Below are 288,358 nucleotides of genomic sequence, written 5' to 3'. Positions count from 1 at the left end.
TCCCTTAACAAAGAAATGCATTCAATCAAAAGACATGCAACTTCAATTGGACAAGAATTCTAACCATTTCTTACCAATCCATTTCAAAGGCGCTTCCTTTAACTGCACATCGATATCAACATGTGTATCATCCTGACACATATCAATGATGGAAACTTCCTTCCCATTCTTGCCATACTCTTGCTCCAATTTCTTTAACTTTTGTGGAAGCATTGTTGGATTCAGAGTCCAACACCTTTCAGCAGTATGTCCATGCTTATGGCAATAAGTGCAACACATGTTCATCTTCTTGACAACATGATTTGCATTGTTCATTGGAACTTTGGCTTCTTGCCTCCTTTCCTTCAAAAGTTTCCTGTATGTTGCCATTATTTTCCAACATCTAGAAACATTATGGTTAACCAAACCACAAAAAGAACATGCAATTCTTTTCCAATGCTTGTGTGGAAATTTTCCATGCTTTACATGATCAAAGGAAATATGATTGAAATCAGATTTATACCTTTCCCTTTCACCTTCATTACCTTCATGAGGAGATGAATCAAATGAAGAAGAAGCTCCTTTTGGAACACCATCAATCCCTTCAATGGTTTTAGAGCTTTTACCACTTTCTTGTTCAAGTGCATGCTTATGCACACCTTCTTTTTGCAAGCTATGTTTCCAACTATTGCATTCCCCAAGAATACAATCTTTACAACCTTGAGATAGAGAACCTGAAATGAAACTCCTTCTAGGAACTGTTTCAATTGCCTTCATGGCTGCTTTGGAACTTTCTCCATAAGATTTTCCATAGCCAAGACCCAAATTCTTAGGCCTTACCTCAACCATTATTGGCTCAACTATACCCTGTGCATGTTTGCCCAATCCTTTTCCTTCATATCCCATTTTGGACATCAACTTGGACCCTATGCCTCTGGTATGTTTCTCAAAAGAACCAACATAAACATTCTTATCAGAATTTGAAGACAAACTAGAATTGTTTACCTCTTCTTCAAGCTGATACTTGGCTAAGGCTTCTTTGGCAACAAAGAGTTGTGTCTCCAACTCATGCATCCTTTCCAGCTTCATGTTTGCAATATGAAGTTGGCCTTCCATTTCCTACAATTGGTTAGAAAGCAACTGATTCTCTTCCCTCATGGAATTCAACTGCTCTTGAAGTCTAGAGCTCTTTCTTTCATCCTCATACATTTCTCTCACCATATTCATCATGATGAAAAATTCTTGCTTCAAGCCTTCATCAAAGAATCTTGTGAAGGAGGACGATTTTGAGAACTCACTTATGGAAATTGTCATTGTAAAAATGAACAAAAGAGCTTCAGCAACTCAAACAACAAGTACTTTGCACAATAATAAGGCAGTCAATCTCCGACACTGCTTAAGAAACCTTTCAAGCTACACAATCAAGCTAGTGATGTCAGTCAAGCAACCTGGCTCTGATACCATCTGATCTGAAAATGGAATGTACTTGTTTAAGGGTGCAAGGTATCCATTCTCAATAATTTCAACTGTGAGCTAGACACTCCAAATGACCTCTAAAAATGTATAAACTTCTTATTTCTTATACAGAGATAGACTGTAGGGGCATTCACCGGACATGTCACCTCTAAAAAGAGGATGAGTTCCAGAGGCTACCTGGCCCTCTACAAGCTCTGCCTAAAGAAATAACAAAGTAAACACTTAGAAGTCTTTGACATACACATACTTGAAGTTTAAGGTCTTGCGGAATGAGACAAGTAACTTTCTGTAGCTGAACAGGTGATTATGTGTGTATGAAAGTTATATTTTTTTGTTGTTTAATACTTTATATCAGTTTTGTTTAGCATATCATCTTCAGCAAATAAAGACATCAAAATGATAAAGCAGTTCACCCCCCCTCTGGGCTACATCTGCTGGACCAAGCCTCTCCAACTAGGCTTGTCCTCTTGTATTAAAATTGCTACAAAGGCTAATACAAGAATATGGGTGTCTCAAAGGACAGATCTGACTGCAAATACAGAATTAGAATATAGGAATTAGCCAAACATGCTCTTTCCCAAACACTAAACAGTGAATTTTGTACCTTATACAGTACTTTCCCCAATTGGCCCTGGTGGCCCTTTAAACTTGCATGGATAATTTCGAGGTGAAGATGACCTCAATTGGTTCTGAAACCTCTGCCATTAGACTCAGAAGGTCGAAAATAGCAGACATAGGCTTTTGAATCACCAAAAACGAATGAACAGAGCCCCCAAACAGCTCAATCCCTGAAATGGCCCTAGTGGCCCTGAAAGCTTCCCTGAAGCTAAACAGTGAGAAGAATGCCTCAGAAGGAAAAACGAGCTGTAGAAATGGATTCAGAATTCTGGAAAACTTTAGGAATGGCCTTCGTTCCACTTCCAATGGCTGCACAATTCCCAATGCAGCTCCCAAACTGATTTGGCCCTGGTGGCTCCTGGAACTTCCACGAAGCAAAAACACCAACAAATGACCTCAGATGACTGTGAAACCTGTGCCAATGGCTTCAGAAGGTCGAAGAGACCCAATCAAAAAAAAAATTCGTCCAAAACCGACTTTCCTAGCCAAAGTTATGGCCATTTAATGTTTCTCCAGTTTGTCCCTAGAAAAACTCCAACTAACTGCAGTGGAGGTCCAGATAAGTCCGCCAATTATGGCGGGTCTGCAAAATTTGGCGGTCCGCCCAGAATCCCGTCAACTTAACTGTAGTTATATTAAATTTGCATGTGACCAGCTGGCGGATTTACCTCGGATTTCGTGCCCGGCGGTTAGTGTGCTGGCAGTTAAATGTTTGGCCCACGGTTTTGGGGCTGTGGTCACATGGTGTGCGGGGGCTGGCCCCCTTTGTTTCCTGCCCAGCACAATTTTAAAGCTTTTAAACAACTACCTCTGCTTCTTAATCAACAACTGACCATGTGGTGCAACGGTAAACCAGAGGGTTTGTAGAGAGGAGGTCTCAGGTTTGAACCATGGAACTTGCAAAACATTTTTTTAACATGCGCTCCAACCATGCCTCTGCTGACGTCACCCAGGCCACGTGGCGCCCTCCGGGCCTGCCACGTGGAAATTTCTGATTAGCTGCCAAAAAAGGAATATTCCGTGGAATATTCTTTTTTTAATTTTTTTTTAAAAATTCAAATTTCTAATGTTATTGACAAATTCTTCTTTTTGCCATAACTTCCTCATACGACGACCGTTTTTCAAACCGTTTGCGGCGCCGGAATCGGGAGGACGACCACTTTCCGGTCATTTAGGTTCCAATCAGTTTTGAGCACTTTTATTTTTTACCATTTTACGACACTTGGTACTGAGCTCCTGATCACTGAAAGCCAAACTCTGACAGGATCTGACGAAGCCACGGGGCTTCCTTACTAGCTTCTACGGCACCACGATACTCTGCTTCTATTGAAGAATGAGAAATGGCACTTTTTTTCTTGCAAGCCCATGTAATAGGTCCTGAACCAAGAGTGAACACATAACCTGCAGTAGACTTTCGATCATCAGGGTCACAAGCCCAATCAGAATCAGTGAAACCAACCAATAGAGGAGATGCTTCTACACTGTAATGAATCCCAAACTGAATCGTACCTTGAACATAACAAAGTATTCTTTTAGATGCTTTCCAATGACTTTCATGTGGGTTTTGCATAAACCGAGCAATAAGGCCAACAACAAAGGAAAAGTCAGGATGAGTATGGGTCAAATACAAAAGTTTTCCTACAAGTTGATGGTATAAGGTAGCATCAAATTCAGGGGAAGTACAAGTGACTAAAATTTTGGCTCCGGACTAAAAGGGAGAAGGGGCTGGCTTACAGTCTTCCATGTGAAAATGGCGTAGAAGATCACATGCATACTTGGACTGGGAAAGGGAAATACCTTCCTTGGATTGCAAGACTTGAAGACCAAGAAAATAATGCAAATGTCCTAAGTCTGTCATTTCAAACTTCTTTTTAAGGCCAGACTTCACATGGTTTCTAAGGTTGGGATCACTACCAGTAAGGATAAGATCATCAACATAAATAACAAGAATGATAAGGTACTTTCCCACTTTCTTAGTGTAGATAGTATTGTCAGAATGACACCTAGAATAGCCAGTTTCTAAAAGAAAGCTATCCATTTTGGCATACCAAGCCCGAGGAGCTTGCTTGAGACCATAAAGGGATTTCTTAAGCCGACATACAAGGCTGGAGTTCGTTTGTATAAAGCAAGTAGGTTGTTCCATATAGATTTCTTCATGTAAGTCCCCATGCAAGAAGGCAAATTTAACATCCATCTGATGGAATTCCCATTTGAAAGAGGTAGCAAGGGAAAGAACAAGGCGAATAGAGTTCATTTTGGCAACAGGGGAGAAGGTATCAGTATAGTCAATGCCTTCAACCTGTGAAAAACCCTTAGCAACAAGAAGAGCTTTATGTTTATCAACTTTTCCATCTAATCCATACTTGGTTCTGTAAACCCATTTGCATCTAACAAGTTTTCATCCCTTTGGTAGAGGAACAAGATCCCATGTATCATTTTCCAATAATGAACGATATTCTTCATTCATAGCTGTGTCCCAATCTAGATGGCTTGAAGCTTCTACAAAGGTGTCAGGATCATAATTCACTAAAGCTTGAGCTAGTAAAGAAGAGGCTTTATCGAATTGAGAACGTGTTCATCGCTAATATGTAGGATCACCGGCAAGAGCACCTGCTGCATCCCGAGTAGCACGGACCCATTTTGGAAGCTAAGGAGCTAAAGGAGGATCCTGAGAAGGTGGAGGAGGATTGTCATCCTCTCTTTCATCATCTGAAGAAGAAATATTTTCAAAAGTAGAAGAGATAAAGAGAGGTGACACATCCGCCAAACTAGGCTCATAGGCCGATATATTTTCAGCAAACTTTACATCTCTTCTAATGATAACATTTTTGGACTTAAGTGGAATAAGTCTATATCCTTTGACATCTTCAGAATATCCAACAAAATATATTTTTCACTCTTAGGTTCTAAAGCTTTATGTTTCTCATTTGGAATATGGGCCCATGCTTCACTTCCAAAAAGACGAAAGTGACTTACATCTGGTTTAATTGAGCTCCATGCTTCTTCTGGAGTGATATTCTTAAAAACCTTAGTAGGAGTGTGATTTTTTATGTAATTTGCACAATTAATTGCTTCTGCCCAAAAATTAAGACTAAGTCCTTTAGATTGAAGCACACAATTAGCCATTTCCTTTAAGGTGTGATTCTTCCTTTCAGCTACACCATTTTGTTGTGGAGTATATGGAACAGTTTGTTGCATTTGGATTCCATTCTCAGTGAAAAAGTTGATGAATTTGTTGTTAACATATTCTCCACCATTATCAGATCTTAGCTTAAGAATTTGATGTCCAGATTGTTTTTCAACAAAGGCCTTAAAGGCCAAGAACATGTTAAATACTTCACTCTTGAGTTTTAAGAAGTATACCCAAGTGCATCTAGAGAAATCATCAATGAATGTTAAGAAATACTTGTAGCCAGAGAATGAAACAACTGGAAGTGGACCACATAAATCACTATGCACAAGCTGTAAAGGGGTTGAGGTGTGCCAAGAGGCACGTTTTTCAAAACTATCCCGATGATGTTTTCTGAGTACACATCTGGAACAAACACCATCTCTGCAAGATACATTGGAAGACCTGTCACCATATTTTCTTTACATAGATTCTGAAGGGAGTGATAGTTTAAGTGACTAAATCGCTCATGCCAAAGTTTGCTCACTTCATCGTTATGAGCAACAAATACCGAGGGAAGATTTGATGACCCAAAGTTGTTAAACTTATACAACCTTGTAGAATCATCAGCAATGCTAGTGGCTAAAATCTGTCTAGGATCTCTTAGGTCCTTAATTACAACATCGTGAGGTGAAAATTCAATGATTTTACCTTCACCTAAATGAGTTATCTGATATACAGATAGAAGGTTGCAAGATAAGGTTGGAACACATAATACATCATTAAATTGACCATTGTCTATATGAACAGTTCCAGTCCCTACAACACTAAGAGATCTATCATCACCAACATATATATTTTTGGTGTTACAACCATTTAAAGAAGAAAACATGGCTTTGTTTTTGGCCATGTGATAAGAAGCTCCAGAATCAATGAGCCACTCATGAGGATGAGAAGAAGAAGATACATTTAGTGCATAGCCAAACCGAGATGCTTGACAACCACATGCAAAAAATGATATTCCTGAACATGAAGTTGAAGTTGAAGAGTGCTCCAAATGGATGTTATGCTTCTTCATTGCTGCTTCCATCTTCTTAAAGCATTTGGATTCTAAGTGGTCATCTCGATTACAAAAGTGGCAATGTCTATCAATCTTCTTCCCTTTGTTTTTCTTGCCTTATCATTTTGTTGAAATGATTTTTCATTTTGAGACTGGAATTGCTTCGGACCCTTGTTTGGTTTAGGACCATGATTTTTAGGATACAGCTTCTTAGGATTCTTTGAATTTGGTTGCTGATGAGCAGCTGAGGCTTTCTTAGAAGAGTTTCCAAGATTAAGAAGACCAAGATGTAAGAGTTTTTCTTGTTCTCTTATTAAATAATCACAAAAGGCATCAAAGGAAGTGGACTTGTAGTCTTGTCCTTGAGAAATGAAGGCTTCTCTTGTAGAATGGAAGGTGGAAACAAACACAGAGTAGGCTGGTCCCAACTTAGTAAGAATGGAATAGATAAGGTTACTATCTTCTTTCTTAACCTTAACACCTTCCAAGAGAAGTCTAAGGGTCTTGAACTTGGACAAAAAATCTTCAATGGAAGAAAAATTATTGGGGTCCAATGTAAGCAACTCATTTTCGAGTTGATGGGCTCTAAGTTCATTTTTAATTCCAAAAACTTTAGTGATCTGTTTCATTGTTTCATTAGGAGTATCAAATTCTGCGATATGGAGTCTAAGGTCTGGAGAAATAGACATCCCTATCAACCCACGTGCTTGATCTTGCCTATTTTCCCATTTGGCTGCCTTATCTTCATCTTTCAGTTTGGTTTCTTGGCCTGAGGCTATTCTGTAAAGACCTTTACTTCTAAGTAAATCCACAATGTAGGACCACCATTGGAAGTAGTTGGTGCTGTCAAGAATAATTTGGCATGGACTTTTCATTTTAACAAAAACTGAAGCTATAGATGCTAAAACTAAGTGTTCCAATGGAAATATCTCGAAAAATTAGGCTGATTAAAAAAAAACAACTCTGAAAACGGCTTCTGGATGAAGAAGTTATGGCTTTTTGAAGAAAAGTTGTTGAAGATGCCGACAAAGTGCGGGAATATGCGGAAATGAATGATAATGTTATATTTAAAAAAAAAATTGCCCCCTTTCCAAACTTAATCTAATTAGCTCAACAAAGAGAAAGACTTGAACTCAAGACCTCTACTCTCATAAAGTAGCTTTGGACCAAGTGAGCTAGATTAAAAGGTTAGTAATTTTTGGAAAAGAGGAAGGGTTTTTTTTTTTTTTGGGGTCACTGAGGCTTTGGGGTGCATGCTTACTTGAGAAAAATCTTTTTTGCCTACAAAACAAAAAACACAAAACCCAACATGGACATACAAAAAAAACAAACCTTACGGCTTGAAGTTAACTTTAGCCGAAAACTAAATATTTTCCTCAATGTTTCTGATTTTCCAAGATCACACTAAGGCGCGGCGGAAAAGAGCATACGCATGAGAAAAAACCTTCCTTTCTGTTTCTGATTTTCCCAGATCGCACAGAGTCGCGGGGCAAAGAGCATACGCAGAAATGAAAGGTATAGATCTGGTAATTAAAAAAACAAAGAACTAAATAAATCGAAATAAATAGAGAGAAAATAACTAAAAACTGCAAATAAACATTGTATACCTCCAGATCTTAAAAATGACGTAGCTAGGGCTACCGAAAACCTTTTCGCGTGAAACGAAAGGGGTTCTTCACTGGAACAGATGCTCCTAACACAATAGAGCAGTCCTCTCGGCCCGAAAGCAGTCAAAAACAATAGATCTAGGAAACGACAGTTAGATGCAGTTCTACCGGCTTCAGATTTGGATCACCAATGGATGCGGCCCTCAAATAGCTCTAGTACCATGTAGGAATTTACAGGGTAAGTTCCTCAGACAAAAAACCAAAGGAAACCACTCACAAACAGATCACAAATCAATACACCAATATTGTTGACGTGGTTAAAACCCTCAAAGAGGGAAACAGTCCACGGCCTAAGCCAACGCAGCCACTTCAGGAAATTTATTAATAAAATAATGAAAATTTACATAAGCTTCTCTCATGAACGGTTACCCTACAAATGACCCTCCATGCTCTTTAAATAGAGATCATGGACCAATCGGGTGTTAAGCCACGGATCAAGTGTCGGTAATACCAAGGAGAGAATTAACCATCGGATCACTACATATCGTGACCGTCGGATTGTAAGTTACAAAAGTGCATAGTAAAGAAACACACTTTACCTAACTCTACACTAGACCAAGTTATGCTTAACTATTTCCTATGTGTCGGAATATCCTAACAGTTGCAAACATTTATACTTGAATAGCTCTCTTGGTTTTCTCATTTCAATGTCTTTTTCATATCTATAAAAAAAAATACAAAACAAAACTTTTAAAATAAAAGGGATATTATTTGGACTTTGTTTAAAGCACCATTATCTAAACCCTTGTTCTAAAATTTTGGATGCAAGCTTCTATAATGTTTTCCACCCCATGTATATAGAGATGCTTGGTTTTTTTATGATAAAAGCCAACTTGTTTAGCGAATAAATTTTAGAGGCCTTGTAGTGATCTTTAACTCTTGAGATTGAATCACAAACAAAATATTCTAAGAGTTTTTAAGTGTAGAAAGATAATACAAGAGATAGTTAAATGAAACATGTAAAAAATAATATTTTAATTAATGATTTCCAAAAGAAAGAGTCATGTTTATAGGTTTCTTCAAAGGGAGGTGGGGTTTTTATGAACAAACCCCAATTACAACGCTTACAAATATTTCATAACCTTTTAATTATGTAAGTAGATTATTAATAGAAAAACTCTAAGTACTTGTAGTTCCTTCATTAATGAATATCAACCACCTAAAGGGCCAAGTTATTTGATAAAGATGTATTTTACATTGACTTCCCACTAAGGCCTTATTTAGAGAAAATGGTCTCAAATAAAAAGCAATGTTCATAGGCTTCTTCGAAGGGGATAGGTCTATCGTGAACAAACTCCAATTACAACAACCCTTACAAAACATTACATAGCCTTCTAGTTATATAAATGGATTATCAATAGCAAAACCCTAACTACTTTTAATCCCTTCATTAGTGAGTATCAACCATGTAAAGGGCCAAGTTATTTGATAAAGGTGAATATTTTACATTAACTTCCCACGAAAGCCTTATTTAAAGGAGATGGCCTCATGCATTAATTGACTAACTCCTAAGCTCCCTTAAAGCAAGGAGGTTATGGTAGGACCCTGTCATTCCCTCCCCCTTCAAGAATAACATTGTTCTCAAGGCTAGGGGTGTGAAAAATACTTCAAAACCAATATTTCCTCCAAAGTTACATCTTTTGGAGGCATATATTTCCATTGGATTAGTGCTTTCAAACAATGCACTAACATAGACAATGTTTTTAGTGGCTAGTACTAATTTCAGTTGTACCCAAATGGACCCGCCTTCATCAAGTTCTAGCAATCTAGTTTGTACCTTACAATTCTATTATGACTACCTTCCTTAAATAGGACATATTAAATATTGGATGTATCTTGAAGTGGGATAGAAGAGACAATTTGAAGACAACTTTTCTAATGCACTATAAGATTTAATAGGGTCCATAGAACTTCAATGTGAGCTTCAAATGTCTTTTGTCTTTCAAAGTTGTTTACTTATAGAGTTGAAGGTGAATAATGTTCTAAAAAATTGATCTCCTTATGAAAAATAATGTTCTAAGGAATGTTAGTCAACTTTTTGCTTCATTTTATTTTGAGCTACAACCAAATTGGCCTTAAGTGTGCAAAGAATGGCTTCTCTAGTGTGAAGTGTTTAATGAACTTCATGAACCTTGGATGTTCTATGAAAATATGAAGAAAATTATATCAAATAGGTTTGCAAGCACTTGTTGACTACTTTTATTTAATCACTAGTTTGTGAATGATAAGTGATGTTCATTTTCAATTGTGTGCCCTAAAGTTTAAACAATGTCTGCCAAAAAAAAGATATGAGTGTGAGATCTTGACCCAACATAATTGAAGTGGGCATGCCATGTAACTTTGAAATCCAATCCATAAAAACTTGGGAAATTATGGAGGATGTAAATGGGTGCAATAGGGCACAAAACATATTTGGAAAAAGTAATCAACTACCACCGTGATGACTAATTTGTTTCCCTCATTCAAGATGTCCACTATAAAATCTATGGAAATGTCAATCTTGAATAATGGTTGATATTGGTAGTGATTGTAATTCCACATTGGTATCTATCATACTATCCATGTTTCTTTGGCAAATGCCCCATGAAGCTACAAAATCCTCTACATATTTTTTTAATGCATTCCTAAAGAGAGTTTAACTTGTTCATATATTTTTTGAGATCTAAAGTGATCCATGATAGGAGATGAATGTGACTCCTCGAAGATCTGTTATTTCAAAGCATAATTTTGCACCCAAAAATGTGCTCCTTACACTTCAAGGTATCTTGGTACCATGTATACCCCTTATGAGGATTTGAATATTCCTAAAGCCTTTGGATGAGATGAACCATAACATCATTTTTCAACCATTCTTGAAAATATTCATTGAGCCAATCAAGTGTGGTTAAGGACAATGCAAAGAGATATCCTCCCTCATCATAGTTGTAATATGAATCATCAAATATCATGTTCTCTTTGTCTTTCTTATATGTGATATCATAATCATACCCAAGCATCTTACTTATATGCTTGTGTTCCTCTAAGGATGATAACCTCTTTTCCACAAAATAAAGCATGGAAATAAATTTTGGGTTCATGGCAAGGAACTTCCAAGGTCATTTATTCCTTATGAGGACGGGTGATCTCTACTAATTCTAGTTCAAGAGAATATTCTACTAGAATGTCTTTCGATTGGTCTTGGAAAGACACATCCATTTGGAAACATGTTTGTTCTTTACATGTATACCCTTCAAAATACCATTCATCACAATTATAGCAAAGTTTGAGGAATTGGCAATCTACAACTTATTTTTGGGACAACTTATGGATCCTCCAAGGCTGAGAAGGGGAGTGAATGGTAGTAGGTTCCAAAGTGGGGTGAGGGTGGGACATAAAGGGACACCTTTGTGTCTCTACATTTATCACCATCTTAGCTTCACAAGATTTTTCAAAAAAGGAAAATTTAAAGGATGACAACTTATCTTAAAGTTTAGAAACCTTGGAAAATATTACTACTCCCAAATATGAAAACTATAAAATTAGGTAAAATAATTTTATTTTATAAAATCTGGGCGAATCGTTTTTAGGAAAATGGTAATTAGAGAATATTTTTTGGGGAAAAAGCATGGAAAATTAGCCCATATACTAATATTAGCCCTTGAAAATTTCCTCATTCAAGAGGTCTCCAACCAAGTCATTGGGTGTCACACCATGGCTTGTGCTTTAATCTCCTCCTTGAGACCAATAATGAAATATTCTTTAAAAAAGGAATCTATTAAACCCTCTATGTAGATTTCTAGTTGCTTTAAGATTGTGATAAAACCTGTTATGTACTTGTTTCACATAGCTTGGTTAGCTATCCCAAATAGTGGGTGTCTCTTTCAAAACAAGCATTTTCACAAATTGACTATGCCCTGTATGATTTCTTATTCCATTTCCATCGTTGCTATCATACTATTCCAACTATAACACCACAATTAAGTTTCATTAGGTTGTCAATAAATACCTTCGAGGATAAGTTGGTCTATAGAATCAAAACCATCAAAAAAATTCAAGTTGACTTTTAGGAATTTTATGCCACATTTGATGTTGGTTATCGTGAAATGATGGCCCTAATGTCTACCTTTATGGAGGACTCAACCCCTTCCTATTGTATGGGCAGATATAACATCCATCAATACCTTATTCCAATATGAGCATGGAGAGAAATCATGGTTTCTCCTTTGGTTCTTAAAGCAACTAGATCCAGAATATTGTCCCATAGAAGTTGAATTCACAAACACAATTGGTTACATTTTAAATATGGAGAATGGGGTGAGTCAATATGGTATATATGTTCACTTGTAATGATGTTATAGAAATAGTTTTCCATCCTATAAAATACTCAAGAAATCCATCATTAATGTTACTAGAGAGTAGGAACATCAAATTATTAAAGCAAAAGAATCATTATTCATAAAATGGACTAAGCATGTGTAAATCAAATTTTGGACATACCAAATGTGTTCAATTCTTTTCCTCATAGACCCATTCACCTATACTTAAAAGTATACACCATAGGCGGATGTGATTAGAACACTTTCTAGTCATCTTATGGCATTGCCTTTTTTCATCTTCTCATTCTTAAACAATTTTTTTTTACTAATTATTGGGAGATGGTATGGTCGGTATAATAAATAGCTCTTCAACATTTTCATGTATGGAACTAATGGAACAATCCATACCAATTATAATATCTACAATCATAATATTATTCTCACCTAGCTTTCCACTTGAAATATGATAAAAAAAAAAGGCATTCCCATCTTCTATAATGGATTTGTCAAAATGTACTACTAAAGTATCCTTTGCACTTTCTTCATAATTTTAGACTCTAGAGTTGTTGACCACTATCAATCATTGGTTATCAAAAAAAATGCCATTTGTTTGGAAAATTAGCATCTATGATCAATATCATAACACTTACAATGTTATCCACACACATTTTACAATTTGAATTTTGGTAGTTTGCATTACATGGCTTCCAAATCTCTAAAATTAAAATGGTTTACATGAAATTTTAGGTTGCATGCCTCCCATGTGCCTAAATAATTACAAGCTATACAAAAGAAAGGTGAATGTGTGAATAATTACGTTGGCGTCATACAAGATAAATAATTTAACATAGTTGTAGTCCACATACACCTCTTGTTGGCACCAAATCTACCTTGACACCAATTTCATGAATCTTATCCCTCAACATATGTGCATTTACATTCATTTCACAACATTTCCTAAAGCATTCACCATGCACACTCAATATAAAAATATAATTCATGAGCATCCTTTATATTTCTTTCCATTAAACACATTGAATAAGTATTATTCATAAAACAATACCACTCTCCACCATTTAACACATGCAGTAAATTAATTTCACTAAATCTTCAGTAAAATTTATCTACCCTATTCACACATATAGGCACTTAATTCTACCAATTCCAAATTTTAAAAATTCCTCAATGATCATGCACATAGACACTTCATACACAGAAGATATGAAAACTTCATTTCATTAACAAAACATGTACATACAAAAATACTCAAGACCATTTGTTTCTCTCTGAGTCTAATTGCACATTCATTTTTCCATTAGTTCTCATTGCCCACAGGGTTACAATAAGTAGAATTAATAAATGAAATAGTTTTTCTAAATCCTAAAAACACTCCATAAATCACTCGATAAATCATATTTTCCTAAATCCTAAAATCGCTACATAAATCACTCCATAAATCATATCTTTCTAAATTCTAATGTCACACAATCTTTCCCTAGAATCTCTCATGTCAAGATAAAATCTTATCTATTTTGTCTTATATATATCCATAGTTATTTTAGAAATAAAGAAACTAAAGTTATTTACAATAAGGAATAATCTTTCCCTGGAATCTCTCATGTCAAGCTAAAACCTTATCTATTTTGTCTTATATATATCCATAGTTATTTTAGAAATAAAGAAACTAAAATTATTTACAATAAGGAAATAAAATTCATTTTCCATGTCAAAACCCAGTTTGGAGATTTGTCTCCAAAAATATTTATGACTTGGAACCTTTAATGCTCCTGTATCAGACTCCCAAGGTAGAAAAAATTCGATGGTCTCCTGACCATGATTTTTTGTTGTGGACATCCTCCTGGATCCCATACATAGTTTTATTGTTGGTTATCCACTTTTTCATGTTGTACGGTTACTGCTAAAACATCTTGAGTTCCATCATAATTCTTCTTTTTCCTTCCTTGTTGCAAACCAGTTGTTTTCACCATGTTGCTGCTCATTATTTCAAATGAAAATTTTCCAGCCACGAAAACAAACAAAATATACAGCCATTCAAGTAAAATTTTAGCCTCATTCCACGTGTGTAAAGTTTCTCTATGAACTCTCTGTCTCACTTCAATCTGTTGATCGAGCTCTATCTCCATGCTTTCAACAAAATCTTCCTCATCTGACTTTTCTACATCCTCATTCACCACAACTTTTGAAAGTTGTTCACCCTCATATTTTTTTCCACTTGAATCAGTTTGAAAACTGATAATCACTTATGTCACACCTGCATGCACACAATCAATGTGAGGATTGAAAGTGGTATTTTCCTTTGGCTCATCATTCCCTATGAGCATCCCATTCATGTATTGCTCCTCTTCTCTGTTGAGATTTTTTTTTAATTATGTTCTCCTCTATCTTCTTATTTCTTCATGACAACTTCAAAGGGTTGTTCATCATCAATAACATCTACAACAATAAACAAATCATCGGTAAAAACATAAGTATTTCCAGCCCCATTTTATGTCTCAAACATCAAATCTTCACCAACATTGATATCCTCTCCATGGATTTCTCCTTGCTCAGGTTCACCTTTGTGAACTGCCTCCCCACGCTTAGTAGCTTTGAGTTCTTCCTTCAACCCATGTCTCAAATTTTGTCTCTGCTTCTTCACCCACAATATTTCAACAAGCCACTTAACCCTTTTCCTCATGTTCCACCCATAGCTTTGCTTCTCCTTGTTCTGTTGTAACGGAGTTCTTGTTCACAGGCAAAGCACAATTCCCAGAGACAGTTATAGCGCAATTCCTAGAGACAATGATTGTGTACTCCTTATGGATAGTCAATGTGCACTTCTTAGAGTTCACTTCCTCAAGTCAGCATTGCCACACTTCTAGAAGCAGCCAACTCATCCTTAACTCCTAGTTTTATGACATGCACTGAGTGCACTCACAAAACCTAACTCTAATTGCATGTGTGTTCTCCCTATATAAAGAGTCCAACCCATAGCTCTTTTCACATTCATCATTTTCTTTGGAACTCTACGCATTATTTAAGCACAAGGATCATTCATGGTTGCAAGTGCGTCATTTTCTGGGTAAGTTTCTCAACTATCATTTTTGCTTGCTTTTGCTTTTTCATCTCTCACTTTTTCTTGATTTTTCTTTCGCAAGTGTCGCTTTTGCTAATTTTAGCGCTTGCATGTGTCATTTTTAGTGTATTGTATCTTCACATTATGAGACCATTCTCATTCCATTAATGATTATGGTTGAATATATGAAAGCATACATGTTAGTCTTCTCATTATTAGGTTCTCTTTCCTTGCTCTTGATTAACACTTAGCCAATTTTTGAGTTGATATTTGTCTCCATCCCTTTACCAATGCATTGTGATTTTCCAAGCAACAAATTCTCACACCCTGCTCACTACTAATGTGGCATGCACTCATCAAAGCAATTGTTTCTCTTTAAAAGTGCATTGCAAACTCCTAGTCAGCAGTCTTGGTCCCCTTACTCACTATGCTTGTAACCTGCACCCAATCTGGCTTTCAATTGCACATTTTTCACTCCTAGTCAGTTACAGCATGTAGCCAACTACTCACTTTTGATGCGACCTGCGCTCAAAGTGAATCCTCTCTTCTTGCAAGAGTGCATTGTGCACCTCCAAGACTTAAGATCCTAACCTTTGTCCCTTGTTGATCCGACATGCCCTCAAACTGAGTCTTTCTTCCTTGACTTAGTGAAAAGAGCACTTCCAGTGGCCAATGACATCACCTTACCTCAAGTTCTATGCTTGTGCTCAGAACTAACACAATATTCCCTCATAGTGACCACCTTTTGCATTGATAAACTAGATAACACAAGTAGTGTTGTGGAACTATTTTTTTTTTTTTCCATGAGTGAATTGCCACTTCCAGGTACTACATATCCAGAGAATATTAGTTTGTCATCTTTCACTGACATAATCCCTCCAATCATGGGAAAAGGACCAACAAAGGAGGCTACCGAAAGCAGTGTTGGAGGTGTCATGGACAACTCTAGAGAAAAAGTACCCATTTTGTCAGATACAAAGTGATTCATTGATAATTCCACCACCATAACATGGTAAATCATATGCAAATATTTTATTAAGAAAGAGTTCTTAGAAGGCTTGGAGGATGAAGAAGTATACATCAACATCAAAAGTTCAAGATTCCATAGGGTTCCTAGTAGGTATCTAGTTCTACCTTGTGCAAAAGTGATAGGGTGGATATTGCAGCACCTAGACTCCAAGAATATGATTCTCAGCAGTGCAAGTGGGAAAGATCTCACAATGTATCAACCCCATGATCTTCACTCTTATTACAAGTTGTTGATTCCAAAGGAGTATTTAAATTCAAAGTTATATGTAGCTTGGTCTCATTTAGTTACAAAGGATGTTCTTAAGACATGGTGGCGAGAACTAGTAAAACTTTGCTAGAAGCTTGAGGGAATTTATAGAACAAAGTCATTAAGGAAGGTGTATCAATACCTCATGGCTATGAATTGCAGATTGTATGGGTGTGAAAAAACATATTTCTTTTGAATAAGGGTGGTTTTATATGCTCTACCGAGTTGTTTCGGAAGGAAATATCTTTAATTGGTCAGACATACCATCCCAACAACTACAAATAAATGTGTCAAAGGTGAAAAGGGCTTCACAAGGAAAGCAACCTAAGTTCTATATGTATACTTACTTGCTTGGTGGGATCTATACCTGAAATGAATTCTCAAGTATAGAGTGGAAATGGACCAAACAACAACCCTATGTCAACATATTGCAAACTATTGTCAGAAGTCAGTTATAGGAAAGTATATGACAAGATAGTCAAGCACTTCACTATCGTGATTTATCATATGATATTTCAAGTTGAGGCACCTTGCATGACTGACAAGGCCAAAAAAGTTGTTATCGAAATTGCAGATCAGTTTGCTTCTTCTCAAGGCACATACATTTGAGGCTTTGGAACTTATAAGCCTCCACATCTTATGCTAAAGTATGTGATTGACAAATTAGTCATGCAAGAGATTGGTTACAATTTATGCTTAGGATTGTCGTAGCAGTTGTAGAAGAAGAAGAAGTCACCTTGGTATGTCTTTCCTCTACAAGTAGGGTCATATGAACTAAATAATATGAGGGCGGCATAAGCAGAGATTGTAAAACTTAACCACATCAAGTTTAGCGAGATGAGGTTCCATCGATATGACCCTAGATGGGTTTGCAAACAACATTGTACAAAGTTACATTACACCTGGCCATATGCTTCTGACTCTTCGGAAGATGAAGAAAAGATAAAAAAAAAATATGGTATTGATCCAGGTGGCTCTGGAGAGGCTCAAAAATTGAAGTCTTTGGATCTCATCAAAACTAGGACTAGATCAAAGGGCTCACCATCTTAATTCCCATGGTGCAGATGGTGCCTCAATCCGATTTTGTATGTGTAAGTTATTTTCAATCAAAGTCTCAAGTCAAAGAAGCAGAACTTTTGTCACCACATAAATTTGTATCATAGCTAACTTTGGTAGAACTGCCAAAATTAGAAGAACCCACTAAATTTGGAGACCATAAACTGAGCGAAAATTTAGCACTAAACAGCGGACGAAAATGGTCAAATTGTCGAATGGTTAATTTTTCTTGTGACCCCTAACAAAATTTGGCGGTATATTTTTTTTGAAATCCAAAAATAATAGAAATATATATATTCGTTTGGCATGCCACCAACCCGGCAACTATTGTTCAAATATTTAAAATTTAAACAAGTTGGGGCCCGCATGTCTAACCTGGGACCCCATCCAACAGCCCAACCATACCACATATAATACGGGGCTGGTGGGATTTGAACCCGTGTCAATCGAGCCCAAATTTTAAAAATACACCACAAACAGTTAACGATGCCAACGGTTACCACATTTGTCAGGGGTCGATGGGATTTCAACCCACGCCAAGGGCGGGCCCAATTTAAAATTCCAAGGCACATGTTACAAATAGCACAGGTAGGCATTGAACCTGGGACCTTTGTCAGTCCAGTGCCTTAACATAGATACCCCACCAACCACCCAACATGGGGAACCTTGTTTGAAATGTCGGCTCACTTATATATAAATCTGTCATTTTCACTCAACGGAACCCCGACAGAGTTGAGAAGCAACAAAATGGAACTGAGTGCAGAATGAAACCTTTTGCGCACTATGGAACCATGAACCAGAGGTGGAACCACGACCCTATGGAACCCTGATGTAAGAATATTTGAGGAATCCTTTAGATTCCCAGAGGCCCAGATTTGACAGTATCATAATGGGGTTAACTTTATACTCAAATTTCATGATTTTCCACAAGGATCATGATGGCACACTCTATTTTGGAATTTGAGCAATTGATTTTAAGGTCATCGTCAGATTAGGAGGTATAATGATTCATTTGGCCCACTTTACTTGTTTTTATTTTGACAAAAGGATGGATGTATGTTGCCAGTTTTGGTGATCTTTGTAAGCTGCAGTAGGACAATGAGATATGAATCTTTGTAGGAAATTCATCATTTTAGTTGTTGCACGAAAACTGAGATAGTGCAGTGATGAAAGAGGGCCATGTTGACATTTTTCCATAAAGTAGTCATGTTTACAACCATTATTCTCATAATTTCGAGACGATTATGATGATGATGAGTATGATTTGAATTTGATTAGTGGATTCAAGAGTACCTCTTGTCACTTATGTGAGAGTGTCCATTTATGCCACTTTTGTGAGAATTCATTTCTTTGTCTTGTTGAAGGAGAAGTCTTTGTGGGTTTTAGTTCTTTGTCGGAGAACATATATTTGTAGGAGAGACATTACCACCCAATATGAGAGATCTATCCTTTTGTTGACGAAGATCTTCCATGTATGTGTTATCTTTTTTTGAGACTGATGACACAGACTCCCCACTCTTGACCTAGCGCCCAGAGATGTAGTCCACACTGGACAAACTTTGTTATCACGTCTTGTGTATGATTTCTTCATGGTTATTTTCTTTTTGTTTTGGTTGATGGATTTGTTATATGAAAAATTCACTTTTGTGAACAAAAATGAACTCCCTGGATCTAGTGGCCTGATCCAGAAACAGAGGGAAAAAAGATCAATGTTTTCCTTAGAGAGAATAGAATATGGAAAGAATCCTACCTAGAATCTGCAATAAGTCTTCCTCTTCTCCTTGCTTGTAAGCTCCAACTCTTGCTCCAAACTCTATAAATGGAACCTGCAAAATGACTAAAACAAGCAAAGAGAACTACAATATCCACATAGAATAAACTAATGTCTCTAATCAATGAGTCAAAAGGCCTTGAAATGCATGAACATAAACATGATACAAGTATAGGAAAACATAGTGCATTTTGTATTAATAAATGAAGGAGAGAGATACAACCATTTATAGATGTTTGACTTTGTAGATGTCTCCCCAATTTTCTTGTCCTTCCTTGCCACAAAGAAAACCTCCAAACTAAACCCTAATGCATAAATGGATGATGATTCCTTAAGCTCAAAATAGAATCATTAGGGCACTTGTATTCTCCAAAATCCAACTCAGACTCTATGGGAGGCTGTAGATTTATAGGGTAAAAGTGGTAGTTTAGGATTTACCAATCTAGGCTTGAGATCAACATATGAAGGACGATAAGCTCCAATGATAAGAGATAATACCTCTAGTGTAGAATTTTAAGATCTCTATCCATGGTAAATAGTTAAAACCACCTTAGAAGTTTCTGGAAGGAGAAGATTAAAAAAACAAATATTTTTCTTGAAACTCTAGAATCATCGCACCTGCAAAGTAGAGCAACCTACGTTGGTAAATGAAATTGCTCAATTATGCAAATTGAAACCATTGCAGGTGGAAAATTATGTAGAGTGTGTTGGTGATAAAAACATGGTTTTTTACCTAACTGGCCCAGAAACTCATACCTTTTGGAGAAATGATGCATATAGATTTGCAAAGGGATAATGACAAATTGTTCAAGGATGTTGATTGATCCAGTATTCAGGTCTTTTGAGTAGATATGACAAAATGACTTGTAATAGAGTCCCCCCTAAAGTACAAAGTTAGAAGTAGTGGCTGAAGACTGAAGCGATTTACCTTGTGAAAAGTCCAGATCAAGAACAAATTGGTCGAGATCACCATGTGTTACAATACATATTATCATTATGATATCATATTTGAGGAAGGCATACCCATGCTTAGGATATAAGCCAATATTACATGTAAAATGATCAAGAAGTCTCATCCACTGATGACAGAGTGTGGACCCATGCTTGGATGAATGATCATAGCCATCAAATTATGTAATCTTATATGAATCCTGAAATCGCAACCCGGATGGATGGAACTAGATCCGAGTTCTTCTACTCGTTCACTTGATAGTACAAATTTAACCATGTGAATAGATGAGTTGGAGTTGAACATTGTAAACACCATTTGATTACCGGCCAATGATTTAAACCATTAACATGCGTGAGAGAAACCATTGATAATGATAACGGATCTCAAGGTATTATAGTACAATCTATGTGGTGTGAAAGAATGAGTTGAATTCGAACACCACACAGAATCTCTCGGTCGAAGGCCAATGATGAAAACCTATCGTCGAAAGCAAGGAAACTTGCCATTGAGGTATTTAAGCTCCAAGGTACCAAAAATAGTTTCTAGGTCAACTTCCTAGATAATGAGTTGATGTCGATAGGAAGCAACTCGTCGTAGCAGGACCTTGATGTATCCCTCATCAACGACACAAAATAGGTATCAATATTTGAGACATAATGATATTGATGTAGAGCTTGTTTAGGAGAGACAGACATGAATGAAGGCTTAAAAATATTGTAGCAAATGTCAATTCAAGGACTTGTCTTGAACATATCGGCGACACTTTATGGAATTGGTGGCATTGAATCAAAACCGACTATGAAGACTTTTGATATGGTTTGATTAACTAAAGAGGTAAGCATAATTCCCATCCCAACAGTCACAAAGTTGAAGTGAAAGGTTGTCATGTTCAAGAGCGAATCATTGTCATTAATAGGTTAAGTACCCTATTTTCCCAATTTTCCCAATCATTCTGGTCAAAACATCTTTATTTTAATTGACAAGCTTGAGGAGGATAACATATGATTGATCTATAAGTTCAACCTTCGGATGAATCCTTCTGAGTATTTTTAATGAACCGTGAGAAGGAGTGGTTCGGTCCCATCATCTTCGACGAGTCCAAAATTGTTTGATAGTTCTACGATTCCATTAAAGGTATAACTTGACTTATTTTTCATTTTTAGAGTATTTGAAAAAGAGGCGAAAAAAGAAAACTACATAGGTTCCTTTTCATAAATTTAGTATCTTGAGTTCAAAAAGGAAAAAATGATACTCAAGAGAACCTTTAAGTCATGTTTGACTAAAGTATTCATTTTTCATAAATAGTCTATCCTTGTCTGAAAAAGCATCAAACTTATATTGGGTAGACATCTTTTCATTTACTTTAACAAGTTTGAAAATACAAGTGCTCGGCAATCTTTTCATGTTTTGGGAGTCTGAAAAGAGCTAAAAGAGGACTCCTTTTGGAGGAACGAGTGGTATCAATTGATTACAGTCATGATGGAACTTCTCAAAACACGCAAAGGTCAAGAGACTGGCTAATAAGACCACTCATCGCAATGGTTCCCCAGGAAAGGGTAAAAAAATCCAAGGCTCATATGGCAGCAACAAGCTGATAAAAATGGAAATCATAAGGGATAGGGTGGGAATGGTTGCATTTTTACACAAGATTGAAACATGGAAAAACTATGCTTGAAATTGGACAGTCGTGAAACAAGGAAAAACTATACTTTAGGGTAGTTTCATTTTTACACAAACTTGAACCAAAGGAAAACTATGCTTGAAATTGGTTTTCACGCCCCCAACATAATGAGTTAATTATAAGTACATCCCCCCCATGCTTCATTTCATTAATATAAGTATACTACTAGTTACTAATAGGGAGATGGAATGAAGGTTCATTTACAAGATCAAGTTAAAGACTCAACTCAACATTTACGAGATCTAATCAAAGACTCAGATTGGAGGGGAATTTGTTTCATTATTTCAACGAGATTGACACAAGGAAAAAACTATGCTCAAGGGACTTTGTTTCATTTTTTAATGAGCTTGACACAAGACAATGAACTCTGCTCTAGGACCTTGTTTCATTTTTTAACGAGCTTGACACAAGATAAAGAACTATGCCCCGGCTGTTAGGTAGCTCAGTAACCTTGTGAGGGAAGGTTAACTGCTAGTGAGGGATATCCAGCATAGGACGGGAAGGGTTGAGCTACTGACATTTGCATCCCACCTTGATATGGATTGTTTTGATAATTAGGATAGCCCATACCAGGTTGTCCAGTTCTAGGAAAGCCCTGATATTGTTGAAAAGGTTGACCTTGGAAATATTGTCCTGGATAAGATTGTTGTATAGTTATTGTCTGACCAACAAGAGCTTGGGGTATTCCTTGTAATGGTTGTCCTAATGGAATTTGTGGTATTCTTGGAATAGGTTGACTAATTAGCACATGTGGCATGCTATAAATGGGTTGACTTAGTTGTGCTTGTTGAATAGTCTGACCAAGTGAATCATTACTTTGAGGGGGTTCCATGACAACAGGATAAATGCCCCCTTGTTCAACACGATCTGAAGAAACAAGAAGAACCTGAGAAATATAAACTTCTGTTATGAAACCAGCTCAAGAAAAAGATTAAAAATATAGATCAACACCTTAGAATTCAGCCTCTTCGAGGGGGCAACCTCCTTTACATTACATAAATGAACAATTCTTGGATGATTCAAATGAAAAAACCTCCTTTCTATATATAGGAGTCTAAGGAGTCACAATATAACCTAGCTGACCTAACAATAATAATATAAAGCCACAAAAATAACAATAGAGGGATTCTATGGGGCACAGTAATAACAATATGGGGACAATAAGGGCACACCAATATTAATAAGGGATACAACTACAATAGTAATGGGGTAATCACTAGTATTATAGGGACACAACAACTTCACTCTCTACAGGAAAAGTATGATCAACTGAAGGTGGAATTGATTCAACCATTCTCTCAATCAATGATTGGTTGGGAATGGACTCATGGGATTCGCGTTCAGAGAGAGTGGGATTGACCAGATTCATATCAATCACTTCATCAACAAGCTGAGGATTGGGAGAAAGCTCTTGGTAACCATCCGGAAGTCGTGGATGAGAAGTTGTAAGATTTTCCAACACTTTTGAGGCTTCATCCATATAATGACAAAGGTGAATAGGATGATTCCATTCACTTAACATACAAAGAAACTTAACTTTACCCTTTTTCACGTGGACCTTACTATCACTAGTTGATGGTTTATCACCAGCATGATCTCCAGAGGCCGATGACAAGGGTTGATGTGAGCCTATGGACCACACTTCTAATACCTATGGAGTACCAGGGAAATCTCCAAGAAGGTGATCACCCTTACAAAGCATACAAGGGAATTTAAATTTACGAGGCTTTTTGGAAGGTTTCTCAACATTAGTTGCATTAATAACAATGTTCTCTTGGTTTCCACCCTGCTTATTTTTCTTTTTCATCTTCATCATTTTCTTCTTCTTCTTCGCTTCCTGATTACTTGAGTCAAGACTTTCACCAGACGAGGAGGAAGAAATGGATGAAGAAAAAACAAGCAAAGAAGGAAAAGGGTCAACTTTAGGATCAACTTGAGGTTGATGTTGTTCAAGTGGAGGACTACTTGATTAAGAAATAATTTGGACATTTCGAACCAAGGAGGTCAAAAACAATCAAACTGGTAAACCAATGGTAATTCCAGGAAGGGATAATGTTGCCATATAAGAAGCACCAATGTTTCCAAAAGGAGGAAAAGGACTAGGATTCCCGTCAAAGGGGATTCCTTAACTAGTAGACTCGAGAAATGTTTCCATTAGTATCAACCTAAGATCTACTAAGGATTTGTTCCACGGTGAGGATGTTGTTTCACAGTTAATTAATCGATTTTATAAATTAAAGACACAAATAAAACAAAACTGGGGTCATTAGGAAAAAGGGTTTACCAAGCCACTATGAATTGCAATAGACCATTTACATTACGTGCAAGAAATCTCCTTAAATGTTGTGTTTGGTGTATCACAAATAACAAGACGATTGACTTTGTTACCTATGGAAGGATAACAACCTATAAGGGACTTCCAAAATATACCCATAGGTACGTGTAAGCGTAGCATGTAATAGTGTTGTCTAATTTGTATTGTACAATATAGGAAGTATTCTGATATACCCAAGGGTACGTGGTGAATGATCTGATATACTTACATATGTGGAATATCGACTACCCCCAGAATGTAACCCAAAAAAATAACGATAGCTCCTACATTTAAAGATGTCGGAAAACGTCCCAAGCCTAGACCTCTATGTGTGTCGTTAATGTTTCAAATGATCCTTAGGATAATTGGATCAATTTTAATGTTGATTGATCCAAGTGGATATTGGTGGCAACTCACCTATTCCACCTAGACCCCCCAGTCAGTTTCATATATTTTTTTGTTCATTTCAACATTTAATTTTTTTAGCAGTTTTTCAGGTCCTGAACTTCTGAAACAGTTTTAACCCCCTAAACGGTGATTGTTTGGGGTCCATTGCAGGCCCATAGCCTTAGGCAAAGGCTTGCAATGAAACTTGTAATACTCGGCGAGACCTTTCCAACAAGGTATCATACGTGCCAAATGGAGATAATATGACCAAGTTACAACCCCAGGAAGTTGGCTACCCAATTAACCCCAACTGGGCCCACAAATGCTTGGTTTTACATCTCTTAGGGCTATGGTTTTGGTTGTTTAGGATTTTCTCATGTTTTTCAATAATAAATAGGCCCTTGACCCTAATTTTAACACAGTTTAGAGGTATGTAGCCGCTACATCTCTTCTCAGAGATACGCTACCATCACTCAAGCTATCTTATTTCCATTATGTTTGTAAGCATAGTTCAGTATTTTTCTATTAATGAAATGAAGTGTTTTTTGGTTGCATATCTGTGTTTATGAATATATATGTAAGTTTTTGCATTCCTGTTTAAGTTTGGATTAGTGGTATTAGAGCGGTCTGCTCTTTCTATGTTTTTCTTTGCATGTCCCCAACGAGGTCAGGGTATAAGGAGTTAGGGCTTCATATTGTTGAACCATTGCAAGATCAGCCTCGCAAAACTTGATGACCTCCCATGACGAAAGAAAATAAAGAAGAGGGGGTACGAGATTATTTCAAAAATGTTTCTCGAGGAATCTCTCGAGCAATAGAGGAATGCGATGATGGATAAATTTGCCCAGATCCTTCAACGGCTACCCACAGGGAATGCATCTTCATCTAGCGGCCACTCTGGAGGCACCACTCCTTTTAAGGTACAAGTTAACTTCAATATTCCCATATTCAAAGGCCTGATAGATGCACACACCGTAGATAAATGGTTAAATCTGTTGGAAGGATATTTTTTAGTTCATGAATTTTTCAATTGGGAAAAGATTACTTTTGCACTTCTCAAAGCCACCCCACACGTCAAGGACTAGTGGGAAACCTACTATGAACAAAAGAACGAAAGTGAACCCTCGTTATTTTCAACTGCATCGAATTGGAATTCTTTCTGAGATGCCATCAAGGAACTATATTACCCTATCGAGAGCTATGAATTCAAATACATAAAGTGGACCACGCTACGGCTGGTAAGGGACCAAGATGTGCCAGAGTTCAAAAATATTTTCCATACCCTTCGCACAAAGCTAGGTATCAAGGATACTAAGTGGAATTTGGTGCGCAAGTACCGCAACTGTCTACACAAGTACATCCAGGATGAGATGGAGTTCCTGGACATTTCCTCGCTTGGCACGGCATATTGGTACACGGTGAAGATTAAGTAGAAGTTCAAACATAAGAAGCGGGACTTTGGATCTGCAAATCCAAAGTAAGGAAAAGGCACCCCCAAACCACAGAACAAAGGACCAAGCCAAGGCAGGGCTACCTAGCACAGCCTGTAGAATCCACAAGCAAAGAACAACACCACGAAGACAAAGAAGGACACAGGGAAATGGTGTGAGTTCCATAAGAGCTCCACTCACAATACAAGTGAGTGTCGGGCCAAGCAGTCACTGGTGGTCGCGTTGAAGGCTTCTAAATCAGATGTAGGTTCTAACTCTGAATCAGAACTCGATAAGGGAACTAACAAAGGGAAGAAGACCATTTATATGGAGCTCAGTGCCACTGTGGCCACCACTAAGATCCAGAAGATTGAGCCTGAAGATCCAGAGGAGGGGGAATGCCTCTTCAACTCACAAATGTGGGTGAAGGGTTCTCCGTTGTAGTTTAGTGTCAACAACGGGAGCCAAAAGAAACTTATTTCAACAAAGGTTGTGAAGCGGCTGGGCCTAAAGACTACAACACATCCGCAGCCATACACCATCGGGTGGCTTCACCAAGGACGAGATATTCACGTCATCTAATAGTGTCACCTTCCCTACAGCATCAAGCCCTTCACGAATGAGGTATTGTGTGACGTTTCTCCTCTTGAAGTTTTTGATGTAATGTTAGGACAACCATACTTGTGGAAGTGACATGATGTATATGAGTCTAGAACTCCCTCTGTGATTATTACTTTGGCTAATAAGTTGTACAGAATACCACAGGCAGCCCCGCCTACCACCATATCTTTGATCGATGTAAAGCAATGCAGTAAGATCATTTCCTAGACCATGAAATTTGTTTTCCTTATGATTTACCCCTAGGGAAAGAATAAGGTTGTGGCCATGGCTTCCAAGCAAGGCTTCTCTACACAAAAACAACATATGGACAAGGTCGTGGAGGAGTACAGGGATATCTTCGCCTCACCCACGGGGATACCTCTGCACTAATAGGTCAAGCACTCCATCGATCTGACCCCGGGCATGTAACTGCCCAATGGAATGATCTATCGATGCTTTGTTCTATATAATAATGAGATCAAGAGGTAGAATCGAGAACTATTGCAGAAAGGGCACATTAGGCTAAGCTCATCACCTTGTGGGAGCTCGATTGTATTGGTACAAAAGAAGGATGGGACATGGAGGCTACGTATTAACTATTGAACAAGATCACTATCCAGAATAGGTACCCAATCCCATGGATTGATGACCTTCTAGACCAGCTCAAAGGGGCCAAATATTTTAGCAAGATTGGCTTGAAGTTAGGTTATCACCAGGTTGTTATCGAAACCTCCGATGTGTGGAAGACTTCCTTCAAATCCAAGGAGAGCGTTTTCGACTGGTTGGTCATGCCATTCAGATTGATGAACGCCCCTGCAACCTTCATGAGATTGATGGATGACATCTTGTGACCCTTCACCAATGCATTCGTGGTGGTGTATTTAGATGAAATCTTGATCTTCAGCCAAAGTTGGGAAGAGAACCTCCACCATATTCGACAGGTCCTTCAAACGTTGCGACAACACAAGTTGTTTGCTAACTTAGAGAAATGCACCTTTGGCCCGACCTAGGTTCAATATCTGGGATACATCATTGACGATCAGGGTGTACATATGGACCCATCCAATATACAAGTCATTCGGGATTGGCTAGCCCCAACCACTCTAATAGAGCTTTGCAACCTTTTGGGTCTTACCAATTTCTACCATACATTCATGTTGGGGTTCTCTCATATCACTTGGCCTTTAAGTCAAGTCACCAAGGGCAGAGCGAAAGAAAAGTTTTTTTGGTCGGAAACCCAACAAAAAGTGTTCTCTGAGTTGAAGAATCACCTTTGTTCTGCACCAGTGCTCACATTACCAGACATGAAAAAACCATTTGAGATTGAGACAAATGCCTCTGACTATGCTATTGTTGTGGTTCTTACTCAGCATGAGCATCTAGTGGCTTACCACAGTGAGACACTTTCAACGCAGTCTGAAAGTACCCCACTTACAAAAAATAAATGTATTCCATTGTGTGGGCCTTCCGTCAATGGAAGAATTACATTCTAGGGAAGGAAACGTTCATCCACACATACCACTAACCTCTACAGTTCATACAGACACAAGGGAAGTTGCAAAACGATCGCCATCAGAAATGTTCCACCTATCTGCAACCGTTCCATTTGAACATTAAGTATAAGAAGGGAAAAACCACTAACGTCGTTGATTACCTCATTCGACCACCAATCATGGCGCTGATCACTATGCTCGACTCATCTAGGCACGAGACATCGGGGTGGCCTCATCTTTACAAGAGCGATCTAGAATTCAGCAGCATATACCAGACACTCCTGGAAGGGAAGTAAGTTCCAAATTTTCAACTTCAGGATGCACTGTTATGCCACCTCGGACACATTTGTTTTCCTTTAAGTGAGTGTGCCAAGATGATTTGGGAGGTGAACTACAGTCGGGTCGCTAGACATTTCACAGTAGAGAAAATAGTAGCGGTATTGGAGAAGTATTTTTATTAGCCAAAACTTCGTCAGGATGTTGGGAAGTACATTAGATCTTTCACCGCCTGCGCCATTTCCAAACCAACCATCAAGAATCAAGGCCTGTACACTCCTCTACCTACTCCTAGCCGGCCTTGGGAATATATCTCCATGGATTACATGTCAAACCTTCCTTCTACTAAGCACAGTAATGATTTAATTTTCATGGTTGTCGACAGATTCTCTAAGATGGCCATCATGGTGACCTGCAAGAAGAGTATCACAACAGAGGCCACTGCTAAGCTCTTCTTTGAGCGAGTGTGGGTACACTTTTGGATTCCATAGTCCATTGTCTCAGATCGGGACAATAGATTCTTGAGTGAATTTTGTTCAAGTCTCTAGTCGATGTTGGATAGAAAACTTACTAAGTCCATGGCTTTCCATCCCCAAACTGATGCCCAAATAGAGGTTTTCAACAAGATGATCGTACACATTCTCCGCATGTACAACTCGAAGAATCCACACACATGGGATGAAAGTCTCCCTATGTCCAACACAAATACAACAGAGATCTCCACAGCTCAACAGGCCACAGTCCCTTTCAGGTAGGGCTGGGATTTCATCCATTATGCCCCATTAATGTGGCCATACCATTTGTAGCCACTCAGGTAGATTCGGCTCACTTTTAGTCTAAAGCTGAAAGGGCTAACAGCTTCATTGAGTGCATTCAACACATCCACCAACAGGTCCATGATATATTGGACAGAGCCAATGCTAAGTACAAGCAACGCCATGATTAGCATCGAGTGTCGCACAAGTTCCAAGTGGGCGAAAAAGTTTGGCTACATTTGCAGAAGGAGTGCCTTGTGTTGGGACGAGAAAAATGTATGTTTTCTCCGCATAAATAGCCTAATTTAGCATTTGTATTCATATGTTTATCTTCGTTTTATGGATCAAAATAGAGGAAACAACAGCAGAATTTGGATAAAATTTATTAGTAACAAATTAGATAAATTTAGGCATAGAAAACTAACTTTCACTATCTTTGTATGCAGGGACGCGGATTGGACGATAGTTGTTCAATTGACAGGACAGCAGCAACCAGTAAAGGAAAAGAGACAGTGTCCTGAGCATGGAAGAAAGTGGAAGACCAGGAGGACCAATGCTATTTTATGATGAAATCAGATCGAGTATTGTGAAATCCTCAGGATCCCCTGATCCTGAGGATTCACTTTTATCTATTTACTTTTCTAAATGTTATATAAAGCCATAAGGCAAGCTGAACAGCTAGTTTAGGAATTCGCAGATTGTAACTATTCTTTTTGGACATATAATAATTTCATATTAGTGATGTTGTAACTTTGTTATTGATTTTAATGAATAAGACTGTGTTTAATTCATAATTGTATTCTGAGTATCTAACAGTGGGGACTTCTGGAGACTTTGGGCCCAGTCAATAGAATATCTACTGCTCCAACTGTGTTATAATTATTTATGTTTATTCTTCATTGTTCATTATTATTAGTTTGCAAAGTTAGTATCATTCTGATTACTGTGAGGATTGATGATTCTGATTTGCGTTGTTGTTCAGTCAAGATTCTAGATTTAGCTATGTGATTATATATGCGTGATGCTCTTTATTGAAATGGTTATGTTATATGCATGATGCTCTTTCTCGAATTGGTTATGTTCATTCCAGATTGTTGTTCATTCTAAGGTAACGCTATCATAGATTTCAAAGCTAGAGTGATTGCTTTCCATGAGATGTTATATGGTTATTTGTTGTTCAATTATCATAGCTTTCCTTCATGTTAAATGAGTAAGTTTCAATACAAGTTAGATTGTCAAGTGTGATTCTTTCCATTTGCATTCTGATTCATTTGCTTGCAGAATAGATTAAGTAGCTTCAAAAGTGTGGTATGAATTCCTTTTCGAAGTGTTTGGATTGAATTTAGATAAGTATACATTAGCAATTGCAACAATTCTAGCATAAATTGACCTCTGAATTCACTGCATATATAGTGATGACACTCTTGAAATAAAAAGACTTGCCCTGGGTTGATAATGAATGTAGGTATTGAGATTGCTTGTAATAAGACATCTTAGTGCACCAACACCTTGTTGGACCCCACCGCAAGCTTCACCCACTCTGATATGGGTCATACACCATCACCAAGGCCATTGGTGACAATTCCTTCAAGCTCAGCATCCCATTGTTCCTTGGTTTGCACCCAATGTTCAATGTAGATCGCCTTCGGCCATACTTTCCACCATTGTTTGACACATCTGACATTGTAGAAAAACTCACACCAACGGAGCTCAACTCGAACTGCATGGAACAGAACACAACTGATCAAATCATGGACACAAATCAAGAAAACTTGCCAACATAGGATACAGTTACATTGAGTTGTCAAAGTAGGCCAACTCCTTCACTAGGGACCAGGTTCAACAGAAATTTCCTCACCTCATGGAGGCTTTGCACGCAATGGGGACCATCGTTTCCTAAGGGGGGAGGAATGATACAAGTGGATATTGGTGGCCACATGCCTATTCCACCTAGACACCCCAGTCATTTTCATCTATTTGCTTGTCCATTTCAACAATTACTATTTTTAGCAGTTTTTTGGGTCCTGAACTTCTGGAGCAGTTTTGACCCCCTAAATAGCATTATTTTTGGGTCCACGACAAGACCATGCCTACTGTCCCATGGGCATGGGCCTGATGTGAAACCTATAGTACTCAGAGAGACCTTTCCAACAAGGTATCGTACGTGCCAAACGGAGATAATATGACCAAGTTACAACCCCAGGAAGTTCGCTGCCCAACTAACCCCAACAAGGCCCACAAACTCTCGGTGTTACATTGCCCGTAGTTAGGATTTTGGTTGTCTAGGTTTTTTTCATGTTTTCCAATAATAAATAGGCCCTTGAGCCTCATTGTAACACAGTTCAGGGGCATGTAGCCACCACATCTCTTCTCATAGATAAGCTACCATCGCCCGAGTTATCTTATTTCCATTATGTTTGTAAGAATAGTTCAATATTTTTCTATTAATGAAATGAAGTGTTTTTTTGTTGTATCTATGTGTTTATGATTATATCTGTAAGTTGTTGCATTCATGTTTAAGTTTAGATAATTGATCTTCAATTAAGTTTCAATTTCAAGGGTCAAGGTACAAATTCACTTGAACTTCCTATGATGCAACTAGCATTATGAAAATAATTTTTTCTTTGAATAAAGATCTATATACGAGAAGGAAAAAAACAAACAATGATGCAACAAACAAAGAGCTTCTTAACTAGATCTTTCAATTTCACTATTCCAATTCAATTCAAAGCCCTAAATGATGTCAAACCATGCAATGTAATCTATGCACAATTCCCCTGAAAATTATGCAAATGTAATCTATGCACAATTTCCTTTCCTTTTGTGAAAATGAGAATTCTAACTATGCAAATGTAATCTATGCAAGAGAATTATTCAAAACAAACACAATATGATTCTAAATCAGTGAAAGAATAATATAACAAGACTACTTATGAAATAAATACCTCCCTTCACTAAAGCAAAGAAAGAACCAATCAAGTGCGAGTAAAGGAAATTCCCAATGAAATCAAATGTAATCTAAGATTTCATTAACAAAGGACTCAAACTGAAATTGGATGAAAATTTCAAAGATCAAAAGAGATGACACTCAAAGGTGATTAACACTCATACACAAAGGAAAAAAAATTCAAAAATGAAAACAAAAAAACTCAAAAATGTGAATAAATTGAAAATTTTCTTTTCTTTTCCTTTTCAATTTGAAATGCATTGAAAATGAAAATGAAAATGAAGCTATATCATTGACCAAAAGAACTCACACAAACTGCAATTGTAACATGAAAATTATTTCCATCAAATCAACAATCAAGCTCAAGTGTTTATAGCCTTAATGACAAGAAGAAAGAAAAAATTAAACAAACTCTCCTCAAAGGAAAACAAATCCAAATGTAAACACAATGATGGCTTTACATAGACATAGGCAAGTTCGAAGACTCAAGAAAAACTTCTGGATCAAATCAAAACTCAAAGAAAGGCATAGAAATGAAAATATTTGCATCCTATAGGACCATCACATGTGCAGAATGGGCACCAATGTGAACCATCACACTTACAAAGAGGAAAGGCTACGTTGGGACGCTCTATCTCATAACAGAGAGTGCATTAGGGCTAATTTTCTCAAAAGACGATGCAAAAAACATACCAAACTCATTATTGTGTTTTCTTAACGCCAATTACTATCTGAACAGGTTAATTAGGTCTCTTTGAAAGGTTAAAAATATCTAAGCCAAGGAAACCACTAAAGGGAAATCATTGTCCATAGTGAAGTCGCCAAATTGTTATGAGGAAATTCACTTCCGTGGACAAAAATGAACTCCCTAGATCTATTGGTCTGATCTAGAAACAACAGAGGGAAAAAATATTTATGTTTTCCTTAGAGAGATTAGAATACGGAAAAGATACCTACTTGGAATCTGGAGTAATTCTTCCTCTTCTTGATCTGATAATCACCCATATGAGTGACCTCAGTGAAGATTTATTAAACAAAAGGTATTACAGACCCATGTGCTGGTGTGTGTGTTCTATGTTATTGAAACAACGGATCGATCAGATTGCCAATACACAGAAAATAAATGGAAAGACAATAGAGAAATGCAATAAGCAACACAAAGACACAAACAGTTTTTAATAAGGATTTCACCCTATTCTCCAGGGCTACGTCTCCAGTCCAGCTTCAGTGGTGGCCTTTTTTTATTGTGTCTTTCAGCAGAGAAATTACAATGCAAGGACTCAATATGAGTTCTCCTGAAGCAGATTTTTCTTGGCAAGGTGGTTCTTAGATTCCCCAAGCCACTCAGAGTACACAGACTCTTGTTCTTCCTACCAGCTCTGTGACCCTTGGTCTACAGTGGAAAGAGCCAACTATGATGCTCAATCCAGATAGATTCCTCTATGGGAAGGCTTGATTCTTCAAGCTCTCTAGTGCTTGATGCTGCCTGTGGTCAGCTCGGCCCTCTGTCTCCTCTCCTTGGCTTTACTGCTCTCTGTGCTCAGTCCTCCTCTCAGGGTTCACTGTTTACTGTCTCTCTTGTTCGCTTGGAATTTTTGTTCTGAATCTCTCTTGATCTCCATTCAACTTTCTCTGTTCATGGCTTTAGCCAGTCGACCTCCATGCATGTTCGATTCCTCTCCCGCCTACGTCGATTCGCCTCCCACCTGTGTGTCTGGAGTTCCCTGTTCGGCGTCAGCATGAATGCTCAAGAAGTAGCCATGCGTCTCCATCGGAACAACGCCAGCCTGTTTGTCGATTCGTTTCTTTCTCCACCATGGTGGTCAACGGATTCCAAATACCCTTAAATCGCAGCTTAATCCCCTGTCAATTCCGCTTCTGTCTATCGGGCACAATCTCAGTCGTCCAATCTAGGCTCCTCTAGATCCAACATTATTCACACATCGAGCGTGGTTGACTTGCTCGACCGATAACGTGCGATCACGGCGGTTTTTCTCTCACCTCCATTGCCACGCGTCGATCGTTGAGTGTGATCGCTCTGCTTTCTCCAAAACCGCTTACCGTTCAAGGGTGCCCCGATCAATACCGCCGGTTTCCAGGGCGCGGGTCCCGCCTTTGTACTTTAGCGCCTTTACCTTTTTCCGCCCATGGTCCTCTGGTTCCCCCACGCGACCGAGTGCTTAAGGCTCCTCCTTTTTGGCCCTGTTTGCCCAGCGATGCATGCTAACGCGCATCGAAAATCAGCTCCTTTTCCCAATCCGAGGCTCCCAGGGGCTATTTTGACCTCCTGCACAGTCTCCATGGGCCTCGGTCAGCGCGCTTTGACCGAGGTCCTCGTCATTCCACACCGGCTGCCATGGCCACTGGTTCAGGGTGTTTTTGACCACTGTTTTGGATTCTTCAAGGATTTGTTTCATCCCGATATAGTCATGGTTCTATGACATTCGTTTATGGATCCAATTCTGATCACGGCCTCCCAACTGAAAATCTTTTGGACCACCAAAAGTTGGTTTTTTTTCAAGCATCGACTAAGTGAGGAAACTATTGTCTCACTTGTCCAATCTCAATCCACTTCGCACTGCTCAGCTTGGAACCTTTAAGCCCAATTCTGAGGTATTCCACCTGTCCACTGCGCGTCGTCCTTACCTTCTTGTCTTTCCAGCACTGTATCTTCTTGCAATTCATTAAGATATTCAGGTAGCAGGTCATCAACAGAAGGCAATTGACTATGCTCTTTAGGGTCCTCAATCATTAAAGGTTCAAACAACCTTAAGCCATCTGGCTTCATGACTGAGTAGATGTGCATGTAAGCTGGCAGATCAAGGCGAAAAGCATTCTCACCAATCTTCTCAAGTATCCTAAAGGGTCCATACCTAATAGGTTTTAGCTTCTTGTCTTCACCTTGCATCCTGTCCTTGCTAATATACAACCAGACTTGGTCTCCAACTTGAAAAATATGCTCCATCCGATGCTTATCATGCCTAGCCTTGTACTTAGCCTGGCTCTTTTCTAGTTGTTCCTATACTGCCTGGTGGATCTCTTGGATCTGTTCAATGAACCTAGTTGCTTTGTCCACATCACTGTGTCCATCAACCATGGTATCTTTACCAAAGACAAAATCCAAGGGAGACCTTGGTATGAAACCAAAGCAGGTCTCAAAAGGAGATCTCTGGGTAGAAGAGTGTTTGGCTCTATTGTAAGCATGCTGCACATAACACAAGTGTTCATCCCAAAGCTTAGGGTGTTTGCTGCAATATCCTCTCAGTAACTGGATCACTGTCCTATTAACTACTTCTGTCTGGCCATCTGTTTGTGGATGAAAAGTTGTGCTTTTCTTTAATTTGGTGTCCATTAGTTCCCACAGAATAGACCAAAACTTTCCCACAAATCGGGTGTCTCAATCAGATATAATAGAAGTGGGTAATCCAAAATGAACCCATATATGTTCAAAAAATAATTTTGCAGTTTGTTCAGCTGTAATCTGTTTACTACAGGGTATCAAAATACACATTTTGCTGAACCTATCCACAACAACATATAGATAATCATGACCTTTCCTAGATTTAGGCAATCCTCCAACAAAATCCATGGAAATGCTTTCCCAAGGGTGAGAAGGAACTAGCAATGGAGTGTACAAGCCTATTTTTCTGTTACTGGGCTTGCTTTTAGCACACATAGCACACCCCTTTAAATATCTAGAAACTGTCTCACTCATTCTTGGCCAATAGCAGAACCTTTGCAGTTGTGTAACTGTTTTACTTACCCCAAAGTGACCTGATATCAGAGAAGTGTGTGCTTCCCTAATTATCTTTGCTCTCTTAGTTTGTGGAATGCAGAATTTCCCACAATGATATAAGAGTCAGTCCTTCACATGATAGTGCAATTCTTCTACTCTTTTGCCTTAACTCAAAGTTGCATATACATCTTTAAAGTCCATATCCTGAGCATATTGTTCTATGTAGCTTTCATGTAGCACAGAATTATGCTTAAGTATGGTATATGCATTTATAATGGGTCTAGATAACATGTCTGCAACCTTGTTATGTATGCCCTTTTTATATCTGATGACTAAATGAAACTATTGTAGAAAACCCATCCATCTGTAATGTCTTGATTGTTGCAACTTAGTTTGGGAGTGTAGATATTGAAGTGGCTGATGATCAGTATGTATTACTGTTTCTTTTCCCATTAAGTAATGTTTCCACTTTTTCACACTCTGAACTAATGCATACAATTCTTTATCATATGTAGGATGGTTGACTACTGCAGGATTAAAAGTCTCAGAATGATAACATATGGGTTTACCGTGCTGTGTCAACATTGTTCCCATGGCATAGTCACTGGCATCAGTTTGGATCTCAAATGGTCTTTGTAGATCTGGCAGTGCTAGTACAGGTGTTGTACTAATTTTTTCTTTCAAGGTGTCGAAGGCTTTCTGTTGTTTGCCTCCCCACTGAAACACCTTGTTCAATCCTGTCAAAGCATGTAAGGGAGCTGCAATTGAAGTGAAATTTGAAATGTACTTCCTCCAATACTGTCCTGCTCCTAAGAAGCTTCTCACTTCTGTAGCAGACTTGGGTTTAGGCCAGTTTACAGTGACTGCCACTTTAGAGGGATTTATTTTCAATTCACCTCCCCCTACTATATGACCCAAATAATTTAGAGAGGTTTTGCCAAATTCACATTTGGAGAGTTTAACATAAAGTTTTTCTCTTTTCAAAACATCTAATGTCTGCTTAACATGCTTTAAATGTTCTTCCCGCGTTTTACTAAAAATCAGAATGTCATCCAGATACACAATAACAAAATCATCAAGATAAGGTCTGAGTACATCATTCATTAATCTCATGAAAGTAGCAGGGGCATTGGTCAAGCCAAAAGGCATAACCAGCCATTCATACAATCCCTGCTTTGTTTTGAAAGCAATCTTCCATGCATCTTGCTCTGCAAATCTGATCTAATGGTATCCACTGTGCAAATCCAGCTTGGTGAAATAAACAGCTTCCTTCAGTTGATCTAAAAGATCATCTATGCGAGGAAGGGGATAACAATTTTTTATCGTTATTTTATTCAGTGCTCGGTAGTCAATGCACATTCTCCACGAGCCATATTTCTTTCTCACCAAAACAATTGGTGACCCACATGCTGATGTGCTAGGCCTAATGAACCCTTTCTCGAGCAACTCCTACACCTGCTTCTTGATTTCAGCATTCCCTAAAGCAGATAACCTGTACATCCCAATGTTATGGAAAGGAACATCTTGCTACAAAATAATATCATGTACTATTCCCTTCTTGGGTGGCAGACCTTGAGGTTCTTGAAACAAGACATCATACTCTGAAACAATCTTTTCTATATCAGCTTCCTGATCAGAATTACAGCCCTCAAATACATTGGTTTTATCAGTTTTTTTTCCTTTACAACCATTAGTAAGAACTGTTTGCATGAATTTATCATTCTTTTCATCTGTCCTGAGTTTATGAGAGTATAATTATTCTTGAGCTTTTGAGCTCTTACAAAATATTTGATTCCATCTTTGACAAGTAGATACTTGTTCTCGGCTCTATAGGAAATAGCCTTTCTATCATACAAGTAAGGACTTCCTAAAACAATTCCACATATATCCAAAGGAATTATATCTAACTCAACCTCATCTACAAATGCTGACCCAAAATAAAACTTGAGTTTGCACTGTCTAGTCACTTGTAGTTGTGCTTTATCATTCAACCATCCTAATGGGTATGGTTTCTTATGAGGTGTAGTTGCTAATCCCAATTTCTTTACAATTGCTTCAGAAATTAGATTTACATGTGAGCCACTATCAAACAAAGTATCAATCTTTTGATTTTTGGAAACAACTTGAATATGGAAAAGCTCATGCCTTTTTCTCTCATGTTCTTCATCAATAACAGATTGAACAAAATTACTAGTAGATGCTTCAGAATTCTTACCTTTTATACCTGTGGCTGCGATGATTGTTTCATCTCCCGATTCTGACCCCAAATCTTTCTGAATAGTTGCAACAGTCTTCTTCTTCTTGCCCTCAGACTTCTTAGGTCTCAGCTCTGGATGCAGAATCCAACAGTGCTCATCATCATGCCCCTCCTTTTTACGGTGAGTGCATGAGGCTTTGTCTTTTTGTGCAATGTTAGCCTTCCTTGCTTTCCACTTCTGCTTTCTTTTCTCCTTGCTCTTGATTACAGTGGGTTGGGATGGTCCCCCAACTTCTGGATTTCCATTCTTTCCTCTAGCTTCCAAATGAGTAGCTTGTACAAATACCTCATCTATACTAGTGGGATTAAACATGAGGATGGTATGCCTCATGTAGCCGTGTAGACCACCAATGTACTTCAAAAGAGTTTCTGGTGAGTCTAATGAAATACCCAACATCAATGCTCTCTTTCTAAACTCTTGAGTATACCCTTGTAACTTTGCCCTTTCAACTGCCGAAGAGTTTGCCAGCGCATCATGGCTTGTTGCATGTAGGCCAATGGATAGAACTGCTTTTTGATTGCAGTAACAAATTCACTCCAGACGGAGATGGTCTTACCATGCTTCCTCATATCAGCTTGGGTTCTGCCTTCCCACCATACCAAGGCAGTGCCCCCTAGGCGAAGGCTTACCAACTGAATCTTGCTCTTGTCTGAGTCTATATTTTGTACTCTGCAATACACATCAATTTTTCTTATCCAATTGTCCAACTTTTCAGCATTTAACTCTCCATCATATATAGGCAAATCAAATTTAACATCTAACTTAATCAAAGATGCTTTCTTATTATGCACAGGGCTACTAGGAGGTGTAGGGAAGCTTTCTTCTTTCCCCTTTCCTTTGGATTGGTCATGGGAATGAGATTCATCTTCTTCTTTATCTTACTTAGAGCCTGATGAATCTTCACCCTTATGCTTTCTAAAGTCCCTATACATTTCTTCTACCATGGACTTTATAGCTAGGAAACTTTCTATGAATTGAGAGTCTGGCCCTATAGAACCTTCTTCTGACATTGTCTTCCGAGAATAGACTCTCCCAATTTCAGGAATAGTTTCCACCAACTCTCCTTCTCCTAATTTGAGCTTTGATCTAGTGAGCATTCACAACTAAACCAACAAAAGCTTGTCTAACCTTACAGCCTAGCGCTCTGATACCACTTGATCTAATAATCACCCTATGAGTGACCTCAGTGAAGATTTATTAAACAAAAGGTATTACAGACCCATGTGCTGGTGTGTGTGTTCTATGTTATTGAAACAACGGATCGATCAGATTGCCAATACACAAAAAATAAATGGAAAGACAGCAGAGAAATACAGTAAGCAACACAAAGACACAAACAGTTTTTAATAAGGAGTTCACCCTATTCTCCAGGGCTACATCTCTGGTCCAGCTTCAGTGGTGGCCTTGTTTTATTGTGTCTTTCAGCAGAGAAATTACAATGCAGGGACTCAATATGAGTTCTCCTGAAGCAGATTTTGCTTGGCAGGGTGGTTCTTGGATTCCCCAAGCCACTCGGAGTACACAAACTCTTTTTCTTCCTACCAGCTTTGTGACCCTTGGTCTACAGTGGAAAGAGAAAACTATGATGCTCAATCTGGACAGATTCCTCTATGGGAAGGCTTGATTCTTCAAGCTCTCTGGTGCACGATGTTGCCTATAGTCATCTCGGCCCTCTGTCTCCTCTACTTGGCTTTACTGCTCTCTGTGCTCAGTCCTCCTCTCAGGGTTCATTGTTTACTGTCTCTCTTGGTCGCTTAGACTCTTTGTTCTGAATCTCTCTTGTTCTCCGTTCAACTGTTTCTGTTCATGGCTTTAGCCAATCGACCTCCATGCATGTTTGGTTCCTCTCTCGCCTACGTCGATTCGCCTTCCGTCTGTGTGTCTGGAGTTCCCTGTTTGGCGTCAGCATGAATGCTCGAGAAGTAGCCACGCGTCTCCATCGGAACAGCGCCAGCTTGTTCATCGATTGGTTTCTTTCTCCACCGTGGCAGTCAATGGATTCCAAATCCCCTTAAATCACAGCTTAATCCCCTGTCAATTATGCTTCCGTCTATCGGGCGCAATCTCAGCCATCTGATCTGGGCTCCTCCAGATAAAACGTCATTCGCACGTCGAGCACGGTTGACTTGCTCAACCGATAACGCACGATCACAGCGGTTTTTCTCTCACTTCCGCTGCCACGTGTCAATCGCTGAGTGTGATCGCTCTGCTTTCTCCAAAACCACTTACCGTTCAAGGGCGCCCCGATCAATACCACCGGTTTCTAGGGTGCGGGTCCTACCTTTGTACTTTAGCACCGCGGTCCTCTGGTTCCCCCACGCGACCGAGTGCTTAAGGCTCCTCCTTTTTGTCCCTGTTTGTCCAGCGATGTGCGTTAGTGCTAAGTGCTAACGCGCATCGAAAATCAACTCCTTTTCCTGATCCGGGGCTCCCAGGGGCTATTTTGACCTCCTGCGTAGTCTCCATGGGCCTCGGTTAGCGCGCTTTGATTGAGGTCCTCGTCGTTCCACGCCAGCTGCCATGGTCACTGGTTCAGGGTGTTTTCGATTGCTGTTTTGGATTCTTCAAGGATTTGTTTCATCTCAATATAGTCATGGTTCTATGACAATCGTTTATGGATCCGATTCGGAACACTTCTCCTTTCTTGTAAGCTCCAACTATAGCGCCAAAGGCTATAAATGGAACCTGGAAAATGACTAAAACAAGGAAAGAGAACTACAATATCCACATAGCATAAACTAATATCTCTAATCAATGAGTCAAAAGGCAATGAAATACATGAACATAAAAATGATACAAGTATAGGAAAATAGAGTGATTTTTGTATTAATAAATGAAAGAGCGATTTACAACCATTTATAGATGTTTGAATTTGTAGGTGTCTCCCTAATTGTCTTTTCATTCCTTGCCACAAAGCAAGCCTTTGAACTCAAACCAAATGTATAAAAGGATGATGATTCCTTAAGCTCAAAGTAGCAGCATTAGGGCACTTGTAATCTCCAAAAGCCAACCCAGACTCTATGGGACGCAGTAGATTTATAGGGTAAAAGTGGTAGTTTAGGATTTACCAATCTAAGCTTGAGATACACATATGAAGGAGGATAAGCTCTAATGATAAAAGGTAAGACCTATAGTGTAGGAGTTTGAGATCTCTATCCATGGTAAATGGTTAAAACCAACTTAGAAGCTTTTGGAAGGAGAAGATTTGAAAATATTTTTTATTTTTCCTGAAATTCAAGAACCATCACACTTGCAAAGTAAAGCAACCTGCGTTGATCAGTGCAGGTGCTCAGTTATGAAACTTGGAACCATTGCAAGGGAACAGTTATGTAGAGTGTACTAGGCCTAAAAACATTATTTTTTAGCTTACTGGCCCAGAAATTTAGACTTTTTAAAGAAATGATGCTTAGGGATTTGCAAATGGATTATGAAAAAGTGTTCAAGGATGTTGATTGATCTGGTTTTCTGGCTTTTTGAGTGTGAAAAAATGCCCTGTAACAGATTGATGAAGTATTGCTTAGAGAATGTGTTGCTCATGTTTCACGTGCAAATATAAGTGTCACTAAAAGTTCATGTAATGAATATTTTTTGTTTAAGTAAAAGCTCACAAAAATATCTGGATCAAGTGGTATTAGAATGGTCTAACCATTTTGCCAAGGATTGTTAATGTCATCATTGGAAAATGGTTGAAGCAAGAAAGACGTCAAGAGTTGGAAGAGATTAACCATTGCATTCAAGTAGAGAATGGAGAGCTTGGAAGGTGTTATCACAAAATCAGACCCCTGATAGGCTACTGATCAGGAAGAATTTGAGTAACTATTTCAAACCAACTTTTCGCTGAGGCTTAGCCTCCTCAACCTGAGAGGGCTCTCTCACTAGGTTAAGATTTTGATAAAGATTAGATGGCTAACTCTATGAAACAAGTGAAAAATATGAATGGTTGAACATGATTAGTAGACATCCATTGGGCTTATGGAGTCAAGAAATGCTTCAGTATGACAATAATATTAACTTTACATGGAAGTCAGGGCATCTGGAGTTCAACATATCAGTAACACATTAGAAATATGTAGGAAGACACAGTCTACAAATACATGAAGGAAGTTAGAGCATAGCCAATGAGTTCTAAGTAATCATGCATTCATACTACTGCAAGCAATGAAATGAAGACAACCATAGGACAATTTAAACATTGAACTCTTTCTGAATCCTGAGGAGCAAAGCCAAATCATTGTATTACATTAAAACACAGTCTTACACAAAAGCACAGTATGAGTGTTCTTTGAAAAATTTCCAACCCTTGATGCATTACATCTCTTGTCATATATAGAGTTCATTACAAGCTTGGATTCCTTCCTCCATCATGAGGGGAATTCGAATTTCACTTGACCTGACACCTATTGATACTTAAACAAACTATTAATTAGAACTAGTTGTTAACTAGTAGTGCTAGTGACCTAATACAACTAGGAGTGTAACCCCTTATTATGATTACAACAACCTTATCTAAACATTGAAAGCATTCTTTGAAAGCTGCAACCTCATGAAGTCGAATTTGATGAAGCCTCCCATGTTGTCACCTTACTGCTGATGACAAACCCTAGAAATTAGGGAACATGTTTCCCTGTTTTTAGGTTTAGGATCCTTGAAAATTGGCACGTGCGACAGAGCCTTTATCTTCTCATCCATGACATATTTTACGAAACTGAAGGAGGTGTTTTTATTCCATGATGTATAGAACAAAAACCTCTCTTGGGTTTTTAAAACACTGCTCCAGCAATCCAGAATCTGTCCTTGAAAAACACGTGTAAAACAGGAAAAGTCTGTTTGTGAAAAACTGCACCTACAGCAGTTTCGTAGCGCAAGTTTAACCATAAATTTCTCCCACCTTATAACGAATTTGAAGAAACTAAAAGAGTTTTTTTTTGGTCCACTATGTTAGGAATAAAAACCTCTTTCCGTTTTCCAAAATATGCTTTCAGTTGCTCAAACAACCTCCTGGAAGTTGACTACCTAAAACAGTTTTTTCTGCTGAAAAAAAGGCTGCTTCAGTGATTTTGTAGCGCAAAACTGGTTTTTTACACTGTTTGTGCTACGAAAACGTGGATTCGTAGCTAGTTTCAATTTTTTTTTTTTAAATGGCTAAACATATGACTTTCAAAACATGATATGGGACCCATAAAGTGTAAAACAAGGTTGTTGAACTTTATTTGATGATGGAAATGAGACTCTAACCCTATGACTTAGACTCTAAAAACCATAAAAGTGACTTAACGACCATCTAACATTATGAATTAGGAACAAATGTAAACTTTCCAAGTTTTAGAAAAATTTAGGGTGATAATAGTAGGCTTCTACAAGATGTATAGGAAGAGAGGCAGAAATTGAGGCTCATGTTGGAGAAGGATATGGAGGAACAAATGGGGGAATGTTCAACTCCAAAAGGAGTGTTGGCCAAAGAAGATGATCAAGCATCACCGACAGGATCAAAGGTAAATGAAACTCCTTCTTCTCATGATTTTATTTTTATTGGAAGCATTGAGATACCTATTTCAAGGACCGACACGAGACTTCTCACCAATATGGTGTATAAAGGAGGAGGAGTTGGTATTAATGGCCAAGGAAGTATGCAGCCATTGGAGGTTGTAAAAAGGCCTCAATTTGTAGGACTAGGGTATGTTGAAGGAGAATGTTCAAAGGAATCAAAAACAAGGGTTTTCTCAAACAATGAATCCAAGCCATTTCTAGAAACAATCAGGAAAGAGGATGGTGCATCACTTTCTGGGAACTATGCCTTCAACAAGAGATCCAGGACAAGGACAAGGTCCAAACCTTCTTCTCAAAATTGCAGGAAGGAAAAGTCTAAAAGGTAAGATCCATGCTTGTATTCTAGCGTTCCTTTCAATCATAAGCAAACTAGAAATGCTATGCAAAACTTATGGCATAGAAAACCATGTACCTTTTGTGGTTTGAATAACGATGCTTCCAAGTGTTGGAAAAGAATGGTAACAAGGAAGAGGCCAAGACATGAAGACCCTTCTCCACATAAAGGTAGAGAGAAGGTCAGGAAAGTCTGGGAAAGAAATATTTTTTGCAGCCATTGCAACAACGATGGACATCATAGGGCCACATGTCAAAAACTCCATCGACAATAATGACCAAAGAAGGACCGAAAGCTTGTGAAAGAACTTTTGAAGGAACTAGCCAGTGAAGCAGTTCAACAAGAGAATCAACTACAAGAATAAGACCCATTAACTTTTTTGTGTGAGATATGGTGGCATAAAAACATTTTTAAGTAGTTGAGCATGGCCACATTTGTAAATCACATGTTGCGAAAATGTTTGTAAAAGTGGCGAAGTGTTTGCCATCACTTATGAATGCAACATGGTGATATTTTTGTCTGTCAGTTGGATGGAAAAGGGTTTAGTCTCTGATGTAAAATTGACCATGAGTGTGTTATAAAATATTGGCAAGTGTGAAGTTTGTTTTGGTCTTGTAATTGAACACGTAATAGCAGCTACAAGATTTCATATGGTGCAAGTGTCGGTTTCAACACTTCGGGCTCTAAAGTACAAAGGTGAAGGAGAAGAAAGTGTGGCTTTTCAGAGACATTTGTTATGAAAATCAAGATTGCATACATGTTTATGATTTTAGAGGACCAAAAGATCCTCACTGGGGAGGAATGCTCGAGGTGGCTCTAGAAAGGCTCAAAAATCAAAGTCTTTGGATCTCACTGAAACCAGGACCAGACCGAAGATCTCGTCGTCCCGATTGAAATGGTGCAAATGACACCTCAATCTGACTTCGTATGTGCAAGTTATTGTCAATCAAATATTCAAGTCAAAGAAGAAGGACGTATGTCACCATATAAATTTGGAGCATAGCTAACTTTGGTATAACTACCCAATCTGGCAGAACCCAATAAATTTGGTGGCCACAAACCAGGTGACAATTTAGCATTAAATGGCAAACGAAAATGGAAAAATTGTCAAATGGTTAATTTTTCCAGTGATCCTTAATAGCATCTCATGGGATGGTTGTTTTTTTAAATCCAAAAACAATAAAAATATATATATTCAATTGGCATACCACAAACCCTACCAACCGTTGTTCAAATATATATATAATTTAAAACAGATTAGGGCCAGTGGGTCTGAACTGATACCCCTCCCAATGACCCAACCATACCACATATAATACTATGCCAATGGGATATGAACCAACGTCCATCAGGCTAACCCACCAACCAGCGGCCCCAAATTTTAAAAATACACCGCAAACAATTAACAGCTCAAATGGTTACTGTTAGATACCTATACCAATAGGTTTCATATTTCATGATTGGCAAGGGAAAGTCCAAATATGCTCTGCTTTGATTATGCAAAGATCCCATATTTCCTAGAAACACAAGGCATGTAAAGAGTTTCTCCTTGTTTCAATTTTGATGGCCTTGTTTCTATTTTTGATGGATGATCCAACAGTCTAATCTGGATCATGCCTTGCTTTCAATTTCCAGTTGTAGACTAGAGAAAGAAGTCTGTCCAAACTGTTTAATCTTGGCAGACAAATAGTATAGGTAGAGAAAATAAGGCTCCCAACTGCTTAATCTGGGACCTTGGAAGCAATAAGGTTAGAAGTAGATAGAAAAATAAAAGAAAAAGCCAAAGAAAAGAAAAGGCAAGTAAGGGTCTGCAAGTCCAAGTGCACCCTCCAAGAAGAAATAAAAAATGCTAGGCAAATAGCTGGGTAAGTAGTGGTGGTTGCAGAAAAGGCTATCTTTACCATTGCAGATATGTTGACTATGATTACCAAGGCAAAGTCTATCAAGTGACAAGGTGTGCACATTCATCAAGTTACAGCAAGGACCATAGCTAACCTCCCTCCTCCCCCCTTTCTTTTCATTGCTAACATCCCTCTATGAGCTGAAATTCAGGGAGGAAGATCATGGTTTCATAATGATTCTTGTTCATCCAAAGCCACATTTCTTGTCTAAAAATCTTTTTCATTTTGATCTACTCCCTAAACTAAGTAAGTTTCAAGTAAACTTAGTATTTTCACCCTCCATTCACTTCCCCCATCCATATTAACTCTAACTCTAAAATATGTAAATCCCCTATATTGCCTCTCCCCTACTAGTATTAACACCATGGTGTATAAACCCCAAATTTTGTATAAATATCCCTCCCCCTTGGCATTATAGCCATATAGTCCCGTGTCAGGGATCAAATGACACCTGGTCATCTTGATAAACCTAATCCCAAAACCCCTCTCCCCTTCACAAATCCATTTTCTCACCTTAAAACCCCATTTGCACATGAAAACCCCCCTAAAAGCCTTGTGTCTACCCTTACCCGCTCCAAAAGGGCCAAAAATCGTGAAAAACCCACTTTTTCCCTTTACCCAAAGTCCAGAGGGCGGGCGCATTTCCACAAAAATTCACAAAAAACCCACAAATCCAAGGTTTTCCGCCCATGCACAGATCCCGGGGTAAATAATAAAATAATCCCCGCCCCCTCCCCGTACCTGTCTAGCACTTTGTCCTCCCGATGACCGTCCGATCAAACGACTCTAGATCCGACGGCTCTGGTCACATCGGACCCTTTCCGACGTCCGATCCTTATCTGTCCTATCCCCCAATCACATCAAACTTCCGACAGCCGTTAGATCATGCCCCTCCAGATCCGACGGCCATCGCTGCATCGGAGCCTATCCGCTGTCCGGACGATATCTCCCGACGGCCGTATTTTGGCTACGTCACGCGGCAGCCACGCGTCACCTCCACGGCCCATCGGAGGTACCACTGACACTTACCGCCACCGTACCGTAGGCGGTGCGATATGAAACCACCGGCGGTTTCCGGTTTCTCCCTTTCCGCCTGCATTGCGTCATCGCCCTGTCACCCCACGTCACCGCCAGTCATGCCGTCGCGTCATCCCTCCGCTCATCCATTGGCCGACCTATCCTGCCACCTCGCCATCCCCGTGGACCAACCAGAGCCCACCACCTGGCCGGATGATGTCCTGCTGACGTCATCCGACCCTGACCCCACCTATGACGTCATGCTGACGTCAGCACAAAAACGCGCCAAAGTCACCAAAATCTATATTTAGGCCAAAAAGTCGCGTTTTTTGTTATTTTTGGCAAAAGCTTTGTTTTCTGTTCTGCATGCAATTTTACGTTCGAAACTGCACCAGCCCGTTGAAAAGACTTCCCGACCGCCAGAACGTCCATCCTTCACGCATTAGCAAGTTTTCACCGGCTGAATTCGACAGGTATTCTTCATTTCCACTTTGCAAATCCATTTCTTCCGTGAATTCCACGTATAACCTATGAGCAGACCTTAAATTGCCAATTTCACCACTAAAACTCCGCTGAACCAGCAGTAATACCGAACCAGAGCTACCATTACACATTTTGGAAACCACATTGGGCAAATTGAACGTAAATTACCCACTGGTTCGAGCAATCCTGAACCAGTTACCTGCAAAAGGCCAATTTACTTCATAAACAAACTCTGCTTAGTTCTGCAAGTCATCTATTGGTTCTAAGGCAGTATTTTAGTTGCTGCATCCTTCCCTGTTTTCATTCTTTCTCCTCAGAAATTCCCATCTTCCTTAGAAAAGCTCCTTTTGTGTTACTCTGCATAGTAACACCAGTCCTAGAAAGAACAGAATCCTAAAGAAAACATGGATCCCCCTGTGGCTCCCATAGCCCTCAATGTAGCTCCTCTGAATGCCCCTCACAGAGCATTGGGCTGGAAAGCGTTAGCTGACTTAGACTATAACATATCAGAAGAAATGCTAAGCAGGAGCAGGTTTCATCTCCAAATACTAAATGAAATTAAAATCAAACATCAGAATGGGACAGACATCTTGGGAATTTGGGATTCCTCTCTCCCAATCTTCAAGCTACCTCAGGTCAACCAATTCCCAGAACTCATCCACCTATGTGCTGAGTATTATGATGCATCCCAGAGGGTGGTGCTTGATTCTTCAGGTGCAATTCTGTTTCTCATTACCCCTGAAGCCATCAGGGAAATGCTGCAGTTCAAAACAGATAAGAAGTTGGTCCCTCTATCACTAGCTGATTTGATAATAGAGGGAGCCAGAATAACAGAGGCCCAGATTACAAAGCTTAACCAGTTATTCATCAAAGCTGACACTGTACAAACTCCTCCCATCAACTCTGTCTACCTCAACCAATTGGGCCTGGACCTTGTTGACATGATCAGTCCCATCCTGGGATATGATTCAGTGGAATATGTGGATGAAACGGTTATGCACACAATGCTCATGTTTGCTCCAGGTAGAAAACCAGTCTGCTATGACTATGCCACATACATCTCAGACAAGATGCATGATCAGTTGATGAACCTATCAAGAGATAGGGTATTTAAATACACTTCCTACATATATCATTTGTTTCTATACTTCCAGCATGAGAAGTTCTCCTTCCCAATGAAGAGAGAAGATGCACAGGGAAATCTGAGATCTGTGGTGTACTGGACATCTGTTTTCCACCTCACTTGCTATTCTCCATACACCTACTGTGAGTTCATTGATCACTTCATTCATCCAGCCATGACTCTACTTTTGGGCTCACCTCCTCCCAGATTGACAGATGAGATGCAAAGACTCCTGCATTTATCAAAAGCATACAGTATTGGGGATTGGTACTTCTACCAACACCACACCGTCATCAGAATATATGGGTGTGAGTTGCCCCCATTTAGACTACCCAGATTTGTGCCTATGAGGCTATTTGCCTTAGAATACTTCAGGCAGTTTGGCTTTGTGGATATGTTCCACTTTTCAGTCAAAGGTAAGAAGGCACAGCTAAAGGTCAAAAGTCAACTTAGCCATTTCCTCTATAACGAAAGGGAGGAAGGGTGGAAGGAAGCAGATAGAATACTTGGGGGCCTTGGTCTCAAATACAGCTTCCTATGGAAACCTTACGACCCTAACAACTTCATTACCATGAGGAGGCTTAAATACAAATTGTCTGCTTATGATCATTGCAGCCTTCCTCACATAGAAAAACATGCCAATCAAAGCAAATGGAGGAGAGGGACTTTAGAAGAAGCTGTTACTCAAGAAGAGCTTAATCAAAGAGCTCTAAGAAACATAAAGAAAATGGCTGACCTTGAGTTTTATTCACAGGTCAGCTCACTGCCGAGCATACAAATTGGAGCAGCAGCATCCTCTTCAACCGCACAACAGCAAGCTACAAGAGTTGCTGGAAATATATCAGGGAAGGGAAAAGAACAGGTGATGGAGATTGAGCCAGAGCAGCGAGAGAAAGAACAGGCAGAGCAGCAGCAGCAACACCAAAAGCAGCAACAGCAGCAAGGAGGAGGGCAACCTGAAACACAGCAGCCCTTGCAGCAAGAAAAAGTGATAGATACCCCACCTACCATTGAGCAGCAGGCCCAAAATGTAGAACACTCAAGGCCTGAAAACATTACTGATGCCTCGGTCCTTCAAACTCCACAGAAGGAGGACCTAAGTAGAAAAAGGGACAGAGAAACACCCATGACTTCATCCATCAACCAAGGGGAGAAGAGACAGAGATTAAATGACTTCTCAGAGGATGATGCGGCAATTAGACAAGCAATGGGTATGGGCCCACCCAGCAGAGAAGCCTCAGTTAGTTCCTTCCACCAAGAACAGGACAGAACCATGGGAGGGGAGGTCACTTCCTCTAGCCAGCAGAGGGAAGGAGAGGTAGGCATCAAACAGCAGTTTATAGACATCAAAAGAAGGAGTGAGCCCATGAAGGTCAAATTATATAACCATTTGTTGAAAATGGCTCCCTCCAACCAACAAAGATTAATGTCTGCCTTTGATGTGGACGAAGGCAAGTTGACTATGAGTCACTTCATACCCACAGCGCTCCAGCCACAATCTACTGCAGATTATCTCAGGACTAATCTAGAGGTCCTGGCCAAGGACATCCACCCAATGGATAAAATTGAGCTGCACAAGCAAACTGGCGAAATGGTGTATGCCTCCTTGGCAGACAAAACGTTGGAGAATTACAAATTAACAAGCAGCCTCAATGCTACAGCGTCTCAACTAGAAATGGAGAGGGCTTCATCTCAGGCCAAAGACAACAGGATAAGATCCCTAGAGGACATCATCGTGGAAATTGGGCATAACCCCAATGACATCAAAGGGATACAGGAGATCTTGAAACTAAGGGATGCTGACATGGCCGCATTAAGGAAGAAAGTCAAGCTCCCAGCTACCATTCACCCCCAAACAGATGAGGTAGCCCAACAAAGGATGGAAAAGGATGCCACAGATCTGCTAATATCTATATATAAGCAGCTCCTGCAGACACAAGAGAAATTAGGAGAGTCTGAGGCTACTCAAGCGGCCTTACAAGCAGCACTAAAGCAAAGACAAGAGGGTCAGACTTCTCAGCCTCCTCCTCAAGTCATCAATCTTGAGGATGCTGCTCCTACCACTGTGCCTCCACCTCAACAACCTGAACAAACAGCTACATCCACTTCAGCAGCACCTACAAGTACCGAACAGGCACACACTCTAGACATGCAGAAATTAAAGAATGAAATACAAATCTTGGAAGCTCAGATGACAGAGCTGCATGAAACCAGAGATAAGCTGGCCAAGGTCAATGAAAGGCATGATAAGACAAAAAGAGAGGTGGGAGAAAAGGCCAAGGAAATCAAAGCCCTTAAAGATATGATCAAGGAGCTTGAGAATGAGCTCAAGCTAGATAAAATCATATCTGAGATCAGAGCAATGGTATGGTCCAATATTGGCCAATCCATCACCAACCAATGGCCATATATTGAGACAATCCATGAGCAACTAGAGCTCATCCCAAAGGCACAGAAGGAAATCCGAACATCAAGAGCCTTATTAGGAAATATGCCTGAAGTTGCTACAAGAATGATCAATGTGCTTAACCACAAAACAAGTTCTCAGTTAGCCACCATTGGAATCACAAATAGAACTGAGACTATTCAACTGATCAAGAGGGTTCTTACTCTTAGAAATCTGGTGCAGACATTGGACAGAAGAACCCAGGATATGCAGACAGAGGTGAACAGGTTCATGGAGAAATTTCAGGTATTGCAGAGTAGAGGACTCCCTAGCTTACTGAACAGCGGAGGGAAATTATTCACCCATGAACAGTATGCTAAAAGAGTAAATGTTTTTGCGTCAGCACAGATCAATGAGAAGGCCAGCACTTCAGAAGACACAGGGCCTGTTACAGGGCAGGTTTTCTATGGTAAAATAGAAAATCTATTTTTTATAATGAATGAAATTAATCACTTGTTTGACGTGGCCCCAAATTTTTTCAAATATACAGAAGCAGAAGAGACAATGGAGGCCATCCTCAGGCATCAGCTCCCTACACAGGAATGGTGGACAGATGCAATACAGAGAATTTTATAAACAGTGAGGCATTCACCAATTTCTGTTTTTTACAAATTATTATGAAAAGCACAGTTCAACAAAGTCAGCATGCAGCATAGATCAAAGCTGAGCCAACTCAGCGGATGTAGCGGCCAACAAAGCAGAGATAGAAGACCACAGCTGGCAAACCCGAGAATGCACTGCGCAGCCAAAAGTAAATGCGTATTTCCAGAATTAAAACAGAGTGATGCAACCGACTCAGTGACTCTCAAAAGTCAAAACAATCCTCTGACAGACATAAAGAGCATTTACGCTGCATTCAAAGTTGTAATAACTTCTTGTCTACTTTCTGAACGTAGTAATGAAGATATTTTCTCTCTCAGATGACTCAATGCCTGAGATATTTTGTATACACATTCCTATAAAGTCCCCTTCGCATGAGATTGCAAGGGTTGTTGTTGATTTCTCCTGAAGAAATTCTTATGCTGTAATCTGTTCTAAAAGTATAATAAAGAAAGCGATGGAATTTCTCGGATGTCTGAAGTGTTGAATGCGTTCTGATGCCTATTGATGACTGTTGGATTCCTGTGTATTTCACCATACAATAAGTCTCTGTATCTCTCTCTGTCAATTAGTTGTTGTATTATAATCCATATATGTCGTCTGATTTCCAATACTAAGCAACAAAGAAAAAGAATAACTTTCAGGATTTACTCACTAAGTACCCTGAGTTCAGTCTGTGTTGTTTATAAATGTTTTCTTCAGCTGTAATCTATATAAAGTGTAATTCTTAATTGTTGCACTTTCAGAATACACCTTTCACAGTGGCCTTTGTCACAGGAATTCAAGCTTTGCTCCTGTGCGGTGTGTCCACTTTCACCTCACCAACTTAATATAAAATTCTCAATTGCTTTCTGTTGGTTGACATACATCACCATTTTAGCTAAATTTGTTTGTTTGAAATACAATATTGGCCCTGCAGTTCCAGCGCCATCAATCCTTCATTTTTAAACATTTCATGAGTCCAGACTCCATTGCCCAATGATATTTCATTGTCCAGACACTACATCATAAAGACCTAAAAGAAATCCTTCAACCAAAAAACATAAACAAAACCTGAGCATCATAGCTAGCCTAAAACACCATTATAACAGAGACAAATCACAAAGAGAGAGCCCTCTCTGGTTACAGTTAGGCTAGGAACTGTAACCCAAAGATTGGTTAGTGGTTACCCCGGCCGTATTCCCTTGGGAGTCATAGGGAACAACCTGGGTGTTAACAGTTACCACATTTGTCAAGGGTCGACGGGATTTGAACTTGTGTTGATCGTCAGTCGACCTGCCCAACGAGCAGTCCCAATTTAAAACGCCAAACCACATGTTATAAATAGCACTGGTGGGTATTGAACCCAAGACCCCCATTGGTCCAATGCCTTAATGAAGATACACTTGCCAACCGCCCAATGCGCAGAACCTTGTTTGTAACGTCGGCTCACTTATATATAGATCTTCCATTTTCACTCAACAAAACCCCGATGGAGCCAGGAACCAACGCAGCAAAACTAAGTGCAAAACAGAACCACGCACGCATTTTGAAAGTATGAAGCAAAGGCAAAACCACGACCCTGTGGAACCCTGACATAGAGGCCCATATTTGACAGTACCATAATGGGGTCATCTTTATACTCAAATTTCATGATTTTTCGTAAGGATAATGATGGCACAGTCTATTTTGGCATTTGAGTAGCCGGTTTTCAAGCCATCGTCAAATTGGGAGGTATAATGATGCATTTTTTCCACTTTGCTTGTTTTTATTTTGGTGAAAGGATGGATATATGTTGCAAGTTATGGTGATCTCTGTAAGCTGCAGTAGGACAATGAGATCTAAATCTTTGCAGGAAATTCATCATTTTAGTATTTTCACGAAAATCAAGAGAGTGCAGTGATGAAAGAGGTCCATGTTGACACTTTTCCATAAAGTAGTCATGTTTACAACCATTGGTCTCAGAATTTCGAGATGATTATGATGATGGAGTATGATTTTGATCACTGGATTCAAGAGAACCTATGTAACAACAAAATTTTAGTGTGTTGTACTTTAAAATGAAAAGTACACATTGTGTTGTAAATAATATTTTTTATTAATAAGATGAATTTACAAGGATGATGGATTTGGATATTTTTTAGAAAGACTAATTTAACCCGGTGGAGAAGAGGCGGCTGCGAGGGTATCGAGCTCTGTAACTTGATCTAGGGTTTTGGCGTTGGGCACCATGGAGGGACGCATAGGGGGGAGTGTTGCTCCCTCCTACAGTCAAGTAGTTACGGAAAGAAGCAAGGGTGCGGGCAAGCAGAGTTTCAAGAAACCTCTGGAGAAGGCAACAAAGGCAAGAAACACGGAAACTTTGGGAAGAAGCAAACCTCTTGAACAGGAAGGGGAACATCAGGAAGCTCTTAAGGAGAAGGAAAAAGGGGGTAACATTCAAAAACCTACTTCCATAATGACAACTGGGGTATGCAAACCCAAGTCGAACATCATACCTCGAGTCATCTTAAGCGACCCAGCGCTACAAGCGCATAGGGATCATATGATGGAATATGTAGTCATATGCAAATTCATGGGGATATGGCCGACGGAGAGGGCACTGCACGTATGGATAAGGAGCCACTGGAAGCCAAAAGGGGAAATACACCTTCATCTAGGATCTAAGGGCTTCTTCACAGTAGTATTCACAAGCCTATAGGATAACAACAGAGTGTTCGAAGGAGGACCATATTTCTATGCGGCGGCAGGCCTCTACATTCGGCCATGGATGATGAACTTTGTCCCAGAATGCGAGACATTCACATCGGTACCAGTATGGATCAAACTATACTCCCTTCATCTGGACTATTGGCTACTAGAATCTTTGAAAACAATAGGCAACAAACTGGGGCATTTTCTAAAGATCTCAGATGTGACTCTAAAAGGAAAATATACCTCCTTCGCCCAGATATGTGTGGAAATGGATTTATCTGGAGCACTTTCGGACGCGATAATTTTAGAAGTATATGATGAAGAATGGGTGTAGGTGGTGGACTATGAGCACATCCCATTTAGGTGTCGCAAATGCCATGAGCATGGGCATCTATATAGAGACTGCCCAACAAACAACATGGAGAGAAATGTGAATACCACTATGGATAAAAATCCTGAGGGTTTTACCAAGGTTGGGGGAAAAGGGAAAGGCGGAAGGCAGCCGCAAAAGAAAACCAATGAGGAAAGACAACCGAGCCACAATAGCTTTAAGATCCTAGAAGAAGAAGAAGGAAACAAAGAAACAAACCAGGAAATGGAGAACATTATCACTAAGAAGGAAAGAGATGACAGCATGGAAGATATCATAGATAACAGCCAGCAAAAGGAGGATCTGCCAAGCAGTATGGAGATAAATAGGGACCATGAGATGACTCCAAGTGAGGCGAGAATGGAGGACCATGAACTGCAGGAGATTCTAGATAGGGAAAACCTAGATCTAGAGAAATTTCTGGAACAAGGGACGACTAAAGGAGTGAAATCCCTGCCAAAAGAGGAATATGATAGGGTTCAGCAGCTCTTCCTATGGAGATCACAATCGAAGGGATCTGGAGTCAAAAGAAATCATGAAATCCAGGAGCATAGAGGGGTCAAGATGATGGAGGAAACACAAGCACAATCTCCAAAGAACCCAGGCAGGAAAAGAGGAAGAAAAAGACAGAATGAGTTGCTGAACGAATGTGGGAAACTATTGATTAACTCAGGTAAGATGAAAGATCTCACCAGTTATTCCTTTACAAACCTTTCTTAATGAAGCTCACAACTTGGAATATTAGAGGCATAGGAAATAGAAGGAAACAAAGAAATCTCAGTAATAGAATAAAAGAAGAGAAACTAGATATGATTTTTATCCAGGAAACAAAATGTTCAATGGATAAGATTAGAGAAATTCATAATAAATGGCTAATCAAGTATGAGTATCTAGAGGTTAAAGCAAAAAACTCAGCGGGGGGGATTCTCACGCTGTGGGATCCTTAGAAATTTGGAATCCTGGATGCTGAGGCATCTAGGAACTATCTTTCTTTGGTATGTCAACCTTTAGATGATAAGGAGATATGCATGATCACAAATGTCTATGGACCTCAAAATCAAGAAGACAAACTCAAGCTTCTCACCTCCGTTGAGGAACTCAGAGCAAGACACCCTAATATGCCCTGGATCCTTGCAGGAGATTTCAATATGACAAGATCTCTTACAGAGAAAAAAGATGGTATCAGACAGCTAGGCAGAGACTCCATGGCCTTCCAGAACTTCATAATGAACATGGGGTTAGTGGACACTGAAACAATAAATGGGACCTTCACCTAGAACAACAAGAGGGGAGGGGCTTCACAAGTTGCCTCTAAACTGGATAGGTTTATTGTTTCAGAGGACCTCTTTCTCTCAGGCCCTACCATGACAGAGTCTATTCTTCCCTTTGGAGGTTCAGACCATTGGCCTGTACAGCTGGAAGCCACTTTTATGGGTACACCAAGAAACAAACCTTTCAGGTTTGAAAATGCATGTCTCTCTCACCCTGAATTCACCAGTAATATTGACAAATGGTGGAGAGAGGATCTGAACATTCAAGGCACTAGAATGTTCCTGCTCTAGCAGAAACTTAAACATATCAAATCTAGGCTTAAATATTGGAACAAAAAGTAATTTGGCAATATCTTCAAAGCCAAAAGAGAAGCTGAGCAGAAACTCCAGGAGATCAATCAAATCAACATCACAGAGGGCATTACCGAGGAGCGGAAAAAGCTAGCTGATTCTTTGAAGGAGGAATGGGAAGATAGGTGCCTGCAAGAGGAGATTTTCTGGAGACAGAAATCAAGGATACAGTGGATTAGAGAGGGTGAAATAAACATGAAGTTCTTTCATAAATCCACCATGGATCACAAGGCACACAACAGAATCACAAAGCTCAAAGATTCTCAAGGGAGAGAACTCGTCTCTAACAAAGACATGGAATCTGTCCTGGTACAACATTGCCTCAGTATAGCAGAGGAGCCTCTGGAGGATAGTTCCAGGTTCATCAACCATTTCACTCAGTCTATCCCTCAGCTGGTTACCAGAGAGGACAACCACAATCTTAACAGTTAGTGTCGAAAGAAGAGGTCAATGGAGTGATCAATGAAATGCAAAATGGAAAAGCTCCAAGCCCGGATGGATTCAATGTAGACTTCTTCAAAGCTTGTTGGAAAACAGTCAAATAGGATATCCTTGAGGTGGTGGAAGACTCAAGAAGATCCAAAAAGGTTCTAAAGGCTTTTAATGCTTCCTTCATAACTTTGATCCCAAAACAGGAAAAAGCCATGACTCCTGATGGTTTCAGACCTATAGCTTTATGCAATGTGATGTATAAAATTATTTCCAAGGTGATCACCAAGAAACTCAAGCCCCACTTACCAGCTCTCATCTCAGAGGAGCAAACGGGTTAAGTGGAGGGAAGACAAATCCTCAATAACATCATCCAATCACATGAGGTTGTACAGTCTCTCAAAAGAAACAAGCAAGCCGGTATGATCATTCATCTGGACCTAGCGAAAGCTTACAACAAGCTAAGTTGGTCTTATATAAGGGCAGTTCTAAGAGCCTATGGCTTCGACCAAAACTGGATAAGATGGGTTATGGCACTAGTTACCATGACCAGTTTTTCCATCCTGCTTAATGGCGCTCCTTCAAGACTCTTCACACCCTCTAGAGGTCTCAAACAAGGGGATCTGCTCTCACCCTTCCTCTTTGTTCTCATGATGGAAGGGCTAGGCAGAGTGATTAAAATGGAAAATGTTGAAGGAAGAATCCAGGGTATCAAACTCACCTTGGATGGAGTGGCAAACACTCATCAACAATTTGTGGATGACACATTGTTGTAGGGCATACCCACAGTTATGGAAGCCAAAATGATCAAACATATTTTGAATGACTTTGCTATCTCAGCTGGCACAGAGGTAAGCCTCAACAAATCAAAAGTTTTTTCTTTAACATTGACATTACTATTCAAAGAAACATCACCAGAATTCTTGGGTTTCAAAGCGACCAGCTACTTTCCAAGTATCTATGCATACCTCTCACAGATAAACCTCTGAGCAAGGAAGTGTGGGAGCCAATAATAAATAAACTTCAGGACAAGATCAGAAAATGGACATGCAGGTCTTTAAATTTGGCAGGGCGCCTTGTGCTCACACAGGCTGTCCTGTAGGCAATTCCCATGTTCATGCTCTCAACTCTTCCTGCTCCTAAAGGAATTAAGCAACAGATCAGGAGCATACAAAGGGATTTTCTATGGGGCAAAGGAGAAGAGAAAAATAAATGGGCTTTAGTAGCCTGGGACAAGATCTGCAAACCCAAGAGCCATGGTGACTTGGGGCTTCATGATCCTGAAACCCTCAACAGAGTTTCGGGAGCTAAACTCTAGTGTAGGTGGATCAAGGAATCGACAACTCCCTGGGCTAAGCTTTGGAAACAAAAATATGCCAAGAATTGGTGAGAGAAGGATCACATTAGAATGTCAGGGCATATTAAGGGCTCCCATATTTGGAAACTTGCCTAGGAAAATAAAATCATTGTTCAGAAACATAGCTTTTGGGAGATACGAGTTGGGAACCTAGCATGATTTTGGGAGGATAAATGGCAACAGGAACCCAACTTGTACAAGGAGTAATTAGCAGCTCTCAAAAATGACACAAACAACAAAGGCCTACTTATGGTAAAAGACTTCTGGGACCAGGTAAGGAACAATGGAAAATGGAGGATTTGGAAGGATATAGGCCACAGTGGGGAGAGCCCCCTGAAGGCCCAAGCAGACTCTCATGCTCAGGATCTAGAGCATAGGAGGATTATGGTATCCTCCTTGCCTGATCAACTAAGATGGGGAAAGAACACCGAAGGAAACTTTAACCTCAAAGAAGCTAAATAGGTAGTAACAGGATTTAACTACCTAAACCCTGATCAAGTTTGGAAGAATATTTGGCAAAGCCCTCACTGGATGAAAATAAAGTTATTTATTTGGCTAATTCATCAAAGGAAAATATTAACTTGGGAGAACCTCCTGAAAAAGGCTTCACTGGACCTTCCAAATGTTACCTTTGTGGCTCACAAGAGGAGATGATGGATCACCTTCTACCATGCGGGAATGGGTGGCTACAATCTTTAGGCACACTGATAGGGATAGGCTCAGCATCTCCAACACTTTGAATAATTGGAGGAAACATTTCTCAAGGAATGAAATCATTAATAGAGCCTGGACTCTGGTTCCAGGATTTTTCATATGGTATGTTTGGAAAGAACGAAATAATCGAATCTTCAAGAACAAAGCAAGCAAGCCCCAGCATATAATTGACCAAATTTTAAGGCAACTCAAAGACACAGTCAACAGCTTGTTAATGAAACTCTCTAAGGACCCTCCCCTGCCCCAAGATGCATGTATTCTATTGCATTTGGGTCTCCAGTCTATAGGCCCATAGGGCATAATCAAAGGTGTGCACCAAACAAATGCAGATATAAATATTTGGAAGCCTCCTCCACATGGCTTCTTAAAGGTCAACATAGACGGAGCATCTAAGGGCAATCCAGGGTTAGCTGGTTTTGGGGGTGTTATAAGAGATGAACAGGGTCAAATAAAGGAGATCTTTCATGGCCACTTGGGGAAGGCCACTAATAATATGGCAGAACTCATGGCCTTAGAGCAATGCTTGGAAATCTTGGTGGATTCAAATTCACACAATGTCATCATTGAAGCAAATTCGGAATTGATTATTAGAGCGGCCAAGAAAATATGAAATGGTACATCATCGGTTAAAGTGTTGAAACACTGGAGACTATCGCAGGTCTTTCAAAGTATCTACAGTCACCTGCAAACCCTAAGAACTGTAAGCTTTGTCCATGTGAAAATAAAAGTTAACATGTTAGCTGATCGTTTGGCGAATGAAGGAGTGATCAATAAGGAAAGGTACACTCGGCACGTTTGGGAGTTGTTACAACTGGGAAAACTATTAGAGGATTGTCTCTGTCAGGCTGTCAAAGATAGGGATCGATGGATTGATAGGATGGATCGAGGAGGCTCAGGAGACAGGAGGGAGGATAGGGAAGCCTAAACTGTTTGTTGATTGTGTGGCAGCAGTCCGCAGATTATATTGGCGTGAGGACCGATTCTGGAAATGTTGCAGGTTTGATCGGCCATCGATCACTATAAGGATCGATGGCGATCCTTTGATTAACGAAATATTGTTATAAATGAGTGTCTGTGTGTTAAAAGGAGTATGGCAGAGAAACTGGGGTTTAAGCGTAAATCCATTGTTAAGCAGAAGATCAGTGGCGTTGGCAGAAAGGAACAAGAACCGTCCAATGGGATAGATCGACAGTCATCGCATGGCGGAAGAGCGCGAAAGTTAACTCACGAGGGAAGTGGTTTCTCAAACCATAAGTGGTATTTCGGGCGGGGTCCAAGTGGTAACCGGTTTTTCAAGGAAGGCCTCCAATTCCACTCATCAAGCGACACGTAGCAGTGAGGAGGAGAGAGGAAACCACTTTTTCGGGTGGTTAATCCTCGTGCTACTTGTCCGCCCGAAATCATCGTGGACCGTTGGATCCACGAAGTGTAATCAATGGTGGAGGTTAAGTCGTGCAAGTTGTCTAATCAGGAATCGGTGGAAGAAGAAGGAGTTGGATTGCGATTCACCGATTTGAGATTAGGTGATTCGCCGATAGCCGTTGGATCGTTGATAAAGATAGATGGCTGGGATCAGGCCGGTCGGAGATTGTTGTTCAAAGAGTGCAGTGGGAAGGCGATGGACTGGAAGTGCAGACCCGTTGATTTTTATGGTTGCGGGTGTAAAATGTTTGAAGTCCGACCTTAAGTGTTGCGGGTCGGGTTTCTGTGTATTTCCTGTGTAATCCATATATTCCGATAGAGTGAATGGTTCCGAGTTTTAAAGGTTTAAAGCCAATAACGCTTCCGATAGGTTTTGTGGGCCATAACCCACAGGCCTCTGGATCGAGTTTTGGTAAACGAAAGGGATTTTGGTTTACCCTATAACATATGTAATGTACTAGTTCGGTTAATAGAAGGCTCCATTCTTACTTGACCAAAAAAAGAATGTACAAGGATGATTGAATGTTACGAGGGTCTTCTTATATACCTAGGCAAGTGCCCCTTCATGAATAGGCATGTCTTTAGACATTCCTTTTCATTTAACTAATGACTATTAAAATAATCATTACTTTTATTATTTATTATTCACTTTTATTTTTATGTAAATTATATTTGTAACATTTCCCCTCTCTTCAAAAAGGTTTGTCCTCAAATCTTAATTGTAACAATTTCATTCACCTTGCCTACTCATTATGGCATGTGTAAGTGGTACTTGTTGAGCTTAATCCATTTTCCTCTCGCTTTGAAGTTTGTTTTTTTTTCAATATATATATATATATATATATATATATATATATATATATATATATATATATATATATATATACATATATGAATGAATGTTATATAACTATAACTTTATAATTAATTATATCTGATTATATAATTTTAGATTAATATGAATTATATATCAATATAACTTATAACTATAGTAATTATATACCAAGATAATCCATTGTTCCAATGCGCGGGGAATGAAAGGTTGACCAATGGCAATGGTCAACGAAGGGTGTGGTGACCTGAAGTGGATATGACACATCATCGGACATGGTTTTTGGGGATGTAGCAAGAGACAGATGTAGTCGGCGGTGGAAGCGATAGGGTAACAAGACTTGGTGTGGTCGGGGAAACACAGTCAAATAGTACAAGTCGGGCGAAAAGCTAATATGTAGATGACAATGTGGACAATGGAGTGGTCTATAATTAAACAATGGAGTGGTCTATAATTAAACAATGGAGTGGTGGTGTGGACAATGGATGAGCTGGAAGTCGCAGCAATGAAATCTGGAAGTTGGAAAAGTTGTTTCTCAATTCCACGTTTTCCCTGCAAGAATTTTCGTTTTTCACACCAATGTCGAGGAACAGGAACAATGTTGCGATAAAATTTTAAAAACACAAGAAACTTTGGATCTGTACCTGTTGCATCCCACACCTCGACAACGTCTGGCCTGGAACAAAGTTGTTTAAGTTTCGCAATCTTCATTCTTTGTTGAAGCTTCTTTTTATTTGAAATCCCTTTTTCTTTATTCTGCTGCTCTTGTTCATCCTCCTCATCTGAATCAGAGTCTGCCTTTTTCTTTGCTGCCAAACTCAAAGTTGCATCCTTCCTTTCTTCATCATACTTCTTTTCATACGGCATTGCATCTTTGAATGTAAATTTTTCAGACACATTTCTGAAGTTCTCAAGCACATCATTGTTACGGGAATAAGTACCCTAGGGCTTTGGGTTAGAACCCCAACAGAGCAAGAGTAATCTACAGCAAGAAACACGCATACAACTCAGGCAACATGCTTAAATAAACAAACTTTGTAAGGATGAACATACCCGGATGTCCTTCATTTGGGTAGTTCCAGTAGGGTTCAGACCCTCTGCAACTCCTGATGGTCTTCGAATCTAAAAATCAACCAATCCGAACATACATAGCAGCATATAGATAAACCATTTTAATGAAATCAACTTTATATCATATAAGTAAGATGATTAATTATACATCCAAATGACATTCATACACGAATTACAACAACATCTGATGCATAAACAAGGTCAATCTCAGGAACAAGACAACGTTTCTTTTTATTGTAGAAAACTATAATAAATGTGGAGAGAATTCACCTAAGCCTTTTTCTTCCAGCTCCAAGCGGAACCATCCTCCAAGTCCGTCCAGTCCCAGTCTTCAACAGCCTCCTTCCATAACCAATACCATGATATCTCAAGCAAGTGGGATAATATCAACACTCAAGGAAACAAGCATTTCCTGAAACTTGGGGAAGTGCTTGAAGCACAGGGATACTTCAGATTCAATCAGAGGATAATCTTAGTATAATAACTCTATCTCTTCTCCTCCTTAAGGCCTTCCCATAGAGGTCTATCTATACTTCTCCCAATTAGTTTTTTAGTTGGGAAATAGTTGGGAAACAGTTGGGCCACAGGCACTAGGAGGTAATCAACAGGTAAAACCCGTGAACTCCGCCCATACTTAAGGAAATTTATTTTTTTTAAGTGTTTTAACACATATAGCGGGTTGGGTATTGACTAGCCCACGTGCACATGCTTTTATCATAGGGAAAAGTAGCGTACAGGGAGTAAAACACCATTTTTAAAATATTTGGACCAAGTCCGAAAGGAGGGGTTTCCCTAGGCCATAAACCAAGCATCACAAATACCAAGGGTGATATTTGGAGCTATAACAATCATCTTCCAAGTTTTCCTTTTATATTACATATTCGATCTCGACTTGCTCTAGCAGCTTCTCATTTTTCTCTTCACCCTCACTATCGTTCTCGGATTTGATGCCATTAGCAACCTTGGTTTTCTTTTTTTTCTTTTCTTCTTCAACGCCTTTCAATCGCTTTGGCCTTCCTACTACTCACAGATCCATTTTCAAAACCGTGGCTCACCTCATTCACGCCATTTGAAATGCCATGCTAAGGGTCATTCAAAGATCCATCCCCCTTGGCTAGAGCGCCAGCCATTTTGTTTACCCTCAAGAGACGAAGAAGGAAAAAAAATAAAATATATATATATATGACCCTTCAAGGATAATTGAAGCAGAAAAAACATTTTTTCCTAGTAAATGATGGGATTGTGTGTTCAAAACGAGAACCTCTCAAACCAACAATAGATTGTTGGTTTAAATAAGAAGTTGAATTTGAAGTTATGATGTCTTCCTTTACATGTGAAAGATAAATACTACTACCAAAAATAATGAAACCTTCAACATATCGGCCAACATTTTTATTTGTAACCATTTTTTTTGGGTTTTATACCCCATATTGAGACTTTATTAAACCTTTTGATATAGATGTATCAGGTTTTCTCTCTTGAGTGGAAGAGTTACTGTTAGAAAATATTTCTAGCTCGCTAACACATTTAATGATACTGAAGGATTCACCTCTTGTAGTAGGTGTCTCATTCTATATTTTGTATCCATATCCTTTGCAACATGAGTCAAACTGAGTTATTATCACATCTCACAAATTTGCTTGAATCAATAGATATCGACGATGCCAAGGCATTTATAACATTTCCATTTTCAGCATTATCAGGGTTTCCCAAATTGCTTCCATGACTAGTAAGCGCAGGGGAAACTAAAATTTTTCTCTAGTCAACCTTTATGTCACCATGAAGAGATCCTAATTCAACACGTTCAATATCATTTTCTCAGTTAGAACTTTCTTTAATGTTAGTTCCTTTCATGTCAATGTCAACTTCCATTGTCGGTGTTGAATCTGGTGTTTTGAAGGCCTTTAATGATTTTGTAAGACCTTTTTATTTTTTGTAATGATTCTTGAATTTCACTTAACACCTTATTTGTAGATTTATAAAATTCGCTTAATTCTGTTGAAAATGCAACAAGAAAATCTTGATTTAATTGTCCTTGAATTAAATTACGAATAAATTGTAATTCCATGTCACAAGACAATTTGTACAAATTAACTAAGTTAATTTGGCTTAGTTGGCTAAGTTAATTCAGGTTGAGGGTCTAACTAGAGTCATGTAGAGTGTCTTCTACTTTATAGGAGCCCTGGTTGAGTTTATTTGAAGTTGTAATTAATTAATTCAGTTTAATTGATTTAAAGTTAGTTAAACTAGTTCCAATTGATGGAGAAACTAGTAGGAGATCAGACAGTGGGGTGTTGCTTCATGTGCTCAACCATTTAACTAATGATTCACTCATAAATAACTCATGCATGTCAAATCTGAGAGTTACCCAGTTGAGATTGGAGTTCAAGGGCAGTGTATTATCAATTGTATAATCGTCCAAATTGTACAGGTGGTGCATGCACTTAGAGGAAGGCCTATGAGGATTGCGCAATTCCAATTGTGGAATTTCCCTAAATAATAGGGGGCTAATTCCCAAGGGAACATCACAAAGAAATAGGGACTTGGGCAAGCAGAAAATTGGTTAAGTATTGGCCAAGTTGATGAGCCTCATCATTGGGTAATTATATGGGCCTTAATTCACCTCCTAGCTTAGTCAAACCAACTTTTCTCATATCTTATTACATGTTTTTTATTATATTTTGTTTATGAGGCGAGTTAGAGTTGGATATTATGCTTTGTGGACTAATATGCATTGAATGTGGGATTAAAGGAGAAAATCAAGGAATTTTGGCAAATACTAAGGTCAAAACTTGAATGGAACAAGGGAGAGGGATTGTAAGAGGTAAATCCTCCTCATTTACTACTCCTCCATTCGAATATTCCTCCATTCATCAGATCATCTCAGAGTGCAAATAGCCAAATTATGAGGACTAGAAGGCAGTCGAGCAAGTGAGAGACAAAGCACCAGTTTATCTCGAGTTTGGGAGCCGAACCTCCGTAATTTTAAGGAAGTTGTTAGAGACTTCAGATGTATAAGTAGAGAGGCCTAGGACCTTAGTAGGATTTGGATTTTGATTGTAAAACTCTAAGCTATTTTCGTGTTGCAATACTTATGAAAGTTCTATTGATGTAATTTGTTATTTTGGTAATAAGAATGAGTTTTGTTTTGAGCCAGCACTGAGTTAACTCAGAGGGCTGAAGCTCTTGGGTTAGGGCCCAACCCTAGCAGCCAAGGCTCCTCTTTATTGTACATGTATGTTTAGTGTAGAATCATAGCTTCATTGTTAATTTGCTTTTTAGATGCATTTCCATTACAAGTAGTGTAGATTAGATTGGTTGTTTAATAGTTTGCTTCCATTTGTGCCTTATTTCAAGTAGCAGATTAGCAGGGATAAAAAGGATCACCACAAGGTTGTCAGCAGGAGTCTCGGCCTCACTTCCTCCCTTTGGGATCATGACTTGAGGAAGGGACCCTTAAGCAGCCCCAAAAACACAGATTTCTAGTTCTTTTATGAGCTTTGGAGTTTGTTGTCTTTAATTTAGTATTTGGTTAGTTTTGCAAGGTAGATTTCCATTGTCATCTTTTTCATCTCCATTAGTGCAGTAGATCTCATTCATGCTTTCATTCCTTTCAGCAACTTTCTTCGTGCATAGTATAGGGAGTTGATTCATTAATTTTGCTTTTCTAGTTTATGAAAATGTATCTTGTTGCATAGCTTTTTGGAAGACACACGTATTTTATGCAGAGCAAGTGCTTCAGTAGGAGACTAAGACTTCATAGCCACTAGCCACCTTCCACTTCATCCACCTTAGCCATCCCTTGTTTTCACCATCACCTTCACTATTTTTCATCATTTTTCATAGAAATTCTTCCAAGCACATTGAGCAAATCCAGCGATCTACGATCTTGGATATTGACTCCCGAGTGATCCTAGACCTTCTCCCACTCCATTCCACCCATCACACAACTTTCCTAAGCCCCCCATCACCTCCAACATCTCACATCTTGCTCTCGGTTGTATCATGTAGGTTTCCTGTAATTCCAACAGGATCGTCCTGTAGGTTTCTAGTACATCCTGTAGGTTTCCCTAAAACGGCTTGTTGTAGTCACCAAAAGCCTCCCAAGGGTCATCCACACCATCCAACCATATCATAACCCTTCCAACCATCCTCAAATATCCTTAATTCACCTGCCACATCCAAAAAAAAATTAGTTTACGTACTTGATTTTTCATAAAAAGACAAAAAAGAAAAAACATATTTAGTTTAGTCTCTTTACTTGCACATTAGTGTTGTTTGATTCTTCTTACTTCTACAACTTAGATAGTAGCATTTGTTTCATGTTGATTTAGCATTTATTCCTAGCATAGCTTCTTAAATGGTTAATTAGGGAATGGTGTCATTTAGCATTACATGTTGACCTTCTCCATTATTGTAGTAGAGTAACTCTCTCTTAAAGTAGATTTACCTTTCTTCCATCAAAGAATCAAGCTTCTTTTGACTCCATAGAAGTCTAGCTTGGAACCCCAGTGGTCTCTCGCTAGATGAATAGTGACAACAAGTAGAACCATCACTTTTACTTGTGCATACAGCATTGTCACCTCCAAGTTTGTACGAACCCCGGGTTGATAAGTAAAGTTGGTAGCCCAGGAACTACAGCATCCTTGCTGCAATACTGGCACTCATCACAAGTCTTGTCTAGGAAGTGGTGAGATAGATAGAGATAGTGTAGAGGTTGCTCGGGCTTGAACAAAGCATTGTAATATTCTCATATTTTCTGACTAATGCAATATACAGATAGTAGGGGTTTTTAGTTGTGGCTTTCCCTACGAAATAATTGTGTAACGTGTTGATTGATTTCTTTCTCTTGTATGCTTCATGATTTATCGATCAATTAATTATTTCCGCTGATGAGTAGAGTAGATTCAAGTCTTTTGTTTTAGAATATTACATAAACAGTTTGAAACTACAAGGAATTTCTACTTGGTATCAAAGTAGAAATCACACTAGAAGAGGATAATATGAGTTTGTCTTTATAGGTGAAATCGAATTTGCAAGATCATTCTTTAGAGCCAACAAGATGTCGTTCTACGGATTGAGACTCGAATATGCTCTTGAGGGTATTTTGAATTATATTTCTTGGAAGGACAGGATGGAGGTAGCGTTGGAAGACAATGGGCTGAAGGAATTCATAAATAAAGATATTCCTAAGCCTCCAACAAAAAATGATCAAGATCCGGAAGAGTGGAAGAAATGTGTTGCAAATGCAAGAAGGATCATACTAGAAGGAGTTTGAGATCATATTGTATCGAACATCCATGGGAAGGATACACCATATGCAATATGCAATGTAGCAAGCCTTGATCAACTTATTTCAAAACAACAGTGACTATAGGAAGCTGGAACTGAAGGACAAGCTTTGGAGGATCAAGATGGAGAAGGGTGACACAATACCACAATACTTGAGTAGGTTCACCCAATGTCTAGATGAGCTTGAAAACGTTGGTATTACAGTTTTTGAAGATGATCTGGTCATCCTAGCACTTCTAGGCCTTCCCAAGAGCTGGCATAGCTACCAAGATTCGGTAAATGGGAGGGAGAATCTACCAAATTGGGAGTGTTTGTGGTCTGGCTTGGTGCAAGAAGAGATAAGGCGAAGCACCAGAGGTGGAACCTCATCCAAGCACGATGATGAGGATAATTATGCCTTAGCTGGAAAGGTGAAGAAAGGGAAAGGAAATAAAATCCAATCCAAAGGAGATTCCAGTTAGGGTGGAAAGAAGAAGGATTTGTCAAAGATTAAATGTTTTCATCGTCATGAGCTCAGACACTATACCACGAAGTGTCCACACAAGAAGGTCGAAAAGAAGCCCTTGGGAGGAGCTGCAGGTGAAGCTCTTGCTTCACAATTTGAATTGGATTTCACCCTCATTGCATGCATGGTGACATCGATGATGGGTAGTGTGTGGTATTTGGATAGTGGAGCCCCATTCCATATGATGGGAAACAAAGAATTTTTCAGTGATTTGGAGGAGAAGGACCTCCAAATGCACATCGAGATGGGAAATGATGGAAGGTATCACACAACCAACATCATTATTGTTACTTTTCAGAGGGATTTTGGTTCTCCTCTCACATTAAAGATGGAATGTATGTTTCGGGTATGTAGAATAATTTAGTTTCAGTTGCTATGTTGGAAGATCGTGGCTACGATGTGATATTTAGAAAAGGAAAGGTTTTCCTTCATCACATAACCACAGGACAAATGAATCGAATCGGGGTTCAAGTGAAGAAACTCTACAAATTGGATGTAAAAGATTGTGCTTCTTTGAGCACAAAAGTAGAGAAGGTGCAGAGCTGAGACATCAATGAATTATGGCATAGAAGATTGGGCCATATGCACCATGGAGCATTGAAGATCATGCAGCAAATTTCTATAGGACTTCCCAAGGGTGCACTAGAGCAAATAGATACATGCAAAGGGTGTAAATTGGGGAAGTAAACCAAAGTCACCTTTCATGATAAGGATATTCGAGCGTAATTGATCCTTCAAAGAGTTCACTCAAATGTGTGTGGACCATTCTCGACAGCCTCCACGGCCAGGCATAGGTATTATGTGATATTTGTAGATGATTTCTCACGTAAGTGCTGGATTTTCTTCATGCAGAAGAAAGATTAGATGTTCTCTAATTTTTTTGAATTTAAAGCGCTTGTTGAGAGAGACACTGGAAGGAAAGTGAAGGCTCTCAGGAGTGATAATGGTGGATAATATGTGTCAAATTAATTCAAGAACTTTTTACATCAAAAATCATTCGACGGGATTTAATAGCACCCCATCACCCACAACCGAATGGAGTGGCTAAAAGGAAGAACAAAAGTATTGTGGGAGCTACATGGGTGATATTGCATGATCAAGGCCTATTGGTGCACTTGCGGGTTGAAGCATGCAACCCAATTTTATATGTGCAGAACAGGAGTCCTCATCATATTCTCGGGATGATTACACCAGAAGAAGCTTTTTCAAGGAAGAAACCCGATGTGTCACACTTCACGATCTTTGGTTCATCATTTCACTATCATGTTACCAAGGATGTAAGGAAAAAGCTAGAGCCAACAATTGAGTTGGGCATATTTGTGGGGTACACTAATACACATCACAACTATAGGGTGTACCTTCCATCTCATAGGATGGAATTGGTTCATAGAGATGTGAAGTTCGATGAAGAGAAGGCCATGAGATGTTCCCTTGAGAGGGAGATCCAATTGTGTGCAGATGAGGATCTTTTATCCAAAGGAATAACCTCAGGATGATGTGGAGAAGCCACATGCAGAGGAGCAGAGAATGGAAGCACCCACTCATGCAGAGACATCTAGAGATGGAAGGAAGTGCACCAAAGAAGTTGAAATATTGATGCATGATGCTAGAGAGAATGTTGTAGCACCCACATCACAGTGCAGGCATAGGAGGTCACCAGATCGGTACACTGGCTACATGACTCTTATGAGCGAGAGTGTAGAGACTGAGCCATCCTCATTCAAGGAAGAAGTGCATCAAATAATATGGGTTGATGCCATGGTAGAGGAGTATGACTCCATTACCAAAAACAGTGTTTGGGAAGTGGTCCCAAGACCAGCTGACAAGTTAGTGGTGAGTTATAAATGGATTTACAAGGTAAATCAAGCAGCAGATGGGAGTGTCGAGAAACACAAGGCCATTATCTCAGGTAGATGGAATTGATTACGAGGATATCTTTGCTCCAATAGAAAGATACTCTTCAATCAAATCTATCCTCGCACTTTCAGTGCAGATGGATGGAAGATACATCAGATGGATGTGAAGACAACCTTCTACAATGGAGTGATTGAGGAAGAGGTGTACATTGAGTAGCTAGAAGGATTTGATACCTTCAATGGAGACTCATGTGCGTGCAGACTCAAGCAAGCATTGTATGGATTGAAACAAGCACCTCGTGCTTGGTACACCAAGATCGACAACTATTTCACCAGATTGGGCTTCACCAAAAGTGAAACAGATGCAAACCTTTACCATATTGTGGTTGAAGGTAAATTATTGATTATAGTATTATATGTCGATGATTTAATTCTAACAGGTGATGAGAAGCTAGTCAAATCTTGCAAAGAGGATCTTGCAAGAGAATTTGAGATGAAGGACTTGGGGCTCATGCATTATTTCCTTGGTATGGAAGTATGACAAGGAGATGAGGAATTGTTTGTCTCTCAGGGAAATTATGCCAATGAAATACTAAAGAAGTTCCACATGGAGAGCAGCAAACCCATGGAGACTCCTCTAGTAGGGAATTGGAGGAAGGAAGATGCTACTTCACGTGAAGTAGTGGAGGTTACTATTTATAGGTAGGTTGTGGGTTCACTTGTGTATTTTGTGAACACACGACTAGACATATGTTTTACAGTTAATAAACTTAGTCAAGTAATAGTTAAGCCAACCAAAATCTATTGGAAGGCAGCGAAACATGTGTTATGATACCTCAGAGGCACCACTTAGTTTGGTCTTTGGGACAAATAGACAGAGGGAGTGAAGCTAAAAGGCTTCACAGATGCATATTGGGCAGGAATTCCATCATATAGGAAGATCACATCAGGGGGAATCTTCAGTATTGGGTCAGCAACAATTTCTTGGTACAACAGGAAGCAGAGATCAGTTGCACTCAGTTTGGCAGAAGCAGAGTACACAGTTTTTAGTCAAGCATCTTGTGAGGCTATCTAGAAGAGGAAGATCCTTGTTGGATTATTTAGTCATAAAATGGATCTTATAGTGATTTACTGTGACAATCAAAGTTGTATCAAACTCTCTGAGAATCTATCTTTTCATGATCGATCCAAGCATATCAAGATCTAGTATCACCATCTACGAGATTTTGTGCAGAGGAGAATCGTGTTGTTGGAGTACATTCATGCAGAGGAGAAGCATGCATACATCTTGACTAAGGCACTTTCAAGAGGAAAATTTGAGTTCCATAGAGGCAGGATTGGGGTATCTGATAGTCCCTTTCTTGTTGAGAGGGAGTGTTGAAAATGCAACAAGAAAATTATGATTTAATTTTGTACTTGATCTAAATTAGGAATAAAATTGCAATTCCACATCACAAGACAACTTGTAAGTGTTAACTAAGTTAAGTTGATTTAGATGGATCATTTAATTCGAGTTAAGGGTCTCACTTGAGTCAAGTAGAGTGTCTCCTACTTTATATTAGCCCTGGTTGAGTTTATTTTGAGTTGTAATTAATTAATTTAGTTTAACTGAGTTAAAGTCAATTAAACTAGTTCCAACTGATGGAGGAACTAGTAGGAGGTCAAGTAGTGGGTTGTTGCTTCATGTGTTCAACCAATTAACTGATGATTCACTCATAACTAACTCATGCATGTTAGATCTTAGAGTTACCTAGTTGAGATTGGAGTTCAAGGGCAGTGTACTATCAATTGTATAATCATCCAAATTATATTGGTGATGCATGCAGTCAGAGGAAGGCCTATGAGGATTGCGCAATTCCAATCAAGGAATTTCCCTAATTAATAGGGGGCTAATTCCAAAGGGGACTTGGGCAAGCATAAAATTGGTTAAGTATTGGCCAAGGCTTGTCTAGGAAGTGGTGAGACAGATAGAGATAGTGCAGAGGTTGCTCGGGTTTGAGAAAAGCATTGTAATCTTCTCATATTTTCTGACTAATGCAATATATAGATAGCAGGGGTTTTTAGTTGTGGCTTTCCCCGGGAAATCATTGTGTAATGTGTTAATTGAATTATTTCTCTTGTATTCTTTGTTATTTCTTGATCGATTAATTGTTTCCGATGATGAGTAGAGTAGATTCAAGTCTTTTGTTTTAGAATATTACATAAACAGTTTGAATCTACAAGGAATTTCTACAAATTACATGATTTCATGACCTAAACTTAATGTCTGATTGTGGAACGGATAACGTCTAAAGGCTCAAATGGCTCTGGTACCACTGTAACAACAAAATTATACTTTTTGTACTTTAAACTATAAAATACACAATGTGTTGTAAATGATATTTTTTATTAATAAGATGAATGTATTAGGATGATTGAATGTTATAATGAGGGTTCTCTTATATACCTAAGCAAGTGCCCCCTCATGATTAGGCATGTCTTTAGACATGTCTTTTCATTTAACTAATGATTATTAAAATAATCATTACTTTGATTATTTATTATTGACATTTATTTTTATTTATTTTATTTTTATCTAAATTATATTCGTAACAACTTATTGCCACTTATGTGAGAATGTCCATTTATGCCACTTTTGTGAGAATCCATTTCTTAGTCTTGTTGAAGGAGAAGTCTATGTGGGTGAGTGTTCTTTGTAGGAAAATGTCTCTTGGTAGGAGAGACATTGCCACACAAAATGAGAGATATATCATTGTGTTGATGAAGATCTTCCATGTACTCATTATCTTTTATTTAGACTAATGAAGCAGCCTCCCCACTCTTAACCCAAGGCCCAACGATGTAGTCCACACTGTACGAATTTCGTTATCACGACTTTGTATGATTTCTTCATGGTTATTTGCTTCTTGTTTATGTTGACGGATTGATGAAGTATTTCATAGAGAATTTATTTCTCATGTTTCAAATGAAAATATAAGTGTTAGTAAAAGGTCATGTAACGAATATTTTTGTTTAAGTAAATGCTCACAATTTTTTTTGGATTAAGTATAATGCTTCTAGAGTATTTGGACCAGGTGAGGAGGTAGGCCCTTATCATGCAGCTCATGTAGCGCATATCTTCGATGCTTCGTTGTTAGGATTTTAGCTCTAGATGAGATTTCAAATGCATGAACTTTTTGTTCAACAACAGCAAGCTTGCGATCTCTGGTCCAGTATATTCAATGTCTACTAAAGCTTGTGTTGCATTTTTGCAAGAGAGTTGTTGCTGTCTGCGAGGTCCCAATCTTTAAGTTTCGTCGTGGGCACGCGACCCAGGGACATACTTTTCAACAAAAATATGCCTTTTGTCCCAAGATTCACCGTCTTGCCCTTATCTTTCATAGATCGCTTACGAGACCGCGAGTTTCACGATGACATCTAGGCCGATCCTGCTACCTATCTGGGAATTCCTGGTACATCTCCCCACCGTTGTTGTTGGGCTTGGTGCAGTGGCCTTGGCTGTCGATATTACGTTGTCCCGAAGGTCTTGCGTCTCTTTTGGCAATGTTGCAACCACTGGACTTACTCTCAGAGCGTTGAAGTTCAACGGGTCCATACCTATTGGATAGCACAATAACTTAACTCTCAAGATGCCACGGTTTGTTCGGTGGATGACCAATTGTGATTTATAGGCCTGTTGAAATTCAAATTCGACTGTTCCCCCCTTTTCTGGCTCATTAATGCTATATTGGTGGCAGATCGTTTCAAATCTAGTTCTGACTCCATGTCTTAATTTCCCGCCACCCACTCCTCTTCGTCATAACTCTAACATCTTGTCATGAACAGTGATAGCAACGGTCACTTTCTAGCCTGTCTGCACAGCAGCGCAGCCCCTTATGCGCGACCGCAATCCCTGTGACATATGAGCCCTACGTGGAACCCTCTTTCCGCGCAACTCTCCTGTAGACTCGTTTATAGTCCTGTGCCTTCTTTCAACTGCTTAGAGCGCTAAGACTGTGCTTCGGTCGGTTAGTCAGACAGTTCCCCCCCCCCCCCCTCGTGTAGGGCTTTAGGCGATTGCCATTTACTCTTCCTAGGAAGGGATCCCCGTTAAGATTGGCTAGCTAGACCGCGCCTCTGTTTGTGACCTCTTTTACCACATATGGTCCCAACCAATGCATTCTGAATTTTCCAAGAAATTTTTCGAACTTGCTGTCATACAGCAACACTAAATCGTCTACCTTGAATGTGCGCAACTTGATATGGTGATCGTACCAAGATTTCTCGCATTGTTTTTGTAACTGCTGATAGAATCCCACCAGAAACCGTTCTTCCTCAAGTTCTTCCAGTTGCACGAGCCTCTCTTCCAAGGCTGAGTGGTCTGCCCTGCTTGTCATTGCTGTGATCTGCAAACTGGGTACAATGTATTCCATTGGCATGATTACTTCTGTACCATATACTAATCTGAAAGGTGTCTAACTCGTCAACTTCCTGCATGTAGTTCTGTATGCTTATAATATGACAGGTATGCGCAAGTCCCAGTCATTTCATTGTGGGTTACACACTTTGGTCAGCGCAGCCTCCAGAATCTTGTTGAATGCTTCTACTGTCCCATTAGCTTGCCGATGGTACGGCGTACTTTGCTGATGATACACCTGGAACTCCTCAGTGAGTGCGGTGATAGTTTCATTTAGGAAGTACGTTTCGTGGTCGGTCATTAAAACTTTCGGGCACCCAAACCGTGTCAACACGTTGTCGAACAAAAATTTCACAGTTGTAGCAGTCGTGCAGTCCTTAACCAGTAGTGCTTCCGCCCATCAAGTTAGGTACTCTATCGCGGTGATAATGTAGCGCGCACCCATCTTCCCTTGAGGTTTTATGGGCCCCACAAAGTCTATCGCCCATTTTTCGAATGCCTGCAGCGTCATCTGTGGATTGAGTGGCATCTCATCCCTTCGCGATGGTTTCCTAGTCTATTGACATACGTCATAGGCCCGACAGTACGCTTTCAAATCTTGATGTAGAGTTGGCCACCATAGTCCGACACGAAGAATCTTTTGTACCGTCACTCGTCCCGCATAGTGTCCTGTAGCCCCCTCATGTGCTTCTGCGAGGATTTGTCCTTATTCAAATTCAGGTACATATCTTCGTAATATCTCATCATTTCCCATTTTGTAGAGGTGCCCCGCGATAACAGAAAAATCCGCCGCGCATACCACCAATTCTTTCTTCTGTTGGACTGAATATCCCTACAGCGCAGTCCCTGTGGTTAAGAAATGGATTATATCTTTGAAGTGGTCGTCCGCGACGTGCACTGCATAGAGTTGTGCATCAGGTAGTCCTTCCTCCAAATTTGTTGGCTCCTCACCATTCTCAATTCATGATAGGTGATCTGGTCCTGCATTTAGGTGTCCCGGCTTTACGATGACCTCAAAGTCATATTCTTGAAATAGTAACAGCCATCTGCATATGCGCCCCCCCAACACAGGCTTGTTCACCAGGTATTTCAACGCGGAATGATCGGTTACACCCACCAAGTAGATAGTGGTGATATTTCTGGAGCGCGTATACCATTACCAATCCCTCGCGCTCAGTAGTCGAGTAGTTCTTATCGGATTTGGACAACCGCTGACTTACGAATGCTATCGGGTGATCAATGCCTTCCGCACCTTCCTGCGTGAGTACAGCGCCCAGCGCAATACATGATGCATCAACATGTACATGAAATTCGATGTCCCATTTTGGGAAGACCAAAATGGGAGCGGATGCCATTTTTTCCTTGAGAACCTCCAGAATTTTCTTACAATAATCATTCCAACAATATGTAGTGTCCTTTTTCAACAACTATTCCATTGGTGTCATGATTTGTGCATAGCTCTTAATAAACTTTCGATAGTAGCCAGTGGGCCCAACGTGGCACGTAGTTGTTTGACACTTCGTGGTGCTTCTAGATTAAGAATGATAGCAATCTTCGCAGGGTCCACCATCAGGCCTTGTTTGCAGACCACATGGCTGAGAAAATTTCCGAAGTGGATGAGGAAGGTGCATTTCTTAAGATTCAGCGCAATCTAGTGTCGTCGGCAAGTATCCAACATCAACCGTAAGCTCACTACATGGTTTTTAACTAACCCAAATATAGTCCAATCATCAAAATAGACCTCTAAAAACTTGTGGATGAATTCTTGAACGCGGGCACCACTACGCACGAAAATATCGTTGGCAAATTCTTCAGTCCAAAGGGCATAACAGTGTACTAAAAACAACCCCATTCGATTGCGAAGGTTGTCTTGTTCCTATCTTCTGGCGCGATCTTGATCTGGTGGTACCCTGAGAACCCATCCGTGAATGAGTAAGCTTCCTAACCATGAACATTCTCCAATACTTCATCTGTAAACGGTGTCGGGAATGGATCGTGAACACAGGCGTCATTAAGCTTCCTGAGGTCCACCCAGATTTGAATTTCGCCCTTCTGGTTTTTCTCCTGCACTACCATAGGACTCACTCAATCAGATTCTTCCATTGGTTCAATAATTCCTGCTGCAAGCATTTTTTCCAGCTCTTTGCAGAGCTTTTCCTTATACTTCGGGTTCAAATGGTAAGGGCGCTACTTAACTGGCTTCACGTCCGGTTTCAGATTAATCTTCATCATCCCTAAGTCACCAAGAATCCCCTTTAACTCTGTGATTTTGGTCGAGAACAAATCTTGATATTCGCGAAGTAACTTGACGACCTTGTCCACCGTGGCATCATCCCAATAGTCCCCAAGCGTCACGTACTTCGGCTTCGCATTTGTACCAATGTTTACCTACTTTGTTTTTAGCGGCGCAGTGATGTTGGGGTCCTCAATTGATGGTCCTCAAACTTCACGACTCCCTTTACTTTCTGGAATATTAATATTTCAGGGGTCGTCATCATCATCCTCCACTTGTACGTTGTAACATTCTAAGGCATGGCTTAACTGAGGTGACCATACTGGTTGAACTACTTCCCCTGGTTCCTGTGGTATTTTGAAAATGGCAGCTTTCATGGCTTGTAACGCGTCATCAACAGTGTCCACCCATGGGTCTTCAAATGAGAATGTTAACAAAAATCCCTCGCGCAAAACATCCCATTCACCCGTACCATGTCGGAGTTCTGTCTCGGTATACCAGTTCCTTGGTATGACATCCAGGGTATGGTAGAATAAGTGTACCCATTCAAGCTGAGGTTCTTCTCCATAAGCCTTGGTCCATTTTGTGAGGTACGTGCGCAGGTCATCGCGTCCATCGTATTTCTCGGTTATTCATAGTTTCGGTTTCCCAAACCATAGATGCATCATCCTCCTACAGTCGTGCCAATTTTCAAAGTTTCCTTGATGTGTTCCCCACCAACACGTAGGTGTCGCACGCAGTGCCCACTTCAATGCATCGAACCATTGGTGCTCTGGTACTGCACTCTCAAACTTCTTCAAGAATTCATCTACCGCTGTCAATCCATCATATGTCGGTAGATCTTGGACCTCGGCTGTTACGCAACGCAGTGATTTAGCCATCATGTTGCAATTCAGCGTTGTCACTTCGCTCAACCGATTGTACCAACGTTCATTTTCTTCATCTAAATCCGAAGGGCAGGAACTTGCGCGTTCCCACAAGACCCTTCCCCCTGCAATCGAATTCACCTAATCCTGATCTCGCGCCGTTAGTTTGTAGATACAATCCAGCTCATCAGCACTTCCATCGTCGCGCATGGGTTCAGTGTAGCGCGCTCCTTCGGCGGGATCTAGTGGAATGACTACGTGTAGGGAATTTTTCTCAAATATCATCTTCCGCTTCTTTAGGTTGATGACTCCATTCATATCAGTGGCCCAGTCTATTCCTAGCAACGCGGGGTAAGGGTTGCTATCATCCACAATCTCTATCACCTCAAAGTCCGTCTGCGTGCTTACACCTTCGATGTCCACTGTTACCCCTTGCAACCTTCCCATGGGCAAGATCTTTTGTTGGTTCACCATCCGTAATTGAATAGGGGACCACTATAATGCGGGCCTGCCCATGCGTTCCCATGTCTGCTTTGGTAACACATTCACATCTGAACCCAAGTCTAGGATTACCTGATCCATCTCATATTCGCCAATCTGCGCCATCAATCTCATTTCCCTCCCAGTGCACAATGTATGCTTTCCCAGCTTCCGGACTACGCGCGGTTCACCTAACCCTGCGCACCTAGTGATTAGCTCTTGTAGTCCTTTAACTGCTTTATTGTCGCGCAACAGCTTCATGCATGTCTCTAAAAAGGTAGTAAGCATAGAAGGATCCATTCCCGGCTCTGGTTGATCCTTACTACCTGAAGTAGAGGCCTCCGTGAAGCTCTTCTTGGCTTCCATAAATGTCTCCCTTGCGCATTCCAAGTCAAACTTAGGTTCCTTTGTAGGATCCTTGCACACCCATGTATCTTCCTCAGGCTGCTTGCCCTTGTCTTCCCATGTGGTCGCTACGCTTCTAAGCATCATGTTCGCATTGGGGTCTTCCTCGCATGGTTCATACCTCATCATTTGGATATTTTAAGTTGGAGTAGACTGTAGTACCCCTTTCTCATGCATCTGAGCAATCAACGTAGGACAATCTACCATTTCATGATCAAACTACTCACGGTACGAACAAGATATTCTTGTTGGGTTGGTACAATCACGGGCGTAGTGTCCTGGTCCCCCATAATTGTAACAGATTAGCTATCTGCGGCCTCTTCCTGGCCCCATTCCTCCTCGACCTCGCCCTCACCCTTGAAATCCAACGCGCGCCATCCTTGCAGCTGGGTCAAGGCCTCGTGTTTCCGTCTGCATCCTATATGCTGGGATTCACTCCATCATTAACTCATAGCTCTGACATGTACGCTCATCGTGACCCACTGGTCTGCAGAAATTACAAAACAGCTGCTACAGAGTCTGTGTATACTTCTGCAACAGATGACAGTTGTCCTTCGTGTGATTTCCTCCCACCCAACAGATCGCACACCAGAGTGCAAGTGCTGCACTTGGCCCTACCTGTGCCTCTAGTCTCAATGGCATTGGTCCCCCTCCTCCCAAATAGTTTGCGAATATAGGACAGTGATCCTTATCGTGGCCCTGGCCTTTACATTTTATGCACCACACTTCTTCGCGCGCTTCTGGCCGGGGTTCCCTATCCTGCTTCAAGCTCTGCATCTCCAAGCATAGGTTCTGTAGTTGCGCATGGATTTGTTGGACTCCCAACCCCGGATCCTATATCAGTGTTTCATGCAACCTCATCGCCATTTCCAATGCTTCTGCCTAGGTTGAGAGCTTCTGTTGTGACAGCGTCGTCCTCAGGTGTGGTGTCAAAGATGCCACAAACCACGTGTGGTGCTGCGCATCCGTTAGCATCATATTAGCCTCGCGGATCGTACTCTTTAGCCTCTAATCCAGATCCCAGGGGCTCTCTCCTGAAAGCATCGCAATCTCTTTAAATCTGATGATTGTCTATGTCTCTGATTTCAACCGGCTAAACTCTCTATTCAACGCATTCTGGATCTCTGCTATTCCTGCATTTGGGTGATCATTCGATTGCTTGATATACCAGGTCAGCGCGCGATCCTAAAACACGCTCACCAATGTGGCCTTCTTAATGTTGTCATCCATGACTCCATGGGCTTCCCACACTGCTCTTACCATGAACCAGAACTGATCCGAGTATTCATTCCCTACTCCTCTGAATACGGGTAGCTTTATTGCGCTCGCCATGCTGAACTGCGGGTTTGGTGGAGGTGGGGTGGTTGAAGATGGAGGTGATGTAGGTGAAGTGGGTGATGGCATAAGTGGAGGTGATAACTGCGGAATGCGCTGCCCTATCAAACTGGCCACACTTCTTGGGGAAGCCCGAGCGCGCTCTTCCTCGCTCGCTCGTGGTGGCGAAATTAAAGGATTTTTTCCTAACCCCTCAATCCCTTTGTATATCTTCCTGCTTTGCATCGTTCCAATCATTAATGTATTCACATAACCCACTTCTCACATAATAGCATCTTAATCCAGGTATTCAGGGATTTGACGTACCTACCTCGCGGTCCCTTGAGAAAGCGTCATTCTGCTTCGCTATAGCTCACGGTTGTGTCTATCGTGAACTCAGTGATAAACCCCCCTATTATCCGGTTGAGCCAATGGTCCACGGCCCGCGCGATCTTATCTTCTGATGCCTCTAGTCTGCGCACTAACTCCAGAGTCCACACTATTGGTTGATCGAGCTTGTACCTTCCCTGGCTGTCAGCTAACCTCGTGATTCAATCATACAACGCCGAAGAGAAGGTCATGAAGAAGATATCGTGGATTTCTGTATATACGTAGTGATCCAACCACCTCTTCTCGGATATCTATGGAGTTCTATTTTCCTGTGTTACAAACTTGTGAAGCTTCTGATCCAACCAATCTTCAATTTCCTTCTTCGTAGGGTTCCAGTGTTCTGACATTAGACATCCCTTAGGCAGATCCTAGTCCCGGCAACAAAACCATTTGTTGGCTTGTTGGGGCCTGACCCAGGTTCAGAAGTGTTTTAGCCAAACAAATCCCGAAACTACCAGCCCTTTCAGCAACAGTCCGCGGAGCGCGAGCTGAGGTCTCACCTGAGGTATTATGGGAGGGTGTTGGAACCAGGTTTCCGCACCCTAGGGATGTCTTGATGAGATCTGGAAAGTTCACGAACCGACCCTACGTGTCACGCTACTCCCGCGCAACTATCTGTTCAGCATATCTACCATCGCGCAGCTTGGACGACGAGTGTGCACGTTCCTTTACCCTTTACTGTGCTTATTATTGTTATAGATCGTGAATTAAGTGGGCCCGATACTTTCAGTTACTATTCAACATAAACAGACATGCGCGCAACCATAAACTGTAAAAGATGCATAAACATATAACAGAAGCATAAACATACAGATGCACAATATTTTAGAACCAACTTATCTTCTATTAATCTTTCGTTCCAATTATAGTCCACTTCCTACCCTGCGCACTCAACTATAGGGGTCTACGCACACAACTGCAGACTCTATTAGGCTTCCGCGCACACAGCTGCGGAGCCTCTATCTACTACTACGACCCAAGACTTGGACTTAGAGACTTAGAGCGAATATCGTATTCAAAAACCCATATCACTTAAGATCAAATCTAAAACTTCCTTCTACCCTTAGAGCCTTGCTCTATTTATACATTCCCATGGTCCGCGAACCATGAGTAGGCCGACACATTCTATATTAAATTACAATATTTTAGGGCAGACTACCCTAGACTCTCGCGCTCCGCGCCTGCATTTTGCGGGGTCTTTACATTACATTGACCCAAAACTTGGCTTTAAGCCCCAAAACCATTGCGCGGGGGATCTGCTACCCAACACCAATCCTAGAGTGGTTTGCTCAACAAATGCAACTTTTGCAGTGGCCAAACAAAATAATACATACTTCCTGATGAAAAGGAATGAATAGTTACAGAAGGAGTTTGCTAGTGCAATGTAGAAGATTGATCATCTCATGGCCAAAAACCAAAGAATGTCTTCCACTAGTGATACCAGAGAAGGATTACATGTAGCAATACTTGAAGAACTTAAGCCAATCGAAGACATGATGAAGTAGTTATATGAGGAGATGATCACTTTACATAAGGAAGTGGCACCCTTGTATGAAGTACAAAAAGGATTGCAGGAGAATTTGAGAGTTTTGAAGACAACTTACGCAGCTATAAATGTGATCCAGGAATGGGTGCCAAGTATTTCAAAGTACTTATAACGTTGGTTAGGAAAGGAAGGCATTAAGTTGAAATGGAAAAAGCAGAGATAATAATGTTCATATAGGTCTATGAGCAACTCAACACTCATGTAACTAACACTATGTCAACATATGTGTGGTTTTACAATGGATTGGATGCCTTGGTGCGGATACACAAAATACCTTTTGTTGGTGCGCTTGGATAGATAAAAGGCGGGAATGTTATTAGACAAGAACTAGAGGAGTTCTTGAACCATATCAAACAGAGGACCATGCAAGATGACTTAAAAGTGACAAAATTATCTATGATGTTGTAAAAAATATGTGATAGGTTAACCCGATAATGCAATATAAATCAAAGCAGAATACTATAACCTACTTCTACTATCAATTTGCGGAAGCTTAAAGATCGAGTTAAACAATATAACTAGAAGAAGAATCCATGGCATAATACACATGAAAATACTTTGGGGAAAGTCTCAGATAAAAATCCCACATTATTGTATTATCATACATGGTGGAAATACATAGGAATTATACAAAGTCTTAGCTCTCACAACTAGCCAACTCTCAGTACGATCCTCACATATGCTCACAGCCAATCTTGGCTTCTCTCCAGCCTTCCTCTCTACCCTCCAAGCTCCTATTTCCTTGCAATTTTCCTTGTGGATGATTAACCTATTACCAAGTGGAAAACCAACCTTCAAAATTGCACAATCCTCAAGGATGAATCCTTGACTACATGCATGAGTTTTCTTCATGAGAAAACACATGCAACTGATAGTACACTGTCCTTGAACATTTATCTCAACTGGGTCTTTCTCATAATAGACATGCATGAGTTTCTGATGAGGGAATATTCAATTAACTAGAGTAGCACTAGTTGAGTGCATTAATGCATCAACTGACTGTTAACTCATTATTAGTTCCTCAAACAGTTTGGAACTAATTTAACTGGACTTAACTCAGTAAACTGAGTTAACTAATTACAACTCACATATAACTCAATCTTATCTCCTTAATTTAAGGGATAACTCTTGCATGACTTCAGAAAGACTTCTAACTTGAATTTCTCCAACTAATTAATTTAAAATTAAATAATTAATTATTTCCAAGTAGTTGTTAAGACTAAATTCAATTTTAATTCACAATTTAATTCAAGGACAAATTAAATTGGAATATTCTTGTTGCCATATTTCAACACTCCCTATCAACAAGAAAAGGATTATCTGCCACCCCGATCCTATCTCTATGGAACTCGAATTTACACTTTGACAATGCCTTTGTCAAAATGTCATCATCTTGATCCTCTGTCGAAATATATTGCAGCAACATGATCCTCTCGACCTATGAAAAGCCACGGGCAACAAATCTTGCCTTATGCTTCTCTACACTACCATCAATAGCTTGATTTACCTTGTAAATCCAATGGGAACTCACAACTGACTTGTTCTCTGATCTCAGAACCACGTCCCAAACACTATTATGAACTATGGAGTCATACTCCTCCACCATAGCATCAAACCAAATTGGCTGCTGCACTGCTTCCTCAAAGGAAGATGACTCTGTCTCAACACATTCCACAGCAAGGGCCATGTATCCAGTGTACCTCTCAGGTGACCTCCTCTGTCTTCATTGAGAAGATGGTGCTCCCACATTCTCTCTCACATCCTCCAACAATCTGTCAGCTTCTCTTGTGCGCTTTCGTCCATTTATGGAAGACTCTGCTTGAGTGGATGTCTCCACTCCTGGAACCTCTGCATGTGACTGCTTTGCATCAGTCTGAGGCTCCTCCTCCTTAGGAACCAACAGTTCCTCCACAGCCTATAGTTGGAGCTCCCTCTCAAGGGAAACTCGCATGGCCTTCTGCTCATCAAACTTGAGATCTCTGTGAACCACTATCCTCCGACTGGTAGGCAAGTACACCCGATAGTTGTGAGGTGTATCAGTGTACCCCACAAATATCCCCAACTCTGCTGTCGGCTCAAGCTTCTTCCGTGCATCCTTTGTCACATGGCAATATACCGATGAGCCAAAGATCCTGAAGTGACCCACATCTGGTCTCTTATGGGAGAAAGCTTCCTCTGGTGTCTTCGTCCCACGTATGAGATGAGGGCTTCTATTCTACAAATAGACCGTAGTGTTTCATGCCTTAGCCCACAAGTGAAGTGGTAGGCTTTGGTCATGCAGCATTGCCTGTGCTACCCCTACAATAGTTATGTTCTTCCTCTTGGCCACCCCATTCTGCTGTGGATTATGAGGTGTCGTCAACTCTCGTTTAATTCCTTCCACTGTACAAAAGTCCTTAAACTCTTGAGAGACATATTCTCCACATTTTTCGCTTCTCAAGGCCTTGATCTTCTTCCCTGACTCTTTCTCGACCAAAGCTTTGAACTCACAAAACTTTGTGAAAGTTTGGTCCTTCTTCTACATGAAATAAATCCAGCATTTATGAGAATAGTCATCAATGAAAATCACATAATACCTTTGCTTCGCTATGGATTCCTTCGAGAATGGTCCACGTAAATCAGTATGAACTCGCTCTAAGATAGCCTTTACTCAACTGTCTCGATCATGAAAGGAAGACTTGGTGTACTTTCCCAAGGTACAACCTTTGCATGTGTCAACTTGCTCAAGTTTACCTTTGGGAAGTCATGTAGATATCTGTTGCATTATCTTCAAAGCCCCATGATGGCCCAACCACCTGTGTCACAACTCGCCAATGTCTTGGCTTTGCACCCATTCTTCTTTCGTACTCAATGCTGCACAATCATCTACCTCTAGTTTATAGAGATTCTTCACCCGAATCCCTATCCTCTTGGTCTGACCCGTGGCTATGTGTCTTAGGAATGCCTTTCCTTTACTGAAGACAACATCGTAGCCTTTGTCCTCCAACATAGTGACCGATACCAAGTTCTTCTTCAGTCCAGGCACATACATCACATTTGTCAAGGTGAGAGGAGCTCCATGCTCCCTCTGAAAAGAAATCGTGCCCACTCCTTAAACATTATACCTTCCATCATCACCCATCTCTATGCGCATCTTGAGGTCCTTCTCCTCCAAGGCATTGAATAAATTTTTATCACGGATCATGTGGAATGAGGCTCCACTATCAAGATACCAGACACAACCCATCATCGATGACACCATGCATGTGATGAGGGTAAAGTCCATTTCGAATTGAGAGGCTAATGCCTCACCTTCTGATCCTTCTGAGGATCCCTTCTTGGACTTCTTCGATGGGCAATTAGTCGCATAATGTCCCATCTTGTGACAATTAAAGCATATTACTTTAGACATGTCACCCTTCTTCCCTCCATGAGAAGAATTCGATTTGAAATGGGAAGACTTCCCCTTCCCTTTCCTTCCCTTACTTTCTAAGGCCAGATTTTCTTCATCATCATTCTTGGATGAAGAACCATCTCGTGTGCTCCTCCTGATCTCCTCCTGCATAAGATCCGACCACAGTCGTTCCCAATCTGGCAGTTTCTCCCTTCCATTCACAGAGCCCTGGTAGTTATTCCAACTCTTTGGAAAGCCAAGGAGAGCGAGGCTCACCATATCATCATCGGCAGTAGTTATTCCCACACTGCCAAGCTCATATCTGCAGGTGGTGAGATTATTCAAATATGTGGAAATAGTATCACCCTTCTCCATCTTGATTCTTCGAAGCTTATCCTTGAGCGCCAATTTCCTCTGGTCGCTACTATTCTGGTAGAGGTCCTTCAGTGTCTTCCACATTGAAAATGGAGTATCCTTCCCATGGAGACTCGAGACAATATGGTCTCGAACTCCCTCAAGGATGATCTGTCTCACCTTCGCCACACACTTCTTCCACTCAGCCAACTCTTGTGCATTGGTTGAAGTTGGCTTTGGGATTTCTTGATCAATGAATTCCGTCAAGCCATTATCTTCTAATATAGCCTCCATTCTATCTTTCCATGCTATGTAATTCAAGCTACCTTCCAAGGCATACTCGAGTCTCAAGCCATAGAACGCCATTGGCCAACCTTGAAGTATGATATGAATTCGATTTGTACTTGCAACCCCGAACTTCAAACTTCGAATTCTCTTCTCAGTATACTATTCACAGCTCTGATACCATGTAGAAAATATGTGATAGGTTAACCCAATAATGCAATATAAATCAAAGAAGAATATTATAACCTACTTCTACTATCAATTTGCGAAAGCTTAAAGATCGAGCTGAAAAATATAACCAGAAGAAGAATCCATGGCACAATACACATGAAAATACTTTGGGGAAAGTCTCAGATAAAAACCCCACATTATTGTATTATCATACATGGTGGAAATACATAGGAATTATACAAAGCCTTAGCTATCACAGCTAGCCAGCTCTCAGTACAATCCTCACAGATGCTCATAGCCAATCTTGGCTTCTCTCCAGCCTTCCTCTCTACCCTCCAGATCCTATTTCCTTGTGTTGTTCCTTGTGGATGATTAGCCTATTACCAAGTGGAAAACGAACCTTCAAAACTGCGCAATCCTCAAGGATGAATCCTTGACTGCATGCATGAGTTTTCTCCATGAGAAAACACATGAAACTGATAGTACATTGTCCTTGAACATTTATCTCAACTGGCTCTTTCTTAGAATAGACATGCATGAGTTTCTGATGAGGGAATCTTCAGTTAATTAGAGTAGCACTAGTTGACTGCATTAATGCGTCAATTGACTGTTAACTCACTATTAGTTCCTCAAACAGTTTGGAACTAATTTAACTGGACTTAACTCAGTAAACTGAGTTAACTAATTACAACTCAAATATAACTCAATCTTATCTCCTTAATTTAAGGGATAACTCTTGCATGACTTCAAAAAGACTTCTAACTTGAATTTCTCCAACTAATTAATTTAAAATTAATTAATTAATTATTTCCAAGTAGTTGTTAAGACCAAATTTGATTTTAATTCACAATTTAATTCAAGGACAAATTAAATTGGAATATTATTGTTGTCATATTTCAACAGATGCAATATGTAGTTGAACTAGTAAAGTTACATATGAAGTTAGTTATGTTTTGGTATAATGTGCAAACACACTCCAAAACTATTTATCCAAAAGCTTTGGAGGGAAAGATCAAATATAATCCATATCTACGACAGAGGGTTAGATACATAGTAGTAGAATATAGAGTTTGGTATCAACACATCACAATGAAGCTCCATATCACAGTCATCGAGTTGCAATTCCCACAAATGTGAACATTTTGTATTTCATTGTATTTTGTGGAATTTTGCCACAATTTTGGAAAATATATTTTTTTTAAGTGAAAAATTAATAAAAAAAATGTAAATTTTGTGTGTGGAAGTCCACGAGTCACATGAGGAATATGAAGATTCATTAGGAAGACCAAGGGTCGTAGAGGAGCTAAAGAGGCATATGGGAGCTCAAGAGTCATGAGGGAGCTCAAGGGTCACATGGGAGGTGAAAGGTCACCTCACTTGTCATAAATACACCTTCATGCCTCAAGTAGAAGGACTTTTGAGAGGGAGAGCCTTGGATTCTCTAACTTAGCATACGAGAGAATATCATTCTTTGGAGGAGCAAGTGGTAGCTTCATGTTCCACTATTGGGGCTAGTGATGCATCATTGTAATTGTGTATCTTGGAACTTTCACTTAATATTTTGAAGCTCTCAGAGTCGAGTGTATTTTCATGCATGTATCGTGAATGTTGTAAGACTATTCTTTCATGTTTGTGATGCATACTTATCATGTTTATATGTACTAAAGAAAATGAACTATTTAGTTGGCTTTGGTATACATCTTTGGATTATGCATCCTACTATCTTTCATGATTGTTGTTACTTTGCAAACTATTTTGCAGATTGATTAATGATTCCTTCTATGTATGTGTGTGTGTGTCTTTATTAGGATGGTACTATTACTTTTCTTCTAAAGGTTCACTCTTTCTTCTCCCTTTCGTGAAAGTACTTGATATACATTGAAATTGTGTTTCACAAAACTAACTTACTTGCTTATCTTGAAAGTTATGTGTATGATCTCTTATGTTGCTAATTGAAGCCAATGCAAATATTTAAGGTCATTATAATGGCAACCGGGTTGATTTCCCAGATGGGGATCCTATCCCAAAAAGTGTGAAGTCTCGTTAGGACTTCATACTGGGGGGGGGCCTGTGTGTTGGTGTATTTATAGCATCATCAACAACATGGAATCAAAGGAGAAAGTTGATGTATGCAATCATCTGTACTATACCCTAAATTTCACATGTAGTGGATGTATTGAGAAAGTATATGTAAAAACAAAGGAATAGCATTGGATAATAGTAAAGAGTACTTTTAGGTATGTGTGGCAATAGTAGCTACGTATTGTGCTACCAAGGAAGACTAGGATTGGACAAAGTGTTGGACATACATGGATTTGTTATGCAAACTGGGCTAGAGATATGGATCATAGAAGATCTACAAGTGGTTATGTGTTTAACGTATTTGGAGGAGCAATCAATTGGATGAGAAAAGGACAATCTGTAGTGTCACTTTCAACTACAAAATCTTAATACATGTCAGGAACTCATGTAAGCATGGAAGCAACATGATTATAGAGATTATGTTTAGGTATTGGGTTGGTACAGCAAGCCATAAGGATAAATTGTGAAAAACAGGGTGCAATACTCCTAGCAAAGAATCAAGCTTATCATTCGAAGACAAAGAATATTGATGTTCAATATCACTTTGTAAGAGATATGATTGAAGACAATAAGGTGAGGAAAAAGTGGACACTTTGAAGAATTTTGCAGATTACTAGGGGTTCGGATGTAGCACTAGAAAAAAATTGGGCCCATGGTGCCCATTGCATCAAGTCCTCAATTCAGATCTCCTTCCTTAGGAAGCAATGGTGCCCATTGCATCAAGTTCCCTCATCCTATGAGTAAGCTTCTGCTAAATTTGGCTCCTGGTGATCCGCATTCCTTAATGAAGAAGTTTCCCTACTTTGACAACCTCGTAGAGTTGCCAATATATATCCTTCATCTTGGTGTCCATGATTCATTCCACTTTAGCCTAAAACTTATGTGGAACTCAAAGTTGGTCATGTTGTTGTTTGTACTTGGAATTAGCTTTCTATAGGACATCATGAACCTGTTGTATGAGGTGTTGGACCTTTTCAATAATTTTGGTTGCATAATCTGCTTCGACCTGAGGTAGGAGGACTCCATTCTTGAAGATATAGTTGGAAGCTTGACATCCACGGGGGTTGCTTATTGGAACCTTGAACATATCCAAAAAGAGATGTGTCCAATAGATTTATGGAGAGCTATTTCCTAACCATGTTGAGCTAATGGAAGGTAGTCATTCCAAGTATGTGGATATTTGACCTGGAAATGTAGAGGCACACTTGTGGGTGAGGTGAATAAGTCTTTAGACCCCTCTACAAGCTTGTTCGCCTACTTATGTTTTGTATAAAGAGATTTTGCTAAAGTTGTGATGGTGGCGAGGACCCTTCATTCTCATTCCAGTTGAACCATGAAGAAGATAAACTTGGAAGTATGAAAGACAACTTTTTGGAATTTTTCCCTATATTAATGAGTTTCTCATAACTAGAATTACCTCTAGTATCCTCTAGAGTTGATCCCCCAAAGTAACAATGAAACTACTAGGTCGAGACTCATAAAAATCATAATGAATCCACATATAAGGTTTTCCTATAAGAACATCACAAACTTTGAGCTAGGAAACATCACATAGTACCTCATATTTGAATGGCTTGATGTGATGTGATTGGAAACATTGTTGGATAACACATTTGTCCCTGAATAAACCAAGAAATAGTGTATGGTTGGGGGTGTGGAATTGTCGATAGCTTCATTCTTTTGATGACTTTAGTGGATATTAGGTTCTTCTAGCTCTCATTATTCCCCTTCATTAACATCTGTGAATGAAAGAGGCACTCCCCCTCCTTGGGCTCCTCCAACTCTTCTAGTTGGACCTTCACAGTACTGATTAAAGAACTGGGTTCTGCACTAATGATCGAATTTCCATTATCTTGTGTTGAATCGGAATATAAGTTAGGATATGTTTCTTTAAGCTTAGCCAACATTGATTGTCTTGAGTGACAACCATCAATATTGTGCCAAGGGCATTTGTTGACCTCACACCACTTTCCTTCTTTTCATGTGACTTGGGCTAGTTGTCTTGAGGTTGGATTTCCTTGCTCTATCCCTTGTTCTAAGATTAAGGGCCACCTTTTCCAAGCTTTTGTTCCGGAGGATTTGCATACTCAAATTCCCACGTATTCCTCTACTTCAATTTTTACTCAATTTTGATAGTGTATTGAGAAGTGACTCCCAATGAGGATATTTCCAAGAAATCAACCTCTATTTGGGTGTACTTATGTATGCCACTATAGTGCTTTAGAACTAGGTGCCACTCAAAATATATGATACCCAAATTTTAGCACAAAATATGGGAAATATTGGTTTACACTAGCATCGACTGGTCTCTCTCCTATTGTAGAGTGGTCCCTATTATGTATTAGTCATCATAGTACCTCACAAGGTAGAATTCCTCCCTAAGGGAATTCACAAATTCTACCCAAGTGGGTTCTTTCCTGAATTACATAGATTCATCCACTATATATCCCTCCAAATAACCTTCCCACCAAACTTTTAAACCGGTAAGGGTTTTAAGGAGTGTGAAATTGACCTTTTCACTATCATGAAAATTTTGAATAAAGTAATAACCCTTGAGCATGTTCAAACATTTCTCTATACTGTCTTCGTCTATCTAGCCTTCAAATAAGGGGATATTAAAGTTAACTTGCACGTAGAAGGGTGTTACACCTCTAGAATTGCTTCTTGTTGAATGTTTTTTGGTCGTTGTTGGAAATAGTTAAATGATATGGGAAAGAATTTCCACCATCTCATTCCTTTCTCATGCAAGTGCTTCCTCAAGAAACAACTTGATATTATCTATTGCTTTGTCCCTCCTCTTTTCTTCTACCATGGGAAGTCACTTGGGTTGGCCAGAGTGGTTATCCTAACGTGAAACTAGCTTGAGATTCAACTCTCGATACCCTCGACTCATCAGGGACATGCACTGGGAAATGACAAGGAGCATATTGCTTTGATACCGTTGATCTGAGTTATTTGAGGAATGAGACTAAATATCAAAAATAGAATATGTCACAAGTGCATAGAAAATAATATAGAGAAAATATCGACAATAGAATAAGTCACAAGTGCATCAAAAATAACGTATAAAAACTAATAATAAGAAAAGAGCTCAATTCAATTTATTAAATGATAAATTTCATAAGGCTACATCATGAGATACTTCATGGCTTTTACAAAGTTGAAGGCTCGTAGTTATATTATTTATAGGTTCCTTTTCACTTAGGAGTCACGTAGTTTCATTATTAAATATCATGGGTACATAGCATGGGTATATACCATGGGAAAATATCATGGTGAATTCCATGGGTGAATACTATGGGGAATTGCTAGGGTGAATACCATGGTTTTTCAAAATTATGGGATTGTAACCGATGAATGGAAAAAATCCAATATTATTGAATTGAGGCTTTTGTGATTTGAATCAATTTGATATTTATCTTTTGGATCCATCACATAAATATTTTTCCTATCGAAGTTTCTAACCATCAAGTGTGGTTCATCTTCAAGACAAATTGATGAAGAGAATATGATCAAGGCTCAAGCCCAAGGAATAAATAACGGAGGAACCCCATAATCTGAAGACCAAAGACTTTTCCATGGTCCTTCAAATTCTAGGGTCCCTCCCCTAATTATTTCTGGGCTTGATCAGATTCTTTCACCATGGGAGGTTGCTTGGATTAGTGAGAGTGGTTTTCTTCAAGTAAAGCTAGCTTGAGATTCAATTATCTATACCCTAACCTCATCAGGGACATGCATTGGGAAATGACAAGGACAAAATTGCTCTAATACCATTGATCTGGGATGTCTAAGGAATGGGACTAAATATCAACAATAGAATATGCCACAAGTGCACAAAAAATAATGTACAGGAAATATTGACAATAGAAGATGTCACAAGTACATAGAAAATATTATAGAGAAAATAATAACATGAAAGAGCTTAATTCATTTTATTAAATGGTAAATATCATGAGACTACATCATGAGAAACTTCGTGGCTTTTACAAAGGCGAAGGCATGTATATATTATTTATGGGTGCTTTTTCACTTAGAAATCGTGTATTTTTATTATTGAATACCATGGATAAAAACCATGGGTGGATTCCATGAGTAAATAATATAGAGAATTTTGTAACCCATGAATGGAAAAAATACAATATCAATTGCATTGGTTCGAAGGAAAAGGTCGATAGCCACCAATTTCCACTCAAATCAATCGATCTAGTGAGTGAGGAAGGCCTTATTCATTCACAACATTTCCTCCATCAACCCTTCACCTTTTTCCAAAACATTGTAAGCTCGAGCTAAAGACAATATGGAGGGAGGGGAACATCTAATAATTAAATCAATCTAGATCTATCTTAACTTTGGATCTATCAAGCCCCGAGATGGATTAAATCTCTCAAGGTGCAAATATTTCCGCACTTTAAACGTTTGCACCTCAAGATATTTGATCCATCTCAGTGCTTGGTATATTTGGAGTTAAAATGAATCTAGGCTAGTATAATTAAAATCAAATAAATATACCATGATATGAATCTAATTAAAATTATATATATATATATTCAATATTAAAATAAAAAAAATAAATCAATAATCCAAAATCCAAATATGTTTTGTTCTCTTCAATCCTCTTCCTATTTTAACAAGTGATGCAAGGCAAGTTAGTCCCTTGCCACTTAAGTGGATGTTATGCATTTAGAAAAATTAGAAATTGATATATGAAGTAGAAAAGTTAATTGTCTACTAAGGGATATGACTTCCATAAATTTTTGGTTGATAGTAAGTTAGTAACCACTATTAAGTTGGCACATTTACACTTTTACTCCTACATGCCATGTAGGTATATTTATTTCCATCTGATTTCTATTCATTTTTATGGAAATACTTGCTTAAATTATGACAGATTGTAAATGATGGTAAATAGGTTATTTACATGAGTATGAGTTATTTTCAAGGATTTAATTATGAAGCTTCACAATGAAAAAACATTTCACAATTTTTTTAAAATCATGGCATAAATATTGCAACTACATCAAATTATGGCAAAAAAAAGGTGAGGCAATTATCCACATAGCACAAAAACTATACCTTCAAAATTGTGGTCCAATCAATTATTTAAAAAATATTTGTTTTTCAAAGTTAAACATTATAATTTAGATTGGTCAATTCTAAATTAATAGTGATCAACAGAAAATACTATAATCCTGCTCTAGCAAAGACTAATAAAATCTATTTTACATCTCTTTTCTTATTTCACTCTACATATTATACTAATTCTTTCATTTAAACAACAATCTTTTATTTTCATATTTTATATCAAATTTAATAAACACTTAAAAACACATAAAAATACCAACCTTCCCTTAAAATTTATATATATAATATAACTCCTCTTTAACAATAAACATCATCATAGTATCCTCTTTAACAATAAGCATCATCATAGTATCATAGGGTACACTAGTTACCAAATTTTAACTAACCATAACCTTCCCTTAAAATTTATATATATAAATATAACTCCTCTTTAACAATAAACATCATCATAGTATCATATCGTACACTAGTGACCAAATTTTAACTAACCATATGTTAAACAATTTGAATGATCTCAATCAAACAAAGAAAAGGATGGTATAAAAATGCATATACCTAATTATATAACCTACATGTTCCCATGATACATCAAAGGTCTAAAAGTTAGTGTTTAATATAAAAATGCATTTATCTAACTACATAAAGTCGCTTGTCCTTTGGGTACATCAAAGGGTTTAATAAAGGCCGTGCCCTTCAGATACATCATAGGGTTTAATAATAAGAATTTAATTTCCTTATATGGGTGTGCTACCAAGAAATGAAGTCCACCTACCAAGTAAAATTTCCTCCATTATGGTGTTTTACATAAAACAAAATTTGGACAATGCATATGGAAATTAAAAAATGGGGCCATGCATGTCACCATCAGTCTTGGTATCTAAGGCAAAATCATATTCACTGGATTTCTTCATTGCTAAAGTATTCATGAAAGAAGTTTACTGGAAGGTATTACTAATTTTCCTTTAATTTAAAGGAATTATGTTTTTTCATAAATATTTTTTTATAGATAAATTACTACATTATTTTTTCATAAATTTATAATAAAAAAATTAATTATATTTATTTTAGTATTAATATTGAATAGTAATATGGAATCATGTATTTTTCTTAAATTTATAAATATATAATGGTGATTAATATTTATTAAAACAAAAATTGATTTATTAGAGTTTAAGAAATTGAGATATTATTTGAAAATTTGAAAAGTTTACTTTTATGTTTGAAAAATATTTAGAAAAGCATTTTAAGAACATAAGTCTAGTTAAAAAAATTAAGAAAATTGATATTTTGAAATTTAAATATAGCTTGAGTATATGATTGACAACGTAAGAGAAAATATTTTTTATACTCAATCCTGTAGTGTTATAAAGGTGATAAACTTTTTCATTCCAAGACATTTTGGGAATTGACCAACAGTCAAATTCATTTTAAAGCACATGAGAATTTGTTCTTATTTTAGCAATATTTATTTTCTTCTTTATACTAGACAAAGAGATACTTTTGATTTTAGAGATTTCTTCTTTACAGTAGTAGTCGAGACAAAGTGATACTTGTAATTTTAGAGATTTCTTCTTTAAGAACATAAATCTAGTTAAAAAATTAAGAAAATTGATAGTTTGACAGATATTTTGAAATTTAAATATGGTTTGAGTATATGATCGACAATGTAAGAGAAAATATTTTTTATACTCCACCCTGTAGTGTCATAAAGGTGATAAAATTTTTCATTCCAAGAGATTTTGGGAATTGATCAACACTCAAATTCATTTTGAAGCACATGAGAATTTGTTCTTATTTTAGCAATATTTATTTTCTTCTTTACAATAGAGTAAGAGATACTTTTGATTTTAGAGATTTCTTCTTTACACTCGTAAAGACAAAGGGATACTTGTAATTTTAGAGGTTTAGGTTGATCACCTCCTTATAATATCTTAATTTCATTTTTCCCTTTAACTCTTTAAACAACTCCTTACTCAACCACCATTTTAATTTAATAATATTCATTAGTGTTATTTTAACATAACATCATAATTATAATAATTATGATATATCGATATTTAAATGTTACATTGTATTAACTTTCTTAATTAATATATTATTATAATTTTATATCAAATTGTATTTATATTATAAAATAATTTTAAAATATAAAAGTTTAAATATTTTTTATTCAATAATAAATACTAAAGAAAAGGTTTATTGGATCTATTTTTATGGTTGATATTGTTATCATCTCCACCTTATATATCTTTGTAATGATTCTAAACTTTTATTGTCTAAAAATTTGTCTAAATCGAAAAGATGTGTACTATATACATAGACTCACTCAACTATATAAATTAAATGGTTGATCAAACACTAATAAATTAAGAAACTTTATAAACAATATTTCTTAAAAAATATATATATATATAATTTCTTTTAACATATTTTTTTTCAAATTTATTTATATTTAAATTTCATTTTATATATTTTATTGAGTCAAATTCTTTCCATTGATCTAAGAAAGCATTGGTAAAAAATAAACCATATTTCCATGTGATGATCATCATCAATATTTGTACTCAGTACTAAAGTCTAATTATTGAATGCCTTTTGTTAATATATTAAAAGACATTATTAAAAATAAAACCATTACTCATTATATTAATATTTGTACCCAGTACGAAGATCGATATATTTTTATGAAAAATAATAAGTCGGTGATCACAAACTCATATACTTCAATAATTTGCTGTCCCACCTTTGGTAAATACTGACCATCTAAAAAAAATCCATCATTGTTCAGTTTTTTTCAGTGAAATTTGAGATTCACGAAAACTGAAAAAGTTTTGATAGTGTGTGAGCAGAAGCTGCAACACTGCCTTGTCCTCCTCCTGCAGCTTCATACGTTTTGTTGTCATGTCACAGTCCAGCTGCCACTAAAATTCAAATGATACTTCAATCTGCTTTTGACCCATTAGTATTACTGTTACATATTCAGCTCAAGGAACATGAGAGTGGGTGGTGAGTAAAACTCAGATAAATGACAGACCCCAGCATTCTCGAGGAACTGCAAATTTCCTTCATTGCCAAAAAGTAACTGACAAAAGCCTTACTCTTTCGTTTACTAGCTGCAGGTGACTTATGGATAAAGACTCATCGATCAATCTGTCAGTCAAGAGTTCACATCTCGCATTCATTCATGTGATCTCAAGGTACAGATCAGTTAAGGATCCACTAAACCAATATTTCCATACTTTAATGGAGGGGATAACAACTTAATCTGTTAAATATTACTGTCCATACAATAATTGAAATTGGTCATTACACAATCTGGATTCTGTATTGCTTCTTGGAGTTTTGTTAATACAGAAATCACAGATTACCCCAACTCGTATTTGGTTGTGTTACAGTATGACTAATATTGTATTAAGTTGAATTATTGATTTCAGGAATATTTCAGAATGTATTATTTTGAATCGCTAATTTCAATAATATTTTAAAATCCAACTGACCGAGGTCAAAAGATAGTGACAGAAATTTAATTAGTTTTTTAAATACAAATTATTTTTTTCCTTTTGTTTTATGACACAACAAACAGATGTTCCCGCCCCATGATGTAGACTGGCTGCTTTCAGGTGCAGTAAATTGGCATCCATTAAAAAAATGGGCAGGATAATGAATTTGGTTGATAGATAGTTCCATAATATACGCTGAAAGAAATCACTCAGGCTTAATATCAAAACAATGTTTTGTCAGTGTCCATGTGTTGCCTATGGCTTTAAAAACTGTGATTCTGATAAAAATGAATGGCAATAATGACAGATACTCATCCTGGCAGTGACAGTGAGTCAGGATCTCTCAGGTTTTGCATACTACAAGGGGCCCATCAATATGTTAAGAAATTAAATGAGTATTGAAATTTTAAGAGTACTTCTACTATGGTAGGTTATATCAGTGAGACACCCAAAACGATCATATAAGTTGAGGCAGGCAGGCTAAGAAATGATTGGCTTGTTTGAAACCTATGAACAATTATTGGAAAGCCTACCTGATTTAAACTGTGATGCTATTGGAAAGCTTGCCTGATTTAAACTACCATGCAAAGTATGTTAGCAAACCAATTTGCCCATTAAAATTGTAATGAGTTTTCCAATATGAGTACCTTGGATATTCCATCGACCTACAGGTATTGAGTTTTCCAATATCAGTACCTTGGATATTCCATCGACCTACAGCTTCTCTTTGCAGTAAACATTTATGGAATACTCTATCTCAATGAACTGCAAGACATAATGCAAATCCATGTGGGGAAGCTCGTCCTGTCATTGCTAAAAATGTAGGTGTTTATTTATTTATATGTTGTACATGATCATTTATACCTAATAAATTATGAGTATGTATTTACATATTGGGTTTGAGTTAGGAATTTTTTTAATTTTTTTTGGGAAATGCAAAGTATTTTTTTTAATTTAAATTATGTTATTTTAATAGTGTAATAATTAATGTAGTTATATAAATAAAATGTTCCGTGGGTTATGTAATTGTTTTTTGTTTAGAGCTTGTTTATTTCAAACATAAGGAAATAGGTTACAGATGCAAAATTTAGAGGCATCTAGCAGAAGTGAAAGCAGGTTATGTAATTGTTTTTTTATTAAGAACTTGTTTACCTCAGACATAAGGAAATAGGTTAACGATGCAAAATTTAGAGGCACCTAGCAGAAGTAAAAGCTTTACAGAGCATCAGTGGGTAATTCCAAGTAGCTTGGTTTTTCTTGAATAAACATTTATGAGTCAGGCTTCATTTGTGGGTACCAGCCTCATCGTGGATAGCGGCCAGTAATAGTTGTCCGCATTGTTGACTTGACAACTGAGTTATGTAGGGTTTCCTATTGTCTAAAAAAATAAATTAAATGATTGATAAATATCAACATGCATCAAAACATTTATCATGCATCTCACATTGCCAAAAAAAAAAAAGTTCCACATGCTCAAAAAACCATAATTCATATTTATACGACATTTATTTAATTAATCAATTTAATTTAAAGGCAGAAATGAAATAACTACTTTTGAGATAAATCTTAACTTTTTATTGATGACAACTATTAAGAATATTCTAAAATTTTGTGGAGGTTAAATCCTTACTATCCACCTAATAATTCAAGATAATTAAATTAAAACTCTAGAAGTTCTATTTTGAAATAGACCACCCTATCGGTCTAACTAAAATTTAATATTTTGTTAAGAATATTACCGTGGGATTCCACAAAAAAACGCAAAAATATCTATTATCCTTACCATCCACCTATTAATTCTAGATAATTAAATTAAAATTCTAGAAGCCATATTTGAAAATATACACGCTTATTTGTCTAGCTAAAATTTAAAATTTAGTTAAAAATATTATTGTCGCATTCCACGAAAAAAAAGAAGCAAAAATGTCTATTAGTTAGACTCTGTCCATTTTAATTAATCATTATTAGATAAGATAATAGAATTCATTTATTACATCCCAATGACCTCTTAAATTTAGATTTTGTTAAATATATTATTGGCGGATAAAAGAAAAAAAGTCTATTAGTTAGACTTTGTCCGTTTTAATAAATCTTTAATAAATCTTTATGAGGTAGAATAATAGAATTCATTTATATAGCCTCCAAGTTTCTAGGAGTTTGTTGGATTTATATTATGTTAAAAATGATTATTAGTTAGATTTTGTTCATTTTAATTAGTCATTATAGGGTAGAGTAATAGAATTCATTTATTGTATGCAAGTGGTTAGAAGTCCATTAGATTTAAATTTTGTTAAGATTATTATTGCTTAGTTCCAAGAAATAAGGTAAAAATGTCTATTATCTCTACCATCCATCTAATAATCTTATATAATTAAATTAAAATTCTAGAAGCCCTAGTCCAAAATAGGCACATCTATATGTCTAACTAAAATTTAAGATTTTGTTAAAAATATTTTGTCAAATTCAGAAAAGAAAAAAAAAATGTTTAAATGTTTATTAGTTAGACTTCGTCCATTTTAATTCGTGATTGTTATGAGGTAGAAATGTATTATTGTCAAATTCTATAGAAAAAGGCAAAAATGCCTATTATTCTAGATAATTAAATTAAAATTCTAGAAGCTCTATAAAAAATAGACATGCTTATCTATGTAACTAAAATTTAAGATTTTGTTAAAAATATTTTACCGAATTCCACGAAAAAATACAAAAATGCATATGAGTTAGACTTTGTCCATTTTAATTTAGTCATTACGAGGTAAAATAATAGAATTCATTTATTGTACCCAAGTTTTTAGGAGGTTGTTAGATTTAGTCGAATTTGAGAGATACTCTCTATTGATTTTCATTGGTCATATGAGGTAGAATTTGTTTAAATTCGAATTTGTTTCCAAGTTTTTAGGAGGTTGTTAGATCTAGTTAAATTTGAAGGATGTTCTCTAACTAGTTAACTTCCTACCTGTTATATGTTTTGAAGTTTTTGTGGGCATATTTTCTAGTCTAATTTGACCAAAATTCGGTAGGGATTTGTTGGAATCACGAGGTTGAGTTGTGAACTCTCCATAATCCAAGTGCCTTTGGGGTTTTTCGTGTTAAATCTATAAAAGCACTTTAAATAACAAAATATCACAATTTCATCACACTGGGTTTTTAAAGGTATCTAATCCATAAAAGCACTTTAAACAACAAAATATTAAGATTTGGCCAAAAGTTGTTTCGCCGAAGACCAACAACTCCAAAACTTATAAATAGTTAGAGAACACCCTATTTTTATAAAAGGTTGAGATATTCTTTCAACGAGTTCCCTATTTTAATGTGAGATCAATAAGTGTCTTTAAAAATAGGGCTTTCAAAGTTTTAATTTAATTAAAAATAATTATTAAGTGGATGTAGTAGTTTTTAAGTGTGACTTTTTGGAGTTTCAGACAGATTTTCGGCCAAAAAAATTGTGGCTAAATCTTGATTTGTATTGTTTAAATTGAATTTTTACTGCATATATGGATTCATCACCCTCAAAAACCCCTCGGACACTTCAAAGAGTTCACCCATCAAAATTGTGATTTCAAATGATCTCTACTTAATTCTAAACAAATTAAGAAATCATCTCTACTTAATTCTAAACAAATTAAATCAGAAAATAAATAGAAAAAAATTCCAAAAAATCCACTTAAAACTAAGCATTTAATCTCTACATAATATCTATAAAAATTTTGTTTTTTTTTTTAATTTAATTTAAAAAATAATAATATTTAAATTTAAAACCATAAAAAAACTAATTAAATCATAATACAAATTTGTAATTTTGAAACCGTAAAATTAAACTCAAATTTACAATTTCAATAAATTTAAACCACCTGTAAAATTAACCAAAAATATAACCAAGGAAAAAACCAAAAATAAACCAATTCGATTAAAAATATATTCAATAAAAATGGCATTAAACTATAATAAATAAACATTCATTCATTCATTATAGTCCATTTCACTAATTCCATCTCTATCCCTCATAATTCCACACTTAGTACAATCCATCATGAAAGGTAGAGATAAGCCTGGCCCATACACATTGCATGCCCGGTAGATTCTTTAGTTAATGCATTAATTATGCTGCCATGAGATGCTACGCTGTAGTCTCCAGAATCCATACGCTGGACGATTCGAACCCACGAGCAATTTAAGGCGGGCAGAGCAGAGTATACCTGTTTGTCATCAGTTATAACAGCGTTACCGTACAGGCATCTTTCACATGCTTCGATGAGAGCCGTCAAACTCAATTGGAACGAACCAACGTTGGGTTTAACGGTCAGCACTCCCGAGGCTGCCAAGAGTCCCAAAAATAGTTTGGAATTGTGCGGTGGGTTAAACGGTCAAACACTTGCTAGGGGCTGCTGAGAGTCAAGAAAAAGTAATTTGGGATTTTTAACAGAAACCACTCGAAATTGGCACTCTTGAGACGCTCGTAAGAGAGGAACTTTTCGAAATAAATGTATTCCATCACTCTGCAATTAACCCACACAACCCAAGCAGCAAAATAAACAACATGAATTCATTGCTGCTGTGAAAAAATTGAAAAAAAAAGGAGTGGAGGTTACACTCAATCCACATTCCAAAGCAGTCATTCTCTCCCATAATGTGGGGGCCATTAATGGCTTTGAATGTGCATCTACCCAAACCTGGTAATCTCCACCTATACTGTAAAACAATAACTGTGTGGATGGTAACCTCGTAATCTCTACCCATACTGTAAAACAATAACTGTGTGGATGGTAAGGTGATATGAAGGCATTTTCCTCCTTTGAATTAAAACTTATCAGATTAAGTAAATTGTTCCCCAATTAACAGTCATAGCCACTGGTGCATGTGCCTGTATTTTCATCATATTTTAGATTTAAACTCGGTCAATGCAGAAAGGAAAATTATGCTTATATATGTGTTCACGGTAGTATTAATTTGTGTATAGTATATTTTTTAAATTTATTATGAAAAGATCTTAGTTCAACTAATTTGGTGAATAATTTGTTTCGCTTACTGAATTCAAGTCTCCAAAGCCATTGTGACATTTATCAAATAGTTATCTCTGATACACTGACTGATATGATATGGTATGATGTTTTTTTTTTTAATTTTTTTATTTATTAAAGGAATAAAGGTATATTAAGTCACTTTACATATTTGAAATTGGAAAACAACTCTGTTTATACCGACACTCTGTATATGGGGTTTAATATAATTTAAATTTATTTAACAGTGTGTTAAAAGGTGGTGCAAATCTATGTACAAATAAAGGCAGATAGCATATAAGCAAACAGAAAGGTGCTTATTTCCTGATTTCCTGAATGGATTCTGACAAATGTTAGCTTTCATTTTTAAGGGTCCACACTTTAATGGCATAGAAAGCAGACCTTAGGGTGTAAAGGCGAACAGAGAGCACCTCGTGAAAACAACAGCAGGGTGTTGCTCATGGCGCGCTGCAATGCCATCATATATAATATTGAGACCAGCATGTGACTTTAGGCTTATTAAATAAGCGGGAATCACTTGGGTGTTCCCTGGGAGCACAGCCTTATCTGCCACAGACCTCTAAACAATACACTGGAGGCAGATGCACATTCCCAGAATACCAGCTGCCACCCACACGTCCATATAGAAAACCACTATTGATCATAGAAAACAAACCATTTTGTCAGTTAAGCCTTACCAACGTTTGGAGTTATTGTAAAAACTTGGTCAGGCAGTCAGTCAGGCACACATACACATCACTCCCATATCCTGGTATTGCATTACTTATTTAATTTCCCCATAATATAATATTACAGAGGTATGATGTTGGAGAATGGATTATGTATCTTTGTTCTGGTTTTTTAAATAGGCATCAGAATTTATATATAAACTATTGCTTCTGGATCATGGGGTTATGAATGAACCTAATATCTAGGGACTAGGGGTATTGCATTTATTCATCGAGATCCCCCACCTTCAGATTTCTAATTATATAAGCTGGCATCAAGAAATTGACCCACTAAATATTTTACCAGAATCAAGGTCTCCTCTTTGACATATTTAAGTACCGAGCTGAGATTTCAATTCATTCGTAGTAGCATCTTCATTCTTTGCTGCTTCTCCGCTTTCTGTATAGGATACCATGCAGCCTTAGAGTAAAAGTTCCATTTCAGAGAAGTATACAGTGAGATTGTCGGAGCAACTTTAGCCCATGGGCGAAGTCGGGCATCTTCAGTTGGGTTCTGTCGATGTATCTGATAGAGCATCAAATGTGTCAAAGAGCAGCTGCAAGGAGATGAATGATGGTACTATTCAGGACGAGAAAAAGAAGAAAACTGAGCTGTGTGTTCCATTTTACAAGCTCTTTTCTTTTGCTGATAAATATGACTATTTGCTCATGTTCGTGGGAACGATAGGTGCAGTCATCCATGGTGCAGCCATGCCTGTCTTCTTTGTGTTCTTCGGAAATTTGATCAATGGATTTGGAAAAAATCAGAGAAATCCTGCCAAAATGGTGGATGAAGTTTCTAAGGTTTGTGCTGGATTACTTTTAAGGATTCATTTAGATACGGTTAGTTGGACAGCTTCTTCAGTTATAATGATTAATCATTAATAGGTATGTGTTTGCTTTGTGCTTGCAGTATGCCCTGAATTTCCTGTACCTGGGTTTGGTGATCCTGTGTTCCTCATGGGCAGGTACAAAGTGCCCTATACCTTCGAAGTTTCTATTTCTTCAGTATAATCTCACAACATCTTAGGCCTTGTAGGTTGGAGAAACAGATCAGGACTTTCTGTTTTAAAATCACAAAAATATGTAGTTTATTTATCACCCACTTAATCAACAATGATCCATTGGACTACATTACAAAACTTTTAACGAAGTTTCTCTCTGATCTAAAATTCTGTTATTTGGTTACTTAATTCACTAAGGTTATCGCTGTGAATACCTGCCAGTGTATAGTTGGTGTTTGACTATCTTCTATTTTATACTAGTAAAAGAGATGCAGGTTTTGAGTGATAGAAATAAGAGTTCGCTGAGAGACTAGAGACATTATCGAATATACGGAGTGTGTGAAGTTTTCTGGTGGACATTTTCCATATTAAATAATATGAATCCTCTGGGCTTGGAGAGGGTTATTTGATTTCGTATATTGCGAATAATTTTGCAGAAATTGCTTGTTGGATGCACACTGGGGAGAGGCAGGTGGGTAAATTGAGAGAGAGATACTTAGAAGCAGTGCTGAAGCAGGATGTGGGATTCTTTGACACGGATGCTATGACCGGGGATATAGTTTTCAGCATTTCCACAGATACTCTTCTCGTTCAAGATGCAATCAGTGAAAAGGTACTCGCCCATATGACCATTTGTGAGTTTAATGGCGTTTTCTTCTAGTACTTAAGTTTGAAACAACTGCATAAAATCAATCAACGTATGTATATATTTTATGATATCCATAGCTTGATATGAATGTGTTTGGTCTTAAGAAATTGTCCAGAAATGGAAACATAGGCCAAAATCCAAGACTGATTACCGGCCAGTTGATATTAGGAAGGGAAATTTAGGATGGGAAAAAATTATGCTTATCAATCAACATAGTATATCAGAAGATGCAAAACAGCCTGAAGAACTAATATATAGGTTTCGTTGTTTCTCCGTAGTATAACTCAGATTGCAAATAAGAATCTTGTGGGTCATCTGATGTCCTCTTCAGCCAGTTAATATAATTTTGTCTTATTTTTTTACATCTGAAGATCTGTTTATTTATTGTGGAAATAGGTGGGAAATTTTATACACTACCTATCAACATTCTTGGCGGGTTTGGTGGTTGGATTTGTTTCAGCATGGAGATTAGCTATCCTGAGTGTTGCCGTTATCCCAGGCATTGCATTTGCTGGAGGTTTATATGCTTACACGATCACAGGATTGACATCTAAGAGCCAAGAAGCTTATGCAAATGCAGGGAACGTTGCAGAACAGGTATCTTGTTAAGATTTTTAGTTCATTCTTGAAACAAATTTGTGCACATGCATTATAATAATTTATTGAATTTGTGCCAGTAAACGAGGAACTGCCCAAGTCATAATCTGAATCTCTTCGATGTGTAACAGGCCATTGCTCAAATCAGAACAGTCTACTCTTTCGTAGGTGAAAACAGGGGATTGAATTCCTATTCAGAAGCTCTTCAAACCACATTAAAGCTCGGATACAAAGGAGGAATGGCCAAAGGATTGGGCATCGGATGCACCTATGGAATAGCATTTATGTCTTGGGCACTGGTGTTTTGGTATGCAGGAGTATTCATTAGAAATGGGCAAACAGATGGAGGCAAAGCGTTCACTGCCATTTTCTCTGCTATAGTCGGTGGCATGTACGCCAGTTTCCATCCTATGCAAGATTTTTCTGCTCACAATCTATCCAAGCTACATGAACTACATACTAAATTTTAGAAGTTAATTTCTTCCTTTGTATTCACTGCATTGGCTTATAGAGAATGGTGGATTTTACAGGAGTTTAGGGCAATCATTCTCCAATATTGGTGCATTTGGCAAGGGGAAAGTTGCTGCATACAAGCTGATGGAGATTATTAAACAACAGCCTACAATCATTCATGATGTTTCAGAAGGAAATAAGCTAGAAGAAATCCAGGGCAACATTGACTTCCAAGATGTTACATTCAGTTACCCTTGTCGGCCAGATGTACTGATTTTCCGAAATTTCTCTCTCCAAATCCCAGCTGGAAAGACTATTGCAATAGTGGGGGGTAGCGGTTCTGGGAAGAGCACTGTTGTGGCCCTCATAGAACGCTTTTATGATCCCAGCCAAGGTGATGGTCCTTTTTTTGACATAAAGTTTGGCATACTGGATTTGACCTAGGTTAGGCCAGTTGCTTTCAGAAAGGCATCAGTTCCAATTCTTAGATAACTACTTATTTATAGTTCAATACTTCAATAATTGAGAGTTTGGCTAGGCGATTTTTCTGATTTTTGGACTTTTGGGTTCCAAGGCCACTGTTGTTACCTAGAGAAACTTCTTGCAATATAAACCTCTTTTCTGGGCTTGGCTAATTTGCCACTGAAATTGATATACTGCTTGTTTTCTTAATAGTTAAATCTGAACACCATGTAGTTTATTTTGATGAAATTTCTATGAAGGCTGTGGCAGATTGGTGGCAGATTGGGCTTTATCAGTGGGTCTTATTTTCTCTGAATTTCTTTGCAGGACATATTCACTTAGATGGTCATGATCTCAAAACTTTGCAGCTAAAGTGGCTTCGCCAGCAAATTGGGCTGGTAAACCAAGAACCTGCATTGTTTGCTACAACAATACTTGAAAATATACAATATGGAAAAGAGGATGCCACCATGGAAGAAGTTGAAGAAGCTGCAAATGCTGCAAATGCACACAGCTTCATTACCCTACTTCCAGATGGCTACAACACTCAGGTATGGCCACTACTGAAATTTTTTCAAATATGCCATACTGATAAATCAACTTCATATGGTGACCCAATATACTTGGACCATAACCTAATTTCAACTTTTCAGAATGGCTGGCATTTACATTTGTTTGTAACTAAAATTTTATTCAACACATCCAATTTTAACTCTAGTTTTGCTGCTGCTGTATATAGACATCATCCCCTCTTTGAGATTAGTTTCAAATGAACGATTTAAACCACTGTAATGGATATTTTCAAAGAAAACATTCAAAGAGAAAGCATGATTTATTCTATTATAAATTGATTAGCCCATCCTAAGCTTTTAAATTTCCTTGTAAATCTTCTGTACAGGTTGGAGAACGAGGGGTTCAGCTATCTGGCGGACAAAAACAACGAGTGGCAATAGCAAGAGCAATGCTAAAGAATCCTAAAATTCTTCTATTAGATGAAGCAACTAGTGCTCTTGATGCAGGTTCTGAAAGCATTGTTCAAGAAGCTCTTGACCGTCTGATGATAGGAAGAACTACTGTTGTTGTTGCACATCGTCTATCCACCATTAGAAATGCAGACATCATTGCTGTTTTACAGCAGGGTCAGATTGTTGAATTAGGAAATCATGAAGAATTGCTCGCCAAAGGTAGCAGTGGTGCATATTCAGCATTGGTTAAACTCCAAGAAATGGGTATGACAACAGATGGAAGCCTTCCTCTAAGGAAATCCAAATCCACACGCCTCAGTCATTCATTATCAACCAAGTCTCTAAGCCTCCGTTCAGGAAGTTTAAGAGCCCTTAGCTATCAATATAGTACAGGGGCAGATGGGAGACTTGAAATGATTTCAAATGCTGATACAAGCAAGATTGATCCCCCAGCTCAAGGATCTTTCTTTAGACTTCTCAAATTAAATACACCTGAATGGCCCTATGCTCTACTGGGGGCTGCAGGATCAATTTTCTCTGGTTTAATTGGGCCAACCTTTGCCATCATAATGAGCAATATGCTTGAAGTTTTCTATTACACCGATAAGGAAGAAATGCAAAGAAAAACCAAAGAATATGTCTTCATCTACATTGGATCTGGTCTCTATGCTGTTGTTGCCTACCTTTGTCAACACTACTTTTTCAGTATCATGGGCGAGAATCTCACTGCAAGAGTCCGGGAGATGATGCTTTCAGGTTGAGTCCAGTTAGCATAGATTTCTTTCTCTGATTTTGTTAGAAGAATAAGAGTGTTAATCTCAATCATTGCTTTAATCAAAAAAATGTGAAAGAATCTAGGTGCCATTACTACATCCAGATCCACTGAGCTAATATGCATCTAGAGCTGTAGGCAATCTCTTATTTATTTCTTGTTCAAAATATCAGTGTGCACTGCAAACCTTACACAAATATTTTGTATTGCAGCTATACTCCGCAATGAAGTAAGCTGGTTTGATGAGGAGGAGAATAACTCAAGCCAGATAGCTTCTCATTTGGCAGCTGATGCAACAAATGTCAAATCTGCAATCGCGGAAAGAATCTCAGTTATTTTACAGAACATGACTTCATTGTTAACTTCCTTTATTATAGCTTTCATTGTGGAATGGCGAATGGCTCTGCTAATTCTGGCAACATTCCCTCTTCTTGTCTTTGCAAATTTTGTGCAGGTAAGCTACTCCTAAGCCTGTGATCTAGTCAAATAAGTGAAAATTTGACCATAAATTGGGAAGTATATGTTGTTGCACAATTATGTACAACAAGACTATGAAGCTTTATAGTACACAGAAAATAAATTGTCTGAGGATTTCCACCTCGTTTATATAAATTTACACAACTGTATTTACAAATAATACATCCAGGACAAATTTGCAATTCTTTGAGAATTTATTCTAACAGCATTTGCTATTGTTTCAGCAACTGTCTCTCAAAGGATTTGCGGGAGACACAGCAAAAGCGCATGCAAGGGCAAGCATGGTGGCAGGTGAAGCAGTTAGTAACATACGAACTGTAGCCGCCTTCAATGCAGAGGACAAAGTCCTCAATCTCTTTGACCAAGAGCTGAAGTTACCTCAAACCCAAAGCCTGAAACGTGGCCAGTTCTCTGGATTTCTATTTGGAATCTCGCAGCTCTCACTATATGGATCTCAAGGCTTAATACTGTGGTATGGTGCAAGACTAGTTCAAAATGGAACCTCAACATTCTCCAAAGTGATCAAAGTCTTTGTAGTTCTTGTAATCACAGCAAATTCTGTTGCTGAAACACTAAGCCTTGCACCAGATTTCATCAAAGGTGGAGAAGCAGTGAGTTCTATTTTTGCAATTCTTGACCGTGGAACAAAAATTGAACCAGATGATGAAGATGCAGAAACTGCTGATAAAATCAAAGGTGAAATTGAATTAAAGCATATAGAATTTGCTTATCCATCCAGGCCTGAAGTCACCATTTTCAAAGATTTGAACCTAAAAATTAAAGTCTGTCATAGCCAAGCCTTGGTTGGGGCAAGTGGTTTAGGAAAAAGCTCAGTGATCGCATTAATTGAAAGATTTTATGATCCTGTAGCAGGTAAGGTTACAATAGATGGTAAAGACATCAAGAAATTGAATCTGAAGTCACTACATTTGAAAATTGGGCTTGTACAGCAAGAGCCTGCACTTTTTGCTACCACAATATATGAAAATATACTTTATGGTAAAGAAAATGCAACTGAGACTGAAATCATTGAGGCTGCCAAGGCAGCAAATGCACATAACTTTATAAGTAGCTTGCCTGATGCTTACCAAACCATGGTTGGTGAAAGAGGTGTTCAGTTATCTGGAGGCCAGAAGCAGAGAATTGCCATAGCAAGGGCCGTCTTGAAGAATCCCAGCTTGCTTTTATTAGATGAAGCTACTAGTGCACTAGATGCAGAATCAGAGATTATTGTTCAAGAAGCTTTGGAGAGATTGATGTGTGGAAGGACAACAGTGGTAGTTGCTCATCGTTTGTCAACAATTCGAAATGTGGACTCCATTGCTGTCATTCAAGATGGTAGAATTGTTGAACAAGGTAGTCATCAGGAACTTTCTTCTAGAAGTGACGGACCATATGCCCGCCTTCTGAATCTTCAACGCCACCATACCTAACCTTAACATGTGCTTTTTTGGGTTTTTGTTTTTCTTTCATTTATGTAGATACAGAGATGATGAATCCATCTGCATCATCATATTGTATTCCAATAACTTTGAATGCATTGTATGTTCATGGAAAATATTGGTATAAACTGGGTTGGGGTTTTACATTTTTCTTCCCAACTCTATATTAGACAGCTGCTTTAGGCAGAAATCTAGCCTAAGCCACACTCAGATAAATTCAGAAAATGTATAAAGTAGCCTTCTTTAAGCTATGTTTCCCACTATGTTCATGGTGATTCTGAAGGCCATCCACAAGTTGGCAAATGTGTGGATCATTGCTTTCAGTGCATATGAATATGTGAATGTTTGATTGGTTTTAATTATGTCCATTTAATATTTTTCAAACTTGATTAGACTACTATCGGACATGGAATTATAACTCCTCAGCTTAATAATATGTATGCAAAAATGATTGGTCATCACAACACTTTCTGTGAAATAAGATAGGAAATTTTTTGAGTTATAAAGATGAGCAGTCTTCAAGGCAAGCGCAGAGCATTACGTATGGATGTGCTTTATGAATAGAAACCCTGAAAACATAAGCAGAATCATAATATGTATTGAATCTGTTAGATGCGAATGAGTTGTAGCAAAAGAAGCTTCATTTAATTGGAGCAGTGGTAACCATAATTCAATGCTTGTGTAAAATATTTGTATGGTTATTGTATTTTAGGTATATCGTTTTGTACATATTTCTAATGTCTCTCTTCAAAGATGTACTATTTTATCACTGATGTAACATATAAACTCGTTAATATGCTGCTATGGTATGTTGGATGCTATTTTTCTTGAAGTTTTTGGCAGAGGATGTTGTTTTTAATATATTGTCCTGTGCACACCACTTGTGTCTCTATTAAACTATATGCTTATTTCCATTGTATATCACATTTATCTATGCCATCATTCCACACAGAATTCTGAAAGATAAATCTGTACCATGTTGGAGGCCTCTATCATTCCACAACGTATAAACTTCTTACTACGGTATGTTGGGTGCTGTTTTTCTCTTGATGTTGTTTCTGGCGCACGAAATAAAAAGTAGTGTAATGCTAAATCAAAAACCATAATAAGATGGCATTTTAATAAAAAAGTAGTGTAATGCTAAATCGAAAACCATAATAAGATGGCATTTTAACAAAAAAGTAGAGCGATCATCAAATATCAAATTTCATTCCTTGATGCTTTTTTGTCACGGGAATCCAGCAACCCATTCACTTGTGACGTTATTATGGATTACAATATGATTCATAAAACCAGCAGCGTTTCTTGATGTCATTTTTGGTTATTGTGCAATATTAAATCAAAAACCATAATAAGATGGCATTTTAACAAAAAGGAGCGATCATCAAATATCAAATTTCATTCCTTGATGTTTTTTTGTCACGGGAGTCCAGCAACCCATTCACTTGTGAGGTTATTATGGATTACATTATGATTCATAAAACCAGCACATTGGATGCTACGTTTCTTGATGTCATTTTTGGTGTTTTGGTGCGCACAATATAAATTGTGCAATGTTAAATCAAAAACCATAATAAAATGACGTTATATCAATAGTAACCACAGATTTTCTAGTTTAATTACTTGATGCTTCTTTGTTACAATAGTCCAGCAGCAATCCATTTTCCCTGGTCCGTGTGAGGTCATTCATGGATTACATAAAATATGAATCGTCAAAATATAATAAAATCCATTCTTAATAGTTATTTTAATGACAAAGCACCCCATGGATCCAATCAAATTAATGTGAAACCAACTGTGTAACGTAATACACTATTCAACCATTTTGACTTTTTTACTTCAGAAGTAGCAGTTGATCATAAATATTCTTGCTTCAACTGAAAGCGGGTTTATGATTGATATGGTATATCATTCTTCCTTTTATAATCTTAAACATGCAGAAACATAGAAAAAAATGCACCATACACAGTAATTTCAATTACATACTGACAATACGATCAAAGAGATCAGCAATAAAATCTATAAAATGAAGGTTAAAATAATTTGCAATGGAGCATCCATTGCAGTGATTATCATAATCGATTGTTTAACCACTGTTTAATTGAAATTATATGTTCACCGAATCAGGTAATTCCTTTCCCACCAACCAATGTAACTTTGCTCCATTGCAGTGATTATCATAATCGATTGTTTAACCACTGTTTAATTGAAATTATGTGTTCACCGAATCAGGTAATTCCTTTCCCACCAACCAATGTAACTTCAAAAACTTGATAGTGCTCTTTAATTTCCTTAATTACTTTGCCTCGTATAGAGTAAACCCCTTGAATATCCATCCACATTCATCAGATACTCCCAATTGCATTCAATTTCAGATCTTGAGTACAAAACTTTCATAACTAGGTGAACGCAACTTCAAAAACTTGATAGTGCTCTTTAATTTCCTTAATTACTTTGCCTCGTATAGAGTAAACCCCTTGAATATCCGTCCACATTCATCAGATACTCCCAATTGCATTCAATTTCAGATCTCGAGTACAAAACTTTCACAACTAGGTGAACGCATCAATCCACACTTCTTAAAGGCAAATGGTGCAAGTGCAGACAGCAAGTTAGCATAAAGCATTGCCAACAAATTTCACCAACCACTAAGAAGTTCAAGTTATTCAAAACTGTCCCAAGAGATTCACACATAATTTCTCACTGAATCAGGTTCTAAAAGGAATTATGTTCCCTGTCAACCTTTTAAATTCGCAAGATTTTCGAAACTGCTCTGTAATTTTCTGAATTGCTTTGCTTTGTATACCGCTTGAATATCCATCCACGTTCATCAGATACTCACCATTGCATTTAATTCCACATATAGTGTTTACAAATCTTTCATAACCAATTGAACGCATCAATCCACCCCTTCCTAGAGGCAAAAAGTGCATGTACATATACCAAGAAGTTCGACTTATTGAAGACTGTCCCAAGCGAATTCCAAGAAAAAGAACCCACCATTCCACAAGTTTGGGCCTTCTATCCAACTCACATTTTGGAAACATTTTTTCCTAAGAAAGAAACTATTCAAAACTACCTCTCATCTTAGTTTTTGCCACACAAACTATGTCCACATTATGGGAAGAAAAGCAATTCTCACAGATTTGCCCACTCCAGCAGAAAAATGGGAGAAAGAAAAGCGAATAAAAACGCATCATGCCATCTTCCATGGGATGCAATTACTTACAAATTATCTGAGAAAGAACAAGAATTTAAGCCATGAAACTAGTGAAAAACAACATTTTTGTATCAGAAGAATATTTGCTGAGATTATGAAATTTGTAAATATAATGTTAACACTGAACAGTAGACCTAGCTTATGTGAACTAGAAATTGGTACATGTACAGCTCTTTTACAACATAATGGGTCCTTTCTTAGGAAACCCCATCTCTGTAGTCTGTATAAACCTTGGAAATGTACAGAGATTGAAAATGGAGATACATGCTTATAACCAGAAAATCAATGAATCTGGTGATAAATGCTCAATAAATCAAAGCTGGAGGGCCAAATCAGGTTGTGAATCAACCAGCATTCCAGAAGACTGCCTAACTGGAGACCTTGGAGACTGAAACCCTACATTCAAATCTGGTGGAATCGAATTTGAAAATTCAGATGTCTGTTGAGAAGGTTGTTTTGAAGGTAAAGACTTCCATAGTTGTTTTTGAGATTGGGATGTATCAGCTCCCATTGGTATCTGCCTGTAATTAAAAGGACTCTGTGTGGTTGAATTTGGCAATTCTACCATCGAGTTTACACCTCCCTGAGAAGTGGCATGAGATGACAGATTCTGAGGATGCATCCAGCTCAGCTGTGAACGCATATACAGAGACATGTCCATGGGTGCCTGCTGTTGAATAAATTGAGGAACACTGGATGATGGCCTTGCTTGGATCTGCTGCATATTATAATATGCATCAGGCATTGTCTGCATCTTAATTCGAGGGCTACCATCTGCATGAGCTAAATCTGTAGCTCGAGATTGCACCCATGCTTCTGCCACAACATCCCCTCGGCTCACTGTCGTTTGTCTTGATGGGACAGAAGAAAATCCAAACATCTGAGTATTGATAGGCATATTGGAAGGTCTCTGCTGTAACCCTGGCATCTTGCCTTGGGCTGAATTAACTAACCAATTCAGATCCTGTGTGCCGTATTCTTGACTACTTGTAGATGGAGGCGTCCAAACTGCTCGGTACTTGTCTTGATAGTTTGGTATAGAAGGCTCTACAGAACTCAATGCAACATGCACACTACTAGAAATGCCTGATAGTTTTGTATCACCATATGGTTCCCTGGCCACGCAACTGGAATTACCATCCAACCTTCTATCAAAACCAGTGCTGCCAGAAGTTGTCGTCTGGACACTTGAAACAGGTTGCACATGTTCAGCCGGTTTGGCAGATGCCCATTGCATAAGTCGGTTACTTCTGGAGACAATCTCAAGCAATTTTGACTGGGATACATCTGAGGTAAATTTCGCACCTGCCAGATTGACTTCACTGGATTTAGCAATTGATGAAGCTGATTTCAACTCACTCTGTTTGACTCCTTGCAAAGGCGTTTGAAAATTTGTATTGTTGGCTGACTGTGAACTCATAGATAGAGGCACAGGTAACCCAGTAGATTGAGACAGAGATACTAGTCCTGTAGATTGAGCAACTGTTGCCACACTCGACAGTGCAGAGGCTTGATCATTTGTTGCTTGATTAGCTGCACAAAGATTTAATTTAGCCTTGGTTGCAGTAAAGTCACTTGAAACTGTACTTGTCTGAGCCAAGGTCTGTTGATCCTTGATCTCCTCACGCAATAACAAAGCACCAGGAGGAGCTTCATCTTTACCCACCCATCCTTGACCAAATGGCACATTAGAACACAGAGATTTCTCAATCTTTTTGGCTGCAATCTTCCAGGCTGCAGGGCCTAGATCTACAGAGAAACGAGCAAGACTTCTTGCATAGGCATGCTCTGACTGAATCCCATTCTGTAAAATGTAAATGAATCAGAAATGGAACAAACTAACAGCATTGGATAACTATCTAAATCACATCGCTGAGCAATGTAGTAGAAATAGCACATACATGAACTAGCTGCTTCGGATTCTCGCCAAAAATAGCAAATATTGACTCATTCCCACTCATTAACATATTCCAAGGTTTGTAAGTGCCACGACGATTTTCATCTATCAGTAGATCTCTTTTCCCATCTCTCAAAGCTGTTCCCTTGAGAATAGAACCTGTAAATAAGATTGTCATTGAGAAGCATTAAAACATACTATTATACTTCTCCCAAAGAATAATTAAATGGTAAATAGAACCTTCGAAACATACTCGGAAATGAATAGCTTCAATACTAGTACAAACAAATGATTCATAAGCATGCATTAAAAGATGCCCATGAAAAATTCTACAACAGTCTTCAAACTGTATCAAGTTAAAGAGATGGAATTGTGAGATGGTGAGGACGAGATCAGAACTATCCTAATAAGAATCACTGTCAGAATATTTAATGTCCATTTTCCTGGAGATATGCGTGAATATAGTAAGTAGATTTGCAAAGCAATCAAAAAAGGCTACAGTATGCAAATGCAAGAAAAGATTAAACAGTTATTTTCAGATATGACCCTCAGGGGAAGGAGCGATATGCAGGAATGTAGGGCCAGGGAATGTGTTTTGGAAATGGCTGGAGTAACCTAACCTCCCCGCCCCCACCACAACAATTTTGGCGACTGCACCACTATAAAAAAATATATTACAAAATTATAATATCTATGTGTGTGTTGAACAAGTTCAAGAGAACGGGGGATGTGCCAGCAAGCTTCAGGGACAGCTAAAAGGTAAACCCAAAATTCCAGGGGACAGGAAAGTGCTTATGGAAAAAATATTCAGAAATTAAAAATTAAAAAAGCATTATTTATAGAACATAGGACTATGATACAACTCAACAAGGGTAGCAATTCCTAAATAATAGCTCCTTAAGACCATGTACGTGCATATCAAAAGTTAAAACACCAAAAAAAAGGTAAATCTAGGGTACAAGAACCTACCAAACATGGTAGACTGTTGATGCATTTATCCTACATTATAAAACAGACTACGTATTATTCTGGCACACACTGCATATATAATATATGTCATGGTCTAATGTCAAACCAATGAGTCAACATGACTTCCGATCATATCAGGAACCTTGCCTCATGAATCAAAACCAGAACCCAGCCTAACGACTTTCTTCTCTGACTGGATTGGACATAACTAACATATCTCTCGTCTTTCTTTTTGCACTGAAAGGAAGGCAAGGAGGTCACTTTGCGGCCAATTGATTAGTGAATATGAGAATTATTTTCTACTCTATATTTCATGACCTGTCTCAATCTCGTTTATGCCAAAATTTGTGTCATTCTCATTCTTTATGTGGACAACTTTTAGGTAAGAGGACTATATTTCTTCCCCACAAAATTCATCTCTTCCCTGTCTTACATTTCTTCCCCTCAAAGCAGCACCCTATATCTATTCTCCTCAAATTGCTATGCTCAAGCCTAGTTATCAGATATCTCTCTATTTCCCTATTATAGCCAAACTAGCGACCAAAGTCCAAAAGAGGGAGAAGGAAGATGGTAAAGGACTCTACCTAAGCACCAAGCATCCCTAAGAGGTCAAATATCTAACTTGAGGTAAGCGGACTCAAGGAAGGTGGTCTAGCAGGGAAGGATGGCAGAAAGATATCGATGTGATCATTGGGTAGGTCATGCATGGATAATTGTCTAATAGAATGTGTAGTATAGTATAATATATTAGAAAGTTGAAACATATAATACATCTTATAATATGCTAGTGTATATATTAAGAAACCTGTCACCAAGTCTCTCGTCGGGATTAGTGCTCCTTGGTGCACTCCTTAAGTACCCGTGCTCCTTTGCTAAAACCCTGGATGCGATATATGTTAACAGATTTGCATATTGTAAGTGTTGCTTGGGTTGGCTTGTAGACCCAGGCAGGGACCCCCTTCAGCAGTTATGTTTGACTTATGTCGATAACCTGTGAGTATTTATACCCAATCACTACCATTGCAGAAGGTACTAGTGGGAGTCTAGTGGTGAAGTAATTATCACATACAAAAGAGGAATTTGAACATTTCTATTTGCTATTGAGCTATATTGGCAAACAACCTCCTCCAATAAGTGTGCTCCATGTGATTGTTCTTTGCTTGTCTCACCTCACAATGTAGCATTTATCTAGTTGCAACAACTCCATACATTGGACATTACTTCAAGAGCAAACATTCAACAAAAGGCACTTACAAGATGACACGCAATATATCCATCCACAATCGAGAGATAGTTCCAAAACAAGATCAAAAATCAGCTCCAAATACCAAAATGTATCCAAGATACAATAGCCAATCCAAAAACAAATGCAAATTTGCCAAAGAGGCTGAAATTATGATGATCAATGAAGTGATGTTTTATTTATGTGTGTCTAACTAGGTCAAATTATGCCTACTAGCCCCTTAACATTATAAATATGGGCAAGATACATCCCTTGGTCACACGCTGAACAAATACCTTTACAAAATATGAATTACCCATGCAAATGCAAGCCGAAATGATGACGTCATGCTGATGTCTGTCTGTTGGAAGGCAATGTTGAGTCCCACTCAAGGGATTATGGAGTTTTATGGAGAAAAACAATGTTTCACCACTAGGAACATTCATAACATGTCATACCATGAATAAAATATGCAATTGTCAACCAAATAGCTTTCCAAAATTTATATTCATAAAATTAGGGCACAATGTAGTGATGTTTGGCTTTTGCCCACGTGCTAAATTTTTATGTCTCGGCCATCTTTTGAATTTTATGGTACATTTCCTAAATTCCTATTGTGAGTGGCCAAATTATGCTTTTAACTTTTTTTTAACTGCATCAACCTTCGGGGCATCGCTCTAGGCCCGACCCAAGGTGTGGACAAAGGTAGGGGAAAGCTAACTCCTTGTGGACCCAATGAACAAATGTGGACCTAGACGGAAAATATATGAGAAGGGGTTATAATGAGCGGAGGGCGCTAATGTATGTGGTGAAAGGGGAGCGCGACCGCATAGCAAATCGGGGTTTCCCGTGAAGTGTTACTCCTAAAGCTAGTAGCCAATAAAGGAGATCCCACAGGATTAGGATACAAGACTAACCACCAAATTGGACAAGGGGACAAGAGTACAGACCAAGCCCATTCTTTCCACCAAATCCCCCCACTAATCCATGTCCATATGTGTCCATGATAAGTAATCAAAACTACCCAATTACATAATGAAAAGCCATACCTTCGGGGCTGGAAGGCCCACCTTCAAACATACAATCATGACAGATGGGCGAGGGCACATAATGGTTTGCCCAGGTGGCGGAGAATGGTGGCACATCAAGCTATCTAGTGGTTGCAAAGCGCTGTTGTCTATCAGTTGAAGACAAATCTCGGAGAAAATTTCCCCTATGGGTGTCACCCACTAGTTGTGGGTAACTTCTGGCTCCAACTGGGACATGAGCTCTCAGTAGAGCGCACAAACATACTCGAACGAGGAGGCCATGAGAACACCAGTGATCTCTTGGGATCGTAGACCTGCTACCTGCACATCAAAAACTAAGCACACAAGGCAACATGTTTTTGTGGTCTCTTTCGATCGCCCATGCTTTTGTTAGGCCATAAAAATCGACAAAAAATAAAATCTAATTCTAAATGCAATTTTAATCTAAATAGACCTAATCTAGCATGATAATAGAATATGTTATCAGTTCTAATGTGAAAATCATCATGCAATACATCCTACTCTAACACACATACTACATCAAGCAAATGCTAAGTGTAATCATAAAGTCAATGCAACCAACATATTATTAGATCAATGTGAGAATCCTCGCTTATATGATTACTTGTGTGACAAATCCAACAATAAAGCTAGGAAGAATCATGTGTAGGATTATAAGCGCGAGAGGAGGGAAAATAAGAAACCCATAAATCATAGAAAGGAACTTTGGAGGAAGGGAAAAATACCAATTGACATGAATGAACTTGCTCTTCTAACCAAAAGATGGAGATGTCAACAATCAAGCTCATGAACCTTTGATGAAGAGCTATCTCAGGCATATCATCCTCAAGGCATGGGGTTCAAATAATTTGGACACATCTAAAATGATATAATCTTGACTATTGGGAAAACAAAATGTGAAACCATCAATATACCTAGGGAAAAATCACAATCCCTCTCTTTTAAGATGGGGAAATAGCTCTTCATCAAAACTAGGGAAATGAACCTTATCACAAACATCCACCTTTGGGCCATCAACACAACAAGGGGAGGACTGCTCAAACATGAAGAAAAAACCTTTGTCAGTGACATGGCTAGAAGAAGCATCCTCTTTAATCCCTTCCATACTAGGGCTATTGGAATTATCCACATTGGTGGAAATTTCCTCTTTAACAAGATTGTTGTAACTTGTCATCCTGAAACATGAAGAAGAGGCCTTTCTAATCATTAGGAAGGGCTTCATAAGGAGCCTCACATTGACCAGTATTATCTATCGGAAGGGGCAAAATATTTTTTTGTTCCTTCAGATTCATCCTCTTAGACCTGCACTTCTATGGGGCTCTCATCCTTTATTATTATCATACCCAATTCCCCAATCAACAACCCAAAAATCCTCCACAGATTCTTCATCCATTTGATCATCACGATCTTCCTCAAAACCATTTGATTCCTTGATATGTATTTGATGTTGGCTAAGATGCAAATCTTTTTCTTCCTTGTCCTTTCTCTTAAAAATTCCATACAAGGTTTCTACCAGATGGCTTTGGTACCACACTTCTAGGAGGAAAGCATCCATAGGCTTCTTCTTATATGAACATTTCATATCATATAGCTTTTCTGCTTGCTTATATAAACGGGAGAAAAGATCCTTAGTATTATATTTTCCTATAAGATGCTTGCAGGATTATTCATACTCCATCATCCTTTCTTGCAACACCTGAAGGATTTTTGGATCAAAATCCTCACCTCCATCCTCAAAGGAAATGCTTTATTCCCCAACACAACCCTCGAGGTCTTCATGAATGTGTTCAGGACTGGGATCCTTGTCCTCCTTATTGCTGGCTTCCTCAAATGCTTGGTCCAATACTTGAATTGCTTCTTCAACAGATTAAGAACTTGGGCCTTTGTATATGACAAAATACACAAGGTAGCGAGAAGAAATGCGTTTAGGTTCACAAGGATCAAGCCAGCCCCAATGCTTATATCCAATAGAGCGGATAAATAACTCGATGAGACTGTCCAAATGAGTCACATTCATCTCAGAAGCATATTTGATGAATTTTGATATGTGATCATTCGCAGAATATGGGTCACCATCAAAACATGGAACATTTTGCATAATTGTTATATCCAAGCCATTTGGATACCCTGGGATCCAAGTGATATCGAAAGCAGGGAACCATTCATGAAGTTTCTTAATAGGCATTGATCCTCATATATTAATAACATGGGAATTGACAAGGTGAATGAAAATTGCCTCAACTAATGCTTGCTTCACCCTACAAACATAGACTTTAATGCTCAATGAGGAACTAGGGCTTCGCTCTTCCAATGGAGTGGCCAAGAATGATATGTCAATATTTTCGTATGGTGTCACCAGCAACAGTGCCAAAAATGTTACCACACAATCTAGCAGAGGCCCGGGGAGGGGTATCTAAAGGACAACTACTAGACCAAATGACAACAACGGGACAAGGACCCACTGTACCTTAGTCGATGTCCCTACTCTTTACGGACTTTCACTGATGGGAGGAGTCATGATATGGAGGAAATCACTAAAAGGATAAGGTCAATACCAAGGTACAATGTGATTTCCAAAGGCCATTCAAAGGAGAGGCTCAAATAATGGCCTACCTGCTTCAAAAGCAAGACGAAGGGCTCTCCAAGAAAGGCTTATGGGAGAAAGCCTAGACATGGGGAAGAAGGATATTCAAAAATAAGGGATTCACCTAGATCAAGGATTCCTAGGGAAATAGGACCTCTCAAATAAGCTTTTGAAATAAGCAACTGCTTCAAAGATAATTATGGCTAGGTATGAGATATCTAGGTTGGGTTCGCATTGGACCTAGAGTTTTAAGGTTTACCATGAAAGAGACACCTCCAAGGAGGACCCTAGGTCAAGCTAGGACAAAGAAAGGGTTAAAATTGATCAAGCCTTGATTGAATGTAACCCTCAACAAGTCTCTCACTATGACGTTAAAGGTTGACTTCCAAAGTCCAAGCTAGGGCTTAGCTTTTCTCACAAATGAACCATTGAAAACCCGTGAAACTTGGTGAACCTCTAGAGGAGACAACAATGCAAAAGTTTGTCCAAGTGGAAGTGTAAAATCATCCCTCTAGAGAAATTCGCATGATGCCCTAGCAAGGATGTCTAGGTGAGAGACCGAAATTTTTGGGAGGAGAAAAAGGGGTTGATCACCAAATTTGCTCGGATCAGTGCCTTGTTATTGGGGTATTGAGTTTATGTGATTCGAACTATGGCCAAAATCGTCTTCAAGGGGCTAGGAAATGATGCCTATGCAACCACTCTCCAACATTTACCCACCCAAGATTTATGGACTTTCATGGAAAGAAAACGAGTTCTACTCCACTAGGAACATTCGTCTACTTGTTATCAATGAGTAACATGCACAAATTTGCAATCTAACATTCTTTTACAATGATATTCAACAATTAGGGCATGAAAGAACAATAGCTAGTTGCATAATTTCCACACATTAGACATTATTATGCAAATATATTTAAAAAGAATACTTACAAGACAACAAGAGATATATCCAAATCCAAAATCCAAAAAATGGCTCCAAGAGAACGAAAATTTCAGCTCCAAAGATATCGAAATGCATCAAGAGATCTCCAATAGACAAACCAAGAAAAAGTGCAAAATTTTCTTAGGAGAGAACTAATCCCAAGTCAAGTGATGATGAGGTACAAATGAGGCGTCACGTATATTTATACGAGCCTCTAATAATTCGAATTGGACAAATTAGCCTAATAAGCCCCTAAAATGATTCTAATGTTCAAAATAAAAATAAAAATTGGGTGACAAGCCCACCAAATAGCTCAAGAGTGAATGTTTAGCCTCTCAAGAGGGCCGAAATGATAAAACAATAGCTAAGAGGGTCGATGGAAAGCCAAATTGAGTCCCTCATGTGCCATAATGAATAGGAGGGTTCGATAGACAATGATAAATGGGGTGCCCCTTAATCTCCAAGCAAATAACCTGTAGTGCTCCCAAGTGGTTGTAGGCTAATAGTATGTGGGGCTTCCGGGTTGCATAACAAGGGCATACCTTGACAGAATTTGACATGCACTACATCAAAAGCGGTCTACAAAGCACTCAAATAATCCTCATGTGGAAGATTCTCTATATTTTCTAGGGCGTTGGAGATCCCTCTCTAGGAATCATGACATGTTAGATATGGGTCAAGCGACTTAGCATAAAGAGGCATGCAATGCATCGAAAGTTTGTAAAAAATTAGCCGAACAAAACCCATGTGCCAAAATCCTCAAAATATCAAGGGCGTTGAAGAACGAATCAAAGGTGGCCAAATCGACCCTCTTACGAAAATGTTAAAGTCAATTGAAGAGGAACAATAGGTGCCAAAACTAGCCCTTTGGGATTCAAATGGACCGTTGCACTATTGTGTGGACAACAAGTAGTCATTGCAAAAGTCAAATCATCTTATTTTCAAACAAAAAGGTTCCATTGACCAAGTTGAGAACCAAATTAAACCAAATTTAGTGGAGTGAGCCAATTCAACTAGTTGTTGGACTTTTCAAGATGGAAGTTTAAGCATCTTTTGACTACTATTCTTCATCTTTTTCTTGTTCAGTCTCAATGCAATTGTGACATTGGATTCTAAGGAACAAATGAGCCAAGTTGAACCCCTTAGTGGGAAAATCAATGTAATTAAAAATTATTTTCTTAGTCCTTGACATGTGGATCACAAGTACAGAGAATTATCTTTGCGAAAGAGGTTGAACTAGTTGTTACAAAAGAAATTATAAATGGCTAACCTCTCCTGTCTTTCAAGTTGTTGTTTTGTGATATCTTATTATGCCATAATATAAGAACTCATTTTGCAAAACATTGTGTATAAGCTTTGTGTGGATTGGATTCTCCTATTATTTTCATTCATGATTTATGTTGCAGCAGGGCTTAACATAAAATATTTCCACAATAAGTAAAACTACGTAGCAATTGGAAGGACAATCTGTTGAGGGGGTACATAGCCACATGAAGAAGGTGGACTATGCGCTAGTCTACTTCAACTTTTTATTGCAGGTGGATCGCTTGTATGAAGGTTAAACCAATCTTTTGAAGAGGTAGATTCAACCAATGAAGAGTAGCATTCATCATCTAGTTGACCTACAGATCAAAATCGTCACACTAGAGATCCTTCCTAATTGGACCCAAAAGGTGTAGAAATTTTTAGACATGGGTTGGGGAGAAATTTTCTCTTTACGAGACCAAACCCATCTCATTGTCCAAATTGCATAATCGACTTAAGAGGAATTGAGGTTCACAACTGGACAACTTGAGGTAAAGTGTCCAAATTGCATAATCGACTTAAGAGGAATTGAGGTTCACAACCCGACAACTTGAGGTAAAGTATTGTGGCAACTATAAGTCTTTCTTCAATAACAACTTATTGATTACAAATCCAAAACTTTTGTTTTTTAGTTTTAGATTAGTTTCATTTGCTAGTTTGCACTTCAAATTTTCTATCATTAATAGCCAGTCTTGTGCTTTGAGGTTTTGAGCAATAAAGTCATATTTTAGCCAAGGGTCAACATACCGTATTTTGAGCTTTCTTTCCATATATATTTCATGGTATATTGAGTTTTTTTCTGCAGATCTCATTATTTTCCTGGTGTAACATAACAAATCAAGTGGGTTTTCAAGGCTCCGAGCACTCTCCAAGTAATTATTTTACATTGGAACTTCATAGGTAGGTTCTATATTAATTGTACTTATTTGTATCTCATATTTTGAATCTAAAGAATACTATTTTCCAGCTGTTTTAAGTTTCATTTCTTTGCTGGAATTTTTTTGGGGCTGTTGCTGACCAACTTTCTTATTCAACTACCTTATAAACATCATGCTTGTTTTGATATTTAAACTTCCCCTCTTTTCCCATAACTTTCTAAATGATTGTGGGTGTTTAAGCTTCTATCTTCCTTATTTCTCTTTACACTGCAATAGCCATTATTTCTTCATCATTTTTTGTATGCAAGTCGGAAATCCTTTCTTTCTACAAATCATCCCGCACTTACATTTTGCATTCTATAATTTGCACTTGTACTTCCACAACACACAAATTTCACATTTTCTATACTTAGTCATTTTTCTCTTGCATGCGGGTTCCCAAACGACTTTTCCTTACCCTTCACCCCGTATGAGTCATCCCGCGTGGCACTCTTAACTCATATATACTTAGCCATTTCTTTCGTATATGGATGAACACCCTCCATAATCCCATCTCACTCTTGCATTAATCACTCCCGCATGGTCCCATACATAGTCATTTAAACGTAACGTTTCCTTTACATGGGGATGCGAGAATCACTCATCGGCAAACTCTTGTTCTCTTTAAACATGACATTTCCTTTACATGGGATTGCGAGAATCACTCATCAGCAAACTCCTATTCTCATATCTCAAATCATGCATCCTGCATCCCTATTCATTGATTTTTCATACTTTTGAGGCGCATTAATCACAAGTGCCAGCACATCCCTCGCACGATTGAATATCTTTCTAGTTTTAAATATGGCTTATTTCTCATTAAGAGTTCGTTATACTTTTAAATCACAACAATACTTGTTATTTATAAGTCATCTCTTTCGCACAAATTCATTCAACCATAATCAACAGTATACTTAATATATAAAACCTTTCAAATTATCCACTTGTGATTCATTCGCTCACTTAACAGGTGTTGATAAGGACAAAGCAAACATGCCAAATCAAACAAGAGAAACTTTTTGCAAAGACACCCTCAACACTTTGGGACAACAAGACCAATATTTTTAGTGGTCGACAACTTATAGGTGGTATTCAAGCCTCTGTCCAAAAGAAAAGAATAACAACAAGCCCTGGACTTCAGGCATTATGCATGTCGAGCATATGCCCAAGGTGTTTGATTTTTTTAGAAATAAGTTCATGGTGCGCAAAGAGATCTGACGAGAGGAAAAGACACAAATTACTTGCCAATTCTTCTATAACCCTTGTTCCTCTTACTCTATCTTTAAGAAAAGAATCGGGATTCCAAAAGCCGACTAACTTTTCAAGATGGTTGAAGTTGATGCCTTCTTTGTGAAATTTCCTTAACTGTAGCAACTGGAATTTAATCATGCATCTACAGGAGATTATTTGTCTTTAGAAATTAATCACGGGAAATAACGAATAAATCACTACTGCAATTTTCACAAATAATAACAAGAACTAAGAAATAATGCGCACACACAAAATAATGAACACCAATATTTTTGGACAAATTATCCCTGTAAAAAACTCGTGTGTGGGGAAAACCGGTTCTGCAAATGAAGGTTTTATTATTAATATCTTCATCAAAAATTGAGAATTACAATCTGCTTGCCTTTCACTGGCAAAGCTCCGGTGAATATTTTTCTCTTCACCAAATCGACCTAGAAACCACAAAGTCTCTCTTCGCAGATGTATTCGGCCTCTGTGCAATTCGCACTCCTCCCAGCGATTTGCATGGGCTCTGCAACTCACATTGGTTGCTCTAGAAATTCGCACTGCCTCCATGAAAATTCTTCTAGAAGTAAATCTACCTCCAACACCTCGTCTAACCAACTCGCACTACCTTTGGGTGATAGCTTCGACAACTGGCAACGGAAACGAGTTTCTCGGTCACTCGCACTGGAAAAATGGCTATTCGCACTGTTAAACTCGACTTCTTCTTCTGCTGATGAATTTGACCTCCTTCCTCTCACTGGAAACTAGAAATCAGAGAAAATTACTCCGGAAATTTTCTTCCCAATCTTCTTTGTTGAAACCCTTTTGCCAGTGTCTCCCTTGCTCAAGTTGCGCCCTTGCTATCTCTGCAACTGGGTGATTTGCACTGCTTTATGTTGATGTATCCAACTAACCCATCGATTTGCTCTTATAATCTTTCGTTGACGAATCAACGGGGCCATGATCTAATCACAATTGATGGCTAAGATCAACTTTACCCCATCAAGTGACTTTTACGGAAGTCTATAGAGAAAAATCGATTTACCTCAATTAATCTAATTTAATTAACCAATTTTCCTAAGTTAGACTTAGGAAAATATTTAATAGTAGGTTAATTAAACTAATTACAACATTTTCCTTGGAAACTTTTTCTGGGCCTTGGAGATAATTATGCTCATGTGTTCCTTAGCTATCTCTGCAACTGGATGATTTGAACTGCTTGATGTTGATGTCTCCAACTAACCCATCAATTTGCTCTTATAATCTTTCATTGACGAATCAACGAGGCCATGATCTAATCACAATTGATGGCTAAGATCACCTTTACCCCATCAAGTGACTTTTCTAGAAGTCTATAGAGCAAAATCGATTTACCTCAATTAATCTAATTTAATTAACCAATTTTCCTAAGTTAGACTTAGGACAATATTTAATAATTGGCTAATTAAACTAATTAAGGCATTTTCCTTGGAAACTTTTTCTAGGCCTTGAAGATAATTATGCTCTTGTGTTGCTTAGCCTCTTAGACACCAATAGAGATTAGAACACCTATCTGAGCTACTCAAAAACTAACATTCTTGTCAAATTTCAATGGAGGGAAGACCCTACTAAAGCAGTTTTTGAAGAACCCTCCCAGAGATCTGGTGAATGCCATCAAAATTGAGGTATGCGTGCTTACGCGCTCTTACAAAGAAATTGTTTGGTTATTTGCCTAGGTTTTTGGTCTCAAATCAACAAAGTATGTTCCCAAGTATTTTTTATGTGTTTAACATTATTATGTGCATGGAGGAGTCATACTAGATTGGGCTTATGCTATTTCTATAGAACCTGTGTTCGAACATGATCTTCGTAAAGCCTTTGAAGGTCTTCCAAGCACGCAACACTCCAATTTTGACGATGACCCTGTTCAATTCTAGTACCTTTCTCTTTGGAGACACAGGCTCCATTTCATTTTTATTCTATACAAAATTCAATCTTTTTGAAGTGTAGAACAATGTTTGTCAATCCTCCTACTGAAAGATGCTTTATAAAAGCCTTTGCCCTCTTCAAGAAAAACAAGTTTTACAAGCGCAAAACAATTTCATACATCAGATTATTTGGATTTGAAGGAAATCCCTTAATGCTCACAGTTTATGTTTGTGACAAATTCTTCTTATTAGAATTTTGTCGATAGTATAAGTCATGGGCCCACCTTTTTAATGAAAAGAAGAAGAAGCATTTCATACCCCTACCAATTACATTAGGGAGTCTTAAAGTCAAAGACATGTCTGGAATTGATGAGTATGTGACCCACCTTGATGTATACAAGTTGAACATGTTGGAAGAAATGAAAGGTTTTGACCCTCAATTTATATTTTCTCTTCATCTTAATTCCATTGGATATTGTACTGCATTTCAATCAAATCAAGTTGAAGGTGTTAGAGATAATCAAATTATGCCTATACTCTGTAGCCTATTCATGAAGATGTTAGTCCCTGTTGGAAATTGTTACTAGGTTCGATCTTCATTTAATGTATTTGAGTCATCATGAAATGTACTTGTCAAAAGAATAAAGAAAATAATTTTTATTATTGTAACAATGACTTATTAAAGCATGGGTTTCATGCTTGGGTCATCAAGATATTAGTCAAAGTCCCCATTGTGGATTCCTAGGATTAATATTGAGATTATAGAAATATTGTATATTCAAAGAGACCCTTCTTGGGCTTTTGAATCATGTAAAAAGGTTTACTATTGAGTCAAATATAATTTATGTATCCTCCACACCAAGTCGGCCTAGAAGAGACCAAGTCGGCCTAAGGACATTAATTCGACCTCACTTGGTGCCTATAAATAGAAGCAAGTCAAAGTCATTTGGAGCATATCGTCTCAAGCAAGTTCGATATCTCAAGAGAAGCTGGAGAAGTGCGAAGTAGGACGAAGTGGGTCTAAGGAAGTTGAAGGAAGTGTGAGTTTGGGGATGTCTAAGGAGAAGAAGAAAATCGAACGTTTGGTGCCTCTCTCTCTCTGTTTCATAACCTAGTTTGGGAGATCGAAGTCTTACAAGTTTCACTGATATCGGAAGCTGCCTAATGTTGGAAGTTGCGGCCTAGTCGAAGTTGCTTGAAAGGAGGTCGATGGTCTAGGACGCTGACTTGGTGTGGAGGGAAGGTTTGGTCTTTGTCTAGGGTGAAGAGTCTCAAAGAATACTATTGAAAGGAAGAATTTTCTTGACTGGGTTTTCCCCTCGAGGGGGGTTTTGCCCTGGCATAGTGCCTACATCTTGTGTCTCTTGTTTTGTGATCTTCATACACACATAATATGGTAATTGCTTGATGAAAGATAAGATAATAAATAAGTAAAAGAAGCCAACACACTCACAAGTAATTATCAAGAAAGGAGAATCAAACCCTAATATAATTGCTTTGATTTTCCAACATGGTATCAGAGCTAAGGTCAGGAAAAGTCGAAGATCACTTTGTTGGCATGGATTCTCCCTCTTTGATGAACTATATAAGAATGGGTATCAACACTGCTGGAAGTTGGATCAAGAAGGTCATCTACTACTTATTCAACAAGGTCAAAAGTCAAGGATTCTTGGCTACTCTTACAGGTTCTCTTAATGATGACAATGCATGGATCATTGATAGTGGAGCATCGAGACACATGACAAGAGAAAGTAAACAACTTCATACACTATCAAAGGAGCCATCTTCTCATGCAGTGGAATTGGGTGACAACAAAAGCTATGTTGTTAGAGGCCTGGGATCAACATCGTTGAAAATCAATAATGGATTGAAGTTGCACCTCAACAACATTCTATATGTTCCACATTTGAAAAAGAATTTGCTTTCTATTTCTTGTTTAGAAGATAAAGGGGAAAGAATTGCTTTTGTTGATGGAAAAGTTTTGGTTTGGGGAAAAGACTCCAGCATTAATAAAGCTAGGGTTATTGGAGTTCGTGAAGGAAGCGTTTATAGAGTCATTACACCACCTCCTCAAGCTTTGGTTCATATGGAAATAAGTCCCATTGAGCTATGACATAGGAGGTATGGTCATCTACATTATAAGGTCATCCCTACTCTTAGTCAATTGGTTCATGGTATTCCCAATATGAAGTTAGATCATGAAGGTGTGTGCAAGGGATGCTCTTTGGGAAAACATACAAGAAAGCCATTTCATAATAGTGAAACTAGGTCTAAAGAAATATTAGACCTCATTCATTCTGATGTGTGTGGGCCCATGTCTGACAAATCACTTGGAGGTCATCTCTACTATGTGACATTCATTGATGACCATTCTAGAAAGACATGGCTCTACCTCCTCAAAACAAAAGATGAAGTATTTGATAAGTTCAAGGAGTTTAGGGTCGAAGTGGAAACCCTAACCGAAAGAAAGATAAAAACTCTAAGGTCTGACAATGGTGGGGAATACACTTCTAAGGAATTGATTGCATATTGTAAGGAAGCAGGTATTAAGAGGGAGCTCATTGTTCCCTATTATCCCGAACAAAATGGATTGCCTGAAAGGAAGAATAGGTCAATTAAGGAAGGCATTTGAACTATGCTCCTTGATCAAGACCTACCAAAATTCTTATGGGGAGAAGCAGCAACGACAGTCGTATACATTCAAAATAGAAGTCCTCATAAGAGTCTTGATATTACAACACCCGAAGAAGTATTCACAGGAAAGAAGTCGAGTGTGGATCACCTCTGAATCTTTGGAAGTCCAACATACATCCATGTTCCGAAAGACGAGCAAAAGAAGTTCAATTCTACAAGTATCAAGAGAATATTCGTTGGATATAGTCTCTCTTCAAAAGCATATAGAGTCTACATCAAGGAAGGAAGAAATCAAAAGATATTCCTATTGATTTTGGTGACGAAGAAGTTCCCATATTTGAAGAAGAAGAAGTTCATCATAGCTCTACTACAAATCTCGAAGACGGACCAAGTGAGCCTATTCAATCGATGGTCATCCCAACCACAAGGAAAAGGCGAAATTGGTTGAAAGCTACAATAGAAGATGCTGAAGGACATGAAGCTGCGAAAGGCACCTTCAGGGAAAGAAAGAGATTGAAGAGATATTTTGGTTATGCTGCATATATGACGAAATTGATTGAAGTCGAACCATCTACATTCAAGGAAGTTGCACATCAACAGGTTTGGAAGAAAGCAATGCAAGAAAAATATCAATCCATCATGAAGAATGGGGTTTGGGAAATCGTTCCTAGACCTAGTGACAAATCAGTTGTCATATCTAAATGGATCTATAAGATCAAACATGTTGTTGATGGAAGTATAGACAAATACAAAGCAAGATTCGTTGCAAGGGGTTTCTCTCAAAAGGAAGACATTGATTATGAAGAAACCTTTGCACCCATAGCAAGGTACACTACCATTAGATCGTTGGTTTCATTGGCTGCTACAATGGGGTGGAATATCCATCAAATGGATGGGAAGACCGCTTTTTGAATGGGACCATTGATGAGGAAGTGTACATCGAACAACCCGAAGGCCTTGAAGTTAATAACAGGGACTCTCCTGTTTGCAGACTTAAGAAGGCCCTATATGGTTTGAATGCAAGCACCTAGGGCATGGTATGCAAGGATGGACGCATATCTACTTAGAATTGGGTTCGTGAAGAGTTTTGTTGATCCGAAACTCTACATCAAGGTCGTGAATGATGAGCCCATCAATATTCTACTATATGCGGATGATCTATTCATCACAGGTGCGGAGCGAAGAATTCAAGAACGCAAGAAGATGTTGGCAGTTGAATTTGAAATGAAGGATCTACGACTAATGCACTCTTACCTGGGTCTAGAAGTATGGCAGAGACCTGGGAAGATATATTTGGAGCAAGGAAAGTACATCATCAAGTTGTTGCAGAAATTTAGGATGATGGTTTCCAAGTCGATGACTACTCCTATGATCACCAATCTCAAGAAGTTGAGGGACTCTAACTCTAGTCTCGTGGATCCTACCTCCTATCGACAGTTGGTGGGTTCCCTAATGTATTTGGTAAATACTAGGCCAGATATATGTTTTGCAGTAAACATTCTTAGTCAGTTTCAATTGGAGCCCCGTCATGATCACTGGATAGTTGCCAAACATATATTGAGGTATCTTCGTGGCACTATATATCACTGCCTAAAGTATGATAGTAAGGAAGTCAAGGTCATTGGCTTCACAGACTCTGATTGGGGTAGCAGTGAAACCGACGGAAGGAGCACTACTGGAGGATGTTTTAGTTTGGGAGCCGCTATGATCTCATGGATGAGTAGAAAGCAAGATCTCGTTGCTTTAAGTAGTGTCGAGCCAGAATAAGTGGCTGCATGTGAAGTAGGAAAGGAGGATGTTTGGTTAAGGAAGCTTCTGACATATTTGTTCGAGAAGTCTTTGGGTCCTGCTGTGATTAATTGTGACAATCAAAGTTGTATCAAGATGTCAAGAGATCTCGTGTTTCATGCTAGAACGAAACATATCAACAAAATGTTCCACTTTATTAGGAACCTAGTGCAAGATGGGATCGTGAAGTTGGAGTATGTCTCAACAAATGAATAGGTAACAGACATACTAACAAAGGCCCTTCCTAATAAGAAGTTTGAGTATCTGAGAAACCTGCTTGGTTTGGTAAACATTGTTGATTGTATTGATGATAAGGAAATGGAAGAGATTTGTTGAGGCTTTGCGAGTGAAGCATTTCCTGGGAGGACCTCTGGCCAACACTTTGTGTTGACGTCTAGGTCCCAAAGTAGGGAAGGTGGCGTGGGTTGTAGAGCTTTGATCATGGATACGCACCTAGCTCCTTGGGTTAGTGGTTAGCACGTAAGCCTGATGGTACCTAGAGGGGTTGAAAGCTTGAGCCCGCCTTATTCCCACTTGGATAGATTGCCCTGGTCAGGAATCTAGTTTATGGCATTGCGGTGCCTAAATTGATGAGAGACCAATGGATAGATTGCCCTGGTCACAAATCTAGTCCATGGCATTGCGGTGCCTAAAGTTCTTCATTGTTCATACAGTTTGAGATCTTCCATTGTATTTGTATATGATGAATACCTCCCTAGTTAAGAGGTAGTGTTGGAAATTGTAACTAGGTTCGGTCTTCATTTAATGTATTTGAGTCATCATGAAATGTACTAGTCAAAACAATAAAGAAAAAAAATTATTATAGTAACAATGACTTATTAAAGCATGGGTTTTATGCTTGGGTTATCATTATATTAGTCAAAGTCCCCGTTGTGGACTCCTAGGATTACTATTGAGTTTATAGTCATTGTATATTCAAAGAGACCCTTCTTGGGCTTTTGAATCATTTAAAAAGGTTTATTATTGAGTCAAATATAATTTATGTAATTCCACACCAAGTCGGCCTAGAAGAGATTAAGTCGGCCCAAGGACACTAATTCGGCCTCACTTGGAGCCTAAAAATAGAAGTAAATCGAAGTCATTTGGAGCATATCATCTCAAGCAAGTTCGATATCTCAAGAGAGGCTGGAGAAGTGCGAAGTAGGACGAAGTGGGTCTAAGGAAGCTGAAGTGCGAGTTGGGAAGTCTAAGGAGAAGAAGGAAATTAAACGTTTGGTGCCTCTCTGTTTCTATTTCGTACCTTAGTTTGGGAGATCGAAGTCTTCCAAGTTTCACTGATGCCGGAAGCTACCTAATGCCAGAAGCTATTGCCTAGTCGAAGTTGCTAGAAAGTCAAAGATCTGGGAGGCTGACCTGGTGTGGAGGGAAGGTTTGGTCTTTGTCTAGGGTAAAGAGTCTCAAAGAATACTACTGAAAGGAAGAATTTTCTTGACTGGCTTTCCCCTCGAGGGGGGTTTTGCCCTGGCATAGTGCCTACATCTTGTTTCTCTTGTTTTGTGCTCTTCATACACACATTATATGGTAATTACTTGATGAAAGATAATATAATAAAGAAGTAAAAGAAGCGAACACACTCACAAGTAATTATTAAGAAAGGAGAATCAAACCCTAATATAATTGCTTTGATTTTCCAACAGTTCCTTGTTCAGCACTAACTTGTTGAAGCAACAACATGAGCATTCAGTTGCAAGTGTTGGTTCCTGTTAAAATTGGCAACTAGGGCCAAACTCCATGTGGGTCACCTTATTCATGGTTGATAATATTTTTCCTAGATTCCTCTCGTCGAGAGGTGTAGGATTGATCTAAAGATCATTCGATTCCGATAAGTATTTATGGAGATATGAATTTATTTTGATTATTAACAAATTATCAAAGTCGGCCAGCAACTTATGTAGGCTCAGACGCCCAACAGACACATCTATTCACCTTCAACATTTGGATATAAATACAGGATGACTCCTCCTCATTTGGTCACTCACTTCTCATCATATCTCTCTCTCTCCTGCGCAGAAAGGCTCTCTCTCTCTCACCCGAGTCGAAACAGGTCGTCCGAAGTCTTGGACTGGTGCGCAGCGAAGTCTTGGACTGATGCGCGGCGAAGTCTTGAACTGGTGCACGGCGAAGTCTTCGACTGATGCGCGGCGAAGTCTTGGACTGGTGCGCGACGGAGTCTTGGACTGGTGCACGGCGAAGTCTTGGACTGGTGCACGGCGAAGTCTTGGACTGATGTGCAGCGAAGTCTTGAACTGGTGCACAACGAAGTCTTCGACTGATGCACAGCGGAGTCTTGGACTGGTGCACGACAAAGTCTTGGACTGGTGCACGACAAAGTCTTGAACTGGTGCACGGCGAAGTCTTGGCCTGATGCGTGGCGGAGTCTTGGACTGGTGCACGGCGAAGTCTTGCACTGGTGCACGGTGAACAACTCACCGGTGGAGACTTGACGAGTTTGATCTAGGGTTTGCTGCCCTAGTTTAGGGCTGATCTAGGGTTTGCTGCTGCTGATATAAATCAGATCTTTGTACTATTTCTCTCTGCTGAATTATTGAAGATAAAAGAAGATTTGATCAAAGGGTTTCCCCATATTGGGGTTTGTCCTTGGCTAGCCACCACATCTTGTGTCTCTTGTCTTGGCTTGTTTTCTGTTGATTGTTTAAATGTTCTATCTGCACTTTACTTAATGTACATGTGATTGCTAATCTGTGGATAATAATAAGAAAGATAAGTAAACTGCTCTAAGCATAGAACATACCATAACTTAACATGGTATCAGAGCTGAGGTGAAGACAAAGCCCAAGCAAGAGCAAGAGCAATCACCGAAGAGAAGGTTGGCAAGGCTATCTGAAAGAAATCATGGGGTCCTCAACACACTTCCCTGCTAAAGACAAACTCTGTGAGAAGTCTGACCATCACGGATGGAAGATGTCTCTCGATCTAACATTAGAAGAACAGGGAGTGTTGGACCATGTGAGAGGCAGAATTGTTGAGCCTTCATCAAATGCATTCGCTGTTGCTAGGAACAAATGGACCAAGGGAGAAGTCAAAGCAAGGAAAAGCATCCGGGACTCTATTGGCAAGCACTTAATGACCTATGTTTTTGAGCTGAACAATTGCAATAAAACGGGTCACTATGCAAGGGAGTGCCCTGATAAAAGGGACTCACACCGGGATGAAGATCAAAATCCCTCTCAAAGCAATCAAAGGAATGACAAGTCAAATCGCAGAGGTAAAAGAAGTGCTGAAAATCAAGGAAGAGGACAATCATTCAAGAAGGCAAGAAATTCCAGGTATGAATCTAACATTGTTGACAATAAGCAAGATGAATATTATCTACCCGCTGCTCTATCTACTACTGCTCCCCCGGACTCGCTGGGAAATTGGCTTATTGATAGTGGTGCCTCAAGGCACTTCACTGGTTATAAAGAAGCTCTCTATAATCTGGTAGAGAAAGAAACCAACCTAGAAATTGTTCTTGGAGACAATTCAAAATATCCTGTGAAAGGCGTAGGAAATGTCACTCTTCAACTAAATCATGGTATATCATCCACTTACAAGATGTATTATATGTACTTGATCTCAAAAAGAACCTGGTGTCCATTTCGGCAATGGAAGATAAAGGCTACAAGGTGGCTTTCAGCGATGGCAAGGTACGTGTATGGAAAAAGAACTTTAAAGATGCTTTTACTCTTGGGTTTCGAGTTGATTCATTATATCAAGTCGGAGGAAGTCCGTTGGGTGTCATGACTTGTGACACATCTCTTCAGTCCGAATTATGGCATCGGAGGTTTGCTCACCTTCATTATAAAGCTCTACCTGATGTAAGAAAAATGGTCACTGGGATGCCCGAGTTTGGATTAGAGCAAGAAGGTGTATGTCCAAGATGTGCCGAAGGGAAGCTCAAAAGGGGACCATTCCCCTCAAGCCAAAGCAAGACCTCCGATATATTACAGTTGGTTCACTCAGACATATCCGGTATGATGCTTGTGAACTCTTTGGGGGGAATATTTATATTACCTCACTTTTACAGATGATTATTCTCGCAAGACTTGGATATATTTCTTGAAAAAGAAGGATGAAGTGTTCTCCTGGTTTCGACACTTCAAAGCCTTGATCGAGAATCAAACCGAAAAGAAGATCAAGATCCTAAGGACTGATAATGGGACTGAATCTGAATCCAATGAGTTTCATGACTTTTGCAAAGACGCTGGCATTAAGAGGGAGACCACTACACCCTATACTCCTTAGCAAAATGGTGTGGCGGAAAGGAAGAACCATATGATTGTGGAAGTTGTCCGTGCTATGCTCCATGATCAAAGACTTCCGAAGTTTCTATGGGCCGAAGTTGCGAACACCACTGTATATGTACAAAACCGATGCCCTCATCAAGCATTGGGTTCCAAAACTCCTGAAGAAATGTTCACTGGTAAGAAGCCTGACGTATCTCATTTTAGAATTTTTGGAAGCCCGATATATTTTCATGTGCCGAAAGAGAAAAGGAATAAATTGGGTGCATTTGGAAAGAAAGAAATCTTTGTGGGTTATAGTGAAAATACTAAGGGCTATAGAATCTATGTAGCTGGTCAAAGGGAAGTCGAGATTAGCCATGATGTCACCTTTGACAAAGATATGGCCCTTAGCAAGGTGGACAATCTTCCTACTTTGAGGAACACTCAAGAAGCTGACACCAAGGAACCGAAAGAAAAAGAAGAGGAGACAATGCCCAATGTGGAAGAACCCCTGGATCCTATTGATCCTCCTCCGCCTGAGCCCTCCTCTTCAAGGAAGAGGCCTTCATGGCTTAGGGGAACACTTGATGATGCTGAAGGACACACAGCACCCCGAGGAACCTTCCGTGAAAGTAAGAAACCGAACAAGTATCAGGGATACCTGACCATCATGAGCACAATCATCCAAAATGAGCCTTCATCATTCACAAATGTCGTCAAGCATCAAGTATGGAAGGATGCTATGACCGAAGAATATGAGTCTATTATGAAGAACGATGTCTGGGATGTAGTCCCCAGACCCCAAGACAAGGCAGTTGTCACTTCAAAATGGCTTTACAAGATAAAGCATGTAGTTGATGGAAGTGCAGAAAAGTATAAGGCTCGTTTTGTCGCTCGTGGCTTCTCCCAGAAGGAAGGTATAGACTATGACGAGATATTTGCACCTGTTGCCCGATATACCACCATCCGCTCGATCATAGCCCTTGCTGCTTCGCAAGGATGGAACCTACATCAGATGGATGTCAAGACTGCGTTCTTACATGGTTCGATCAAAGAAGAGGTCTATGTGGAGCAACCCGAAGGATTTGAGATTCATGATCGAGAATCTCATGTGTGCAGGTTGAAGAAGGCCCTCTATGGGCTAAAGCAAGCACCCCAAGCATGGTATGAGAGGATCGATAGCTACTTGATGAAGCTGGGATTCACTAGGAGTGAAGTCGACCCCAACCTTTACTTTAAGGTTATAGATGACAAGCCTCTCATACTGGTGCTATATGTTGACGACCTCTTTCTAATAGGTGCAGACCCTCTCATTCACGAATGTAAGAGGGAGCTGGCTTCTGAGTTCAAGATGAAAGACCTAGGACTTACGCACTATTTCCTAGGACTGGAAGTCTGGCAGAAACCAGGGGAGATCTTCCTATCTCAAGGAAAATATGTGGTGAAGATATTGGAGAGATTCGACATGGCGAACTGCAAGCCCGTAACCACCCCGATGGAGCTTGACTTCAAGAAGTTAAGCGATAGTGCTGCTGGACCTATTTTATGAAATACCACCGAGTATCGTCAACTCGTCGGAGCATTGATGTTCCTAGTGAACTCCCGTCCAGATATATGCTTTGCAGTCAACACGTTGAGTCAACACATGGTTGAACCTCACCACATACATTGGATTGGTGCCAAGAATCTGCTAAGATATCTTCGTGGCACAATTACTTATGGTTAAGATACACTGTCGGAAATGTGAGACTACTCGGATATACTGACGCTGATTGGGCAACCAATGTGGTGGACCGTAAGAGCACTTCCGAGTGCTGTTTCTCCTTGGGATCTGCTTCGATATCTTGGATGAGCAGGAAGCAGAAGTCCGTGGCTTTGAGCACCGCCGAGGCAGAGTACATTGCTGCTAGCATGGCCTCCTATGAGGTAGTCTGGTTACGAAAGCTCTTCAATGAGCTGTTTGGATTTACAATGGATACCACCGTGATCTTATGTCACAACCAGAGCAAGATTCGTTTATCAGAGAATCCCGTATTCCATGATCGCTCCAAGCATATTGATATCAGGTACCACTATATTCGTGACATGGTGCAGCGGGGAGCTATAAGGCTCCAACATATCGGTACAGATGAACAGGTTGCCGACATTTTGACAAAGCCCCTAAGAAAGGTCAAATTTCTGACTTTCCAAGAACGAATTGGAGTCGTTCAAGGACCCTCTTTTGAGGGTCAAGTATGATGTATTGAGCTCTGGGAGCTCCAGGGGGGCGCAGGGTACTTCTTGGAGCAACATATGACCACAGGGTAACTCACCATCCCCTGTTGGTGCACTTTGTACAGGGTAAAAGGTTCAACCTTCCCCTGACACCCCGTGGCGACTATGGAACAGGATGATTATTTCTCCTGTGGGCCACGATGATTCGTTCTCCATGGCAATTGCGAAACAGGATGATTCGTTCTCCTGTAGGCTAGGATGATTAGTTCTCCATGGCATCCACTGGACAGGATGATTCGTTCTCCTATGGACAAGATGATTAGTTCCTTGTCGAGGCATCCTACCCATGTAGTCTGGGACTCATGGGAAGTACCTCTCATCTGATCAATGAGCAGGGAAATGAGGATAGGGACCATAGTAGTTCTATTGATGGACGCATCGTTGTATCTACCGTACTCCCTATGCTAGAAGGACCTCCATTGATCTGGGATCAATGATACTGGTCTAGAACCAGTGAGAGTGGTACACCCTCTGAAACTGACTTTGGGTCAGTAGAGGACTGGTCTGGGACCAGTGAAAGTGGTACACACTCCAGACTGACTTCGGGTCAGTGGAGGATGGTATGAGACATCCTCGATCACTTCTTCTTCTTCATAGTTCGAGCAAAGCAAAATAGAACAAAGCAGAGCAGAGCAAGGGTCAAGCTGTACAAGGCAGTGCATTTGATGGATGAATAGTAACGACGGTCCGACGAATTGCAAATGGAGTTCTCCCTAGTTGAGAGGGAGTGTTAAAATTGGCAACTAGGGCCAAACTCCATGTGGGTCACCTTATTCATGGCTGATAATATTTTTCCTAGATTCCTCTCGTCGAGAGGTGTAGGATTGATCTAAAGATCATCCGATTCCGATAAGTATTTATGGAGATATGAATTTATTTTGATTATTAACAAATTATCAAAGTCAGCCAGCGACTTAACTAGGGTCAGACACCCAACAGACACATCTATTAACCTTCAACGTTTGGATATAAATACAGGATGACTCCTCCTCATTTGGTCACTCACTTCTCATCATATCTCTCTCTCTCCTGCGCAGAAAAAGAGTCTCTTCTCTCTCTTGCGCAGAAAGGCTCTCTCTCTCACCCGAGCCAAAACAAGTCGTCCAAAATCTTGGACTGGTGCGCGGCGAAGTCTTGGACTGGTGCACGACAGAGTCTTGGACTGGTGCGCGGCGAAGTCTTGGACTGGTGCGCGGCGAAGTCTTGGACTAGTGCGCGGCGAAGTCTTGAACTGGTGCGCGGCGAAGTCTTGAACTGGTGCGCGGCGAAGTCTTGAATTGGTGCGCGACGAATTCTTGGACTGATGTGCGGCGAAGTCTTGAACTGGTGCACAGCGAAGTCTTGCACTGGTGCGCGGTGGAGTCTTGGAGCGCAGCGAATTCTTGGACTGGTGCGCGGCGAATTCTTGGACTGATGTGCGGCAATGTCTTGAACTGGTGCATAGCGAAGTCTTGCACTGGTGCGCGGTGGAGACTTGGACTGGTGCACGGTGTCTTGGACTGATGCGCGGCGTCTTGGACTGATGCGCGGCAGACTCTTGGACTGGTGCACGGCGAAGTCTTGGACTGATGTGCGGCGAAGTCTTGAACTGGTGCATGGCGAAGTCTTGGACTGGTGCACGGCGAAGTCTTGGACTGGTGCACGGCGAAGTCTTGAACTGGTGCACGGCGAAGTCTTGGACTGGTGCGCCAGTTCACGGCGAAGTCTTGGACTGATGCGCGGCGGAGTCTTGGACTAGTGCACAACGACGTCTTGAACTGGTGCACCAGTTCACGGCGAAGTCTTGGACTGATGCTCGGCGGAGTCTTGGACTGGTGCACGACAACGTCTTGAACTGGTGCACGGCGGAGTCTTGGACTAGTGCGGGGCGGAGTCTTGGACTGGTGCACAGTGTCTTGGACTGATGCGCGGCGTCTTGCACTAATGTGCGGCGGAGTCTTGGACTGGTGCACGGCGAAGTCTTGGACTGATGTGCGGCGAAGTCTTGAACTGGTGCACGGCGAAGTCTTGGACTGGTGCACGGCGAAGTCTTGAACTGGTGCACGGCGAAGTCTTGGACTGGTGCGCCAGTTCACGGCAAAGTCTTGGACTGATGCGCGGCGGAGTCTTGGACTGGTGCACGGCAAAGTCTTGAACTGGTGCACGGCGGAGTCTTGGACTAGTGCACAGCGGAGTCTTGGACTTGGACTGGTGCGCAGCGGAGTCTTGGACTGGTGCGCAGTGAAGTCTTGGACTGGTGCGTGGTGAACGACTGTCTTGCACTGATGTGCGACGAAGTCTTGAACTGGTGCACGGTGAAGTCTTGGACTTGGACTGATGCGCGGTGAAGTCTTGGACTGATGCGCGGCGAAGGACTGATGCGCGGCGGAGTCTTGGACTGATGCGCGGCGGAGTCATGGACTGATGCGCGGCGGAGTCGTGGACTAATGCGCGACGGAGTCTTGGACTGGTGCACGACGAAGTCTTGGACTGGTGCACGGTGAACGACTCACCGGTGGACGCTTGATGAGTTCGATCTAGGGTTTGCTGCCCTAGTTTAGGGCTGATCTAGGGTTTGTTGTTGCTGATATAAATCAGATCTTTGTATTATTTCTCTCTGCTGAATTTTTGAAGATAAAAGAAGATTTGATCAAAGGGTTTCCCCATATTGGGGTTTGTCCGTGGCTAGCCGCCACATCTTGTGTCTCTTGTCTTGGCTTGTTTTATGTTGATCGTTTAAATGTTCTATCTGCACTTTACTTAATGTACATGTGATTGCTAATCTGTGGATAATGATAAGAAAGATAAGTAAACTGCTCTAAGCATAGAACATACCATAACTTAACAGTTCCACTTCTCAAAATTCGCAAAATAGCACCTCCACCTCAAAGGGTCAACCTCAAGCGAGGGAGCTTAAGAAGAAAATTAGACGTGTGCAAAGAAGACAAACACCTCTTTCCCCTCTCCCCTTGGACGTGTGAAAAGAAGCTTTTGTTTTTTTTTAATAGCTGTTTGTTAAAAAACAAAGCTTCTTTGCACACGTCCTAGCAACAATAAAATTAAGGGCTTGAATACATGAGATACTACCATTTTAATCATATTTTTGTTCTGTGCTAGGCCATGGTTGCTCCCTCTTCGCTGGCCTCAGTCTACAACCAACAAGTTTTAAAGGAAAATGTCAAATTGTTGAGCCTATATGTCAAAGGGAAGAACTCTTTCTAAAAATGTTACCGCATGTACACACCCTTGCATCAATACTAGGCTTGTTGCTTACTCTCCTAGTTGCCCCAATTTTGTATAAGACAATTACGGGTAACAACTCCAACCTCCTCATTAACAATAACATCTTTGTTGAAGCTTACCTTATTAGTGTCAATATCAACGAACCTGTAACTATTATGAGTGTCATATACCACATAATCATCAGCGTCTTACTCCTTAGATGTTATTTTGTTCTCTTCAACTGGAATCCAAGTGAAGCTAGTAGAACCACGACTTTACGATGACTTACTTTGGGCTTTCTTTTAAACCATGCTTCCTTTGGGGCCTTCAACTTGATCACTATCGAGGGAGATCTATTTAGCACATATATTATTGTGAACACCGCCTAGGCTCAAAACCTATTTGGAATAGACTTACTCAACAACACACGCCTATCCATCTCTGTGATAACATGGTTTTGCCTCTCTACAACTGCATTTTGTTGTAGAGCATAGGGTGCAGTATACTTTCTTTGGATCCCATGTTTAGAATAAAATTTATTGAAATTTTTTTGGTAGAATTCCCCACCATTATTAGATATAATAAAAGCAATATGAAATTTGTCTACACACGATCGACTTGAGAGCGCTCTGCTCCCGCCTAGAGGTTTTCAAACTCTATGAGCGACCTCCTCCTTTGGCTCCCGGGGCCTCCTGCTCCCGGGGCTTTCAGCCCTAGCCTGGTACGCGATGGATCAAGCAGAGCCTCCTCCTGAGGGTGCTTCGATCCCTATCCCATCTGCAAGAACTTCACCGCAACTGGGAGAAAATGCGGAAGCCTTTGCTTCACTGTTCTCCTCCTTGGGGTCGTCTCGTCCCAGACCGTCCATATCAAAGTTTGTTAAGAAGATCGATGAAATGCCCGAAATAAACCTTCCTCCTGCTCTTCCTCGCCGTGCAGCTCTGTCTCTCTCTGAGCGTGGTTTGGTGGGTCAGTTCACTGGTCTCTGGCCCTCTCCCCATTCGGTCCTCAAATAGGTAGAAAGAAACTGGGCGTCTTCTATCATGGGGAAAATCTCCATCAGATTCTACGGAAGAGGATACTTTACCTTCCACTTTGAAACGAAAGAAGACAGAGACTTAATCTTTAGAAACGGGCCATATTTCATGGATTTAAGAGGGCTTTATCTCAACAAATGAACTTCGGACTTCGATCAAGAGCTGGATGTGCCAAATACAGTGCCGGTATGGGTGAGGCTCCCTCACCTTCCTCTTCATTGCTGGGGAGATGAATCTGTTAAAGCAATAGGGAATGTTGTGAGGAAATATATTGACAGAAGTGAGCCAAAGGAAAACATGCATGCTTGCGCGAGAATATGTGTAGAAGTAGATCTGGGGAAAGGTATTCCGGAAGCAATCAAGATCAAAGTGGATAACTGGGTTCACATCCAACAACTAGACTACGAACAAATACCATTCAAATGTAAGGTATGTCATGAATATGGTCATTTTGCAAATAGATGTACTAAAAATCAGGAAACAGAAGAAATAGAAAACCAGGAACCAAAATGGGAGCAGGTCAAGAAGAAAAAGTCAACAACCAAACCCAAAACCTCTTTTGTTTCCAATCTTCCTCCCTCTTCAACTCCCTTCCCCCCTTCCTCGTCCCTTCCCCCCCTCTCCGCCTCATCCTCCCCTTTCAGGCCTATTTCATCTAAAGATCGCCCCTCTCCCCCTCATCCTCCCCTTCCAGGCCTATTTCATCTAAAGACCCCCCCTCTCCCTCTGCTCCCCTCCCTCCGTCTTCTATCCCTCCCCCCTTATCGGATCTATTGGTCTCTAATCCCTTTGGCTCCCTTGCGAACCCTGATCTCCCCTCCCCTCCCCCTTCCTCCCCCCTCTTCTTCCCTTCCCCTCTAATCCCTCCCCTACCTCACCTATCCCCTCCCAAAGCCCTCAGCCCTCCTCCTTCGATCGCATAATCACTCGCACCCTTTCCAAAGAGCTCATCTCCTCTCACGGCCACCCTAAAAGGGCAGGCAGAAAAACCAACAGAGAAATTAGAGATAAGCAACAGCAAAAGAAATGGCTCTGGGCACCCAACAACCTCTGGACACCTTCTCTGAAAAAAATGAGGAGAAAATCACCCACCCTGACAAAGGGAAAGGTCCCTCAACCCTTAACATCAAGTGATAATGATTATAGTCTCCTGGAATTGCAGAGGAATGGGAAGTATGCCAAAAATTAAGGCAATGAAAGATATCATTACTTCAGAGAAACCTGATATCTTTATGCTCCATGAGACAAAGGTAAATGAAAAGGAAATGGAAACAATGATACAAAATACCAAAAATTACCAAGGAACCTCAATTCCAGCGACCAGAGCCTCAGGAGGAACATGCACCCTATGGAAAACAGAAAATTGGGATCTCATTCAGCAAAAAAAAGCGTTGCATTGGTTAAAAACAGAAATGGAAAACAAAAAACAATAGAGAAGTATTGCATTATAAATATTTATGCCCCAAACCATTACAGGGACAAGGAAGTATGCTCGTCCACCCTAAAAAATCATCTTATGCAAGACAAAAACAGAGGCATAATCGTAGGAGGAGATCTCAATTTGGTATTGAGCACAGAGGAAAAATTCAGGGGAAAATACAATGCTGACCCTTATAGGGAAATGTTAGAATCTATTATTGAAGCATGCAAATTAATGGACATGCCTCCTAGCAATGGAAAGTACACATGGAGCAACAAAAGAATTGGGAAAAATAACATAAAGGAAAGATTGGATAGATTCCTAATACAAGACAAAGTTGCCAATGCGTTCAGTGAGATAAAATCCAAAATCATCCACAATATAGCATCAGATCACAAACCGATGGCTATCACCCTTGGAAAGTTAGATAATCTTGGCCCAATTCCTTTCAGATTCAGCTCCACGTGGAACGACAAAGAAGAAGTCAAAAAAATCATAGCTGAAGTGTGGACAACACCAATTAATGGCTCACCTAGCTATGTTTGGGAAACTAAATTAAAAGCTCTGAGGAGAGAGCTAAAACATTGGGCAAGGATCAACAATATAGAAACACAAAAAAGAAAGTTAGAAATAGCAGAAAAAATAGATAGAATCCAAATGGAAAAGGAGCAGCAAGAGGAAACGCAAGGGAGCATATGGCAAGAAAAACAAGCATATTGGGAGATGTATAGACAAAACAGAAAGGAAGAAAAAGAGTGGTAGATAAAATCGCGAAGTCTATGGCTCAAAGCAAGAGACAAAAATACAACTTTCTTTCATAATATGGCCAGGATAAGAAGAAATCAAAATCAAATAGACAACATAAAAGATAATGAAGGCAAAGAAGTCAGGGGTCAAGAGGAAATAAAGAAGGAGGCTTACAAATACTATAAAAATCTTTTATCATCCCCAGCATCAAATAACGAGTATGAAGAATATCTTCAGCATATACCCAGGAAAATCAGTGAAGCAGAAAACAATGAACTCACAAGAACAGTTGAAGAAAAGGAAGTAGCAGATGTTGTTTGGGATTTGCATCTGGATAAGACTCCTAGCCTGGATGGGTTCCCTATTTCCTTCTATAAAACAACTGGACCATTATAAAAAAAGATTTGATAAGAATGATAAAAAATGTTTTTGGGAAATTCAAGGTTATAGGATTCACAAACTCTTCCTTCCTGGCTCTTGTTCCAAAAGAGTCAAATGCTAACTCCTTTAGTAGATTCAGGCCTATTTCTCTGTGTAACTCCTCCTACAAAATCACAACAAAAATCCTGGCAAACAGAATCAAAGTATTACTTCCAAAAATAATATTAGAACACCGAGGATTTGTCCCAAAAAGACAAATTCTGGACAACATTCTAATAGTGCAGGAAGCTTTGCACTCTAGCCTAATGAAAAAAGAAAAAAGAATGATTATCAAGCTTGACATGGCTAATGCTTTTGATAGGGTCAACCTAGGTTTTCTCGTGGCTATCCTATAGAGATTAGGTTCTCCAAAAAGGCAATAGATATAATAAAAGTCCGCACTGTGGGTCCTTGGATTGCTCCATTGGTCAATCAAAGACCAAGTGAATATTTTCAAAGTTCAAGGGGGCTACGACAAGGTTGTCCTCTCTCTCCTTTCTTATACATTATAATGGTAGACTCCCTGAGCAGAAGTCTTGAGAAATGCAGACAAGAGAGGACTATCACAGGATTCTCAATCTCTCCTGAAGTAAAAAGTATAAACCACTCCCTATTTGCAAATGACACTTTGATTATGGGAGGGGCCTCCTGCATAATGGCAAGAAGAATAAAAAAGGTACTACATAGTTTTTTGGAAGCCTCCGAGGGGCTTCTAAATAATTAGAGATACAGAATCTATGGATGGAACACTTCATCTCGCACTCTCCAAAAAATATCAAAAATTTTGGAAATTCCATTTCAAGAGAAGTGGAGCCACTTCCAATATCTTGGACTCCCGATCTCAAAAGAAAATTTGAAGACTGACATATGGAATAAGTACATTGAGAAAATGAAACAAAAAGTGCAGAATTAGGGCATGATCTAGCTCAATATGGCAGGAAGGGTGGTATTAATAAAGGCCCTACTCACAGCTCTCCCAATCTATCAGTATGCTGCTATACTAGCCCTGGCAAGTATACACAAACAAATTGAGCTAGTAATCAGGGGGTTCCTATGGCAAGGAGGTAAAGTGGAGACAAAGAAGCACAGCCTTGTGAAATGGGATGAAGTAACTCAGCCCTATGAGAAAGGTGGGTTGGCAATAAGACTACCAGGAATAATGAACTTGGCTCTAGGAGCAAAAATAACATGGAGATTTATAACAGGAGAGAGCAGCTGGTGGAAGCAAATCCTAGAAGCAAAATACATGAACCACAATAGAATCCTCTTATTGAGAAAAGGCTATCCAATCAGGCCCTGCTCCCAGGTATGGAATCTGATTAAAAAAATCATTTCCCTCATCAAAGAAAACTCTTCTAAGATACCTGGTAATGGTAAATCCATAAAAATATGGAAGGATAGAATAATGGGAAATCAACCCATAGCCTGCCAAGAAAATCTTCAGGATCTAAGAAGATGGATGAAAACAAAAGGAATCACTACGTTGGATGATATATCTCTTTGGAGAGATGGAGAATGGGGAGATTGGAGGATCCCCATCCTCCCTCATGGCCTTGTCCCTCAGTGGAAGTCCCTAATCTCATATCTTAAGGGGGTTGCTCGCTAAGTGTAGATTCAAAAGATTCCCTTCATTCAGATCCTGATGGAGGAGATTTTTCAGTCAAATGAGGATATGCTACTTTACATCAGCAAAAAAATCAAGACTGGAGATTCTGGAGGGTGGCATGGAAAATCGAAACATTGCCAAAAATCAAAGTTTTCATGTGGACGCTGCTCAAAGGCAAAATACTGACCGCTGATAATCTTAAAAAGAAAGGATATGAAGGCCCATCGCATTGTGCTATGTGTCATGGAAGTGAAGAAAATATCCAACATCTTTTCGCGGAATGCCCCTTTGCCAGGGACTGCTGGAAAGGGCTTGTTAGTCCCTTGGAGGTTAGCATCCAACATTCGCTACCTTATCATGAGCTTCTATCAACCTAGGGAAAAACATATCCATATTTCTTCAAAAACAAAGACACAGTAAAAAGATATTGGCTAAGTTTGCCCTCATTTATCTGTTGGCAAATTTGGATGGCAAAAAACCAGAGGATCTTTAAAGATCGCACTCCAAATACCAGAACAGTCCTGGCCAAAACTTGGAGCATGTCATCTTAGTTCATCAACTCTAAAGGAGTTAAAGCAATAGATGTCCAACAACTGCAGCATGAGGAAAGAGTTTGGGCTAAATTCGCGATGAGCAAGCAACAAAAAACACACATCAACAAATCTCCTAATAAAATGCAGAATTGGAAAATAAGAATGAAACAAGGGGAGTTCAAAACATGGATAGAAAATTTAAATAGGCCATGTTACTGTTTGATGGTACTTCAAAGTCCAACCCAGGCAAGGCTGGAGCGGGAGGTGTTCTTTTCGACCCAGGAGGGAAAAATACTATTACTTTTGAATGGGGATTAGGAGAACTATCCAACAACAGAGTAGAAGCATAAGGTCTCTTGTTGGCAACGGAAATCCTAAGGCAGCGCAGTATGAAGAATCCAGTCATAATGGGGGACTCTTCAATAATAATCCATTCGATGGTGGAAAGAAGAAGCCCCAAGAACAAGGCCCTGAGACATATAAAAAAAAGGGTGGAAAAAAACTTCTTGTTTCTGGGTGAAGTCACCTTCAAGCATATTGTTAAGAGAAAATAACCGTACCGCCGACACGCAGGCGAATCTGGTTGTCAACCATCCTATGGGAGAATCTAGAATTGATAATGCAATTGCTCACAAATCGATTCCATAGGAACTCCCGCCACAATGTGCAAAGAATAGCAATCAAAGAGGGAACATCAAGTCGGGCAATAGTCACTTCGGCTCGAATGAGTAGATATCTAAAGATCAGGAAATCAAAGGAAATCCCCAAGAGCAATTGTGACAATCAGTCTATGGCTAACAAGCAACTGGCAGCTACTCATGCTTCCCGTGAAATGCATATGTTCTCATCTCTGAGGAGGCAAGCTGCGCAGCTATATATTCTCCCCCTCAGTTCGTTTTATTTTACCTATGCCATCCTCGTCCTCCCTCTCCCTCCCCTCAGTCTCAGTAGCAACCTTATTTTCTCAAATAGTCGTAGTTGCGCCCCTTTGGGGTCTGAGCTTATCTACTCTGATCTCTCCTTGCCTTATTTCTACGCACAGCTCTGGTGGGTATTTCCCTGTTCCATTTGCCTCCACGTTGCTCTAACCTTCGCGTAGCTCTAGAGGCGTCTACAATCTTTTTCCCTTCGTGCAACTCTGGTGCCCTCGCTACCGTGCAGCTCCTGTTGCCCCCGCCTCCAAGCAGCTCCTATTGACCCCTCCTCCGCACAGCTCATGTTGCCTCCCAGTTTCTTCTACATTCGCGCAACTCTTGCCGCTACTGCTTTTGGAGCCCAATCCCCCTTCCGGCAGTTGTGGCTCTTCGCAGGACTGTCTAGTGACTGCTTTTGTCTCTTCTCCATGTTTCCTATTTTCCCATCTCCGATCTACTGGATTGATCGCCCTCTCACTCTAGGAAATATGGAACGGAATCTGCTTGCAAATGTTCCAAAATGCGAAAACTACGCGGTTTGTCGAGCAAAAAAATTCATGATTGAGCAGGTCAGAGAAACTGTCAAAGACTACATATATGAAGCAAATTCTGAGAATTCCTTTCTAAAGAGACAAATAGAAGAACAGAGGAAAGAAATGTCTGTGCTAAAACACAAATGTAGGCATTTGGAGGAAACGATAAATTATCTGAAGTGCTTACTTATTACTTAGATCGGAGAAAACTCCAACATTCAGAGCAGCAAGAATTGGCCTCAGGAACCCTCAGTCAACAAAAAGTAATTGTAAACGCCTCAATCATTTCAATACTGTTAAGTCTTTCTGCTACTAGCTCTTTATGTTCTGTAGGTGTAAATTGTTGTTGAATCAGTATGTAAGTATTTATAAGGATAGTGCAATTAGTAATCTCAGAAACAAAAGGGGAGGAGCTTGGAAGAAAAGGATTGTTGGTCCTCTGTTTCTCTTCCAGGATGCCCTCACCCATTTTGGCTTGATGTAATGGGAGCATGTCTCCCTCCTTCTCTTTTTTGGAATAGAAAACCAATAACCGACTTTGTTAAAAAGATAAAAAGACAATATAACAACCTAACTCTTTATCTACTAATGCTTTGAGCTTTTGAAATTCATTAAACACTTTACATTTTGATTTCAGAAAATACACCCACACTTTTCTACTAAAATCATCAACAAACAGAAGGATATACCTAGCACCAATGATAGATGTCATGTTCATTGATCCACATATACCCGCATGAACCAGCTAAAGGACATTATGTGCTCTCCAAGCTTGTCCTTCATCAAACAATGTTTGATGTTGCTTCCCTGCATGGCAATCTCTACAATCTCCCTGGATCTTCAGCAAAATGTCTGAAAGTCCTACCAATTTCTCTCATGCCAACTAAGAGAGGTAGGTCAATTTGAGGTGCTTGTACCTTTGATGCCATAGAGTATTGATGCCAAATGCACTCTTAGTGGCTAGTGTTTGCCCTTTGACTTGTCCAATATCCACCAGCCTAAACAATCTATGGCCCTCCACACCAAGACCAACAATCTTCTTGGTCTCCCTATCAAATGTGGAGCATTTGTGATTGCTAAAGTTGACATCTAGATAGGGTTGTTACCCACCAAAAGTGGGTGACCCCATAGGAGAAACTTTCTCCTAGATTTGTCTTCAACCGGCAACCAGCAACCCCTGACAGCCACCAGTGTAGCCAACATATTGTGCCAATTGATCTCAACTCCCTGAGCCAGTGATATGTCCCCTCACCCATCTGTCGACAGCATATGTTTGAAGGTGGGAAATCAAATCCTAACGATATGGTTTTCATTGTGCAATCGAATGCTTATGCTTGTTTTTCCTTGGGCATGGATTATTGAGTAACTTGGAAGGAGGGATTTTGACTGTAGTTTTGTTCCCTCACCTTAATTGGGGGATTAATCCTCAAACTTAATCCCGTGGGATCTCCCCTATTGGCTTATAGCTTTAGGAAGGGCACTACTTGGGAAACCCTGATTTTGGTAGCGCAATCCCATTTTCCCATTTCACATTTTTCACTCCCTTTATCACATTACAAGCCCTATTCCATTATCTTCCCTCTTTGGGTCCACATGACCACTAGGTCCATTAAGCACTGGTACACCCCCTACCCTTGTCCACATGTTTGAGTTAGGCCTGGAAATGTTGCCACAGAGGTCAATGCAGCTAAAAGAACGTTAAAAACATATCATGGCCACAAGTAAGAAACAAAAGAAAAGAATATTATAAAATGCAAAAGATGGTAGGGGCATTAAAATAGCATGTGCGTAAAAGCCAAACATGAGCTCTACCTCCCTATCATTATGGCCATCAACCCGGTTCCTAGGGCCCCATGAGCGCCCACACATCATTAAGGAACCCACGCATGTCCCAACCCCTAGTGGGTGATGAACTGCCCCACCTTTAAGGGGTAATAACTGCTTATATCATACACATCATGCTCTCATCTCCTAGAGTCTTGAGTGGTAATACAAAGAAAAATCAATAAAAGGCAAAAGGAAAATGAAAAAGGGTGGAAAAGCAAAGGTCGAGGTAACTCATGTATCCACGATTGCTCCCTCCTACATCTATACACCCAAATCTATGGATATCCCTCATCATTACCATCCTTGAAGCCATGGCATTTAGCTTTGAGACCTCTGTGTCCCTATCCATCTCATCATTATTCACATGATCCCTATCAATTGAAGGATGTACCTTGGACCTGTCTTTCCCCTTAAGAGCTGGGAACACCTAATAGGGTGGTTTATTAGCCACTCCTACCTAGGGAGATAACACTATTACAAGCTTAAAGCCCCGAATTTGGAAGGGAAACCCATTATGAAGTCTCAAAGTGCCCTTGATTAACAGGTTGGGTTCACTTAGATGCACTAATGAATTATTGTCCTTGATGGTGAGGAAGCGCATTGGATCTTATATGTAATTCGCAGGTCGTTTCATCATGGGTTGGGCAACTTAACTGGGGCCCAAGCCCACCAGGAGATCATATTGACACCCCTAGGGGATGCGTTGAGAGCCATGGGACTCCATCATGTGTCAAAGCATGATTTCATGCCATGGGGACCCTAGCACCTTCAGCAGTTTGTTCAATGCCCCACATTATTTGAAAGATGATGCACTTGGACCAGCATGACCCGGTCAACTTAGCATCATCATGGCAGTTGATCCAAGGCCTAAAGGAAGTTTGTCTCACCTTAGAGACTTGGGAGGGAGAGCACCATCATCAGAGCCCTCATTTGGAGCAATGTACAAGCTTTTCTTTCATTTGGAGACCCATGAGACCAATATTTGTGCCTCAAACAACACTTTGGGGCCCCACATGATGACTTACATGGAGGATTAGGGGCCATCCCCTAGTTCATATTTTATGGAGCCCTCTCTCACATCTTGGCACTTAGAGGACTCAATGTGGCCCTCCAATGGCCCTACACCAACATGACATCATCAACTCGGCTAGCAATTGGATGGCTAAATCAAAATTTATGAAAGCTACTTGGTCGACTTGTGACCAAGGCTAGTTTCTTGCCCATTATTTTAATGTTTGGGGGCTAATTAGGCTAATTCGATTTAGAGAGGCTCATATAAATAGAACTAAGCCTCATTTGTTTTGAATCATCATCATCACTTGGATTCTTCTCTTGTAAAAGAACTCGCACTTTTCATTTGGACGTTATTAGAGATTCTTTGATGCATTTTGACATTTGGAGCTAGAATTTTCGATCCTCTTTGGAGTTATTTCATGATTTGTGGATGGATATATCATATTGTCAACTTGTAAGTGCTTTTTGTTGAATATTTTCTTGGAATAACGTCTAATGTATGGAATTGTGGCAACTAGTTAATGCTCTTGTGCCCTAATTTGTTGAATATCACTCTGGAATGATATTTAGTTGGCAATTGCATATGTTACTCATTGCATGACAAATGATGAATGTTCCTAGTGGATGAGATTTCGTCTTTCTTCCATGAAACTCCATAAATGTTGAGTAGGTAAATGTTGAAGGTTGATAGCTAGGACATCAATCTTTAGCCTCCTTAATCTAACGCATCTAGGACTCCATAGCCCAAAGGACTAGGCACTAGTCCAAGGATTTCGGTGATCAAACTCCTCTTTCTCCATATTTTCTCCTCTTAAATTTCGGTCCCCGAAAGGTAGGGTGGAAATCTAGGGCTTGCAACGAAAATTTAGGGAGGTGATTTTTCGGAAATCTGAGGGTCCAAACATTAAGCTCAGGGTCTAGGCTACATATGCTCCAAGTTTGGTGGGCATCCGCCCAAGTTTCATCCATAAAATCTCTTGCCCTAAATGCTACTCTAACACGGAAAACCTAGGTCTTTCTCTCTCACCTTGGGGACTTCTTTGAAGGTTGTATGAGTAGTATTCGTTGGAATAAATCTCAAGAAACCCTTTCTCTTCCCTTGCCTTGACCTAGTGAGTACCTTGGAAGTATTTCTTCCCACAATCATTCATAAAACCCTAGGTCTAGCGCAAGTTTTTCTTAGGTCTCTCAAAGAGAGCAAAGAGCCTTTTGGAAGTGTCAAATCATCACATAAAGCTTCTTTGAGAGGTCCTACCTCATCTCCTAGAGTCTTGACCTTAGGAATACCTATTATCGTCATCATATTTAAAACCCTAGGTCTTGATCTCTTCATCTTAAAGCTTTTCTTGGAGAGCATGTTAGCTTCCTTAAAGCATTGAACCATTGTTGTGTCTCTCCTTGAATGGGCTTGGTAGAATCACTTCATACCTAAATCATTGATCTATCCATCCTAAGTGATTCCCTTCCTATTGGGACTCCTCCCATCGATGAAAGTCCATAAAGAGCAGGGAACCTTGACTGAGGTGACAGCAGGTCATTATCCCATTGTTGTCACTTAGTCCAGTAGTCGTCCCTTAGGTTTCCCTTCCTTAAGGCCCTACTAGATTGTGTGATAACAAGAGCCATGCCTTATAATCTAATTGACTGAAAGCAGATTAAGCTCCATACATGGCATATAGTAGACATTGAGGAACATGAGCATTTTTCCTCCAAAGGAAATCTTCACATTCCCTATGCCAACTATAGTAAACTCCTCCCCACCACCGAAGATCACAAAATCCTTGGATGAACAAGGTGAATACGCTATTAACTAATATTGCCTATTGGCAAAAGTGTCGTGATGCCCCTGAATCGATGAACCAAGCAAATGACCTAGGTTGATCTACTTGTGTCGTGGCCATGAATGCATATAAGATTGACTCATCCTTCTCTATGTGTTATATGACATGATCCTTTTGTTGAGGTTGTCCCTAGTTGGATTTATGATCTGCCAACCTCTTTCTACAGTGCTTCTTCATATGGCCTACCATGCCACAGTAGTGACAAGTGATGATCTTCACGCTCTTGCTTGCAGCCTCACCATTCCCCTTATCGTTCTTCTTTGCCCTTAATCTATAAAGGCTTGTTCTAAACCCTTGATCTCATTTTTGCTCCTCGTTGCCGCAAAATTTAGCAGGCCTTGAGGAGGGAAACCCTACAAGGTATAAACTAGACATATTAACAACAATGGGGTAGTGGGCCACTGTCACGACAGTCAAAACCTCCTACTCTTTACGACTTTCACCAATGGGAGGAGACCCAGTACAATAGATATCACTTACAATAAGTATTATAGGGTTAAGGTACGAAATGATCTCGCTAGGAGGTCTTCTAGCAAAGACAATTTTGGTTCAAGGCTTCACAAGGAAACAATTCGCTTTCTATGAAGACAACTAGAAATAGAGGCACGAGACCTAGGGTTTGATTGATTTGACAACTATTGGAGTAACGCAAGGTCAAAGCGAGGAGAAAATGTTTCTTGCAATGTATATTAGCTAAGCCAAGGCTCATAAAAACTTCAAGAAATTCCTTAAGCTGAGGGAAGAAAAACTAGGGTTTCCCTCTTAGGGCAAACACCAAGGGCAAGAGAATTTATGGATGAAATTGAAGTAGATGCCCACCAAATTGATAGGTTTTGGGGCAAACCCTACCTACTTGATGTTTAGGCTCTCTAACTGTCAGGCCAGGGTAACTCCAGACTTGGCAGAAAAAACTGATTGATATATTTCATTAGGTAACTATTGTTTATATACATGAATGTGACTGATCAGTTCTTCTTGATGACTGTTCACATTCCGGGTACACCCAACCGCTGAGGATTAGGTGTCAACAATTCCCCCCCTTAATCTGAAGGGATGTTGGTGAGTCCAAGCATTATTCTGAATCTTTCAAGCTTTTCTCTTCCAAGCGCTTTGGTGAAGATGTCTGCAATTTGCTCATTTGTGGAACAATGACGGAGATGGATTGTTTTGGCCTCAACATGATGTCGGATCAGATGATATTTAGTATTGATGTGCTTAGTACGATCATGGAACTTTGGGTTCTTGGCCAACTTTATTGCAGAGGCGTTATCAATCATGAGTGGAGTTGATTGTACTTGTACCTGCAAATCTTCAAGAATTTTCCTGAGCCACACAATTTCTTTCGTTGCTTCAGCTGCTGCCACGTATTCTGCTTCTGTTTTGGAATCTGTTGGAACTGATTGTTTGCGTGATCTCCAGGAGACATCTCCTGATCCAAGACTCAGCATATCCTGAAGTAGATACCCTAGTTTCTTTGTCTCCATCGAAGTCTGAATCAGAGTATCCAATCAAGCTGAAGTCGTCCACCTGTGTATACTTGATTCCAAGGTCTTGAGTTCCCTTCAAGTACCTTAGAACTCTTTTTGCAGCAGACCAATGTCCCTCACAAGGCTTTTGCATAAACCTGGAGAGGATTCCAACAACAAATGAAATGTCTGGTCTGGTAGTAGTGAGGTAGATGAGACTTCCTACAAGCTGTCTATACTTTGTTGCATCCTCAAATTCCTTTCCTTCAATAGATGTGAGCTTTAAGTTTTGTTCCATTGGAGTAGAAAGAGGATTGCACTCTGTCATGCCAAATCTGTTTAACAAATCTCCAATGTATTTCTTTTGAGAAAGAAATATGGATGTTGGATGTTGGGTTACTTCAATGCCAAGATAATAATGAACATAGCCCAAATCAGTCATTTCAAAACTTTTTCCTAATTCTTTCTTTATGGATGCAATATAGCTTTCATTGTTCCCTGTCATTAAAAGATCATCTACATATACCACAAGATATACAACTGTTTTACCAACTTTCTTGACAAATAAAGTTGCATCATCAAGATCAAAATGATTGAAGTTGAGTTTCAGAAGATGCTCTGTTAGTTTTTCATACCAGGCTCGTGGTGCTTGTTTGAGGCCATACAAGGACTTCACAAGTTTGCATACTTTATGTTCATGTCCTTTCACAGCAAATCCTTCAGGCTGGGACATAAAAACATTCTCTTTTAGATCTCCATTCAAGAATGCAGTTTTTACATCCATTTGATGGACTTTCCAACCGTTCTGAGCAGCTAGTGCAAAGAGTGTCCGGATGGTGGCCCATTTTGCTGTGGGGGCAAAAGTTTCCTCATAATCGACCCCTTCCTTCTGTGCAAAACCTTTTGCCACAAGCCTAGCTTTGTGCTTGTCAAGTGAGCCATCAGCTTTGTATTTGTTCTTGTAGACCCACTTGCAGCCAATTGGTTTGGTTCCAAATGGAGGATCAACCAGCTTCCAAGTGCCATTCTTTATGAGGGCATCATACTCCTTTTGCATCGCTTCTTTCCATTCATTATGAGAAGCAGCGTCTTTGAAGGAGGTTGGTTCAAAATCTGTAGACAAGTTCAATTCACAATCATAAGTAACATCCATATCAACAGGTGAATTAGAGTCATCTACATCACCTCCATTTTGTCGGTTTGAATTTCTGGTTCCTGTTTTTCCAATTTCATCAGGATGGACACTTTCAAGTGTCTTTGTCAGCCACTTTGGGGGACCTTTCTGAGATGGTCCAGGCTGCTCTATTGATTGAGTTGGGACTGAATCAAGATTGAGTCTCCCAATTCTATCAATTACATCACTTAAAGGATCATCCGGTGTTGGATTTTCATGCAGGGGAGATTGTTCTTCAGAAGAAGATTCCACATGTTGATCTAGTATAGGAATCCCCCCTTCAAGATATGGAATCTGATTATCAAACTCTTGAAATGATTTCGTTTTTGTGAATCTATCCAAGCGATCAAGTTGCCGCTCAACAACACTGTCAAATTTGGATGATTCAAGAAAAATGACATCTCTAGATACAACAAACTTTTTATTTACTTCATCATAGAGGCGGTATGCTTTAGAGGTGTTTGGATACCCCAGGAAGATACACTTACGACTTCTAGCACCAAGTTTGTTTCTATGTACCTTTGGTATCAAAGCATAACAGGTGGAACCAAAGATCCTGAGATGTTTTACCGAAGGAACATGTCCATACCACAATTCATAAGGAGTCTTGTTTCTTATAGCATTAAATGGACATCTATTCTTTATATATGCAGCACATAGAACAGCATCAGCCCAAAACATTATCTTTACATTTTTGAAGAAAAGCATGGATCGTACCATATTCAAGATTGTTCTATTCATTCTTTCAGCTACACCATTCTGTTGGGGATTATAAGGCACAGTTGTTTGATGTTTGATCCCATGTTGGCGGAGATAGTTTTCAAATTCATTTGATGTATATTCTTTTCCATTATCAGTGCGAATAGACCCAATATGAGATTGTGCATCATTTTCAATCCATTTATGAAAATTCTTGTATGTTTGAAAAGCATCAGATTTGTTCTTCAATAAATAAACCCAACACATTCTGGTGTAATCATCAATAAATGTCATGATATATTTATTTCCATTTTCAGAAGGAACAGGCATTGGACCACATAAATCTGAATGAATGAGTTCAAGCTTCCTATGTTCTCTTGAATGTGAATCATGAAAAGACTGTTTGCTATGCTTTCCTAGAATGCAAGCATCACATTGCTTATGTTTCCTAGGAATTGTAGGCAAACCAGCAACAACATTTTTCTTCAATAAGCGGAGACTGTCATAGTTTAAATGTCCAAATCTAGCATGCCATAATAAACTTGATGGAAGTGTACCTTCTTCATGATGAGAAATATATGAGAAATGTTGTGCATGAGCAGAGGTTCCTTGCAGTTTGAGAAGCCTTTCTTCTTCTATTCCCCTCATGACAAGTGAGTGGTCAGATGCTTTTCTTACCTCAAGCTTGCCATCAAACATATGAATGGAGTGACCTTGCTGGCGGATGTGTACCAAGGACAACAAGTTTCTCTTGAGCTGTGGGAGATATAGAACATGATCCAGAAGAAAGTCTGGAAGACCAGGCAGTTTAAGCCTGATTGTGCCAAGCCCTGACGGCTTGATTTTTGACTGATCTGCAAAGTATACTGCTCCATCAACATTGTTAGTGAAATCTTCAAAAAAAATCTTTCCTATGAGTCATATGACAGGTTGCTCCTGAATCAAGCAACCAATCATTTTTCGAAGAAGCAAGTGAAGCATTAAACAAATCTTCATTTACTCCAATGTTACATTGTGCCTCAATATAGTGAGCGGATTCAGGTGCTTTACCTTTGTCTGTATCATCAGTTTTACCTTTCTGCTGGTTTCTTTTTTGCTCAATTTTGTCCCATGGTAGCTTGCATGTAGAAGCATCATGTGATCCATTTCGTTTGCAGCGAATGCAATGCAGATCTGCTTTTTCTGCTTGAAAATGTTTGCCCCCCCTGCCTCTGAAGTATCTTCCTCTTCCTCTTCGTCCACCTCTTCCTCTTGTAGAATCTTGAGCAGGATGCTTTTCTTTATGAGCAAGGCAAACAGTCTCTTCAGAAGATTCAGGGACTGTCTTCTTTCCAAAGGCTTTCTCTCTTTCAGCAAACTTTTTCACAAGAGAGTCAAAGGTTATATCTTTAAGATTTCCATTTGCTTGTAAAGACTCAAGATAATTGGAGTAAGTAGGATAGAGTGCCTTGAGAAAAGCAATAAGAGGGATATCCAGCTCAACCTTAGTGGATTTGATATCATGCATTATGAATTTTACTTCAGATGCAAGAGCAAGAGGATCATTATTTTTTAGTTCAAGAGTGAAGAGTTTAATCATGAGCTGAACAACTTCAAGTGCAGAATGTGAGTCATAAAGTTCTTTCAGCTTTTGTAAAGCTTCAAAGGCAGTTGAATATGATGAAATATGGCGACTTACTTCTTCATTTACAGATGCTGCGATTAATGCATAGGCTTTGCTGTTCTTGTTTTCCCAAATGACGAGCTCTTTGTCTGATGTAGGCTGTACTGGGTCATTGTCTCCTTCTCCGACACATACTCCCTTCCACAACTCATTGTAGATGAGGGTGTGTTTTACCATCCGGGACCATTCAGGATAGTTCTCCTTGCCAGTGAGAACTATCCCTACCATAGAGATGATTGAATGCATTCTGTAAAAAAATGTCTCTGCTGATAAAAAACTTCTGTTGATAAAAAAAACTTTTGCTGATATACAGTGAAGTAGTATTCAAAAAGGCAACAGATTTCAAATACTTTTATGTACTGTTTCTTCAAATCCCTCCGAGGATAATGTATCCACTATATTCCATATCTACAAACTCAGTTCATAACTCATTCAAATGAAAACCATAATATATATATATATATATACTGGTCAATATAGCACACAGCTTTAGCGCACATATAAATCACTGCTTTAATATAGCCACAGCAACACGCATTAATTCAGCACTCTATCTCAAATAAAAAACACCGCACGATAGCCATGTTTCAATGCATCAGAAAAACAACGCATCAATCAAGCACCATTATCTTAGCAAAGAGGAGCACCGCGCATCAGCAAAAACAGCGCATCAATCTTTTCACATTCCCACGCAGTGGAGTCCCAGCTTCGGTCATTCAAGGGTAAAAGAAGTTTTCAGGCTTCATTTTATGCACAAGAGCTGCCATCTAATATGCCAGAGGTATAAAACTGACAATGCTTCATCTAATAATGCCAGGCCTCTAAAACTATTATGGAGTTCTTCAGAAATGTCATTCCAGCAAATATTCAATATAATGCCTGACTAAAAAAATTGAACATGCCACAATTGAGAATTACCATAAAAGTTGTCCCCGTCGAAACATAAGCAAAACCTCAGAAAAGATGGTATCAGCCAATTCCCAGAAATTCATCTCAGGCTGTGATAGTCACACTACACATACAAGTGCCAGACGTTCCGGAGACGGATCAGAGTGGCAGGTTACATCTATACCATGTCAGGTGTGATTTTGTTATTGGAAAAGCTACGGTCCAGGCACCTTAAGAACGCCCCAAATGTCGCAAAGCTGCCGTCCAAGGGAACCGCCAATTTTCAAAAGGAAACGAAGAGTCCCACTGTTTCTTCCTTTGCCGAGATGGAACTTGCACCGGAGATAATGAGCACAATTAAGGAACTGAACGTATCTGTTCCCACTGAGGTGCAGTGCCTCGGAATACCAGCTATACTCGGAGGACAGAGCGTTGGCTATACTCGGTGGAAAATGCAAGCAATTTCATGCTTACGGAATGGCTCGCAAGCTTCAGGCCGAGTTCACGCTGCAGAAATGCATGAAACAGACCTTCCTCTCGCGTAGTCTTTTCGATAGGATTACGTTACAGGCACCAACGCATACCATGTCTGCCATGGACTGAGGCAGAGCAGCGATATGTCTGGTGAGGCAATGGACCATGTCAGGCCAGAACGTGCCTGGACCAACAATATTCACCCAACAGAACGGTTTTGGAGTCGGCTTCAGGCAGCTGACACCATCAACAGCGCAGCTTATTATATGGAAAATTGCGCAGCATATTATATGGAAAATCACAGATGGAGCAGGTCTGGCAATGAATGATGCTAAATCGCAGGTGGAGCAGGTCTGAGACAAGCGTTATGGACAGAGCGCAGTTATGGACAGAGGCAGTGGCAGTGCTCAGGACAGAGGGAGTTACGACTACTTTTAGAACCTGGGACCTGTGCTCTGATACCATGTCAGGCCAGGGTAACTCCAGACTTGGCAGAAAAAACTGATTGATATATTTCATTAGGTAACTATTGTTTATATACATGAATGTGACTGATCAGTTCATCTTCTTGATGACTGTTCACATTCCGGGTACACCCAACCGCTGAGGATTAGGTGTCAACACTAACCACCAAAATCCCTTCCCTGGAAATTCGCACCAAGCCCTAGCTACTTCTCTAGCTTTGAAAGGACCAAAATTTAAGAGGGAGAAAATATGGAGGAAAAGTGAGATTGATCACCAACGATTTGGATTAGTGCCTTGTCCTTTGGGCATATGGAGTCAAGGATGTCTTAGATTAGCTAACCTTGCTTCTAAGGAGGCCGAAATTTGATGCCCTAGCAACAAATTTCAAGCATTTACCCACTCAATGGAATAATGGAGATTTATGGGAGAGCTACTAGGAGTTCACCACTAGGATAATTCTTACATGTCATGTATGAGTAATGCATGCAATATTCATCTAGCTAACATTCAATTAATCTTCAATAAAATTAGGGCACAATTTTAGCATGAACTAGAATCAATCATTCCATACATTAGACATAGAAAATATATCTTCAACAATTAAGAGTACTTACAAGACAATGTGAATAAAATTCATCCATTAATCCAAAGAATGTCCAAAAATCAGCTCCAAACATCAAAATGCATCCAAGATCAAATATAGTCCACAAAAGAGCAAGTGCGAGTTTCCTCTATGAGCTCGAATTCCAAGTGTGATGATGATGAGAGATCAAATGAGGTCTCTCCAATATATGTGTGCTCTAACATGTCCTATTTTAGCCCACAAGCCCCTCTAATAATAAAACAATGTGCAACTAATGGCCTAGGTCACAAGCCGGCCTAGTAGCTTTTGCAAATTCAAGTTTATTTCCACAAATGTTGGACGAAATGTTGATGCCATACTTGCATGGGCTTCTAGAAGGCTAATGTTGAGGCCTTTTGCTGCCATGAGAAGTGTAGAAGTCCTCTAAAATCAAGATCTAGGGGTTTGTTGAGAAATCTAGAGGCAGCAAATTAGGTGATTTCTCCTACTTTGATAATTGTTTGTGATTAAACTTAACTTGATTAGATTCTTCTTTCACTTATTATTGTTATATTATTATCATCAAACAGCGACCAAACCATCAAGTACAATGAGACGAGGACACAAGATATAGGCGATTAGCCAAGGCCAAAACCTCTCCTCTTGAGAGGAAAACCCACAAGAATTCATCTCGTCTTAGACAATTTCAATTAACGAATTCCAAGTCCTATGACCCTTGACCAAGAACCCTCCAAGACCAAGTCAAATTTCTCCTTTGAAGAACTTTCTTATAGTAATGTCAAATCAACTCCTCAACTGCTACAATTTTCTTTCACAAACTCAACTTCGGACCTGCAACTCTTGACTGCAATTTCGACTACTGCAGAAACCCTACTTTTTGCACGTGTGAGAGAAGGTGGTGTTTTTCCCTTTTCCTCTCCTTCGCTTGAGATAGTTTCTTCTCCTAGGTAATTCGGCTTGCAAATGAAGACTTCTTTAAAGACAAATCTCGGCTTCCTTGTGTGATTGCAATTCGGTACTTGCTGCAGAAAAGTGATGCCCTAACTTCACACGTGTGAAGAAAGAAAGCCCAAAAACAGTCCTTCAAATACTTCGATCTTCCTCTCTTCTTGTCTTTCCCTTCTTTGCTTGGTAGGAGACTTCTTCTTGTCTTATGATCGAACTTCTTGATGATGATCTGATCTCCTCTTGAATGAGGTCGAGTACACCTATTTATAGTCTTCCTCAAGTGCCCTGTTGATTTGGGGTAGCATCGGATGTGCTCTAGCCATGAAAATTGGTGGAGAGGCTAAAGCACATGAGATCTCCAAGACCCAAAAATGGTTTGGGCAGATTCTACCCGATTAAGGAGATATTAAAATAATTAATATTTTTAATGGAGTTCCTAAGTCTAAACTTAGGAAAAATAAAATATTAATGGGTATTAATATAAAACTGGGTTAGAAGGTTCTAAATGACATGGATCAAGCCAAATCTAATCTTAGTCGTTGATTAGAGATGTAATCTCGACCGTTGAAGGACCAACAGGAAAAGTATAAGAGGAGGCTTGAGGGTCAGTTGGAGAACACACCAGAGTGATCAGTCATTCGATTTTCTAGAGCAAGGTTTGCTAAGAGAAATCGAATCAATGATCAGTTGCAGCGAGGGGCAGTGAGTACGAGGCAGAGAGGCAGAGATAGCACCGAAAGACCAGCACAGAAGCAAAGACAGATGCAGAGCCAGAGGGAGCCACACAGAGGCTAGTAGGGACTGTGCAGAGGCCAAAAGGACCTGCATCATCCATGCAGAGGTTGCAGGAGTGATGCAGAGGGTCAGAGAGGCTACACAGAGTCTCAGAAGGATGACGCAGAGGGTTTCAGGCTGACGTAGAGGCCAGGATGGTTGACGCTGAGCTTTAGATTGTGATGGAAAGGGTTTGGTTGGGCAGACTTTCTGAATATCTGCTTCCGAATAGAGAGGTATTACTGTCGGGATATTTTTCTCTGTCGAGTGAGCCAATTTTGCACCCAGTTGTACTGAAGGAAAAACTACATAATAATAAAACCCGCAGAACTGTTGCACCGGTTTTCCCAAGTTGGGTTTTTCCAGGGACATTTGTCCAAAAATAACAGTGTCACTTATGTGTTTGTCTATTTCTTTCAGTTGGTGATCTGTAGATGGTTGATACTGTATTGTGTTTATTTCAGTGTTTATATGGATAAATAACTTGTTAGTAATTAAACAAGTAGGCGAAATAAACCAGAGAATATAGATAAAATTTCTAACCGGTAATACTTAGAAATTTCAACATGGTATCAGAGGGTTACAGATCACAAGAGAGCTGAAGGCACCAGCTAAATCAGAGCATTTGCAGCAGAAACAGCTGTCCCGAGTGCCAGAAGTTGTTCCTTGCAAAAAGCAGCAGAGAAGGGTTGATGCAAAGGACCTGCGTCATCAGTTCGAGCCAGAGAGAGGCCAACGCAGAGGCTGAGGAGGGCAGAAGAGGCTGACGAAGAGCCACGCAGAGACCAGGAGGGTTGACGCAGTTGGCTAGTGGAGCAATTTAGCCAGTGTTGGTATTGCGCAGAGCCTGGAGGCTCGGTCATTCAGTTGCTGGGGCATAGGACGTTGTGGGCAGATTGTGGGGAGTGAGGCTGGTGGGGTGTTGTTATTGTCGAGACAGAACAGTACCTAACAGGACAAAACTAAGGTAGACGGAATCGCTACCTAGACGAATTTCTAGCCAAGAAATCAGGATCAGTGTTGCAGGTGCATAGGAGATCGGAGAGGTGCAACTCAACGGTTGGCAGGTGGGTTTCCATGAGGGAAATCGAGACTCAACGAGAGTCTAGCAGAGAACTTCCAGGAGGGAAGTAGCGACTCAGAAGGAGTCGAAGAGAGAACTTCTAGGACGGAAGTAGAGACTCAGAGGAGTCGAAAGGAAGAGCAAAGAGATGGCCATGAACAAACTGAGGGATCAGGACAAGCTGGACGTGGCGTCCAACTTTGTCATCTGGAAGGCCATGATCTTGTCCGTTCTAGATAGACATCGCATCAAGGCCTTCGCCTTGAGAACCATCGCTATCCCAGTTGACCCAGCTGAAAATGAAAGGTATGAGGATGCGATGGCCAAGGCAAAATGCATAATCCTTGATGGAGTCAAGGATCATGTGGTCCAACATATCGTCGAGAAGGAGACGGCAAAGAAAATGTGGGACACCTTGAAGACATTATATCGACACACTTCCGTGCAGAGGAAGATGCTACTAGAGAATCAACTGCGGTCATACCAGATGCAGAAGGGGGAGCATATAGATTACTTCCTCGACAGGTTGAAGGAGATCTGAGACCAACTGACTTCCATAGGGGCCACGCCAGATCAGGAATTGATGGTGAGGACCGCTGTAAACGCAGTCTCCGAGGAGTGGGAGACATTCATCCAGAGTATTTTGGGCAAAGCGAATCTTCTAGATTGGGAAGAATTGTGGGCGGCTCTTTGCCAAGAAGAGATCAGACGGCTGACCAAGACGAGAAGTAGCAGCAAAGGAGCCCGGGTCAAGACAGAGGAGGAAGAGGATGCAGCTCTAGCATCTGCGAGGAAGCAGGAGAAGAGGAAGAAAAAGGACCTCTCCAAGATAAAGTGCTTCAACTGTGGGGAACTGGGGCATTATGCGAACCAGTGTCCGAGGAAGAAGAATAAGGGAGAGGCGTCTGACTCCAAGGCAGCGCCAGCAAAGGCGGAAAAGGAGGTAGAGGAGGATGACGATTGTGCCATGAGTGCTCATGTACCTCTAGAGAAGAGGTGGGGAGACATCGAGTTGTAGTCAGGAGGACTACAGGCGATGAGGGGCAGGATCCTTGAGGTACCCAAACTCTCAGATTATACCTGGCTACAGGAGCCCTGAAGTGAGAGTAGCAGAATGGCGAATGTCAGTAGAAACGAATGCGGATGAAGAGGCAAAGAGTGCTAGAAGTGCAAAAGTTCCATGTCAGTAGAAACGAATGCGAATGAAGCGGCAAAGAGTGCTAGAAGTGCAGAAGTCCCATGCAGTGCAGAGAGGGTTGCAGCAGTGCGAGAGGCACAGAGGAGGTTGCAGCAGTGCGAAAGGCACAGAGGAGGTTGCAGCCGTGCGAGATGGCACAAAGAGGTTTGCAGCGGTGCGAGAGGCACAGAGCTGTTGCAGCAGCGCAGAGGCAGCAGAGGGAGCACAATATAGCAGCAGAGAGAGCTTCAGCATCGGGAGTGTTTTTAGCCTGACAGGAATGTCAGTAGTTGGGTGGATCAGTTACTTACTTCCAAGTAACTGGGTTGCAGTGCAGTTGCAGTAGCAATAGCACGATGCAGCATGATGAGAGAGAACTGCAGTGAAAATGCAGTGTTGGGAGAAAGGACCAGCAACAACATGGATGCAGAGGGAGTTGTCGTATGGATGTAGCAGTGGCAGTGGCAGATCCATGGGCAGCAGTACAGCATGCAACAGTGCAGAGGATGTTAGGTGGGGAGGCCTAGCATTAGCACAAGTACCGATGCCATATAATCAGTGTGATGCTCAGTGTGGAGTATTACTAAAGCACAGTCCTCGCTAAGAGGGAGTGTTGATTTGGGGTAGCATCGGATGTGCTCTAGCCATGAAAATTGGTGGAGAGGCTAAAGCACATGAGATCTCCAAGACCCAGAAATGGTTTGGGCAGATTCTACCCAGTTAAGGAGATATTAAAATAATTAATATTTTTAATGGAGTTCCTAAGTCTAAATTTAGAAAAAATAAAATATTAATGAGTATTAATATAAAACTGGGTTAGAAGGTTCTAAATGACATGGATCAAGCCAAATCTAATCTTAGTCGTTGATTAGAGATGTAATCTCGGCCATTGAAGGACCAACAGGAAAAGTATAAGAGGAGGCTTGAGGGTCAATTGGAGAACACACCAGAGTGATCAGTCATTCGATTTTCTAGAGCGGGGTTTGCTAAGAGAAATCGAATCAGTGATCAGTTGCAGCGAGGGGCAATGAGTACGAGGTAGAGAGGCAGAGATAGTGCCGGAAGACCAACGCAGAAGCAGAGAGGGAGACGCAGAGCCAGAGGGAGCCACGCAGACGCTAGCAGGGACTACGCAGAGGCTAGAAGGGCTTGTGTCATCCACGCAGAGGCTGCAGGAGTGACGTAGAGGGTCAGAGAGGTTGCGCAGAGCCTCAGAAGGTTGACGCAAAGGGTTTTAGGATGACGCAGAGGCTAGAATGGTTGACGCTGAGCTTCAGATTGTGCTAGAGAGGGTTTCGTGGGGCAGACTTTCCAAATATTTGCTTTCGAATAGAGAGGTATTACTACCAGGTTATTTTTCTCTGAGCCAGTTTGGCACCCAGTTGTCCTCAAGGAAAAACTGCATAATAATAAAACCTTCAAAACTGTTGCACCGGTTTTCCCAAGTTGGGTTTCTCCAGGGACATTTGTCCAAAAATAACGGTGTCACTTGTGTGTTTGTCTATTTCTTTCAGCTGTTGATCTGTAGATGGTTGAGACTGTATTGTGTTTATTTCAGTGTTTATATGGATAAATAACTTGTTAGTAATTAAACAAGTAGGCGAAATAAACCAGAGAATATAGATAAAATTTCTAGCGGGTAATACTTAGAAATTTCAACATGCCCTAATAGGCCGACTTGTCCCTCTTGGCAGGTCGACTTGTTGTAGCATCATGACTTGATCTTGGAGGGTCTTTTACTCTATTTTTGACTCAAATAATATCTTCTTTTACAATATGTAACATGCCTAAACGGTCTTCCATACATGACAATGACTCAATTCACTTGTAGACTCAATGACAATCCCTAGCACTCAGTGGGTGCTTGACGTATTAATCAAATAGCCTTGAGCATGAAACCCATGCCTCAAGAAATAACAATAATAATTTTATTTATCTTTCCATTAAATATATAAAATCATGATTACACATGACATTATGAAGATTGAACCTAGTTACATATTTCAACAGGGTTCGCCCCTGTATCTCCGTGCATATCATCCTATGGATCTTGTTAAACACTCAAATTTCATTTGAAGATTTGTCAAAGTTTCTAGGATCGGAGCACACTTCAGAGCACTCGAGGATCATCATATCAAGTAGGAATTCCAAAATTCCATAAATTCATTTGCTAGACTATTCATTCTGTTGTATAGATTCCGTAGCCCTACGGGGATATTGTAAAAATGATTCTAGCATGATGAAAAAGAATCATGTAGAAGGCCTAGGTATCATAGGGCTATACTAGCAAGTTAGTTCACTCTAGGGAGTTTTTTTCCTAAACTCATTATTTGTGATTAACACTTATAATCAGTTAAGTTTTCTCCGGAATATACCCCAAAGCTAGAGTGTGGCTTGATGGTACAGTTTTAGGTGAGTCCTAGTATCTAGAGTCGATGTATATTACCATACTAGATCATCTCTAAAGTTTTGCGGAATTTGGTCGAGTCTAAGTGTCAAATTTTAATTGTTAAAATTTCCCGCTGGATAGAAATTTTCTATGTAAATTTGATATATGATGTAACAAGTGTTGTTTGTAGAAGTTGTAGGGGGTATGAGTAATCAAAATTAGACCTTTACACCTCAACTTTCTATTTAAACACACTTTGAGAGTGGAAAAATATGTATTTACCCCTCAAAACCCATTTTTTTCCAATTTCTAGGAAAAACTGGCAAATAAATAGGCCAAAAATATATCTATATATATCCAAATGGAAAATGATTAAAAAAATGAAGTGGACTTCCCCAAGAAGAGAGTCAAGTCAAAAAGTGATGGAATCTCCACTGACCAAGCAAATTAAGCTCCATAAAAATTTCGATGGTCCAAGGAAGAAGCTAATGGTCTAGGAAAATCGATTTTGTTGGAGAGATGATCCCAGTTTGTTAATTTGAATGAGAATTTTTCGAGGAAAAAGGAGAAGAATATTTTTAAGTGGTCCAAACCACTCTAGGTTCAAATTTTTACTCAACCTAGCCACTCCTCTAGTGCAAACGGCTTCTCCTCCTCGAGATCTGCACAAGTTCATCAAGGGTTACGATTTTGTGGTCATGGATCTAGATGATTTCCTCTTGAATCTGTTGATTTGGGGTAGCATCAGATGTGCTCTAGCCACGAAACTTGGTGGAGAGGCTAAGGCGCATGAGATCTCCAATACCCAGAAAGGGTTTGGGCAGATTCTAAACAGTTTGGGAGATATTAAAATAATTGATATTTTTAATGTAATCCCTAAATCTAAACTTAGGGAAAATAAAATATTAATGTGAATTAATATGGAACTGTGTTAGAATGGTCCAAAAGTCATGGATCAAGCCAGATCTAATCTTAGCCGTTGATTAGGGACTTAATCTCGGTCGTTGATTTGTCAACAAGAAAAGTATAAAAGGAGGCTTGAGGGTCACTTGGAGAACACACTGAGGGAGACCAATCAATTCAATTTTTGGAGCGCGGTTAGCCGAGAAATTGAACCAATGGTCTGGTGAGCAGTCAGGAGGCAACAAGTATGGCACAGAGAGACGGGAGATCAGTGCAAAGGCAAAAAAGGTAGACGCGGGGCCAGAGGGAGCCACGCAGAGGCAGAAAAGGCAGATGTAGGGCCAGAGGGAGCCACACAGAGGCAGCAGAGACTGACGTTGGGTTTAGAAGAAGTGCTGAAGAATTTGTCTATCTATGGGTAAGTCAGTTTGGCACCCTATTGTACTAGAAAATTGCTGAATAATAAAATCCTCCCTTGCTGCACCGGTTTTCCCACATTGGGTTTTTCCGGGGACATTAGTCCAAAATATTTGTGTCAATGTGTTGATTCTTGTGCATATGTTTGTTTCTGTTTTACAGTGTGATATCTGCAGCAATATTTATTTTAATGTTTATTGAAGTGATTTCATGAACAACTTATGGTGGAATAAGTAGGAAAAGTAAATCAGTTACTGCAGTGATATAATTTTCACATGGTATCGGAGCAAGTAATCAAAGACAAAAAGGGAAAATCAGTTATGGGTCAAGACCACGATGCAGAGGCATCCACCTCAGGGGACTCACGCAGATTTTCAGAAGATTGCACAAGAGAAAGAGATTTCGATTTCTCTATGTTGGCTTCCAAGCTGGAAGAAGAAGTGGCATGCATGACTAGTGTTGCATCATCAAAAGTATGGTATATAGACAGTGGAGCCTCATGGCATATGACGGGAATCAGAGAGTGTTTCTTAGAATATCAAGAAGAGAAGATGAACTTTCAGATCACCATGGGGAACAAGGCAAAGTGTACTCCAGTAGGGAAGGGTACCATAGTTTTTCAGACAGAATCGGGAGAGCAGTTCTGTGCCACAAATGTGTTGCATGTACCAGGATTGGGGATGAACTTCGTGGAAGTCAGGGGGACAAGGACTTGAACAAACGATGGCACAGAAGGATGGGTCACTTGCACCATGGAGCTTTGAGAATTCTCAGGAGCACTGTAACAGGAGCTCCGGATCTGAGTACGGAACGAGTTGATATATGCAGGGTATGCGCTCTAGGAAAGTATGCCAAGGCAACATTTCCTAGAAGCAAACATAGGGCCAGGATTGTACTAGGATTGATAAACTCAGATATCTGCAGACCTATGTCCGTCAAAGCGCTCAGTGGTGCCGAGTATTTCCTTACCTTCATTGATGACCACTCGAGGAAAACTTGAATTTATTTTCTGAAAACCAAGGATAAGATTTTCTGTCGATTCAAGGAATTCAAGGCTCTGGTGGAGAATCTGACTGGGAAGAAAATAAAAGTTTTGCGCTCAAATAATGGTGGAGAGTATGTCGACAAGGACTTCACTGATTATTGCGCTAAGGAGGGCATCAGAAGAGAGTGGACAGCTCCCTACAATCCGAAGCAGAATGGGGTAGCAGAAAGAAAGAACAGGACTCTTGTAGAAGCATCTAGGGCCATGTTGTACGATCAAAATATGCCAAAATTCTTGTGGGCGAAAGCATGCAACACAGTAGTCTATGTTCAGAATAGGACCCCTCATTGGGCATTGGGCAAGATTACTCGAGAGAAAGTCTTCACTGGGAAGACGCCTGAAGTCAGTCATTTCAGGATATTTGGGAGTTTAGCATATTGTCGCATACTCGAAGAAAAGAGGAAGAAGCTGGATCAGACTGCGGAAAAGGGATATCTGGTGGGATATAGCGAGAACACTAAGGCATACAGAATCTATCTTCCAGGGAGCAGGAAGGTAGTAGTACGACGAGATGTAAAGTTCATGGAGGACAAAGCTTTCAGAAGATCTCGTGAAATGCCTTCCGAGGAGCAGTCAAAAGAGGATCCATTGGTCATCCCTCTTCAACCAACAGAAGTGAAGAATTCTTCCTCAGGTCAGAAAGATTCTCAGGATGAGGAGGAGGGGCGAACAGAAGCACCTGCTGGCAGAGAAAGAACTAGCAGGGAACTTCGTCAGATTCTGCGTGATGCAGAGAACTTCATCGGTGAGCCAAGGAACAGTAAGAGGGAGCGAAAACAACCAAACAGATATCAGGGGTTATTAGCTCAGGATGGAGAGCCTCCCAACTTCAAGTTGGCAGCTCAGCATCAGGTCTGGCTAGATGCGATGGTAGAGGAGTATAACTCCATAATGGTGAACGATGTCTAAGAGGTGGTGTCAAGACCTCAAGACAGATCTGTGGTAGGTTCGAGATGGATCTACAAAATCAAATATGCTGCGGACGGCAGTGTTGAGAAATACAAGGCCAGGTTTGTGGCTAAGGGGTATGCTCAAAAGGAAGGGATTGACAATGAGGAAACCTTCACCTCGGTAGCCAGGTATACATCTATTAGGATCGTGATATCTCTTGCAGCCCAGATGGGATGGGAGATCCATCAGATGGATGTCAAGATGGCATTTTTGAACGGGGTAATAGAAGAAGAGGTATACATTGAACAACCAGAGGGCTTTGAAACTCATGAGAAGAAGTCTCATGTATGCAAACTGAAGAAAGCCTTGTATGGGCTGAAGCAGGCACTGAGAGCATGGTATGGTCGAATAGATGGCTACTCGCAGAAGATGGGGTTTGTCAAGAGTGATGCGGATCCAAATATCTACTATCTGGTCGTAGAGAACAAGCCGCTTATCTTAGTATTATATGTGGATGATCTCTTTTTGACAGAATCATCCAGACTCATTGAGGACTACAAGAAGAATCTAGCCACAGAGTTCAATATGAAGGATCTGGGATGAATGCACTACTTCCTAGGGTTGGAAGTTTGGCAGCAAAAAGGAGAAATCTTCCTCAGGCAAGGGCGGTATGCTACAGAAATCCTGAAAAGATTCGAGATGGGAGACTATAGACCTATGGCTACGCCAATGATCACCAACTGGAAGAAGATTGATGCATCAAAAGACAAGGATGTCGATCCCACCCTATATCGGCAGCTCTTAGGGTCCCTAATCTATCTGGTCAATCCCAGGCCAGATATTTGCTATGCTGTCAACACCCTCAGTCAATTCATGGTGGAACCAAAGAGGGCACACTGGGCAGCAACCAAACACGTTCTCAGGTATTTACAGGGAACAGTTGATTATGGGCTCTTATACAACAAGGGGAAGGATATCAGGTTGAGTGGATTTACTGAAGCAGATTGGGCAGGAAGTTCAGTGGATCGAAAAAGTACCTCTGGGTACTGTTACAACATTGGATCAGGGATGACCTCCTGGTGCAATAGGAAATAGAAGTCCATGGCTCTGAGCTCATCTGAGGTAGAATATATGGCAGCAAGCACAACTTCGTGTGAGGCCATATGGCTTAGAAAACTGTTGGTGAACCTATTCAAAAGAAATATGGAGGCAACCAGGATCATGTGTGATAATCAGAGTTGCATCAAACTCTCCGAGAATCCAGTGTCTCATGATAGATTGAAGCATCTTGATATCCGGTGTCACTTTGTCAGAGACTGTGTCCAACAAGGAGCTGTACAGTTGAGCTACACTCCTATAGGAGAACAGGTGGCAGATATTCTCACCAAGGCCCTTGGAAAGTCAAAATTTGACTACTTCAGGGAAAAGATGGGGATGGTAAAGAACCCCTTTCAGAAGTAGAAATGAGTGTGTTAGCAGCACGAATGAAGAGGGAGTTGCAGTGCAGATGCAGTGTTGGGAGAAAGGACCAGCAGCAGCACAGATGCAGAGGGAGTTGTCATACAGATGCAGCAGTGGCAGTAGCAGTGGCAGAGCCATGGGCAACAGTACAAGATACAGCAGTGTAGAGGATGTTGGGCAGGAAGGCTTAGCATCAGCACAGGAACCGATGTCGGATGATCAGGGTGATGCTCAGTGAGGAGTATTGCTAGAGCACAGTCCTCGCTAAGAGGGAGTGTTGATTTGGGGTAGCATCGGATGTGCTCTAGCCACGAAACTTGGTGGAGAGGCTAAGGCACATGAGATCTCCAATACCCAAAAAGGGTTTGGGTAGATTCTAAACAGTTTGGGAGATATTAAAATAATTAATATTTTTAATTTAATCCCTAAGTCTAAACTTGGGGAAAATAAAATATTAATGTGAATTAATATGAAACTGTGTTAGAATGGTCCAAAAGTCATGGATCAAGCCAGATCTAATCTTAGCCATTGATTAGGGACTTAATCTCGGCCGTTGATTTGTCAACAAGAAAAGTATAAGAGGAGGCTTGAGGGTCACTTGGAGAACACACTGAGGGAGACCAGTCAGTTCAATTTCTGGAGCGGGGTTAGCTGAGAAATTGAACCAGTGGTCTGATGAGCAGTGAGGAGGTAGCAAGTACGGAACCATGAGACGGAAGATCAGTGAGGCAAAAAAGGCAGACACAGGGCCAGAGGGAGCCACGCAGAGGCAACAGACGCTGACGTTAGGTTCAGAAGAAGTGCTGAAGAATTTGTCTATTTGTGGGTAAGTCAGCTTGTCACCCTGTTGTACTAGAAAATTTCTACCCTATTGTACTAGAAAATTGTTGAATAATAAAATCCTCCTTTGCTACACTGGTTTTCCACATTGGGTTTTTACGGGGACGTTAGTCCAAAATATCTATGTCAATGTGTTAATTCTTGTGCATATGTTTGTTTCTGTATTACGATGTGATATCTGCAACAATATTTATTTTAATGTTTATTGAAGTGATTTCATGAATAACTTATGGTTGAATAAGTAGGAAAAGTAAATCAGTTACTGCAGTGATAGAATTTTCACAAAATCTAGTCATTTTCACTTTGGACCAAGACGTTTTCCACTTGGAGGGGATCTCCTCTCATTTTTTCTATAAATTGAGCTCTAAGTTCCTTATTGTAAGGATCAGATTGTTAGATCAAGCTCTTGGTTAAGCACAACTCTACTGGAATTTTGTACTAGGATTTTTCTGAGCTAATAAAAAAAGGACTTTGGGGCACATGCTTTGTGGTGTTATTCTTCTACATCTATGGTAAAAAAATTCTAATTTATTTGCTCTTAATGCTCTAAAACAATTGGATCTATAATTTGTTAGTATTCATATGCCATTTCTTGGATTAATTTATGCAAGTTACCTTGTGTAATTTTTTGGATTAGAGAAACACTCTAGATCTAGAAGCGCTAGTGGGTTTTCGGTTGAACCCTAGTCTTCTTTTTCATTGTGCTATCTAATCCCTTGTGGATCTAACAATATTTTTGGAAGTGTGTAGAGATCTATTTTTTGAATCAGATCTTGAGCGTTGGGTAAGTATTCGGTTGAACGAACCAACTCTCAAGGGATAGAAGTGGAAGAACCCACTTTGATTTCTCTCAAGGACTTATCAAGCGAATTTTTAAAGGGAGTTTCCTTGCCATAGCTTGAGAACATCATATACTTTAGGATCTATTTTTCCATTAATGCGCGCTTTTACTGAATATTCTAGCTATTTTAGAGCTTATTTCTTACTTGCACAAGAGCAGGGGTGTCCTCGTACTCTTGTTGCTTGCAAATTTGTAAACTTTTGTATATATTCTTAACCCTTTTTGTATATAAATCACATATTCCTCTTGTATATATTTGGATCTCCTTTTCTACGCTTTTGTGGATCTGAAGGAGGATCGTTTGGCTTGGAGAATTATCTTCAAAGTTTTTGTAGGTGGATGCTTGAAGATCAAAGGACACAAACAATCCTTTTTTAAGCCTAAACCTACCCTTATTCGTGGATCAAGCCATCATTATTCAACTCTTATCCCTTGCGTAGATCTTCTTTCCAGAGGCTAGATGGCTAGTGTTTGAAAGCAAATTTGAACAGATTTCACACTTGAGGCTTGGAAAAATCAAGATCTATTTTCTGAGGCCTTTTCCTCCTATTGGTTGCTAGCAAATAGAGGGTTTTCTCTCCCTTTTATGGGCATTTGTTCCTTCTCTTGGACATCAAAGGCTCAAGCAAAAAAAAAATTGAGGGATACAAATTGATCATTGAAGGAATTTCTCATTGTAATTTCACCATAATCATTGTAAATAATTTCTATTTCTCTCTTGTATCTTAAGGAAGGGTGCTTACTATTGGAGCTCTATCATTGTGAATCCTCCTTAAAGATCCATAGCCCTCATTTCTCTCTAAGAGGGTTTCAATTGTAAAAATAATAAAAGAGAATTTTCTTTGAGGGAGCTTGGGATTTTTCCCCTTAGTATCCCACCTCCTCATTTGGAAGGAGGATCTCTTTGATGGTTGTTGACTAACTTTGTTCATTTTGCATTTGTTAGATTAGTTCATTTTCTTGCTTATTGCATCCTCTAATTCTAGTATCAAGCTCTCATTTTGCAAGTAGTTTCAATCACCTGTCATCTACTTGCTTTTGTGTTCATTGAGTAATTTCATTAATCACTTGTCTAATTTGCACTTACATTGAAGTAGTTTTAGCTTCTTGATCTAATTCTTGATTTAATTGTTATTTGCTTCATTAAGTAAATCAAATTTGCTTCATTGGTCATTTGACACTCTAAACGCAATTTATTAATCAATTAGTTTGATCATATAAGTGGAATGGTATTTGTTAATTGATATTTATAAGACATCTCACATTTAAAGCATTTTATTTTAATTGTCAAATCTCACTTGAAGCAATTGTATTAACTTGGTGTCTAATTTGCATTTCAGATCTCTCTAAAATTTACCTCCAAGCATAAGCTTGGTTGATAGATATTTAGGACACTTCCTCAACTATCATTCAATCTTCCTAAATTTTGAATTTGGAGCAAAGGCTAAAACATGTGACCTCGCAATTAACATGTGGTCGATTCCCTTGTAGGAATGAAGGCACATGAGTTGTACTGAAGTCCTAGGTGGGTATCGTAAATGAGGTTTTTGCCTCCTCACTCTAGCTTTCTTGCAATCACCTAATGTTGATTTGGGGTAGCATCGGATGTGCTCTAGCCATGAAAATTGGAGAGGTTAAAGCACATGAGATCTCCAAGACCCAAAAATGGTTTGGACAAATTGTACCTGGTTTGGAAGACATTAAAATAAATAATATTTTTAATGGAGTTCCTAAGTCTAAACTTATGAAAAATAAAATATTAATGGGTATTAATATAAAACTAGGTTAGAAGGTTCTAAAAGTCATGGATCAAGCCAAATCTAATCTTAGCCGTTGATTAGAGATTTAATCTCAGTCGTTGAAGGACCAACTAAAAAAGTATAAGAAGAGGCTTGAGGGTCAATTGGAGAACACACCCGAGTGATCGGTCATTCATTTTGCTTGAGTGGGGTTGCCAAGCAAAGTTGAATTAGTGATCAGCAGCGAGGGGCAATGAGTACGAGGCAGAGAGGCAGAGACAGTACTGGGAGACCAGCGCAGAAGCAGAGAGAGCGAGAGCAGCAGCCAGTCTAAACTACGCAGAGGCCAGAGGGACTACGTCATCCACGCAAAGGCTGTTGGAGTGACGCAGAGGGTCCCAGAGGCTACGCAGTGCCTCAGAGGACTGACACAGAGGGTCCTGGGGCTGACGCAGGTCAACAGGAGGCTGATGCAGAGGCCAAAAAGGCCAGCGCTGAGCTTCAATTGTGCTGGAGAGGGTTTCGTGGGACAAGTTTTCTGAATACTTGTTTCTGAATATAGAGGTATTGTTGTCGTGTATTTTTTACTCTGTCGGGTGAGCTGGTCAAGCACCCAGTTGTACTCAAATAGACTGCATAATAATATAACCCTCTGAATAGTTGCACTGGTTTTCCCGCATTGGGTTTTTCTGGGGACATTTGTCCAAAAACAACGATGTCACTTGTGTGCTTGTTTTCTTTCAGTTGATGATCTGTAGATGTTGTGGTTGTTTATTTCGGTATTTAAATGATTAAATAACTTGTTCGAATTTAAACATGTAGAAGAAATAAACCAACAGAACACAGATTAATTTTCTAACGGATAGACTTAGAAAATTCAACATGGTATCGGAGCGTGGTTTCAGATCACAGGAAAACTGAAAGCATCAACTTGAGCAGAGCATTTGTAGCAGATTCGGTTGTCCCAAGTGACAGAGCTAATCCTTGCAGAAAGCGACAGAGGAAGGAATGACACAGAGGGACTGCGTCATCAGTCTGGGCCAGAGAGAGGCAGCGCAAAGGCTGATGAGGGCAGAAACAGGCTCACGCAGAGCCATGCAGAGGCCATGTGGGATGACGCAGTTGGTTGAGGGAGTTGTTTTGTCGGTGTCAGGATTGCGCAGAGCCAAGAGGCTCAATCCTTCAGTTGCTGAGGCATAGGAGGTTGTGGGTAGTTTTCGGAGCAAAGCTAGTGGGGTATTGTGGTTAGAACAGTACCTAACAGGGCAAGACCAAAGTAGAGGAAGTTGTTGCCGAGGCAAATTTCTAGCCAAGGAATCTAGATCAATGTTGCAATTGCACAGACAATCGGAGAGGAGCAACTTGACGGTTGGCAAAAGGATTTCCAAGAGGGAAATCGAGACTCAGAGGGAGTCCAGAAGAGAACTTCCGGACGGAAGTAGAGAGACTCAGCAGGAGTCGAACCGAGAACTTCCAAGCGGGAAGTAGAGAGACTCGGAGGAGTCGACAAAAGAGCAGCGAGATGGTCGCGAATGGGCTGAGAGATCAGGACAGGCTGGACGGAGCGTCCAACTTTGTGGTCTGGAAGTCCAGGATCTTGTTCATTCTAGACAGACATCGTATCAAGGGCTTCGCCTTAAGCGTGATGGCTATTCTAGTTGAGCCGGTAGTTGATGAAAGGTACGAGGAGGCAATAATGAAGGCAAAGTGCATCATCCTTGATGGGGTCAAGGATCATGTGGTACCACATATTGCCGAAAAGGAAACGACAAAGGAGATGTGGAACACTTTGAAGACATTATACCAGCATACTTCCGTGCAGAGGAAGACGCTCTTAGAGAATCAGCTAAGGTCATACTAGATGCAGAAGGGAGAGCAGATAGATGTCTTCCTCGGTCGGTTGAAGGAGATTCATGACCAGCTAACTTCCATAGGGGCCACGCTGGATCAGAAGTTGATGGTAAGGACCGCACTGAACGCAGTCTCTGAGGATTGGGAGACATTTGTCCAGAGCATACTAGGTAGGACGAGTCTTCCGGATTGGGAAGAACTGTGGGCGGCTCTTCGTCAAGAAGAGATCAAACGGCTGACCAAGGCGGGAAGTAGCGGCAAAGGGATCAGGATCAAGGAGGAAGAAGAGGATGTGGCTCTAGCATCTGCGAGAAAGCAAGAGAAGAGGAAGAAGAAGGACCTCTCCAAGGTCAAGTGCTTCCATTGTGGGGAACTGGGTCACTATGCGAACCAGTGTCCGAGGAAGAAGAGTAAGGGAGAGGCTTCTAACTCGAAGGCAGCACCAGCGAGGACGGAGAAAGAAGTCGAGGAGGATGACGATTGTGCCATGAGTGCTCATGTTCCACTTGGGAAGATGTGGGGTGACATCGAGTTGTAGTCAGGAGAACTTCAGATGATGAGGGGCAAGATCCTTGAGGTACCCAACCTCTTGCATTATACCTTGCTATAGGAGCCCCGAATAGGAGTAGCAGGACTGGCGGAAGTAGGTAGAGACGAATGCGGATGAAACGGCAAAGAGTGCTACAATGCAGGAGTCCCCCGACAGCGCAAGGCTAGCAGGCTGCAACAGTGCAAGAGGCACGGGAGTTTTGCACCAGTGCAGGATGGCACAAAGAGGTGTGCAACAATGTGATATATAGGGAGTTGTTGCAGCAACGCAGAGGTCAGTAGAGGGAGCACTTGTTAGCGGCAGAGGGAGCTTCAACATCGAGAGTGTTTCTAGCCTGACAGGGATGTCAGAAGTTGGGTGGATCAGTTACTTACTTCTCAGTAACTGAGTTGCAGTGTAGTAGCAGTATGCAATAGCACGATGCAGCATGATGAGAGGGAGATGCAGTGCAGATGCAGTGTTGGGAGGATGGACCAGCAGCAGCATGAATGCAGAGGAAGTTGTCGTACAGATGCAGCAGTGGCAGTGGCAGTCGCAGGGCCATGGGCAGCAGTACAGGATGCAGCAGTGCAGAGGATGTTGGGCGGGGAGGCCTAGCATCAACACAGGTACCGGTGTCGAATAATCAAGTTGATGCTTAGTATGGAGTATTACTAGAGCACAATCCTTGCTAAGAGGGAGTGTTGATTTGGGGTAGCATCAGATGTGCCCTAGCCATGAAAATTGGTGGAGAGGCTAAAGCACATGAGATCTCCAAGACCCAGAAATGGTTTGAACAGATTGTACCCGAATTGGGAGATATTAAAATAATTAATATTTTTAATGGAGTTCCTAAGTCTAAACTTAGGAAAAATAAAATATTAATGGGTATTAATATAAAACTCGGTTAGAAGGTTCCGAAAGTCATGGATCAAGCCAAACCTAATCTTAGCAGTTGATTAAAGATTTAATCTCGGCCGTTGAAGGACCAATGAGAAAAGTATAAAAAGAGGCTTGAGTGTCAATTGGAGAACACACCAGAGTGATCAGTCATACATTTTGCTAGAGCGGGGTTGCTAAGCAAAGTTGAACCAGTGATCAGCAGCAAAGGGCAGTGAGTACGAGGCAGAGAGGCAGAGACAGTACTAGGAGACCAGCGCAAAAGCAAAGAGAGCGAGAGCAGCAGCTAGTCAAGGCTACGCAGAGCCCAACAGAGACAATGCAGAGGCTGTTGGAGTGACGCAGAGGGTCCCAGAGGCTGCGCAGTGCCTCAGAGGGTTGACGCAAAGGGTCCTGGGGCTAACATAGGTCAGCAGGAGGCTAACGCAGAGGCCAGAAGGGCCAGCGCTAAGCTTCAGTTGTGCCAGAGAGGGTTTCGTGGGACAGGTTTTCTGAATACCTGTTTCCGAATATAGAGGTATTGTTGCCGTGTATTTTTCTCTGTCAGGAGAGTCAGTTAGGCACCCAGTTGTACTCAGATAGACTGCATAATAATATAACCCTCTAAACAACTGCATCGGTTTTCCCGCATTGGGTTTTTTCGGGGACATTTGTCCAAAAACAACGGTGTCACTTGTGTGCTTATTTTCTTTCAATTGATGATCTGTAGATGTTGTGACTGTCTTGTGTTTATTTCGGTATTTAAATGTATTAAATAACTTGTTCGAATTTAAAAAAGTAGAAGAAATAAACCAGCAGAATAGAGATTAATTTTCTAATGGATAGACTTAGAAAATTCAACACCTCAATCCTTACCAAGTTGAAGGAATTGAGGGGAAGTCACACCTTAGAATAGGCATTTAATAAAATTTACCAAGACCACCCTTAATTTCACACATTCACATATAACCTTGCTCATTTTGCACACAATTGGTTATTGTACAACTTGGTTGTGAGCTTATCATTTACTTGCAAGAATTTCATATTCTTGTACTTGTTGATTTCATTTTTATGTGCTTACTGCTAATTGTCCTTTAAAAACGGCCGTTTCGATACCGAAACAGCCGAGTTGATCCGAGCCGATACCTTCAACCATGACTCGGCCTTTGAAACGGTACGTTTGGCCGAGTCAGCGATGACTCGACCGAGTCATTCAATGACTCGGCCAAGTCATGGCTGACTCAGCCAACTCGGCCGTTTCCGTTATGACTCGGCCGAGTCACAAAAAGACGACCCAGAACACGTTAAACAGCGATTTAATATTTTTTTAATGGATTTTTAAGGTGATTTCTGATTGGTTTGGACTCCAAGGTGTTATATGAATTTGCTAAATGTCATTTGGGGTCCATTTCCCCCTCCCAAACCCTATTTAACACACTCAAATGCTCTCTACTATTGATATGTTATTCAAATTTCATGGTAATGTTAAATTCTTAAAGTAAAAGTGACATTCTCCTTAATCTTCATTTTCATCCTTTTACTTAAATTTTTAACATTACCATGAAATGACTCAGGATGTTTGAGAGTGGTTTCGGCCTCATTGGATTTCATATGGAGAAAGTAGAATTTTAGATTTCATTCAAAATCCAGCAGACTTATCAGTTTTTCAGGATTTCAGGATTGGAGGATTGCAATGTTTCCATTGAATTTTGTCATGTATTAGGGTATGGAACTCGTATTTAATCAAGAGCACCAATCCCTCTATGTACCTTGATGTTAGTGACATTGGTTGTCGAACTCCTCTGGGATTCGCTCCCAAACCAGGAGCTTCTGAAAATGTCACTCACGCTCCCAATTTCGCTCCTGCTCCCAAGTAACACAAAGAAGAGAAACCGTTTGGATCAAAAACGGTTAAATGATCTAGTCTATGTCCAATACAACCTCCGGCTCAGACGAAACCATTTGTTGAACAAAAGACCTGATTCAGATCCCATTGTGTTGGAAGACATTGTTCCAACATCAGATTGGGTAGTGGAGAATCGTCCAGCAGAGTTTGATCTTGATGAGGATCTTGATTTAGATTTAGATATCGAGACATCAATTGAACTTGAACATGCTGTTCAGTTGAATGCAGATCCCAATCCACCAGCCTCAGTCTCACAGCCAGCAAGGACTCCAATTGTAGGTGCTTCCTCTGCTCAGCCACGACAAAAGCACAATCGCATATCTACTCTATCTCAGGCTCAGCTTGCATCTGCTGCAGTTGCACAGCCTGCTAGTGGTACCACTTCTATAGTTGCAGTTGGAGATGATGATGAGGAGGAGGAGCCATGGACCCCCTGTCTGACTCTGATGATGATCCAAAGATTGATCGACATGATCTTGGCTCCTCTAGCAGTAGCTACTAGCCAGTAGCTGTAGTACTAGTATTGGAGTCTGGTCACAGTTTACTTTTGTTGTAGAGGCCATTTCTAGCCTCCTTGGTTATGTGTTTTTTGTTTTGAGTCTTTGATCATGTATGACAGTTGACTATGTATTGCCATTGGGTACCATTTTGATATAATGGATTGGTTCATGAGCCTACTTTGATCATATGTTGTCTTCCATCTATATTATAATGTTGTGTTTGGAAACATGAATGAAAATCTCTAAAATTATGTTTAAAATCTTTAAAATTATGTTTTTTTATAAAAAAAATAAATATTTAATGTATTTTTTACAACGACCGAGTCATTGAAATCGAGCCGGCCGAGTCATTACCGTTTCGGAGTCGAAGTCGGAGTCAATCCTCGGCCGAGTCGGAGTCGGAGTCGGAGTCGGAGTCAATCCTCGGCCGAGTCGGAGTCGGAGTCGGAGTTTTAAAACTATGGTTATATCATAATTGAGCATCTTTCATTTAAGTACAAGTAGTATCCTATTGCAAGGTTTAGTTACATCTTGTTGCTCGTATCTCACATTGGTATATGATTTATTGTGTTTTTGATTCACTAACACTTGTTTTGCAGCTTGTTATTCTTGTAACTTGAAAATCATATCTCATTTCCAAGGAGTGTGATTTCTCTTGAGCAAATCTCTTGCAAGTTATATTTAAAGGCACTGGTCTCTCACAATTTGTCTTGCAAGATATTTTGTTGAATTAATTTAATCCATATTGTTAATATTTATATGCTCATAAACATTTGTACTTGCTAAATCAAACTCTAATTTCATTTCAAGTTATATTGAATGGTGATTGTCTTGCTAACCATCTCCTAGAACTTGTTATCTCTAGCAAGTCTTCCTTTAGAATCTTCCTTTGGGACCACCCCGCTTAGTTTAGCTAGGAGAGAGCTTAAACGGAGAGAGTTGGGGTCAGGTGACAGCCCCTTCTCCGAGCGTTGCCACAAAACACACACCTTGTGGGGTTGAGGATTTTCCCACATTCCTAGGTGTGCAATTTCGTGGACAACAGATCCCAAATGTGGGTTCGTGTCACAAATTTGGGTCTCATGGGTCTCCAAGTGATAAAATCTATCTCTACTCCAACGTTAAGGGCACTAAAGATGGTGCTACCCCTCCTATGTTTCAAGGCATGAGACAAACCTCATCTAGGCCCTAGATCATCCCATGAATAATAGGGCAAATGCAGGATCTTTGTGGGTGTTGAAGGTGCCCATGGTTAGGAATGATGCTCTACAATTGTCTGAAGTCCCATGGCTCTCAACGCATCACTTGTGGGTGTCAATATGTCCCTCTAGAGGACCTGGACCCCAGTTAAGTTGCCTCAGCCTATAGATGGAACAAGCTACCAATTACACACAATATTCATTGTTGTGACTTTCATCTTCAAGTACATTAATCATTATTGCATCTAAATGAACCAAGCTTGAAAGATATGGACACAATAACACTTCATATGTGGCTTCTCTTCCAAAATTGGGGCCTTGGTCACGTAATGGTGTTACCTCCCTAGGTAGGAGTGGCTAATAGACGATCCTATTAGGCATCCCCAACCCCCAAAGGAAAGTGACATGTCCTCAGTCCACCCTTCAATTGATAAGTGTTATATGACTAATGATGGAACGGATGTGGAAAGGCCTCCACGACCAAGTGCCATGGTCAAGGGGACCATCTATGATGGAATACCTCATCCTAGGTGTATAGATGTGAGGAGGGAGCAATTGTGTATGCATGAGGTACCTCGGCCTTTGTTTTTCCACCCCTCTATATTTGTCTTTAACTATTTCTTTATTTTTCCTTGCATTACGGCTTGTAGCTCGAGGAATGAGAGCTTGCTTTGTATGATGTATAACAGTTATTACCCCCTTTAGAATGGGGCAATTTGTTTCCCATCAAGGGTTGGAATATGCAACGGTTCCTTGTCTTCTATGGGACAGGGCAACAATAGCCCATGAACTAGGTGTTGGCCATATGATAGAGTTAGAGCTCATGTTTGGTTTTTGCCCACGCGTTAACTTAGAAGTCCCGACAATCTTTTGCATTTTGATTTTTCTTTTGTTTTTCTTGTGGCCAACATATGCTCTTTTCCTTTTCTTTTAGTTGCATCAACCTCCCAAGGTGCATTTATAGGCCCTACCCAAGGTATGAGGATGTGTGTATGCCAAATCCCGATGAACCAGTGGTCAGTTGACCCCAAGAAGAGAGGTGGATTAAGGGCTCATAATATAAGACAGAAAGTGGTATGGAATAGGGATAGATGGGACTATGTTATCTCAATCATGGCTTCCCAAGTAGTGTCCCTTCCCAAAGCCATGGGTCGTTAGGGGAGGTCCCACTGGACTACGATAGATGATTAACTCCCCATTTAAGGTGAGGGAACGAGACTACGGCCAAGACCCTTCTTTCTTCCGAGTTCCCCATAATCCATCCCAAAATACCCAAATACAAACAAGCATAAGTGCCTGATTGAATAATGAATAAAGTACCTTTTGACCAGAAGCCCACCTTCCAACATGTGCTCTTGACAAATGGGTGAGGAAACATATGACTAATGCAGATGGCAAAGATATGAATGGAAAATTGCATCGGCTACAAAGTGGCTCTCAGGGGCTGCTGGCTACAGGCTGGAAGACATGAATAGGAGGAAAGCTTCCCCTATGGGTCACCCACTTTTGGTGGCTGACATTCCCAATTTTTTTCTTCCATCTATCCCGTTGTAAGAGCTTATTACACAGTTCTCCAAACATCATGTCAACATCTGAATCGATGATGTCCAGGGACTCTATGAAGTGCTTATAAGCATGTGATAAGTTGTTCAGTATTATTATCACAATGTCCTCTTCTTCCATCTTCCAATCAATGACCTCCAATTGTTCTCGAGTGTCCTTGATCCTGAGTAAGTGCTCCTGTAATGATGCACCTCATTCATTGTCATCAAAAATAGCATGTTCTTTAAGAAGAAGGTTCTGTCCTTGTCAAAAATCTCATGTAGGTCTTTCAAATGCTTCCAAAACAAAGTGTTCCCGAATTGAACCTCTAAAAGCATCTCATATGTCCATATAATTGTACAACTTGAGAAACATCACTGCTTATCTGTCTAGCCCATCAAACTTGTCCTAGTCTTTACCCACAATAGTGGGTCGGATATCCATGCTGAGAAGGATATCTGACAAACATCTGTACTCAAAAATGACTAGCATACATTGCTTCCACATATTATAGTTCTTCCCAAAGAACTTTTGGTTGCCTTATAGCATGATGTTGGGCAATAAAGCCATAGACACTATTTAAGAGTGTAGAAAGAAGATGGCTCTAAATAGCTTAGCAGCCATGTACCAATGAGGAACATGCAGAGTTGTGAAAAATCTGCCCCAAATCAGCCCAAAAATACTCAGATCTGCATATTAATAGCTGAAAAATTCACAAATTTAGATAAATCTGCCCTCAAACAACTCAAAAACAATAGATTTGCTAATAACCAGCATCAAAACAATCAATTTCTCCTTCGATGTGGTGAAAAATAATAAATCAGCAACTAAAACTACCAGATCTGCAAATTTGAGCACCAATATAGAAAAAAACAGCATCAATCTGCTTCCAATTCGACTACACTGTCAAGGAAACTGAGAAATAAGATCTTCTGGGCCATAAATCAAAATTGGCTCTAATACCATATTACAAAAACTGAGAACATAAAGAAACCAAGAGAACTTGAAAGAGTTCATTATTTTAAGTGAATTGTGAGAAAGCAAAAGCTTTTTATATAGGTTACAATGGAGTCGAGTCAATCCACTTTATGAATGTGGGATAGACCAAAATACACACTAAAGTGAAACAAAACATAAAATAAACTAATGGCCAATTGACTTTATTAATGCCTAAATCTAGTACCTAATCAACCATTATTAAACTTACATTTCCTTTAATAATATTTAGTGTCCATTTTTTTAAAGATATGCACAAAAATAGGAGAAGTTTGCGAGCTCTAAAACAGTGCAAAAAGCCATGCATGTGCAAGAAAATCTTGAAAACTATTTTAAAATCAACCTCTACTTTAGAAAAAGCATAGGGAATTTATACTTTATAGATTTTAAAGCAATTTTGAAACACTTTTGTACTATAAATGCATATCTTGTTCTGCAGAAAATCATGAAAGTGAATGAGATTCTTATTTCAACTGTGTGCCTTGTCTTATGCATGTGTGCCCCGGATAAATGGAAAAGTCACTCTCATGAAAGAAATATACTTAACATAGGATATCCCAAATATTAGTAAATTTAATAATCATAAAGAAAAAAAATAGCAAAGACTGATTCCAACCTGAAAGTTCCTCTGATACCTCAGCCGGACTGTTAACATCTGTAACATCGAAATATCCACTGGGCCTTTCAGTGGTAGTTCCCTTCCTTATTTTCATTGGATCATATGGAGATGCACTAGACCAGTCTGCATGGTCTCCACTGCTGGCTAGAGTTGCACCAGAGACAAAGTCTGATCTTCCAGACTCGAACCGAGATCTTCCCCAAGTAGCCCTTCTTGATGATCTCTTAAAGGAAGGACCAGACTTTATTTTTACCACAGGTTTTCGTTCACGCTCCACTTCAACCCCTTCAGGATCACATCTTAAAGCTTGAAAAGTTTTCCTTGCTAGTTCTTGTATAGAGCGGGCCTGGAGCAAGGAATCAATGACAAAGAGCTAAAGAGCAACTAAAGAGCTGAAGTTATGATATAAGGGCTATGTCTTAGTTTCAGTAACTGCAATTCAGCATAGTACAAATTACATACTAAGTACAAAATTGATATCCGATAAACATCAAAAAGTTTTCATCCACTTTTGTGTATCAATGATAAATACCCAAGCCAGATTCAAGTGTCATCAGTTACCTGTCTGTAGTAGACGGTACTAGAGGCATTGTAGGACATTGCATTGCTACACACCAACAAAACATCCTTCTGCAAAAATGAAGAGAATTTTGAAATTCAGACAGCTGGTGAATGAATGAATGACTGTAGCACTTTATTGAGAGAAAAAAGGAAAAATGTATATCAAGATCATCCACATCTATCAGCTTAGTTTCAACTTCCAATTTTTCTTCAAATTAAAGGATCATAGATTTATCATGGACCAGGCTTGTAAAAGCAACCCATCATGATCATAGAGTATGTCAGGGAAACATGTACTTCTAACCCAAACTATGACAAAATTATGCCAATCCTACACAGACAAATGTGGAAGCATGCAAAAAGAAAAAGATTCAAATCTTGAATACAGGAAATCAACAAGGAGAAAGAAAATCCAAGGTTATGGATTAATATGATCATTAAAATCTCAAAAAAAATTCATGTTCTCATGGAACAAATGTTGGCATGTCTCCTCATCGTCAATGTTTAAGTAGACATATACTTATTAATATGGGCCCAACCAAAATAGAGACAGGATAGATTTATTTATATATTGAGAATATGTTGTGTCCATGCAACCTACAATGAGTTACAACCCCAATCCTCCAAATATAGAATCATCCCCACAAAGGGCTTTAGTTCTTAACCTGCTCAAAGTAAGCCCTCTAAACTATTTTAAGATAAATCACACTCCCATCGAACACAATCATGCTGAGGGAAATTTTAGTGGCTGTACTGTGCCATTTAGCTATTTTCCCATTTTTACCCATAAATGTTCGCTGATTAAGATAACAGATTTTTATCAATTTTGATGAAATTAATAATAATAATACCTTTAAAGCAAATTGATCCGTATTTCATCGAATATATCAAAACATAGAATATTATTCGTTTTGATAAAAAGAAAACTTGCAAAAGCTAAACATTCTAAGAATATCAAGTTTGCCAAGATTTTGACATGCAACTATAAAAACATGATCACTTCTAACGATTATCCCTAAAGGGGAATACAAGCATTTAGCAGCCAGTATTTTACTGCCCATGAGATCATTATCCACAAATTTGTCATAAAACTAAAGATATAAAAAAATGCAAGCACCCGTCTACAGTTACGATAAAATATAACGAGCATAATATGTTAAACAATGATGATTAAAACCTTATCTGAAAGACCTGAACCCTCTGCAGCCCAAAAAGTCCTCATGAGAATAAATCTTGATTCCTATAAAAGATAATCCTAAACATCAATGATCCACTAAAAATAAGACTTGTACGAAAGAAACATACCATTATAAATGAAACTCATCCTAGGAATCTTCACAAGAAAGGCTGAACACATCTTCCCTAAGAGAGAGAAATCAAAAATGAAAAGAAGAAGATCACAATAAGAAAAGTTAGGATGTATTCAGATTACTTTTCATCTTGCTGGCTTATCAAATTCCAGTTACAACTCATTTGAATACAAAGCCAAGATAAGCAAGTGTCACAACCAATATGGTTCACCAATTAAATATCCAAAATACTTCAAATATAAAGAAATCCATTTAGGATAAAATAATATAAATTGAATGAACTTATGAAAAATGGTATGATCAGATTACAAATAAGGACCCTATATATATACCTAGGCTAGAGTGTCATTTCATTAAGAGTTCCTAGGATGTATCTTCACTAATTATTAATTATTATTTATCATTTAATGATATTTATATTTATATTATACATTGTCTTCCCATTTAGAAAGGATCTGTCCTCAAAGCATATTTATGCAAGGGTTTGACATCTTTTTTCCTGGCCTGTAATGTATTTGCATCATTCTTGTTCTGGGAGCTGTCATAGTTCATGATATGAACCTCTGAGTGTTGAGCAAAATTGCTGAACTGTAAAAGGATCTAAATATCCTAATTCAATCCTTTGGGGAATGTTGCACTTACATGATGAACTGTTATCATGAGACTTAATTGTGTTGCCATTGTTACCCACCAAAAGTGGGTACCCCTAGGAGAGCTTTTCTCCTAATCATCTTCTTCCAGCCAGTAGTCGGCAACCCCTGACAGCCACTTTGTAGCTGATGTGATGTGTCACTTTATCTCTGCCACCTGCATTAGTCATTTGTTTTATCACACATTTTCCAAGAGCACATGTTAGAAGGTGGGCAATCCAACACAAAAGGTATGTAATTCATTGTGCAATCGGGTGCTTATGTTTGTTTCTCATTTGGGCAATTTGGCATGGATTATTGGGTGACTCGGAAGAAAGAAGGCCTTTGATCGTAGTTTTGTTCCTTCACCTTAAATGGGGGGTTAATCTTCAATCCTAGTCTAGTGCGATCTCCCCTATTGGCCCATGGCTTTAGGAAGAGCACTACTTGGGAAACCCCGATTTAGGTAGCATGGTCTTGTTTTCTCGTTCCATATTTATCACTTCCCTCCGCACATTACGATCCATATTCACTATTTCCCCTCTCCGAATCCACATGAGCATTGGGTTCACAGAGTGTTGGCACACCCCCTCCCCTTGTCCACATATCTGGGTCAAGCCTAGAAACATTGCACAGGATGTTGATGCAGCTAAAAAAAAGTTAAAAGCATATCATGGCCACAAGCAAGGAACAAAAGAAAAAGAAAATCATAAAATGCAAAAAGATGGTCAGGGCATAAAATTTAGCACGTGACTAAAATCCAAGCATGAGCTCTACCCTTTATCATTATGGCCATCACCCTGGTTCCTAGGGCCAATGATTGCCCCATCACATCATAAGAGGAACCCATGCACGTCCCAACCCCTGGTAATAATTGTTGTACATCATTCACAGCATGCTTTCATTTCCTAGAGCTTCGGGCGGTAATACAAAGAAAGATCAAGAAAAAGTAAAAGGCGAATAAAGAGGGGTGGAAAAACAAAGGTTGGAACTTGGAGATAACTTAGGCAACCACGATTGCTCCCTCCTCACATTTGTACATCCAATATGTGGACTGCCTCATTATTTCTACCCCTTTTCCCATGGCATTTGGCCCAAAGACCCCTTCATCCCCATTCCATACCATCGTTATTCATATGCCACCTATTGATTAAAGGATGCACCAGGGACATGTATTTCCCTTTAGGGGTTGGGAACACCTAATAGGGTCGTTTATTAGCCACTCCTACCTAGGGAGGTAACACTATTACGTGATCAAAGCCCCGAATTTGAAAGAGAAGCCCCATATGAAGTCTCAATTTTCCCTTGATTAACAAGCTTGGTTCGCTTAGATACACTAACGATTAATTGTACCTAATGGTGAAGATGCAGCACTGGACATTGTGTGTGATTAGCAAGTGGATTTCATCATGGATTGGGCAACTTAACTAGGGCACAGGTCCACTACAGGAGCATTATGACACCCTACAAGTGAAGTTTTGAGATCCATGGGACTCCTATCACTTGCAGAACATCATGCCATTCCATGGGCACCTACAACACCCCAGCAATCTGCACTTTTCCCCACATTATTCATGCGATGATGCACTTGGACCAGCATGCCCCAAACCGGATTAGCAGTATACACGAATTTTGGCAGATAATCTGACGCCCAGATGAGGTTTGTTTCACCCCTTGAGATATGGGAGGGATAGCACCATCCTCTAAGCCCTTAACGTTGGAGCGTAACCAGCTTATTCTATCACCAAGAGACCCATGAGACCCATTTTCTACCCCAAACACAAAACTATGGTCCACAAGATGATTTGCATGAAGATTTAGGGGCCAACCCCTAGATCCAGATTTTGGAGCCTGTTACTGCTCAATCTAGCAAGGGCCCTAGGAGGAGTACCTAACGGAAAACTACTAGACTCTGAAACTGGATTCATTGTTTGAGGGCCACGGGTCCAAATCCATTGAATCGGATTCGATTCGACCTAATTCGTGTCCAAATGGGACACGATCGAATCCGGATCGTGTCCTGTTCGGACACAACATGTCACGAAATCTAGACACAAATCCAGCAAACCAAGACTCGTGCGGCCATTAAAGGGCAGAAATGCCTATAATTTTTATCATTTTGTGTCATTTATTTTGCAATAGGTGAGCTGTGGGTTTGTTGTTGGGAGTTTGGAGAAAGGAGCCAAGAGTTTGGAGCATTTTCAAGGAGATTCAAGGAACTGGTAAGTGCATTTCCTCTCTATCTTTTTGCATTTGTACTATAGCAATTTGTATATGCATTTCTTTTACAAACTTGTGCATGTTTTGTTTGTTTTTTTACAGTATTCATGGCTCAATCAAGGGCAGCAGGTAGGAGGCAAAGGAAGGGGAAGAATGTCCCCATTGGAGATGCCCCTCTTCCCCCAATTTCATCAGAGTCTGTTGCAAGTAATGTTGAGGGAAGAATTCCTCCTAAAGGTAACATTGAGAAATATCCATTGTGGAAATATGTCACAAGAGAGGACGGGCCAAGCAGCAAGGGGAAGGGATGAGGCAATGTGAATTGGAGATGCAACTTTTGCCACAATACTTTCACAAGCACATATTTTCATGTGAAAGGCCATTTGTTGGCTTTACCAGGTTGTGGAGTTCGAGCTTGTACACAAGTTCCTTTACCAAAGAACAAAGAAATGGAAAAAGAGTTCACTGTTGGTATGGCAAATGTGGCTGCAAAATCAAAAAAAACCAAGAATGATGACCCCCGTCCGTTTTTGAGGAAAGGCAGGAACAAATTTCCATTTGAGAGTTCTATTGGGGGACAAGCAGCAAAAAGAATGGCAATTTCACTTAGTCCAATGGACAAGATTTTTCAAAAAGAGAAATGGGAAGAGCTTGATCTCACCATTGCCTTTTTTTCTATCAAAACTTCATATCCTTTAATGTTGCACGCTCACCTCTATTTATTGAGATGTGTCGAGCTCTAACTCATGGGTCTCCATCATGGTATGTGCCTCCTAGTCCAGAGAATCTTAGAACCACATTCTTGACGAAGGCAAAAAAAGAGGTGCAAAAAATGCTTGAGCCGATTAAAGCATCATGGCCAACATCTGCGGTTAGCATTGTTTATGATGGATGGATAAATCCAGCACGACACCCACTCTGCTCATCAGCTTCATGGTGTCTTCCTTGAAGGGTCCAGTTTTCTTGAAAGCAATGGATACACTTGGAGAATACAAGGATGCACAATATATGGGTGAGTTGTTTATTAAAGTTACTGAAGATGTAGGTGTTGATTCTTGTGTGCAAATCATTACAGATACTGCACCTATTTGCAAGGCTGCTGGCATGATTGTGAAAGCTAAATATCCACAAGTGTTTTGGACACCTTGCATTGTCCATTCATTGAACTTAGCACTGAAATCTATTGCTTCTGATGTGCTTTGGATTGGTAACATTATTGAGGATGCACGGCATATCCATAACTTTGTACAAAATCATACAAATGCCCTCACTATCTACAAGGAGTACAGCAATCTATCATTGTTGAAGATTGCAGATACACGGTTTGCCTCTTCATTCATCATGTTGAAGAGGTTGAGGGAGGTCAAGACCGCTCTTGGGGCCATGGTTATTTCAGAGTTTTGGTCTTTTTGGAGAAAGACGGATCACGTAGCCTCTAAAAGAGTGAAGGATACAGTGTTAGATGATGCTTCGTCGAAGAGGGTAGATCTAATTATTCAGATCATGGACCCTATCATTTCTTTGCTCTGATTTACAAATACAGACAAACCCATCCTAGGAGAGGTTTATGAGGGATAGGATTCCATGATTGAGTATGTGAGGAGCATTATTTTACAGAGTGAGTGCCCCAAGTATGAGACATCACCAGAAGCCTTCTGTGGTACTATACAGGATATTCTTGTCAGCGGATGGGACAAGAATTGCACACCTTTACATTGTTTGGCTCACTCATTGAACCCAAAATACTACAGCCATGAGTGGTTGAATGGTGGACCTTCCCGCAGATTCCCTCCTCACATGGATGGTGAAATCTCACAAGGGAGAAAAGATGCATTCAAGCGGGTTTTTCGGGATAGAGCATTGCTTGATGAGGTGGAGGATGCCTTTGCAGAGTTTTCCACTGGCACTAGTCGATTTGCAGGATATGATGTGATTAGAGACAGGGGGCTAAGAATCCCTATTCTTAGTGGGCAAATCATGGGGCAACAAGCCCTCCTCTACAACAGTTAGCCATGAGGCTCCTCTCTCAAGTGACTTCATCCTCTTGTTGTGAGAGGAATTGGAGCACATATGGGAATTTGTATAGTGTTAAGAAGAGCAGGCTTGAGCAGTCCAGGGCAAAGACAATGGTGTATGTGCACACCAACCTTCGTCTTATTTACAGGCAGAGGGAAGAGTGGTTGAAGGGAAATACAAAGATGTGGGATGTCTTTCTTGATAATATGGGTCTGGACAGCAATGTTGAGTTGGCATTGGCCAACATGGATCTCAATGATCCAGTGCTAGAGACTCTTAGATTTGATGATGGTGATACTGTAGAGGGGTCATCCTCCACACCAGCAGATGCAGAGACAACTTTGGATACAAGGGAGGAAGATGCAAAGGAGAGTAGTGGTGACCATGATGATGAGGGCAGTGATGCTGATTTTGATGATGACTATGAGGATTGATGACTCATGAGTCATGGGCTACCTACTGCCTTGAGGCTTGTATACTTGTAGTTGTTTTGTATTTTCTATTTCTATTTGCCATTGGCATTGCACTACCTATGTAACACATTTTGATTTTGATGACTTAATGAGAAAACTACCGCTGTCAGTGTCTTTATCTTACTATCTTGTCTTTCTCCTATTGGATCATTGATGAATTGAATATGTATTATGATTTATCATTTATGAATTTAGAATTTATGATTCATTGATTTATCATTTATGTGACATGTATTTGAATTTTGTATGTACCATGCATGCTATAACGTTACTAACTTACTTTGCAAACAATAAAACTTACATCTAGATGAAGATCTATGTTTGAAATCAATGAATTTGTATCATTAATGAGAATGTGTACGAAATATCTAATTTTTAATATTTATATATATCTTTTTTATATATATATATATATATATATATAACTTATCTGAACGTGTCCTGTTCCGGGGGGTCAACATGTCTGAATCCGACACTCGAATCCCCATATCCGACAAATCCCAAATCCACGTGTCAGGTTACTTAGCTACTAGACCAAATGGCAACAACGAGACAAGGACCCACTGTCACCTCAGTCGATGCACCCTGCTCTTTACGGATTTTCACAGATGGGAGGAGTCCCGGTATGGAGAAAATCACTTGATTGATAGTATCAATGGCAAGGTATAACGTGATTTCGAAGGCCCATTCAAAGGAGAGTCTCAATTAATGGTTCAAATACTTAAAGAAATGTTGAAAGGCTCCCAAAGAAAGGCCTATGAAGGATGACCTCGGGCTAACAAATATTCAATAATGATGAATGCCTAATATCAAATTTTTCAAGATTGCTCACTTGTGATTGATGTGATTATAATAGGGTTCAAAGTGAGGCAAGGATGGTTCATTCAGTGGAGAGATTCAGTTAAAGTATGAGCTTTGGGAGAAGTGAGGGTGACTTTCCACGAAAAAACCCCTTGAGAGAAATACTACAAGAGACCAAGGGTTGAGAGATATATAGTGGTAAAGGCTCATCCAATGATCACCTATAGTTAAGAGAAAAGGTTTTGAATGATGAATGACAAAGTGCAAACCTTCAAGAAATCCCCAAGTCAAAGTAGCTTCAAGGGTTCCCTCTTGATGTGATATCTAAGGCATCAATTATTTGAAATTCAACTGTAGAAATTCGTTCAAAACTGGAGGATGCCTTAGAGGAGAGATAAATGTAGCAACCTGTCTGGACGAATCCTAATATTCCTCCTCCCTAAAATTTCGCACTAAGCCCCAGAAAATCTCCTTATCCTTGGGGGACGAAAAAGAGAAAGAAAAGAGGTGAAAGAATGATATTTCGTTAAGTTAATGTGATCACCAAGGATCTAGGACCACTGTCTGGCTATTGGGAAGATTGGAGTGAAAATGATCAAGATTTAGGAACTTCACTCTTCAAGGAGACCTAAAAAAGCAACTACGTTCTCTGTGGATGCAGCTTCACAGCAACTTTAGACTTTTATACTTCGATATGCAATATTTGATGGAGTTTCAAGGTAAAAGGTGCACAACCTACCCCTAGGAAAATTTGTTATTCTTGCCAAGATGAATAACATATGCAACAAGCCAAGATTACAAGTGTTTCATAAATTCGCATTAATTTTTAGGGCACAAGTAAAATCATGACATAGCATTCCATACATTAGACATGATAAATTACGAAATTCGCATGAAAAGAGCACTTACATGACGAGAAGAGTATATCCATCCATAAACTTGCAAAATAGAAGCTCCAAGAGAGATAGCGAAAATATTCCACACATCAAAATGCATTTAATCATCCAAATCATTCCACAAATTGCAAGTTTGAAATCTTTAGAAAGATATATCCCAAATCCAAGTGATGATGAATGAGAGAGAACACCTCTCTTATATTTATACAATCCTCTAAGGGGTTCAAATAGCCTACTTTAGCCTAACGATGCCCCTATAATAAAATAATGTGCAAAATAACAATAGTTTTGGTGACAAGCCCATCGAATAGCTCCATAATAAGAATAATTAGCCTCTCAAGAGAGCTGAAATGATAGAAAGTTAGCTAGAAGGGTCGTTGGGAGGCCAAGTGAAGTCCCTCATTTGCAAAAATGAGGAGGGCTCCAACAACAGTGATGAAGGGGGTGGCCCCTTGGTCTCCAAGCAAATGACCTGTGGTGCCCGTAAGTGGTTGTGGGGGCACAAAATCATCCTCATGGGTCTCCAATTGAATCGAACAAGCATGTATCACATCTGCAAGGGTTGGATCAATGATGCAAGCCCTCCCTTTGTCTCCCATGGTGAGATGAAACCCCATATAGGTCATGGATCAACTGCCAAGTGTGTGGTGTAAGCGTGTAGCCGGTTGGGCAAGGTGATCCAGGTGCATCATCATCATCAAATAAGTGGAACACGAGCAAGCAATGAGTGGTGTTGAAGGATCCCGTGATATGGCTATCTGCTCTCTGCTATAGTGGAGGCCCATGGCTCTCAACGCACACCCTATAAATGTCAATATGACCCTCTGGAGGGCTTGGACCCTGTATAGGGGGACCAAACCCCAAGATGAAGACCCACCTGCAATCCTGCATAAGATCCAATGCGTCTCCTCCCCTTCCATTACAACAAATCATTAGTGTAATTGAGCAAATAAGCTTACAAATCATGGAAACAAGTGGGCACTTCATAATGGCATGCCCTTCCATAATGGGCTTTAGAGTGTACAAGTGTCTCCAAGTTCAAGAAAGAGGTTAATCAAGGACCCTAGTAAGTGGTTTCAACCTCTAAGAGAGTGACAAGTCCATGGTACATTCATTATATAGCTAGTGTCATATGATATAATGATGGAACAGAGTGGGGTATCAGGGAAGGCTCCAAGCCACATGCCATGGTACAAGGGTAGTTATGATTAGGGAAGCACACACTTGGGTGTATAGATGTAAGAGGGAGCAATTGTGGTACATGAGTCGCCCCGACCTTTGTTTTTCCACCTTCTTCCTATGAATTTTGCCTTTTATTGATTTTTCCTTATAACTGCTCAAGGCTCCAAGGGATGAGAGCATGATGCAAATGATATAGCAATGAATACCCCTTTAAAGATTGGGCAGTTCATCACCCACCAGGGGTTGGGACAATCATGGGTTCCATAATGATGCAAAGGGCCAATATAGGGGCCCTAGGAACCAGGGGGATGGTCATGACGATAGGGGTAGAGCTCATGTTGGATTTTGCCCACATGCAAAATTTGTATGTCTCGACCATCTTTTGCGTTTTATGGTACATTTCTTGTTGTAAGTGGCCAAATCATGCTTTTAAATTTCTTTTTAGTTGCATCAACCTCTGGGGCAATGTTCCAGGCCCAACCCAAAGTGTGGACAAGGGGAGGGGGAAGCTAACTCCTTATGGACCCAATGGACAAATGTGGGCCCAGATGGGAAATATGTGAAAAGGGGTCATAATGATTGGAGAGGAGTGATGAATGTGATGTCAGAAAGCGAGAGCACGTAGCCAAAATCGGGGTTTCCCATGTAATGCCACTCCTAAAGCTAGTAGCCAATTGAGGAGATCCCACGGGACTCGGATACAAGGTTAACCACCAAGTTGGACAAGGGGGCAAGAGTACAGACCAAGCCCATTCTTTCCACTAAATCCCCCCACTAATCCATGCCCAGCAGTGTCCATGATAAATAAGCAAAAATACCCAATTACATAATGAAAGCCATACCTTCGGGGTTGGAAGGCCCACCTTCAAGCATATGATCATACAGAATGGGCAAGGGCACATAATGGTTGGCTCAGGCAGCAGAGTTGGTGGCACATTGAGCTATTTGGGAGCTGCAAGGTGCTGCTCACTGTCAGCTGAGGACAATTTAGGAGAAAATTTTCTCCTATGGGTGTCACCCACTGGTAATGGGTAACAAAACCCTCTACACTCGACTTGACACTAAAGGAGCCCAACGCATGCCCTAGAAGGGCCTACGCATGCATGACGTGAGCATTTCGACCTCTTTTGTGGGTTATTTCTTATGTTTTACATTGGCTATGAGGTTAGCTTGTAACCTAATCCATAAATTGTCGTGGATATTCCACTGGAAAATTCATCACAACAGATCTGATAATATTATGTTAAAAATAACTGAAATTCTACACTATTACAGTTTTATTTGATTTTTGGATCTGTAGATTTACTGTTAATAGTTCATGCATGTGAATGAAAATTATGCAGAAAATAGAGAATAGCAAAATAAAATCTCACACACACATAAGACAAAAGATTTGCTCTAGGAAACCCTTTCGGGGGGGGAACCTAGCTAGAAGGCGAGGCCACTCTGCTCTCTTTCTCTGTTTAGAAATATGGTTGCAAGTACAAAGATGTATGGCTTGTGGCCCGTGGGTTGCTACAGTACACAAATCCCCTCTGTGTGCTCTACCTCCTATCCCTCCTGCCTATTTTTGCTCAGCTATGGAACAAATGCACTCGAAAGAATGGAATGTCTCTTCCTCCTAGTGGTCAGGTTATAACACAGCCCGATAACCTATTAGTGGTTAAGTTTGACTACCTCAACTCTAAACCAGAGTTACAATATAGACTCTTCTAGAGTTTTTTACATCATAATCATGTGGCTAGCCCCTTTTCCATGAATAATGGGGGCTGACACGGCATCCTCCCAAATTATGGGTGTGAAAACACGAAGGTCAACTTCTGAGTAGCATAATTTTTGCATATGGACTCCAATTGACGCGCTTCTTGCGCCATTGGAAAGATCTTTGTGTGTAGAATAGCATGAGAAGATGTGGTGCTAAAGTGGCAAAGTTTTACCCCCAAAAAACCTCATTTGATGCCTCAAAACACTATCGGAAGGTTTCAAACCATGTTTTGCCAAACTGGGTCCCGCCGATAAAAACAATCTTGTGAGTTAATTCCTCCACTTTTTCCACTCTAAATGCATCGAGATGGATGACAAACAATATAATGATCCAATCTGAATCACACCTCCCCATTTTGGGAGGATTTTGGTCCCTAAAAGCTTCTAATGATTCACTGAATGAGGTGAGGAAATTTTTCCTCAACCTTCTCTTTGGTGTACCATTTAGATTTGCCTGTTAGTTGTCCTTTCAACCCCGTTTTCCAATGGTCATGTTGCCTTTGTCTTGTAATTTTGGACTTCTTCTACAAAACTATACCTTCTGTGAACTTTACCTAAGCATCTAGTGCCAAATCCTCCACAAAAGGTAGGACTTGTTCCTCTTCCTGGTCTAGCATGGAAGGCTCATAGAGTGTCAAATTCTCTACATTCACAACTGAGTAAATGTGCATATATGGTGGTAAATTGAGTTGATAAGCATTATCACCCACCTTTTCTAGTATCTCAAAGGGACCATACCTAAGAGCCTTGATTTTCTTACAAGGCCCCTGCATCCTCTCCTTATTCAACTATAACCATACTCTGTCTCCCACCTTGAACGATTTCTCTGTTTTGTGTTGATCATGTTTGCCCTTATACGTCTCCTACGACTTTTGTAGTGTCTCATGTACCTATAGATGGATCTGCTTGATCTTTTCTACAAACTCTTCAGCCCTCAAGGCATCTCCTGTAAGATCTTCCTTCACTCCAAAGGTGAAGGTGGCAAATATCCAAAACAGATTTCAAATGGGGACTTTCCTATAGAAGTGTGGACTGCTATGCTGTAAGAATCTTGTATATATACCAAATTTTCATCCCAGGTCTTCATATGCTTCTGATCCTATCCCCTTAGAAGTTGCACCAAAGTCGTGTTGACTACTTATGTTTGCCCATCTATCTATAGATGGAATGTTGTAGATCTCTTCAACTTTGTGTCCATCTTCTCCCACAATGTAGTCCAGAATGCACTAAGAAATCTTTTATCCCTATCTAAAATGATGCTCATTGGTATCCCAAAGTGCACCCAAACCTATCCAAAGAACAAATTTGTTGCTTCTTGCCCACTGATGGTCTTTTTGCAGAGCATCAGAACAAACATCTCGTAGAACCTGTCAACTACCACGAGGTAGTCATGTCCCTTCTTGGTTGTTAGTAAACCTCCCACAAAGTCTATGGAAATGTTTTCCCAAGGACAAGTAGGTACAGGCAGGGGATGATATAGACCCTATTTCCTGTTGCTAGTCTTACTGGTACAACAAAGCATGCATCCTCTTATGAACCTAGCTACTTGCTCTTGCATCTTGGGCCAATACACATACCTCTGCAAGTTGGCCAGGGTCTTCCCTACACCAAATTGCTCTGTAACCTTGGAGTTGTGAGCCTCTCAAATCAGCTACAATCGCTCACCTTTAGGAACACATAGCTTATCCATCCTGTAGAGTAACCCATCTTGGAGATGGTAGTCAACGGTGTTGTTTCCATCGTGCACATGACTCTGACTCTGCAACTGTTGATACACCTCCTTGAAGTCCTCATCCTCTGAATATGCCTCTTTGTATGCATCATGGGTGAATGGCTCCATGTGCATAAGAGTCCCTTGAAAGCAAGTTGTGATCTTTGATGTGGGTGGCCTTGAAAGCATGTCGGCCAACTTGTTTGTGTTTCCCTTCTTGTACTTGAACACCAAACGAAATTGTTGTAGAGACCCCATCCATTTGTAATGTTTGGTTTGTTGTAGCTTACTTTGGGCCTGCAACTATTGTAGTGGTTGGTGATCTGTGTGGATTACTGTCTCCTTTCCCATCAGATAGTGCTTCCACTTCTTCACAGCTTGCACCATGGCATAGAGCTCCTTGTCATAGGTAGGGTAGTTAAGCACTGCCCCATGAAATGCTTTAGAATGGTAGCCTACGGGCCTTCCTCCCTGCATCAAGACAACTCCCATAGCATACCCACTTGCTTCTGTCTCCACTTCAAAGGGCCATTGCAATTTTGGTAATGCCAAAACTAGTGCTTGACTAGTCTTCTTCTTTAGCTCCTTGAAGGCCCACTGCTGCCCCTTTCCCCACTAGAAACTCTTGCCACTTATTGTTATGGCATGGAGCGGTGTTGCTACCGTTGAAAATGAGGCTATGAATTTCCTCACGTACTGTGTTGCCCCAATGAAACTTCTAACCTCAGAAACTGCTTCTGTCTCCACTTCAAAGGGCCATTGCAATTTTGGTAATGCCAAAACTAGTGCTTGACTGGTCTTCTTCTTTAGCTCCTCGAAGGCCCTCTGTTGCCCCTTTCCCCACTGGAAACTCTTGCCACTTGTTGTTATGGCATGGAGCGGTGTTGCTACCGTTGAAAATGAGGCTATGAATTTCCTCACGTACTGTGTTGCCCCAATGAAACTTCTAACCTCAGAAACATTAGTTGGAACCGGCCATTTCATGATGTCCTCCATCTTGGCAGGATCTATCTTCAGTTCTCCTCCACCTATCACATACCCCAGATACACCAAAGGCTATTGTGAAAACTCACACTTCTTGAGATTCGCTAGCAGCTGTTGCTTCTTTAGTGTCTCCAGCACCTGCATCAAATGTGAGATGTGCTCCTCCCAGGTAGCACTATATACCAGTATATCATCCAAATAGACAATAACAAATGAATCCACAAAAGGGTGCAATACATCATTCATTAATCTCATAAATGTAGTTGGTGCATTACACAAGCCAAATGGCATGACTAACTACTCATACAAACCTTGCCTAGTTTTGAAGGTGACCTTCTAGGTATCTTCTTCTTTGACTCGAACCTGGTGATATCAAGACCAGCTTGGTGAAGTACTTTGCTTGTTGCAACTGATCCAGCAGATCATCTATCATAGGGCAGGGGGTATCTATTCTTGAGCGTGATTTTGTTCAATGCCCTGTAATCTATACACATCCGCCAAGTCTCGCCCTTCTTTGGCACAATAAGGATGGGTTACCCGCATGGTGATGTACTCAGTCAAATGACAATTGCTGCAATTATTTCTTCACCTCACTTGCTTCTATGAGAAACTACCTATATAGCCCAATGTTTGGCAATGGGGAATCCGGCCATAATTGGATCTCATGCTCCACTTCCCTCTTAGGTGGTAACCCTTTAGGCTCTCGAAACACAGCCCTTTATGCCTACAGCAACTCCTCCACTTGTTGTTTATGTTTCTTAGTACACCCCTTCAAGGATGCCTTGCCTCTTACTGACTCTTCTACAGACTGACTTTCTCTTAAAAACAACAAAACATATTTCTTGCTGAAACTGATCAATTTCTTGGCTTGGTTGGCACTTACCAATGTAATTTTCGACTTGCCTTTATGCGCATTGATGATGAACAATTTTCCATCCTTGACGAGCCAGTACTGGTTGGCTCTCTACATGAATATTGCATCTCGCATGTACATGTAGGGACTCCCAAACATGACTCCACATACATCAAGGGGAACCACATCTAGTTCTACTTCATCAATAAAATTAGCAATGATAGCAAATCTAATTTTGCATTGTTTTGTTACCTTCATCTCTGCATCCTTATTCATCCCAATAGATATGGGTTTGGATGATCACGAACTTCCAACCCCAACTTCTTTACCGACTCTGTTGCAATGAGATTCCCCTGTGATCCTGAGTCAAACAAAGCATCAAACTTTATCTTCTTGACTTGTATCTTTATATGGAAGAGTTTGGTCATTCTTTATCTCCGTTGTTGAAAGCTACTCAGATTCACCTCCTTCTGCACTAATGTACAGACGATCTTCTCATCCATGCCCGAGTTGCTGTCAATTTGGTTGCTCGAATTCGTGGCCATGAGATTCTTCTTCTTATTATCTTTCTTTTTTGTTCTTCAGGTTCAACTCTGGATACAACTTCCAACACTTCTCCTCTGTATGGCCATCAATGTTGCAGTGGTTGCTAGGATCTTTCCACTGGTGTGTTGTCGCTGTCGCCTTTCTATCTTTCCCCCTTTTTGCTTCTTCCTGCCCTCCTTATAAACGTCTTGTTGCTCCTTCTACTTCAATCCACTTGATTGTGCTCTCTTCAAGCCTATGTTCTCCAACTATTGAGCTTGTACACAAGCCTCGTCCACTAATTTGGGCTTGAACAACATCACTTGCTTCTGCAGATGGTAGTGTAGACACCCCAAATACTTGAGTACATCTGCGTTTTTCAGGGGGATACCCAACATATGGCCATCTTTCTGAACTATGTGGTGTACTCCTGCACGCTTTGGCCCGGCTTTTGCCTGAAGTAGTGCCACCGAATCCACTGGTCCTCTATGTACCTAATAGGGTAAAACTATATCTTAATGAGGGTTTTGAAGTCCTCCCACTTAGTCATTGAAGGCTCTCCCTCCAACCTCAGGGTCTCTATGCGACTATCCCACCAAGTTAGTGCAAGACCCTCTAATTTCAGCCGCGCAAATGAAATCTTTTGTCCTTCCTCAATTTGATGGACGTTGAAATAAACTTCCAGTTGCTACAACCAGTGATTCAGCTTTAGAGCGTCGATCTCATCGTGGTCCGGCTTGATATCACTTTTGCTTCCATTTTATACAGAGACTGTGATTGATTCATAGCACTCGAACTGGGTTGATCTTTTATCGGTTCTTTCTTTGGTTCGTTCTCCGTTTCTTCCTGATCTCTTGATCCCCGTTCTGATTTTTCCTCTACATTTGAACCCCCGTTTTCTCCAAATATCCTAAGCTTATTGCTCATGGTCGACATGAGGAGGTTTACATTGTCATTTATATCTATGACTTGTTGTTCGAGCTGCGAAAACCTCACCTTTGCAAGATCACAAGGGTCATTCACAGATTCATTGGCCATGATTAGGGTTTCACAATTTTCGGCCACGTCGATCTAGATCCCCTACAAATATCCACAAAATATCCAAAGAAACTTGTTATGATACCCATATGATTCGTAAACTATCGTGGATATTCCACTAGACAGTTCCTCACAACAGATTTGATAATATTATATTAAAAAAATCTAAAATTTTACACTATTACAGTTTTATTAGATTTCTCGCGCTGTAGATTTATTGTTAATAGTGCATGCATGTGAATGAAAATTATGCAGAAAATAGAGAACAACAAAATAAAAGCTCACACACACATAACACACAATATTGCTCTAGGAAACCCTTTCAGGAGAAAACCCAACTAGAAGGTGAGGTCGCTCCGCTCTCTTTCTCTGTTTGGAAATATGGTTGCAAGAAAAAAGAAGTGTGGTTTGTGGCTCGTGAGCTATACAGTGCACAAATCCTCTTTGTGTGCTCTACTATTTTTGCTCAACTATGGAACAAATGCAGTCGAAAGAATGGAATGTCTCTTCCTCCTAATGGCCTAGTTATAACATAGCCTGATAGCCTACCAGTGGTTAAGTTTGACTACCTCAACTCTTAACTAGAGTTACCATATAGACTCTTCTAGAGTATTTTACATCATAATCACATGGCTAGCCCCTTTTCCATGAACAATGGAGGTTGATGCGGCATCCTCCCGAATTATGGGTGTGAAAATAGAAAGGTCAACTTCCAAGTGGCATAAATTTTGCATACTGACTCTGATTGACGCACTTCTTGTGCCATTGGAAAGATCTGTGTGTATAATAGCATGAAGAGGTGATATGTTAAGGCGACAAAGTATTACCCCCAAAAAATGTTGTTTGATGCCTCAAAACACTCCCAAAAGGTTTCAGACCCCGTTTTGCCAAACTAGGTCCCATCGGTAAAAAAGATTTCATTAGCTGATTCCTCCACTTTTTCCACTTTGAATGCATCGAGACGGATGAAAAACAATATAATGATCCAATCCAGATCATAACCTCACCTAGTTTTTCCCATTATTTTACAACTTGAAGGGGGCTTTTAGGCTAAATCAGAGTTATTTGACATGTATAAATTGGAGAGAGATTATTCTATACTGTGATCATCATCACTTTGAGAATTCGAACCTCTTCGAAGAATTCAGACTTCTCTTGGCTATTAGAGATTCTTGGAATGCATTTTGATGTTTGGAAGCTATTTTGGATTGTCTTTGGAGTTATTTCTTTATTGAATGGATGGATATACATGTTATCTTGTAAGTGCCTATTGTTGAAGATTTTCTTTTTGAAATTGTCTAATGTACGGAATTGTTGCATATAGATTATGTTTATTTGTGCCTTAATTTGTTGAAGATAAATTTTAAAGGCTATCTAGTTGAGAATTGCATGTTACTCATTGTACAACACCTAATAATTATTCCTAGTGGAGGAATTATTATAGCTCTCCATCAAACTCCATTTATCATTGAGTGGGTAAATGTTGGAATATTGATACCTAGGGCATCAAATTTCAACCTCCTTAACAACAATTTTGGCTTATCTATCACATCCTTGACTCCATATGCCCAAAGGACAAGGCACTAGTCCATGCCTTTGGTGATCATCTCAAAATTTTCTCCATAAATTTCTCTCCTTAAAATTTGTCCTTTTAAGGCTAAGGCGAAAATCTAGGGCTTTGAGCGAAATTTTAGGGGGGCACCTTTTTGGTGATTTGAGATCCTAAACATCAAGATATAGGTCTTGGCTACCTAACTTATCAATTTTGGTGGGCATCCACTCTAATTCCATCCATAAAATCTCTTGCCCTAAGTGTTGCTCTTAGAGGGAAACCCTAGTTTTCCCCCTCAACTTGAGGACTTTCTTGAGGGTTTCATGAGCTATGGCTTAGTTGAATATCATTGTAAGAAACCATTTCCCTAAAGCCTTGACCTTGTGAATACCTATCACTATTGAAAATCTCAAAACCCTAGGTCTTGAGCCTTCTTTTTTTTATGGCTTTTCTTTGAGGGCATTTTGCTTCTTTGAAGCCTTGAACCATTGTTGAGCCTCTCTCTTAAATGAGCTCTAGTTTGATTTGTGCCATGTATATAGCATCTATTTTAAGTGATCTCCTTCATACCAAGACTCCTCCCATTGGTGAAATTCCGTAAAAAGCAAGGGGCCTTAGTTGTCGTGACAGTGGGCCATTGCCCCATTGTTAACACTTGCTCTAGATTTTTTCCTTGTAGGGTTTCCCTCTCCAAGGCCTGCTAGATTTTGTGGTAACATGCATGAATACTTTTCAAATGATAAATCAATTGTTTGTATCACGAGTGATATTCACACACTCACTGGTTAAGATATCTATTCCTATGATTTGGATGTCGATAAGGAGTTCTTATAACATGATTTCCCTTATCATGCTTGTAACATTTGCTTGGTTTACTTTCAATGTATGATTTTCTTCATGCACTAATGCTGATTGGTCGGTCGCTCGATCTTCATCTGGAATTTCCATCGTTTGGACTTCAACATCCAATATGTTTCTACATCAACGAGATTGATATCTTCTTTCGTTGTGATGTTGATTGGATGTATATTTATTCCTTTCTCCACCACATGGATTTTTACATCCAAATATTTTGATGCTTCCTTCATGACGAATTCTTCTAACTTGTTTTTCATCGATTTATTTTCACCTTTTAACTTCTTAATCTATGTGATCAAGTTTTGACTATGACCCCTGAGGCAAGAAATTTCTTCATTTTTTTGGCGCTAACGTTCTCAATTTCCTTTTGCATCTTTCGCAGCGATTTTTTATTATCTTGATGAATTACTTTTGAAATATGATAAAGATCTTTCGATGCTACTGAATCTAACTCCCAAGTAACATTTTGTAATGTTATCTTCTTATTCTTGTAGGAGAATGTCAAAACAATCGTCTTCATGTTTGGTATGAAGGACCTCGATTTTCCATCTAGGGTGAACCCAGAAATATGTCACCATCATTCCTTCAGAAAGATCTAACAATGAATTGTGATACAAATGTATAATCCACATTTATGTCATATTGCTTTTCATTCCACAATGTTGGTTTTCTAAGTTCAGTGATAACTAGCACAATATTTCTTAAAAAAATGGATAATTACTTTTGATGTAGATCTTCTTTTACTTATATTCCAAAATATCATTCAGTAATTATACTTAAGAAACTCAACAATAAAGAACAGTAGAACGGTAGAGTTCACAATGCACAAAGAAGAGACAAGATTCACCCTGGAAAACTCACTAAGGGGAAAAACCCAACAACCTTTTCAATAGATAAATTCTTCCGTTCAACAAGAGACACACCTAGACCTATGGTCAAACTTGATCTTCCCCTCCAAGTCAAGCCACCCAATCTAATCCAGAAATTCACTTTGCCCGATCTGACCCAAAAATTTTGGTCTCCTTGTAGCTGCCAATTGCCCCAGAATTTCAGCCCCTGCAGTTGCCCAGAATTTTGGCCCCTGTAGTTGCCCAGAATTTCAGCCCCCTACCATAAATTTCCCCAAAAAACTACGAACTAGGAGAGAGAGACTATGTCCACACGTGCAAGTTGATGAGAGAGAGAAAGAGAGCCAATTAGTCTTCTTCTTCGTCCTATTCCTCCTCCTTGTCCTTCACTTACTTGCCCAGAAACTGTGTTGTGAGAGAGATGAAAATTACACACATGGAGGTCGAACTATCTTTATACAGTGATCTGTCTTCGCCGAATGTGTGTGTCTTCTGTCAGGGCTGACTTGACAACTTTTGGAGACAAAAATTACAGTTCAAAAATTCAAATTTTCTTCTTTAAAAAGTCACAATGGGACTTTAATTCAAAATAAATTTTCTTTTGACTCTAGCATTTAAAATATGCTTTACAATGATAAATACAAGTACATCAAGTGACCAAATATACATTATGAAGACCAACCATAGTTACAAATTCAACACTCCCTCTTAACTAGGGAGGTATTCATAATCATTGTCATAGGTGTTCTCAAGTCGACAAATTTCTCTAAGAAAAGGTTATATAAAATCATCAGCAGCAACATCATCATCTACCATCAACATCTGCTAGTGGCCATATCCAGGGCAGTCGCAAACCCATGACAATGTTATCAGAATATCAGGACTCTCTCCTCCAGAGTGATCGGTCCCCATGAACTCTACCTAGGCCAAAATGCTAAGACCTCAACTAGCTAGCACTAACTCACCCTTTCTAGTGAGCACTCTGGGCCAAGACCTCACTCAACCCCTCCTAGTTCATGATAAAGTCTAGATGCTAAAAGGACGTCACTACATCCTTTTGGTGTGTGATCAGGTCCAGGACCCCACTCAACCCTTACCTGGTTGGTGATCGGGTCCAAATGTTGAAGGACCTCGCTACACCCTTCCTGGTGTGTGATCAGGTCCACAAACCTCACTACACCCATTCCTGGTGTGTGATCGAGTCTCCTCCAAGTGGCACTCACCCAACCCTACCTGTTGAGCACTATGGGCCTCTCGGACACATTCTCCTTACCGGGAGAATCTCCATCTGTGTTGCAGACATAGCGACACTCCCTCTCAATGAGAGGGGTAATCTCCACAAGCCCCAGCTTGTCTCCAAAGTACATGAACTTGTCCCTAGTCAACGGCTTTAGCAAAACATCAGTTGGCTACTCATCAATGGAGATGTACTCGAGCCTTATTGCTCTCCTCTACACCATGTCATCAATGTAGTGGTACTTGATCTCGATATGCTTCGTTCTGTCATGGAACACAAGATTCTCTGAAAGCTTCACACAGCTTTGATTATTGCAGTATATCACCATCGATTCCAACTATTGGTCGAACAATCATGCAAACAACTTCCAAAGCCATACTAATGTACAAACTTCATTCGCTACAATATATTATGCTTATGTTGTACTGAGTGCGACAAATCTCTGCTTCCTGCTCATCCAAGATATCATAGCGGAGCCCAAGCTAAAGCATACCCCTAAACTAAGTCACTTGACACGTGGATTCGGGATTCGACGAATACAGGGATTCGAGTGTCGGATATGGACACGTTGACCCCCGGGAACATGACACATTCGGATACGTTATATATTATTTTATTAAAAATATATATATATATATATATATATATATATTAAAATTAGATATTTCTTACACAAATTCTCATTCATGATACAAATTCATTGATTTCAAACATAGATCTTCATCTACATGTAAGTTTTACTATTTACAAAGTAACATTATGCATAGTACATACAAATACAATTGTGACATAAATGATAAATCATGATTCATAATACATATTCAATTCATCAATGATCCAATAGGAGAAAGACAAGATAGTAAGATAAAGATACTGACAACTGTAGTTTTCTCATTAAGTCATCATAATCAAAATGTGTTACATAGGTAATGCAATGAGAATGGCAAATAGAAATATCAAATAGAAAATACAAAACAACTACAAGTATACAAGCCTCAAGGCAATAGGTAGCTCATGACTCATGAGTCATCAATCCTCATAGTCATCATCAAAATCAGCATCATTGTCCTGATCATCATGGTCACCAGTACCACTGCTCTCCTCTGTTGCATCCTCCTCCTCTGTATCCAAAGTCATCTCTGCATCTGCTGGTGTGGAGGATGACCCCTCTACAGTATCACCATCATCAAATCTGACAGGCTCTAGCACTGGATCATTGAGATCCAAGTTGGCCAATGCCAACTCAACACTATTGTCCAGACCCATATCATTAGGAAAGACATCCCACATCTTTGTCTTTCCCTTCAACCACTCATCCCTTTGCCTGTAAATAAGACAAAGGTTGGTGTGCACATACACCATTGTCTCTGCCCTGAACTACTCAAGCCTGCTCTTCTTGACACTATACAAATTCCCATATGTGCTCCAATTCCTCTCGCAACAAGAGGATGAAGTCACCTGAGAGAGGAGCCTCATGGCTAACTGTTGTAGAGGAGGGCTTGTTGCCCCATGATTTGCCCACCAAGAATAGGACTTCTTAGTCACCCTATCTCTAATCAGATCATATCCTGCAAATCGACTAGTGCTTCAAAAAACTCTGCAAAGGAATTCTCCACTTCATCAATGGATACTCGATCCTGAAAAACCCACCTGAATGCATCTTTCCTCCCCTATGAGATTTCACCATCCATGTGAGAAGGGAATCTGCAGGAAGGTCCACCATTCAGCCACTCATGGTTGTAGTATTTTGGGTTCAATGAGTGAGCCAAACAATGTAAAGGTTTGCAATTCTTGTCCCATCTGCTGACAAGAAAATCCTATATAGTGGTGAAGAAGGCCTTTGATGATGTCTCATACTCGGGGCAATCACTTTGTAAAATAATGCTCCTCATAGACTCAATCATGGAAGCCCATCCCTCGTAAACCTCTCCTAGGACGTGTTGGTTTGTATCTGCAAATTGAAGCAAGGAAACGATAGGCTCCATGATCTAAATATCTAGATCTACCCTCTCCCACCAAGCATCATCTAATATTGTGTCCTTCACTCTTTTAGAGGCTACCTAATCTATCTTTCTCCAAAAAGACCAAAACTCTAAAATAACCATGGCCCCAAGAGCAGTCTGAACCTCCCTCAACCTCTTCAACATGATGAATGAAGAGGCAAACGGTGTATCCACAATATTCAACAATGATAGATTGTTGTACTCCTTGTAGATAATGAGGGCATTTGTATGGTTTTGTACAAAGTTACGGATATGTTGTGCATCTTCAATAATGTTACCAATCCAAAGCACATCAGAAGCAATAGATTTCAGTGCTAAGTTCAATGAATGGACAATGCAAGGTGTCCAAAACACTTGTGGATATTTAGCTTACACAATCATGCCAGCAGCCTTGCAAATAGGTGCGTTATCTGTAATGATTTGCACACAAGAATCAACACCTACATATTCAATAACTTTAATAAACAACTCACCCATATATTGTGCATCCTTGTATTGTCCAGGTGCATCCACTGCTTTCAAGAAAACTGGACCATTCAAGGAAGACACCATGAAGTTGATGAGTGGGTGTCGTGCTGGATTTGTCCATCCATCATAAACAATGCTAACCCCAGATGTTGGCCATGATGCTTTAATCGGATCAAGCATTTTTTCCACCTCTTCTTTTGCCTTCGTCAACAATGTGGTTCTAAGCTTCTCTGACCCAGGAGGCACATACCCTGATGGAGACCCTTGAGTTAGAGCTCAGCACATCTCAATAAATAGAGGTGAGCGTGCAACATTGAAGGATATGAAGTTTTGGTAGAAAAAAAGGCAATGGTGAGAACAAGCTCTTCCCGTTTGTCCTTCTGAAAAATCTTGTCCATTGGACCAAGTGAAATTGTCTTTCTTTTGTTGTATGTCCCCCACTAGAAATCTCAAATGGGAATTTGTTGCTGCCTTTCCTCAAGAATGGAAGGGGGTCATCATTCTTGCCTTTTTTTGATTTTGCAGCCACATTTGCCATACCAACATTGGACTCTCTTTCCATTTCTTTCCTCTTTGATAAAGGCACCTTTGTAGAAGCTCCAATCCCACAACCTGGTAAAGCCAACAAATGACCTTTCACACAGAAATATGTGCTCGTGAAAGTATTGTGGCAATAGTTGCATTTCAAACTCACATTGCCTCCTCCCTTCACCTTGTTGCTTGACCCTTGCTCTCTTGTCAATGTTACATTGAGGAGGAAGTCTTCCCTCAACATTACTTGCAGCAGACTCTGATGAAATTGGGAGAGGAGGGGCATCTCCAATGGGGACATTCTTCCCCTTCCTTTGCCCCTTCCCTGCTGCCCTTGATTGAGCCATGAATACTATAAAAAAATAAACAAAAAATGCACAAATTTGTAAAAGAAATGCATTTGCAAATTGTTGTAATAAAAATGCAAAAATATTAGAGAGAAAATGCACTTACCTATTGCTTGAATCTTCTTGAAAATTCTCCCACACCCTTTGCTCCTTGCTCACAAACACCCACAGCAATCCCACAACAAAGTAAGTGAGTGAATGTGCAAAAAGAAATGAGGAAAGCCCTCTTAAAAAGTCGTGCAAGTCATTGTTTTGTCAGATTCGTGTCCTAAAATCGTGACATGTAGTGTTCAATCGGGACACGATCCGGATTTGATGATGTCCCGATCGGACATGATGTGTCACGATATGGCAAAAAGAAATGAGGAAAGCCCTCTTAAAAAGTCGTGCAAGTCATTGTTTTGTCAGATTCGTGTCCGAAAATCGTGACATGTAGTGTTCGATCGGGACACGATCCGGATTTGATGATGTCCTGATCAGACACGATGTGTCACGATATCCAGACACAAACCCCGTACGAATCGTGTCGGATTCGCTGGATTCACGACACGTAGCCCCTGTAAGACGAATCCGGTTACATAGCCCCTAAAGTATTCTTCCTGTCATCGGTACTCCCAGCCCAGTCAGCATCTATATATCTCTAAAGTTGTACATCCTTGTTTGCAATATATCTCAATCCAGAGTTCACAATAACACGTAGATATCTCAGAATGTGCTTTGTTGCAATCTAATTCTCATGCCTCAATTCAACTTAGAACTGGCTCAATGTGTTCACAGCAAAGCAAATGTCTGACCTAGTGTTCATCAAGTACATCACTGAACCAATCAACCGCCTGTACATAGATGGATCTACCAAACTCTAGTCGGAGCCCCTTAACTTCTTCAAGTTCGGTATCATGGGAGTAGCAATGGATTTACAATCCATCATATGGAACTTCTGAAGGATCTCAATCACATACTTTTCTTGACCAAGAAAGACTTCGTCAAGTTTTTGTCATACTTCTAGTCCTTAGTAGCAATGCATCAACCTAAGATCTTTCATATCAAACTCAGAAGCCACCTGCTTCTTACATTGAACAATAAGAAACTCAGCCCCTGTCAGAAACAAATCATCAACATATAGCAATAGGATCACACGTGCATTCTTCACAACCTTAAAATAAAGATTTGGATCGACTTCACTCTTGCTAAATCCCCATCTCATCAAATAGTTGTCGATACGAGCATACCAAGCTCTTGGAGCTTGCTTGTGTCCATACAAGGCCTTATTCAACCTGCAAACATGACTAGCTTCCTTCGGCACCTGTCGACTAGTTATTTCTTCATAAGTGGAAGGTTTTGCATCAATCAGATTAGTCATGAGAGTTGCATAGATAGCGAACCTCTTAGGTCTCTTGATTTCTCTAGATGTGCCATCAAGAGTTGCATGTCCTTTTACTTCTTCCAATGTTGATTTATGCCATGTTGGTCTTTTTCTTATCTCTGGAACAACAACTAGTTCCACTGGTTCATGAGGCCCTTCTGGCTCTGCAGGACCTTCTGTAGAACTTGAATGCTCGTCCTCGTGTTTTACCTCATCAAGGGAGTCCATTGAAACTCCCTTCAACTTCCAATCTGCCACCTTCTCATCAAAAGTGACATCCCCACTGAATGATTGACTATTTTGAATGATAAACTTTCTTTGAATTGATTGCCTTTTTGCCCATCAACGTGGAATTAACACCAAACACTTAACAACTTCATACACCAACATAGTAGGTCATTTTTACACTCCTTTACTTCATTGATAATTGAATAACGATCCCTACAAGAAATAAGAATATGAAATAACAATCTAGTGACATCACAATGTCTAACAAGTGGCCAATATATTGTGGCCCAAGTTGTTGAATAATTTGTTGTACTATTTTTTTCATCATCATTTTCAAATTTTCATTGATGCCCATTAGCCCTAAGATTAGAACAAAACCATAAGAATTGGCTTCCCAATGTGGTTAAGGTGTATTCCTTTAGCTTCACACTTGACAACTACCCTCAGCTGCATGGCAATAGTTCAAGGGCTATATGGTATGCATTATGTCTGATTACTTTAATACACGTAGGTAAAGTCATGATCATCTGAAAAGCAACAATGTATATGTTAGTTTTTGGTAGCATCAGAAGTGCTCTAGCCTTGAAAATTGGTCGAGAGGCTAAGGCACATGAGTTCTAAAAAACCCAGAAATCGTTTGGTAAATTCCACCCGGATTGTATTTTATTAAAATAATTAATATTTTTAATGGAGTCCCTAAGTCTAAACTTAGGGAAATTAAAATATTAATGGGTATTAATCAAAATATGGGTGAGAATGATCTAGAAGGCGGATCAAGTCATGCTTTAATCTTAGCCATTGATTAAAGACTTAATCTCAGTTGTTGAAGACTCAACGGGAAAAGTATAAAATGGAGGCTTGAGGTTCATTTGGAAACACACACAGAGATTAAGGAAATCGATTTTCTGAGGTGAGAAGTTCTCAGGAGGAAAATCGATTGGGGAGATCTTGCAGCTCAGGAGCAAAGAGAATCCGAGAGAAGGACTTTCCGGAAAATACAAAACAGAGAGACGGAGAGAGCTTGCAGCGAGGCAGTGCAGTAGCCGGGAGAGTTGACGCTAGGCCAGTCTGGGCTCACGCAGTCCTTACGCAGACCCAGAAGGGCCAGCGCAAAGTAGAAAACCTGCCTACCATGCGGAATCCGGAACTGTCGGAATAGCCGGAACTACTAGGAACTGCCAGAACTGCCGAGAACTGTCGGGAACTGCTAGGAGAGCAGACGCAAAGGGAAAAGAAGGTGACGCAGGGCTGACGCAGAGCCAGCACAGAAATAGCCAGGGTTAGCCAGTCTTGTGCCGGATCAGCCGGAATTCTATCGAGTGAAGTGAGGTAAAACTCACTCAAATTTTTCGCCAATATTTTCTCTGTAAAGGATTGCTAGATGAGCATCCTAGATTTGTATTCAGATATTTCTCCTGCATAATAATAAAACCTCAGAACTGCTGCACCAGTTTTCCCGCATTGGGTTTTCTGGGGACTATTATGTCCAAAAATAAGTGTGTCCTAGACTCCTATGTATCTTGTTCTTTGCTCTGTTTTCTGTTTCATGAGATCAAATATTTAATTAGTGTAGACTGCAAAAGTAATTTGCTTCAGTATTCAAAAGAATAACTTGATAATGTATATTATAAATCAAGTAGGTGAAGTAAATTCATATTTGCTACAGTAGGGGTTCCTAGAGTCTAGGAATTTTCACATGGTATCAGAGCATTGATTTTTAAACAGGTAGAACAGATCCAGTGTTGAGCAGTGAGGCCGAAAGCTGCACTTGGCAGCAATTCGAATCCCCTTGAAGGGATTGTGCAGTCCTTGCCGGGAAGCAAAAGAGGAAATCTCTCTCTGAGTGAGACGACATAGAGGTACAATTTCCATTTCGTGAGTTTGGAGACGCAGAGGGAGTGACGCAGAGCCTGAGCGCAGTGCTTGAAGGGCGCAGTTTCTGTCGGGGCAGAAATCCGCCAGAAAAGATCGAAGACACATAGAAGGGGAATTTTCTCCTCAGAGAACTTTTCGCCAGAAAGTTCGAATTTCTCACTTGTTGAGCAGCTAAGCAGTGCTAAGCAGTGACTAGAGGAGTCAGTTCAACAATTGGGTGAGATGGCATCGCATGGGCTCAAAGATCAGGACAGGTTGGAAGGTTCTTCCAACTATGTCATATGGAAGACCAAAATCTTAGCTGTTCTGGAGGAATATGATCTCGAGGCCTACATCAATAGTGTTGTAGTTGTTCCTGCTGACACTTGCAGGGCAAGGATACAGCTCGAGGGATGTGGGAAGCCTTGTCTTCTCTGTATGAAGGCTCTTTCGAACAGCGAAAGATGTTTTTGGAGCAGAAGTTGCAGCAGACCTTGACGCAAAAAGGAGAAGGGGTGAACCTCTATCTTCAGCTTCTTCAGGACGCTAGAGATCAGCTTGCTGCAGTGGTGTCCACTCCTCAGTCAACCGCGATGGTGAGGATAGCCCTGAATGGAGTCTTGGATGAATGGCAAGTCTTCATCCAAAGCATATTGGGCAGGGAAAGACTACCTTCATGGGAGGAGATGTGGGCAGCTCTTCAACAGGAGGAGTTAAGGAGGGACCTAATGAAGGTCAACTTCAATGGCAGTAGTGGGAGTGGCACAAAGACGAAGGAGGAGGAGGAGAACACAGCTAAAGCATCGAAGGGACAACAGAAGCAAGGACATTTTGAAGGTGAAATGTTTCAGTTGTGGCGAGATGGGCCATTATGCATCCCAATGTCCTTTGAAGAAAAAGGATAAGGATGAGAAACATGATCCTAAGGCTACTTCAGCAAAGATTGACGAGGATGAGTTTGCTATGAGTGCCCACGCATCTCCAGGAGGGAGATGAGGCAATATTGGGTTGTAGTCGAGAGGACTACGAGTGGGCAGGATCCCTGAGGAGTCCACCTCTTGGATCAATTCCTTGCTATGGGAGCCCAAGATTCAGTGGTAGCGAGATGGACTTAGTGTCAGATAATGCAGTGGAGTGTTTGGCGGACATATGCAATAGCTGGGGACCAGAGATTGATGAGCACAAAGCAAGGTTGGCAACAGTGCAGTTGGCACATTGCAGGAGTCAACAGCAACGCAGAAGATTCAAAGGGTCAAAATTAGCAGCAGTCAGATTCCAACATTCATTGTATTATGTTCAACACAGTTAGGTTCAACTAATTTTGGATGTTTTCAGTTGCTTCTCTCAGCAACTAAGTTGCAGTACCGATGCAGTGTTAGCAGTGGCAGTGCTAGCAGCATAGCAGATGCAGCGTTTGAGAGGGAGCGGTAGTACAAATGTAGCAGTGGCAGTGGCAGAGTCATGGGCAGCAGTATAGTTGCAGCAGCAGCACAGTGTTGGTGGCAGCAGCAGCACAGTGTTGGTGGCAGCAGCAGTGCAGAAAGGAGGTGCTTCATAAACAGAGCAGCATGCAGGTGAGCATTGTTGCTAGAGCACTAAATTCGCTAAAAGGGAGTGTTAGTTTTTGGTGGCATCAAAAGTGCTCTAGCCTTGAAAACTGGTAGAGAGGCTAGGCATATGAGTTCTAAAGAAGCCATAAACCGTTTGGTGAAATTCCACCCGGATTGTATTTTATTAAAATAATTAATATTTTTAATGGAGTTCCTAAGTCTAAACTTAGGGAAATTAAAATATTAATGGGTATTAGTCAAATTATGGATGAGAATGATCTAGAAGGCGGATCAAGTCATGTTTTAATCTTAGCCGTTTATTAGAAACTTAATCTCGGTTGTTGAAGACTCAAAAGGAAAAGTATAAAATGAAGACTTGGGGTTCATTTGGAAACACGCACAGAGAAATTGAGGAAATCGATTTTCTGAGATGAGAAGTTCTCAGGAGGAAAATCGATTGGGGAGATCTTGCAGCCGAGGAGCAGAGAGAATCCGGGAGGACTTTCTGGAAAATACAAAACAGAGAGACAAAGAGAGCTTGCAGAGAGGCAGCGCAATAGCCAGGAGAGCTAATGTTGGGCCAGTCTGGGCCCACGCAGTCCTGACGCAGAGCCAGAAGGGCCAGCACAGAATAGAAAAGTTGCCGGTCACGCAGAATCCAAAACAGTCGGAACAGCCGGAACTGTTGGGAACTGTCGAGAACTGACAGAACAGCCGGGAGAGCTGACGCAGAGGGCAGAGAAGGTGATGTAGGGTTGACGCAGAGCCAACGCAGAAATAGCAGGGGTTAGTCAGTCTGGTGCCGGATCAACCGAAATTCTGCCGAGTGAAGTGAGGTAAAACTCACTCAGATTTTCCGCCAGTATTTTCTCTGGAAAGAATTGCTAGATGAGCATCCTAGATTTGTATTCAGAGATTTCTCCTGCATAATAATAAACCCTCAGAACTGCAGCACCGGTTTTCCCGCATTGGGTTTTTCCGGGGACTATTGTGTCCAAAAATAATTGTGTCCTATGTATCTTGTTCTTTACTCTGTTTTCTGTTTCATGAGATCAAATATTTAATTATTGTAGGCTGTCGAAGTAATTTGCTTCAGTGTTCGGAAGAATAACTTGATAATGTATATTAAAAATCAAGTAGGTGAAGTAAATTCAGATTTGCTGCAATAGGGGTTCCTAGAATCTAGGAATTTTCACAGTATAAAGAACGTTGTCATATCCATTCTAGTAATGCATAGGATATTACGAAGTAGTTCAAGTGCTTATGGAAACATGGCTGATGACTGTGGGTAATTCCAAGAGCTCCAAAACAAAGGGCACCTATCATGCAGTAAATTTTCTACGATGCATAACCTTTTTCATTACTAGTTAGGAAAATAAAATATATGAGCCTGCATGGCACTAGATTGCAAGGAAAGTGACACATTTAAAGGGAAAAAAACACATTCAAAACCCCTGAAAAGCTATAACTAGGACATGAAATTACTTCATTAAAATAAGCACACAGGTACAGCCCAAATAGGAATCAAATAAAATGTCAAACCATCGATTTCAAAGGGATCCTGTATAAGAAAATCCACTCAACTTAGCAACAGCTCCCACCAAATTCAAAAGATCATTAAAGACTAAGATAAAATTACCAAACAACTTCCTATAATATATGACTAAGTTTCCTTTAAAAGAACTTAAATATTCAATTAAACATTATTAACACGTTAAAATACTATAAGACACACAGTACTGTCAAATGTCAACACAAGAACGCCACTACAATTAGTAATGCTGGAAATTTGACTTGCAAAAATATTGAAAATAAAGGGCAAGCAGGTCAAAGCAGCATAGTTATGACTAACCTCAAGCTGGTCTAAGCTCACATAATCTCCTCTTTCAAGTTTCTTCCTTATGGTTCCAAAGTCCATGGGATTTTCAATAACATCAAAATAGTCTGGGAGCTGACAGCACAGGAAATGACACATTTTTTATTGGATCGATTTATAAGCCAGAAACACATATAAAATTATTCATGGAAAGTAGAATGATATTTAGTAATATGAAATACCTCCTCTGGATCCACTGGTTCAGAAAAGACTCCATATGTGTCCTTTCTGTTGACAAAGACACAGGCAATCTAGAAATCATTTTAAGCATAGAGTAATTTTAAGTGTGCTCATGAACAAGCAAATAAGCAAATACAAATAAACTGCCCACATCTTCCATGTGGCTAAGAAGAAAATAATACAGGTTTTACTCACTTTTGAAATTTATCAATAGCAGCAAAGAGCACTTTCTTATCTGGCATAGACAGTACTGACTGCAGCTCCGATGGTGTACCTGTTGCTCATGCAAACTAGAACATATATAAGGACCACTATACATACACCAGTAAAGAATGATGCAACTAGAAAAAATGTGATTAAGTTAAGATGTGAAGTTACTTTAAGGCCCCATGCATTTACGCAAACCTTAACCAACTGTAATTTGAGCAAATTGCCTGCTAGATATCAGGATTCAGACCAATAATTTAATGACTGCACCTAACTAAATTTCTAGTCTGTATATACACCAGGGTGCATGTAAATGTTCTGACAATGAGGAAACAAGAAAACAAACCTGGAATAGACCCAGTAAGTTCTGAGCTTTGATTTTGCTTGTCCTTCTGCAAATATAGAACAAACCATACAGTAATCATGAGCTGCAGATAATCATCTTAAAGGGGGCACACTCTAGGAGAAATAAAATAAACTAAGTGGAATATGATAATGATATCTGATCATAAAGAGCACAACAAAATCAATCACTGTTATCAAAATTTGTACACATTCAAGAGTGTGCATCCCTACAAACTCTTGTCCATTGTACATCCCCAACAAGGAAGCTTCAAAAATCAAAGCCAAGATCATTACACATGAAGGCAACAAAGGCCATTATGGCAACATGAATTCTTGCCTCCATGACAGTATGCCATGTTACTTCTGCAAGCAAACAATAGATAATCTATGATTCACTATCCACAAACAACTGACCAAGAATTAAGGTTAAAGGCAATAACAAATACCCAGCAATTCAATAAAGATAACTCATTTTCACCACAAATGATACAAAACAGAAGGTTTAATCTTAAGTTTGGGAAATCAAATCATCATGGGAGGTAACTTGAGTAGAGGGGGGTCTTTAAATTCAAGGGCCTTGCTAAATACTGTAGCTCGGACTGGTGTTATAGCCTTGAAAGGTGTCATTGAGGCTATGAACACAGAGGATTTAACTATCTCCAAGCCCGTGTAATTTTTCCGAAGTTTCACCAGGGGAAAATATCGTAATCATGTTAATTAGAGATTTTTTTAATATTTCCAGAGTCAGGATAATTAATTGACAGTAGATCAATTTACCTGAAGGTTGTGGAAAGTTTCTAAGATGATCTTTGCCATTGATTGGATCAAGTGAACTTCTAATCATGGCCATTCATTTGTGAATGAGAGATTATAAAGGGATTCGATGGGAAGCTTTGGAGACACATTGAATGGGTGATTTTCAGTGAGACACCAGGAGGGTTTCAGCAGCACTGATTCAGAGAAGATTTTCCGAAGATTTTTGCTATCAGTTATTTTCTGCAAGAGGCCAAGTATTTCCAGTGAGGCCATGAGCTTCCGGAGGAAGCCAAGTTGCTCAGTAAATTCGCAGGAATAGAGGCTGGGTTTATTTCCAGGAGGCATTGGAGGAGGTGAAAATTTCCAAGAAGGCAAATCAAGTTTGCCAAGAGGTAGATCGAGTTTCCAGAGGGCAATGCGAATTGCCAGGAGATAGTGCGAATTGCTAGGAAGAGCCAGTGCAAATTGCCAAAGTGCTAGCGCAAGTTGTTGGAGGCAGTGCAAATTGCAGAAAGGAAAGCCGTGGGGTTTTCCAGGTTAATTTGATTAGCAGAAGTGAAGATAAAATATTGCCGGAGCTTTGCCAGTGTCAGACAAGCAGTTGTAATTTCTCAATAGCAATTTTTGCTCAAGATAATAATATAAACCCTAAAAGCTGAAAACTAGTTTTTCCCACATTGGGGTTTTCTCATAAACGTTTGTCCAAAAATACTTTGTCAATTGTGTGATTGGTTTCTCGTATATTTTGCTGCAATTTTATTGTTGTGAACGGTGTCACTCATGTTATTATTCATTACTTCCAGCAGAAGAATTTATTCACCATGAACGTAATAGGAAATTAATTGAGTTAATAGCACCTTCCAGGTAGCCAGAAATTTCGCAGGCCTGTTCTCTGGTATGTTTTTTTTATGAGAGAAGTTTTTATTGATATATAATTATCTCCAAAGAGAGATCAGAATAAACTCAGAAAGTGGCAAAAGTTGCAGCCAGTGCAGGAAACGCTTCATTCAACTGAAAGATATAAAACTTGGCTTTCATAGGCATTACAAACTTTTATCAAAATCAAAAACAAAAACAAGAAAATCAGATAACCATGATGCTAAGCCAACAGAGAGGAGGGAGCAGGTTAACTCATTTTCCATGGAGATGCTGATGTATTTACTTGGCAGCTGCTGCTTTACCAAACTGAAGTAGAGCAGGTTCACCATCGATGTAGACCAGTGGCAAGCGGCTCAGCACATCCTCTACTAGGATTTCCAAACTGTGAATGACATGCCTTTCAAAGGCTTTATCCACTTGTTATGAGTAGTTGGTGTCCAGGTTTAAGCAATGTCGTAAATCTCATTTTGGGGAAAATATCGCCTAGTGTCTGGAGCATAAACTTGAACATGAAATACTTGGAAAAACACAGAAATATCAGCAACCCAAAAAATTGGAAACAATCTGAAATATATGGAGAAATCGAATATCTTTGCAGTACTGGGTTTAAGACAACCACTATCAGTTGGTCCAAGGAATTCAATGCTTTCTGTTCAAAGTTGCTAAGTAGCATGGGTACAGATACCTGGGGATTGGATTCTTCGTACCCATACCCATACTCACATATGAGAAACATACCCATACTCGTACCCTGCCATGCCATGCCATTGCAACACTTATGCACACTCCAACATACCCCAGGTGAATTTGAAGACATATCCCACTTTCGGGTATGTCAATTCCAAATTTAGCATGAAAAATAAATTTTTCATTCAATTTTAAAAGACCCAATAAGGTTGCATTAGTGTGAGCCCGAGGAGAAACCTTGGCACAACCAAGTATTGCCTCCTTTTATACCCTAAAACCCTACTTTTATGTTCACTTTTGTGTTTTTAGATAGGCAATGTGATCTCAGAAGAGACTAGCGGAGAAGAGAGGAAGTAGGGCATCATTCGACATTTTCAATGCAGGGAATTGGTATCCATGCTAACAGATGGGCATTAAGTATTTTTAATCATTATTAACATTTTTGTACAGACTCTAATAAGGGTAGGAATATCAATGTTCAATATTGAATCAGGAACGTCAATTGAGGAATAGTCGACAATGAAGCTAAAAATGTATCTGAATCATTGCTCATTTAAATTAATGCCACTTACCTAATTTTATCTTCTATTATTTTATTTTATATTAGAAATCAAAGATATATACACCTAACAAACCCCGTTCCTATTTCAAAAAGTCAAAAAGTGGTACACTTGTACCCATACTTTTGCAACTTATGTTCGAGGCTTGTTTGCCTTTGAACCTGTGAATGTTCTATGTCCTACACATAATTTTCCAACTTAAACAATGTATCCAAGATTCTTTTGATTGAGTCTCAATTCCTCATTCTTCTTCCTCAGGAGGGAGCGTGGGCTTCATGGCCTTGTCGCTCCATTAAATTCCTATACCATTCTTGTGTAACGAAGGGCGTTGTTGGGTTGCCCCCTCCTGCTAATGCTAAATTTTGTGCTTTTGTAACACAGGCACGCATTCTAGGTCCCCATGTTCCTCTATGACAAATGAAATCAATTATGAACTGATAGATGAAATAAAGCAAATCAAACAGAAAGGTGAAAAGACACATGGATAAGCATGGATAATCCGAATACACGACATTTAATTGGATAGGCCCTCACAGAGAAGATCTAGCACCGCTCTATCACACTGCAGACCTTGGAATGACCTCCCATATTTGTTGGCACACTTGGGGATAAATCCGGAGGAGCACCACATTTACGAAGGATTGACATGAAAACTGAGGGAATAGAAAACACTTGAGACGGTCATGTGAAGAGTTCTATAACATGAAAAGGGACCACTGTGGTCCGTCGAGGGTTAGAATAAGATTTGGTACCTCCTTCCATTTATCTTTTTCCTTTGAGTATGAAGGCATCTAAATTCATTAATTTGACCTCTTTACTAGAAATATCTATGTTTGCTAACCAATATACCAACTAATATAAGGCTCTTCCATCGAGGGTTAGAATAAGATTTAGTGCCTCCTTCCATATATCTTTTTCCTGGAGTATGAAGGCATCCAAATTCATTAATTTGTCCTCTTTCCTAGAGATAGCTATGTTTGCTAACCAATCTACTAATTAATCTAAGCCTCTTTTTACATGGGCAACTTTGTATCCTCCACAAATCATTAAGGATCTTTTTACTTGGGCAACTTTGTATCCTCCACAAATCATTAAGGATCTTTTTACTTGGGCAACTTTGTATCCTCCACAAATCATTAAAGTAGTCTATGATCCATGGGTTGTAGTTCGAATTTTCTCAAAATGATTTTGAATATTCCGATTTGGGGAATCTATTAATGTTGGATTAATCACCCTCCAGTAATATTTAAGTATGATCATAAGTTTGTTTAACGGCCACTTTATATTGATGAAATGTGATCATATGCAACAATTAAATGTTGAGATGAAGTGGGAGTATCATAAATACGTAATGTCAAACATGATATGTGACTGTAGGAAAATGAGTTTGGGCCCTAGGGAATCCACTCCCTATGGGAGGAGGTCATTCCACAGTCAGCAAGAATCAAAAAAGGGTAATTGTCACATACTCATCATCTGTAAGGCATTCCATGTCAAAGTTGTATCTAGAATTTTTAAGAGTATAAATGGTATATTAATGCTTCGCAATATTTCATCAATATTTTAATCATCGGGGTTTTTGTAAAGTGGGAACAATAACACAATAAATCTAAAACATCTTCTAGGTTTTAGGAGTCTCAGGTCGTCCCACAGTGTGCGCGCTTAATATCGTGGCAGTTTAATATGTATTAATATTTGGCAACTTGTTCAGAGAAACAACCTTTTGGCATGAGCATTTAATTTAAGCAACAAAACTAGTCATTGGCATGAGCATTTAAGCAACAAAACTAATCATTTGGTGGATAATACTAACCTAGATCCATCTTAATTTCGTATCTATCAAGCGTTGAGAGGGATCAAATCTTTCAAAGTGAAAAAGAAAAAAAGAAATCGAGTCAAAACTTGAGAGATTTGATCCCTCTCGCCACTTCACAGATCCAAAATTAAGATGGATCATGTTGGTTTTATATATATGTGTGTGTGTGTGTGTGTGTGTGTGTGTAGCATGACTCTTATAAGACCCATGAGTACTTGCGGGTCTTGACGGGTTTTATAGCTTGATGGTTTACTTGCATAGAACCTGTGGTTTCTACTCATACCCGCATAAACTCGACTACCCGCACTAAACCCGTGAAGAACCACATAGGACCCGCATAAGACCTGTGGAGACCCTCCAAATTCGATTTTTTTTATTTTTTTATTTTTTTTGGAGATCATGTGGAGGGAAGAAAATGGAGGTTGAATCTTATACGAATCTTATACGGGTTGTTCCTTAGTCTTATACAGATCACCGAATTAATAGCCAAACGAGTCTTATATTAGTACAAGTCATGCAATATATAAAACCATGGGTTGTCAAAATCTAGAACCCAAAAACTGCCAGCGATAATTTTATTTTATTTTTATTTTTATATAATTTGACCAAGTCAAAATGTTTACATAACAGGACAAGATATTACAACATCTCTTCCATATTGAATTGAAGTACCTCTCAGCGCAATCACCCTGAGCTTCCCCAACAATAACATAAAGGTTATTTCCAAGGCCAAATGTATGATTTTGGCCTTTGTCGTCGAGAGAGGTCCTTTATGATGTTTATAGTAGAAGCGTTAACAAAACCTCAATCTTTCAAGAAGGTTGGAACACTTTGGGGATACCTCCTATTCTCACTCTAATGGATGTTTATCATTTAGAAAACAATGTCAAGCCCCATTATTCCTCTTAATCGGGACATTCTGGATCAAATACATTTTTATCTAAAACATTGCTTAATGTGTCATTTCAAGTTTCGACTAGACTTGTCTCATCTCACAAATTTTCACCATTATATCTCGGAAATCAAGAAACCAATTGTTGATTTATTCTTGGTTTAGGTAAAGTTACTTGAAATATGATTTGCATGCCCAATAAACTACACCAAAATCCGTGATAATGCAAATCCCCTTTAAGCACGTGGGGTGGGTCCTCAAGCTTGGAAAACAAGATAAAGACTTGGAAATAATTTGAGACACGTGGAGAGAGAGCACTTTTGCCAAAGGCACTATAACAATGTGAAACTAATGTAAAATTTTCCTTCAGGGAAGCAAGAAAGGATACTCGCATATTTTAAAAATATTGACTACATGCCACCATATTGTTACAAAAAAATATTAACTACATGCCACCATATTGTTAAAAAAAAAATATTAACTACATGCCACCGTATCGTCAAAAAAAGAAAAGAAAGCTATTTGAATGGTTACTCAAATGCTTTAACACATGCACATTACAAGTCAACAAGGAACTTAGAGTAAAAACTAGAAACGAGATAATACATCGAAATACTCCAAATGACCAAGGGTCAAATATATTAATGCATACCTAGAGCTCACTCAAAACATCAATACATTGGTGCTAAAGATCAAAATCAATCCCAAGAGTGTTGGTTCCATTGGTGAGGAATAAGGAGATTTTCATAAACGAGCAAGGCTTCATTCTTAAGGGCTAGTCCAACGGTTGACATACGGACACCATGAAAAGAAAAGAAAGATATTTGAATGGTTACTCAAATGCTTTAACACATGCACATTACAAGTCAACAAGGAACTTAGAGTAAAAACTAGACACGAGATAATACATCGAAATACTCCAAATGACCAAGGGTCAAATATATTAATGCATACCTAGAGCTCACTCAAAACATCAACACATTGGTGTTGAAGATCAAAATCAATCCCGAGAGTGTTGGTTCCATTGGTGAGGAATAAGGAGATTTTCATAAACGAGCAAGGCTTCATTCTTAAGGGCTGATCCAACGGTTGACATACGGACACCATGAAATAGTGGTTGAATGTGTGAAGATTGCATTGAAATTTTTCATGTACACATAAGTGTCCAACTTTTATAGTTAACATAGGGGCATCAAGAGATAGTGGTTGAACATGTGAAGATTGCATTGTATTCTTTATGCACACATAAGTGGATCAAAGCCCAGCCTATTATCATCCTAAAAAGTGGGCACGGACCATTCCAACCCATTACAACCAGAATTATTAGGGTCATGAAGAATGAGAAAGATCATTTAGTCCTAAAATAAACCATAAGTTGAAGTTTGCATGGCATTAGGTCACTCTACAAACAAGAAAAGGCACTAGAGCATATCAATGAATTACACTTCAAAAAAAATTCCAAGGCGAGGTCGATGTTGTCTACTATGCATCCATTGTTATTTGTGCTTCAAATCCAGGGCTCACATTCTCCTCTCCCCAACCAATGAGCATTTTCCAAAGGACGATGCTTCTCCTAAATTCCTTTAAACACATCTCCTTCTACCAAGTTAAAATGCTAATGAACCAAATGTTATTATAACCAAACGAGTCATCGAACCAGTCACATCCCGAACTCGGAATCAATCCGAAACCAAAAAAAGCCAGAAAACAAGAACTAATATAAATTACAAAAAAAAGTCAACCAAAAATAGATAAATATTCAAATTTAATATAATATATATTTATGAAAAAACTAAAAAGAAATACATATATATCCATGTGCATCCATATGAATCCAAACCATTTATACACAAATATGCAAAAGTTCTTATTTATATGGTGAGTGCATAACCAAAATATACTTGTGCAACACATCTTTGAACCAAGAATACATCAACGAAGAGGCTCTAGATGACCTCTAGCGTCAAAAAGAAAATGATGCTACAACAAATACCTACATATCATCTAAATCATTGCATGTATTGGGATCTTCATCATCAATATCACCTTCTAAGCATTAAAATAAGATAGAAAAAGCTTAACATGTCAAATCGAGATTTGGTTGAGTGATGGTACATTTTTACTAGTGTCATGAGATATGAGTTCCACAATCAATGGCACTAACATCAAGGTACATGGAGGATTTGGTGTTATTGATTAAATGTTAGTTCCATACCCTCATACACAACAAAATCCAATAGAAAAGTTGCAATTCCCCCAATCTTGAAATCATAAAAATTGTTAAGTATTCTAGATTTTGAGGGGGCTCTAAAATTTTACTTTCTCCATATGAAATGCAATGAGGTTGGAACCACTCTCATTTATTTTTCATTTTCATCCTTTTACTTTAAGAATTTGATATTACCATTAACTGCATAGCATACTAGGGCTCTAGTTGAATATTAGGTTGTCCCGGTCATAAATTATTGTTTTTCTATAAAAAAAAATTGTGTTTGGAAAGTCATTGTACAAAACTGGCCAATTTCTTGAATAAATCGGCTCATTACAAAACTGGCTTTTCCAATTCTATGCCACCAGTCGGACCAGACATGAAAACAGTCGAACCAACTAGTCCACGATCCAATAACATTGATTAAACCATGAATCAAGGAATTATAGAAGTTGAAAGTATCTTAAAGCGTTAGATGGATGAGTGGAATAGCACTAATATCATTCCAAGCCATTTGGCAAAAAGGTGTCTCAACATTTAGGCCATCCTCCAACATCATATCAATCCTCCAACATTGTATCAAGGGATATCTATAATTTCATCAAAATGCCACATCGCATGCATCATCATGGAGACCGACATCATAATCAATCGACCTCAACGTATTTAGGGTCCCACACCCTTCTCTCTCATCATTCAGTAGGATGTTTATGGCTCTATGACCCATGGTTTCTCCCCTTTCTCTAAGATGTGGAAGGTATTTTCACCTAATCTAGGCATTCAATTTCCCTCAATATGTATCGACAATCTTCAATACATCCCTTCACCATATTCATTTGGCTTCTCTCCTGATTTATTTATTTTTTTATTTTTTCTAGTACTTCTCTTGAATTTCAACTCTTGGTTCCCTTCCCTCCTTAGTGCAAGTAATATGTTAATAATGGATTGTTGCGCCCAGTACCCTATGACGATTGGAGGAGCGACTAAAGTGCACTACTACGAAAGCCCCTGTTTGGTGGAATTGATAGCGATGAAGGCTTCTCTATTTGCAACCATGGAACAACATGTACCTTGGAAACCCCAATTCAAGACTAGGCTCGATGATTTTGAAAAAACAGAGGACCACCTCTATGTCAAAGTTATAGGCACATTACGGCCTTACAAGAATGGGAGAACAAATCTCGTGTTGCCCTCACCCTATCAAGGAATTCCTCTTCTTCAAATATTTAGCCCGAGCAAGGCTTCTCTATTTGTAACCATGGAACAACATGAACCTTGGAAACCCCTATTCGAGACTAGGGTCAATGATTTTGAAAAAGCTAAGGACCGCTTCTTTGTCAAAGTTGCAGGCACATTATAGCCTTATAAGAATGGGAGTACAAATCTCATGTTGCCCACACCTTATCAAGGAATTCCTCTTCTTCGAATATTTAGCCAAGGCAAGGTTATTGTCACAGATGATTCGTCCATTATTATCCGTGCTCTGAATTTGGGCTCATCCCCTTCTCTCTTCACCTAGAGTGCATTTTTCAAAAGATGAGGCTTCTCCTAAGTTCCTTTTAATGCATCTCCTTGTACTAAGTTAAAAAGTTTTGAACCATGAAGCAAGTGAAAGTTTGAAACAAATAAACAAGGAACTACCAAATATGAAAGAAACTTAAGGCTTTGGATGGCATCGCTGTGATCCAATCCAGTGATCATGGATTTGGAAATGAGGGGCCTCGAGACTTGAGCCATCCTCTAACATTGAATACAGTAGCATTAAATCTTGGTAGTCACATCACATGTTTCCTCATCTCATGGAGACATTCACCAAGTCTAGGCATTCAATTTCATGTCAATATGTATGGACACTCTTTAATTCTTCCCCTAGTCATCTTCAATTAGCTTCTCTTCTAGTTTTTTCATTTATTCCCCATGTTACTTCTCCTAAAATTCAGTTCTTGGTTCCCCTCCCTCCTCGATGTGAGTAATAAGTTGATAATGGAGAGTTGCATATGTTGCCCAGCGATGATTGGAGACACGAGGGAAGTGCATTGGTATGAGAGCTCCTATTTGGTGTTAGTGACAGCCATGAAGGCCTTTCAATGTGTAGCTATGGAACAACATGAAACTTGAAATCCCAATTCAAGCAGGCTCAATGAATCCATAAACCTAAGGATCAATTCTATGTCAACGCTACAAAGCACGTTTTGGCTCTACGAGAATGGGAGAATGAACCTAGTGCTACCCTCATCATGCGTAGAGACCGTTTGAATGAACTGAATGCCTCCCTCTTTGTCATTCAAAACCCGTTGGCTCACTTGGAAAGCCATGTAATGTGCAACCAATGAATGCTCCCCTAGAAAGCTCAGAGAATCAAAGGACTGTTGATTCTCATGAGGATTTTGACAGCACCAACCAGGAGGATGCAAGTACCAAGACAATAATGATTTTGGCTCTCAATTATCTATGGTTTGTTTTTGCTTACTAATATAATGACAATGTATTTCTATATACCCTAACAAATTTTGGAGCAAGAAGATTTTAAATTTTTTGATAGCTCTATATATCCAACACTCTACTTATGGCTATATATGGATATGCTATGTGCTATTGGTGTTTGGGTAAAGTCGCAACTATGTTGTTTACAAACACCTATATTGTTAAAATCAAGGCCCATAATCATCGAGAGCTAAATATAATGAGGGGGTTGGCCCTAAATATAATGTAAGGACAAAATTATTACTATATTATCTTCAACTCTAGTACCAAAGCTAAGCGTCGATTCACTATGTTGAGGTATTATCATGAAGAAAGATGAAGATTAGAAACAATCTCTAATATAGAGCACAAGTACAACACTACATCTAAAGAAATGCATGTAAGACATGATTCAAGGGAGGTCGGGGTTGTCGGGGAGCACCCCCCCACACCCGCTCCCGAAGCGCGCTCCAAACAAGAGCATTTAGGGAGCGCAGTCCTTGGATGCTCCCGTTTGGAAGCGTTTTTTGGGAGCATGCTCCCGCAGCCCAAAAACGCTCCCCAAAGGTTCCAGGAGCACTCCCGGCAATGCTCCAAGACTACGCTCCTAGTCGCTCCCTAGCCAAAAAAACCACTCCCAACCCATTTCGCCCACGCACGACCCAATATGGCCTTTTGTTGGTTTATGGAGGGAAATGGGAAGCGCTCCTTGGAGATTCCAGGAGCGCTCTAAGAGTGTGCTCCAAGTCACTCCCTAGCTGAAAAAAACACTCCCGACTCATTTCGCCCGCGTGCAGCCCAATATGGTATTTTCTTAGTTTTTGGAGGGAAATGGGAGGGCCAAGGGGAATAAAAGGCCTCCTCCCCTCCCACTTAACATCATTTTATGAGTTTGTGAGAGAGATTGAGAGGGTTTGAACCAAGAGGAGAAAATTTGAGAGAATTGAGAATATAAGATTGTGGGAGCTTGCGAGGGAGATTGAAGGCTGCCATTTGTGAGAGCTTGGGAGATTGAACACTACCACCACCACTAGAGAACCAAAGAGTTAGGATCTAATCCCATTCTTGTTTTTTTCCACATAACATTTGTATTTTTTATATGTTGAATGAATCTATCAAAACTAGAAGTAGAAACTAGTTACTAGAATCTAGATGTTCTCTTCTCCTACTCTTTCCCATCCCCCCCTCATTTTATTGCAGGCAAGAATCTCAAGGTTCAACAAACATGATGGGTATATGGCTTAGCCTGTTAAATTATGGTATGTTCTATGCTTAGAGCAATTTACTTCTTTTACTTTTTATTAGCCACTGATTAGCAATCACAACATAAAGTAAAGTGCAGATAGAACATTAAACAATCGACAGAAAACAAGCCAAGACAAGAGACACAAGATGTGGCGGCTAGCCAGGGACAAACCCCAATGTGGGGAAACCCTTTGATCAAATCTTCTTTTATCTTCAATAGTTCAGCAGAGAGAGAGATAGTACAATATCACTAATCAGTGATTTACAATAGCAGTAATGAAACCCTTGGACAGCAATAGTAAAAGTGATCAATCAGCTCCCAAAATGTCTTCAAGACAACCTAGGAGAACTCGGTCTCCAACAGAGGTAGTGGCAGCCCAAAACAGTCAAGGTAAGATGGTCAAAACAACAGTGCATGCTACAACATACTGCAGCCAGCCCTAACCAGATAACGCAGTCATAAATGTGCCCTTAAACAGTCAACACAGACCTGTTCAGTACTTCGGCTAGCCTAGGAGAGGTTGCCCACACAAGGCCGCAATCAATGGAGGCAATGTGCCGGTCAACGCAAGCCTAAACCATTTGCTGCACCTTCCTGCGTCCTTGCTGCCCTAGTTGTGTCCTCCTCCAATGCTGCCCTAGCTGCGTCCTCTTTCCCACGTTGCCCTAGCTGTGTCCTTCTCTTTCCACGCTGCCCTAGCTGCGTCCTCTCTCCTTCGTATACCCAAGAGACAATGGAAGAGATGAGAGGTAAGATGAGTTGAGATAATGACTCAACCTCTCCTCTATTTATATGCAACGCTGGGCAAGAGTGCCACACACTTAATTGTTGGCCGACCTTGACAATTTGTCAAGTAATTACTAATAAATTCATATCTCCATAAATACTTGTCGGAATTGGATGATCTTTAGATCAATCCTACACCTCTCGACAAGAGGAATCTAGGAAAAATATCAGCTGCCATAAATGAGGTGACCCACATGGAGTTTGGCCCTAGTTTCCAATTTTAACACTTATCTTGTGGTTCCATTTTTGGCTATGATGATGGTGTTGGGAAACAAAAGCAAAAGAAGTGATGAATACAATGAAGTGGGTAGTGGTGGATTAGGAATCAGGATACCCTAGAGAAGAGGAGTACAAAGAGGAAGAGGAGAAGAAGGATAATGGAAGTGAAGATGATGATGGAAAGAAAACCAAAATAGACCAAACATCCTTGTGGAAATATGTTACAAGGCTTGGAGGAGGGAAAGGGGGTGGAACCACTAAATTTATATGCCCCCATTGTAAATCTACTTACATAGGTCCATATACCTATGCCAGAAAGCATCTATGTGGGAAAAGGCCATGGGATGGAAATAAGCAAATAGGAATCAAAACTTGTGCAAATGTGCCAACACAACAAAGAGCCAAATATATAAGGGAAGAGGAGGAAGCACAATACAAATCAAAAAGATCAAAGGTTGAACATGAGGCCACTAGCACACATAGAGCATTTAGTGGTCGAACAAGAACTCCATCGGCACAAACATCCCTTTAAGGTGTAGAACAATATCAAAACTCCTTGATCAAGGTTGTAGGGATGACGTGGATGCAAAAGTTTACCGGTTTCTCTTTGCATGTGGCATACCATTCAATGTTCTTCGCTCACCTTATTGGCATGAAATGGTTATCGCCATCAATGATGCCCCTAAAGGATACAAGAGCCTTGGGTATGACAAAGCTAGAACCATGGGACTTGATTGGGAAAAAGCCAAAATAAAAAATGCTTTGGGTAAATTCACAAATGCTTGGAATGAATATGGGGTATCCATTATATCTAATGGTTGGACAAATGTAAAAGGCAAACCATTGATAAGTGTTCTTGGTGTGTCTGCTATTGGTTCAGTCTTCCTTTCATCTCATGACTACTCAAATAAGTTCAAGACCGACATCAACATTGCAGAACCATTAATTCAAACAATTGAAACTATTGGGCCATACAATGTCATCCAAGTCATTACTAATAATGCTTCTAATTGTAAGGCAACAGGAGCAATCATTGAGGATAGATACCCCAACATATTTTGGTCTGGGTGTTTGGTTCACACAATGAACCTTTTGATGCATGACATTATTAAGATAAAGGAACTTGAATACAAATGGATTGGTTCATTGTACAAGAGAGGCAAGTGCATGATAAGATGTATTACCAATCATAGCAATGCCCATGGCCTTTTCCGCAATCACTCAAGGTTGGAGCTATTGAAGATTGCAAAGACTAGATTTACTAGAAATTACCTCATCTTTAGGCACCTTTTGATGGTAAGAGAGGCATTGGATAGCATGGTATCAAGTGAATCATGGTTGGTATTAAAGGACAGGGATGCAACTGCATCTGACAAGGAAGAGTTTCAAGAAGTGGAGGACACCATTCTTGATGGTCAGCTTTGGACAAGTGTGAAGTATGTTTTGCAATTCACCAAACCCATTTATAACATAATTTCTTTTGCAGATACAAATGCATCGGTGATTGGGGAGGTGTATGAGCAGATGGATAGCATGCTAGGGGAAATAAAAGATATTGTTTAGTCGAAAGATGTCATCTTGTATGATCATCTTTACAAAAATGTGGTCAAAAGGTGGGATAATCTTAATGTTCTACTCCATGCCTTGGTATAGGTTCTTATGCAAAAACACTACTCTCCATCTTGGTTGGCCAAACCTGCACCTAGGGGTGGGCTAGGAGAAAACCCCATACAGATCTAGAGGTACATAATGGGTACATGCTAGCATTAGACAAGTTGGTCCTTGACAAGGAAGAGTGTGCAAAATTACGTGGAGAATTAAGAAAATACTTCAATCAAACTGGATTGGTACTTTGCATGCAATCGATGATAGAGATAGATTGGATCCTATTGAATGGTGGAACTGTTGAATGGTGTTGTCATTGATGCCAACATCGTCTTTCAACGCTCTTAATATTCGTCTATGGATTGTATTGATTGGAAGTTCCACTGATCAAGAATTCTTGGAAGGGTGAGGAGCTCCTACGGTATGACCAAGATACCCCACATTGATGAGGAATTTGGATGTGAGGATTACTGTCTTTGCAAGCAAGACCATCTTCATTTGACAGCCCTCATCATGTTGTTTCCAACAATAGGTGGCACACCCCATAACTCCTCACGGTTGAGGAGATATGCCTCATCAAATTTGGAGCCCCGTTCTATGGTCAAGAAGCCCAAAATTGAATATTGAAAGACAGCTTGATGGCTCAATAGATAGTGAAGTAAAATTGATTATTTTATCTACCCTTCAAATGAGGATTATTCTAGGCTTTCTAGCCCAATCAACTTCAAGATTTGATTTAAGGACAACCTACAATATTTGTCAGAGTCGGCCTCAAAGGGTAATTATGAATTGGCTTAAAAATTTTCATTTTTAAAAATTCAAAATACAAGTTTGTATGGTCGATTCCATAAATTAAGGCCATGTCGACCCTCTAGAAGACTCCACAACTTGTATAAATATAGGGCTCATCTGCCATCCAAAAGCAACAATCTTATGCACATCATTTGAAAAGATCATTTGTGATTCTAAGGCCTTGTTTTGTCACGCATATTTGGAGTTTAGGCCGAAATTTTCTAAGCTTGAAAGTTAATCTTTTATGGTATTTTTCTTCTTCAATGGGCAAAGACATGTTTGGTTTCATCTGTGGGATTATTCTAAGGTTTCCTATGGGCTTTATGGCCTAGTTTGGATCCCTCCTAAAGCCTAATTTTGGCCCTGAGAAAGGGGCTCATTCACATGGATTAAGGGTTATCTTTCTATGGTTTATACGCATTGTTCTGAGCCTATTGTTTCTGTGGATGATCTCGCCCTTTAAAGGCCTTCACAAGATGTGTTGTAGGTTTGTTTGAGGGATTTACTCAACCTCCCCTGAGGCTCATTGCAGACTGATTGAAGCAAATTTGTGGGCTAATTTAGAGCCCTTTGTGGGATGTTTCTCTGAAGCTCGAACCACCCTTTTCTTAGGCTCATTTTAAGGCCAATTCTTAGGCATATTTTCACAAGACTGAGGTATCTTTCGTTGGCAATTTTCGTTGGTACTCTAAGACTTATTCGAGCCTTTCTAAGGCTTATCAGTGGTTTTTGGAAGGGCATTTTTGTGATAGTTCTTAGGCTATTCAACACATTGGTTCAAGAGGCTAGATCACAATCTTTCTACGGCTTTCGATGGTTGTTTCTCGGCCCCTTCTGAGACAGAACTGGTGTGATTACTTTTGTTTTGATTAGGGTCTTCTGAGGCTTGTTTTGACAACAGTTTGTGCTTATCTTGTGCATGTTAAGGGCCCCTCTTCTGAGGCAATATTTGGCTATCTGCAATCAATTTCCGAGATTGTATGTTATCTAAGGGCAAAACAGACCTAAAATGAAAACCTAATTTGATGGCCATTCTATTGAAAACTGTAACTAGTATCAGTGTTCATAATTGTATTTGTGCCATTTTTATTGTAAAAGTAATTGACTTATTAAAGCATGGGCTTCATGCATGGTTCAATGGTCAATAGGTCAAAGCACCCATTGAGTGCTCTAGGATTTTTGTTGAGTCAAAGTCAAAGTTATTATGTAAGAAACCCTTCTTGGGTTCATGATGTCAAAGAAAGAAAATGTTTTATTGTCAAAATACAAAGTCTTGTTTCTCGTCCATCAAGTCGGCCTTATCTCAGTGCAAATCGGCCTCTTCAACAAGTCAAGTCAACATTATGAACAGACAGGTCCACTTTGCAAAATACCATATATAACTAGCACTCGACCTTGTGAAGAGCTACCGAACTGTCATACATACTTCAATCTGCAATTTCAATAGAAAAAGGAAGTTTGTGGGAGATATAAAAGGAAGAACAAGACCGAAACTCTTTTTTATTACAGGACCAAAGTACTCTATGACTACAAGACTGGAGTACTCTATGACTACAGGACCAAAGCTCTTTATGATTACAAAACCGAAGTTCTTTATGAATTCATGAAGCCGAAGATACATGAATATAAAGAGGGTCAAGTATCTTTAAGAACTAATTGTTGTTGACTTATGAAGAAATGGACCAACAGAAGATTTATCTCTTAAAAGGCTGACTTGATGGATGGGAGGTGTTCTTGGTCTAGGTAATAAGGGTCTTGGTCATCTCAACTTGCTTTGAATCTACTAGTGGAAGATTTTGACTGGGTTTTCCCCTTCATATGGGTTTTGCCCTGTTGAGTGCCTACATCTTGCTCTTGTTGTATTTGAAGTTTTGGCAATTGTCTTGATGATAAACATGTAACAACAAAGAAGAAGAAATAAGAACTAATCACAAGAAATTGTCAAGTAAAAGAGAAATCAATTTAATAAGAAGCCCTAACTATGCTGCCCTAGATTTCTCAACATAGTATCAAAGCTAAGGACAGTGATTTGAGGCAGCTAGAAGATCATTCTTGTGAAAAAGAAATGGAGTTTCAAGCCTTGTCATGAAGGACACACATCTCTAAAGGAGGAATGAATTGAAATTAGTCAATTCTGGACATAGCCCTGTAACTAGGCCGGAGGCCTGAACTAAAGGAACAAATGCATCTAAAAGAAAGCTTCGAAGACACCATTCTGGAAATCCGAGAAGCTAACAATATAGCCTATTCAAGGCCGAGTGTTTTGATAAAGAAAGTGAAGTTTTGTGCTCAAATGTTAGGGTATGAAATTACTTCAACAGGAATCCAAGTTCTAAGGTACAAGAAAGGACCAAAGGTATATTGCTATCAAAGAGTATAATTTCTTTAATATAAGGACTAATAAGAGCTCTCTGAAGCTACAGTTGAAGAGCAATGCATAGTTAATCCGGAAAGATCTATGTTCATGACATTCACCATCCGAATATTTTGGTGTCATCTCAGAAGGTACGAAGTACAAGTTTGTGTGCAAATGATTAAAGGGAACCCGAATCCAATACTTAAAATCCTAACGTCCAACAAAGAGCCTTCTTGAGGAAGGGACCAAAAGTCAAATTGCTTGTAAACATTGTAGACCTATTCAAAAGACCTAAAGCTACAGCCATCTTTATAGTTGAAGGAATCGAAATAAAATCTTGTGAAGGAAAAATGATGACCTGTGCATATATATTTAAGAAGGTCAAGCCTTACAGTGACATTACAGCCAACCTAGAAGAATACATAATAAGACTTTTGAGAAGTCCAAATCAATAGAACATAATCTTAGTTTGTATTTGAGAAAGTGAAAGAAGGCTCTATCATTAAGAAAAACCTATCTCAAAATGAAGCAGTCAACATGTAGCAAGCTCATTCAACTACAATCAATGAAAATACATCCAACATCTTAGGACCAATTCAAAATCTTCATCACGTAAGTATTGTACCGCTCTTTATGTTTTTAGTCATCTAACATGTGTATGCAGTGTGCAAGAACAAGCAACAAGCTCAATAGAATATCAAGACAAAGGCATGTAAAGGTATGTATGACCTGTTTGTTTGTCCTAAGGTCAGTTGATTATATGATTTTAGAAATGTTAACAACTACAGTTTGTAAATAGTTAGAACTATATGTTAATCCTTGAACAAGAATAAATGATGTCTAGACTTTGTAACTCAAAAGATAATGAAAATTTTAAATAATCATCACGCTATTGTATTTGCATATTTTGGTTGTGCTTGTCAACAAATATTGCAGGTATATATTAAGAATGGTGACTTAATAAATCAAGTTGGATCCTTGGACACAAGTTGACATATGAGGAAATGAACCATGAAGACGTTGTCATAAGTCAGAGGGAGCCCTTCAATAAGGATACCCCACAAGGTTTGTAAACAGAGCAACTCACGGTATGTCTAGGACCATAAGATTCGTCACTAAACTTCTTCATTAAAAGGTACGATCACTTTCGAAATTTACCTCGTATAACTAACTTTCCTATGTCTAAAGTTTCAAATCATAAGGATTCTTGTTAAGGTGATTAATCTCTAGATTGAATCTACCCTCATTATACTATCTCTTGTCATTTGTTTATTTTTGTGAAAACCCTACCCTTTAGGGTTCCCTCTAAAACCCTAGCCTCTTAGTGCTTAGGGTATGTTAACAATAATGATGAAACCTTAGTCCTCTTAGGGTTTGCTGATAAAGTTTAGATCTCATGATGAAATTCTACTCTCCCCTGATATTGAGGGTTTTGGTAATATTATGATAAAACCCTAGCCTTTTAGTGTATGTTGTTGATGTCTAATTTATACAATGAAACCCTAGATTTTTAGGGTTTGGTGAATTAGGGTTTTCTGACAAAACCCTTGTAATAGCTAAAGTAAGGTCCCAAGAATGAAACGCTAGGTGTATATTCTTATGTATGATTGAAACCCTAACCTGATTAAAATTGTTGTATACCTAACTTCAATGTCTTGATGTTTGTATCTAGGGTTTACCCAGTAGATATTGATATGAGATTCTAATGCATGATAATGTAACCTTAGATATAAAGTATCTTCACTGTAATTAGAATGTTGACTTGATTATTGATATTCATGTCTAGTGAAATCTAGGGTTCCTAACAAAACCCTAGTAGTATCTGTTATGAATTCTAGGACATAATATTGAAGCTCTAGATGTATAGAGCTATGATTGGATTGATATCTAAGGTTTTATGTATCGAAGATGGAGTCTAGGGTTTATAACAAAACCCAAGAAAAATGTTGAAGTCTAGTATTTAAAAGATGTGACCCTTTGTTAATTATGAACCTAACTAGGTTTAGGTATTTGATGTCTAAAGCTTGAATGTTTTGATGCTTCCATTGTAATGACATGATTTTGATATAGTTGACTTCATATATTTGTATTTGGTTGTACTTGCTATTAAAGTTTTGCACGTACATAATCTTCAAGATGTTGAAGATGTTCACAAGATGATAATAATAAGCATGATGAAGAAAGCTATAAGAAAGATGTTGATCAAGATGACATTGATACCATGAGAAAGAAATAAAGCCTTGAAGGATTTAAGTCTCTCCAATGTTATATAAGAAGGAAGTTGTTGAGTTGAGAGGGAGCTTAGATAGAGGAAAGGATATATCTCCCCAGTTAAGAGGGAGGGCATATTATAACAATCATATCAAATACGTTGAAGAAAGAATGAAACCAAAGAATGAATGAAAGTACTTCAGACAGATGTTCGCGATTCGTGAAATTACAAACGAAAGACTTGAGAAGTATTGAGGCTGTATTTGGTGTTGTCGAAGAAGTTAAGGAAGAAAAGCTTCCGACAAGATGTAATTGGATAACTTGATGATATAAGTAGCATCATAATGATTGAGGACCCTGAAGGTTTGTGTTTACTTGTGTATATTTGAAGGTCTATTACTAATTGGGGTTGTGTAGGATCTCTCTGTAAAAAGTTGAACATTTGAAGCATGCTTGGATCGGTGGATATATTTGGTTTAGTTTGATTAGGAGAGATAAAGCATCTTGGGGCGAAAAGATGCTTGGGAGGACATCTGGCTAGGCTATATGTTGATGTCTAGATCTCGAAGTAAGGTGGCATTGGTCTTGGAGCTTCGACCTTGGTTACGCGCCTAGATCCCTAGGTTGGTGTTAGAGCTTAAAAGCCTAACGGTACCTAGAGTGGCTAAAGCTTGAGTACACCTTAGTCCCACCCAATTAGAATACCCTGGTCAGGTATCTAATCTGTAGCGCTGCGTGTGCAGTAACTCTTCGTAGAACATATCATTTTGAGATCTTCCATGTACCTTTGTATATATGTAATTATGAATACCTTCCTAGTTAAGAGGGAGTGTTGAAAAATGTAACTAGTGTCAATCTTCATAATTGTATTTGTATCATTTTTATTGTAAAAGTAATTGACTTATAAAAGCATGGGTTTCATGTTTGGGTCAATGGTCAATAGGTAAAAGCACCCATTGAGTGCTCTAAGATTTTTGTTTAGTCAAAGACAAAGTTATTATGTAAGAAATCCTTCTTGTGTTCATGATGTCAAAGAAAGAAAATGTTTTATTGTCAAAAAAATAAAGTCTTGTTTCTCCGCCATCAAGTCGGCCTTGTCTCTTTGCAAGTCAGCCTCTTCAACAAGTCAAGTTGACCTTATGAACAGACACGTCCACTTTGCAAAAGACCATATATAGACTAGCACTCGACCCTATGAAGAGCTATCGAACTATCATACATACTTTGATCTGCAATTTCTATAGAAAAGGATGTTCGTGGGAGATATAAAAGGAAGAACAAGACCAAAGCTCTTTATGACTATAGAACCAAAACTCTTTTTGATTACAAGACCGAAGTACTCTATGACTACAGGACTAAAGTAATCTATGACTACAGGACTAAAGTAATCTATGACTACAGGACCAAATCTCTTTATGATTACAAGACTGAAGTTCTTTATGAATGCATGAAGCCAAAGATACATGAGTATAAAGAGGGTCGAGTTTCTTGAAGAACTAATTGTTGTTGACTTATGAAGAAATGGACCAGTAGATGATTTATCTCTTAAAAGGCTGACTTGGTGGATGGAAGGTGTTCTTGGTCTAGGTAATAAGGGCCTTGGTCATCGCAACTTGATTTGAATCTACTAGTGGAAGAGTTTGACTGGGTTTTCCCCTTCATAGGGGTTTTGTTGAAGAATCTAAGGCAAATAAGTGGAGTGTGATTCTCCGTTACTTGATAACAATTTGTGGAGTCTTTTTACTTTTTCTTGTTAGCTTAATCTTCTTATTATTATTATTAATGCATGTATGTGTACCTCATCAAACTGCTACCAAAACATAAGAACTAGAACACAAGATGTTGGCTCTCTGCTAGGGCCAAAACCTCTCTTCTCTTGAGAGAAAAACCCTTTAGTAAGTTTCTCTTATTGAAGCTTCTTATTGATCAATGTCAAACCCTAGACCCTTGACAAGAATATCCTCCAAGCACAAGTCAAGTCCTTCCTCCTTTCTGCACTTTGTTCCCCGACACTTTCTTCTTCTGGCACTTCGTCCTCCTTCTTTCAGCGCTTCGTTCATCTTTCAACTGTTAGTAAACCTTGTTGCACTTGCTCTAGAAGAAATACCTTTGATGAGACCCTTTCCTTATGATGATCCCTTTCTTCTCTTCACCAACCAATGAACTTGTATGATTGTAATGGGAGGGTTGTTATACTAGTAGAGACAACCTCCTTCTCTTCGCACGTGTGGCTATAATAGGCTTTAGAACAACCCTATTACCTTCGCTATTCTTCCTTACTTCTTCACTTGGGTGGGAGGCCCTTTAGGCCTATGTTCTAGCCCAAACAAATGAGAGATGTGATGCTAATATACTACTATTGTTATGACTGCATGCAGCCTTCCTTTTTCTCGCACGTGTGACTGCAACTGCCCTAGAAATGGTCCTCTTGACTTCGGTCTAGGCTTCACCTTCTTCGCTGCACTTGGAGACCTCTCCTTTGTCCTTCATTACCCTTTACTTGCCTCTTTACTTCACAGATTTCAGAGATGTAAGTGAGTGCGTTTTGGTGGAGTGGACAGCCTCTATATATAGAGGATTGTCCCTCCTTTTAGGCCGACTTCAGGACAGTTTGCAGGCCGACTTGTTGAGCTTGCTTCGGATGGCTTCTTTGGTGGTGTAACATGCTTGAGGGAGCTTCTTTGATGGTGCCTTTGCATAGGAGGGGACTTGACTTTGCTTGTAGGTGACTTCTTTGACTCTTATACACAATGTAACATACCCTTAAGGTCTTTACCATAATTCTTTTGACCTTTTGACTTACCTATAGCACTTTAACATGTGCTAGACCTACTTCAATGAGCAAGAAACTCATTGACATGTATTATAAAATATTTCTTTTCTTGAATAAATACAAATATCAAAAGTACATTTATGAAGACCAAACATAGTTACATTTCCTTCAATAGGTTTTGCCCTGGCTAGGTGCCTACATCTTGTCTTCTCTTGTTGTCTTTGAAGTTTTGGCAATTGTCTTGATGATAAACATGTAACAACAAAGACGAAGAAATAATAACTAATCACAAGAAATCGTCAAGTAAAAGAGAAATCAATTTAATAAGAAGCCCTAACTATGTTGCCCTAGATTTCTCGAGATATTGTGGACCTATGGTTGATGAAAATTATAACTACTAGATGATTGATGTTAATGGTTTAATCCATGTTTTTATGCTTTTTATAACTAATTCATCATTCTACATGCTTTGTTGACAAATATGCATCAAAATATATAAAAATATATATTATATAAAAAAAGCTCCCGAAAACGCTTCCAACCCGGAAACATAGGGGTTTTGCCCTGGCTGAGTGCCTACATCTTGTGTTCTCTTGTTGTCTTTGAAGTTTTGGCAATTGTCTTGATGATAAACATGTAACAACAAAGAATAAGAAATAAGAATTAATCACAAGAAATTGTCAAGTAAAAGAAAAATCAATTTAATAAGAAGCCCTAACTATGCTGCCCTAGATTTCTCGAGATGTTGTGGACTTGTGGTTGATAAAAATTATAACTACAGGATGATTGATGTTATATGGTTTAATCCACGTTTTTACGCTTTTTATAACTAATTCATCATTCTGTATGCTTTTGTTGACAAATATGCATCAAAATATATATTATATACAAAACACTCACAAAAACGCTTCCAACCCAAAAACATAGGGGTTTTTCAATGGTTGAGTGCCTACATCTTGTGTTCTCTTGTTGTCTTTGAAGTTTTGGCAATTGTCTTGATGATAAACATGTAACAACAAAGAAGAAGAAATAACTATAAGAAATAATCACAAGAAATTGTCAAGTAAAAGAGAAATCAATTTAATAAGAAGCCCTAACTATGTTGCCCTAGATTTCTCAAGATGTTGTGGACCTGTGGTTGATGGAAATTATAACTACTAGATGATTAATGTTATATGGTTTAATCCATGTTTTTATGTTTTTTATAACTACATCATTCTACATGCTTTTGTTGACAAATATGCATCAAAATATATAAAAATATATATTATATAAAAAACACTCCCAAAAACGCTTCCAACCTGAAAACATAGGGGCTTTGCCCTGGCTGAGTGCCTACATCTTGTGTTCTCTTGTTGTCTTTGAAGTTTTGGCAATTGTCTTGATGACAAACATGTAACAACAAAGAAGAAGAAACAAGAAGTAGTCACAAGAAATTGTCAAGTAAAAGAGAAATCAATTTAATAAGAAGACTTAACTATGCTGCCCTAGATTTCTCGAGATGTTGTGGACCTGTGGTTGATGAAAATTATAACCAATAGATGATTGATTTTATATGGTTTAATCCATGTTTTTATGCTTTTTTAAGCTAATTCATCATTCCACAAGCTTTTGTTGACAAATATGCATCAAAATATATAAAAATATGTATTATGTGAAAAACACTCCAAAAAATGCTTCCAACCCGGAATCATAGGGGGTTTGCCCTGGCTAAGTGCCTGTTACCCACCACCTGTGAATAATGTATATAGGAGAAAAAAAATTCACCTAGATGGTCCTCAGCCGATAGCCCCTTTCAACCACCAGATAGCTCGATGTGCCATTATCTTTGCCACCTGAGCCAACCATGTGGTCCCTCGCCCACTTGTCGTGATAATATGTTTGAAGGTGAGCCTCCCAACCCCGAAGTTATGACTTTTCATTGGTATAGTTGAGTAATTTTCCTTACTTGTCATGGGCACTTTGGGGCATGGATTAGTGGGGGGATTCGGTGGAAAGAGTGAGCTAGGTCTGTACTCTTGTCTCCACTGCCCCATTTCATGGTTAACCTTGTATCCTAGTCCCATGGGATCTCCTTTACAAGCCATTAGCTTTAGGGTTGGCACTACATGGGAAATCCCAATTTTGGATGCGTGGTCCCGCTTCCCGACACTGTATACATCACTCCCTTCCACTCATTTTAGCCCCATTCATCTCTTTTCCCATATGGGTCCACATAGGGTTAGCCTTCCCCCTCCCCTTGTCCGCACCTTGGGTCAGGCCTGGAACGATGCCCGGAAGTTGATGCAACTAAAAGGAAAAGAAAAAAGCATAATTTGGCCACTCTCAACAGGAAATGTACCACCAAATGCAAAAGATGGTCAGGACATACAAATTTAGCACTTGGGAAAAAAACCAACCATGAGCTCTACCCCTAATCCATGGTCATCGCCATGGTTCCTATGGGCCCTAGATGAGCCCCCTCCATCATTAAGGGACCCATGATTGTACCAACCCCTGGTGGGCGAAGAACTGCCCCACCTTTAGGGTGTATCCACTGCTATATAACACACAACATGCTCTCATCGCCTAGAGCCCCAAGCAATTATGAAGAAAAATCAATCAAAAGAAAAATCCATATGAAGAAGGGTGTAAAAATAAAGGCCGAGGTAACTCATGTACCACGATTTGCTCCCTCCTACAGTCATATACCAAGGTGTGGGCTTCCCTTTATCATAGCTACCCTTATACCATAACATGTGGTCTGGATGATTCCCCTAATCCCCACTCTGTTCCATCACTTTATCATTTGCCACCTACAAATTGAGGGATGTCCCTTGGACATGTCACACCTTTTAAAGCATGAAACCACCTAATAGGGTCCTTGGTTAACCCCCTTATTGAGCCTGGAGACACTTTGTTAAAATTGGCAACTAGGGACAAACTCCATGTGGGTCATCTTATTTATAGCAGCTGATATTTTTCTTGGATCCCGGATTGATCTAAAGATCAACTGATTCCAATAAGTATTCATGGAGTTATGAATTTATTTGTGTTATTAGACAATTCGTCAAGGTCGGCCAGCAACTAAATAACACCCACATGTGCTCAACGTTTTAGTATAAAAGGAGATGACTTGAGAGTCATTTTACACACACTTCTCTCTTGATTTCTCTCCACTCGCTTTGGGTTTTAGTGGAAGAGAAATCTAGGAGTGGAAGCCCTAGACGTTGGAGGAAAGGAGGCTGCCCTAGCCGCAACAAAGAAGACAGGCCAGCGAAGCTATGGAAAGAAGCCCTAGACATTTTACACACACTTCTCTCTTGATTTCTCTCCACTCGCTTTGGGTTTTAGTGGAAGAGAAATCTAGGAGTGGAAGCCCTAGACGTTGGAGGAAAGGAGGTTGCCCTAGCCGCAGCAAAGAAGACAGGCCAACAAAGCTATGGAAGGAAGCCCTAGACGCAGTCCTAAGGAAGCCCTAGACATTGTCCTAAAGAAGCCCTAGCCACAGTCCTAAGGAAGCCCTAGCCGCAGTCCTAGAATACCCTAGATGCAATCATCTAAATGAGGTTTGTTCACACTAGGGTAGGCCGCATTTCATAAGGGAAATTCTAGGCCAGATTTGAGGACGGTTAGGGACAGTTGTGTGCCCTAACCAGTCCCAGAAATTACAACAGTAATGAAGCGACAAACAGTAGCATTTGTATTGTGTGTTGGCAACAAAGCAATTGATGGGACAGCAGCATACAATTGGGATGGCAGTTATGGCATGGCACAACTGATGGGACAACAGTTATGGCATGGCACAATTGATGGGACAGCAGTAATACAATTGGGACAGCAGCTGTGTCATGGCACAATTGGGATAGCAGCTATGATGGGACAGCAGCAATAGCCAATTGGGACAGTTGTACGGTAAGCGATATGCATGGGCAGCATGATAGCAGCAATGTTACAATGATGGCATGGGACAGCAGCAAAGGCATGCTAACAATGGGACAGCAGCAAAGGCATGCTTACAATGAAACAACAGTATGGTAAGCAAGGTGCAGTAAGCACATGGTGGCAAGCATGGTGCAGCAAGCACATGGGACAGTATGGCAAACATGGTGCAGCAATGGCACATGATGGTACATGATGCAGTACAGTGATGGGTACAATCATGATTGATGAAGCATGATGAGATGCAACATAGTGATGATGGGTGCAGCATGGTGCAGCACAGTGAGGTGCAGCATGATGATGAGGAGCAGCACAATGATAGGTGCAGCATGGTGATGGAGTCACCTGGGAGAATCAGTTGAAGCAGCATGTCTTCAACTGAGTTCAGCTACCTCATGTATCATCTACTTAGAGATGATCTATGCTCTTATTTAGATAAGTCAAAGTGTTGACTTCTGTTGTAAATGTACTATCTCTCTCTCTCTGTTGAACTATTGAAGAACATATAAGAAGAATTGATCAAGGGTTTCCCCACATTGGGGTTTGTCCTTGGCTAGCGCCACATCTTGTGTCCTCTTGTCTTGGCTTGTCTTCTGCGATTTATGTTTATGTTCTATCTGCAATTTACTATTATGCTGATGTGATTGCTAATCTGGAAAAGATATTGAGATAACTGTGAAAATTGAAATAAATTGCTCTAAGCACAGAACATACCTAAAATCAACACACTTACACATGCCAAAGCCCGCTATGGAAGGGCATTCCAGCATGAAGTGCCCCATTGATTCCATGACTTCTAAGCTCTTTTACTTGATTATTCTAATGATTTGTTGTATTGGACTGCAAGAAAACGCATTAGATCTTATGCAGGATTGCAGGTGGGTCTCCATTTGGGGCTTGGTCTCCCTATACGGAGTCCTAGCCCTCCAAAGGGCCACATTAGCACTTATAAGGTGTGCGCTGAGAGCCATGGGCCTCCACCATAGCAGAGAGTACTTCATGGATCCCCAGTACCACTCATTGATTGCTCGTGTTCCACCTTTTGGATGAGGATGATGCACCTGGTTCACCATGCCTAGTCAGCTCCATGCTTGCACCATACACTTGGCAGATGTTCCAGGGTCTAAATGATCTCTCCCACTACAGAGAGAGGGCTTATATCATCATCCTAACCCTTACAGATGGTCTACATGCACTTTCGATCCACTTGGAGACCCATGAGGATGTCCTTGTGCCCCCACACCCACTTGGGAGCACCACAGGTTCTTGCTTGGAAAACAAGGGGCCAACCCCTTGTCTACTATGTTGGGAGTCCATTTTCACATCATGGCACCCCTTGGACTTCATTAGGCTTCTTCAAAGGCCCAACGACTCATTATGTTGATCATTCTGCCCTCTTGAGAGGCTTATCTTTATGTTATTGAGCTATTTGGTGGGCTTGTCACCAAAAGTATTGTTATTATGCACATTATTTTATTTTAGGGGCATTATTAGTCCAAATTAGGCCATTCGAATTCATTAGAGATTGTATAAATACAAGTGAGGTGATTCATTTTCATCATCATCACTTGGATTTGGGTCTTAGTAGCTTCTTGAGAATTTCGCATTCCCTTTTGGAGGAGGATTTTGGATGTTATGGATGAATTTTGATGTTTGGATATCTCTCTCTTGTCTTGGAGCTTCATTATTGGCATAATTTGGTGATTGGATATACTCTTTTACACATGTAAGTGATATTTCACGTCTATTCTTGTTATTTGCTTTAATACATGAATGTTGCTGGGATTTTCGCTATACTAGGTTTGAAATTTATTGTTTTTCTTATGTGAAATTGTGGAAATTTAATCCTTTATAGCATTGCATCATCTCATGTATCATGTGTGAAAAGTGTGAATGTTCCTAGAGATTGTTTCTATTGAACACATCTTGATAAGTCATCAATTATTGCAAATTGAAGTATAAATTCTTCTAGCAGCTACTCTCATGCCCTAATTGCCATGTGAAGTTGTCTAGAAGGCTCCTTGATTGGGTGTAGTTCTTCTAAATCATAAATTTCATCTTGGTTCCACCTTCCCCAAAGGAAAAGGCATTGATCCTTCCATAGGTGATCATTTTCAAAGAGAATTCCTCTCACCTTCCCCTGTTTTTCTAGGCCTAGCCTCCATAGGTCACTTAGGGCATCACTTTTCTCACGATTTAACCATCAAAAGAATTTGATCTCTTGCCCACAAATGTGCTAGTGTGTCCTCTAACAGCCCTCCAAATTTCACAAAATTCTGACGGTGGGACCTTGAGATATTCCACGCCCTAACTCGAAGATTGATTCTTGCCCTTGGTTTCCCATTGGTTAGTGACCTCATTGGGATCATAGCATTAAATAATCAAAAGAAGATTGTTTCTTTGATCCTCTTCCCTTCCCTAATTAGGTCAAGTACATACTTGGTTGACCAACTCCATACCCTTGACCTAATTTTGGGTCCACTTGGCCCTTTATGGTCTCGCAACCTTTTGACTCCAATTCCACAAAGATCACTTAGAAGCCAAGCATTCATAGGGCCTTTTGAGTCTAGGGGCTTCCTTGATAAGATATATTCTCAAACCCCATCCTCAAAGACCCTCTTAGCCCTTCCTAGAGAGCCTATCACCTTGCTTCTAAAGCAAGTAACCCATCTCATTGAGTCTCTCTTGTGAATAGGCCTAGGAATCACATCCTTATCATTAACCATATATTCTTGTGATTCCATCATATCCGGTCTGCTCCCATCAATGAAAGTCCATAAAGGGCAGGGACCCTTAGCTGAGGTGACAGTGTTGATCTAGATTGTCATTAATGTCAATATGAAGCCAAGGAGAAGCATAGCAGACTTGTGAAGAACAGGAGCAAAGCCACTGGAAAGAGGATCGCATCAGCGAAGGTACATAAGAAGAGGTCATTGGAAGCCACGAGAAACAAAGAGAAACACATATCAGAGGTGCATAAGCGGAGGAGCATAAACAGTGTTAGCGGAGGAGCCACATCGGGAGTATCGCATGTAATATATGCCAAAAAGGACTATCGGAATCCAAAGGAAGACCGATCAGAGGAGCAAGAGAGGCATAGAGGAAAGAGCGAAGGAATACATAGAGTGGAGGAGTATATATATATTATATAGATGCGATATAGCAGAAGAGTATATATATATCGGAGAAATCACAGCGGCGGGTTCTATTAAGTGCCACATTGAAACCCCCGATTGCGATATACAGCTGCGGACCCGATGGTCCTATTATATCGCGCCCTAATGATATATCGCGTCCGCCATATCGGGAGTTAGGTATCGCAGAGTGTAAAAGTCGTGACATGACAAAATATGTGATTGCGATATATATATATATATATGGACCCACGGGACCATTACAATATGATGTAATATAATATCGCGTCCATCGCAATATCGCAAGCCTCTTTAAAGCCTTGCCACATTAAAACGTTGATTGGGATATAATTGCGGACCCGACTACACCATTATAGCATGGCTTAATCAAATGTCGCATCCGCGGTAATCGCAATGTATAAAGGGTTGTCACCCCCAAACCACCGATTGCGATATATATATATATATGGACCCGACGGAGTTATTAAAAACAGTTTATAATAATATCGGGGAATTGGCTATGTTATGTGAAAATCTGCCGATTGCGATAAAGCTGTGGAGAAGCAGACCCGATGAAGTTATAGATGCGGGCGTAATGCATTTGAAGTCCGACCTTATGTGTTCGGAGGGTGTATTTCCGTGTATTCCTGTGGTTCCGATAAATGTGTTGCCCAGGGCTTAAAGTTAAATTAACGCTTCTGATAGTTTAGTGGGCCTAAACCGTTGCGATTGCGATTGCGATTGCGGGATTACTATTGTATATTGTATGAATATTATAAAAGGGGGGCCTCTCTGATATTTTCTTTAATATGCAACATTATTGTAATTTGGCCTCTCTTCCACATTAACGTGTCCTGTATGTATTGATGGATTTGAAGAGACAGAGGAAGCTGAAGAGTGAGCGCAGAGGAAGCTGAAAGATCAAGCGAGCGTTGAGGAAGCCGAAGAGCTAGCGGAGAAAGGAAGCCAAAGGCCAGGGGTATCAGGAATATAAAACAGAGAACAAGGAAAGTTTAGAGTTACTGGCGAACTGTAAGAAAATAAAGGAAGTCGAAGTTCTGGCAGAAGTGGAAGGAACAGGAGGGCAGAAGTAAGTAATAGGCCCAGCAGGGTTGGGAGCAGAGAATTACAACCAAACAGATCCAAACGGTTTACAGCAGAAGGTTGAAGCCCTTGAGGTTGGTGCCTCAGAACTGAAAGGATTGGTGTCCTTGGGAGTTGGTGCTCCTAAATTCAAGGTTGGTGCCTTGACAAAACAGAGTTAGTGCTCTAGAGGTTATGGCCTCACAAAGAGTCCAAGTTGGTGCTTGGCAACTGACTGATATATATATATATATATATATATATATATATATATATATGTACTTGATTTATTGCAAATATCACATTAATAAAAGCATTTATTCCTATTATCTACTTCTATGTTCCAAACATAAATGTTTTTAACTGATATAAATAATAATTGAAAAGAAATAATGATTCACCCCCCCTCTCAGTATTTCCAATAGACAGTGGACTATTGATCCATCGTTGCCCTTGACATAGTAGTTGCTCTATAGGATCCCCTCCTAGGACCCCTACTAGTTTGAGCGGTAACAGTGCCTACATCTTGTGTTCTCTTGTTGCCTTTGAAGTTTTGGCAATTGTCTTGATGACAAATATGTAGCAACAAAGAAGAAGAAATAAGAACTAATCACAAGAAATTGTCAAGTAAAAGAGAAATCAATTTAATAAGAAGCCCTAACTATGCCGCCCTAGATTTCTCAACGTGGTATCAAAGCTTAGGACAGTGATTTGAGGCAGCTAGAAGATCATTCTTGTGCAAATGAAATAGAGTTTCAAGCCTTGTCATGAAGGACACACATCTCTAAAGGAGGAATGAATTGAAATAAGTCAATTTTGAACATATCCACTGATGCTAAACTTCAAGGTTAAACTTCTAATTGCACTACCACTGATGATAAACCTTGAAGAAACTTTAAGATTGATGAGAATCGGGATGTTGTGGACCTATGGTTGATGAAAATTATAACTACTAGATGATTAATGTTATATGGTTTAATCCATGTTTTTATGCCTTTTATAACTAATTCATCATTCTACATGCTTTTGTTGACAAATATGCATCAAATATATATTATATAAAAAAAACGCTTCCAACCCGAAAAATTCTAAAAATTGTCACTCCTACTTTCGAGCAGCCTTGAAGGAGACTATGGGCGTATTGAAGACACAATGGAAACCTGATTGTTGCTTCCAAAGAAAAATCCTTGTTGTGGAACCCCTTCTTTGAATATTGTTGGTGTGATGCACAAATGTGTGTGATTATTCATGACTTTGGGCAACTAGGTCTGGTTGCAATGCTCCAACAACCACTAAGAATGATGTGAATCCCTGGTGCTATAATCATGCAATAGCTTGATGAAGTAGTTTCATCATTGATTTTCCCAAAAACAATGATGTGGTGATGGACTAGGCCTTGCTTCATTGTATAAGTCAACTTGACTTTCCCTAGAAAAATCTCACATTGAAAATCTATTATGTAGAACCTTGGTGGCAGCACATGGTTCAAGGCTCAAGCTTTGGATAGAGATTTATCGTTGTATCTTTGTCCATTGATATTATATTTTAAATGTGCAAACCCTATGATGGTCATGGGTTCATATTTCTAGATAACACTGTAAAATTTAACCAAACACCCAATGTCACAATTCTTATAAGACTCTGTAAAGTCTTCATTTTCATATGTTCGGCTTAGAATCATTAAGATCATGACCAAGTGGGATGTGACAAATGGGAGCGCAATATGAAGGAGAAGATATACAAAGGGGAAAATCCTATCTACAGGGGCGATGATAGGGAGATGGAAGAAGGAAAGGAGATTTACGATCCTCATAAAAAAAACATCATAAAAGGATGGGGTTCGGTAAATGTCATGCGGAGTGATGATTTAAAGTTTTGAAGCCTGTGAAATGATGATGATGAGTGAGAAGTGTGCAAGAAGTTACATTGAGAAAGGAATGATAAGCATGTCATGCTATGTAGTTATGGTAGTTGGTTGTCGTAATAATGATGGACCATACCGATTAGGCACAAAACAAGGACGACCATCTGCTTCCAACACTGACATGTTCATGCTAATGTGGACCTCGAATTTTAACATTTGTTGATGTGGTCTGAGTTGTCACCAATACAGTTGGTGACAACATCCAAATGTATAGTGTAAGCTTCGTGTATTCCACGTAGACCACAACCCAAAAACCAATTCATAGCGGGCAAGTCCCACCAAGCCCTTACACTATGGGGTCTTCATTCTTTAAAATTTTCCAAGCACTATAGATCAAAGGTGAGAAGGGAGGAAAACAAGGCAGATAGGCCCAATCGCTTTGAGATTCATCATTTTTTTAGGAGATCAAAGAGTCTAAAGGGAAAGAATCCCTTCACAAGGCTCTAACTCACTCTAGTCAATCATACACCAAAATTATATAGGTAAAGTTTAGTTCAGGGGGAGATGAGAGGGAATGTCTCCATAAGGCTCCAATCCACTCTGACCTCTCCAATCGATCTCTCCAATCAAAGAAGAAAATTGTTTGTGTTGAGAGGTTTAGGTGTTGAGAAATCTAGGGTATCGAGATTAAGTGATTTGTCTTCTATTGATAACTGCATGTGAATGCTTTTTACTTCTTAGATTAGCATCTTCTTTTACTTATGTTAGTATAGTGTTATTCTTCATCAAACAGCTACTAATGCATAAACCATAAAGAGACAAGTGACACCAAATATAGGCTATCAGCCAGGGCCAAAACCTCTCCCACTTGAGAGGAAAACCCAAACAAATTCTTCTTCTTATAGAGACTTCAATTGACGAATACCAAGACCAAGACACAAAGCTCCCTTGATGAGATCCTTAGTCAATGATAGTCAACCTTCCGCTCCATCCTCCTTCTCGGCTTCTCTTTTGCTTCGGCTTCCTTCTGCTTCAGATCTTCGCTTATTTTGGCCTCCTTGAATTAGGTCTACGATCTTTGACCCTAATTTAGAAACCCTAATTCATGCATATGACCTTCTATTATGCCTTGATTTCCTTCGCTATAGTAGGAGGTCTCTTCCTTAGTAACTCGGCTTGTAATATACCTTGATCTTCTCCTTGTTATGACCTACGAGTATCACAACAAGGGCTCGACTTCTTCTGTAGTGGACAACACTCTTTCCTCGCATATGTGGAGTAGATTATCCCAAAACAGAACCAAAAACAATGTTACAGACTTTGCTCTACCTTCCCTTCTCTTCGTTGGCTATAAGACTATCTTCTTTTACCCTTTCGCACGTCTTGTTTCAGTGCTCTTATTCACCAAAAATTTGTCTTCTAAAATGAGGTCAAGCTGCCTATTAATAGTTGTTTCCCAATCAATTAGGACAACTTGAGTGAAGGTGAGCCGACATGTCTTTTTGAGGAGATCATTTATTCCAACTTGTAGCCGACTTGTGGGAGGCGTATTTTCTTGGTCTTGGAGGGCCTTCTTATACATTTAATAACTCATACAAAAATGTAACATGCCCAAGAAGGGTCCTTCATACATGACATTGACTCAATTTGAATTTTATGACTAGATGACAAAACCTAAAGGTTCACAATGGGAACCTTAACTAAAACAAAATTCCTAGATCATGAAACCCATTATTCAAGTACTAACAAAAATAATTTTATTTTTTCTTCTTTTCATCAATTACATAAAATCACAATTACATGTCATTATGAAGACCGAACCTAGTTACACTTTTCCACATCAAGGAGGTCAGGGAAAGAGGTCTTCACAAGGTTTTGATCTGCTCAGTTCAAAGGGAGTGGAGAGAGAACGTCTTCGTTATTAGAAAATCAGAAAGGCAGAAAGATTTTCTTATTCTTGATAATTACTTGTGATGTTCTTGATTTGTTATTACATTTCTTTATATCTTCTTTCATTTAGTTCATCAAGCAATTACCAAAGCAATAGCACATAAAACAATGGACACCAGATGTAGGCTCACAGTCAGGGAAAAACCCCTCTCTAGGGGAAAACCCAGTCAGTAATTCTTCCTTCAATAGTTTTCCAAAGATATTCCAAGACTCTTGACCTTGACACAAACTTTCCTCCACACCAAGTCAACCTTCTTCCTTACTTGTAGATGATCCTTCTTGACCTAGTAGCAGCAACGGCAGCACTTTCTTCAGCAACTTCGACCTTGCCTTAGAGACTTCGATCTTCACTGAAAGACTTCGATCTTTACTTAGAACCTTTGATCTTGGCCCAATACAACTTCTTGAGGTGACAACATCACACGACAACTGGCTACAGCATCAACACGACAACTGGTTACGGCATCATATAGCAACTGACTACAACATCAATAAGAGAACTTCGATCTTCCAAACTAGGGCACGACAGAGAGAGAGAGATAGTTGCACCAAAGGTTCAATTTTCCTTTTCTCCTTCTCCTAGACCAAACTCGCACTTCCTTCTCCTCCTTCTATTTCGCACTTCTTCAAGCTTCAAGAGAGATCGAACTTGCTTGTGAGAGAGTGTGCTTCAAATGGAATTCGAATGGCTTTATTTATAGCCCTTAGGTGAGGTCGAATAGCCTCCTTTAAGGCCGACTTGATCATCTTAAGGTCGACTTGGTGTGGAGACAACATAATTCATATTTGACTCAATACTTAACCTTTTTACATGATTCAAAAGCCCAAGAAGGGTCTCTTTAAAAGTACAATGACTCTATTGACTCAAAATAAATCCTAAAAGTCCTCAATGGGGACTTTGACCTAAAACATGGTGACCCAAGCATGAAACCCATGCTTTAATAAGTCACAATAATAATAATAATAATTCTTTTCTTTATTCTTTTGACAAGTACATTACAAGATGACTCAAATACATTTAATGAAGACTGAACCTAGTTACATTTTCCAACACTCCCTCTTAACTAGGGAGGTATTCATCATATACAAGTACAAGGAAGATCTCAACTATATGAACCATGAAGAACTTTAGGCACCGCAATGCCATGGACTAGATTCCTGACCAGGGCAATCTATCCAGGTGGGACTAAGATGGACTCAAGCTTTCAGCCTCTCTAGGTACCATCAGGCTTACTTGCTAACCACCAACCCAAAAATCCAAGTGTGTATCCAAAAACAGAGCTCTATAATCAACACCACCTTTTCCAACTTCGAGACCTAGACATCAACACAAAGTGTCGGCCAGATGTCCTCCCAGGCAATGATTCACTCACAAAGCCTCAACACTCCTAGATCCAACAAATCAAGGATAACCAACCTCTCCTAATGAAACTAATTGGTAACCAGCATGCTATCAACACCTTCAAGAGATTCACTTGTACAAACACAACCCTAATCAATAATATAATCAAATACAAACCTCCGGGGTCTTCCAGACAACTTGATGTTGCTTCTCAACTTTTCATAGTAGGACTATCAACCGAATCTCTAACAGAAGATTCCTCAATCATACACTTTCCTTTCCTACTTCCCATGTAGCAACATATCCTCCGAAATTCATTCTTCAATCAAAACCAAGCTATGTCCTCCCTCTCAAACAGGGAGCATCTCTTTATCCAGACTCCCTCTTAATCTAAGGGAGATCTCTTCTATTTTCGTTATCGGAGAATCTTTCGTGGCTTCCAACCATGTCATCAGAGTTATCATTATCCCCATCATGCTTATCATATCAACGAACATCTTCACCATATAGAAGATTGTGTACCTACACGACATAGATAGGAAGTACAACCAAAACTATAGAAGCATGAAGTTAGCCATATCAAAATTGCGGAAGCATTTCAACCTTACATATATCAGATACCCAAACTTAAACAAGAAACACATATTCTTCAACATCTTGTCATAAACCCTAGAATACTTCATAACAACTTTCATTATATCTAGGGTTTCAATGTTTCTTTCAAAGATGTGACATACGCTACTACAACATATAGCAAACCCTAGAAACAATTCAAACAAATATAGATCTACAAGGCATCTAACAACTTTCAGAATTCATATGTTAGACTTTCCACTAGGGATTCATACAAATCCTAGATTTCATACAAAAGAATCAATCAAAACCAATCACAGCTTAGTCATTATCATGACCAACTTCCACTAGGGTTAGTTGCAAACCCTAGATTTTCAATCAAACATCAATCCCAACCAAAACTCAGATTTCAACAATCTTACACAAATCTCAAATCATCATATTGTCATCATACATCAGATATTTTTACTTCTACTAAGGTTCAACTCCAAAACCCTAGAATTTCACAAATACTATCATCCTAGAAAGACAAACTTTGACTAGGGCTTAGTTCCAAACCCTAGGATTCATGACCACCAACAAATAGGTCAACACATACATCTAGGACTTCATCATCATGCATAGGCATTTCATATCATGTGTTACTCGAACCCAACTTCACAAAGATCAATAAGAGTTAGTCATGCAACAAACTTGATTAGACTAGGGTTTGATCAGACAAACACACACATACCAAGGAAATCATTTCTAAGACATTATAAGGGCCTTGCTTACACATTCCACCAAACCTTAACGAGTTAGGGTTTCAATATAGGAATATAGCAAACCCAAGATTACCAAAACTTTCAAAGGTTTAGGATTTTAGACTTTATCATTCAATCCTAACAAGTTAGGTTTTCCTTATCATACCAAAATCCCAAACATGACATCATCAATAAAAACTTCAAATAGCATTTTTCAATATCCCTAAGCAGTTTAGGGTTTCAAACATTCACATTAGCATACCCTTAGGTTAGGGTTTTCCAGATAACCTGTCTAGGGTTCTATAAAATTAGTTAAGAATATGAGTGGGGTAGATTTATCAATTGATGAATCACCCAAAACAAGAATCAATATGATTCAATAAAGCTAGACACGACAGTGTTAGTAATAGAGTATCAAATGAATAAACATTTACTATAAAGAAATCAGTGTTTTGTAGTTTAAAGCATACCTTTATTTCTTGACAAACCTTATCTTGGGTGGCTTTCTTCCATACTCCTTGAGGTCATGGCAGATGTCTTCCTAATCAAGACAATAGAGGGAGAATGATGATTAGTATTAGTATAATCAAAACTAAATGAGTACATGAAACCAAAAACTGAAAGGAAATGAGATACTTATCTTTGGGAGTTGTTGGGGGCTCCCTCCAAAGCTTAAGGGATACCTGTAAACTTATAAAAACAAAAGAAAAAGTCTTTTCCAAAAACATGTTAGAACCTATAAATTCTAAACATCAAAAATATAAAATAAGATATTTAAGGCTACAAGTAGAGGACTTAGTAGTGTAAGTCCCTTATGTCAGATTCTTCGGGTTTGGCTTTCTTTAGGTCTTCCTCTTCAGCAACATTGACTTGATCTCTTTCTCTCTTCTTGTTTCTTGGATTGCCGAGACAGTCACTCCTGTAGTGACCCTTCTTATGACATTGATAGCATTCTACCTTGGACATGTCAACTTTATTCCTTGGTCCTTTCGATTTCTTTCCTTTATGTTGAGCAATGTAGGCATTTGAAACATCTTCAAAATTGGAAACTAGTGAGATCCTCAATTTTTCCTGACTACAGGCAGCCCATAGTTCTTCAAAAGTGGGAGCTTCCTTCCAACTGTTAAGACCTGCAGCAAATGCACCCCAATTAGATGGCAATCCTAATAGAGCGGTGATCACGAGTTCTTTGTTTGGAACAATTTCATCAATGGCCAAAATATCATCTCTGATTCTTGCTATCTTCACAAAGAAGGAGGCCATTGTATCTTCTTTAGTCATCTTTGTGGTCCTTAGTTCATTCTTCAAAATTGCTACTTGACCAATGTTCTTAATAGTGAATAACTTTGACAAGGCTTCATACATTTCCTGAGCATGATTGATGTTGGCTATGAATGGGACAAGGTTGTCCTTTATTCCTTCTACCATTAGAGTCATGGCCACCAATTCTAGTTCCCTGAATTTTACTTTGTCAGCATCACTGGAGTCTTTTGTAGGCTTCTTTACTTTTCCTTTGACCAAGTCTAGAACCTTGTTCTTTTCAAGGATGAGGTCAATCCTCTTCTTCCAAGACCTGTAGTTTGAGGCTCCTTCAAGTTTGTTCTCTCCCTTGATTGTGTTAGACATCTTCCTTGAATATAGTAGACTCCTTCCCTGAGATAATCCTTTTGAATGGTTCCTTGATCAAGTGCTTGAGACTGTCTTTTTCTTCTTTCTTCACCAAAGCTCTAATACCATGTTAGAAAATCAGAAAGGCAGAAAGATTTTCTTATTCTTGATAATTACTTGTGATGTTCTTGATTTGTTATTATGTTTCTTTATATCTTCTTTCTTTTAGTTCATCAAGCAATTACCAAAGCAATAGCACATAAACAATGGACACCAAATGTAGGCTCACAGTCAGGGCAAAACCCCTCTCTAGGGGAAAACCCAGTCAGTAATTCTTCCTTCAATAGTTTTCCGGAGATATTCCAAGACTCTTGACCTTGACACAAACTTTCCTCCACACCAAGTCAACCTTCTTCCTTACTTGCAGATGATCCTTCTTGACCTAGCAGCAGCGGCAGCACTTTCTTCAACAACGTCGACCTTACCTTAGAGATTTCGATCTTCACCGAAAGACTTCGATCTTTACTTAACCTTCAATCTTGGTCCAATACAACTTCTTGAGGTAACAACAACAACTAGCTACGGCATCAACAAGGCAACTGGTTACAGCATCATACAACAATTGGCTACGACATCAATAAGAGAACTTCGATCTTCCAAACTAGGGCACGAGAGAGAGAGATAGTTACACCAAAGGTTCGATTTTCCTTTTCTCCTTCTCCTATACTAAACTCACACTTCATTCTCCTCATTCTTCTATTTCGCACTTCTTCCAGCATCAAGAGAGATCGAACTTGCTTGTGAGAGAGTGTGCTTCAAATGAATTCGAATGGCTTTATTTATAGCCCTTAGGTGAGGTCGAATAGCCTCCTTTGAGGCCGACTTGATCATCGTAAGGCCGACTTAGTGTGGAGACAACATAATTCATATTTGACTCGATACTTAACCTTTTTACATGATTCAAAATCCCAAGAAGGGTCTCTTTAAATATACAATGACTCTATTAACTCAAAATAAATCCTAGGAGTCCTCAATGAGGACTTTGACCTAAAACATGGTGACCCAAGCATGAAACCCATGCTTTAATAAGTCACAATAATAATAATAATAATAAGTATTTTCTTTATTCTTTTGAAAAGTACATTACAAGATGACTCAAATACATTTAATGAAGACCAAACCTAGTTACATTTTCCAACATTCGTAAGGCTCCAATCCAATCCGACCTATCCAATCAAAGAAGAAAAATGTCTCTACTTTGAGAGGTTCAGGAAGGTCAAAGAAAGAGGAGGTTTTCATAAGGTTTTGATCTGCTCTAATCCTCTTTGATCAAATCTTGAAAAACAGTTTAAGTCCCAAGAGTGCAAAGTTTTGTAGAGGGGGAACCCTCCCATAAAGCTTCGCATAGCTCTGATCTACGAACAAGCTCAGAAATGGCTAAGTATTCCTAATGAAGAATGCTTGTTCATGCTTCCAAAGGAAGAAGCATTCTTCCTTATGCAAGGCTCATTCGAGGAGTTAGCAAATACTTTGAATTTCATACAAGGCAACTCCTAGATTCTTAAATAAATATTCTCTTGAAATTTATGTGTACCCAAAACTTAGGTAGCACCCTCCTCAAGGAATAAATTTGGTAACAACTTTCTCTGGAAATTGGTCATGGCAATATACATCCTTGTGCTTGGGGTTTTTTCATCATGGAATTTGATTATGCAGAGGATAAGGTTCATCTCATTCACGTCGTTCTATGGTTCTAAGGGTATGTAACTTATGCAAGAAACCTTGGCACCCTTCCTTGATTCCCTATCTTCAACACCATTGTGGGTTAGATTATCATTTTTCTCCCGAGCTTTTAGGGACTTGAATTCATGGTTTCCATAGAAAATGCTCTGAGTTTTTTTTCCTCCCCTAACGCTAATAAAAAGCACATCACAACTTTCACGAGAATGTGTGTGAAAATCGATCTTGCAAAAGTCCTACCTAAAGAGATTTGGCTCAAAATGGACTATATTGCAGGTAGCCAAAATTGGACTATGGGGAACTGAACTTCATGAGTAGGTTTTGTTTTGCCAAAGGCACTTGGCATTACCCCCCTTAATCTTAAATCTGATATAGTTTGAACCGTCCAAAATTTGTCTGAGTGAAAGAGCAAGAAATAAAGACCTAAGAAGCTCACCTCTTGGCAAAGGGCAAAGGAACATCTACCATTTGGTTGATCTTCCCAATAAATTACAATCCGAAGGACAGAGATTCTAAGAAATAGGAATTTTAATAAAGAAGAACCATTATACAACTCCCTAATACAAGATATCTAGGTATTCGTGAAAAAGAATAGATACATAGGTATCTGTGAGAAAAAATAATTATCTAGGTATCCAAGATATGTAGGTATCCATTGGAATAAAGTGGAAGAGGAAGGTAACCAAGCCCTTTGATGCTTTGATAGTGAAAACATTCAAACTGTATGGAGGACCAACGTAAATCAAATGACAAGGGTTCGATTCAAGTCAAAAAGAGAAAGGAAAAGAGTTATAGCAAGTGTGCCCATATGATTCTATGGCTAAGAAAAGGGAAAGGCCAAGGACAAGAATGAGTTGTGCATGAATGTAAAAAAGGTCCAAACTAGAGCCAACTTGTATTTACTCTATAGTTATGATAGGATTAGTCTTTTCATGACTTCAAGGTAAGTTGTTGCAACAAATATGTAATTCTTACCAACTTTGATGCTCTTTGAATAATATATCATTTTTCTTTAGAAAAAAAATCCACGTGGGAGATGTATGATTGCAAAATGAATATGAACAACATTCTTCATATTCTTTCTCCACCATTGTCTCTATCTATAATTATATGCATGATAAATTTCTACATGATATCATAGCATGATACTAATCTTAGAGCTACGAATGAAGGCCAAGTTTGAAAAATCATATCCTAGATTGAAGAATTGTGAGCGAAGTAGTAGGGCTCAAAATATATATATATATATATATAAGTTTATTCTAAAAGATTAAAAGATATATTTAAAATATCTAAAGTTCGACTTTAGAAAGATTTAATCTAGGGAAAACAAACAATACGTGGTCAAACAATAGGGTGGACCCATGGAGGTCACAAATAGCAATAGCATGCCAACATAATATTAGAATTTCCAACAAGGCCATGGAAATTATGAACACATTCATAAATGATATCTTTGAAAAATGGCTAACAATGCATCGAGACATGCCCGCCTCTCAAGAGACGATGACCACCATAAGGCTCATCCTTCAAAATTTACAAAAAGGTCATGAGAAATATGAACATTTTCATCAATGACATGTTTGAGAAATTGACATTTTTTATCAATGCATTGAGACTCACCCGCTATAACAAAAAGCACACTCCCTAGGAAATTCAATCTCGTTCTTCTAGGGGTACTTAGCAATGCTGCAAAAGTCGAGTGCGGGAATAATTCGGCAAAGGTCTGAAAATTGAAAAAATTGTAAAAAATTGAAAAAAATCAGCGAAAATAAGGCAAAATTAAAAAATACAAAAAAGAAAATCAATTTTTTTCAATTAAAAAAACTCACAATTTGGCAATTTTATCAGGATTTACTCCTGATTTTGGTAACATTGGTACTTACTAAGCACATCATCTCAAAGGGCAGCAAGCTCATCACAAAAATCACCAACGCTTGACTACAACCTCTTTTAAGGATTTGATTTGAGTTAAATCTAGGATTATGGTACCGATATCTTATCAATGAGCACAACATCTGACTTTTTGCAATGACTAAAACGTGAAAATTTTGTAGACTCCAGAACATGGGCGATTTGCAACTGCCATTTTTTTACGATTTAATCCCAATTTTTTCAATTTCAAAAAACTCGCCAAAAACTGAGCCAATAAAATTGTTTGGCTAAAAAAACTCATGATTTGGCAATTTTATCAGGATTTACTCCTGATTTTGGTAACATTGGTACTTACTAAGCACATCATCTCAAAGGGCACCAAGGTCATCACAAAAATCACCAACGCTTGACTACAACCTCTTTTAAGGATTGGTACCAATATCTTATCAATGAGCACAACATCTGACTGTTTTGCAATGACTAAAACGTGAAAATTTTGTAGACTCCAGAACATGGGCGATTTGCAACTGCCATTTTTTTACGATTTAATCGCAATTTTTTCAGTTTCAAAAAACTCACCAAAAACTGAGCCAATAAAATTGTTTGGCTAAAAAAACTCACGATTTGGCAATTTTTTCAGGATTTACCCCTGATTTTGGTAACATTTGTACTTACTAAGCATATCATCTCAAAGGGCAGCAAGGTCATCACAAAAATCACCAACGCTTGACTACAACCTCTTTTAAGGATTTGATTTGAGTTAAATCTAGGATTATGGTACCGATATCTTATCAATGAGCACAACATCTGACTTTTTGCAATGACTAAAACGTGAAAATTTTGTAGACTCCAGAACATGGGCGATTTGCAACTGCCATTTTTTTACAATTTAATCCCAATTTTTTCAATTTCAAAAAACTCAGCCAATAAAATTGTTTGGCTAAAAAAACTCACGATTTGGCAATTTTATCAGGATTTACTCTGATTTTGGTAACATTGGTACTTACTAAGCACATCATCTCAAAGGGCAGCAAGGTCATCACAAAAATCACCAACGCTTGACTACAACCTCTTTTAAGGATTTGATTTGAGTTAAATCTAGGATTATGGTACCGATATCTTATCAATGAGCACAACATCTGACTTTTTGCAATGACTAAAACGTGAAAATTTTGTAGACTCCAGAACATGGGCTATTTGCAACTGCCACCACGCAGAAAACAAAATCATTATGAATGATAACCTTTGCAAGTGGTTGCCATGGACCCATTTTTGTCAACAACTAAATGATTGACATGTGGTGATCAAAACCAAAAGGCATACGTGGAATATACATACGTAGTGTCAAAGATAGAAAGGAATTTGCAGCAAGCAAAGGTTGGGTGATTATCAAGGGCATGTGCCAAAATTTGCGGTGCATAGATTCTTAGGTTAGTGCAAAATCAACTTGGTAATGGGTCGGCAAAAATAGACAATTTGATACCAACAAACGTAATGTTGCATCTAACATTTGACATGAAATAATGACAATCAAAGGTGGTAGAGATAGCAAGAGTGAAGGTGGTTTGTTTTGATTGTTGAAGTAACATATAACCATAACAGGTTTGATGTGTGAGATCAATTTTTTTTAATTTGTAGTTGCACTTAACAGTAAAGGAAAAAAAATTGAGGTCGTTTCCTGAAATGTAGTTCAATAATGACATTATTCTACCTAGGTACTACACAAATCAAAATTTGGAGTTTACTAAAAGTTTCAATGATGGTGAAATTATTCAATGACATAAAGAAAATTTGAAATGATGCATATATGGTGATGAAATGACTCTTCTAGGAGACTTGTAATAAATGGTTTCAGCTTACCTCTATAGTTTGCGGAAGAAAGATAAAAACGGGAAAGGGGGAGCTGGAATCTCGTAAACACTGCCCGTTTTGAGCAGTTGTTAAAACGTCTTTGGGAAAGGGGCACGATAGTTAGAATGCATAGATTGATAGATATTCAAAGTGAATCCAACTAATTCCTATCTTCAGTCTAAAGAGATGGAAATCTAATAGAGTGAAGATTTATTACTGGGTTTGGACCATATAGCTACCCGAATGCCTCAATGAAGGTTGTCAACCCGTAAGGGGCTTTCAACAATTTTGTTGTCATCTTTGTCAAAACTTCTGAGTTTTATATTTAGGATGGTAGATGCTTGAAAATATCATTGCCGTATCGGGGGGCAAAGGAGGGAGTGTGCAGTATTATCGATCAAATAATAGTTAGAGGCAACAAAAGTTTGTATAATGATCTCCTTATGAGACCATTTGTAACAGGTAAACGTTGATGTTTAAGGTTAGGTGGTTAAACCACTTTAACCACCTAGAAGTTCTACAAATACGTAAAGTGAGACATGATGTATGTATGTGATATATGGTCACAGAATTAATAATAAAATCCACTCTTTACTTTCTCTCTCCACCATCATCTCCATGAACATAGGCACTCTATTAATTTTGTGTTGCTCACGAGGATGATATTCTTGAAGCTTTGTTTTTGAACTTTCTTTGGTTCCACAAATTAAATCAGCCAATTCTACTTGGTTGTTTGTTTTGTAGGCTAAGAATTTGTAGGTGACTCCTACAATGATCCCTGTTGACACCGTTTGCCTTGCTATGCTCAAGCTACCTTTAGAGGTTCCATCAAAATTGTTCTTGATCCATCCTTAAGAGGAGGAGATTCTACAGTTGTTGGCTAATTTTATGATTGCAAAATCTCCTTGCATTAATGAAAATCAGATATATAATATATTGAGTTTAAGACAGCAGAGCAGTTGTTGGCTAATTTTATGATTGCAAAATCTTCTTGCATTAATGGAAATCATATATATAATATATTGAGTTTAAGACAGTAGAGCATTTCTCATTAAGTATTACAGAGAAAATAGTAAACATTGATATTAACAATTTTCGACCAACAGCAAATAACACAAAATCAAGTACTAATGATAACCTAAGTTATACCACAGCAATATTCTAGAAATAGGAGGTAGGGCCAATAAATTTTCAAAAGAAGTCCTTTACAAGCGCTTGAATGCACATAATTCGAACAATTTTCATTACGTTGCCCACCCTATGGAGATCATTAACAAAACAGCCCTACCAAGCATGATTAAACCTCAAATGAAGGACAATAAGACATACAAAAGTCGCCCAAGCCAAGATTCTGTCTTGACTCTTTGATGTGAATCGAATTGCTCCATTGAATAATCGTGAATTGTTTTCAGGGGGTCTTCCACTAACAATGACACTGCAAATTGTCTTCAGGTTGTCTTCCATTAACAATGACACTGCAAAGCATTCATAGGTGTCAAGGCGTCAAGGCACAGTGACCTTGTCATACTAAGCAAGGTATTGCTCCTTTTTTAAAAGAAAATAATAGCTCAATTGGACATCACTATGCCCACTCTATCTCCATGATGAAGCTTATGCTTCGCATTGTGGCAATCTAGAAAGATAATAGACATTATTGATTATTACATTAGCCATATTCTTCCCTGCAAGACGGAAGAAATAACACAACGAGAGTCCTGATGTAACATTATAATTGGATGGGAAGGGAAGAAACACACTTGGTTCTTACAGTCTAATGCTTGGTTTTGTTGGTCCACATCAAGTTGGCGAAAAGGGGTGATGCCACAGATATTGGAATGCAATAAATTGAAGAAATGGCGGACCACGACCAATAAAGGTATCCATGGAATAACCAATGTAAAGTTTGTTGACCTCACTTGCATACCAAACTTGTGTCAAACTTTTAACCTATTTTGTTGCGCTCTTCTTTAGCTTCCAATCTACTCGCTAACAAATTTAATTGTCCATGATATGTTCCTCCAATGGTGGCATTCATTGTTATCAATGTACGGTGTGCAAGGCCATCCTACGTCAGTGTAGGTATTCTGGCTTTGAGTGTTTTCTCATCATTGATAGATCATATTATTTTAGTTACTGGGTCCAGTGGTTGGTAACTGGTTGTTCTCTTCCTGCTTAATAAGTGAAATTCATCATGAACCTCTACCACATAATGCACCAAGGCTAACTTTACCTGTTTCCTTCCTTGAACTTGGAAATCAAGCCTTGAACTGTAGCCTAATCTTCCATGTCCTCTTTGTTACTTTTAACTGTAGCTTCATCTTCCGTGTCCTCCTTGTTACTTTTATTTCTTTTGTTGGTATATTAAGGTCAATGTCACATGGTTCGGGTTCAAGTTCGGGTTTGACAATGATTAGGTTCGGTTTGAGTTCGAATTTTTTTATGATGTTCAGATGAAGTTCGCGATTAGGTTCATCTATATATATATATATATAACAAATTAAGATAAAATAGTAAGAAATCAACATTAGTAAACATCAAAAATGTTATTACGGACATGGAAACTACAAGGATAAATTACAAGCTTGAGTTGTGACATGAAGTTATGAGTTTTGATCTATAGAATTGGTCAATAACTATAAGGTTCGATGAAGTTCGCTGAACCTCAATTTTTTTTTAAGATTCACCAAAATTTGAATCTCAATATTAAATTTCTTTGAACCTTGTGACATAGATTAAGGCCTAATAAAGACTCTAAATGTCTCATCCGTAATGTAGTCTTTCGGGACACAAGCTGCTACTTCCAACTTAATGTTGGCCACTGTCGGCTAATCCACCACTAGTGACACGTGAATCTGTTATATTTTAAATGTTTCTTTGAAACGCTGATCTATATTGTAATAATAACATAGTCCAAATAGGTTATCATTCGGATCTTTTCTGATCATATTTTGTAATAATAACATAGTTTTAATATTTTATGATTTGGATCTTTTATGGTCATATTTTTTTACTATTTTTTCCCAAATGTAATTAAAAGTTTAAAAGATCAGATGGATCTCACAATTAAGGTGTAATAAGGGTTTTTGAAGACAATGAATTTATTTATACATTAAAAATGCAATTTCAATAATAAAAATTTATAATTTCACAAAAAATTATATAATCAAATTCTAATAATAATTAGAAAAAAAAGGTCCAAATCTTACTTCTCCTTGTAAGAGTCAACTCCAATCAATCCATAGATTGGTGTGTAACTGAATTGCAGTTCTATAATCATGTAATTCGTTTTTCAGTGCCTTGATATTGGCACATATACTTGGATATCATCCCTTCCTCTTCTACTTTTTATCTTGGGCGAACGTTTCAGAATCCTCTTTAGTCTTAGAAAAGATACGAACCAACACTCGTGCTGCTCACATGCTCCTCGATTTACTTTGTTCACCAACATACCATCTATAACACAAAGGTCAATCCAAACAGCCTGTACGCTCAGCATGCCCCGCACCATGTCCCAGTGAAGTCAAATTAAAGCAACTTCTCATCACTGCTTGGCCTAACCCTCTTAACACTCAAAGCTATGCCAATCTGGAAGCTAGTTTGGTGCAAGTCTATAGGTTCATGTGATAGCATCCACTTTCCTTCCAATACTCACATTACTGGCGGTCTCACTGTTGTCATGCATGCTTTGTGGGTTGTGATTGTTATTATTTATGTGATGTCCACAATTGAAAGTTATTTTACTATACTGATATATCGCTGTGATGGTATTTCATTCCACATTAATGATTTCTTTCTGCTTCCTCCTATATGCTGCAAATCACTATATCGCTGTGATGGGATTTCATTACACATTGATGATCCCCTTCTCCTTCCTCTTGTATGCTGCAAACAGAAAGATTCTAGGAAACGACTACCCATTAAAAAAAGTACAGCTACTGCTTTTCAAAATTCAGACAAGGTTTACTTTGCACAGAAAAATTATTACCTAGATTTTCACCATGATAACCATGTAAGCCACCCCCTCCTAATAATGCTGCTCCACTTGAAGCTAGGTCATCAGATAGGCTTTGGAATGGTAAGTAACTCTACGACAAAACTTCTCACACTCTTTATGATTAACATAGTAGCGGCCCTTAAATCAGTACAATTACCACAAAAAGGTCGTAGGATTAACAAAATGGGTCACGCGATTGACATCATAGATAATGGGATTAGCATAATCGGTCACGTGAAAACAATGCTGACAAGCTCTAGAGTCGAATGTAACAGTAAATGCATATAGTGCCAATGGTGGCAAATATGTAATAAAAAGACCACCAAAGTTGCCGATGCTAAAAGACCTTCAAAAAAACATTAAAAAAATAAAAATATGGTGCGACTGAAATAAATGCAATACTCTTATTAATAATAGGGCACTGGGTACCTCATGGGATCCGAGAGGCGCAGAACGGTCGTCCATGGCAGGCGTTCCATTAGCCCCTCCTCTGGTTGGGCATACGTCAGTGAGCTTGCGCTTCTTGGAATGTTTCGAATTGAAGCAATTGGGATTGGAGGCGGGCGAAGAGGAGGAGGGCGGATCGAGGGAGGCGAAATTTGTGGGAGTGGTGACGGTGCGACCGTGGGCTAAAGAAGAAGAAGTCAAGGGGGCCACCTCATCCTCGCCATCCTCTTCCTCATCTCCTATTCCTCCTCCTCCTATTCCTCCCACTCTTGCATTTCTTGGGTTTGGGTTCGGAGAATGGGAGAAAGAGGAATAACCCCGCGGCAGTGTGAGCAGCGCCTTCATTTTCGTCGTAGTCTGCTGCTGCTCCTGCTGCTGCCTCCTCTGCCTCTGCCTGTCCTTGTTGTCCGCCATTTCACTTAATTATTATTATTTTTTATTTAATGGGTCTTGTTTTTCATCGCTAATTTTTACCCAAACCACCACCAAATCACGCCCACCCCTTCGCATTGCATTTGGAATTTGGCCCTCTTCGCTTTTGCCAGCAGCGCCCAGGTCTCGTTTCCAAACCCTACCACTCTCCTCTCTCTAACTTTTTCTCTCCTCTCTCTACCCATGTCAAATAAAATAGAGTGAGCCCTCGCCTACGCTTTTTTTTTAATTGTTTCCGCCGTGTCTTCCGGCTGGATGCGTTTCACTGTGGGTGTGGGTAGGTGAAGCCCCCACCCCTCATTATTTGCCAGTACAATAATTTATTTATATATTCTTGTCTTTTTCTTCTCTTTTTCACTGCCCTATGGGAAGATTTGTACCATCCTGGGGTTGCTTTCCCTGTGAACAAACCACCATGCCATTTCATCTCATTAGCTTTTGAGTAAAGAGAGCCCTTGTCCCCACTTTCCATGTGTCCCCAGGCTTATATCATATATAGACAACGATTGGTCATCAAAGGTTTAGATATCATGTGGTGACAACGATGGTTTGTTAAATATCTAAAACCCATGTTGATGTTCTGGATAAGCGTGAAAAAGTATATATATTCCAAAAAAATTGTATGAAAAAAAAAAAATCCTAAAACCTTTCATCAATTTATTTTATTTTTAGTATTTTTACATATTTATGGATAATAAATGAAATAAATTGTTAATTTCGATTACAAATTTTTATATAATTTATGGATAATAAATGAAGTGGTTGATTTTGATTAAGAAATTTAATTTTGAAGTACTTATAAGGATATAACATGAATATGCATTCTTAATTTTGAGAAAAACTATAAAATATTCTAGGTTTAGTTTAGGTTGTGATTATTCGAGTTAAAAGTTTTATTATTATTATAATAATAATTTTAATTTTAAGAATATAAATTAAATTAATGTTTGGGAAACAAAAATTCTTTTAGTTTATTGAACTAAGTATATTTTTTATTTCCAAATTTTTATTAGTGACCAAAAAGAGTAAACACATATATATGGTTTTAACATGATATTTGTTTGTTGACCATGGGAAGAATTCCTCTACCAAGAAGGAAAATCCCTTGATGGTAGGTCCCATTTAGACCGATTCTTGTTTGGAGTAGCAATTTTTGTCTATATATGGACCCACTTGCCACTAAAAAGGTTTGGATAAGATGTAATATGTGTGTGTTAATAGGAGCTATTTTTTTTACATTAGATACAAGAAGAAGAATTGATTACTAAATTCAAATAATTAATTCATAAAACTCAATAAACATTTAGGAGCATGTGTAAATATGAATAATTTTTTAATAATTAGTTATTTGAAAAATGATGGAAATGTGCTCTCATATCTAATAAAATATAAATTAAAGAAACAATTGAAACACGAAAGAAATTTGTTACGAACCTTGCACCTTGAAATTGATAAGAAACCAATAATTATAGTCAACTTTGAGGGGGGAACCCCTTTTACATCGAATACAATGTATAAGACAATATTTAATGATCCTAAGACTAACTCTCCTTGGTGTGTGTGTATGAGAGAGAGAGAAAGAGACTAAGGGTACAATTAAAGTTTTAAAAGTACAATAAAAGGTTTTAGTTGGCCTTTAAATACAACAAATAAACTAATAATGAATGCTTACTAGGGCCTTAATATAGGGGCCCCATGAGTCTTAATATAGCCCCCTTCTCTTTGAAAATGACTTGTCCTCAAAGCTTGTAATTATAGGTGTTTCTTCAAAAATTGTTCATTTTCCCATGTAGCTTCTTCTAGGGGCATATTCTTCTACATAATTGTTTACTCCATAATGGCTCCATTCTAAAAAGATAGACATTGTTGATCCATAACTTTTTTGGGTTCAAGAATCAATGTCCCTTCTTCATCTCATTTTGGAAGTTCCATTTGCATTGGCATAGATTGTCCCATGGCATTTTTTAGGAAAGATACATGAAAGACCTTATGAATATGAGAAGAAGGAAAATCTAACTCATGTGTCGCTTGTCTAATCCTGCAAGTAAACTTGTAAGGTCCATAAAATTTTGGAGATAATTCCTAATTTATTTATTTTTAGTGTTTATTGCTTGTAAGGTTGTGGCCTCAAAGATACCCAATCACCCTCCTTAAATTGTCTTTCACTTCAATGTTGATTTCTTGTTGTCTCATCCTATTTTCAACCACTCGAAAGTTTCCCTTAAAGAATTGTCAAAGTTTCTTTAGACTTCTCCATATGTGATTATATTGTCTATACTCTGGATTTATCTCGTAAAAAATATGAGATACTAGGAGTTGGATATCCATAAAGAGTGTCAAATTAGGTCATTTATTATAACTATGATAAGTAGTATATATCACCATTATGTGAGAGGAAGTCACTTCGTCCATTGAGATTGCTTAACTAAAAAATAACATCACATATAACCCTCTAAACATGTGTTAACTATTTATGTCTAACCATATCTTTGTGGATGATATGTTGAACACGTCACTAATGTTGTTCCACACATCTTCCATAATTATATCTAAAAATTACTTGTGAATTTTGGATCTCTATCACTTAATATTGCCTTAGGAAGACCATGAAATCTATGAATTTCCTTCATCAACACTTATGCCACTTGGCTTGTTGCGTGTTTACTTTGAATTCCGCAAAAATGTGCTTATCTTGTGAATCTATCTCTTGCCATCTCTAATTAAGTACATGCAATGCCTAAAGTAATCCTGGAGATTTTATTGTCTCTCCTTTATTTCTTTGGCAAAACTAGCATTCATTTATAAGTCTTTGAATGTCTTTCTTCATTCCTTCCTAGAAATATTTTTTTTTATCATTTGATGTGTTAAGGAACCCTACATGTCCTGCCAAGAGAACCAAGGGACTCCCTTAATATTTGTTGCTTCAACTTTGATTGATGGATAAAAATATCCTACCATTGTACCAAAGTATCTCTCCTTTCCACTCCAAATATTACATTGAGTTCAATCCTTCCTTTATGCATTGGATTTCTTGTTTAGAATTATTGTATTTTTTCATTCATGGCGAGTTTATTTTAGCCATGTTGGAAGAGAATATGTAATTAAAAATAAACTTGAAGTTCTTCTATTCTAGAAAGAGCATTCACTACCACAATGTCCTTCCCCTTCTTTTGGATTATTTGAAAATCAAAGCCTTGTATTTTTTCTGCGCACTTTTGTCGTTCTTCTTATGACAATCTTTGTTTCAAAAGGTACTTTAGGCTATCATGGTTTGTCTTGACTTTAGAGTGTCTCCCAATGAGATATTGTTGTCATTTTTTATTGCATGTAGAATCGCTTTCAATTGTTTTTCATATGTTGATTTCACCCAAAAAAATCCCTTAAATTGTTTACTTTCAAAAGCCAAGAGTCTCCATTTTTGCATCAATTTTGCTCCATTTCATTGTAATCCTAATGCATCACATTCTATTGTGAATGTTTTCCTAAAATCATACATTGTTAATACTAATGTAGAAAACATAGCATCCTTTAAGATATAGAATGCCAAAGTAGCCTCATCATTCCATACAAATGATTTTTTATTCAAGAGATATGTGTGTGGGACTACAATGCATGCATAATTCTTAACAAATTGTTGACAATAACTTGCAAGTCTCAAATATAATCCAACACACTTGATGTTCTTAGGAACAAGTCATTTTGTAATATCTTGGATCTTTTGTGGGTCCGCCTTGATTCCTTCTTATGAAACAATATGACTCAAACAATACTTCTTGTTTCTCAAAAGCACAATCAGATCTTTTTACATATAATTGATTGGTCTCAATAATTTGTAGAACTTTATCCACGTGTTCGATGTGCTCTTCCCATGATTTGTTATAGATAAGATTATCATCAAAGAAAACCAACAAAAAAATTATAATATGGGGTCAAAAAACCTTGTTCATAAGGCCTTTAAGAGTAAAAGAAGCATTAGTCAACCCCAAAGGCATGACCAAAAACTCACGGTGCCCTTCATGTGTTCTAAAAGTTGTTTTGGAAATGTCTTCTTTCCTTAATTTGATCTGGTGGTATCTTGATTTAAGATCAAGCTTTGTAAAATAAGCCACTCCATGAAGCTCATTTAATAGCTCATTAATATTTGGGATAGGGAATTTATCCTCATTGGTAATTTTGTTTAGATCTCTATAATGAGAACACATCCTCTAAGAATTATCTTTTTTTTTGCACCATCATTGTTGGAGTTGAAAATGAGCTCAGATTGTGTTGAATAATACCTTAATCTTGCATGTCATGTACCATTTTATCAATCTCCCCTTTTTGTTGATGATGATATCTATAAAGCCTCTTAGTAAGAGGAGTATCTATAGGTATTAATTTGATTCGAATTCATTATCTTTAGATGGGGGTATACCTTTGGGAATTTCTTGGAAGACCTTGTAATGCTCTTTCAAGGTTCATTTAATTCCTTGAGAACATTTTCATATTTCTATTTAACTTCCATAGAATACTACTTAACCACAACTCCATTGCCACTCTTTTTGTTCTATAAGAGACGATGACTTGAGAAGGTCCAAATTTTAACCCTTTGAGCTCATATTGAGTTCCTTCTAATTCAAGTCTCGTGAATAATTTATATAATCCGTAGAAATTGTACCCAATGTCCTCAACCATTGAATCCCTGGGATAACATTTGCACCTCCACTTAGAATGACATACAATGGGATTTCCAATTTATATTCTCCCATACTTGTTTTAATGTTGTGGCATTTTCCCACACAATTAATACTCCCTCCATTGGCAACTAAAACTTGAAAATTTGTCACTATATATACAAAACAATTGAGGCATTCTACCAATTTTTTATCAATGAAGTTATGTGTACTACGTAATTCAATAAGCATTATGGCCTTTTGCTTCTTAATGGAACCAACGATCTTCATGGTTTGAAAGTTGACAAACTTGCCAATGCATGAACAAATATCTTACACATGTCTTAATAAATGTTGTGCATAATTTATGTTTGTATTTCGTGCATAAGCATGAAAGAATTGATGAAAGAACTTTAGATGTGGACATCCAAATTTGGGCATTCTATGATTGCAAATGATAATTAAATGAACTTCATCTAGATCTAGATAAGTTAAGTCCAATACATAACTAAAAATAAATAAGTTTGGTTGATCCAAATATAGGGGTATCATATTCTCGGTATTCAATTATCCAATATTCTATTGATTCTAATGTGTGATCTAAATCCATACATTGTTAGAAGACCAGATCGCTGAATTTTTTTAATTGCAGCAGACAATTAATTTTAGTATACATATTTTATTCAAAATCCCAATGATGAATTACAGGCCCTCCGATGGTATGCCTAAATAGGCAATGATTGGTCACAAGGTTGATTGGTCACAACTTTTGACCATAACCTTTCATAGCTTATTAATAATTAAAATACTTAATTATTTACTTATTATTACATTATTTATTTATGAATTAATTATTCATAACATTGCCCCACCCTTAAAAATTGCTTTGTCCTCAAAGCAAGGGTAACGAGGGGTATTATTGTCGAAACTTCTCAGTTTCCCATGAGGAGTCTTCTTTAGGAAGTTTTTTCCACTTGATCAGGTATTCTCTAATAGTTTTGGAATGTAGTACCTTCTCTCTAGTTGCAAGGATACCTTCAGGTTCTAAGACAATCCTTCCTTCTTCATTGACTTCAGGTATCTCGGTTTGAGTTGATTGGTTCTAACCTAGTAACTTTTTGAGACATGAAACATGGAATACGTTGTGGATTCCACAGTTATCTGGTAGTTTCAATCCATAAGCTACGTCAATGATTTTACTGATTATATGGAAAGGCCCATAGAATTTCAGAGCTAACTTGTTGTTTCAAGATAACTGCTTGTAAGGTTGTAGCCTTATGAAGACCCAGTCTCCTTATTCGAATTCTCTTTTTGAACGGTGTTGATCAGCTTGTTGCTTCATTCGATTTCTGGCAGTTGTTAGGTTTCCCTTTAATATCTGGATAATATTTTGACTTTCTTCTAAATGGTTTTTCACTGCTTGAACCTTAGTGTCAATTAATGAAAAATCATTCCATCTCGAGGGTTCATAACCATACAGGGCCTAGAATGGGGTCATTTTGGCTAAGGTATGATAGGTGGTATTGTAGCACCATTTTGCTAAACGCAACCATTATGACCATTTGCTTTGCTTATCATATATGAAGAATCGTAGGTATGTTTCTAAACACTTATTTACTATTTCTGTTTGACCATATGTTTGCAGATGGTAGGATGAACTCGTGTTAAGAGTTATTCCAACCTAGTCACAAAATTCCTTCCAAAAATTTCCCTTAAATCTTACATATCTATCACTAACGATGACTTTAGGTAGACCATGTAACTTATAGATGTTTTTGCAAAATACTTCTGCAATTTGCTTGGTTGAGTCTATTTTCTTGACTACCATGAAGTGTGCATATTTGGTGAGTCTATCTACTACAATAAATATTTTGCCCTTACCATCAAACATAGGTATACCATCGATGAAATCCAATGAAATTTCTTCCCATTTTTGATTTGGAATATGTGAGGGGTATAACAATCCAGGAGTTGAGACGTTTTCACTTTTATTTCTTTGACAGATGTCGCATTCGACAACATATCTCTGAATTTCCTTACCCATTCCCTTCCAGTAGAATGATTCATGTGCGTAGTAGTATGTCTTAAAGAACCCAACATGCCCAACTACAGGTGAATTTTGTGATTCTTTTAGAGCCTTTATTTTAAATTTGGATGAAGGACTTAGGTAAATCCTACCCTTATACCATAGTATGTCATTTTTACATTCAAAATTGGGATGTTGGTCGATGTTTTCAATTATCAAACACAAGTTTGTATCCTTGGCATATTCAGTGTGAATCTCGTCCAACCAATTAGGGACGACTACCAATGTGGAGCATGTTGTGGTACCTTCATCTTTACGTGAGAGAGCGTCAACAACAACATTATACTTTCCTTTTTTGTGTAAAATTTCCATGTCAAATGCGGTCAGTTTCTCTATCCATTCTATTGTTTTATTGATAAGATCTTTTATTGTAACAGGGACTAAAGACTATTATGATATGTGCAAATTGAGAACTTGCTTCCTAATAGGTATTGTTGCCACTTTCTTAATGCCTGAATAATGGCCAACAACTCATTATGGTAGGTAGACTTCAAGCTTTCCCTTTTATTAATCTCTTGACTTTCTTTATGGGGTGATTATCTTGCATTAATACTACTCCAATCCCAAATCTTGAGGTGTCACATTCTACCACAAAAGGTTTGGAGAAATATGGGGTTGCCAGAACTGGGGTAGATGACATTATCTCTTTTAAGGATTCAAAACATTCGTCTACCTTACTGTCCCACTGAAAGGAAATTTTCTTTAGTAAATTCGTTAGAGGAGCAATTACATGCGCGTAATTTTTTATGAACCTTTGGTAGTATCTAGTTAATCCAAGGAATCCTTTGAGTTTTGATACATTTTTTGGCTTGGGCCAATCTTTGATTGCTTTAATCTTGTTGGGATCTACCTTGACTCCTTCTTTGGATATGATGTGTCCCAGATATTCGAATTCTTTCTATCCAAAGGTACATTTTGATAATTTTGCATAAAATTGATTCTTTTCCAATATGGAAAGTACTTCCTCTAGATGCTTGAGGTGATCCTTCCATGTTTTGTTGTAGATGAGAATATCGTCAAAGAAAGAATCTTTCTATATTTTTTTTGTATTCTACAAAAAAGTTATATGCCTAATCCAGAAGGGTTATGATGAGGAATGTGAATCATCATTGGTACTCCAAAATACCTTGGAATATGAATCTAATAGTCATAAAATGTAATTATATGTGTATCATTTCTATGGTAATGCAATCAACACCTATCTTTCATTATGGATTGCATTTTAATAGCGGTATCAGAGCAAGTCATTATGGCTCATAAATGCCTCTACCTTTCTAAATCCGCCAGTTTGGTATCCCTACAATTCATTTCTTTATTTTACATTAAAAAATGCCTCTTGCACCAAGTATATCTTCGAAGTTATAACGAATCTAAATATGTTTTTTTATCAGAAAATCCATGAGATCTCTTATCAGTATGCTCAAAATTTCACCATCTAAATCTTCATTGAAAATAAGTTATGCCAAAACTTCCAAGATCACTTGTTTGAAACTAATTTTAGGACAATTCACAAACCCTAAATTCCACGGGGTGTATCTCCAAAAGTATAGTGAATCGAAATATAAATTTTTTATCATATGTACTTTGTGATCTCTCTTATATTATCTCAAAATTTCACTATATGAATCATTATGAAGAAGAAGTTATGATGAAAATTCCATGATGGTTGTTTGATGCAACAAAACCTTAGGTTTGTGTGCTATGATATTAAATTTTATGAACAGTGTGCCTTAAAAATGATAATAAACCAATAATTATAGTCCACTTTCAGGGGGAAACATCCCTTTACAATGAATAAAATGTATAAGATAAAATTTGATGATCCTATGACTAACTCTCCTTGGTATATATATATAGGATACCAAGGATACAATTAAATTAAAGGGCACATGAAAGGTTCTAACTAAACTCATAATATAATAAACATACTAATAATGAGTTCTTAGCAAACCCTTAAGATAAGGGCCCCAAGGGCCTTAACAAAATTCCATATATCGAAATGAAAATGAAAATTGCACAACTTACATAACTGTAAATCGAACAATCATACGTTTAGATTAGGAAATTTCTACAAGGGATATGCAACTTTTGATTCTCTATCAAAACTCATAACAAAATACAGGCTCAATACAAATTGTCTCAATCCTTCCTCAATTGAAAAAGTCTCCTATGAAACATTTCCATCTATGTAATACATTCAACCTCCTCTTTCTTTTGTTACAATAACTTCTCGGTACAAAATCATATTTAGATGAATCAAATGAAACAATTATTCCTTTTTAACAATGATGTTGAAACACATTTTTAATTTTCTAATTAAAGGAATTCTTGTTGTATAACAAATTGCAATTTATTATACACATACATTTTTGATCTAGGGTTTTGATTATGACTAACTTTATTTGTGTAATGAGCATATTCTTCCCCTATTTGTCCATTTCTTCCTTTATCCTATTGTCTTTCCTACATCGCTCGGTCAATAGGATTATCCTTTATTCCTATAAATCTACAAGCATGAGAATTAGCGTGCACACTCAAAATAAATTTGGTTCAATCCTTTATGATTTTACTTAGTCCAATTTAATTTCCAAGAATGTATGATTTGATCTAAATTGGTTACAAGGATACAAACTAATGTTTTTGATAAATGGTCAACATTTTATTGTTGCTTAGCAAGGATATTAATTGATCGGGTAAAATCATGATAGATGGTTTATAAGAGTTATATTATTAAATGTATTATGTGAGTGTGACAACATACAATATAAACACTACAACATGCTATGTATTTTTTTTGTCCCTCGAAAATCCAAGAACCAAATGTCACAAAGAGCCACATATATGAAATAGAGTCGAATGTATAGGTATTTGGGAAGCTTGGATAGAAACTTATAAAGATGGATCTAGATATAGATATAAGCACACATGTAAAACATGTTTGAAATGCTAGGTATTGGGAGATTGAAATAAGACCACATAATCATTGACCTAAATCTAGGTTCATTTAGAAACTAACAAAATCCTAGATCCCGATATAAGCCATTACATGAGAGATCACCTGAGATTTGAAAATTCAAAAGATTTCTAAAGTCATTCAACCAAGCCTCTTCTGAATATCGATGCAAGTGAAACTTGCTAGCTAAAATGACATGTCACCATGCCAAATCATCTGCCGTGTTGAATGCCTCATCAACATGATCAATGAATTAAGTAAAATAAGTTGTCATGTAGGATGACACGCCACCATGACATATCATATTCCATTTCAATATAACGTACATCAAACCCTTACAACCTCTCATTGACTGTCGAATGCCTGCTAAAATCATGAAATAATTGATAAAAGAACTTTGGATGTGGACATCCAAATTTGGGCATCTGATGATTGCAAATAATAATTAAATGAACTTCATCCAAATCTAGATGTCAAGTCTAATACATAACTAAAAATAAATAAGCTTAGTTGATTGTATCCAGATCCAGATATTAGGATATCAAAATCTAGGTATTCAAGTATCCAAGGTTTATTTTGATTCTAATGCGTGATCTGAATCCATACATTAAGAATATTTCTATGAATTTTTCAGTATTCTACAAAAATGTTAGACACCTAATCCCTAAGGTGTTGAAGGAAATGTAACTAGGTTTGGTCTTCATAAATGTACTTTTGATATTTGTACTTATTCAAGAAAGTAAATATTATTTTAATAATATATGTCAAAGAGTTTCTTGCACGTTGAAGTAGGTCTAGCACATGTCAAAGTGTTATAGGTGAGTCAAAGAGTCAAAAGAATTATCTTGAAGACCTTAAGGGTATGTTACATTATGTATATTCATGTATAAAAGTCAAAGAAAACATCTCCAAGCAAAGTCAAGTATCCTCCAAGCAAAGACACCATCAAAAGAAGCAATGGAACCATTAAAAGCACCTATTGCAACAAGACATCAAGTCGCCCTCAAAGCTATAAGTCAGCCTAAAAGGAGGGACAAACCTCTATATATAGAGGTTGTTCACTCCTTCAGAAGACAACGCATTCCTCTCTGAAATCTGCGAAGGTACAAGGCAAGGAAAAGGGTAACAAGAGGACAAGAATAAGGTCTCCAAGGTAGCGAAGAAAGGAATAATAAAAACCAGTGTTAAAGGGCTAGTTACATCCACACATGCGAGGAAAGGAGAGCAGTCCCTACGGTTATGACAATAGTAAATTACAGTTCACCATATCTCATTGTTTAGGGTTCAAACTAGGCCTACAAGGACTCTCTCTCAAGCGTGGAAGAAGGGTATGCAAGCGAAGGGAGGAAGATAAGTCTAACATAGTTTTTTTAGGAGAATCCCTGACACGTGCGAAGAATTAAGGCTGCATTGTTGTTGCCCTAAGTCTGCAATATTTGTCAAAAGAAAAGAAGGTTCAATTAGAGGGCTATAAGGTCATCATCTTAAGTTAGAAAGGCTCCATCTCAAGTGAAGGAAGAAAATGTAAAGGTTCATCTGAGAGCATACAATCTAAGGTCTCTACAGTTGCCGAAAGAAGTGTCAAAGGGAGGAAGACAAAGTGTTGGAAGGAGAAGGACGAAGTGTTGCAAGAGGAAGTGATCTTGAAAGGACTTGACTTGTGCTTGGAGGATCTTCTAGTAAAGTGTATAGGGGGCATTGATCAATATAAGCTTCAATAAGAGAAATTCACTAAAGGGTTTTCCTCTCAAGAGAAGAGAGATTTTGACCCTGATAGAGAGCCGACATCTTGTGTTCTTGTTCTTATGTTTTCGTAGCAGTTTGATGAAGTACATACACATGCACTAATAAGAAGAAGAAGAATAATCTAACAAGAAAAAGTAAAAATACTCCACAAATTGTTATCAACTAATGAAGAATCACACTACACTAATTTGCCCTAGATTCTTCAACATGGTTTCAGAGCTAATGTGACACATCAAGGAAAGCGCAACTCAAGAACACTCATCAAGGAGAAGCATCTACAAAATTAAAGCATCAAGCCTAGAAGTCTCAAACACTTCAAGGACAAGAAGGTATACAATCCATCAATCATCAAGGAGGTCTACATAGAAATAAGAAGAGCCTTGCATGAAGGCACTTACAAAGAAGAGTAGATTGAAGCAGGACCTACATCAAGCTACAAGTCATCAAGAAAATCTCATCATCAAGCAATTCCAATTGGAGAAGGCAACTTGAAGAACATCAAGATTCGAGGAAGGCAAGTCGTCAAGTCTTCAAGGAGGAAGCAAATCCATTACATCTCAAAATATATCAAGTAAGTACATTTCCCCTTCTGAATATGCATCAATGTCTTTTTGCAAGGAAAGTAATAAATTGATAGGTGCCAATAACTTTCTTGCATAGAAGAAGAGGATTGATCTACTTCTCAAGGAGAATGAACTCCTAGAACATGTCAAAGGGGATATCATTATCCTTTCTAAGGAACAAACTCAAGCCTTAGCTAAGTACAATAAGGATGAGACAAAAGCTCAAAGGATTCTAATAGAATCAATCAAACACTCTCTCATTCCTTATGTCTCCAAATTTGAGACATCAAAAGAAATTTATGATAAGTTAGTAGAGCTATTCTCGGTATCCACAACCGGAGAAGTAATATCTCTAAGGAATGAATTGTACAAGATGAATATAACAAAGGAAGGAATAACTCCCTACTTCATGAAAATATCTGAAATGAGAGATCAAATTTCAAGAACTTGGGGAAGTCGTGTCTGACAGAGAGATGAGAATTGTAATACTCAATGCTCTACCTGAGGATTGGGGAAACTTCACATCAAGAATATATGCCAAGAAGGAAGCAACCACTCTCAGTGAAATATGGTCTCTATGTAGAATAGAGGAAACCAGACTTAAAGCAAAGGAAGATTTAGGATCAAAGGAGCAAGCATTTGCTACGATGGCCAAGATAAAAAGGAAATTTGGCAAATTTGGTTCACGAAGAACAAACAACAAAGACATGTCCAAAATCCAATGTTTTGGATGCCAAGAATATGGAAACTACAAAAGGAATTGTCCTAAGTTTAGAAGGACAACAACCACAAAAGAAAGAGGGAAGAAGCTCACATGACTCAAAAGGTGAAAGAAGAAGAAAAGAAGAAAAAGAAGTAAGATCCTTCATATCTCTGCTATGACTAGATCAAACTATTTATTTCAATTCTTCTTTTAAAGTTTTAAGTAGGATAGGAGCATGTAGGAATAAAATACAATTGCATGACTAGAAACATCTTCTAGAATCTAGAAGCATGATGTACATAGAGTTCTAGATACTCATGAAGATCTAGCATTCATAATAAGAATAAAAATGCACGAGTCAAAATATCTTCCAGAATATAGGAGCATTGTAGATATAGCTCAACATACTCATATAGAAGGAGCATGCCTAATATAGGACCTCATCCATGATAAAAGAAAATTGATCATGATTAAGAATCTTAGAAGACCTCCATCATCAAAGGAAAAAGAAACATTTGCAAGGCAAGGGTCTTTAAGATCCTATGATGGAATCTTCAAAGGAAGGTTCATGAACCTAAGCAGATGTCTCATTTGGAATCCCATTCATGGGATTAAAGAAAAGGATGATATGCAGGCAAGCTAAGATGAAGCACAAAGGGCCACACCAATGACAACCAAATGAAGCTAAGATGATCAAAGGAGAATCAAGATGAGGTATATATGCATCAAAGTTTAGTCATGTTATCATTTGTATATTATTGAGTCATAGGAATAGTTATATAACATCATCAAGTACGAAAGAATCTCTTTCACCAAGAACATGCTCGAAGGCATGTACTGCAATGCAATGAAGGTCAACAAAATAATATGCTCACATAAGGAGTATAAGATTGCTGACTACGAAGCAAGAAGGAATGTTGACTAGTCCAGGAAGCAAGCAAGGAAGAAATACTCTCACAAGAAGCATAAGTTGGTTGACCTATCTATCTAAGAAGAAACAAATGAAGAAAGAGATCAAGCATGTGAAGAACACCATTATCACCGAGAAACACTATCTGACAAGATAATTTGAAGATATCTCCTGAAAGAAGGCAGGACAACTCTGACAAAGGAAGGAAGGACCCTTGACACCTATGAAGGCCTTGGAGATATGAAAGATGCATATAACTGATTCTACCCTACAAAGTTGTCGTGATGAAGAAGCCATCCAACAAAAGGAAAAGCAATGTTGAAGCAATATCAGGATGAAGTCATGATGGGCTACTAGGTCAAAGCATGCAAACAAGCAAGTACAATGAAGCATCCATGAGAAGATTATTTTGAAGCATGGACAAGATGCCAAAGGAGTAGCTAGATGACAAGGAAACCCGATGAATGACAAGAAAGCCACTTTCCACGAAGGAAGCAATGACATGACAAACCAGGAAGGAAAGTGATTAATGGATGGTGCCCTACCTAGAAGAAGTTCGAACAAAGAATTAATGACATCAAAGAGAGGAAGGAGATCAAGCATCTGAAGGACCCACGAAGAAGAATTTGTTGATGAACGAAAGATTCCCTAGTTAAGAGGGAGCTTTGACAAATCCCTAATCAAGAGGGAGTTTTGGATCACCCCTGATTATAAAGGAGTGACAATTGTGTTTTCCATTTCACGGGTCATGCACTAGACCAAGACTAACAACCGTAAGTCTAGATGAAGGCCATGAATGAAAAGATAGACACAAGATAGATACAACATTTTTGTCTTCACTTGGGAAGAAAGAATGGGAGAATTAGGTAATCATCTGGCATTCGATACTCTTTGAGGATGTGTAGGGAATCCAAGACAAGAGTAGGCAAGAGGACTGGTATTTTTTAAGGTCTGGGAACCCAAGATAATAATAGTCCTAGAAGGTCATGCTCAGTGAACACCCGGGTGGGTATATACCTTGAGAGTGCGGTGCAGGTAAATTCTCAGTGTGGACACAAACAATTCCTCTAGCCCGAGAGAGCGGGTCTAGCCACAAAACAATTCCTCTAGCCCGAGAGAGCGAGTCTAGCAACAAACAAACAATCTATGGAAAATCTCCTTAAGCTAGAATCAAATAAGAGGGCCTACCTCTTAGAATGTTATTCCGCTTGGTGATGATCCTATTTCCTTACTCCAACTATCTTTTGTTTCCTTCCTTCGAATAATTGAAACAAGCAAACAAACAACATCAACAAACGTGATAGCATACAATATTGTATTCAGCCTACTTAATAGTTCAAGGAACATTAAGCCATAAATATGTAAGATAACACTTCATGTATGAAATCAATCAATAGTTGTATTCATATAAATTCAGAAAGAGATTACAACCAATGCCTTGACATTGTTGGTCTCCTTGGACGTATCCAGGTTCCCACACTTCTGTTAGCATCTCATGAATAGCCCCAACAATGGAAGTTTTAAGGCCTCTTCCCTTTAGTCTCAAACCAAACCAAACACACTATTCTCCCCCAAACATACACTAGAAAGCTACAAGCCATAGATGTCTTGCTGATCATTCAAACTCACTCCAAAAACTAGTTTAGCTTGGGAAAAGAGAGGTTTATATAGCTTGGATGGAGGGTAGATGGTTCCTCTCTTTATGGGAGAAGGCCTTATCTCTTAGGTGTGTTCCATCCTAATAGGGGAAAGGATCCCAAACTGACTTCCTCGGCTCCATCCAGCCCAACCATCTACTAGACTTCCGTTACGAAGCTTCTAGACCTAAAGGCTTCGACTCCATATTTAAAAAACTTGCTAGAGGATCGACGCGGATGAAAAAGGGGTAAGTCGCTCTGTATGGCGCTAGTGCTAGTTTTAATCTCTGCAAATCAGTGTGAGGAGGAAACAGGTCAGTAGTGTTGGTCTTGTAAACTGGGGTAAAAGGAAGATTCTTGGGAAATGATGCAAAATGGAATTATTCTGCTCATGAAGAGGGACATACTGGGAGTTTCTTCATGATGGGAAAGCATGTAGGGTTCACTGTATAGGTCCTCCATGATCATGGATGGGGAGTACAGGGACAATGACAAAATGTTGTGTAACAGATGCCCCCTAAAGCGCGAAGGCCGAACTAGAGTGATGGGTGAAATGCTTTACAAGTGGATGCAGGGAACCAGAGTCTGTCGTTAGAAAACTTGCAAGCAAGCATAGATACATATACATCATTGAAAACTCTGACAAATGATACATGAATCATGGTATGGACGTAGCCATCTAGAGAATGATAATGTAAATGGATCTAAGACATGGCCGCAACCATCCAATAGAGAGGATCATAATGAAACTAAGGTATGGTCACAGCCATCCAATAATGAGAAGGATCACATATAACAACTCATGGTATGGTCGCAACCATCCATCTGAAAGAGACATGTATATCAACATGATCATGTCACATTGCCTCGCAACCTGGACTGGTGTAATTTGAGCCCAGGGTCTTGCGCTCCAAACGACCCGATCAAAGTACAAATCCTAACATGTGAATGAATGTGTTGAAGTCAAACATGCTAGAAAGTTGCTTGATTACCGGTAAATGATGTGAACCGTTAACAAGCGCAAGAGAAACCACCAATAATGACAATGGCTCTCAAGTTACTAGCAGCACAGCTCACAGAATGTGAATAAAGGAACTGATGTCGAACACCCGTGAAATCACCCGATTGAAAGCCAATGATGTGAACTTGTCGTCGAGTGCGAAGAACTTGCCATTAGGGCATGCAAGCTCTAAGGTATTGGAAGGGAGTCTCTCGGCCAGCTTCCTGGATAATGAGCTGAAGTCGACAAGAAGTGACCGTGTCAAAGGATGGCCATGATGTATCCCAAATCATCGACATGAGACAAAGGGATGCAATGATTTCAGATGATACAAAGAATCAAGAGTAAGTGTAACTACAGAAGGACTAACTCTTGAACATATCGATGACACAATTCCAATGTTTGGCAGCTTTTGGATCCATAGGATCGGTGGTCAAGGTGGTGTGGTAGAGATCAAATGGAAGGCAAAAATGAATGGCCCAACCCAGGAAGGTCAATGATGAAAAAGAGGATATCCTAACCCGACATGAAGCAGAAAATGTCATGTTCAAGAGTGAGCCGCCGACACGACTGATAGAATTTCCCATTTTCCCCCACCATTTCTGGCAGGTACCACAATTTTTTTTTATTGCAATCTTGAAGGGGATAGCATGTGCTTGCACTGTAAGTTCATCCTTCGGACGAATCTGACCTAGTAAGTTTAATGAGACCTAGGAAGGAGAAGCTCATGTCCGTCATGGTGATGAATCCAATGTCATTTAATATTTTAACGAGTTCGACAAAGGTGTAACTTGGTATCTTTTTCATGTTTAGAGAGTTTGAAAAAGACACGGAAAAGAAAACTCCACATGGTCCCTTTTCGTACATTGGTGTCTCTCGAGCCCGAAAAGGTAGAAAACAATACTTGAGAGAACCGCTTGACCATTTCAGTCAAGGAGTACCTTTTTCGTAAATAGTTTATCCCATCTTGAAAAAGGTGTAAACATATATTGGGTAAACGATGTTTCACAACCTTTAACGAGTTCAAAAATGACAAGAGATCGGCAATCTTTTTGTGTTTTAAGAGTCGGAAAAGCGCTGAAAGCAGACCCCTCCCCCCAAGTTTTTATTGTCTTTAACGAGTCAAAAAAGGGAAAAAAATACTCGACAATCTTTTCATCTTTTACGAGTCAGAAAAGAGCTTAAAGGTGACTAAATGGTATAAAGGGTAGCAACTGGTTCTGGCAATGGAGGAACTGCTCAAAACATGTAATGGTCAAGAGGCTGGCTAATAAAACCACTCATTGTTGTGGTTCCTCAGGAAAGGAAAAAACAACCAAGTGAAAGCATATGATCGTCCAAAGAGATGGTGGCGATGGAATAAAACAACCAAGGCTCATCTAGCAGAAATCAGCTGATTAAAACGGCAATCACGAGATGTAAATCGTGCATGGGTTCATTTTTACACAAGCTTGAACCATGAAGAACTCTGCTTGGATTTAGTTTCATGTTTACACAAGCTTGAAACGAAAAACTATGCTTGAGATAAGTTTGCATGCCCCCGACATAATGACTCAATTCTAGGTACATGCCCCCCAATCTTCATTTCATTCAGTGAGGTGGATGGAATGAAGGTTCACCTCGAGATCGAGGAAAGACTCGATTGGGATTTTACGAGATCTTAATCAAAGACTCAATTTGGAAAAGGGAGTTGTTTCATTTTCTAACGAGGTTGACACAGTAAAATAACTATCCTCAGACATCTGTATCATTTTTAAACGAGGTAGATACAGGAAGAAACTATCCTCAGACTCCTTGATTCATTTTTTAACGAGCTTGACACAAGACAAGGAACTATGCTCACACCACTTGTTTCATTTTTTAACGAGCTTGACACAATACAAAGAACTCTGCTCCGACACTTTGTTTCATTTTTTAACGAGGTTAATACAGGAACAAACTATCCTCAAACGTTGTTTCATTTTTAATGAGGTTGACACAGAAAAAGAACTATCCTCGTACTCCTTGTTTCATTTTTTAACGAGGTTGACACAAGATCAGGAACTACCCTCACGATGTTTTTTCATGACCCATAAGAGAACATGGCTACCAAGAGGTCTTACTAGACGGAAGAACCACGCTCTAGGAGAAATACATGTCATTTGGTACCAAATATAGATCGGGTTCCAATGGCCCCAGTACATAATGCACAACACCATCTATGTGATCGTCAACAAATGCGGAGACGGAACAGGTAGCCACATAATTGACCTATGGCGGGGAAGGTACTGCTTGCAAACAAGAGCCGATAGGGGACGATGGTTACAAAGGAGGCACCTGGTGACCAATGAACGACAGTTGATCAATAGTCACAATTCTCCCTTCGTGCGGAAAACAAACCACACGGAAAAGTGAAGAAACAAGAGCTCCCACGACATAAACATAGTCACGTCCAAGGAGAAGATTGAAATCTAAGGGACTTTGGACTAACATCACGTCTATATAGATGGTCTTTCCTCACAAAGTAATAGGGAGCTTCGGAAGGACCCCAAAGGGTTGACTGGTTCCTCTGCTGAAAGCCAACAGATTCTGGGTGACAGGCAAGGGCTGTGGGGAACCCAAAGCTTGCCAAGTAGTAGAAGACATGATGCTAACAAACGTGCCTTCATCTAATATAGTGCCATATACTACCATATTATAGGCTTGTACTGTGATCTGGAAAGGCACATACGATGGAAGGAAAAAAGTAGTAAATTTACTCCAATCAAAAGAAATGGAAGAACTACTTGGTGGGGATATCATATGATTTCCCCCATGCTCTACAGGAATAGGAGAAGGACTCTCCTGAATAACCGGGACGGGAGGGTCACTCTTCGATTCATGATAATCTAAGACGACGAGAAGAACATGAGCAGTATGATCACCACTCTCTTTGGGAACAGAGTGAACAATTGAAGGCGGAGCCAAGTCGACACTCTTTTCGACTAATGGTTGGTTGAGAACAGACAGAAGAGAGTCTTGCTCGTGAATAGCAGGATGGGCAAGAGATGAATCCAAGTCAATCTCTTTACCAACCTATTGACACGACGAATTTTTGCAGTGCCGACAAGGGGAACTTACCCGATCGCAGACCCCAATTAGATCTGCTTTCATTTAGGGTGGCTAGCTCCAACGGATTTTAAAGGATCCCGTAAATTGTTATAGGTGTTTAGAGATTGCTTCCTGGAGGAAGACTTCAATTAAATCAACAAAAGAAACAACTAACCTATATGTATCAAATCCTATCTACACTACTTCTTACTACTTATGTTAGTCCTAACTATTCTAATCTATCCTGCAGGAGCATAACAAAAAGAGGTTAAACATCATATATAGATTCCAAGTCCAAATGAATCAATTACTGGTTCACATATGAACAAGGCTGTATTAAATCTTAATTGCAATCCAATTACTCATACAGGAATACACATTCCTTTCATACAAATAACACTTGCAACTGATGTTTAACAAGGTTTCGAATCAGCAACCTTTCATGAATTAACCATGGTAACAAATTATATTTGAATAACCAAGACTAATCATGAACTGTGTGTTATCAATATGCACAAAACAAACATATTTATATTTATGCCAACAACAACACCCTGATTCTAAACACATGAAAGAAGAGGAAAATAAATCTGAAACAAACGGCTCCTTCTAGACCCAAACAGTCTTCTTTATTAGCACAATAAATCAAAAGTCGTTCTGCCCAAAAAAAAAGTCCTCCCTTCATCTCCGAAGGTAAAATTTATGTAGAAGGAACTAACCCTCGGTCTCCCTTTAACCTTTCACCTCCCTCCTCTTTTCAATATACAAATCAGAATATACAATCGTAGAACAGTCGGTGTAACCGCTGACACGTAGAGGGCATATCTGTTGGAGCGCTTCATTTCCTGTGGAAATGAATAGACATTGATTAAAAGAGGATGACTGCGTGTCATCCCTTTGCACCTGTATTGAGCGGACGTTATTCCCTATCATTTCCTGAAGGAAACTGAAGACACTGCGCTCATCATCCCACATCTGGCATGATTGAAGGTGTGTTTGGAGGTAATAACATCTTGATGTATCAACGTTGTGCTTCCTCTTGACATGGCGCGTGCCTCCATTATGCACTATGGAGGTTCATATCCCTTTCTACAAAATATGTATTTGCAATATCGACACTGGTGGTGTAGAGGTGTCATCTTGATATAAATCACCTTTATCTACTACTGGGTCCACTCGAACTCGCCTGCAGAAATAATTCATATTAGCTATGATTATGAGAAATATGACAAACATGCTCACAAACAAACCTTGCATTCAGCCACAGTTTCTATTTAATCTTACAACACAAAGCAACTATAATTATCAAACCACCGAACCTACTGCGACACGTATTCTCGTTACCCACAATATTCATTTTTACTCAAGGATTGCTTTGACAATGCTTCAAAAGCATACCATTCACTCTATGGGATTTTCCTTTGAAAACCCAGACCATAACATTTTATCGAAATACATGGGAATACACGGGAAAACCCACTGCCGAACCATAAGGCCGGACTTCAAATAATATACCCCCGGATCTATAATCATCGTCGGGTCCACTAACTGCCTCGTGCCTTATGTTTAAGCCTTGGGCTCTGCTGATCGCACTTTGCGATAGGAAGAACCCAAAATATATATGTGCCATGGTTAATAATCCCATTGGGTCCGCTCATTAAATCGCGCCTTATGTTTACGCCTTGGGCTTTGCCGATTGCGATTCGCCATTGGGGAGGCGGACCCGAAATATATATGTGCTGCGGTTAATAGTTCCGGCGGTTCCGCCATATGGGATTTCCCTTTGAAAACCCGGACCACAACATTTTATCTAATACACAGGAAAACCTGCAGCCAGACTTCAATATTATGCACCTGGGCGTATAATTATCACTGGGTCCGCTCATCGCCCTTGCGCATATCGCATGGGCTTTACTTTCGTCGACTGCCGATTACGATTAGCGATAGGTCGGACACGAAAAATATATATATTGTGGTTAATGATCCCGACGGGTCTGGTAGATCATGGCACGCCTTATATACAAGCCTTAGACTCTGTCGATTGCGATATGCGATGGGCTCCGGACCTGAAATAAATATGTGTTATGGTTAATAATGCCGACGAGTCCGCCATATCGCGGAATGTTTGAAGCTTGGGCTTTGGGTCTTAGCAGAGTGCGATTGCGATGTGCAAGTGGAGGCCTGATTGCATCGCATTTATTCATGAGAGATAGGCCTTGCCCTTGATCAATGCGACCTGCGATATACGATAAAGGTGACCAAGGAGGATGTGTGAAGACCGAGGAAGTGCGGAGATGTTAAGTCATGCATGCTTTGCAAAGCATTTCTATTATAAAAGAGTTATAATGGGAATAAAGATGCAATAGAAGGTTTTGAGGGGTAAGGAGTGGGGGTGATTATATGTGTGGGCATAGGGCACCATGAAGGTTTATGAGGGTTGAAAGAGTCTCGATGAAGGATATGAATTAAGGGCTAAACTAGGTTGTGAATGAATAATGTAGCAGAGATTTATTCAAGGGGGGTCTTGACCATTAAGAATTGAAGATTTGACCCTACACAGAGTTAAAATCCCTGAGATAAAAACAGATCATTCGGAGAAGTGAAAGATCAAACTTCTAGGGGACCCATTCAAATTTGCTACCAGAGCATGTTTTAATAGGGTGGTCGTTGTGGCCACAAAAAATGGCAAACCGCTGGGCGAAGCAGTTATCTTTGTTTCCAAATAAACCTTGGATCAATAGAACATAAGGGTGTTAAGATAAACTTGAAATGCAAACTGTATAGATGGACACACATGGGTTCCACTTCAACATTAATTGCTTCGGGCGGGATAAAGACAAATAGCTTCTACTTAATGATAGGGTTTTGACAGGCATTCTCCAATGGTAGTAGTATGGGATTTATTGACCCTCCTTTACCTGTTTTCTACTTTCAAAAATCCTTTTGAGGCCATGACTGGTCTGTCAATACCTGTTTAGGTGTGTGCCTCAGCACTTTATCACTCATCAAACTTGATGTAGATATGTTTATATGCACTTTATGTAAGGATTTCAGTGCTATATTTTCATATGATTGAATGGGGCGCAGTCATGGATCATGCCATATTTTTAAATCGCTTAAGCAAGGTTGGGCTTGCTGTGTCAACTGGTACTCTGAGCCCAGCAACAGTCCCTACTCCAACTGGCTTCCCAAACAACCTATCCTTCCAGATTGGCACAAGGACTTGACATTTCATTTTCTTTTAAATAAGTCCTTCCAGTTTCAGGCACAAGGACTAGAGCACAATTGGATTTGCCACAGGGTATATGACAGTGAGCTTAGCCCATGAAAGGAGGTTTACTTGTAGATGATAGGTATTGGAAAACTTAGTGTGGTGGATGGGACCAATGGAGAATAACTGCAAACCTTACAGGCAAGTATAGGCTAGGTCTGAGTGGGATTTTTTAAAAATGCAGTGTTCTGCCATGCCAGTCCAGCTGTGGTTACACATTTTTTCGTTTTATAAAGATGCCCCTACATGCTCCAGGTATCCAGGTTATCAACAGATCTTACCTAGTTCCCAACAAATGCTAATGAGTGGCTTCGATTTGAATTCCACAGCTGATTTTCAAGTTCTCATAGGCTCATTGAAAGTTTGTTTGATTTGCAAGGTAACGATGAATTTAGGATCGACAGACTCATCAGCAGGTTAATGAGGGAGGCAAAAGTTGAAGGTGGTGAATGAGGGCAATCTGAAGAGAGTTATAAAAGTGAAAACGAGAGTGGAGGACCAAAATCCGTTGGTTGAAAAGGACTGAAATTCAAA

General features: G+C 39.2%; 2 protein-coding genes across 4 annotated transcripts; one reads left to right on the top strand and one right to left on the bottom strand.

Moving 5' to 3' along the window:
• Positions 1-101,618: 101,618 nt before the first annotated feature.
• ABCB19 (ATP binding cassette subfamily B19) lies at positions 101,619-109,076 on the top strand. Its single transcript, XM_089431700.1, has 10 exons — positions 101,619-102,812; positions 102,922-102,976; positions 103,450-103,625; positions 104,058-104,258; positions 104,390-104,649; positions 104,789-105,105; positions 105,501-105,724; positions 106,072-106,894; positions 107,123-107,364; positions 107,612-109,076. The coding sequence occupies exons 1-10, from the start codon at positions 102,492-102,494 to the stop codon at positions 108,818-108,820; spliced, it is 3,828 nt and encodes a 1,275-aa protein (XP_089287826.1). The 5' UTR covers positions 101,619-102,491; the 3' UTR covers positions 108,821-109,076.
• A 3,036-nt stretch (positions 109,077-112,112) lies between these two features.
• Positions 112,113-265,393, bottom strand: LOC149163417 (uncharacterized). 3 transcript variants are annotated; one of them, XM_089431697.1, is made up of 10 exons: positions 264,785-264,921; positions 261,691-261,836; positions 216,429-216,474; positions 216,071-216,149; positions 215,878-215,923; positions 215,672-215,770; positions 184,579-184,647; positions 184,015-184,363; positions 113,951-114,105; positions 112,113-113,853 (listed from the first exon to the last, which is right to left on the bottom strand). In XM_089431697.1, the coding sequence occupies exons 2-10, from the start codon at positions 261,823-261,825 to the stop codon at positions 112,363-112,365; spliced, it is 2,469 nt and encodes an 822-aa protein (XP_089287823.1). In that variant the 5' UTR covers positions 261,826-261,836; positions 264,785-264,921; the 3' UTR covers positions 112,113-112,362. The 3 variants fall into 3 exon arrangements, with proteins under 3 accessions (XP_089287823.1, XP_089287822.1, XP_089287824.1); XM_089431696.1 differs by lacking the exon at positions 261,691-261,836 and having other exon boundaries at positions 264,785-265,393; XM_089431698.1 differs by lacking the exon at positions 261,691-261,836 and having other exon boundaries at positions 216,071-216,165; positions 264,785-264,876.
• Positions 265,394-288,358: the final 22,965 nt, after the last annotated feature.

Source organism: Pinus tabuliformis, chromosome 5_1 (genome assembly GCF_031772625.1).
Source record: "Pinus tabuliformis cultivar Carrire ecotype Pingquan chromosome 5_1, CPIR1, whole genome shotgun sequence".
NCBI lineage: Eukaryota > Viridiplantae > Streptophyta > Pinopsida > Pinales > Pinaceae > Pinus > Pinus tabuliformis.
Note: the sequence above shows the minus strand (reverse complement) of the source record. Positions and strands in the feature narration are given on the sequence as shown.

Excerpts from the sequence above, each read along its gene's own strand:
- LOC149163417 (XM_089431696.1), bottom strand. The coding sequence starts at position 265,216 with ATGGCGGACAACAAGGACAGGCAGAGGCAGAGGAGGCAGCAGCAGGAG. Across the intron at positions 215,924-216,070 it reads GCTATTGATAAATTTCAAAA|AAAGGACACATATGGAGTCT; the intron begins GTGAGTAAAACC and ends CTTTGTCAACAG. Across the intron at positions 215,771-215,877 it reads AACCAGTGGATCCAGAGGAG|CTCCCAGACTATTTTGATGT; the intron begins GTATTTCATATT and ends CTGTGCTGTCAG.
- ABCB19 (XM_089431700.1), top strand. The coding sequence starts at position 102,492 with ATGGGCGAAGTCGGGCATCTTCAGTTGGGTTCTGTCGATGTATCTGAT. Across the intron at positions 102,977-103,449 it reads CCTGTGTTCCTCATGGGCAG|AAATTGCTTGTTGGATGCAC; the intron begins GTACAAAGTGCC and ends ATAATTTTGCAG. Across the intron at positions 105,725-106,071 it reads CAGATGGCTACAACACTCAG|GTTGGAGAACGAGGGGTTCA; the intron begins GTATGGCCACTA and ends TCTTCTGTACAG.